The sequence below is a fragment of the Prionailurus bengalensis genome, chromosome D1 (genome assembly GCF_016509475.1).
Source record: "Prionailurus bengalensis isolate Pbe53 chromosome D1, Fcat_Pben_1.1_paternal_pri, whole genome shotgun sequence".
NCBI classification, from domain to species: Eukaryota; Metazoa; Chordata; class Mammalia; order Carnivora; family Felidae; genus Prionailurus; species Prionailurus bengalensis.
The window spans coordinates 9,209,882-9,498,239 of record NC_057346.1 but is presented as its reverse complement, the minus strand read 5'-3'; the positions used below and the strand labels follow the sequence as shown (position 1 = coordinate 9,498,239).

Sequence of the window (288,358 nt, the reverse complement as noted above, 5' to 3'; positions counted from 1 at the left end):
GCACCCCACCTGGCAGATGCAGAGACTTTCTAGAAGTATTTGTCAGCCTGGTTCTCAGTGAGGCTGTGTCCTTCCTGGCCAGTGCCTGTGCTGCAGAGACCACGACAGAGGCACTGCTCTCCCCTCCAAGCCTTCCTGGGCCTCCTTCTTTGGCTGTGGCTCTGCCTCTCGGGCAGCTTCAGTAGGCGCTGATAGCCTGTCTCTGCCCTGGATGGCTTGTCCTGTCTTCTACAGCCCAATGTTCCATCCACAGACCCTTGTTTCCACTGCAAAGTCCCTTTTCTGGAACCGAACAAGCAAGGTTAGAGCTCCCCTTTGCTGCGTTTCTTTATTCCCCTGACGGAAGCAATTCTTAGTGGCCAATGAGAAAACTAAAAAAGCCTGAGCCTTAAGTTTCTGACTCAGACTGTCTGAAAAAATAACACAAAGTAAAAAATGAATTTGCTGAGCTCTACCCACAGGATATTATCCACACAAACATGTATCATCATCCACACTTGAAGGGCAAAATCTTGGCGTTTCGTAAGGACTGTGCCCACGATGCAGAGATGCATGGGGGCGGGGGCTCAGGAAGCCTTAAGGTTAAACAGCTAATGGCAGTGGTGCCCTTGCTATGAGGCAGGCACCAAGCTAGCTGTTTCACGGACGTCCTCATGGAGTCCCCCAACAACTGTGGGAGGCGAGCAAGTGTTATTTACATGCCCATTGTACAAAGGAGAACACTGAGGCTTAGGAAAGACTAAGTCGTTTAGTGAAGGCTTCCATGCCTTGGGATTCAAGTCAGAGATGACCCTGGTTGTAGCCCCTCTATTATACTACCTCTGAAAGGAAAACCACAGTGTCGACGTTTAGAAAGGCTATAGGATTAGACAGATTATGTTTGAATTGTGGTCTTCTAACTAATTGGCGTGGGCCTTTGGCTCAAACTCCGGATTTCAGTGGTCTCATCTATAAAACGGGATAACAACACGTAGCCCGCTGGTTGGTCATGGGGGCCAGATGAGACAGTGGGTAGGTGGTCTTGCCGACACAAAGCAACTGGGGAGCCCCATCTAGCTGATGTCAGCAGAAACACGATTTTCTCCTGAAGTGCAGAGAACACATAAAACCCAGGTAGGCATAGAAGTCTTTCCCGAAGGCTTCAAGGATGACATCTGTGCCCTTGATGATGCTCTCAGAATCCCCACTCCCTCCAAGGCAGGATGGCCCTTGTCTCAGTGTCTCAGAACATTTGGAAAGGTCTTGGAGGTTCTGGGCATACCATGGGACCTGACTTCCTGGGATGACCTCCTCATCATCCAGAAAAATAGCATCCCACAAGTCATCCCCAGGACGAAAACCAATGTTGAAGAGGTTTTCTGAATGAGTGGGTTTTACCCCAATGATTGGTGTGCTTTGGGCACTACATGGTAGCCCGGAGAGGTTAGAGTCCTTGTCCAACGTTACAGAGCAAATGAGTAAGTGGGGGATCCAGGAATCAAACCCAGGTCCGTCTGGCCCGAGGGCTCTAAAGTCTGGGCTGTCCTGCTCTCTGAAGAGACCATGAGGTCAGTGTCTGGGAAGCTGGACTCCTACTCCCCGCCCCCGGGCGGCTGGAAGGGGACCTACAGAAATGCACGCACCTGTCCCTGCGGTTGGGTGGAGGGAACACCGGGGCCCAGGCTCCGCATGGCTGACCAGGTTGGAAGGCGCCCTCACGTCCTCCGCAGGAGAGAAAACTAGCCTTGGAAAAGGGCAGCCGAGCCCATCGTAGCTCTGCTCCTTTCTTTCGTCCCCGCAGAGCGCTGGGTGCAGAGAGGAACGCTTGGCCTTTTCATCTCCTAATTCACAAAGCCTGGCTGCCGCGCAGCGCATAGAACCCTGGGAAGGGAGCCTGAAAGAGGCCGCAGCGGGTACTTGCGGTGCGGGTGTACCTCTGCTCACGGAGCAGTGGCCCGGGTACTTGTGGATGGTCCGGCTCCTCAAACCCAACTCAAAGGGGCTGCTGCTGGGACCGGGGCGCTCAGAGAAGGAGAGCTGGCTCAGGAGCTCCAGGGGACACTTCTGCCACACTCATCTCCGGAGACCCTCGGTTCCCCGCCTCGGCTGCCCTGGGCCCGGACTCCAGTGAAAGTGTAGCTGGAGTCCTGGCTGTGTTTGTCTGTTTCAGGTAAAGGGCGGTGTGCAGAAAGATTTGCTGAGACCAGGGAGGTGCTCAGGCTGAGAAGGGCTTCGGCTGGAGCCATGTCCCCCATACAGGGCTGTCTTCCATGCCCCCCATTGCATGTGCTTGCCTGTCGCCAGGGCAGTTTGAGGCTCACCGTGTAGGAGCAGGCTGCCGGAGAAGGAAGAAGCATTTCTGCGGCTTTTGTCAAGGCCAAAGAGCGCGTAAAATGAAGACACCAGAAAGTGAGCTCTCCCACCCGCCTGGCTCAATGCCTCAAGTGGATGTAAGAAGAATGTCCCCCAGGGAGAGCATGGCAGGAGCTTTTTTTAAGCCTGACACTGTGTTCCCAACCATTGACCAGTCCCTTTGCAGCAAGAAGAAAACAGGAGCCACACACAGAAAACGTCATAGAATATGAGAATTTCCATGTGATGCCAGACCTGTGATCTCTCCAGGTCAGAATTCGCTGATAATAATGATGAACACGGGAGGTGGGGGGAGGATGTTCACTATTGGCCAAGACCCATGCTTTTAACGAATTTTAAAACAATGTCATTCAATAACCTCATGAGGTTGGAAGAGCTACCAAAAGTGGGGTTTTGTGTTTGTCCCGTAAAGAGTCCTCAAAAATTAGGCACACCCTTTTGCCTCTTGCTCTGACCCTCAACCAGCTCTTTTTCAGTAGCACATTGTTGACGCTTAACAAACTTATGTGCAATAAAGATTGTTGGACTGAGAAAGTCCACTGTCTTCCCTACTGAAAGATGGCAGTGTCCTTGGGCAGGGTACTTTGCTACTCTGGACTCAGTTTCCTCGTCTGTGGAAAGAGGGTTGATGGGACAAAACCACTGTTCAACCCTGGCTGTGTATTAGGATCTTCTGAGGGAGTTTAAAAAAATACTAAGGCTTATTCATAGAAACCTCCATACACCCGCGATACGTGAATACATGCCTGAAGAAAATAGTGAAGATTGAGCAAGATCCATGGTCTAGTTAGCTCCAGATAGAGGGTGTGCATTGTTTTGTAACTATAATTTCAAAATAAGGAGTTAAAAAAATCCTAATGCCCAAAGGGATTGTGATTCATTGGTGTGGGGTTTGGACGTCAGCGTTTTTTACAACCTCATCAGGTGATGGTAACGTGCAGCCAAGGGTTGAGAACTACTGAACTAGGTGATCTCCGTGTCCCTTTCCAGCCCTAAAATATTATCAGCCCAATTAATCTCGACCCCTCTTGAAACTATTTAAATGTTCAACTTGTAGGGGTAATTTTTTTTAAATGCATTACCTGCTATGTGAAAACTTTTTTTTTTTATTTGTCCTAAAGTTACCCCTTATTTGACGGACCCAAGCTCTTGCCTGCTTCCCTTGCAGGCATTGTTATCCCCTGGCCGTATCTTGGAGCGGCCGCTTCTCAACTGATCCCTTCCTGGGGTTCCCGCTGCCGGTGGGGCCACCGCACGGGCTGCAGACAGCTTCCAGTTTGCTCTGGACCACAAGTTCCTGCAGCTGGTGCCACCAGCACTGCTCAGGTTTCGGCAGAGAGGGCGGATGCTTCCCTTTAAAGTGCCTTCACTTTATCCTCTGTACCTCTACTCAAAGCTCTATGGGGAACCAGATGTCCTGAACAGCTGGGGTTACTATAGGAATTGTAATGTGACAGGGTGCATCTTCAAGCAATGCTGAATGGGACTGTGCTCCCACAGTCTGACAGGAAAGGTCCCCCAAATTGGACCTCTCACAGGAAGCCCACTTGAGGATGCTCCCCAATTCTTTAAAAAAATTTTTTTTGATGTTTATTTAGTTTTGAGAGAGAGACAGAGAGACAGAGTGTGAGCAGGGAGAGACAGAGAGAGAGACACACACACAGGATCCGAAGCAGGGTCGGGCTCCCAGCTGTCAGCACAGAGTCCGATGTGGGTCTTGAACTCACGAACCGTGAGATCATGACCTGAGCCAAAGTCAGACGCTTAACTGACTGAGCCACCCAGCTGCCCCAGACGCTCCCCAATTCTTAATCTGGATCCTCTGTCTTCTGATGGATCCTCCTCTCAGAAAATGTCTCCTTCTTTGCACAACCACAATGAAATTCTTACCTTAGCTCCCCTTTAGGGTGACTGTCACCTAGCCACAAATTGGTCTCTCCCTAGGATTCACCACTTCCCCTCATCAGGACAATCCTGGGACTTGAGTAACCGTAGCAGTGCTCCTCTTGAAATCTGGTTGATCCAACCAAGAATTGCACAGGAGGGGAGGGACGTGGTGGCCTCGAAGCTGGGAGGGAACTGGGTGCTCCAGATCCATTCCTGACAGGCTAAGGGTAGATGTCTCCTCTTTCCTATCCAGATGGCAACGAATGGGTTCTCTCTCTCTCTCTCTCTCTCTCTCTCACACACACACACTCTTCTACATTTGCCAAGGACCAGCAGCATGTTCTCTATCCATTTAATTTAAGCAAGAAAAACTATTTTCTAAGTGGATGCTGATTCCTGCCCTCAATGCATTTGATGCTTAATTATAACGCAAAACTGTGTCCTCTCAGATTTTTTCATCCTTCCAACTGCTAAGTCTTGCCCAGAGGCCTATTGGAACCTAAGACATGGGGCCACTTATGCTACCTTTTAAGGCACAAATCCACGTGGCTCTGAAGACCAGAGCTAAAATCCCAGCTCCAAGACCTTGAGGTACCCCAAAGACCAAATCTCCTTCAGGCAGGGCATCTCCGTACCTTCATCTGTAAGGGCAGGGGAGGCAGGACAAGAGTCAGTTACTTTTTTGAGAAGCCCTTCCGGACGTTGTGCTGGGGTTATTTAGGGTTTGAGGATTTGGAAATGGTGGTGAGTCCATATTTATTTTAATCCATATTGTTCACAACTTTGACTGGCTTTGATTCCGGACTGAATATATGATTTTTAAAACCATTTCCGGGGCGCCTGGGTGGCTCAGTCGGTTAAGCCGCCGACTTCGGCTCAGGTCATGATCTCGCGGTCCGTGAGTCCGAGCCCCACGTCGGGCTCTGTGCTGACAGCTCAGAGCCTGGAGCTTGTTTCAGATTCTGTGTCTCCCTCTCTCCGACTCTCCCCCATTCATGCTCTGTCTCTCTCTGTCTCAAAAATAAATAAACGTTAAAAAAAATTTTTTTTTTTAAAATTAAACCATTTCCTATCAAAAGGTAGCACCCCCTTCACCCCCTCCTCACCATCCCCTCTTCTCTATATGTCACTCCCCGACATCCACTTGTAGCTCAGGCCAGCTGCCAGGATGTCACCACGCTGGGCCATCGCTTGAGGCAATAATTACCAAATGGTCACTGCCTTCAACTTTGTCTCAGGCTCCAAGGGTTGACCCCAAATTTAAGTTTCCCAAGAATTTGGAAATTAGTCTATGCCTACTCTCCCTGAACTTCTCCCCATTTTATGTTTTTGAAGTCACATATCCTCTTACCTGTCGACTGCATTTTGAGGGCACATAGTCAACCATGCACACAGTAAGTGCTTAATTAACATTTTGTTGATTTTTTTTTAATTTTTTTTCTTTTTTCAACGTTTTTTATTTATTTTTGGGACAGAGAGAGACAGAGCATGAACGGGGGAGGGGCAGAGAGAGAGAGGGAGACACAGAATCGGAAATAGGCTCCAGGCTCCGAGCCATCAGCCCAGAGCCTGACGCGGGGCTCGAACTCCCGGACCGCGAGATCGTGACCTGGCTGAAGTCGGACGCTTAACCGACTGCGCCACCCAGGCGCCCCTTGTTGGATTAATTGAATGGTTCTGAATAACAAAATTATTCATTCAGTGACCCTCCCATTTATAATCTTATTAAATGCCTCTGTGGTGTGAGGAGAGGGGTACAGATGTACATACAAGAGATCCAGTTCCAAACAGATGATTCCTCCAGGTATAATGCATGGAAAGTATGCAAAGGGCATTGGATGTTCAGACCTCCTGGGTTGGAGAACTCTTCCTGATGACGGGTTGTGTGACCTTGGACAGGCTAACTCACCTCTCCAAGCTGCACTTCCATTGCTGATAAAAACAAGGACAGTGATAGGATCTGTCTTGTGTTGTTGTTTGAAGATTAAATGAGATGAATGCCCACAGCACTGGATCATAGGAAGGGCTTAATACATATAAACTATCATTGTGCTGCTAGGTCCCAGAGGGGAACAATTTGGCCATTGAATATGGGAATGTTTTCAAGTGTAGACAGAGGACCGTCTATATCAGATTCCACTTGGGTCCACTTAAAACATGAAGATCCCTGGTTCCTACCACAGACGTACTGAATCGTGCTTTCTCACGCTGAGACACAGGCTTCTGGATTTTATGCGGCTTCCCAGGCATATGCAGAGGAGAGGCACTCCAGCTTGTCCCCGTGGTGCAGGCAGATGTTTTACCTGCCACTCTAGGGCTCCTGAGATGTTCTGTGTGAGCTGTCCTGCTTAAGAGACCAGGTGGGCAGTGTTCATCCGCTTCTTCCTGTGCCAGGTGACCGGTTGGCCCCAATTTCTGGAAAGATCTTAAAGGCCAGTTTAAGGTGGGGTCATTCATTGTGATGCATAGCAGCTCTGTTAGCCCATGTTTCACATTCTTTATTTGTAATCTCTTTCTGGACTAGATGTAGGCAAACCTGAAGGGACATATGAAGAAAGAATAAGAAGCAAGAGGGGAGGCGAATGCTGTTAGCAAAGCAACAGACACAGAAGGCACAGGCTAGAAGCAGAGAATGAAAAAAAGGAAGAGAATGACATCAGGAAGAGGATATTTTGGTGTGGCCAAACCAAACCACTGGCCGTCTTTGGGTTCTCTGCTCCTTGTCCCTTGGGGACGGCAGGGGTGAAGTGGGGTGGATCGTAGGCAGGGGCTTTACAGCGTCAGAGCAGATGTTTGTTAACAACAGGCCAGTGTCAGTTCAGTGTGAAACCATTAAAAATTTAGTTTTATTGGCATCTCAGAAAGGCAGCAATTGTTCTATTTCCCTGGCACAACGCTCCCACGAGGCAGGTTGCAACTTGCCGTGTTGGCCCAAGCCTTAGTGGAGTGCCCAGGGAGGCGACGACTAGGCACGTCATTTTGAAAGCCTATCTGCCTCCCGATAGAAAAAGGCCCCCTGAGGTGGGGGTTTGTCAGCTTCTTCTCCTCAGTCCCCAGAGGAGGGGCCTCCGGCAGCTCTTGTGCTTGGCACCTTTATTATCTGTGGACAGTCAGCCCTTCTGGAGAGCTCTGACTAGCTGTGGGGAGGCACACCTGTGCTTGTATGAGGAAGTCGAGGTTAACGGGGGAGGATTTCACAGGTTCCCGAGCAGCCTTTCACAAATGACGGCTCAAACTCTTCACCACCGGAGAATGCGTAAAAAGCACAGCTTTGGTGTTCTTCAGACCCAAGCCTGGGTGCTCACTGGCTGGGTGACATTGGGTAGGTGACGTGACTTCTCTAACTCTCAGACTGTTTATTCTGCTATCAATATTGCCGTGAAGATTAAGTGAGAGGATGTGTGAGGAAACCCTCAGGCAATTCTGGCACACAGGAAGGGTTTGCAAAATGGTAGCCGTGGCCACTGCCAATGGTATGCATGTCGGTGCCATTGTGCAGAAACTTGGGATGTGGAAAACGCCCCTCCAGGCTTCATTGCAGGGATTAAGTCCTGTGATTTAATGCCCTCAGTGAACAGGATTGAACAGTAGAGTGTAGCATAGGTAGCTTAAGTAACTGCCCTTCACCTTGAAGGATGGTTGGGCTTGTTCAAATAGATTAATCAGAGGAAGTCGACTCTGAAATTCAGTTGTAAACAACACGGTCAATCCTATCAACCAATGTGTAGAAACAAATGGCACAATTTAAGTATTTAAGTATTTAAGGACTTAATGAAGACATTTGGAAATACAAGATAACGACGATTTCCAAGCTTTGTGGTACATCAACAGCATGGCGGCTCTCAGGAGAAAAAAGATCAAGTATTTGTCCTTAAAGTTTACAAAACAACACTTTGGGAATGAAGAATTATCTACAGGTTAATATTGCTGTAGGTAAGATGTGCCTTTTGGGCATATTAACATTTCATTGACGAATGTTGGATAGGAGAAGCTAATGATTCCTAAATGTCTTTCTCTGATGTTGCCTTAAGACGTACACCCTCATTTGTAGGTGAGGCTGCCCCTCCTTTTCAACCACCACAGCTGTGTCTACCCTCCACCCCCATGGGAGCCAAGGCATCTGGCCACATTAAAATAATTTTAGAGGCACCTGGGTGGCTCAGTTGGTCAGGCGTCCAACTCTTGGTTTTGGCTCAGGTCATGATCTTGTGGTTTCGTAAGTTTGAGCCCTGCGAGGGGCTCTGTGCTGGCACCAAGGAGCCTGCTTGGGATTCTCTGTCCTCCTCTCTCTCTGCTTCTCCCCTGCTGGCACTTTGTCTCTCTCAAAATAAAATAAAATAAAATAAAATAATTTTAAATTAAAAATTAAATTAAATAAATTTAAATTAAAAATCTGGTGATTTACCAGAATTAATTGTTATTATTCAAACCAACTGGAAACTGCTACTGGAGAATTAAAAATATGTAAGCCAATTTTTAATAATACAAAATTTATTAGTAAAAAAAAATTAGAATTTGTTCATTACATAGAAAAGTAACACAGCTGAACATTCCCTACAAAAATGTTAACCGTAAGCACATAGAATAGGAGTGACACAGTGATCAGGTCTGAGGACTTCATATTAATGCCTCGTGAGCATTGGAAAATTGAAAATGGTGACATGCAAACTGGGCTTGTGACGTTTTGTCAATGGGTTGGATATTTCGAGTTGTCATTTGGGGCGGCCGAAAAACAGATACAGGTATGCCATGTTCTGAATTACCGGAACTGCCATTAACTATAGCAGATGTCACAGTTTGTCCCCCTCTTATAGAAATCACTGGTGGCCGCTGCAGAGGGGGCAAAGTTCACGTAGTCTGAGCTGGGGTAGGAAAAGTGCTCCGATGCCCTGATGGGGTCCAAGTGTTCTGCCTCACACGAAGCACAGTAGCAGACGGAGGTGCCGGCCGAGGAGAAGCAGTCGTACTGGGCGTCCGGGGGCAGGTGGGCATAGGAGTAGTCTTCGGAGGGGAAGCCACAGTTCCTGGTGTCCAGAGAAGGGGGAGAACTGTAATTTTCTGGAGCATATGACGGTAGCTGAGCCGGCGAGTAACTGTAGTCTAAGGAACCGGAGAGAGTGGAGGAATCAGAAGGCGATCCCGGGGTCTAGAGAAAACCAAGGAACAAAGAGCTTGATACTTTAGACGGGATGAAAAGAGCTGCACGGAGTGGATTTATTAACTCAGAGTAAGAACACTGGGGGAAAGAAATACAACACAACAGAACACCCAACCCAACCCAAGTGTGCAGAAGTAATTTAATTTGCAGACTGCATGAGTTCACGACACCTTATTCTGTATTTGCCTATTTCTTCCCCAACAATAAATTGCCTTGCTTCACTGGCCTCCTTTGTTGTGAACCATACTTTAGAGGATGCTTTGTTCTTAAACCACAAAATCCCATTGTGCGTCAAGTCACCTGCACGTCAAATCTTGCCGTGTGCCCCAATATAAGCCGCAGGTGGCACCTGGGATGTTCCTCCACCCCCTTGACTGTGGACAGACAAGTGAGCGTGCACAGGCAGAAGTGAGATCTTCAACAAGCCAGTGTCTGGGAGACTCCAAGACGTGACTCATAGTCACTACAGTCTTGTCCCCAGAGGAGAAAGATACCTTCTGCTTTCTCATAAGCAGGGCTATAGTTATTACTGAGAAAGCCTTCTTTGGAAGCCAGAAGTGAACTGGATGACTGGGGCCCTGTGTGCATATTCCGTGGAGTTAATTTCCTAGACCCTGAAAATTTAGTCTGCTACATTTTGACAAACCAAAAGAAAAAAAGTATTTGTATAAAAAAAAAACAACCTTGCTTTTTATGGTTTTAAAAAACTGTATGAGTATCTAAAAGACATCTCAAACAATTGGTATCTATTAATGGCAACCTTACTCCATTGTAAATGGTACCATATTTTCCAACATTTGAGGTTCATGAAGAATAGACTGTCCAAATTCTTGGAAGGATTAAGGCTTCTTTTTCACTAGCCATCTCAGACCTAAATGAGTTCTTGTGCCTACACCAGACCAAAACAGGCACTTAGGAGAGCCAATTCAGTGCCAAAAATGAAACAAAAACCCGTTACTGGAATGAATGCCAGTTTCATACTGTGTAGACGCAGCCTTAATTCCATTTTCAAGAACTCAAAATCAAAAATCCAAGGACTGCTGTTTAAATCAATGATTTCCAATTAATAGATGTCTTCACTACAGTTTTTAAACATTAAATGAACACTGTCAGGAAACCTCTTTTTATTGCCACCCACCACTTACTTGGGCATGGCCAACTTGGGAAATCACGATTCCGCGTGTATCCAAAGCTTTGCCCCCTGCGATGTGTGGTTATTTTGACCCCCACTGAATTTTAACTGGTTCTCTGCTTGTTTCCTGGATGATTTCCTTGTTGATAGTGTGATTTCTCACGAGATGATGCAAACTCTCTTACAAAGCATTACCACCCCAGAGTAAGCAACAGTCAGGTTTCGTAAAGAACCGAGATAAATTACCAGGCTCTGGCTAACGCAGAAAGGGGCGGCTTGGAAGCTGTCAGGGAAATAGTGTGGAGCACTTTGCGCGGAAGCGAGCAAAGGGTCCAGGTGTGTCTCTGTCTGAAGGTAGGAATCAAAGATCTGGTTGAGGCAGCTTGTGTTTTCCTCACAAGAAACACAACTGGAAAATTCTCGGGGTTGAAAATAACTGGGTGTGGAAGAAACCGGTTCAGGCTCAAAACACAGCCCTAGAAGAGAAAGGAAAAAGCTTTTTGTTGTTGTTGTTGTTGTTTAAAAATTGCCCTTACAACTTTGAATAGAATTCTCTTCTATATTCTGAATATTTATCATGTCTGGGGGGAGGGGCAGGGGGACTTAAGAAGTTCTAGAAAAGTAAAGAGGCAGGCAATTTGGATTTTTTTTTTTTTTAGTTGCCTTAGTGAATTCAAATCCCAATGGAATAAATCTGGTTAATTATGTGGAAAGAGGCTGTAAATGTGGCCAGGGCACAAAATAAAACAATGACAATCCAACCTGAGTCCAACTGTCATAGTCAAATAATGGCTCAAGGCTCTACTTTCTTGGACTATAAGGCATCAACATCCCATTTGCAGTTCAAGTAAACTTCACCTCTCAGAAGTAACATACAGAATTGCATGAGGCTTTAAGAAAACTTCTGATGCCATGGGAAACAATTCTCTTGATTTTGTGTTGCTGTCTTTCTAAACTTTCACACTTATTCAGTAACTTAAATTTTGAGGAGTGATACAAACAGCCATGCAAATAATACAAATAGATACCAAGAATGTAAAGTGAATTAGTGGTATTTGTTACGAGTTACAAAAAGCAAAAATGTTTTCTTAGTAGCCATGTTAACACGATAACAGAATTAAAATAAGTTGTCAGCTACCAAACAAGAATAATTCTGAGAACAGGGCTCCTCTTCTGTTTTTTTTTTTTTTTTTTTTTATTAATAGGCTCGATTTCTGATTGCAATCTTTCAATGCTCAAGGAAGATAGGTTTAGACTGTGTTCACCAGAGGACAACAGAACCCTGGATTTTTGGAAGTCTCACGGTTCCTTCAGGCTAAGCTACAGTGGCACCTTCAGTAGGGTGCTAGCTGTTGGATGGCACAGGTAGTGCAGTTACTCGTATTGGGCTGAGAAAGCATATTCTGGAACCTGAGGGGGTCCTGCATTCGGCAGTACACTGAAAAGGATAACAGGTTCCTGAAAACAATGCTGATCTGTTAGTCAAGTTTAGTTCCTTGGAGATTGAAGGAGCCAGAATAAAGGTGGAGATAGACTCTTGGGACAGAGCAGGAAGCAGAGAATAGACGTCTCAGAAATGAGGATGAAACCATGCCCTTGTTCCCTTGCCGGGCTTGCATCTGGAGGCACGATGCGATTGGTCGGATTCCAATTAAATGGTGGTGCCTCTCTTAACCCCTGAATCAAGCACCTGAAAGGCTTTTGAGAGGGACTCTTGGGAGAGGTTTTGAGGGAATCGCAATGCTGGCTGTACTGACCTGCAGGAGATGGCAGGACTTGGTCTGAAAGACGGACGCTGTTGCCTCCGGACGGCTGCCAAAGCAAGAACGTGACCACAGAGCAGAGTGAAATCAAAGCACTATGAGGGGAGAGCTAAGACATTGTCACATGAACTTTGTTGCCTTCTCCTCTAAGGTAAGCCAGATTCTTTCTTCTAGAAGACAGTGGCTGTCGTTACGTATGACCAATGTTACATTTTATTTAGACTCAGTTTTTGTTTGCTTTTTTTTTTTTGATATCAGATTCTCCCACTTAAATTTTAAAGGTTAATTTCAGTAAAAGTGAATGTAAATGATTTTCATATTACAGAGAAATGGGACAGTTTGAGACTGCTTGGCAAAGAGCTTTTCTATTAAACTATTTAATTTAAAATGAATAAGACCTAACCTTATTTAGCCCCAACTATCTATGACTTCATCCATCATCTTCTTCAAAATTTTCATATACTCTCTGGCTGCTTAGCCTTACAAGTTTTGTGTTTTTTCCCCCCAAAAGCACGCAATTCCTAACTTTGCTCATCCTGGGTTAGCTGAAAATATTCCCATGTGCTTACTAGCTATGAAATAGTAAAATAGAAAATATTTTCTTAAATCTGTAGTCAGGGAGCTGAAGCCTATCTGCCCTCTAGGTCACGGTCAGTAAGTATTTAAATTCTTTGTATGTTCTGTACTCCTTTCTATAAGAATTGCTTTTTTCACGACTATATCTAAATGCTTGAAGTTTATGAGATTATTCCTTTTGAACGGATCATTGTATTGAGCAATGTAGGATTTTCTTTTCCTTTCTTTTTCTTTTTTTTCTTTTTCTTCTTTCTTTCTTTCTTTCTTTCTTTCTTTTCTTTTCCTTTCTTTTTTTTTTTTAAGGTTTCAGATGGTGGCTTTAAAGTTTAAAGGGACCAGCATTGCTCTGTGATTCTGCACTGGGAAGCCTCGCTCACCACACCTCTCTCTCGGATTACAGGGTATACTTACTCCCATGCACCATGTCACCCAGAGACTGCACACTCAGCCACCACTGAAACAGGAGGTGGTGTTAATTTTGAAAACGATCCATGCTGTAATGTCACGAACCAGGAAGCTGGACTCCTTCACTAGCTCTTTATGCAAATATTTGACTGCAGCTTGAGCTGAAGGACTTGGAAGGAGTGGGTTTTAAAAAATCTGCTTCATTGTGGAGCTCTCCTTAACCCCTTTCCTCCCCGGGAATGGGAACGGTCTGTTTGTCTGCCTGCCCACATTATCTCCCTCAGGTATGTTTACAATCTCCTACTCGATGTTATCTTTCTGGTCATGGGTTCCCTTTCTACTTTGCTCCAGGAATACAAAGACAGACACCGTTCTCTTCAATTTCAAACAGCACAAAAAGCCACAATCTACAATTTATGAAAACACATCGAGGCTGTTTAAAAAAAAAAGTTAATGGTTGAAAAGGGTAAAATATCTCTTTTGATAAATACTAACTCAAGTTTCCCTTTCTCCTAAAGGTAAAAGGTGTGTGTGTGTGTGTGTGTGTGTGTGTGTGTGTGTGTTTGTGTGTGTGTAGGGTTGTTTGTAAACTGACCTGGCCGAAATAAGTTTTTTTTTTTTTAATCCAGTTTAGAAATCTGGCATAAACACACTTCTCCTGGCACCCTGTTTGTGACCTGACATCTGCCTCAATCTATAACTTCCATTCACGATTGCTTTCTTAAAATGTCAAACTGTGGCTACTATTCTGACTTTATAACAAATTAAGATAAATTTCTTCCTGCTTTGTATATTTGATAAAATTAACTCTGTTCTTGGCTCGAAGCTTCCCGGAGGCGTCCTTTCACTGGAGATCATCTCTGCTACACTAAAGGGTCTACACCGGGAAGCAGGCATACTCTGTCCCCTGAGTACACCCTCACAGCTTTCCTAGAATCCCAGAGCCTCCTGCTGGCTCCCAGTGAGGGCTTTTACATCTGGCTCTCATCATGAAATCATCTGTGTGCTGCTTCTCCGTGCCCGTGAGGGCATGGGTCGATATACTCTTCCAGGAAGTGAAGGAGAGCAGGCTTCGCTGTGCATGTTCCTGCAAGGCAGTGGTTCAGAAGTACGGCTTTATTATTTCTCAGGGGTGGTGGCGGTGATTCAGAAAAACTTAGACAAATCAAACAGCTCCAGGAAACAGATACTGGTCAGATACACAAGCGAAATGTTCTACCCTTGCTTTCATTCCCGCAACCAGCTAACAGGGGCACAGGAGCCAAACCGGCCTGTAAGAGGCCAGCCGCAATAAAAGCACCGTGCCGAAAGGGGGTTTCTCTGGGTGCATCGAAGCAGAATTCTACCATGCCCCCCACACTCCTTAATGAAAGATTATATGTTGTGGTGAACATCCTGATGAGTTTCTTTTTCTTTCGCAACCAGAAGCATTTCCCAGTTCCCGCGTTCCTGTTTTTGTTAATTTTATAACCATCTCTGAACTGAAGGAATCGAGAGCTGAGGCTACCAGATTCCTGCTCAGCGCAGCTGGACATGTGGAAGGGTGAATTTAGGGAGCCGATAGGTGGGAAGGTTTTTTGTTTTTTATATGGAGAGTAAGAAGACATTGGTCCTGTTTTTTTAGCTCTGCCTGTAGTAACTGTGAGACTCTGAACATTAGCTGTAACAGAGGCGTGCAGATCCTGATTTATTTACCCCACCTGGTTGTTACAAGAACTAAATGAGATGAGTGTGCAAAAGTGCTTTCTTTTTAACCACTGTAACCTGTCCCCCCCATCCCCGCGCCCCGCCGCAAATGGAAGGAAGCTTCATTGTGTTAGCTAAAATCCTGTACGTGGAGGTACTAACCTCTCCAGTAAATGCAAATTTTGCTGTGCAGGTTGTATCACGGCAGGCCCACACCTGAACTCTAAACTCTGAGCAAAGGGAGTGAATGGACATTACTGGATGGCCGGCTTTCAATTCTTGGCTATAATTTTATTTTAGTTGCTTTTTGCAAATAATAATAATGACAGCTAACATCTATCGAGCACTTGCTAAATGAACATACTCTTTCATTTCAAATAAAGTGCTTTATTGTATGCTTTATAACTCATTCAGCCCTCATAAAATTCTATTATCTCCGGCTTAAAGATCTGCTCAAGGATACGCTTGCACCACGGAGGAGCTGAGATCTGAACCCAGCCTACTGGTTCTAGAACCCATGCTCATCACTTCCATATCGCTTGCCTCTTCCCACAAAGGGCCATTTCAGGAAGGGCCCTTTCATGCATTGCACACAAAGAGCACCAGGCTCAAAAAGCATCATGGGGAGGATGCCAAAAAGCTGGGGATGGGACCAACCCTAACACTGACAATGTGGGCCCATCTGTCATATCCCACATGCACACCCAAAGCAACCCACAAGCGATTGTATGACCAAGGGCTTTCAGCAATGAATGGCCCTATGGTGGAGGATAACCCCACCTAATTTATTTGGTTCTGCTGCTGCCCTGAGCACTCCTAGCAATACTACCTGCTTTGGAAAGTATATAAGGTGGCTGGGTACCCTTACGCCTGCCTCGTATCACCTCATGATAACCTGGAACTGCTTAAGGATTTACTACATATTAAGGAGGAGGTTCTATACCCCAAGCTGTCTCTTCTGCAGATACATGGCCCGTTTGTGCTGGGAACTTTCTGTGCCTGGTGATTTACAGATAAATGACCTTAGAAGCTGAGTTTCGTAAGACTGGGAAGCAGGGGGCATGTCCACAGAGATTCTCTCCTTGAAGGGCTCCCTAAATGAAATGAGTTTCTGGGAGAGATTTTCTCTCCATATGTGAGGGCACATACAACTGTCTTCCTACCCGAATAACCACCTACTTACCTGCTGGCTGCTACTGTCCCTGCACTAGGTCAACAAGCCCTTTGTATTCAACTGTGGTCAGTGAGGGATGGGCTCCCCTGAAATCCTGAGCCCCACCACATGCCCCAGCTGTGTGTTGTGGCTTCCTGTGCTGAGCTGGGAAGAAGCTGGGCACAGAAGTTATAAAGGCAGCTTTGGAAGGCCAGGTCTGGGGTTGGTGGCCGAGCTTAGGATGGCCTCCCACATCTTTCCAGACACAGGGTTAAGTGAGGCTGAGCACTAGGTGGGGAGTAGGTGAGGGGTGATGCTTACGGTTCCCCCGGAGGCTGCCTGGTGCGCCCTTCTCTGCTGCAGCAACTCCTTCACCGTTATCTTCACCCGGACACCTTGATACACCTTCGGTTTTTCTGGGGAAAGGCGACTGAGTCAGTGGTCAAATGTGAGGTTTGGGTGTAGACAGGGGTCGGGGGCAGGGGGTCCTCTTATAGACTATGACACCCCAGGCCAGGTTTCTAGTTTCCAAGAATGCAAAGAGAATGCTACAAGACAGGTGGGAAGGGACCCCAAAAGTCTCCGACCTGAGAGGATGAGGAGGAGCTGGGCAGGTTTCGGGGTCCCCAGTGGAAACAGAATCTATGGGAATCTGTGGGGCCACCCACGCCAGGCTGGGCCCTATCCCTAGGCCAGTAGCACACAGGTGTTTCTGCTCAGGAATGCGGACAGCAGTCTAGGGAAGCTCACCACCTTGGCTAAAATAGGGGGACCTCGGGCTCTGGGCCCAGCCTGCCGTCGGGGAGAGAGTATTGCGGGCCTGGGAGGGGCCCGATGGCCAGAGCAGGGACGGCTGCTCTGATCTGGTCCGGGGACCCAGCCCACTCCACTGTGATGCTGTGCGGAAGCTCTGAGTCCCTATCTTCTCCATCAGGCCAAACGCAGCTTCTGGGGAGGCCCCGACACCTCGTGCCCTTGGTCTGGAAGCCAGCCCCGGGGCGAGCGGCGGGCAGGGGGCAGGGGGCGGGGGGGTGGTGGTGGAGAGAGCTGTCCTCGGGCTGCTGAGGGACCTGCTCCACCGACCTCAGTAAAGGGCCCAGGCCCGGAGCACTAACCCCCTCCCGTCTTTTTCTCCGGCCTGGTCTCCCTCGCCCCCTTTCTCCGCCTTTCCCGCTCGCCGTCCTCTCCCCCTCCCTCCTTCGGCCCCCGCTCCGGCTCTCCCTTCCTCCCGTCGCTCCCCACCCCCTCCCTTTCGGGTGCAGGCGTTTCCCGGCGGCGCACGGGGCCTCCGGCCTCGCCGAGCGAGGCTCCCGGGGGTGGCGCGGCCCGCCGGGAGTCAGCCCCGCGGAAAGGGCCGCGCTCGGGGCCGGCGGGGCCCGGCCGGACTGCGCGGCCGGCGGGGAGGCCGCGCGGCGGCGGAGCGCCGGCGGGGAGAGAGCCCGGGCGCCGCAGGCCGGCCCCGCGGAGCCGCAGTGAGTAGGTGGGACCGCGCGGGGCCGGGCCGAGCCGGCGGGCTTTGGCGGTCGGGGGCGGCCGCGGGAGCGCCCGCGCCTCCGGCCCTGACCCGGACCCGGGAGGGAGCGCCGGGGCAGTCGCGCGGGGGAGGGGCCGGGCCCCCGGGCTCGCGGCGGCCGCTCGAGCTGCCCGGGCGTCCGGCGACAGTGCCGCCAGCGCCGCGCCTGGTCACTGCGGAGACCGCAGCCGGACAGCCGGGAGCTCCCGCGCCACGTCCCGGGAGCCGGGGGTCTCCCCGGAAAAGCGGGCTGCGCCGCTCGCCGCGCAGACCCAGGGCATCCCGCGACTGGCCCGCGAGGCCCGGGCGCCGCGCCCTCTGCGCGGCCCGGTCTCCCGCACCCGCCGTCCCCGCGCGGCTCGCAGCCCGGTGGGCAGCGGGTGCAGCTCGGGGGCCGCAGAGGGGGCCGCCTCCGCCCGGCGCCGTGCGGCCGGCCCGCGCGCCCTTGCTCGCGTCCCGGGCTCACCGCGAGCCTCTAGCTCCCCCCGCCGCCGCTTCTGGGCACGCAGAGTCCGCGCCGCGCGAAGTCCCAGGGTCACAGCCGTGCCAAAGTGGAAGGGCGGGTCGGGGGTCGGGGGTACGCGGACGTCCACAGCGGCCAGCCGGGCCTCTGGGCCTCAGCCCTCGGGAGCAGGCGCCGAGTGGGAGCAGCCGCAGGGTGGCCCGTGCCCTCTCGGGATCCCGGGCTCATACTTGCACGCCCTGACTTTGTGCCTCTCTGTTCTGTGCAGGAGAAGCTGCGGAAATACACCCGGATCGAAACGCCCCTGGCTCGCGTGACCCTACCCCGGGAGAAGCAGCCGAGTTACCCGACATCGTGGTCAGCAGAAGCTGGGTCGGTGCCTGGGTGCTGCAGCTGCAGGAACTCGGTGCCTAGGAGGGCTCCTGTGCAAGGAGAGAAGCAGAGATGCCACATTTTTAAAGTTTCACAAAGCATCCAGCTGCACCCAGGTTCCTGGAGCAGGAGACAAACAGAATTAATGTTTTATACCTTCGGGTATAGGTTTGAGTTTTTTCCCCCTCATGCCAAGTATTTAAAACCTCTAGAAACCCATGATTTGACAATCAATGATTGCGCGATACTTTCAATTTGAATATTCAAAGGCTTAACAAAATGGACTATCTTCTGCAGAAATCCTGCACACAGGCACCCCACAGACAGTCCAGAGAAACAGGGAGTGAGACCCCTGTGGGTCCTGGGCCTTGCTTTTATTGTATTTTAAGCATTTTGCCCACCTTTCCACAGACAGAGCAGGAGTCCTCAAAGATGCTCTGTATTTCTGCCTCAAAGGCAGCTCCAGGAGCCCTGAGTGACTTAGGCTGACCTTCATGACCACCTGAGCCAGGCCGGCTGGCCAGACCGATTCCCACGTTCCTAGTCTCCATTTTAAGGGAAAATCTCAGGTTTTGGGGAGTGAACACGGCAGGCAGTAGGTTCAGCTTGGGAAGGAGTCTCGCAGGCCCCAGGTTGCAGGCCGGAGGCCTGGCAGAAGGCTCAGCTGTCTGCGCGGCATCTCCTCCTGGCCACTTGCTGCCGGCCCTGCCTTGGGTCCTGCTCTCTGTGTGCGCCCCAGACCCTGGGGTTTCAAGACAGAATGCCAACCCATTTGCTTCTCCGCAAGGAGCTGGGGATGCCTGTGTGGCCTCACTCAGTTTTTTTCTGAGGCTGGCGTTTCTTCCTGATGAAGTTCCCTCTTCTCTCGTGTTTCTCTGTCTTGAGCCACCCCTGCCCTGTTTGCTGCAGGAGTTTGTATTGAGAGACGATGTGGACAAGCTTGGGTCCCGCTCATTTGAGCTGAGAGGACGTGGATTTGTGTTCAGGCATTCACACTTTGGGTGAGAGGCGGGAGGGGCTTGCGCTCGGGATGCGGGGCCCGTAGGTCCAGGCCTAGGCCCCTCAAAAATAACGGAACTGTGCTGAGTTGTGTTCTCCGAGCGCTTGCTGTGACTCTTCCGTGTGATGTGGAAACTTGAGAAGACGGGAGCGGTCCAGAGAGGGAGTGAGGGCCAGGCCAGACCCTCTTCCAGCTCCTGAGGGAAGGGGGCAGCACCAGATGACAGAGAAGCAGGATGGGGTTCCTTTTGCAAATGAGCCAAGACATTCCCATGAGGCCGGGCCAGGCAATGGCGACGGGCCTCTGTTCCCTGAGTTCTGTGAAATGCAAAAGCCCCATAGGCCACCAGAAAAATAATCCGAGTTCCCTTGAATGTGTCCAGTGCAGGGTAGAACGTACATGCCGATGGGAGAATGGAGGGAGGCCCCTTGGGGCGACAAGACGCTGGAGTCTGTGATGGGTAGGAGCTGCTTGGCAGAGGATCGGGGCTGGGAACAGCTGAGATGTTAGCTGGAGGTGGAAGGCAGCGTGGGGTGTGTCCGTTCACAGCCCAGCTGGAATCTCTCAGCTTCCGGAGCCTCTTTCGACAGAGGCCTCTGAGTCTGTGTCCTGAGTTTCCCTGATGGGCGTCAAGCTGGAGGACGAGACTGGTGAGGAGGGGAAGGACACTGGCAGTTCAGAGAGCCCATTGGCTCTCCCCCAGCCCTGCCCGGTCTGGGCATCGCTCCTTCCAACGGAATTGAGAACAGAACTGTGGACTTGGGGACGAGGGTCTCTTGCCCTCAGAGTTTCGAGTGTCTTCCTCCTTTTCTTGTTTTCCACTTAGTTTTTTGTTTGCTTTTAAAAATCTTCCTCTCTGTCTTTTGGACTTTCTATTTACTTTTTTCCCCAAGTGTCTTTTTCTTTGTCTCGCTTCCTGTCACTGCTTTCCTCTGTTTCTTGACTGCATTGCTGTTTTTCTCCCTGGGCCCTTGAGTGTGTCAGTTTCCCTCTGTTCTGGGGTGCTTTCTCGTTTTTTTCAGGCTTACTCTCCTTGCTGACCTCTCCTTTTGCGTGGAGATGGACAGAGGTTGTCGGAGGTCACTGAGTTCCCTTGGCAACATCACTGAAGCTGATGCTGATGATCGGTACGTGATGTTTGCAGAGGGCAGGTGGGGGGTCAGGGACGGCAAGAGATGAGGTCCTTGGAAGTCACAGGGTCTTTGAGACAGCGAGGAAGCTCGGTCCCTTCCTTGAGGAGTCTCTGCCTGAACCATGGCAGCCGTTCTGGGGGCTTCTGTGTTGGCCCTGCTGCCAGGGATGGATGTCCCAGGGCTGTCGCTGGTGAGCGACTTCAAGAAAATTGGGTTTTCTCAGGCCTCAGCCCTGTTTGGAGAAATATGTCTCCCAGTTTTTACCCCAGTATGAATGGAATTTTGTTTCCTGCTCTTTCTTTAATTGCAAAACCCCAGCCCAGATATTTCATGTCCAAATATCATGCTTGTGGATGCAAGGGGTGTTCTTTCTAATGAGTCCTGTGAATCTTTCCCACGGATCTGCATGTGTCATGAAGTCTGGAGTAACCAGGTCTACCCTGAGACCCCATTGAGTTGGATGGTCCTCACAGGAGACTTGTTTCAAGAAGTTGTCATTTACTGAGTGTTTATTGGATATCAGGCACCGCATTGTACAGCCTCCCCCTTTCACAGATGAGGCTCAGAGAGGGGTAAGCAACATGCCCAAGGTTATTGAGCACATAAATGGCAGGACTGGGTCTCAAACCTTGACAAGTCTGATACTAAAGGTCTTGCCCTTAACTATCGTTGTCTTCCTGATCTTTTATCATAGGACTTTCAAAGCTTTTTGACTTCAACCCATAATAAGAAATTCATTTTACATGTTCACATGCTATACGGCCACATCTACATGTTTATTAAACTCCTCACGAAACAACGTACGCCCGTGGATAAGAGGCATTCTGACATTTGCTATCCCATCTTGTCCATTTCATTCTATTCATGAAACATTTATGTCGGTTGGGAGTCGCTGAGATAATTTGCTGGCCCACTAATGAGCTGTGACCAGCACTGGAGAGATGCTACATGCAAGACAAACACACTTGTCAGTGGTGTGCGTGTGAAAGTATTCGGGACTGTTTTAATGTCGGGGTGTGTGAAGGGACACACAAGGCAGCATGCAGACTGGAAAGCATTCTGTAAGGACTGGGGACACAGAACCCTGAAGGAGACTGGCCGGCGGAGAGGGTGAGCTGTTCACTAAGCTAATTATAGTTTGTGCTTCTCAGACTAGCAACTCTTCCCTCTTGCGGGGGGCGTTGTCACCTCCAGGGTATCTGCCCTGAAGTCCTGATAATCATTCTGGGGTTTTAATAAAAGGCTGAAAAAAATGTTGTGAGCTTTCAACAGCCTTTAACAGGCTCACCTGCTTAAAAATCCAACACAGGGTCCTGAATTTTGGATGTTGAAAGGGACCCTTGAGGTGCCAAGAGAGACTTGGAGCCTTTCTCCAACATTCCTGCTGGTGATCATCCAGCCTCTGGCTCCCTCCGCTGCCTGGCTGAGCCCCTGGCCCCTGATGGACGTGGGTTAAGGCAATGGGAACCGACTTTGTAAGGGAGCATGTTCCACCATTAGCCTGCTTTAAACACAATGATCATTGACTGAGCCAAAATCCAATTATGTGTTAGTTGAGCACCAACTGTTCTCTCATTTCCGCTCTCTCATTGTTTGGTTCGTTCACTGATTCATGCTTCCAACAGCATATACTGATTATGAGTATACACGACACTGAGATCATGACCTGAGCCGAAGTTGGACACTTAACCGACTGAGCCACCCAGGCGCCCCTGCCCCAAGCCATTTCTTTTTGAGGCTTATTATCTGTAGTTTCTCTAGTCTTTCATATATTCTAGTTTTTCAGATCTCTGAGCCACTGAGCCTGAGAAACCCTTTAGTGTATCAGAGACCTTCTTAGAGTCACTGAGCATCCAGGGTAATGGGAATAGAATACATTTATTTTAAAGGTTTTAAATGGAATATTGAACTGAATTTCTTTGGCAGGCTTTCGTATGCAAATGACACTGGTGAGCATTATATTTTACCCCCAAAGTAGGAGATTTCATGAATATGAAAAGACTTTCAGTATAAGGAAGGAGGAGTTTACTCCCTCCAAATTTGACTACAGCTCTAAAATTCTCTTTATTAATGCAAAGTTCTTTTGTCATTTTGCCTTTGGGACACTGTTACCAAACCTTGGGGGAAATATCAAGTTCCAAAAACATGGTGGACACGAGTACTTGCTGGGTCCGGAGTGAGTGTTTGGTCCATATGAAAACGACCAGGAAGACTTACAGATGGAGGTTGTTTAATGATTTGTGATAACTCAGTCTCCTGCCGTAAAACATATCCAAACTTTTAACTTTTCCTGAAGAAGCTTCTGTAGGGAACAAGCATTTGCTAATTTATCATTTAAATAAGGAAAATATTATCAGACACTGCTTGAAAAGTTCACCTTTTACTTAAAACATTTTTATTATGCCATATAAAAACATAGAAAGATGACTGTGATAAAAACCAATGAATATATTACCAAGGTTAAGAAATAAAACAGTTGAGTGATCTTTCATTTATGATTAAATTAATTTACTAAGCATTAAACTTTTGGATTATTCCACTCAAGGTATTTCATCAGGAAGAAGGCCAGTAGGGACATTTATCAGTTTTCCTAATGCAAAGGAGCTAATGCTTAGATATTTTTTTTCTCTACATCTTCTTCCTTTTGGAACTTGTAAAGATCTTATACTGTCCTCCTCTTTCAGCTTATAAATGCACTGACAATGATGTTGCATACTGCAAATCCACACATCTTATTTACTGGAGTGAAAGAGTAGAGGACACTTCTGTATCGGAGATCAAAGATAACACGGTGTTATCATTGACAGATAATTATAGAAGATTTTATTATTATTTATTTAACCTGATCTTTAGGGATTCTAGTTCCTTATCGATTTATCATATTTGTTTTAATCACAGCAGAGAAAACACCCAATGTTGAATAACTTTGATTTATAAGATTTCTTAGCAACATATTGTGCTATGTATACTATGTAGATACTAAATGAATATGTGGACATTTTCTGTGTGCTACATCAGAGTTCAGTAGTATTCTTTCTTAGAGATATTTAAAAATACGAAGTCAATCATGTTAAATATATTACCATTAACACCCAGTATCTACTACTGCCATCAACATTTGCACAGAGTTTGGCTAATGTTAGGTAAGAAACATGGTAGTGTTTTCTCATACATCAGTCTCAGAGAACTGTCGCCCGTAGTGTCAGGATGCAAACAGTTACTCATTTTTGTGGTGTTATTTTAGTTCAGTTTAACAAAGATATTACTGAGCACCTACAACATGCTGGGCACTAAGCCAGACACATTGCTGAGCCACTTGTGAGTGCTCTGCTTGATGAGTCTAGTCAGAGAATCACTCTTTACCCAGAATGATTGATTTTGCATTTAAACCCTCTACAGTCGGTCGTTACTGAATACAATCTGTAAAGGCACAGACTGATGTTTTAAATAGAAAGGATACTTGAGACAGAACATAACGACGAAACCTAAAGGGAGTATGATTTTGGTATGTGGTTGGTAGAATCACTATAGTGTAATGTGACTTAAACCTTGGATCAATCTATACTTACTTCAGTTTTTTAAGTGTAACTGATGTCTTCTTTCTTACGACTGTACTGTTTAGATTCACATATTAAAAAATGGATCAAGGGTGCCTGGGTGGCTCAGCTGGTTAAGCGTCTGCCTCTTGATTTCGGCTCAAGTCATGATCTCATGGTTCGTGGGATCCAGCCCCGTGTCGGGTTTGGTGTTAACAGTGCAGAACCTGCTTGAGATTCTCTCTCTTTCTGCCCCTCCCCTGCTTATGCATGTTCTCTCTCAAAAATAATTTATTTTAAAAAGAAAAAAATGGATCACAAAGATACTAGTAACACATATGTATGTGTGTGTGTATATATATATGCATATTTATACATATATGTACAAACACACACACATATATACACATATGTATATATGTGTACATATGTGTGGGTACATCTGTATGCATGTAAATGTGTATTTTATTATTGGGATTAGGAATTCTTTTCCCTTTGTGGAATTTCTTGTAAAGAATTCAATATTTAAGAGAACTGGAGTATTTCTTTCCCTACCACAATAATACCATCATATTCTATTAAGTGAGCTGTCACAAGTCATAATGCTCATTTAAAAGCATTTATTAAATAAACCAGGTAGGGGCGCCTGGGTGGCTCAGTGAGTTAAGCTTCTGACTTTGGCTCAGGTCCTGATCTCGTGGTTTGTGGGTTTGAGCCCCGTGTTGGGCTATGTGCTGACAGCTCGGAGCCTGGAGCCTGCTTCAGATTCTGTGTCTCCTTCTCTCTCTCTGTCCCTTTCCCGCTCATGTTCTGTCTGACTGTCTATCTCTCTCTCTCTCTCTCAAAAATAAATATGTTAAAAAATGAAATAAGCTAGGTAAGGATGTGGTTTCCCTTCATTCTCTGGGGTTTGTATAACATTGTGGGAGGAACACAAACACTCAGCTACATACCGTAATGTCTGTGTCCAGTTATTTGGGAGGACTGTGGATACTGCGGTTTCTGCAGGGGCAGATTTGCTTTCTGCTTCTTCTTGACATTATCATCTAGCCAGCTGTCTTGGGTAACTTGAACGTGCCATCCCCGTCTCTGCCTACTTTAAGCCTCACGTACCTAAAAGAGATAGTGTTTTGAATCCGAGTTCTCTAATTTTCCCTCCTTTCCCAAGAAAGTTATGAGTCTGAGGAAAGCAGGTTTAAGGAAGGAGAGGGAGAGGATGATGAGCATTTCTTGCTGACGCCGGCCTTGTGCATTCTTACGAGAAGGTGCAGTAAGTCCCTGGTGTGCAGCAGGAAATAGAGAGTAGTTGGGAATAGGGAAATAGGATTAATTTCTGTGTCATAATTTTGTAGCGTGGTTTCGCTTTTTAACAAAGTATCTCAACTTCCCTAAATAAACCAGAACCAATTTGAAATACATGTAATAAGATAGAAACACTTTGTCAAGGAAACAGAATTCCTAAAAACCATCTACCACTTGGAATTACTAACCCCACTCCCCACACCCCAGTCCCCCTTAGACTGGGCAGCCAAAATGGATACTCAGGCGCCGCATGGGCCTGTGCAGGTCTCCTTGCTTGTAAATTAATTTTGTTAAATGCTACAATGCTTCAAAGAGAGTATAGAGTGCACTGAGCTCGCTGCACTTACCCCGGTCTGAGGTCTGGTTGTGGAGCTGTACTTACCTGAGAGTCAGTGCATCTTCAGGTTGTGAGGAGACGATCGTAACATGTGAGAAGAGCAGAGCAAACCACGGGGAATGAGCACGTCTAACATTCAGCGTTAACAATCAGACAAAAGTTAAAGCGATGTGGACACATATTTTTGGTTTACACAACTACTATTGTGTTGTGTGCTTCTTAGTAACAATGGTAAGCAGCAGTGGACATAACCAATATAGAAAAATGGCTTTTGAGACCCTTGTGGAGACCCTCGATCCATAGAGAGGCCAAATCTCTTCTTTCTGGTGCAGGGGCCTGGATGAGGGAGGGCTCTGCTAACGATTCCGGGACCAGGACTGAGATGTCAAGTCTCACCAGACTTAAAGAGCAGCTCTCTGGGTGCCTGGGTGGCTCAGTCGACTGAGCGTCTGACTCTTGATTTCGGCTCAGGTCATGATCTCACAGTTCATGGGATCAAGCCACACGTCAGGCTCTGCACTGTCGCAGAGCCTGCTTCAGATTCTCTACCTCTCTTTCTGCCCCTCTCCTGCTCTCTGGCTTGCACATGCTGTCTCTCTCTCTCTCTCCTCTCTCTGCCCCTCCCCCTGCTTGCAAGTACACACACTCTCTCTCAAACTAAAGACATAAACATTAAAAAAAAAGAAGAAAGAGCAGCTCTCTTATGCACCCAAGTTGCCCCACTGCACTCAAGAGCTAATGTTGAGGGAAGTGAAAATAAGGCTGTGACAAGAGGTGGTGAGAGGGAAGAGCTGGGGCAGGGGACCCAGGAGAGGGCAGCCCAGTGGCTGGGAACCCACCAGTGCTCCTTCCTGATCTGCTTCTGCAGGGCTGCTCTCCCAGGAGGGTGCTGAGGGGTGTGATGCAAAGGAAGGCTCCCTATCCAAGCATTTCTGCGGGCACCCCATAAACAGGGAGTGTACTTGCTTAGTCAGAAAATACCATTGAAGGCACAGAGGAGGAGTATCAATTAGTCACTTCTAGGTGTGAATTAATGCCCTTATTTGGTTTTTCTGGACTCCTACCTAGATGGGGTAAAGCACAGGACACCATAACAGAGGATGTGATCAAAACTATATTAAGTGGCTTTAGGCAACCAGGTGGAAAAGGAGAGCAATGGGCCCCCAGGAGATGGAGGAAAAAGGCATTGGGTCAAGAGGGACCAGAGGGGTCAGGAAAATGTGATAAGGGAATAAGGAAAAGAAGGTGGCAGGAGAGTAATAGAAAGAGTGTGGGTGTGACCTGTGGGCCTTGACTCATGCTTTGCAAAGTCAAAGGGCATGCAAGGCTTTTGTGATGGGCTTTGTGAACTCCACTGGCAAAGGAATCTACAGCAGTCAAACTTACACATGAGACAGATGGAGGCTTCAGACATCAGTTTCTCCAGTTATACACAATAGGAGCTATTCATTTCTGAGCAATGAGCCACCAACAAGGTCTTCCTTCAAATGGGGGATGTTGTGTGTAATGCTACTGATGCACACGTGACAAATCTGTCCTGCGAAGCCTCTTTGCTTCTTGGTATTCTGTGGTCTGTTGTTTCTTGTCGACAGCCTAGTCCTGCCCTCAGCATTTCCTTTATTCTTACTTGATCACAGAACACCCATTTCACTAATCCACTCTAATAAGTATATATATATTTTTTCCATCTGAGAAACAATGTAGCTTAATTAAGGCTATCATGGATCAAAGAAACTTTGGGGCCTATTTTTTTGCTGGGGGGGGGGAATGGTGATTAGACTTGTTTTTTGACATTCTAGGCTTGAGGGCAGAGTCAGAGCTGTGTATTTATGAAGCCATAGTCTCCTGACCTCATCCAATTTTAACCACAATAAAGCATTTATATATGGTACCATATCTGTTACTGGTCCTTTTTAAGTCACTAAGGAGAGACACATGGATAACACTTTACTCTTCAGAAATCCCATGGTACAAAGTGAGTTTGGTTTTACATGCCCTAATCTACACTGTATCCTATGCTTTCTCTCTTACTGTAGGACACACATAGCTCATCACCAAGAAAAACTGCACAGGAGAATCAGTGTATTTCACCATCTGCATAAACTTTTTAATGTAATTTAAGAAAACTACGAGCGCTAAACATGATAGTTCAAAGATAACAGAAATTCAGAATGTAAGGTGTTACTAAAGTTCCAAAAAGGCATTGCTCTCAGGTGTCTCACTAGAATACGGTCTGATGTCCCGAATTAACGTACGTTGTATTTCATGGGGCTGTGGTAGGGAGGATTACAAATGAATCCCGTGGTCTGTTGACAAAGGGCGGCCTGATGGCCTGTTCTGAGAATCTGGTTCTGAATGAATAAGCTACCACACTGCAAATGGTCCGTGAAATACAGAACCCCACTCAGAGAAAAGCCCAGCAGAAGTCCTTCAGCGCTCCCTTCAGTAAGCTCTACGGCACTCATATGACCCCCACGCCATGCTCCCGTCTTCTTTGGTCCACGAAGAAGGGTCCTGAAGGGAAGGGGCGTCTACCCCCTCCTCTGGGGCGAGGGGCACCACCTTGTGCGGTAGATCATTGGACATGGTCATGAAAGGGGTGAAGGGATACGGGGGTGGGGTGGGGTACCCCGGCACATGATACAGATCCTCTAGTGCATGCAGGGAGTAGGACTGAGCCCCAGCTAGGGGGGCCCCCCAGCTGGAGCTCCGGTGCTGAGTGCTGGTCCCAGACTCCAGCTGGGAGAGACATCCTGTGCTGGGCGGCAAGGTCTGCGGGGTATCGGCGGGCACGGGGTCTGCCTGGCTGAGACCATCGGGCACCGTTTGCTCCCATGAGTCCCTCTGAGGAGAACGGAAAGGTCACTGGGGTTAGTCATTAGATGATACTCCCACGTGGACAGATTTCCTCACCAACACTGGCTGTGGTCAGACCATGGCTTCCAGAGGGGACTTGGTGTCCCCTCTCTGCTGTTCCAGCTTCCTTACCAGGCACCTGTTCCCTCTGGTGTCTAATACCAGCGGTGAGAGTTTTCGTTCCTTTCTTACTCTAGAATTAGATTCTCTGTATTTATTACAATTCCTTTCCCCAGAAAACACCACTAAAGGAGTGAAAGGAGGGAATAAAACAAACATTTATACAGCATTTTACCCATTACGACGTACTATGTCTTGCATTCTTTTTAAGCTTCACCCTACCCGGGGTCCTAGAATGCCGTTTCCACAGTGGGGAAGCCAGCGCTGGCCGCTCCTGGGAGGAGTACGTCTCTAAACTACATGGTGGGCTTTTGCCCTCAGAGAGCCAAGAGGTAGAACTTCCATAGGCTTAGAGCTGGAAAGACTTGGGTTCACTTCATGGCTGTGCCACTTACTAACTTTCTCACTCTGAGTACCTCACTTTGTTCATCTGTAAAATGGGGCTTTAAGAATTGTATCCTGAGTCGTTGCAAGTATTAAAGGAACAAAGGCACACAGGAGTTCCTGGCTGGAGGAGGTAACTCCATAAGGTTAATTCACCCCCTTTTGTCTAAAATCCCATCTTTAGAGATTCATTCCTTTGTAGTTGAAGGCTTTACAGTTTTCTGTAAGTTGGGTGTTGGTATTCTTCAGATCTTTAGGAACTCACCACTTTGTTAGGATTGAGGAAGAACAAGATTCTATAGGGTAGAAATATTGTGGGAGAGGGCGCAGGGGGACTGGGAGGTTAGGAGACACCTTGGTGGCCTGCCCTGGCAGATTACAGCCTAGTCTCGTGGGAGATGTCACTTCAGTGAGCTTTCCTTGTGTGCTGCGGGAACGATGGGGGAGCGTCTGGCAAAATGAGTTGAGTCCTAACAAAATGCATATAAACTTGCCTTAGAGTTGTCCCCTCCCAAGACCCTAGACAGACAGACCTTGCGGGGGTCGTGGTCTGCGTGGATTTTGAGGAAGGGCCCCTCTCGGAGTGTATCCTGGGAGAACAGCCTCAGAGGTGTGCCGGGCAAGCCGGACCTGACTTCCACCTGGTTACCAAGCGCAATGACCGGCCAGACCTCACCTTACTCCCTAAATGGGAGACCCCTGCATACTCACAAGCACGAAGTGCGTGGGGTCCCCAGGGAAGGGTGGAGGCAGGAGCGGCGGCAGGGGCGAGGCGCTGAACAGAGAGCCGGTGCTGGGGGTCAGGCCTGGCGGGGGCCGGTGGTCTGCGTAGGGCTCCGGGAAGTAGGAATCCAGGAGGGCCGGGTGGCTCTGCCCTGCGGGGGACTCACAGGGAAAGGGCTTCGCCGGTGAGGTGCAGACGTCGTTTGCAAACTGTTTCGTGTGGTGGAAATCCGAGTCAGAGAGGAAAGATCTTCTGATACCATAGTAACCTGACGTTACCGGTGAACCTGTTGCCAAAGGAAAAACAAACTGGCAACAATCTCTCCATGGGAAGTCCGGGCAAATCTGTTGCAGCTGAGACCCTCCACGTGGGAAACGGTCTTTTTTTTTTTTTTAATTCAAATTTTCATTTAAATTCTAGCTAGTTAACATACCAGTGCAAAATTGGTGTCAGTAGAATTCAGTGATTCATCACTTACATACAACACCCAGTGCTCATCATAAGTGCCTTCCATTTTTTTTTTTTAAATTTTTTTCAACATTTTTTATTTATTTTTGGGACAGAGAGAGACAGAGCATGAACGGGGGAGGGGCAGAGAGAGAGGGAGACACAGAATCGGAAACAGGCTCCAGGCTCTGAGCCATCAGCCCAGAGCCTGACGCGGGGCTCGAACTCACGGACCGCGAGATCGTGACCTGGCTGAAGTCGGACGCTTAACCGACTGCGCCACCCAGGCGCCCCCCATTTTTTTTTTTAAGTTTATTTGCTTTAAGAAAGGGAGCGCCATCTGGGAAGGGACCGAGAGAGGGGGAGAGAGAGAATCCCAGGAAGGCTCTTTGCTGTCAGGACAGAGCCCATTGTGGGGCTCAGTCTCACAAACCTTGAGATCATGACCTGAGCCGAAATCAAGAGTCAGACACTTCATCAGCTAGGCCACCAGGGTGCCCCAGAAGTACCCTCCGTAATGCCCATCACCCATCTAGCCCATCTCCCGCCCACCTCCCTCCATCAACCCTCGGTTTGTTCTCTAACGTTACGAGTCTCTCATGGTTTGTGTTCCTTTCTTTCCTTCCCCCCTCCAAGATGTTCATCTCTCTTGGGGAAACCATCTTTCTAACATGGGCTGAACACCAAAGCAAACATTTAAATAGAGAAATGTCTTGAAAAGCATTAAATATTGCTGCATTGCCCCCTTTTAACTGGTCCAGCCCAAATAACTAATATGTTTAAAATTCATTCCGCCTTTGGAGAGGAGCTCATTGGAGACGGTGCCGTAACTTCTCATTCGCTCACTCCAAGTGCATTTACTGTGCACTTTCTGTGTTCCAGTCACTGTGCTGGGAAAAGTTTGGGCTTAAGGAGACAAGGAAAGAAATCCCTTGACGTTTACATTATATCAAATGAAGCGTCTTTTTTTTTTTTTTTACAGCTTCTGAGCTCTGTCCCCATTGAGCAGACTCAAGACTGCTAACAACAGGCTGCTTCTGGGTGTGTTATCCCAGATGCAGTATCTCTAGATAAGGCGATAGGATAACCCCACCCCCAAATCAGAGGTAGGCTGTCTGCTGCTTCCACGTCTTTGTATACTGACCTTTTATCAGATGTCTCATACCTAGCAGGCATCAAGAAATGGCTTGCTTGCTTTGGGATGCTAGAGCTTCTCTGCAACCAAGTCAGAAAGAGGACTGCCAAAAAATGTGTTTGCTGGCTTTGAGGAGTCTGGTGTTATTTGCTGCCCTCTTGTGTCCATGCCGAGTCCCTGACTCAGCTCACCTGGGCCCTGGGCGAGTTTGGGAAGGGAATACCTCCCACAGAAAGCTTCCCTTGGTGAAACCAGGGGAACCAGATGAACCTGAGAAGAGGCGGGGCCAGTGAAATGGTTCCATAGGGGAAACGAGGTGTTCGCTAAAGACTTTCAGACCCAGTGGCTCCGCTGTAGCAGGAAACACATTAGCATTTAGAACATGTTCCGGGAGGTAGACGCAAGCTCTGTGCAAGTGATGGTTTAATTATTCCAGCTGGTGGTGGATGTGGTCTAATTAGCTAAGATCTGCGCCCTGAGGTCACAAAAGGGCTGAGCCTGTCTTTCTTCCCTTCCCTCAGCCAGAGTGGGAGCTCTGTCCCACCCACTCTCTACTCATCCTCCCCAGAGATCATACCCCTTTGTTATCGTGACACAGTCATCCATTACTCCACTGACACGGGACTTTGGCCCTTGACACGAGGTGTGGAACTTTATAGTATGCTCACTACTCCCTCAGCTGAGTTGCAGCCCTCTTTCTAATCTACCTGCCAGCTCCATGGGGGTCAGGGCTTATGTCTTATATTTTGCTGTAAATCCAGCAGCATAACACCGTGTTCAACAATTATATGTAAATTTATTCATTCATTCGGAGGATATCAAAATTCCCCGTAGAAACTTACAGCAAATTCTACTTCTTCTACTGTCATCTGAAATTCTATAGCCCCAGACTTCTAATCTGCTCATGAATTTGAAAGCTGCAGTCAGGGGTTTCGTCATAAGCATACTTCCACAGGGGGAGAAAAAAAATATGTGCAAGTGAAAATTAATATCAATAAAGAAAATTCTGTTTCATGCCATGAATTTGTATCCACGGGAGTGACTGAAGCTGAGGGGAGAATGAAGAGTATGTAAACAAGTCTTCTAGGATCTCATGTCTATATTCCCAGTTTCCAAATAAAAACAACCATGAAGAAAAGAAAGAAAGGAAAAAAAAAACCCCACAAACCCTTGTGCTTTCTTAAGTGTATATTTTTCTCCTTAAAAAGAGGAGGAATAGTTCTGGAAAGTACGGGAAGCTGCAAAAATTTCCTTCTATAGGAGGGAGCAGATGTAGCCAGATTCCAGGGATGATAAACATGTTTGCGAAACACAACATACAGACATTCAGATATGCGGGGTCTCCTTTTGGCCCTTATTCCTTTTCTTATCCAGCTGCGAAGCTTCCTAAAATCATTTGAGAAAGCCTATGCCATCTCTGAGTTTGGGCTCTGAAAGGAGTGTGTGTTAGTGTGCACATGCGTGTGCACGTGTGCATAGACATCCCCAACACTTTTGCTAAGAATCAGAATGCCCCTTTCCCACCTCTGCAGGAGCACTGAAAGACACATATGTATTGAAATGAATACCAAATGCTTAAGGTGCCTGATGTACAGAGAGCCCTCCATAAATGGTAGTTTCTTCACCTGCCTTTCTGTTTCAAAGCAGGCGCATAATCTATCGGATCATGGTCCCAGAATTGTGCACATTTTAAAACCGTATCGAGGGCCTGTTACTGCTTTCGCTCACTAAGCTTCTGCGAGGCCAGGGGTGGAAAGGCCGCCTTCAAGACAGAATGAATTCCAAACTCAGGAATGATTGAATCAGGTCTGTCTTCACTGATTTTCTATTTTAAAAATAACTTGTTTGAAAAAGTAAAATTTCGGAGGTGCTATAAGGCAGTTATAAAAGAATGGAAACCCCAATGCCGGACTGAAACTCAAAAAGGGAATTAAGTAACTGCTCGTTGAGCTTCAGCACTCACCTGGCATCTGGGCAAATGGAGACGGGGAGTTGCTGACTCCGCTCTGGAAGGCAAAGAGAGTGTTAGTATTTTCTTTAGTTCCGAGTTCAAATTTAAAAAAAAGAAAAGATTAGGGATACATTTGATAAGGTTTATATCCTGATACTAAGAAACATTATTTGGGGGCTGAACTGGGAGGGCAACCTAGGTTAAGAATTCAAGTATCAGAGGGGCGCCTGGGTGGCTCAGTCGGTTAAGCATCCCTCCGACTTCAGCTCAGGTCACCGTCTCATGGTTCGTGGGTTAGACCCCTGCATCAGGCTCTGTGCATCAGGCTCTGTGCTGACAGCTCAGAGCCTGGTGTCTGCTTCAGATTCTGCATCTCCCTCTGTCTCTGCCCCTCCCCTGGTCATGCTCTGTCTCTCTCTCTGTCTCTCTCTGTCTCTCTCTCTCTCTCTCAAAAATGAATAAACATTAAAAAAATAAAAACTTCAAGTGTCAGAGTACAAAGTTTTATGAGGGACAGAGTTAGAAACCAAAGTTCGATTCTAGTAAACATGCCGAAAAGCTCAGGCTGGATGAAATGGAATAATTTGTACTTCATTTTTTTTACTGTTTGTGGTAATATCAAATATATACCAGGTGCTTTAAATACACACATACATATGTTTGGCATTTGGCTTCAGCACTGAGTGGTCACTGTTTTACGGTCTGCCTTTATGTAGAATCAAAGCTCCAGCCAGAGTAGGGACCTTGACTGTGGCTTGTGCTCAGTGCCCAGAACAGAATGTGGTTCATAGTAGACACAATGAAACTGTGTGGAATAAAGATACAGTCCTCAAAGAGCCCACGGTCTAGTGATCATGGGAGGTTGGGGGATGTTGTCTGTTTGGTCATGTCCCCTCAGAAGATGTATGGGAGTCCTAACCCCAGTACCTGTGAATGTGACCTGATTTGGAAATAGGGCCTTTGAAGACACAACTCGTTAAAGTAAGGGGAGGTCATACTGAATGAGGGCGGGCCCTAAATCCAGCGTGAACGGTGTCCGTATAAAAAGAGGAGGGAGAAACACAGAGACACAGACACAGAAGGGAGAAGGACACGTGAAGACAGAAGTAGAAGTTTGAGTGATACAACGTCAGGCTGAGGACCACCGAGGACTGTGGGCCGGCTACAACCAGCAGCTGGAAGAGGCAGGGAGGTGTGCTTCCCTAGATCCTTCAGAGGGAGTCTGGCCCTGCTGATACCTTGATTTTGGACTTCTAGTCTCAGAACTGTGAGACAGTACATTTCTGGTATTTTAAGCCACTCCGGTTGTAGTTAATCTGTTACTGCAGTCCTGGGAAGCTAACGCAGAGAGTGACAAAGAAACAGACAACTCAGTGGAGTGTGTGAGAAGTGGCATGGTCGGGGAAAGGTGGAGTGAGGGGGGCACCAAAGCTCGTATTGGGGATGGGGTGAGGAGCACATCCTGGGGCAGGTGATACCTAAGCTGACCTCTGAAGGAAGCGTATCCAGGGATGCAGAGTCTTAAAATATACAACTGCAAATTCTGGCTCCACGATGCCCCCCAACAAAGTTGTGTAGGGAAAAAAATAGCTGTTGCAAAAGTTGAGAGTCCTCAGCATCTAGTTCTTTGGATCTGAGCTCTTAGCCTGGCGCTCAAAGTGCTGCAGACCCTCGCAAGTTGGAAGAGACTTTATGGAGAGCCTCGTGCAAGCACCCACTCAATGCCAAGGTCCTGTCCATGTTATTAACGCTGAGTGCATTGAGCTCCGAGGGATGGAGAGCCCAACACCCTCTGTGAAAGCCCATTTCTTCTCTGGGCACTTTTGACTGTCACAAAGCAGGCAGAAGAGAATCATTTTCTTATTTCTCATCTTTTTGGTCCATATACAATAAGTTTAACCCTTCTTCCATATATGGCTCTCCAAATATTGAGAGACAATCCATCATTTCCCCAAGGTCTTAATCAGTTCGGGCTTCTCTACCAGCAAATACCATGGACTGGGGTGGCTTAAACAGGAAACATTTCCCCCAGCTCGGAGGCTGGAAGGGTGCCCACATGATCAGGTTCTTGGTGGGGAGACCTCTCTTCCTGAGTGTTTTGAGCATGGCCTTCTCACTGTGTCTTCATGTGGCAGAAAGAGAGATCATCTCTCTCATGTGTCTCTTCCATGAGGGCACTAATCCCAATCACAAGGGCTCCACGTTCATAACCCAATCAGCTCCCAAAGGCCCCATTTCCGAACACAATCACATGGCGGGGTCAGGGCTTTAACATATGAATTCTGAGGAGTCGACGAACATTCAGTTCATAGCACCAAACTGGAATTCAATCTCGTCCAAGCCAAAATGTTCTCCAACCATTCAGAAGTAGCACAAGTTAATTTGAGCGAAGAAGACTCTGGACCCAGAGTGTATGTGTTTGAATCCCAGCTCTGCCTCTTATTAGCTGTGTGATCTTGGGTACGTGAACATCAAGTTGTATCACACCTGCACGTAGGTATGCACATATCATGCAAGCACATAGAATAGCTCCTGGCATCGAGTGAGCAGGAAATAAGTGCTAGTTACATAGTGCTTATCACTCACATGCGTTCTTATGCCCCTTCAAATCTATGGCAAGTTCCTCTAAACATGCTCTGATTTATGTGTCTTCCTGTTCAATAAGTTAACACTTTTAAGTGGCAGAAGGGAACCACGGGCAGGCAGGGCCAGGGGTGCCTACATCTCTATGGGAAGCAAAGGAAGAAGCAGTGATTAAGCACAGAAGCACTTGTGTTTGGACACAATTTCCCATGTTGCGGGGCCCATCTTATCCTGGGGTTCCTCCGAGTCCCAGCTCTGTCTGGCTGGGTGTTTTCTCGAAGGCAGGCACCAAGGCCTACACCCTCTGGCTTCTGCGTCCGCCTCCTTCCGGGTGTCTGTGGGCTGTGTCCTGAATGCTGGCCAGGGGAGATGTCCTGCTCCCCTTCTCCCACCTTTTCTCCCTGCCTGCTACCCTTAAGCCGCTCTGGCCAAGGCTGGGCCAGGCCGAAGGCCTTCTGTGAGACGCAGACACAGGCCCAACCTGATGGATGAAAGTGTCAGCACCCTATCCTGCTCTCACACAGCTCTTCGTCCAAGCCTCTTCCCCAAGGCGACGATAAGGCCCAGTCTACGCCCTACACATCTCTGCTGTGAAAGCTTTCCTGTCATTCACCTGTGCCATCAGGCAGTCCCGGGGATCTCCTCACACCCCTTCTCCTTCTGCCCAGGCCCCCTCATTCCCGTGGAACTGGAGCGCTGTACCCTCCCCCAACCCAGATTCAATACCCAAAGACCCTACAGCAGTTTCCCAGTTACGGGTCTCATTGATTTTATTTATGATTTGATGAAAAGAAGCCTCTCTTGTTCATTTCTCCTACACAGTTTTGCTTTCTACCTGCTGTGGAAATTACCAGTGTGTTTTCATTGTTTATGGTTACCCACAAAATTTTACCTTGTGTATTTAACAAAGACTACGATCGATACCTGAAAACTCCCACTGACAAAGTCCTCGGAACATTGGCTCTCACTAGGCCTCTCCCTAATTTATGTGACTGTGCTATTTTCTGGCATTTTAGGTTGTTTCTTTATATTGCATCTTTCCAATTAGACATCATAATTATCATCATTTTTTAAAAAGTTTACTTATTTATTTTGAGAGAGAGAGACAGAGAGAGTGAGCAGGGGAGGGACAGAGCTAGAGGGAGAGAGAGAATCCCACGCAGGCTCCGAGATATCAGTGCAGAGCCTGACTTGGGGCTCGATTCCCTGACTGTGAGATCATGACCTGAGCTGAAATCAAGAGTCAGACACTTCACCGACTGAGCCACCCAGGCTCCCCATCGTCATTTTATTAAGTAAATCTGTATTAGATTTACTTATGTATTCACTATTTTCTTTGCTTACTCTTCCTCCAGACTATTTTTTTTTAGGATTCATTTTCCTCCTTCTGGAGTAATCCTTCAGGGGCACCTGGGTAAAGCCTGTTTGAGATGCTCTCTCCCTTCCTCTCTGCCCCTCACCCCCCCTCTCTAAAAAGTAATCCTTCAGAAAATTCCTTTCCTGTAGGTGATGTTGGTGGTAAAATGCTTCCGTTTTTATTTACCCTGAAAATATCATTTCTTTTTCTCTTGTACTTAAAAGGGAACATTTCCAGGTTCACAAATGTAACTTTATAGTTCTTCCTGTCTCACCACTTCAAAGATGTCACCCCACTGTCTCAGCTTCCATGATTGCTCTTGACCTCATAGTTATTCTTTAGACAATTTTTCTTTCCTTTATGCTTTTTAAAAAGAAATTATTGTGGAAGTATAGTTGAATACAATGTTACATTGGTTTCAGGTGTACAAATGTAGGGGTTTGTCAATTCTACACATTACTCAGTGGTTACCCACGGTAAGTGGAGGTGCCCTCTGTCACCATACAATGTTACTCTAATTTATTGACTATGTTTCCTGGGCTGTACTTTTTTTCATCCCTATGACATTCATTTTATAAGTGGAAGTTTGGACCTCTTATTCCCTTCACCTATTTCACCCATCCCCTCCCCCCATATATATCTATGTTGAAAGACTTGGACTGCTTCCAAGACACTTGGACTGCTTCCATAAGTTGGCTATTGTAAATAATGTTGCAAGAAGCGGAAGGGTGCATATATCTTTTTGAATTAGTGTTTTTGTTTTCTTTGGGTAAATACCCAGTCATGGAATTACTGGATCATATGGTATTTCTATTTTTAACTTTTTGAGGAACCCCCATACTGTCTTTCACAGTGGCTGTACCACCTTGCATTCCCACCGACGGTGCACAAGGGTTCCCTTTTTCTCCACATCCCCCCAACAATTGTTTCTTGTGTTTTTGATTGTAGCCATTCTGACAGGTGTGAGGTGATATCTCATTGTGGTTTTGATTTGCATTTCCCTGATGATGAGTGAGGTTAAGCATCTTTTCAGGTGTCTATTGGCCATCTGGATGTCTTCTCTGGAAAAAAAATCTCTTTAGGTATTCTGCCAATTTTTGAAGTCTCTGCTTTTTAATATACTCCTTTGTCTTCAAATTTCTTCAAAGTGACCTCATTTTAACTCTGGAAAAGTTTCAACTGTCCTCTCTTTAAATATTGTCTTGTCTGTATCGTCCTCATTCTCTCCTCCTGGGGCTCTGTGAAGATGTTTGTTAAACCTTTACCTTCACCCTCTATACCGAAAACCTCCCATTATACTCTCTATATCTGTGATTTTCTGTTCTATCTTTTGGTATAAATTACTATCGACTTCTTCAGAAATACATCCAGTTCACTAATTCTTTCTTCAGCTAATTTGTTTTATTTATCTATCTATTTATTTATTTATTTATTTATAAGTTTATTTATTTTGAGAGATACAGAGACAGTGTGAGTGGGGGAGGGGCACAGAGAGGGAGGGAGAGAATCCCAAGCAGGCTCCACACTGCCAGCACACAGCCCAATGCGGGGCTCAAACTCACGAAGCTGCGAGATCATGACCTGAGCTGAAACCAAGAGTTGGACGCTCAACCAACTGAGCCACCCAGGTTCCCCCTCATACATTGCGTTTTAAACATTGTCAATGAATACATATTTTTCCATTTATATAAATTCCACATGATTTAAAAAAAAAAAATCCACCACCTAGTGATTTCTGTTGGTCTCTAGTTGAATGTTTGCTACTTATTAAGTGACTGTGTATTTTGTATTTGATAGTTCTAATACCTAAAATCTTTAGGCATTTGAATGTATTGTTTATTGTTTATGCTGACTCTCACTCATCCTGGTTTGCTTCCTTATGCATTTGGCGATCTTTGATTGAAACTCATATCTGGTTAACCTTCATCTGTGAAAATCTGGGGTTCTAATTTGAGATTGTTTTCCTCCAGAAGAGTTATGTTTGTATTTCTGGGGAGCCAGCTCCCTTCCCGGTTCCCCGGTTAATCTTGGGAGTCCCAAGTTCAGCTCCAACCTTGGCAACTGTTTAAGGACTGTCATGCATAAAGCTAACTTGGACACCTGTTCTCAGGGGAACTTGCCTTTTTGGTGTGATCACCTTCTCATCATTCACTGTCTTAATTTCTCGCCAAACAGTTTCCCCAGCCTCCCATACCAGCACTCCTTGCCCCTCTTCCCCCAGCCTTGGAGACTTCCCTTACTTCCTGCCAAGTCAACAAACTCTTACTAAAATGTGTTTTATGCAGGACCCAGCTTTGTTGTGGGTGAGATCTCCCCACCCCCAGACCATCTAGTCTGACCCAAACAACTGAGTACCTAAATATTGAGTACCTAAATTAGACATAGATACCTTGCTGTTTTTTACACAGCACAAAATATTTTATTTTCTCCTAATTTCCAAATTCTCTCACAGAGATTTAAATTACAATAGAAGTAATTCATAAACCCATACTTGCCATTTCATAGACAAACTGTTAAGCATGTGCCCAGATGTGTTATATGTATTATCTCATTTAATTATCACCACAGTCCCTAAAGAGAGGGAATATGATTCTCATTTCAATGATGAGGGAACTGAAGAGTAGAGAAATAACCCAAGTTCCCAAATGGGTGGAGGTGATGGTGATCGTGGTGGATGGACTCAAATAAGGACCTTTGGAATTTCAGATCCTATTCATTAACTAATATGCCATGCTGTCCTCCAAGCATTTTAATATCTCAAAAATAAAAATAGAAAAATTTCCTATGTAGTTAATTTTTTTTAAGTATATAGGAGACTTGGGGACATCCAGAGAGAGCATGTAATTATACCAAAGCTCACAAAGAAGACTGCCACTTTCCTGTCTGACACCTACATATATATGTAGGTGTCAGACAGGAAAGTGGCAATCTTCTTTATATATATATATATATATATATATATATATATATATATACATCCTTAGTCCTCCAATGGATATACTATTTTGGGGGGTCAGCTTTACTGAGGTGCAATTTACATATAATAAAATTCCCAAATTTTAAACATACAATTTGATGAATTTTGACAAATTTTGACAGACTCCTGTGACCCACCACTATAATCATGACCTAAAACATTTCCATCAGATTAGTTGTTTTTTAGCGATACTGAGCACTGCCCTCTCTGTGGTGGCCTGGGAAATATTTGGGGGGGTGGATATAAAAGGCAATGATCACGCACCCTGTCAGCTGGCCTCACAGAACATAGAACTGAGTTCCAACGGCCCTGTGAGGGACTGGAAAGGATCTCCCTGGACAGAGTTCAGGGCTGGCACTTACTCCCCATCTCCTTCTCAGACCTCACAGGTTGAGGAGGAACAGACTACCACGTGAGTCTTTAGCAGGCGCCCTCGCTGTCATGGCACGTGTGAAGGGAAAGCTCACGTCCCCTTCTTCCTGTTTCAAGATACTATGTTCACACAGTTGCCTCTGATCCTATGAATTCTCCAGAAATAATATTGAAATTAATACTGAAGAGCCCATAACTTTTGACCAAGCAAGATGGTATATAATTTTTATTTTGCATATAGCAAACAACAGGATCTCACAATGCCAGGTAGCCAAATTCAGAGGTTTATATTTGAATGAAATTTGCCAGGCTGCAACTTCCTGTAGCTAACGCAGCAGCCTCACAGCTGCCCCAAAAGCCCCTCCATGAAAATGAGTTAATTTGAACTAATGGGTCATCCAGGTAGTGAAGTGATAAGATTAGGAGTTTCACCTTGAGTACATTTATTGTCATTTTTATGACCCAATAATATTTTCGGTTGCCAATCTGGTTGAAGAAATATACTGAAATGTATGCGGAAAAGATCTCCGACTAGTATAAGAGTTTTCACACTGTTATATAATTTATTTCTAAATTCTAATGACATACTTCAGAATGTGGCTCTTTAATCTTAAAGATAATTGCTACTAATTAGTAATTATTACTAATCACTAATAATAATCACAGCCACTCGTGGATAGCTGGGCTTCCTTTTAAATTTCTATTTGTTTTTGAAAGAGGGGGGGGGGAGGGGCAGAGAAAGAGGGAGTTACAGAAGCAGGCTCCAGGCTCCCAGCTGTCAGCACAGAGCCCCATGAGGGACTTGAACTCATGAACTGTGAGATCATGACCTGAGCCAAAGTCAGATGCTTAACTGACTGAGCCACCCAGGTGCTACCCAGGCACACAGGCACCCAGCTGGGCTCCCCTTTAAAGGAATTCATAGCAGTCTATATATTTAATACCTCATTGTCATCACACCTATGGTTGAGAGAGGGGTTGAGGATACTATACTGTACATTCTAAAACCTTGTTTTAATATCTGAATTTAGGGGGACCTGGGTGGCTCAGTCGGTTAAGCGTCCGACTCTTGGTTTTGGTTCAGGTCATGATCTCACAATTTCGTGACTTCAGCCCCATGTTGGGCTCCAAGCTGACAGTGTGGAGCCTGCTTGGGATTCTCTGTCTCCCTCTCTCTGCCCCTCCCCCACTTTCACTATCTCTGTCTCTCTCAAAATAAATAAATAAACTTAAAAAAAATAATATCTGAATTTAGACCCATCATAAGTCATACGATTTTCCTCCAGCTTTGAAATTAATGTAAAGTTAATGCTGGATGTAACACAATTAGTCTTTCAGTGGATCTCCATGTTAGGTTGGAATATCTTCTTCTTCCAGAAGAGAATGGGCATAGAGAATCAGATGCCGTACTTAATGTTAAACCATGCAGTAGAACCAGGAGCATTCTGATTGGTGTGAAATCTTATACTGTGAATAAACTATACTAACCTTGCTGTAATGAACTTTATTAGTTTTGCAAAGTGTGAAACAGGTTTTGATTTGTGGGCCACTTATCTGAGTTCCATGGTAATTAGCCATAGGTAAGAAAAATATTCCACAGTGAATAGGAACTATAGTTAGAAGCATCTACCATGTGCCAGGTGGTTTCTATAAGGCTATCTTATTATAAACTAAACACTATCACCTCAGTTTTACAAACAAGGAAACTGAGCATCAGAGAAGATAAGTAATATGCCCAAGATCCCATGTCTAGTAAATTACGGAACTAGCTGTAAACCCAGAGTCTCTGCCTCCCATATTTCTGCTCTGTCAAGCTCTCAGTGACCTAACAAGCAAGTTCTCTGCACATGCCCCTTCCGTCAAACCAGATATTTCCCGGGCACCTCTGATGTGCATGTCACAGTGCTGTGTAGACAAAACGCCACTCAGAGGCTTGGATTGGGATCCACTTAGGGAGACAAGCCAGTTCGTTCGTGGTAGATTAAATATGGTCACAGTTTCTTTGCAGCCCACCCCCCCCACCCCCATTAAGAAGTGGAGTCTGTCCCGCTACCCCTCAGGTCTAGGATGGTTTTGTAACGTTCTCTGACTAACAGCATGTAGCAGAGGGGATGATGTGTGCCCTTCAAACTCTAGGCATCAAGAGCACTTGCAGTTTCACCTTTGCTTGAAATCCTGCCTTACCATCTCCTCTTCAACAAGTCAGTCTCAGCTCCTGGAGCATGACCGACTGTGGAAGTGAATTCCATCACTCCTGCCGAGGGCCAGAACTGACTGCCAGATACGGGAAGGAGGCCATCTTGGACTTCCAACATGGTGGAACCTCTGGCTAAGTGCAACCGCCTGACTGAGCCCCGAGGAACATCCGGCCGACTCACAGGATTGTGAGAAAGAATACGTAAGTCTCATCACCTCCTAAGGTTAGGGTAGGTTCTCATGCAGCAATAAGTAGCTGATGCAGATGTGCCCAGGAAAAAGTAACTCACGGATGCCAATCCAGGCTAGATTATTCAATGTGGAGGCAGAGTGGAGGGGAGTTACTGCCTTGGGGAAAGGTGACTGAGCCCGTTATATTGTGGGAGATATTGGAGTCCTAGTTTCCAAGTGCATGGTACATACTCTACATATTTAATTGATTTAGTAAAAATGTATCACGTGCCTAGTATGCATCAGGATTGTGTAATTTCCAGAAATAAAAAGGATAGGGCATGGGTTCTGTTCTTAGGGAGCAAACAGTTTCATAGGGAAGACAGTTGCACAACTGTATAAATGGGGTTGGGAGGACTAGCATTTCATGAATATTTACTTCATGCCAGATTCTGTACCAAGCAGTTGACATACATGGGTGTGTGTTTCATCATTTTGATCAATGGCTCCTATTTTTGCGCTTTGTGTCTTCTGCTCTGCACTAAATGATTTGTGCAACATTATCATTAAATCCTCACTAATGAAATAGTTGGTTGTAAGTTATTATCTCTAGACTACAGACTGCAAAACTAATAGACGGTATAATGGACTTGTCCAAGGTTGCAAAGCCAGGGAGGGATGTAGCTTGATTTAGTGCAGATGGGGGGTGGGGGTGAGCATGAGGGCTGGGGGTGGAGGTGAGTTGCTGTCTTGGGGGAAGGTGACTGAAGACACTATATCGTGGGAGGTATCTGAGTCCAGTTTTGAAGGATGAAAGGAGATCAGTAAGCAGACAGGGTAAGGGGCATTGTACTTGAGGAGAAAAGCAAAGGCTTGAATGTGAGGCTAGCACGTCACAGACATGGAAATGTGTGCAGGAAGTGTGCAGAGAGAAAGCTGAAGAGAAGCTGGTGGAGGGTGTGGGAACCAGCTTATAAAGGGTCCAGTAGCACGCAATGGTCGTGCAGAAGTTCCTTAGCTATGCAGACGTAGTGGTAGTGGTATTGTAGGAAATTTAAACTGGTGCTGAAAATGATGGGTCAGAAATGGACGATGGGTGAGGGCAAGGGCTCTTGTAACTGAACAGAGATCCAGCGGTGAGGGTCTGATGGTTCTCCTTAGGGGAGGAGTGTCAGGAGGCCAGCAGGTGACTTTTTTTTTTTTTTTTTCCAAACTCTCTTTGGCTTTGTGTTAGAGCCTGCCTAGGGTTGATCCTCGCCGTGGGCGTGTTGAGGGCTGCTGGCCACCTGTCCCAGTTGTACCAGTTCCCAGGGCTCTTTCTCTCTTTTCTTCTTTGTCACCAACTTCCCCACTGATGCTTGGGTATAAAGAGGGGCCTGGCCCTTCTCCCTCATGCTGTACTTTCACAAAGCAAAAACCCCTACGTTCTTAAATGATTTGATAATATATTGTATAGATCCAATCCCGAAGCCAATAAAAATTTGTGAGGAAGGAATATTGACAGATGTATCCTTAAAAACATTTGCCACATGTCTACAAAGCCTAGATTACAGAGGAGGATTTATCTTGCAAAGAAACAGCTCATCTGGGTTTGCGCAGTTTGTTTTCATTATCACCAGCCTCTGGCAAAGTAGGTACCATGTAATCGATATAAAATGGAGAACATAAAAGGGTTAAATGATTTGCTTAAGGCCTTCAAATGTATAGAGTTAAAAGGAACACTAAAAGTCTTGTTGAGGTTCTTTCTTGGGGGAGGGGATTTACCAGGAGAACATTAATTTATGCATTTTTATAATAGTGCTTGTAAATACTGAAAACAGATTTTGATGTTCATTGACTTGTTGGCATAGCAACTTAATTTCTTTCTAATAAAGTGTCATAGAAAAATTCTGGAAGACTGTACATGAAACTCAGTATGGGAAACAGAACAAGGGGACTGGGTAAGCAGGAGAGGTCATGGACTTCTATTATTTACTTTATACCCTCTATTCTGTTTGAAAATTTACCATGCATCCTTTTGTAATTAAAACACCCAGTTAATAAAAGTTTAAAAATAGAATTCAGGTCCTTTCTTTATTGCAAATCTCAAAATTAAAAAAACAACAACTGTGATTCCAAGTGTCTTACATTTCTGGTGTATGGACTATTTTACGTCCTTGGGAGAGCTAACACAGTTATACAATTCCAACCTTCTGACAATTTCTTGAAATTCTACTGTTAAAACTCTCCTGCTTGGCACAAAACTATGTCCAGGCTGTCTCTGTGGGAAAGTGATTTCTGTTGCCTAAGTTACAAAAGGAAACACTTTTTTTTTTTTTTTTTTTTTTTTTTTTTTTACCCCCGGTGTGCCTTTGGAATGCTATTTGTATTTATGTAGCTAAGTAATAACAACGGCAGCCACTGGGATGCTCGTTGATAAATGGTCCTGCACACCATGGCCAGAACAGAATCTGCAGAACTTTAGCCCTTCCAGACGGACTTGCCATGGCGGTTTCACTGCAAACCTGATTATTTTTGCAAGCTGCATGAAAGAATTCACCACCAGGAAATATTTTAGATTCCGTGATAGTTAAGCAACAATAACAACAACAACAACAACAACAACAACCTCAGAACCAATAGAGCAGCTGAAAAAATAAGTTGCTTGCAAAAGGTCTGCCTTTATTATTATTATTTTTTAAGAAATTCTGCAATTGTGAAGGAGCAGGTGGTTGGGTGGAGAACATCCAGAGCCCTGGAAATGTGGTTCAGTTCTATAAACAAGTCAGGATAGTGGGCTAATTAAAGTCAGACAATGGGCTATTTTGAAAGGCATAGATCAAGCATTCATTCAAATGAGTGCCAAGGACATAATATGTACCTCTTGTATTCAAACATTGGCATTTTGAGTTTAGAAGGCATTGCCTGCTCAGAAAAAAATTTTTTTTCTTTTTTAATTCTTTCTGGGCTCATGAAGGGGGTTGGTTGGCAACGTTAACAAGCAATATGCAAAGCGCTGAGCTGTAAGAGGGAGCAAAAGGTTAGGGGCAAGACACTCCCAGGGTGGACCCTGATCACCTCGAAAACATTACAAATAAATGGAACATTACAAATAAATGGATCCGTCTGCTGGCAATTCAGAAAAAAAGTAGCAAGGGCAAGTGAAATGTACTTATTAAAGAAAAATTATAGTTTTCCTAAGAGATTTAGTAATCACCACAAAGAGAGCAAGTACTTCTAAAAAATAAGAAAAATAAAACACTAGCAAAGCAGAAAGACACACACTGGGTCATCCGATGGCCATCTGCTGTGTGCAGGCAACTGGGGAAATCTTACTGAAGTAAAGTCACATTGTAGAATGAGAGGTGACATAATTAGGAGAGTTTATTTTGAGAGAGAGAGAGCATGGGAGCGACAGGGAGAGAGAGAGAGAGAGAGAGAGAGAGAGAGAGAGAGAGAATGAATATCCCAGGCAGGCTCTGCATTAGTACAGAGCCTAACACGGGGCTTGAACTATCAAACTGTGAGATCATGACCTGAGCCGAAGTTGGATGCTTAACTGACTGAGCCACCTGGGTGTTCCAAAAATAATTTGTATAGTAAGTTTTAAGAAAGCAGGGAAGAGAGTATGGGTATTTCTTGCACTTTGTATGTCTTCAGAGCTTGGGACCACTGTCCAAATCGTACCCTTCTTCTAACCATGGATTCAATTTAACATATACATGCTCTGTTCTTAGATTTGACAAGACAGTGCTGCAGTGGCTGTGATTTCTTCCTTGAAGAAGGAGGGTGTGGCCAACTTCCTAAATTTAAAGCATGGATAATCAGTTCATAGTCTTATTTACAGCTGCTTCTTTCTTCTTTTGGCGTCTTCATTGTTGTAGCACCACCATTAGAATACCATAGTGAAGTGGCCCAAGATATAAATTGCCCAAGTTCTAGTAGGTTTGGGGCGGTATTTCTGGATTAAAATTAGATTTTGATATCAGTCAAGGCTTCTGTCTGTCTTTAGCATGGAATACTAAAAATTGGCTTAGTGTCTAGGAAATGAGACCATTGGTGGTCCCCTCTCTTCATCTTTTCCCATACTTTCATAACAAGTTGACAGCATAAGGAAATTACTCTCCCCTTTCCTTAGTGGCTATTATATTTGTTAGGAATATGCATAGGAGCCTTTAGTGTGTAAAACTATGGGAGACCGCATGGAAACTGGGAGAGCAACTAAACGGTGGATCACCAGGGACAGCAGGCCAACTCAGCTGGTGAGCTCTGCTTTTCCCCAGGTTCATGGATCTCTTTCAGCCCTCAAGAGGGAGCCAACAGGGTCTCTGCCTTCTCACGTGGTGGAGTGGCATTCTACATCCATTCCCAGGACCAAGCCAGGGGATACCAGCTTCTCAGGCAGCTAGATAATACTAAAGAAACCGCACTTCATTGAAAGTCATAGCAGGAGAGTAAGCGATAGGGAAGAAGAAAGGTCAGGGAGAAATGGGTTGGGTGAGGAAGGACCCAGGGATCTCCAGGAGGGCAGCAAAGGGTGCTGCAAGGTCAGATGGTATGCTGTGACTCCGGTTCAGGAAATGTTTTCCTCTTTTTATAGAGAGGGCCAGGTGCCATGGTGAGCCCAAGAGACCAGAGGTGCAGGAGTGGTGGGGAATGACAGGGAATATTATGGAAGCAAGTTCTAGGACAGAGCTAGAGATAGGTTCTAGAAGGAAATTAAGAACTTTTTGTGTCTAGTTCTTTCTAGGATGTCTGGGTGTCACAGGAAAGGAGAGTGCTGCTTCTGGTTCAGGCTGGGTGTGGCATCATCTAAACAACCTACAGAAGCACTGCAGGGATGGGCGGGTTGAGAGGGAGCAAAGGTCATGACCAAGACACAACATCATGTATGGAATCTGAAGCAGAAGCCCTGAGGCAAAGTGGTTATTCCAAAGCTAGTCCTTCCTTGGACCAGAAATGTAAATTAAAAAGGCAACAGGAAGCAATCCAACAAACCTGGGTCACATCTAAGCTCCATCACTTTCTACCTGACATTTACTCTTCTCATCTGAAAAATAGATGTGAGTGCCATCCTCTCAAGGCCACTGGGCTTCTTGTTGATAAATGACATATATTTTATTATCAATGACATATATTTTATTTTTAAAAAAAATTTTAAGGTTTATTCGCTTTTGAAAGAGAGAGACAGAGCACAAGTAGAGGAGAGAAAGAGGGAGACACAGAATCTGAAGCAGGCTCCAGGCTCTAAGTTGTCAGCACAGAGTCCAACACGGGACTCGATCTCACGGACCATGATCATGACCTGAGCCAAAGTTGGACGCTTAACCGACTGAGTCACCCAGGTGCCCCAATGACATATATTTTAAAGTATATAAGTGAAAATATTTATAAGTCTATCAGTAAATGATAATGATTATTATTAAAAATTCTCACCTGCCCCGGAGAGAACTGAGGTGACAGAAGGAGATCTGGGCTTTGAAGTCACCTCAACTGTCTCACCCATACTGATCTTTGACTAGATATTAAAGTTAGTGTCAGAACATTTGCACTGTGCATAATTGGTCTTGGGCTTTATGTGATTTCTCTGTTCCCGATTCCCTTGAAAACTCAACTTGCAAAGCTCTACCTGAACCAGAGGAAAGGAGATATATCTTTCTCAGAACAAAGAGGGGTTCAGCTTGGCTTTGGAAGTTGGGGAGAGGGTGTCAGTGGGTGGGACATGTTCTGAGGTCAGGAAAAGCTATCAAGTCAAATTGAATACTGAAATGGGAAGAATCTAACCCTCCCCTTCTACTCACAAGTACACTGAGGCCCAGAGAGAAGGAAGGAATCGCCCAGGACCACTGAGAGCCAGAAGGAGGGGTTGAAACAGACTGAGGAAGGAACTTTTCTGTTTTGATGTAAAAGAGATGTATTGGATGTGTTTTCCAAAGCTTCAGAGAAACCAAAGAGATCTTGAGATGCTATAATAAACAGTTGCCAATTCCATATATATATATATATATATATATATATATATATATATTTTTTTTTTTTTTTTAACACTTCACAAAAAATCCAAATGCAACTCACAGATATGGACATCCCAGTGTTTATACTCGGTGGTAACTGAAGTGTGCATGTGATTGATACTGCAAAACAGCAGCTGGATATATAACTAAACAAAACTCTAACTAGCAGTCTTGATCGAAAGGCAGACAGTTATGATGGATGGCGCTAGGCAACACACATCTGGCTCACAGAGGTTCGCCATCTCTCCATAAAGATCAAACACTTCCAATTACCCTATGCCATAAATGCACTATCTGGCACCCACTTACCTGCTGTTACTCCAAATTTGTCATCGATATGTACTATTGTCAGGCTTCTTCCTGTGTTTACAATGTTTTCCCTCCAGAAATAATTAGGACATATTGTGAACCAAGACACCCAGCTGACAATATGGCCTTATCCTATGTGTTCGGGGCATGGACATTTTATCAGCTCATTTAAATGTAAGGATTTAGGAAAATACACAAAACAAAAGCAATTGTAAGTAGTTATGATGTGGAAAGCAAACATTCGAGGTTGATGTGAAAGAATCATGACAAGTGGAAACAGTTAACTTTTGGTTTGTATATGTATAATACATAGAATTCAAAATATAATCCAAATCCATTTCCCACTTGGGATTTATCTCCTTAACATTTTCTTTAGTTCAGGCCTTCCAAAACACCTCAGAAGTCTTCATGTATTTTCCCTCGCATTTACGTAGAATATTAATTTAAAATAACTTTCATATCTATTTCCTTGTTGGTCCTCACTATAGCATATTTTGAGGAGTGAGCAAGAGAGTGATTAGGATGTCCATAAACCAATAAAACAGACTGAACAGCAGACCCTGATCCCAGGCTGTTCATAATCTCTTCCAAACTGCCTTGTAAGTCCCCATTCTGCGGCACAATTTTTACTGCAAACTGATCTCTGTTTCCTACTTAGTAAGTTGAAATTTTCCCCCTCATGCCAGCTGTTATGTACTCAAGGCTTTTAAATGAATCTTTATGATAGCTTAAGAAAAACTTGATTAGAAAGCTCAATAGCCTGCAAATTGTTCATTGGATTTCAAAGCAAAATGAAAAATTGTCGCTATGAGCCTCACTGCGTCTTCTTCTTAAATCCTTTTTTTTCTGTACTATAAATAACTGAGAGTTAACTAAATTTTGTGATGTTATTAAAATTTTTCAATGATTTGCTTTTATGAAACTCAAGTGAAATAGTGTAATTGAAAAAACATGCAAAAAAACCTACATCAAAAGTCTCATTATTTATATTTTTTGGTACTAGATGTGGGTGAATGGCTCACAGTTTAAATATTCTGCTAGAAAATGTAGGAGTGTGGTAAAGGATGACCCAGAAAGATTTGAGACAGAAAGAGAAAAACCATTATTTAAAAACAGATGTCCACAGTAATAGTGTGAAACCACAGGATCATGGCTAAGATGTATAGAAATGATTTTAGGTCCAGTCTTTGGTGAAAATCTCTTTGGTGAAAGGGATTTCTTTCTCTTTGATTCCTACTGCAAAGATGTGAAAAACATTAGAACATTTCACGGTATCAAAAACAGATGTTCTGGAAGGAAATTGCGGTAACGATGGACTAACACAGCCTATGTAAACTTATCAAAGTGTTGTCGCAAAGAAAAGAACACCAATTTGGGCATCAGATGGATACTTCCTAAGGGATACTTATCCAGAGGGAAGTAGCTTTCATCATATATGTGCATTAGCTTCCTAGGTCTGCGGTAACAAATGACCATAACCTGGGTGGCTTAAAGAGTCAGAAATGTCTATCAGTTCTGGAGGTCAGAAGCCCAAATCAACGTGTTGCTAGGTCTGTGCTCCCTGTAGGACCCTAGGGGAGAATCCATTCTTTGCCTCTTCCAGCTTTTGGTGGCCACCCACATTCCTTGGCTTATGGCTGCATGACTCCAGCCTCCTTACACACTGCCTCTTGCTCTTTTGTGTGTCTTCTCCTCTGTGCGTGTGTCTCTCTCAAACCCTCTCTTAGAAGGATGCATGGGATTGCATTCAGAGTGACGCAAGACAAAATCTACTTGGATAATCTGAGTAAGTGCCTACTCTTAAGATCCTTAACTTAATCACATGTTTTGCCACATAAGGTAACATTCATAGGTTCCAGCGTTTTGATGTGGGATCATTGGGAGGGTCCACTTTTTGGCCAGCACACTCTATGGTAAAACCGCATGGTAGGGTCTCCAACCTCCTCAAGTTAGCCTCTGATTGGTTATTACCCATGCTGTCAGTAGCCAAGTTTGAACATGGTCTTGTTAGGATGGCTTCCCTAACCAAACATATTCAAGATATTCAACCCAGAGCTGCCTAGTGTATTGGTGTGAAAAAGAGAAGGTAGGCTCAGAATCATCCATCCAGTTAGAACCCCAAGTGCCCACCAGCAATGTGATTCTCCATGATTCCTGCTGAACAGGTTAGCATTTGCAATGAGGACAGTAATAGGACCTCTAAGGAATACGGTGTCTTTCTTGAGATACGCAGATATTCTAGAATAGTGGTTGACAGATGAACGGTAAAATCAATTCATGGAGGTAACTTAAGCCCAAATAACCATATTTTGGGAATATAGACATTTAATTACCCCAATTTAAGAGGTCATTGGAGTAGAGGATACGAGTAATACACTAGTGTTGAGACCCAGGTAAAAATATATGCAAACCTGTAGACAAGGCTAAGTTCATGCAGCCTATGCATTTGGTACCTGAGAGTAAGTACCAGAATTAGGGCGGGTTTGCACCTTTCCTGTCCTAGAAATTCTTTCTCGATGATATATTTTCCTATATTTTGATTTTCCTTGTCTGAATATGCTATGGTCTGAATGTTTGTGTCTTTCCAAAATCCATATGTTGAAATCCTAATGCCCAGTGTGATGGTATTAACAAGTGGGAGGTGAGTAGGTCATGAGTGTGGAGCCCTCACGAATGGGATCAGAGGCCTTATAAAAGAGCCCCCAGAGAGTTCCTTAGACCCTTCCTTTACATGAGGGCATAATCAGAAGTCAGCAGTCTGCAACCCTGAAGAGGGTCCTACCATAATCTAGCCATGCTGGCACCAAAAACTTGGGACTCCCAGCCTCCAGAAGTCTGAGAGATAAAATCTAGCTGTTGATAAGCCACCCAGGCTGTGGTGTTTGTTACAATAGCCCAACTGGACTAAGACAACATGAATCAGGGACTGTTCTACCTCAGATCCCAGTGATCTGTCCCTTTTAAATGTTGAATCAGGAGCCAGAAGACCTGCCATTTGCTAACTATGAAGCCTGAGAACAATCACTTCCCATCTCTTCTTCTCTTCACTGTTTCCATCTGTTCAATGGGAAACCATGTGAATATCAATCTCACAGAGTTCGTGTGTCTGTCCGATGAGACGACATATGAAGAGGTGCCTTGTAAACTGGACTGTAGTCTTCCTAGCATGTGGCTATGCTCCTGGTCTTTCGTCTTTAGTCTGTCTTATATACATATTTTAAATAAATTGTATTTATTTTGAGAGAGAGCACACCTGAGTGGGGGTGGCGCGAGGGGCAGAGAAAGAGGAGAGAGAGAATCCCAAGTAGGCTCCATGCTGTCAGCACAGAGCACGACGGGGCTGGAACTCACGAACCGAGACATCATGACCTGAGGTGAAATCAAGAGTCAGACGCTTAATAGACTGAGCCACCCAGGTGCCCCTAGTCTTATATTTTTTAAATGGATACACAGATTTTCTTCTCTACCAGGGTTTTTGGTGTTTAATGACATAGACCATGTATTATGTGTTTCTTGTATCCACTTTCACTATAACACTTTCAGTGTCACAGGGCCAACAGCAATAGCTCAACAAATTGTAATCTGGGTGGAGATAAGAACCTTGGCTGTGTGAGCGAACCCCTGCTCTGTACTCTATGGTAAAGTTCTCAACCTCTGGCGAGCAAAGGAATCGGCCAAGGGGCAGGTTGAAAAATGACCATTCCTTGGCTCCCGTCCAATATCTCTACGTTTATATACATGGGACGGGACAAGGAATCTGCAGTTTAAAATGAAATCAAACAATATGTTTACTATGAATTGTGTTTATATTGTTATAGCACTTAGAGAGTAAAAACATCTAAAATTAAAGAAAACATACTATTTGATAGTCACAGATCTCGAGCAAAAATTTTTAGGTAGTTTTAAAAAGAAGAATATATTTATATATACCATTTGGAAATACTATGATTTCTTGTTTTTTTTTTTTTTCTTCTTCTGTAATTCTGTCTGGGATAGTGCCTTATCTTTGTATGTATGTCTTGATGATGATGATGATGCCAAGGAGTGAGTTATAGCCTCATGCACACTGGGCAGATACAGTATCTGTTCCTTGACTATGTTTTAACATCACTGTGATTCCTGTCTTCCCAATGCCTAGAACGCCCATTAGGTTTCACAATTCTGACTATAGCTGTGGCCAAGCCATCCACATTACTTCCACAAAGCTGTGGTTCATTAGAAGAGACTCTGAATTCTCTCTCTCTCTCTCTCTTCCTTTCTTGATATGAAATTGGCATGGATATTTGTAACACACACCCCAGATGACTCTAAGCAGCCACTAAGAAACACTGTACTAGGAATAGACAAGGAGCCGATGATTTTGATTTTCTTTTCGTCAGCTAAGCTCCGTTTGTTGCACCAGAAGAGAGGATGTGGTTTAAAATAAAAGAAGACAGAAGATGTGCAGTGAAAGCTCTTGGATGGGAGGAAATAGGATCTGGAGTTGGTTCATTTGAAACATGTCCCAGAAATTTGATCCCCGAGCAGTGTTGGATGCAATGCCCATATCCTGAGCAGCCACAATGGAAGAACCGGTACCCATTGTGTACCAGCCCCTGTGCTGGGCGCTGTACGTCGTTACCACACTTGCTCTCATGTCCTGCATCCAGCAACGCACGACAGATGCCTGACATTCATGTTGTTACATTTTGCCAATAGACTAAGTGATTATAAACCCATCTTGCTAGCTAATTGCTATTTCCACTCTAGGAGCATTTTTGGAGATCTGGGTGCAACTACTTAAACATTTTAAGTGCAGGGTAGAGCTATTTATGAAGACACGGATGGCAGATAGAGAGGTTTCAGACTTAAGACATCTCCAACTCGGATATTTCCATCTGATTTTGCTATAGGGAGGGTTTTTCTAAGTTGTCTCCATCAGATTTAGAATAACGTGTCGATGAAGATTAGCATTGTCCCCACCAGCTAAGCCTTCATTAATTCACGATTGGGAGAAATGAAAAAGTCAGGACATATCATCCATTCTTTGCCATGAGCTGAGACAGCCAGCCAGTAAGTTTACAGAGCTCTCCAGGTTTTTGCCCATGGGTTGACATTTGTACCCCAATATATATTTTTTAACGTTTATTTATTTTTGAGAGACAGAGAAAGACAGAGCAGGAGCAGGAGAGGGGCAGAGAGAGAGGGAGCCATAGAATCTGAAGCAGGCCCCAGGCGTTGAGCTGCCAGCACAGAACCCGACGTGGGGACTGAACCCACGAACCGTGAGATCATGACCCGAGCTGAAGTTAGATGCTTAACCGAATGAGGTACCAAATAATGTTAATAATGGTAATTATATAGTGTGTACTAAGTAAATGAGGGCTTTGCCATTGAGAATATGAGACTCAAGAGGAAAGAGCAGAGATAACTAGCTTTCAAAGAGGACTGAGGCCCCCAAAGACTTCAGAATGAATTAAATCGAGACTTACATTAAATCTTGAGTTACTTGTCTGCCTGGATCGTTTTTCCGCCAGCAAGTCTTTGACCGTGTGCTTCACTCTCACACCTTGATACACGCGTTTGCTGTAGTCTCCTGTGACTTAAGCAAATGGAATAGTAACAATCAAATGTGGATAGAGTAATAGGTTAACCTCCCCAGGGACGCATTCAAGGCCTGACAATTGTGACACTCTTTGCTCACTGCAATGATAGACTTCTTGAATTTGCAGTGGCTCCAAAAGAGGACGTTTAGTCTTCCTTCCTTGATAGAAACTCATCCAAGTTCTGTGTAGGCAGAAAAAGCTCCCCCCTATTCCATCTTCTACGCAACAGCTCCTCAAAGTGTCCTCTTTTTTGTACTCTGACTTGTCAAGATTTATTCTGGGAAGGCTTATAATTTATGCTTTAATTGCAAGACAGGAATCAGATGCAACTTATTACCTGATGCAAAAGTTAGATTTGCATGCTTCAGTTTATGGAGTGACAGTATTCTTGCCGTATTGTATTTCTACCTGATGTGGGTGAGCAGGTCACCTGGACTGTTTTCAGATTGGGTTCCTGAGAAGAAAATCATGTGTTCCTGTTTACTGCACTAAATTAAGCAGTTTTTATTTTTGAAAATACAGTCTTTCGACACGGGGAGTTGCTGCTTTGAAACTAGGTCAAGGATAAGGGAAGAGTCGTTCATTCATTCAACAGATATTTATTAAGAACTTACTACAAGCACCCACTGAACATATTACAGTGCTCAGTAATTTACCTGCATTATTTCACTTGAGCCATTTTAAAAAGGAAGGACCTGAAGTCTGGGGCTCAGTTATCTGCCAAGGTCTCATAGCTGCTAATAAGCCATAAGAGCTGGGATCCAGACGTGGGTCAGATTCTAACCCTAACAACAGGAAAAATTAGTTGTTTTTTACCATGAAGAAATTACAGAGAGATAACAGACTATAGAGAAAAATGTGTCCCCAAGGTTCTGAAATTGACAACTCTGTTTCTGGGGATAGTGAGTTCCTTGTTAGCGAGGACGGTCAAGCAACGGTAGAAGAACCTTTTGTTTAGTCAATTGGAGAAAGCATTCAAGCAATACATCGTAGTTAAACTGCAGGAATTATAAGATATTTTGTAAGTCTGAAATCACTGTTCTATTGTAGGTTGGATAGTTTCAATTCATTTTAGTCGAGCTGTTGCTGGTGTATTAGCAATGCCACCTGGATTCGGTATCAGTGCACTAGGCAGGATGTACCCATGTGTACGCACATGTATACACATATCACCAAAAATATTCTCTCATCTGCTTAAACTGGTAGATAGTCTAGGATATATTTGACTTATGAGTCAAATACCATCACAAGGAGAATAAAAGGAAGGAAGAAAGGAAAAAATAACACAATCCAAACCAAAAGCAGAGTGACCCATGGGATGGAAGAGGTTGCTGGCCCAAAAAGCAGTGCCTACGTGATCACATGTTACTCTAGTCACTGCAGCGGGACAATCGTAACCTCTCAGGCCCATTTTCTTTGTCTGTAAAATCTCTCTGCAGCGTTTTATAAGACAGGCATATGAAAATATGCCAAACTATTAAGTGTTATACAAAATGCCTATACAAAATTAAGAGGAAAAAAAAATCTAGGTTCCAAGGCAATGTATCATTTAGTTTAAATGAAGCCACCACACAAATGATTTCAGCAAAATAAAGTTATTTGAATGGTCCTTTCAGTATAATTTTAACAGGGTCTAATTTTGGCCTATATATCTTTTACTTAAAGAGGCTTGAAGTACTTTCAAATCAGCCTCCAATTTAAAACTTGATGACTTTATGTTTGTTCCGAAGGAAACTAAGCTCTGATTCTAGAGTGTATGCTTCGCTTTTGGAAAAGCCTAAGGCTACATTTACTCATCAATGATGCATTGAAGTATTTCCTGTGTGTCAGGTGTCCCGTCAGAGCTGGGGATGCAAAAGAATTTGCTATCTAGTGGGAGGAGAGAGGAGCTTAAAAAATAATTGTAATGCAAATGTGCTAAGGGCAACAGCAGAGTCACGCCTAGGATATTCAGAAAAACACAGATGTGTCAATTCCTTATGAGGGCGGGGAGGGACTGGGAGGGCAGGGGACAGCACAGGCTGGAGGGATGCTGCGTAGTGATAGGAAGGTGGGCAAGAGTATTCCAGACATTGAGGACCACAGGGGCAAAATCCTGGAGGCAGGAACAGAGCAAGGTGTGTGAGGGAGTGAGGGAGGGAGGCCAGAAGAGAAAAGAAACAGCCTCAGTCATGAAGCTTCTGGTGGGCAAAGGAGTTTGGACTTCATCCTGTCGGCAAAGAATCAATGGAGGCTTTTAAGCGAGGGGCCAATACGGTCAGATTTGCATTTTAGATAGGCTTTTCGGTCAGCTGTGTGGAGGGCAGATTTAAGAATCACAAAGCCACAGGGAGATCAGTCACGAGGTTCTAGAAGAATTCAGGCAAGAGATAATGGGGTCTGAGTAGCAGGTAGGAGGGCAAGGAGCAGACACTTGAAAATTATTTCGGTGTGGGAGAGAAAGAAGAGGGAAGATTCTAGGGTGATTCTCGAGTTTTCCCCAGGGATTGATCTGGATACATAAGTTCTGGAGCCATCTTGACACTGGTGGTAAAGAAATCAGGAAAGAGGATGGAATTGCTGGTGGGAGGGGGGAGTGCTTGAAAGGTAGAGTCACGTGACGGCACACAAAGAAACGACACCGTCCCGCACACCAGCATGAGCAGACCAGGCTGCTCCCATGGCCTGAGAGGATCAATATCTTGGAAACTCCTATCATCCTCATTCCTGACATACTGGTTGGGGAGCTCTGGACTAAATGGTTCCAGACAGAAGCCTGGGAGCATCCACATGTGAAGTGTGGTCAGAGGAGGAAGAGAGACATGAAGAAGAATATGATTGAAGACATAGTTGGAGAGGAACCAGGAAAAGCCAGGGGAAGGAGGCATCACAGAATTCAGGGGAAGAGACTTCAGGAAAGAAGGAAAAAGTAGGAAGGGTGGCAGAACGGTCCAGAAAGATAAGGAAAGCAGGGCACTCACTGCTTTCAATTCAGTCAACCTTAGAAGAGAAACTCTGGAAGCCTAGCTAGAAGCCAGATAATAATGTCAAGGGCCAAGACAGGGATGGAGATTTCTTCTTGAAGCTTGAATGAGAAAGGGAAGGAGGAGCTGGATGATAATTGCAGAGAAGTACAGGGTCAGGGAGAGGTTTGCATATATATAAATATACAATATATACATGTATATATATGTATACATATACACTATATATATACAAGCAGAAGAGGGGCAGAGAGAGAGAGAGAGGGAGACCCAGAATCTGAAGCGGACTCCAGGCTCTGAGCTGTCAACATGGAGCCCAATGTGAGGCTTGAACTCACAAACCGTGAGATCGTGACCTGAGTTGAAGTCGGATGCGTAACCGACTGAACCACCCAGGCACCCTGCTTTCATTTTTATATCTACATATTTATGGGTGGCAGAGATTTGAGGATATTTGAGTAGGTCAGAGGGAGGGACTAAAGATTTAGGAAAAAGGGAGAAAATGAGGGAATGGGGTTGAAGAGGAAGCAAGAAATTGGGGGCAAGGGCATGAGTTGGCTCTCAACCCCCGAGACTAGGGTAAGGAAAGGCCAGAGAGGGGTGGCGGCCATGTGTGTGGTCAGTGGCTGAGACAGCTCTAGCGTGCAGGGGAGCAGCCTGGAGCAGGAGAGTGACTAGGGCACGAACAGTCAGAACAAGGCAGGGGGCAAAGCCAGACAGACAGGTCAAAGTGAGAATGCACCCCAGTGATCCTCAAAGTGTGACCCCCGGACCAGCAGCACCAGCATCGCTAGGAACTTGCTAGACGGGCAGATTCTCACGCCCTTACTCCAGATGTACTGAGTCAGAAACTTTAGGGCTGGGGCTCAGCAATTCATGTTTTAATAAGCCCCCCCAGGTGATTTTGATGTTTTCTGAAGTTTGAGAATCACAGGTATACATAACAGTAAGGACTTTATAGTGCTCCTGTTCGGGTGGGGGCCAACCGTAGGTATTTGTGTATTCCTGGCGGGGCCGAAAGAGGAACGTCTGGTGATTACCAGTGGGAGTGGACACAGGTCTGAGAGAGAGGAGGGGGTGGGGCTGAAGGGGTCCAGCCTGGATCCCCTGTGGGTCTGCAGACAGAATTGGCTTCACTCTTCCCTGAAGGGCTTTTTAATTGGTGATTTCAATCTGACTCACCAATTTGTGCTTTATGTGTATGCCAAAAAGCCTAGAAGGAATACACCTATTTTAAATAAGCTTAACAAATAACCACACGGTAATTAATAGAGGGAGAAAGTTCGTGAGATGGCAAATAAATACATGAGAACTTCTGAAGGTTTGTCGTAAGCAGTCAGTCTTACACACCAGTTGGCACGGACTTAGTGCAAAGCAGGGGCGAAATGCCACAGGGGATGCAAAAGAAGTTTAGAACATGCAGCAGATGTCCTCAAAGAGATCTCAGTTTGGTGAGAGAGGTGAGGTGTTCACATGTGAAAGAGTAGGGGAGGGGCAGAACACACACTGGGTGGTCGGTGACAGTTTTGGGGGAAGGGACGTGATTCAGGTGGACGTGATTGCATGTGGATGAGTTAGGGGCAGGGAGAAAGGTCTCGCGGGCGTCAGGCACGGCATGAAGGAACACAGAGGTGGGCAGGAACAAGGCAGGTGCGGAAAGGGTAGGGAACTGGAGTAATGGGGGTTAATGCCATCTCCACATAGATGAATTTCAAATGGACATCATCCTTTTAGCCCAGACCCATCCGGCCCGGACTTTAGCCTTGGATGTCCACATTCACACAGCTGTCTGCTGGACATCGGGAACCCCACGCATCCAAACCTGAACTCCATCCCTCGCCCCTCCGCATTTGCTTTGTCTGGAGACCTCCTTTGTCTCAGCTGAGGGTTACTCCCTCCACGCCGCTGGTTACTCACTCCCAAAGCTATCGGGATCCTCCTGGACTCACTCCCTCTTGTACTTCACAGGCTGTCCTCGAGGAACTCATGATGGTGCCGACTGTTCCCCGCCTGCACCGCTATTATCTTGCCATCTGTCGCATAGATTACTGCAGGAGCCTTCAGCATCCCTCACCCCCAGTGTCCCAGTCTATTCTCAGCCCGGTAGCCAGAGATATCCGTGAAAAAACAAAGCACAACGGTGTCACTTCTCTTCTCAACACCATACTGAAATGGCTCCCCGTTTCAATCAAAGCCAAAGTCCTTAGAATGGCCCCAGGTAACCTTGCTGCACGATACCTCTGATCTCACCTCCCAACACTCTCCCCTTGCTCACCGTACTCCCATCAGTCTCTGAAATGCACCAAGCACACCACTTCTGCCTTAGAACCTTGGCACTGGCTGTCCGCTCTCTCTGGATTATTCTTCCCCCCGTTATCCGCATGGCTACACCTCTGTGTCCCCTTCACGTCTTGGCCCCAATGTCATCTTTTCAACGAGAACACATTTAGAGTTGCATCTTTCCCACGAAACACTCCTAACCTGCCCCACCCCACTTTACTTTTTCTTTCTATGGACCACTTGTCACTTTACGATGGCCTATATAATTTCCTTATGCGTTAGGTTTATTGCCTACTGCTGTCTGCTGTTTGCTAGAATGTAAGCTCCACGAAGGTGGGGATATTTGCTTGTTTTCTTACTCACTGAAACATCTCAGGGGCCAATGCCTGGATGGTGTCTGGCACATAGTAATTATTTTTAATTATTTCTTAATTATTTGTTGAAAGCATCCTGTTGTTTTGGAGTCGGGGAGGGGTGGTGGTGACATTAACGAACATGTTGAAGGTCTTGAAAAACAGACTGAAAAATTATACTTTATGTTGTAAGTGATGGAAACCACTAAGCCTTCTGAACAGGAGAATCTTGTGATTTTATCATTTGGGGAGAAGATTTGGAATACCGTTTTGGAAGATTAATCTGAAGATAGAGCCTATGATGGGTTTGAGGGCGAGGGACCACAGAGGATGGGAAAAGGTAAAATAGAGGCTAACCAGAGACAGTGGAAATGACAAGGAAAAGACAGATTTAAGAAAACTTTCAAAAGAAAACACACACATGCACATACATACACACATGCATATGCACAATAAAAAAAGACCACCAGGATTAAGAAGAACAATCAGGAAGGCAGGGAAGAGAGTCAGGTTTTTTTTGTTTTTTTTTTTTTTAATTTTTTTTCAACGTTTTTATTTATTTTTGGGACAGAGAGAGACAGAGCATGAACGGGGGAGGGGCAGAGAGAGAGGGAGACACAGAATCGGAAACAGGCTCCAGGCTCCGAGCCATCAGCCCAGAGCCTGACGCGGGGCTCGAACTCACGGACCGCGAGATCGTGACCTGGCTGAAGTCAGACCCTTAACCGACTGCGCCACCAGGCGCCCCGAGAGTCAGTTTTAATGGGGAAATAAGAGTTCAGTTTTGAACATGGTGACTTTGAGGTTGTGCTGGCATAATCAAACTCAAATACCCTATAGATAGGATGATGGCTTTGACCGGCACTTCTAAGAAACACCTTTAAAACTATGGTAACCAAAACTACAAAAATAAAGGGCTCAAAGGAAGACTTTGTGGCAATAGGAGACTAGGTATCCAAGCACTGAGCCTCAGTGGCAGCTACAGTTCTGATATCCAGGGGACTGCAGGGGACAGGGAAGGTGGAAGCAGGGAGGAGAGGTCAGGAATGAAGGCATATATTGGGGTGCCTGGGTGGCTCAGTCAGTTGAGCGTCCAACTTTAGCTCAGGTCATGATCTCAGGTCTTTAGCTCAGGTGAGTTCGAGCCCTGCATCAGGGTCTATGCTGACAGCTCAGAGCCTGGAGCCTGCTTCGGGTTCTGGGTCTCCCTCTCTCTCTCTCTGCCCCTCCCTTGCTCACGCTCTCTCTCTCTCTCTCAAAAAAGAAATAAACATAAAAAAAAAAAAATGAAGGCATGTAATGTACCAGAGTGTTAGCATCAAGGAAGTGAAAAAAAGATGGACTATAGAGAAAGAAATAACCAGTGGTGTCCGGAACCTGGCACCTAGTACATGATCAATAAACACTTGTAGAGTAAATAAAATACCTTAGAGGAAAATGAAGGCACAGAAAGGCTATAAGGTTTGGAAAGATAAATATTCTGAGAATGTGGGAGACAGCATTTTCATGAGAGGGGCAATGAAACCCTGTCACTGGGGCTTCTGAGCCATCAGCACAGACCCTGATGCAGGGCTCCAACTCATGTACTGCGAGATCATGAACTGAGCCAAAGTCAGACACTCAACTGACTGAACCACCCAGGGGCCCCTCATATAAGTTTTAATTAAGCAGTGGAACCTGGTACAATTTCTTTAAACTGTCACCTGGACTATTCTTGGTGTTTTGAGGATTCTGGAAAGTTCTCTAACCTTTCCTGCCCTCCTTCTTTACAGAGGAGTCAAAAATTCTATCAGTATTCCTTTTCCCAAACATTTTCCCCCATGTGCATTGTCTATTTAAAGAATCCACACCTGCATAAACCAGGAGATGCTTGAGAGTTTTTATTCAAATACCCCTAGATACAAACTTGCATTCAGATCAGTTGTCGAGAGAACAAAGACCTGTGTTTCCGGAGAGAAAGCACAAGCAAATATATTATGAAGAATCAACTTATCCTTTAGAATTTGGAAAAAAAGTTTTTTGTATTGCCATATTGTCATTATGTACATGCAGCAGATTGTCTGAGTCACGTCCTCTCCTTATTGCTGTCTATTCTGATAAAGAATTTGGCTCATAGTACACTTAATGGTACTGTTGCTTTAAAATTGTTTTTGAAAATTAAACATTTTCTCCATTAAAACAAAATAATATAAATTTTAAAATGTAAAATATAAATTATAAAATATATATAAATACATATAATATATAATATATATAAAGTTATATATATAAATATATAAAATATAAAACAAAATGCATATTAAATTTATATTATAAAAAACACATTTATAGTGTTTATTTGAAGTAAACACCGTATTATTTTACTATTTTACTTATTTTACTATTTTTGATAACACCTGTCTGGAATACACTTGTTTGCTGTCCCTAAGCAGGTGCTTGTTATCTAAGGTAAGGGAACAGAGATCGTTTGAAACAAACAAACAGAGAATAAAATAGAAAACCATCCCATAACTTCAGGAAAGAGCAATTCATATTTTGGGTTCTATCATTTGGTGACAGAAAAATTCAGATAATACATGATGGGCTCGCACATGCTCACTCAAGACAGATTAGAATAAAAATCCCGAATGATGGGTAATTGATGGACAACATCCATGCTTGTTCCATTTCTTGGCCTGCCAGCGAAGTACCAAGAATGAGGTCTGGGACAGTCCGGTGTCCCTACGGTGTGCGGCTCGGGGGCCCCTGACCACCGCCCTAGCCCAGCTCAGCCTGCCTCACTGAGGATCAGAGCCCCCTTGCCGAAGGGAGGCAGGCACCCACGTAGGAATAAAATGTGCTAGCTCTACACTCTCTAGGGGCTTGGTGTTTGTGATTCCACTCCAGATCTGTGGGGCTCCTGTCATGTCAGGGTTATTATGGGAAACCCCCAGAAGGATACAAGGAAAGGCAAGTTCAGCAATTAATAATGAAGTGTTCAAATATCAACTGCTAGGCAGAAAATAATATATACTATTTATGAAAGCTTCAACTGGAAAGAAAGACAAAAATTTTTAAGTGAGGCCAAATTAGTTAGCATGTTAGGATTTTGCACAAGTTCGGTTCGCTCACAGACCGCTCCCCATGACGACCCTTCTCCCACCCAAAGCCTCACGGCTGCATCCAAAACTTAACACTTGTGTCAATAACCCATTCCGTGCCGCAGCACACCGATGCACTTGTGTGATGGCTCTATCCGCTTATTTTTTGAGATCAGACTTTGAAGAGCTGAGGCATTTACAAAAAATACCAATTTTTCCTTCAAGGTACCTCACAAGGCATTTTTTGAAATACTCTGTCATTATTTGTTAACACTTAAAATTCTAATTTTTTAGTCTCAAATTTGTTCCTGGATGGGTGGGTTTTACTCCATGTTGCCACTCGCATTTGTGTCCTCAAGAGTGAACAAACTGGGAAAGATCTATATTCAGTTTGAACGCATGAGACAACACCTCGGGCTGTTCTCTATCACACGTATGTGGACAGCCCTCCATTCTTAGGCTAAGAACCTAAATCAAGATGCACGAGTAAAAGACCTTTCGAGTTCTCTATAAATCTGGATTCCTCTCCTGCACCTTCCTTAACTTTGAGAGCTTACTGAGAGTTGTTCCATTTAACACAACGTTTCGCTCGCCTGGAAAAGAGTGCTGTAATACCTAAGTCTTCGTTGTATAAAAATGATGTTCAGTAGAGCTGGTCTCCAAAACAGATAGCTACCTAAGCTCTAGGCAGCAAAAGTAAACCTAACAATTGGTAACCAAATGTGAAAGAATTATGAAATCGTTACCAAGAGTTCTAAATTGTTGGTCTCTAGTCGCGTTTTTATACTTTTATATGTTCTAGCCAGAATTTAGGGCTATTTCTTCTTGCTCTTTGCTCTGCATTATGAATTTGTGATGCCAAAAATAAACATTAGGATTATTAAAGTTTTTTTTTAAATTTTAATAATTGAGAGTGACTCACCATTTTCCATTCTGGATGGTTCTGGTGAATCTCCTTCTTAACGGCAATGTAGGATATCTGGTGAATGTGTTCTCCTTGATAAGGGATCCTGGTCTCTGGAAAGGTCAGCCTGGTCCTGATGGGAAAGGCTTCTGTACCTGTCAGTGATGCTTCTGAAATGACTTGCTTTAGATTTGATTAAATGCAAATCCTTTGGTGTCTGTTTCTCTACAATTTGCATCCCCAATGTGGATTATATATAAGGTATTTTTTTCTTCCTCAAGATTTTTATTTAGTAACAATGAATTTCCACTAGGAACAAACTCTCTTAAAAGTTTATTGTAGAAGCAAAAAATCGACGATTTGTTTTCTGAACAACAGCAGCTTTTTCTATTTCTTTAATTTAATTTGGAGTTAAATTTCAAAAAATAGTGCTTATGGAAAAGCTCATGTGTCCCAATTAGAAATATAGGTTCTATGCCTGTATATACTTAGGGGTATATATCACGAGTATACAGTTTTTAGGCATCTTTCAGATATAGATAGAATTCTAGGAAGACACAAAATCAAAATGAATACAAAATAAATACATTTTAATACAATTGGATAGCCTTATTATACACAAAACATAAATATATGATCTAAGGTACAGGTTCTTAAACCTGGTAGTACCTCAGAATTAGCACCAGAGCTGGTAACAGGTAGCACCTGTGCCCATACCCCATCCAATTCTAATTCAGAATCTTTGAAATAGGGCCCAGATAGCTACATTTTAATTAATTAATTAATTAATTAATTAATCTATTCGTTAAAGTTTATTTATTTTGAGAGAGAGAGAGAGAGAGAGAGAGAGAGACAGAGAGAGACAGAGCACAAGTGAGGGGAGGGGCAGAGCCAGAGGGAGAGAGAGAATCCCAAGCAGGCTCTATGCTGTCAGCACAGAGCCCGACAGGGTGCTCGATCCCAGGAACTATGAGATCATGATGAGCTGAAATCCAGAGTCGGAGGTTTAACCGACTGAGCTAGCCAGGTGCCCCCAGATAGCTCTCTTTTAAAACAAACTTGTTATTTTTTTTTTTTAAAGAGCCTTTTTGATGTATACTCAGTGTCATAAACTCCTCTAGAGCAAAAACAAAACAAAGCAAAACACAGATTTTAGGTACTTTCTGACATTTCCCTTATTCATCTTCAAGAACCCAGAATTGCTTCTTAACGTAATTTTGGTTCTGTCTCCCAGTCCCGAATAGAGTTAGTTCCTGAACACCTTCAGAGTCAGCCAGGATTGGCATAAGACCAACCCTGGAATTTCGGGACTTGACACAGGTATGATCTACTGGTCCTCTAACCCGGCTGTATCTCTCACATGCCCTTACCCCATTTCGGATCAGTGGGATCTGGAGAACAGCATCTGGCAATGTGCCGGATAATCTGCATTTGAAACGTGCTCCTGACCCCACGAAATTCTTAATAAATACTGAAGGTTGCCCCCCACCCCCTGCACTTGCTGTAGCTGATACCTCAGGGGTTTTCAGATAAGTCATCGACTTTCACATCTCTTTACCTTTGTTTACAGTATTCTCTCACATTGAAGCATGCTGCCCTCACTTCGGGGGATTAAAGGTCTACAAATCTTTCAAGACTCAGCACCAATGCTATCTTCACGGAGATGAATTTAATGGCCCATTTCATGGTGCTTCTCGCTTGAATCTCTCCAAGGGCACTGATTTCATGCTGCTTTCCATGCAGGTCAGTGGTTTGCATATCCGTCCCTCATCCCCGACCAGACTATCTTTCTCTTCTTCTCGATATTCCCATAGCACTTCACTGTGTTGGCGTTGGTGGTGCTGTGCACGTAGTAGGTCCCCAGTGAGGGCCGGCCATACTGAGGGAGCCCTGCCATAGAATCCATCAGAAACAACAGTTTCTGGGTACAAGCAGCAATATCAGGGGGATTTCGTTCTTTTGCACCATAAAGAAATGTTACCATGAGTATCACCTTTGTCTTTCCATGATCTGAACACACCACTGAAGAGTTTGTAACCATTTCCATATAGGCTGGTCCTGTATCCAAAACTCAAAGACATGACGATTTCCTAGAGGCAGGTTAATGGAGAAAAGTCCAGAATCCTGCAGAAGTTTTTCAGATATTAGATGTCATTGGAAAAGCTGGAATGCATTGATCTGCAATAGATGCTTGCTTGTACTTTAAAATACCCTTTAGGGGAACCTGGGTGGCACAGACTTAAGTTAAGCATGTGACTCTCGGTTCCAGCTCAGGTCATGATCTCATGGTTTCATGAGTTCGAGCCCCGCATCAGGCTCCATGATGATGGTGCAGAGCCTGCTTGGGATTCTCTGTCTCCCTCTCTCTCTCTGCCTCTCCCCCACTCGCATTGTCCCTGTCTCGCTCAAGATAAATAAACTTAAAAAAAAAATCCTTTCTTGTGCTGTATTTGCGTACAACTCCAGAATTGTTTCCATAGAATTAAATACAAGCTAAATAAAAATGAAATGAAAAGATCCCAGAAAGGTTGCTTTCTTATCCCAAGGAAACAAATTTTTGCAGCTTGGAGTGGATGGCTGTTGCTGGCAGGGTGTGTTGGCAACAAGTTTTGTCTGTGTTTACTCTAGTTGCTGGTGGGTTCAGAAACATGGCACAGACACAGTCAGGCAGGACGCTGGGTCGAAGTCAGATCTAGTGATGGTCTGGGGCAGCCCGTTAAAGAGGAGGGTGAAACAAGGGTATGTTTTGGTAGAATAAACACAGATCCACATAGCTCAGGCACGATTAGTATTTGTCTCCTTTATCTTGTATGGGGAACACCCCTCAGATATTCTGACCACAATGTTTCTGTATCAGCTTTTTTATTCATTCCAGGACTGGGCACCTGCTGTGTGGGTTGGGTAGCTCCTGACAACTGGGCAGGGGCTTCAGTGATACATTTGCTCTAAGGTGGTTATGGGTGAGGATGTGGAGGGCAGGTGTGAGGGACCCCAGGGCAGGCCTGCCAAGGCAGGGACCAAGGCACCCTGTCTCCCCCACCCTGCCTTTGTTCCAGGGCTTCCCTATTTCTCAGGCCTGTCTTTAAGGGATGGTTACGGGGAGCAGGTAAGGCTGCTCAGTGGCTGTGCTCTACTGGTATAGCGCATAGGGGTCCAGGGACACCCTTATTATAGGCTGTGGGAACAGAAGGGAGAGGCTTCACATGCCTCTCAAATGGAGAAAAGAATGGGCATTGTGACATAATAAGAAATATATATTTGGTCTCTGCCCTTGGTTCCTGACACAGAGCTCCTAAAACCTTTGTAATTTCCTGAATGACAGGGACGCTAGGAGCATTTTGTTTTTTTCTAATATTTGGTCTTTGACTCTGGTTCCTGGCTTAGAGCTCCTAAATCCCTTGGAATTTTCTGGATGGCAGGAGCATCTTTTGCTCTAACGAGGTGACTCTCGGTGGGCTCCTAGGTAGCCTCAGGATAGGAGCTGGTCACCAGAAAGACAAGGCCATGATCAGAGGAATTTTCAGCCTCATGCTCTATCCTCTGGAAAGGGGAGAGGGGCTGGAGACTGAGTAAATAACTGCTTTTGTCTGTATGATGAAGTCTCCATGAAAATCCCTAAACTACATGGTCCAGAAAGCTGAGGGGTTGGCGAACATGTCCAGGCACTGGAAGGTGGCACCCTCAGAGAGGGCATGGATGGAAGTTTCACGCTCCTCGGCTTAGGTATCTGCTTCATTCAACTGCATCCTTTATAATAAATCAGGAATAGTGAGTAAACCATTTCCCTGGGTTCTATGAACCATTATGGCAAATTTATTGAATCCAAGGAAGGGCTCATGGGACTTCCTGTCAGTCTGGCTTCAGTCAAGGGTACAGGTGACCACCTGTGACTTGGAATTGGCATCTGAAATGGGGGGGGGCAGTGTTATGGGACTAAGCCCTTAGCCTGTGGGGTCTGCACTCACTCTGGGTAGTTAGTGTCAACATTGAGTTAAATTGTAGGATCCCCGTTGGCATCTGCTGAGAACTGGAGAATTGCTTCATGTGTGAAAATCCACACATTTGGTGTTATAGGTGTTGAGAGCAGAGGAAGGAGACACATGTCTTTCCTTTAGGCATGAGCAAGCACATGCCCAGTGGGCCCAATGGGGTTCTCACACGCAGACAGAAGTTTCTTTTCTCCCTATACTTGGATAGGTGTGGAGATTGGTGGGGCTCTGGCGGCTATATGTCTGCTTCTATGGCATGGAGGCAGGTTACTGGGTTCTGCTTCATTGAAGATGGGGTCATCGTAATCCTGATGGAGACGGAGCAGAGGAGGGGCTTGGCCATCATAGTTTGCCAAGTAAAGGTGAGGACAGCTTGAAGCGGACTAGAGGTACAGAGAGGGGCAGGCTAGGTACCAGATACGGCCACTCTAAGCCAGCTGAACTGTCATTTAGAGACACCTGCCTGGGATTTGTAACTGTGTGTGTGTGTGTGTGGGGGGTACTTGGCCACTTATCATTCGGTCCTTCTACATGTGGCCAGGTTCATGGCCATAGCTTTCCCTTGAATCTGAAAATAACGATTTTGCAAATACTCTGGCATTTGGGCATATGGAAGCTTGGTTGGTAGATTTTCTCCACTGGGTGGGGGGGGGGGCACACAACAGGCAGCTTGTATTCCTCAATTTGCATGGGAGGAAACGCAGCCCTGGACCTGCTAGGTCAGAGGAAAATCATTAAATTGATCCTGGTGTTTTGCCGGAGGCACAATGGAGTTACAGCCATAACTGGTAGGGTCTGGAGGCCCCTCCCCAAGGGGGCTTCTTTGGCAGCAGGACATGCTTCTGGGGGAGGCTGACCCATAGCCATAGGAGAGGGCGAATGAGATGGCCTAAGAAGCCTTCGGGAGGCAGTAATTTTATTTCGCAGGCTACACTATTCTGTGACACCCTCGGGATTCTCCAAGAAGCATGAAAGCGCTCAAAGGATCTCTTCGGCACAGGGGAAGGGGGATGGATTTATCTGCTGAAAAGTACACAGGGCCAGAAGAGAGCTCTTGGACTCTGAGCCTTACACTTGAAGAAACCAGTCCTTTCCCTGAGCCTATTCCCAGAATCCCTCAGAGAGGGGACCTTAGGGATTGGGGAAAAAGCCGAGGGAGCTGGTATGTTTGTGCTGAAGGTGAATGCCTACCCATTCCCATCCCTGGGAAGGTAGGTGAGCCCGCTTCCGGCTTCCTGGCAGGAGCTTTGCCTGAAGCTTGGCCCAAGCATACTTCCAGGAGGAGCTTGGAGGACGTGATGAGCAGCCATAGCAAACAGATTCTCGTCAGGTGCAGCCTGGTCTGCAGTGATGAGAAGGTCTTTGCCTTTATTTGGATATTGTCTCTCCCTGAAGCTAAGGCGCCATTGATTGTAAGACAACCATGATTTTGTGTGTCCCTGCCACTGTGCATTCAACTGGTTGCTAAATCTTGTCAGTCCTGCCTCCATTGTGGGCTCCCATTGAAGGCTCCTTCTCTGGACCTTTAACTTGTTCCAGTCTGTGTTTTCTCCTCTCTGGCTATTGTGCTGGTTTTCTATGAGTTTCTCTATTCCCAACCGCCCCCTTCACTCCCCCTATCCCAACCAACCTCAGAGCTATGATCATTCATTCCCCAACTTGAAATCCTAGAAGATACCCTAGAGCTCACCAAGTGCAGGAACAGGTTCTCATCTGGTCTTCCACAATGGGGCCCTCACCACCCCCTCAGAATCTTGTTTCGCTTGTACCTTAAACCCTTATGCTCACTGCTTCCTAGGTTTTCCCCACATTTCATTATCTTCAAGCTTTGTCTCACACTGTTCTCTCCACTAGGAACATTTTGTTCTCTTCCTTATTTCCTGAAAATGTTCATATCCTGAGCTCAGCTTAGAACAAAGGTGAAGAAGCCACACTTCACTCGAGGATGGAACCAACGTTGAGAAATGAAAATAGAGGTGAGCCAAAATACACAAGAGAGAACCTAGTCAGCAGAGCCTGGAGGTTTAGGAACTTGAGCAGAGAGACTAACAGGAAGGTGAAAGGTGGACTGTGATGCCAGTCCAGATATGGTGAAGGGCAAGAACTCTTGAGGCTCAAATAGGGGAAGTACTGTCCTCTGCCTTGGTCTGAGTACCGGGGAGGCTTGCTGGGGCTGGGGTGCCTGTAGACATAATCAAGTCTAGGGGCTGAAAAGAACAGTTGGAGGCTCATTCTGAGAATATGTTCCAGAACCTTGGTTCCTGCAGAGTCAGGGGGCTATTACACTGAGCACAATGCTAACCTTAACTGACTTGGGACCAATCTCTGTAGATGGACCACCACTGAACCTGGCACTGATTGACACTACATTTGGCTGCTTCCTGGATCTACTTTCGTCTGTGCAGACCTCTCCTGTCTGATCCTTTGATTGCTTGGACTTTCTCCATTCCCCTTAGGTTTCTAGAGGTAGAGAGGAGGGAGCCCAGTCAGCAGCCTGGTTTCCTGGGGCTGGACCCTACCATTCTGAATTGACTTTACCAGTTAACAGCCTTGTCTGTATCAGACGCCAAAGCACGAGCACGGCTCTGCATTCTAGAAGCTGTATTTACATCCTGTTCTCTCAGACTGTATCTCCTAGCTGCCTCTCTTTCCTGTAACTCTCCAATGTGACATGCCTGATCTACAATAGACTTCTTCTGGAGGTGCTGACCTGGCCTGCGAACTTCTCTCCTGCAGAAGTGCACGGGCAGCCTTGGTCTTGCTTGGTCTGTAGGACCTTGGTCTGGCCTCCTTGGGCTGCTCATTAACATGTGCTAAGTAAGACACAAGGAATGGACACCCACTAACAACGCCTGAAAGAGCAAGGAAGGAGGGTTACATGCTGAAACAGTGCATTCTATTGCCCTTCTGTTACTCCAAGGTTTTTGCATAAGATCAGTGGAAACTGTTCTTTGAAAAGAAAGAGCCTTCTCTTTCCCATTTTCCCTTTCTTTCCCTGCTTCTTCACTGTCACTAACTTCTCTACTGAGTCTCCCCCAGATGCTGAATAAGGCCCAAAGATCTCCAGGGTGGTTTACAGTCCTGGGGAGAGATCTTAGGAGACACAGTTTTTCAGTCTATTAGGGAGTATGGGGTTGAGGTCTCCTGGGGTTTGGGGTTCAGGTCTCCTGGATTCTAGTTCTTGCTTTTTTCCTGACAAGCTGGGTAAACCCTTAGACAGGCTAGCAAAAGAAATACATCTTTTAATGATGTGTGGCTATAGGCTACAGGGAAATATAGAAAGGCTTTGAGTGTGGGTAGGTTTTCTTCTCAGTTCCCTTTTCCAGCCTTAGACAGATCACAGTTCCCTCCTTGCCTTGGATTCTCCAGGGATATCCTTAAGGGGTATTTTCAGTTTAAACCACTAGGTGGTGCATCAACCCTATCAGTGGCTCATCAAATGGCTGGCTCTGACAGCTGGGTTTTAGGACAAGGATTTTTTGGGAGGCCAGGACTGCAATGTATTAGAAGGAATGTTACTCTTTTCTTCCTGAAAATCCTGGAAGTCAACCTAAATATTCTTTCTATGACTGCCTGAGAAGAAGGAGGCCATTTCCCCTGAGTCGTTCCACCTGCCCTTTGTTGCTAATTGGAGTAGGAAATAGGACATACAGGAGGACTGTTCTTTGGGTGGTCCTGGGGTGGGACCTCTTCTCTTGTTCATGAGAGACAGCAAACCCAACTGTTTAAGCACAGGCTCTAGATTTATTGGATCAGATTTAAACCTGCCTCCACTTATAAATTTGTAAACAATGGTGAGTCACATAACTTCTCCTTGCCTCAGTTTCCTCACAGATAAAATGGGGATAAAGAAAGTGACCTGCTTCAGGATTGTTACACTGTGGTAGTGTAGCTTTCATTTATTAATGCTGTCCAGGTTAGATATTAGATCAAACCAAGCAAGCTTTAGTTTTTGGTAGGTTCAGTCTGCCATCTTGCTGGCCCTGGTGAGAGAATATCTTTTCTAGTCTTTTCTCCCAGAGGGAACTTCGGTATGCCTCCTGCCTCCAGGACTGGGGGAGCCCTACCTATGACCACAGAGCTGGTAGAAGATAGTCAGCCTGTTCCTCTGGGCTTCAGCTTCTTCTAGTTGTCCACGCCCTTGGAGGCAGAGCCTCCAGACCGTACGCCAGGGCCCCAACTCAGAGACCCAACTCAGGGCCCCATACCCCTGTCAGCCTGCTCTGGACACTTCCTCCCTCTGTGACCGTCATGCATTTCACTTGGTATTTTTTTCTTTACATTTCTGGGTCTTCTGTTAGATATAAGACTCTTGGCGTCAGTTTGGTTTAAAACATTTATTTGGTGGCTCTTTTGGTCAGACGCTGGATAGTATATTCTATTCCTGCAAGGGCACTGTTCCTGGAGCATGTATCTTCCAGTAGCCTGGGAGCGGGACCCAGCCCTCTGCTCCTAGTGAACAGTAAGGACTGCAAAGTCCTCGTCAGTCCATTGGGTGACCGCGGGGAGAGAACGGCCCTCTCTTCTTGACATCGGGCTGTCCCATATCCGGAGAAGTCTCTGAAAATCACAGAGGGAATATCCTGTCCTCGACTGATAATAACTCTCCTTCCTTAGATTTATCTGAAGTGTCTGCATTTTATGTTCTTCAGATTTGTCTTCCAGTTAGTGGCTTGTTGATGGAATTTTGGGGTCACGTGGGGACTGGAGGACAAAGGGAGACTGAGCATGAACTCCCTGAGGTATCAGAAGAGGCACGGGGGGATCTGTTCTCTGTCACCAAGCGGCTGCTTGCCTTCTTCAGCTGGACAAACAGTCCTTCCCTCCTGACTGCCTCACAAGAGAGACGACCTTTTGGACAGGAGAGGATTTCTGTACCTACACGAGAAAGATGTGTCGTCCTGCTCATCGCTGACAGACAGATTTGTGCCTCAGGTTTTGTGATAAAAATATTGTGTCTTTTTTTTTTTTTTAGAACATTTTAATGTTTATTTATTTATTGAGAGAGAAAGCACGAGCAGGGAAGGGGCGAAGAGAGAGGGAGACAGAGTCCAAAGCAGGTTCCAGGCTCTGAGCTGTCAGCACAGAGCCCGACGCGGGGTTCAGTCTCATGGACTGCGAGATCATGACCTGAGCTGAAGTTGGACGCTCAACCAACTGAGCCACCCAGACTTGCCCTGCCAACTTTTTTTTTTTTTATTATTGAAAAAAAATTTTTTTTTTCCAACGTTTATTTATTTTTGGGACAGAGAGAGACAAAGCATGAACGGGGGAGGGGCAGAGAGAGAGGGAGACACAGAATCGGAAGCAGGCTCCAGGCTCTGAGCCGTCAGCCCAGAGCCCGACGCGGGGCTCGAACTCACGGACCGCGAGATCGTGACCTGGCTGAAGTTGGACACTTAACCGACTGCGCCACCCAGGCGCCCCCCAACTTTTTTTTTTTTTAAAGCCACTTTTTTTCTGTAGAAGCCTACTGAAGGCTGTTGAGTGACCTTTCTGCTGAAACCCCGCAAGTGGGAGCTGGGCCCACAGCTGAAAACAACAGGCAGGGACTAACTGCCATTAAGGAGAGAGTCACCAACTCGTGGAGGGCCCCGGAAGCCACCTCCTCTCTGCTTATTAGGAAGTGATGAACAGTCCCTCTACACCACCACCTGCCCCCACCCACCTCCCGCACCCCCACATCTATGTAAGAAAACAAAGGAGTGAAGGAGGAGGCGGAGAGAAAACAAGCCATAGCCGTGTGGTATTTGTGCTGAGAAGCTATTTCCTCTCTGTGCCCTGGGTGATGGAGGAATGGATTGTACACCACTCCTCTCCTCAGGCCCAGCGACAGGGAGCCTCCAAGGAAATTACCTGTAGAAGGTGGAGAAGGGGAGGTGGGCATCCTGGTCTCCAAGTGGGTGACTTGTTGATGTGCCCTGGCAGGTCCTGTCTGATCTCATCAACGGGGGGAAGAGGACTGGAAGACGGCGGGGCCCAGAGGTATGGCCATGGTGAAGCACATGTGTCTCCCATGGGACTGGAGAAAACTCTGGAAGGTAGCTGGGCTTGCATCACTTAAGAGAGCTGTCCTGAGAGGGGTGCATTGACCCTGTGGCGCTGTCTTCGGCCCTCCTCTGCAGGTGCAAGCTGTGGGCGGTGGGGGTGGGGGAGAGCAGGCAAGGGGCGGAAAAGGTGGAGCCCAGCTTAGGTCTCCAGAGTCAGAGAAGCAAGAGCTCCCGCAAGGGTTCTTTGAAGAGCCGGTGTTTGAACGCCAACCCCATGGGGGCTTGTCTATAGCTAGTTAATGTCACCCTGAGAAGCAGAGCCGCCTTTGGGGAGAGGAGCCACAGAGGCCAGTTAAATAAGAGATGCCCTCTCTCTGCCTACTTCCCCCCAGCATCCTAGAGACCAGACCCTGAAGGGGAGGGGAAGGCATCCCATGCCCTGGTCCTCTCTCAACTCCTGGGGTCTCAGGTTGTGATATGCAAATCAAGTTGGAGATTAGAGTTTCAGTTGGACTGAGTTTTAATAATAGAAAAATAATCAGAAAAGGTTTGAAACCTGCCTGGCATGTCACTAAGGGATGCAAAGGGCCGATCTGATCACGGTTGCTTGAAGGCAGTAATTAGAGAAAAATAAAACTATATCATGTTCCTATACCACTGAGTTGAGACAGAGCAATATACTAATTACAAGCCTTTTAAAAATGATTTGTACCAAAAGAGACATAGGCATCTCCAAAAGAAATATTCATAGTATTAATTAGAGATGTCTTTATTAGCAAGAAGTTACAAACGTTTCTGTTATAAGACACAAATGTTTCCTAACAGGAATATCTTAATCAAAAGCGAATTATAAAAGGCGACTTGGTGTTAGGTCTTAATAGATTTTCACACACTTTGAGATAAGAGTTGAGGGTAAGATTAAGGATTATTGAGTATGTGTCAACTATATTGCAATTAAAAAAAAAAAGGATTATTGGCCTAAACTTGTCTTGCTAGCCTTTTTAGAGTAGGCTCAAAGTCTACCAAGGATTCCAAAACTCATGTCGATTCAACATTCCTCAGCGCAGGCTTACATTATCAGAACATCTCTGGAGCTATTCTAGAATACATCCGTTTGGACTGATTCGGTTCAAATACTCAGTCTCCGGGAGTTTCAGTTCATTCTCTCAGGACAAATGGATGGCTTTAGTAACCGGTCCCCACCCTCCACCACCAAGTCAGAAAAAATGTACCCACCTGGTGTGGGTCGCCGTGTTTGTGCAGACACTAGGCATGCCTTCTCTCAGCCTATAATTATTATTATTATTATTATTATTATTATTATTATTATTTTTTTTTTGCTGGCCATTGGCTGTCAATTGTGACCTTACTTCTTTTTGACTAAGATTCCTCTTCTCATTGTCCTTGACCATGACTTCAACTTAGTCTAACTTGTTAAATTCTCTTCTTTTGCCAAGACCTTTGCTCTGCCTATTAAGGTCTGCTGTCTGCTTAAACACTTTAAAACTGTGTCACTTTTTGTTTTAAAGCCATTTTGGTATTAAAGAACATGACACAGGGGTGAATAAGGATAGCAGTTTTTGCAAAGAGCAAAGTCCTTGTGGCAGGGCTAGATCTCATTAAATCGGTGTTTTCTGACATATGTTCAGTATATCTTTCTCCCTCTACTCTCTCGCTGCTGCCCTGGGGGTTGTTTGTTCATCCCCAGCCCACACAGAAGCAGAAACAAAGACTTAAAGGAGCCGCTGGCCTCACTCAGGAAGAGGAGACTGGGATGTAGGCTCATATTTAGCTGGAGTTTCTGCCACCAAGGCAAGGTAAGTCTGAGGGTAGGGGAAAGAGAAGAGCAAGTGGCAGTGGAGGGGCAGACTGTAGTATTTGAAGCGGGGAAGGGAAGAAACCCAGGCTTGCTGAGCATTAGGGATGCCAGGGAAGGTGAGGAATTTGGGCCCCCTGATGAGAGAAGCAGCAGTAAATGGGGAGACTTCATCCAATGGATCTCCCTTTGGCCTGAGGAAACCTGGGTGTGGCCTCCTTGTTTCCTACTTTAGGCCAGGCTGAGCTGGTCTGCTAGCTTGTGGGCAAAAATGATGCATTTCACCTGAGTTTTAAGTTCTGTGTCTGCTCACTCTAGGGGAGGCTGATCTCTCAATTAAATATGTTAGTTTTGCAGATTCGAATGAATTACAGGGTACAAAATAATATTTTACCTGGGTATTACCATAGTTTTTTGGATGCTCCGTTTGCTCTGAATACAACATTCCATTGATCTTCAGGGTTTACTGCCTGATCTGGATCTTTCTGTTATGAGGGTCGTCCTAAGCAATGCCAGCTTTCTAAGTGACTAACCAGTGGTTTAGCTGGACACTCAGAAGTCAAAGTCTGGCTTCAAATTATATGTTCCAGCGACAGATTCTTGCTTGATTGCTTTTGTAGAATTAAGTATACACAGATATATCATCAACACTCAGTTTCCAGTATCTATTGAGTCAATTTTGGGATAGGAAGTGCATTTGTTAACGTGTGAATGTGTACGCACATGTATATATGTTACAAAGTAGTAGAAATTATGATTATAGGAAGGGAGGGGTTTGTTGTTCCTGCAACAAAACAGGGTTAAACGCGAGAGAAAATTTGGTATAACTTCTGACTTCCCCCAAATGTAACCACTAATCACCTACTGTTGACCAGAAGCCTTGCCAATAATATAAAGAGTTGATTAGCACATATTTTGTTATATGTGCACATATATTATATATGGTATTCTTACAGTAGGTGAAGCTATAGAAAAGAAAATGTTCAGAAAATCCAAAGGTAGAAAAAATAGATTTACCATGCCAGATAGTAAAAAATCTGCATATGAGTGGATACATGCAGTTCAAACCCGGATTGTTCAAGGGTCAACTATAATCTGGCTAAAGTAACATATATAGGTAGTAGCTTTATACTTAGAATTATCTTATGGATAAATATTTCTTGGCCCCTGAATACGTGTTTATACAGAATTATAGCAGGACATGATCATAGAGGTGTGAACTAAGGCATTAAGATACAAAATATGCTGTCTACCAAAATGAGATGTGAGAAATAAATGTATAATTAGAATCATGCAGTAGGTAGCCTTTTCAGACTGGCTTCTTTCATTTAATGATACACATTTAAGATTCATCCATGTCTTCTCGTGTCTTGATAGCTTGTTTCTTTTCATCATGGGATGATATTCCATTGTATGGATGTTGCAAAGTTTATTTATCCATTTACCTACCGAAGGACATCTCAGCCGCTTCCAGTTTTGACAATTATGAATAAAGTTGCTATAGACATTTGTGTGCAGATCGTTGTGTAGACATGAATTTCTCAAATAACTTGGGTAAATGCCTAAGAGTATATGAAAAAACTGTATTTAGCTAAGAAACTGCCGAACTGTCCTCCCATGTGGCTGTACAGTTTTGCATTCTTTTTTTTTTTTTAATTTTTTTTTTCAACGTTTATTTATTTTTGGGACAGAGAGAGACAGAGCATGAACGGGGGAGGGGCAGAGAGAGAGGGAGACACAGAATCGGAAACAGGCTCCAGGCTCTGAGCCATCAGCCCAGAGCCTGACGCGGGGCTCGAACTCACGGACCGCGAGATCGTGACCTGGCTGAAGTCGGACGCTTAACCGACTGCGCCACCCAGGGGCCCCAGTACAGTTTTGCATTCTTATCCACAATGACTGAATGTTGTTATTGTTCTGCATCCTTGCCAGCAATTGGTATTGTCAGTGTTTTGGATTTTAGCCATTTTAATGGATGTATGGTTATATCTCATCATTTTAATTTGCAGGCTCCTAATGGCAATGGGTGTTGAGCATCTATTCATATGCTTATTTGCTATCCATATATCTTCTTTGGTGAGGTATCTGCTCGGAAACTTTGCCCATTTTTTACTTGGATTCTTTGTTTTCTTATTGTTGAGTTTTAAGAATTTTTTTTCTATTTTGAACACAAGTTTTTTATTGGATAGTGTTTTGCAGAGATTCCTCCCTCCCTAGTCTGTGGCTTGTCTTTTCATTCTCTTAAGAGCATTTTTTTTGCAGAGCAAAGGTTTTTAAGGTTGGTAAATTTCAATTTATTATCAATTTCTTCTTCCATGGATTTTGCTTTGGACGTTGTATTTAAAAATTCATTGCCAGGGTGCCTGGACAGCTAAGTAGTTGAACGTCTCTTTTTTTTTTTTTTTAACTTTTTAAAATGTTTATTTACTTTTTGAGAGAGAGAGAGACAGAGAGAGAGAGAGAGAGAGAGAGAGAGAGCGAGAGAGAGCAGGTGAGTGGGTGAAGGGCAGAAATCAGGACACACAGAATCTGAAGCAGGCTCCAGGCTCTGAGCTGTCAGCACAGAGACCGGCACAGGACTTGAACCCACATATGGTGAGATCATGACCTGAGCTGAAGTCGAATGCTTAACCGACTGAGCCACCCAGACACCCCAGAACTCATATAGCATTTAAATAGTTGTTTCCTGCATTTGCGTTAGTGTGGGTCAAAGCATGTGCCCTCAAACACTGTAACTATATCCAACAAGTAAAAACTTGAAATGTATCATCAAATATAAACAAATTATAAATATTGATTTTACTCTCTGGTGCCACATTTAGGAAGGAATTATGTTGTATTTCCTATTCTTAATATTTTATAGTTATAACCCAAACACAATGTAAGTACTTCCAAATAATATTTCTGTTTTGTTTTACTTAAAGGTATAAACTTTAGGTTTCCTCAGTAACATTGCAGTCTATTAATTACCAGCCATTCCTCAGGGCTTGTGATTTTTCCTGTGGGTGTATCACCACATCAATTATGGCTTCCTCTGTACAGCACAAGTGCTTTTTTTAAGGTATTTTCTTTTTATTTTTAAAATTTTTTTAATGTTTGTGTATTTTTGAGAGAGAGAGAGAGAGAGAGAGAGAGAGAGTTTGAGCGGAGAGGGGCAGAGAGAGAGGCAGACAGAGAACCTGAAGGAGGCTCCAGACTCTGAGCTGTCAGCACAGAGCCCAACGAGGGGCTCGAGCTCATGAGCCATGAGATCATGACCTGAGTTAAAGTCAGACACTTAATGGGCTGAGCCACCCAGGAGCCCCTTAAGGTATTTTCTATCTCTTATCTCATTTTAATATCTGAGACAAAATTACAATGTGCACCCTCCGATGTACTTTGGTTACAGGGTCTCATAGTTGGTATTCTTGGGAGATGCTTATGTAGTCTCCAGGGTTGTCTAGAACTGCCCTTGTCCAGTGTGAACGATGTGAGCCGTTAAGAATCGACCAACGATATTAAAGTAGTTTGGGAATGATTAAGCATCTGCTCAGTAACATGATTATTTTACATTTTTCCATGTTTGCATTTCAAAAAAAGAAAGATATTGTTGGAATTCACCTCTTTGCAGAAATAAACCTGTTTAGCTGAGAGCGACTAGTTAACCTAGATCAGGGGTAGGTTAACTTTTTCTGTAGCTGTCTCAGGCCTTCTGGGCCAGACAGTCTGTCTCAATTACTCAACTATACCATTGTAGCATGCAAGCAGTCATAGATAATATGGAAACTAATGAACTGAATTCTAATAAAACTTTATTTATAAAAGTGTCAGCATTTGGCCTGCAGGCTGTAGTCTGCTGATCCCTGGCTTGGAGAGTAGATGTCCACTTCAGACTTTGTTTGTACGTAAGTGGAATTAAACGCTAGTAGGCAACTTGTAAAATCTAGCAGGGAGTGGTAATTACGATGGACGCTTTTGCTACCTGCCTGTCAGGAGGACTCTAAGAAAACTTTCCACGTACCAGAATTTTATCTGAAAAAAATTTTAAGAATAAGAAAGAGCTAGTGTCAAACACCATCTTGTCTGTTCAGGGAAGGAAACAAAAGAAAGGCAAATTCCATCATGGTGCAGACGAGACAGTGGCCCCATGTGTAGCACTGCCTTGCCATCTCCGAGGGAGCCTCTAGTGGCTTATCTGGGACATTGCAGAGGTACAAGAAACACACACACCCAAACTTACACACTTCCTTCATAGGAAAGGCTCTACCTTGTCGGTCACGGTATATTTGTTCTTACTTTAGAAGAAGTTACCCAGTTTCTTAGTCCTGGATGGATGACAATCAGCAAATTAGAAAGGGAAATTAAGAGGGGCACCTGGGTGGCACAGTCAGTGAAGCATCCGACCCTTGATTTCAGCTCAGGTCATAATCTCACGATTTGTGAGATCGAGTTCTGCATCAGGCTCTGCACTGACAGTGTGGAGTCAGCTTGGGATTTTCTCTCTCTCTCTCTCTGCCCCTCCCAGCTCACACACATGCGCTCTCTCTCTCTCTCTCAAAATTAATAAATAAACTTAAACAAAACAAGAAAGGAGGAATGAGAAAGGTGTTGCTGGAGGCTCACAACCTGCACGGCCTGAGAGTAAAGGAAAGACATGAGCTTAAAAAAGACACACCAGTTCAACCCCCTAGCCTTGCAGTCATTTACTGCTGGGATCAACAGTCCTTATGTACAGATTACTGCTATTGATTCTGGCGAAGATAATTATGAAATATGGACAAGATCAGTCGGAAGCGTTGTGGAGATAAAGGGATATTGATGTATGTGTGCTTACAAATAGATGTTTTACTCAAGCTCAGCGAGACTGACTGAAGTAACGGCTTAAATGGATATGAAAGAGAGCAATTTTCTGAAGAAACATTCACTGATTGTTTAGCATCCCAAAGTATGGAGGGGAGCCACTACCACATATATTTCCTGGAGACAAAGGTGGGCAAGGGCCCTCTGGAATTATAAAACAAAATGAGATTAGGAGCCTAACTGATCTTGACCCCAGGTCAACGTGAAAACCTTAAGCATATTCTGTCTACTATCTTAAGAAAAAGGAGAAAAACACCCACATGTGTAACAGCTTTCCAAAAATGATTTCAATCCAAGTGGTTAAAATTATTAATAAAAAAAAAGTCTTGGCACTTAAAGGCATAAAATTATTTGAAACACCTCATTTCACAATGATGTTGAATAAATAAAGCATTGCTCTCCTTAAGTAAGGCCAGGTGTAGAAACAAATTACTTTTTTTTTTCTTTTCTTTCTTTTTTTTTTTGCTGAACGTTTTGGAGATTTGTACTTGCATAAGATTGTTTCCATATAGGACAAGGTGTGGTGGGGGATTAACTGTTATTTGGTAATTGTGATCAATATTAAATACCCAAGAATAATTGATTCTTCACATGAATTAATTTCATGCAAATAGTAAGCTTAGATACCTGACACCAATACAAGTAATGGAATAACTGCCAAACATCCTTTTTTTTTCCTATGTGGGAAGCATTTATATGACTGAGACATTATTTGAAATTCTTAAGTTATCTAAGGTTTCCAATCTTGTTGGAAACCAGAATTGACTGCACATTTTTTTGTTTTTAAAACATTTACTTGTTACTCAGACTAATTTAATCTGTGTACTGTTCTTTCCTCCTTTTCCATATGATAGGTGAAATATAGTAGATATAGATGAAGACCCTGTACTCTTCCCTAGTCACATTGTTTCTTACCCCAGAGACAACCTTTATCCAAATGTGTGTGTTTATTGTTTTGTATGTGTATTTTAATTGCTATGTACTATTCCAGTGTATTTATAAGCCACAGTTAATCCTCTACCCATCTGTTGATGGCATTTGGGTTGTCATACTGGTATAAACAATAACGAAATCAACTTTCCAATGTGTTTCCATGCACATGTATCTAGAAGCACTATTTCTGGGTTTGTTTCTCTCCAACCTGGCTTTTTTTTACAAAATTGATCTCTACTGTGGCTGCACCAATGTACAGTCTACTCCGTGGGTGAGAATTCTCACATATCCACATCTTCAACACACTCAATATTATCAGGCTTATCATTTCAAAAATGTTGCCAATCCGATAATATTGAAACTGATGGGTTTTGTTTGCATTTGCTTGACTTGTTAGTAACCCTGAACATCTTAACCATATATTTTTCATGTGTTTGTTAAAGCTCATATTAGGGGCGCCTGGGTGGCTCAGTCGGTTGAGCGACTGACTTTGGCTCAGGTCATGATCTCGCGGTCTGTGACTTCGAGCCCTGCGTTGGGCTCTGTGCTGACAGCTCAGAGCCTGGAGCCTGCTTTGGATTCTGTGCCTCCCTCTCTCTCTGCCCCTCCCCCACTCATGCTCTGTCTCTCTCTCTGTCAAAAATAAATAAACATTAAAAAAATTTTTTTAAAAAGCTCATATTAGACGACAGAGAATGATAATGAGTTGGGGGGACCAACTCATGTCTAGGAGTTGAATTATTCAAAAATGATGGAAGGGATTACAAGTTGAGGAGACATCAGCAGTGAGGAGAGGGAGAAGGTGTCACGAACCTCTCAGAATCAAGAACATGTGAACAGTGGTTTGGGAGGGGCCCTGGGGACCCAAAGACCCTTACCAGAAGAATGTGGGGCTGTTGGCAGAGGGCTGAGAAGGCAGGGGGCCACAGAGTTCCCATAGGACACAGCCAGGTTTTCATTTAAAGCAAGAGAAGTCGAAGGCACAGGAGAGTTTGCTGATGGAGGGTTGGGAGGTCCAAGGATCAAGCTGAAGGATTTGGTCAAAATTAGTCACAGAGGGAACAGGACAGAGATGAGATTTGGGGGCTAATGGGTATAAGGCATGGTAGGATTGGCCCTGACATTCTTTTAGAGGAGGGTGGAAGCCTGTATAATGGGATGCTCCTCCCTGGATAGTCTGACAGCTCCCAGGGAGAATCAAGGGGATTGTTGCTCTCACTGCTGTTTGGGGCCCGAGAACTTTACATGGTGCCTTCGTCTGGGCCAACATTTCCCATGCTTCCTGCCTGCTAAAAGGCCCAGCCATCTGCAGCCAGAGCCTAGAGCCAGAAGCACTTGATAATCTCTGTTTCTAGAGTAGGATTCGCAAAAGGAATTCAGGATTTAGAAGTAAAATTCACTAAGGAGCTACCCAAAAAAGGCTTTAAAAAATATTTCTGTTTTAGCTGTATAAATATGAGTTATTTTGTTTTCAGTTCAGCCTTTATCAAAAACTTCACAGGAAAATATTTTTATTATTTAAACATGGCTTTCCAGTGGGATTACATTCTATGCAAACATCAGTTCTGAGTGACTCACGGATTGTTTGTCTTTGTATTCTGCATAAAGTAGACTGTGTTTACTTTATGCACATTTATCTACAATTAAAGGGATGCATTTGGGGAATATCTGTGACTAGGAGTACTCGGTGTTTATAAAAAAAATCAAATTTTATACATTTCACCAAAACTTGGTGCTATTGAAAAAAATATGTCTTCTTCTGTTGTGTTGTGTCCAATTTGTAACAGCAAAGCAAATTGCAGGCATTTAAAAAATACCCAAATCGTAAACCTCCTAAATCGATAGAGTATTCATTGTTTCTTGGTAATTAGTGAAGACTTCCAATTTGCCAAGAGTCAGCAATGAGTGTAGACAGAGGAATTAAGGCTGGAACCCATTTGGCCCAGTGTCTTACGTCACTGCAGATGATAGGAAGGCACATCGCACTCCTACAGTTGGCCTGTCACCATGTGGCCAAGTCTTGTCTTGAGTGTCTGCTGTGTTTGCCCAGACAGAAACAACACTTTTCTTGTAATGGCATCTATTTACATACTGAAATGTGCATTTAAATATTCAAACTTTTGGTTTGATAAAAACTATTGTAAGAAATGAGAGAGCCATCATTCGAGAACAGTAGGTCTGACTCCCAATTAATCTTCAACTCTACCCTCTAAGTTTTCTGTATTTATAGCATGAAACTGGTTTTTCATTTCCAATGTTTCAAAGAAATGACACTTGCCACTCAAATAAACATGTATCTAGCTCACACTTTTGGGTCAAGTCGGTCAGTACTCAAGGCTGGGACACTTAGCCAGAGACAAAGTAGCATGCTTCTCGAAGGCTCTAACTGCTAATACTCATTCATTTGACACATGCTCAGTAAATGCCTACTATGTACCGGCACTGTAGACAGGCTGGGGAGACAGCAGGGAAGACATCTGCCATGAGCCTCTGCTTTCAAGCTTGAATTCAGCACCAAAAAGTATCTGAACAGAGAACCCGCTTCCTGGTCTTCTCACAGTGCCCTTGAACTTCCAGCTGTCTTTTCTGGTCAAAGTCCGGGACCAAAGAGCAAGAAATAGCTTTGCTTTATTTACCCTGAGGACCCTGGCACCAACAGAATGTCAACCCTTGAAGCATCCTTGTGAGCATCTTAAGAAAAATCCCAGTTTCACTTAAAGGGAGGAGCATTGGTTTCTTAGAGCTGTCACAAAAAATGCAGTGGACCCTGAACAACCTGGGGGGTATGGGTGCTGACCCCCATGCAGTTGAAAATCTGTATATAACTCTTGTCCTCCCCAATACCTTAACTACTAATAGCCTACTGTTGACCAGAAGCCTTACTGATAACACAAACAGTAGATAACACATATTTTGTTATATGTATTATATACTGTATTCTTACCATAAAGTAAGCTAGAGTAAAGAAAATGTTACTAAGAAAATCACAAAGAAGAGAGAATACATTTATAGTACTGTCCTATAGTTACAGAAAAATATCCATGTGTATGTGGATCTGTGTGGATCAAACCCACGTTGTTTAAGGGTCAACTAAACTATGAACACAATGGCTTAAAAGAACAGAAATTTATTCCCTCTAAGTATTGGAGGCAAGATATCTGAAATGAAGGTGTCAGCAAAGCCATGATCTGGAAAGATCCGGAAGAACCTTCCTTGACTCTTTTAGCTTCTGGTGGTTGTGGGCAATCCTTGGCATTTCCTGGTTCATGGCACCATAACTCCAGTCTCTGCCTCCAACTTCATATGACCTTTTCTGCATGTCCTGTGTGTCTTCAAATCTCTCTCTCCTTATAAGGGCCACCCAAATCCAGGATGACCTCATCTTAGTTGAATTATATTTGTAAAGACCCTATTTCCAAATAAGGTCACATTCACATATACGGGGGTTCAGACTACAACATATATTTTGGGGGAACACAATTCAATGCACAATAGAAGGGAATGGAAGAGACATTGTAAAATGGGGCCGAGGGAAGAGATGAGCTTGTTTAGAGTAGGGTGAGGGCTTCAGGGATTCCACTCAGGATCAGTGAGGGATGACTGGTCAGAAGGCAAGAAGCAGGGAGGAAGAGTTGTAGCCACGATGCCCATAAAGCAGGGCTCTCATACTGGGATGGTTGGGGGAAAGGTCAGCTCCTATCAGGGAGGAAGGCAGGCTAGATGTGGAGCGTAGTGAATGGACTGGACAGCATGTATTCATTTTGAAGGAGCACTCACTGCGCCGCTCCAGCTGGCTGTTATCACAAGAGAATGGGAAGCAACGTTGCCAAATTTTCCCATTTTCTAAAAAAAACCCTGTACACCAAGATTATGCATCATGTCCGGAATTTTAAGTGATGGCAGCTAATTGACAAATGTTGATGCATTGTAGAGATTACAAGTCCCTAGGCAGGCTGGATTTAGACCGCGATGGCCAAGGATCACGTGACTAGGGGAGGCAGGGCACCTGGGACAGGCAAGGAGGACAACAATGTAACAGGCATCTCCGGGTTCTCACTGGCATACTGCCTCTCCCTGATTGCACAGTGACCTGTTCGTGTGCAGAAGCTAAGCCCTGAGCAGTGAGAATTATACGACAGCTTCTGCTGAGCAGGCTTCTGGGAATAGGCTGTCTTCTCTGCTGGAGACAATTATGGCCCCTGACTTCCAAAAGCTTACTGTTCCTTTGAGTGGACATCACTAGTGTACCCAAGATGGAAGGTTTACTGTATAAACCACCTGTGTAGCCCCAGCCTTTACAGCTGAGAGGATTTCCACACACAGAGGAGGTGGCGAGAGGATCCTTCCACATGGGAACAGAGAGGGGGAAGGCATGTGCCGTAAGAACGAAGAGTACGCTGTGACTACAAGATGTGCGGAGATCAGGGACCGGTCTCTCTGTGCTCCAGATTCACCTGCCTCCTCACTCTGTGTCCCAAGAGGTAGACCTCCATGGACTGAATCAACCCTACGCTTCCTTGCCCTTTGGCATCTGGTCAGGTTCAGCCAACGGGAGAAAATTAAAGTTGAAGGAGAAGAAGGTCAAGGTATTTATTCCCCCAGGAGCCCTCATTGTTGGGTTGTGGGTTGGCAGTGGCTGGACCAGAGGTCATGGTTGCTGTTGCCCTGGGCAGCCCTTGTCTTCAGCTATAGGTCTCACTGAATTTCTGTAAATGCTTGTCCTTGCTTGGTCAGGCCAAGGGGTGGTGAAAGCTCTCTGCGGTTGCTAGCTCCAAGATGCTCCACCGATCCTGCTTTCCACTGACTCTGTCATCTTTGTGACTAGTCCCTTCATGGAAGTCTCCTCAATTATTCTGTTTGCGTGTGCCATCTGTTTCCAGCTGGGTCCCCCCGATTCCATATCAGAGCTGTGGTCTCTACAGTCCTCTGAGCAGCAAGATGTCTGCTTCCACAAACGCCTTCCTGGCCACAGAGCTCTTGATGAGTAGCTCCTACCTCGGTACCAGGATAGCTCTGAGATTGCCTTCCTGGTTCTCCCTGTCTGTCCCTCTCCATCTTTCTCTCACTCTCTTTCCATTTTTTATTTCTTGGCTTTCTGTTCTCTAGTTCTCTAGAGCTCAAAATTTTCTCTTCAAATCATGGTTTCTTTCCTCCTCTTTTTCTTGCAGCTTCTAAAATGATTTTCCTTCCATTTCCTTTTTGTAACTATTATTTTCATTCTAATGTAGCTAACAGAGATGTTAGTTTCAGGTATACAATATGGTGATTCAACAATTCTGTACCTTACTCAGTGCTCATCATGATAAGTGTGCTCTTAATCCCCTCCACCTGTTTCCCCCATCCCCCCCACCTCCCCTCTGCCAGCCACTAGTGTGTTCTCTATAGTCAAGGGTCTGTTTCTTGGTTTGTCTGTCTTTATTTCCTGTGTTTGTGTCTTTGTTTCTTAAATTCCATATATGAGTGAAATCATATGGTATTTGTTTTTCTCTGACTGACTTATTTTGCTTAGCATTATACTCTCTACCTCCATCCATGTTGCTGCAAATGGCAAGATTAAACTCCTTTTTATTACTGAATAATGTTCCATGGTGTGTGTATATATATATATATATATATATATATATATATATATATACACCATGGAACATTATTATGTATTATACACACACACACACACACACACACACAAACACACACACACACCACATCTTCTTTATCCTTTTATCTATTGATGGATACTTGGGCTGCTTCCATAACTTGGCTATTGTTGACAATGCTGCTATAGATATAGGGGTGCATATGCCTTTTTCAGTTAGTGTTTTTATAGTTTTTGCCTGTACTACCTGAAGCAATCTACAGATTTAATGCAATCTCTATGAAAATACCAACAGCATTTTTCACAGAGCAAGAACAATCGTAAAACTTGTTTGGAGCCACAAAAGACCCTGAAAAGCCAAAGCAATCTTGACAAAGAAAAACAAAACGTGAGGTAACATAATTCCAGATTTCAAGTTATATTACAAAGCTGTAGTAATTAAAACACTATGGTACTGGCACAAAAATAGACCCATAGATCAATAGAACAGAAATAAAAAGCCCAGAAATAAACCCATGCTTATATGGTCAATTAATCTTTGACAAAAGAGGCAAGAATATACAATGGGGGAAAGACAGTCTCTTCAATAAATGATGCTGGGAAAATTGGACAGCTACATGCAAAAGAATGAAACTGGACCACTTTCTTACACCATACACAAACATAAACTCGAAATGGATTAAGGGCCTAAATGTTAGACCTGAAAACATAAAAAGCCTAGAAGAGAGCCCAGGCAGTAATGTCTCTGACATTGGCTGTAGCAACATTTTTCTAGGTATATTTCCTGAGGCAAGGGAAACAAAAGCAAAAATAAACTATTGGGACTACATCAAAATAAGAAGTTTCTGCATAGCAAATGAAACTATCAACAAAACTAAAAGGCAGCCTAATGAATGGGAGAAGGTATTTGCAAATGACATATATGATAAAGGGTTAGTATCCAAAATACATAAAGAAATTGTACAACTTAACACCAAAGCCCCCCCAAAATAATCCAATCAAAAAATAGGCAGAGTACCCGAACTGAATAGAAATCTTCCTTCCTTCCTTCCTTCCTTCCTTCCTTCCTTCCTTCCTTCCTTCCTTCCTTCCTTCCTTTCTTCCCCTCTTCCTTCCCCTTTCCTTCCTTCCTTCCTTCCTTCCTTCCTTCCTTCCTTCCTTCCCTTTCTCTCTTTCATTTTATTTTTGAGAGAGAGAGCGAGAGAGAGCATGAGACAAGCTGGTTCCACATCCTTAACAAAGCCTGCTGATGTGGGGCTTGATCCCATGACCATGGATCATAACCTGAGCCGAAATCAAGAGTCACATGCCCAACTGACTGAGCCCGTCAGGTGCCCATGAATAGACATTTTTCCAAAGAAGACTTACAGATGGCCAACAGACACATGACAAGATGCTCAGTGTCACTCATTATCAGGGAAATTCAAATCAAAACCACAATGAGATATCACCTCACACATGTCAGCATGGCTGTAATAAAAAACACAAGAAAGAGCACAAGTGTTGGGGAGGACATGGAGGAAAAGGAGCCCATGTGCACTGTTGATAGGAATGCAAACTATTAAAGCCACTGTGGAGAACAGCACAAAGGTTCCTTAAAAAATTAAAAGTAGAACTACCATGTGATACAGTAATCGCACTACTGGGTATTTACCCAAAGAATATGAAAACACTAATTCAAAAGGATACATGCATCCCTATCTTTTCCTTCCATTTCAACACAACCCTGGTTAGGACCAACCTCCAAACTGCTAGACTGTACTGGGTGTGCCCAGGGGCTCTGTCGGCATTCCTGGGTCTCCTTGCTCTTTTTGCTCAACCACTAGTATATAAACAGGCAGACATATAACCCAGATTGCCTTCCCATTGCTTTGGCCTCAGTTGGGTTGGTTTCTCTTGAATTATACAAGGAAACTGGGTGTTGTGAAAGGGAATTATGTTGGCCTATAACTAAGTGTGACGTGATTTCCATAAAGTCATTTGTCTCCTCTGGGTCTCAGTTTCTTTATGTGTATAATGGAAGGAACTGGAGAAGTGTTTTTAGCAGTATACTCTCTTCTCAAACAAAATGTTATATGTAAAATAGTTCACATTTATAATATTTACACATTATATAGTCAACCAATGACAATGACATTAAGTGACAATTTAAATTGGGAGAGGTGCTGGTGGAGAACAGGTGATGGGTGCAAGCTCAGGTGAGCAGATGTACATCTGGGATCGTGGAACCTGCCCAGAACTCTCCACAGAGACCTAGGGTTCTCAGAACACAGTCTGGTGGCCACTGGGCTGGGAGATCTCTGAGACCTGGCTGCCCAGAGTGTAACCGTGGAAAGCAACAACAGCTTCACCTGGGAAGTTGTTAGAAATGCAGAGTTTTGGCCTCACTCCAGACCTACTGAGTCAGAATGTGCACCTATGCAAGTTCTCAAGTGATTCATTGGCCCTTGACAAGTTAAGGAGAACGAATCTGGAAGACTGTTTCTCAAACTTGGCTGCATCCTGGAATCACACAGGGCTTCTCAAACCTTAAGTCTCCTTATGCCTTAAAGAGGTTCTTTCCAGCTCTGAAGTTCCATGGCTTTATTTTCTTATTAAACAATTTTTTTAAATGTTTATTTATTTTTGAGAATGGGGGATGGGAGGGACAGAGAGAGGGAGACACAGAATCCGAAGCAGGCTCCAGGCTCTGAGCTGTCAGCACAGAGCCCAACACAGGGCTCGAACCCACCAACTGTGAGATCATGACCTGAGACGAAGTTGGACGCTTAACCAACTGAGCCACCCAGGTGCCCCTGAAGTTCCATGATTTTAATACGTAGCCTCATGAATTGGGGGGTAGAATATGATATTTTTGTTAAATACAAAACTAGTTTGATCATTTGGCCCTGTGTTGTTTTGTTTTTTCTTTTTAAGCCAGAGGCTGACAAGTGATCTAGATAGTAAAGGAAGTCTAGGTTTTCTAAATGTGTGAGCCACCTTTATTATCTTTACTCTATATCTAGATAATCTCTAGGACATGAAAAATTGACATCTCGTGGCCAACAATACATGAAAAGATGCTCAACAACCCTAACCATCAGGGAAAGGCAAATCAAAACTACAATGAGACATCGCCTCACACCTGTCAGAGTGGCCAGGATCAAAAAGACAAGAAATAACAAGCGTTGGTGAGGATGTGGAGAAAAGGGACCCCTCATGTGGACTGTGGGTAGGAATGTAAATTGGTACAGACCCTGTGGAAACAGCCATAAAAAAGAATGAGATCAAGGATGGACCCAGAGGGTATTATGCTAAGTGAAATAAGTCAGAAAGAGAAGGATAAATACCATATGATTTCACTTATGTGTGGAATCTAAAACACAAAAACAAATGAACAAACAAAACAAAACAGAAACAGACTTGTAGATATAGGAAACAAACTGGTGGTTGCTAAGGGGCAGGGAATGGGAGAAATAGGGGAAAGGGATTAAAGAGTTACAAACTTCCAGGTGTGAAATAAATAAGTCACAGAGATGTAAGGTACAGCACAGGGAATTTAGTCAATACTATTGTAATAACTTGGTATGGTGACATATGGTAACCACACTTACGGTGGTGAGCATTTCCTAAGATATTTAAATATTGAATCACTATGTTGTACACCTGAAACTAATATAATGCTGTATATCAACTATACTTCAATTAAAACAAGAAAACTCACTGAACTGTACCCTTAAGATTTATGCATTTCACTCTATGTAAATCATACTTCAATTAAAAGGTTATCTAAAAAAGTGACATCTTGGTAACTTTACAGAATGTATCAAGGAGAGACATCCTCAGTATAAAAGCATTTTCCCTGGTGGGTCGAGGGGGATAACCCTGAGTAACCACATCTTAGACTTCTCACTTCTGTTTTTATTCTCATTAGCTATCTCAAAGTAGCTATCAGAACTCAACGTGCTTTATTTTGAGAGAGACACAGGCAGCGCAAGTGGGGGAGTGGCAGAGAGAGAGAGAGAGAGAGAGAGAGAGAGAGAGAGAGGGAGAGAGAATCCCAAGCAGGCTCCACAGTGCCAGTGCAGAGCCGGATGCAGGACTCGAACCCACGAAGCCATGAGATCATGACCTGAGCCAAAACCAAGAGTTGGACGCTTAGCCAACTGAGCCACCCAGGTGCCCCATCTTCTAATGTCAATAAGGGGGAAGCATCTGTAATTGGCAGTCTTTTTGATATTTGAGAAGTGCTTACTCATTTTTATTTCTTTTTAATTTCTACCATAAGCTGTACTTCAATACAGATGCAGCCTATGAATTTGATAATATTGAAAGCCCTGCTTCCCGACATTCTTTCCATTTGTAGAAATTGTATGTATAAAGAAGCTGAACAGGAAGCAGGATGACTGATGAAAATAGCTATTTTTACCTAAGCCAGGAAGCTATTCCCAGAAGAATTACTGTTGGCAAGAAAAATGAACTTTTCTCCAGGGACGTCACTAACACAGTCGGTACATGCTGTCTGACATCTTAGGAGGCAGCACTCAAGTTTCTGCCTGAATAAAAGGAACCACGTCTATCTATCAGGTTCAAGGCTAGTGGACAGCAGATTTTTCAATCTTGAATCTTTAGATCTCAAATATCAAATGGATGAATAAATTATAATGATCCGACTACAAAATGGAGGCTACCACACTTGATGGAATGAGAAATTCACTGAGTAGCCTTTCATTTGAAGGAAACTTTGTCTTGCTGTTTGTGACATCAGATCTGTCTTTATTATGATGTTCCAAACACACTGTCCTTCACTAGGAGGGAGTCAACTACCACCTGCTTGTTAGATTACAAACGGGTCGTGATCTTGCATAAACCAAGGCCAGAAGTTTAAAAAAAAGTATCAGGGCACCTGGGTGGCTCAGTCTGTTGAGCGTCCGACTTCCACTCAGGTCATGATCTCAGGGTTCGTGAGTTCGAGCCCTGCATTGGGCCCTGTGCTGACATCCCGGAGCTTGGAGCCTGCTTTGGAGTCTGTGTCCCCACTGTCTCTCTGTCCCTCCCCTGTTTACACTCCGTTTGTCCGTCTCTCTGAAAAATAAATAACATTTTAAAGAAAGGAGAAAAAGTATCAGTGTACCTTAAAAAAACCCAAAATGTTGTATATGGAGGCAAAACAAATGAAATGGACAATCATGTTTTGGAACGTTTGTCAGTATGAATTTAGGAAGAGTTCCAGCTATCAGTGAACTTTCTTCTGTTCACCCAACAAAATTTGCATATTCAACAACTAGTGTGTTAAAATTTCTGATTTTTTTTTTCCTTCTAAGAATTGTACTCGTACCGACATACTGGGTGTTACTCTTTGCCGAGTGAATAGATCTACAGAGCTGCAGTCTAAGGGGCTGTATTTATATTTGTAAAAATAATTAGGCTAAGATCAGAGGGAAACTGTGGGTCCTTTCTACTCCTCAGGGGCTGAATGCAGAGCCCCTTGTCTCCATAGGAAGAGTGGGATAGAAAGCCTGCCCAGGAAGGCTTGAGGCACTCCAAGGGTTGAAACAGCTGGAGCTGTTTGTCCATCAAAGGAAAGTGTAACCAAAACATAAGGGAAGAGGTATTTTTCAAGATGGGGGATGACTCTAGCTGAGAATGACCACTCATCTTCAGTTTAAACTTGTACGGATTCCTGTTGAGGGGCAGACTTTTGAATAATAAGATAACTGATCTAAACCATCTGTCTTAAAAACACTCTGCTCGTCTGAAGAGATGACATTATGCTCTGTTAGGGAGGTTGAAACTGTACCCAAAGCCAGATTCGTGGCTGGTTACAAGCCTATCTGAAAGCTTTAGAATTTCCCCAAGATACCCTCTTTTTGGAGGAATTGCCTAAAATGAGCACACTATATAGTATTAGGAATAACAATCATTTATTTAAAAAAATTTTTTTTAACGTTTATTTATTATTGGAAGACAGAGCATGAGCATGGGAGGGGCAGAGAGGGGGGAGACACAGAATCTGAAGCAGGCTTCTAGGCTCCAAACTGTCAGCACAGAGCCCGACACGGGGCTTGAACTCATAAACCGCGAGATCATGACCCAAGCTGAAGTTGGATGCTCAACCGACTGAGCCATCCAGGCGCCCTAACAATCATTTATTAAGTGTTTACTATGTGCCAGTACAGCACGAGTTTTTGATGCTCTTTTTATGTATCATCCAATTCTTTCTCTCTCAAATTAAAATCTGAGCCACCAATTACACTTCCTTCTATGTCTCTCTTAGCATCCACATGTACTTTACTTTTGATCAAATCTTAGCTCCTTGACGTCAGAGATCGGATATAGGGCACTGACCTTGGAATGCTAAGGCAGGCAACACAGATACCCTTTGTGCCTCACGGAACTTACAGTCTGTCCTAAGGACTCAGCTTTTCATTATGGCTCAAGTTTGCCAAACAGATGAGCATATATTTATACAGATGACACACATTTGCCCCAATTAATAGCCCGATGCTGAGTTAATGAAGACCGTTATGTTCATAGTATATCTGAATCACAGCCCTCGCCACAAAAATCACTTGTTTCTCATTTCTCAGTCCATGAGGGGAGACGAGCAGTTTTACGAGAGATCTTTGGCAGTCTTTCTGAGTTCATGCTGTATCACTGTCACCCCATTATGACTGACTTTCTAACACCACCTCTCTTGTGATTTCTACTCTCACTGATTCTGGTGTTCTAAATGTTGTCTCTTCTAGTTATTGCCATCAAGATGTAAAGAATAAGTCCCCTGTCCGTTGCTGTTAGAGTACTGTTCGTCGAGCCACGCACTCATTCATTACTAGCCCCTAGGTTGTTGAGCTCTTGTGTTTTACTTCCTCTTGGTTTACTCCACTTCTCACTTCTCACTTTCAGACACGTACCTCTGTTTCATATTAAAACTGGATATATTTCTTGCTGTGGTATTCCAATTTTTCTCCTTCCATAGTGAGTTCCTTGTCCATCTGGTATACCGCCCACATTTTTTTTCCTTAAGAGGTAGCCATTATTCCTCATTATTTAGAATTCTTGACCCTGAGGACCTGATGCTGGCACTAATCCCCCTAATTATTCTGAGCTCACTGGACTCTTCCTGGACACTTGCCTGGCATCACCGTAGATATGAAGTTTAGGCTTTGGCTCTGTGACCTTCTCCACACATACACACACATACAAATTGTAAAGTCCCCAGTTATCGAATGCCATCAGTAACAAATGAATGTTGGGATTAACTCAAACGACTGAGAATCCAAACACTCCACTCACCCCTCCACTTCAAGAGAGCATCACTATGTTGAGAATCACTACCTAAGGTTTCCAATTTTCTTATGTAGTCTCCAAATCCAATGGGTATTTTTGGTTTTCAGTCCTTGTTCTACGTGTATTACTTGACTGGTAGCATTTCACACTTCTGACCACTTCCTTCCTGAACTTGTTTACTTCTTAGCTTTTGAGCTACTACTTTCTCCTGGTTGTCTTCCAACCATTTTGGTATTCCCTCCCAGTATCCACATTATTTTGTGCATCCCTTAAACGCTGGTCTTCCTTAGGGTTCCATATTTGACTGTCTTCTTCACTTCTGCTATATACCTTATTTGATTAATGTATTTGGTTAATCCCATTACTTCCAGGGCACCAAACTTCCATCTTCACGTAAATACCTAAATCGGTATATTATACCTGAGTGCCAGACCTAAACTTCAAAGTGCCTAGTAGATGTTGCTCACTTAGATGTCTGTGAGCATCTGAAATGAACATTACAATGGACATGTCCCAAAGTGAACTTGTTTTCATGTCATTTCTCTTTCTCCTGTATTTGCCAACTTTGGTTAAAGGCATGTCATGTCTATTCTAGTTGCTCAAGCCAGATGCTTTAGACTTCCTCCCACTCATCACCTTCAAAATCTCAAAATCCAAACACTGCTGAGAGTATACTCAACTTCTCATACTGGCCCCTTTTCTCCATCCTTGAAGTCGTTTCTTGCCATTTCTCAATGGTGGTTCCAAAAATTGCCTTTCACGTGTCCTCCATATATGTGATCACTTTTGTTTTTATCCCTTTTCTCTGCTCCAGTTAGAGTTCTACTTCTCAAATGCAGACCTGAGGATGACTGTCCTGCTTAACGCTGCTCCATGCCTCCTTACTGACAATCAGACAAAGGTTAAACCCCTGACCTGACCATTAAGACCTCTCCACATCTCTGGCTCTTCCCTGCCATCCCTGCCACACAGGCTATGTGCCTCAGTCATACTGAAATTGCTGCTGCTCCCTGAACAGGCCCTTCTTGCACATGATATTGTGTCTTCAAATTTCCCTAAAAACTGTGTGGATTGAAATGTGACCCAAGATGACAGGCGGGGTCACGATCGGAATGGGCCCCTGAACGCCGGGGCAGTGAAAGGGAGGATAGTCTACAGGAGGATGTGTAACTTGGGCACAAACCTTGAACATGCTGACTTACTCCTTGTAGAAGTGGATGGAGTCTTTTCTAGGAAAGAGGGGGATCTCTAGGGTGATGAAGATGTAAAGTAGCTTGTGGGGGGTCAGAAGCAGAGAAGATAGAGCTCTTGAGAAAAAAAGGTAGATAATCTGCAGCTGTGGGGTCTATACAAGGCAGGGGCCAGGTTATACAATCTTAAAAGTGAGAGCAGGTCTGAGATGATGACACCCTAGGGGCTAATAGATCCTTACAGCAGAGCTTACCACCAGAAAATCTTATGTTGAGTTCTGGGCTTAATGAGTCAGGATTTCACCAAAAGACAGAACAGTTTCAACCCGAAATTGAGGGGTGTATCTGCCACTCAGGCAAAGAAGAAAGTATTTTCTGATAACTAAGGGGTATGACTAATAATAATAACACTTAGAATTTTTGAGTGTTTATTCAGTACTAAGCACGGTTCTTTTTTTCATTTTTTTAATCTTTACTTATTTTTTTTTGAGAGAGAGAAGGAAAGAGAGAGACAGAATGCAAGTGGGGGAGAGACAGAGAGAGAGGGAGACACAGAATCCGAAGCAGGTTCCAGGATCCAAGCTGTCAGCACAGAGCCTGATGCGGGGCTCAAACTCGCAAACCACGAGATCATAACCTGAAGCGAAGTTGGCCTGTTAAGCAACTGAGCCACCCAGGTGCCCCAGCACCAAGCAAGGTTCTAAGAGTTTTATTCTACTCATTTCATCTTCACAAAACTATGAAATAGGTACTGTTGGTAGCCCCTTTTCATAGATGAGAAGATCGAGGCACAGAAAAGTGAAAACAATTGCCTAAAGTCACAGCCCTATGTGATAGAGTCAGGATTAGAACCCAGAACTCTGTCCCAGAGCCTATTCTCTTAAGCATCTTGGACTAGGAGGCAGGAGTGAAACCAGGAGGAAGCATCTGGAGCAGAGAAAGAACCTATGAAGCAGAGAGGATTTGTGACTGGTCATTTACCACTTTCACACATGCACATGTATGCAGACACACATACTCATGTACACACACACATGCACATATACATGTTCATGTACATACAGCACACACATATGCTCAAGTGCACACACACATGCACACATGGCTCCCCATATTCACACACCTATGCACACACGCATGCTCATGCACACACACATATACACACATGCACGCTCATGTACGTGCACGTGTGCACACACACACACACACACACACACAGATGGTAAAGGGCATACTGGGATTTTGCCTTTGAAGAAACCCTCTCATTTCCAGTAACAGCATCCTGATGTTACCCCAGCAAGCCAAAATAGGAATGATGTGTCATCACAGTTCCTTTTATATTTTTTCTCATCTATAGATTTTTTTTAGCTTAAAGCTAAATATAGATTAAAAATGAGAATTCTGAAATGTGGTAATTCTTGTCATAGCTATTTACAGTACACTTTATTTAAATTTTTTTTATTTTAGAGAGAGAGAGAATACAGGCGTGGGTGAGGGGCAGAGGGAAAGAGAGAGAGAGAGAGTGACAGAGAGACGAAGACACAGAATCCTAAGCAGGCTCCACACTCAGGGCACAGCCCAGAGTGGGACTGAATCCCACAACCCTGGGATTATGACCTGAACTGAAATCAAGAGTCAGGTGCTTAACTGACTGAGCCACCCAGGTGCCCCTTATGGTACACTTTAAAACAGATTAAAAGATAGCTTTAAGATACAAAACTAATGGGAGAGTTTGGTAGATAGTTTGGTCTGATGATGTACAGAGTGATATGAAAGACAGTCCAGAGGCTCTTCAGCTCGAACTAGAGCACATTCCAATTTCTACCTACGGCCCTGTGAGGTGATGTGGGACTCCCTACCTCATACTCTGCCAATAGCAATAGCTATGGAGATGTTGGGACATCTGGGATCTGGCTTCTGATCTTGTCTGTGGCTACACCTTGTTTAAGAATGACACTTGGAGAGGTACTACCCTGTCTATGCCTCTGTGGGGAGCAGTTGTGTTAGTTGGGATTGTTTGATGCTGTGATGTTTCTGGTTCTCCCCAAATTTGTATGTTGACACCTGACCCCCACTATGATGGTATTGGGGGATGGGGCCTTTGGGAGGTGATTAGGTCATGAGGGTAGAGACCTCCTGAGTGCCATTAGTGGTCTTATAAGAGAGACTGCAGAGAGGTCTGTCAACTCCATGTGAGGACGCGGTGAGCTGGCGGCCATCTACGAACCAGGAGGCGGGCCCTTACCAGACACTGAATCTGACAGCACCTTGTTCTTCGACTTCCCAGTCTCCAGAACGGTGAGAGATAAGTATTTATTGTTTAAGCCACTCAGTCTATAATATTCTTGTTGTAGCAGGCTGAACAGATGAAGACAGCTGCCAAGAATCAGAATGCCATGTGGATAAGCTTAAGCATGTGTGAACATCACTGAAAGGATACAGGGGTACCTCCCTGAAGCAAGGGTAGGAAGTGTAGCTGGCCTCCTCTTCCCTCCCCCTGCTCACGTCTCTGCCCCTCTCTCTGCCTACATCACTGTTCTCTATTTTTGCAAAATGGCTCTTTCTTCTTTGCACATGCAAGACCTGACTCTAGGTTTATATCCTTTAAGTTCGTGCTGGAGTCTGACCTGACTCTGAATTTCAGAACCGTGGAAGAGAATCTGATGCTTGCGTTAGGCGTCCACTCCTGGTTCAGTCAGCTGTGGCTGAGCATGGGGCTGACTGCCTGGCTCAGTAGGATCGTCGGTGCAGAGAAAGGGTTGGGAGGGATTAATTTAAACTGATTTAAAAATGATTAGAAAATGATTTAGACACCTATAATACAGCAGAGAAAGGGGTTATTTTGTATAAGTTACTTGAATGCGCCAACTCTTAAGAGTAGGTTTGTATGAATGGGCTCATACTGACTTGAATGCCTGAATACTGAGGCACAGAATGTTAAAACACTTGCCAAAAGTCACAGTGCTACATGGAAGAGTCTGGATTCAAGTCCAGCACTAAGGCCGTCAAGCTCCAACAGCACGGGGCAAGAAAATGCCTCTCCTCTGTGTTGTATTTACCTGGGGACAGGATGGGCTCTTATGGATCCCACGGACCTGGTGTGTTGCTGAATTGGGTGTGATGGGTCTTCCCATCCCCATGAGGCACGTTTTTCCCCAGGGCCACACATGCTGCTGGGACAGCTGGATTCAGAAGGGTTTAAGAATCAGCCACCTCTGCAACGACTCTCCTTGTGACCTGCCATGTTGCTGATCCTCTCTGCCTGGCAAATTTTCTGTTTGATTCCTTCCTCTACTGTGCTAGTCCATCATGAATAGCCGAGCTGTGAATAGCTGAACCCAGTATTGGACACTGTATAGCTTTTATTAAAACAAGGCTCCTCGGGATGCCTGGGTGGCTCAGTCGGTTAAGCGTGCAACTCTGGATTTTGGCTCAAGTCACGATTTCATGGTCCATGGGAGCGAGCTCCGTGTTGGTCTCAGTGCTCACAGTGCAGAGCCTGCTTGGGATTCTCTCTCCCTCTCCCTCTCCCTCTCCCTCTCCCTCTCCCTCTCCCTCTCCTTCTCCCTCTCTCTCTGCCCCTTCCTCACTCATGTTGTCTCTGTCCCTCTCTAAATGAATGAAGGAATGAATGAATGAAAAATAAAACGAGTCTCCTAGTTTCCATGTAAACTAGTGATTGCACATAGATATGGGTGTGTGTGTGTGTGTGTGTGTGTGTATGTGTGTGTGTGAGTGTCGCTTATCACTAACTCCACTCGATGGACTTGCATCTCGTCCAATGGGGACTCCAGATGCCTGCAACTTGCCAGATGTTGTCTCAGAGATGCGTGAGATCTCTAGCTTCCCTACGGGCTGTGCACAAATCTTTCACATACACCACAGGCCTGTACTGGTGGTTGATAGTGTACCAGTATCCTTTAGGCATGGAGTTCTTGGATTTGTGGACCCCTGAGGTGTGCTTAGGTGAGTACCAAGAATCTGTGATTGGCGGTCTCTAAATACTCATGCACTCGGAATATATTTGATCGCAGTATTGCTCAGAAAACAAAATTTTGATCAGAGGCCCATGATATTCCCAAGTGTTTGAACACAGAATGTTATTGTTGTCTCTCATTCATTCATTATAGTGATGGCTTTTATTAATAGATACAAGACACTGTCTATTTATTTTTAACTCGATCTACCTTAAAGATACAAATGGGACTGTGTGTAGGGGTCATCAGGATTTCTCCCTCTTGCTAATAGGCAAGGTGGTGCAGTAGACTCAACTTCTTACTCCTGATTAACTAATTGTATAATCATGGGTCATTTAATTTGTCTGGTCCCCTTTTTCCTTCATTACGACATGAGATTAGACTAGATTATCTTTAAATTTTTGAAGTACCGATATGACTCCCAACATTGTTTATTTTTGGGGGGAGGGGAATAAATAGTATATAAATAATGTCAGGGAAAGTTTTTAAAAAGATACATTAATTCTAATCTATTTCTCAAAGTAGCTTTGACTCCATGGTCTACTTTCTAGAGCCTTCTTCAATGTAACATAATCGATTCAACTAATGTGTTAATAGCATCTATTAAGAATACATTGGATACTAGTGGCTTCTTAACCATATGTAATATCTACTAGTAGAAAATTTTAGTTCTTTCTCTTTGTTCTTTTAGTGTTCCATATAATTGGTTAAGTCAAGGATCATAAAATAGATCTTCACAGTTCATTAGTAGACCCCCAAAGCAATTTCAAACAGATTTTTTCTTTCTTCATACCTGTTTACTTTAGTATAAACACAGAAAACACTTTATATTCCTACCTTAGAATTAGCAGCTGGAGGGGTGCGTGGGTGGCTCAGTCAGTTAAGTGTCTCACTTCAGCTCAGGTCATGATCTTGCAGCTCGTGAGTTTGAGCCCCACATTAGGCTCTGTGCTGCCAGCTCAGGCCCGGAGTCTGCTTCAGATTCGCGTCTCCTTCTTTCTCTGCCCCTCTCCTGCTCACACTCTGTCTCTTTCTCTCCTTCAAAATAAGTAAACATTAAAAACAATTAAAAACAAAGAACTAGCAGCTGGAGTTCCTACTATTCATGGATTAATACAAGTTGGATTTTTAAAAGGATTGCAAATTAAGGAGTTTGTCCCTTAGAGTTGAGAACGTACAAAACTTATTTCAAATTTATATAGTTGGTTGTTCCTGTTTTTGTTTTTTTTTTAAATAAAATTTCTCTCTGAGGCTGACTTATTTGTGAAACCATTTGCACTTCTTCACTACTAAGCCCAGGGTGATGTGCTCCAAGGTAGGCAGTATGCTTCTTTCTTTAAGACCTAGGGAGGCTTGCTTAACAAGACAAGCCCACAGTGATTCAGTCTCTGTCCCAAGTGTCCTTGCGGACAGGACATCTAGGGTTGAAAGGGAGGTGTTGCTCTTGATCATGCCTAGGGCAGAGTGACTGTTCTCAGTCCCCACAGCTTGGAGACAATGTTTCCCAAACTTCCCTGATGGAAGAATAATGGAAGGTATTTGGAAGACAGATGGCTCCCAGGCCACCATCTTGGAGGTTCTGATTCCACAGAAAAGGGTTGTGTCCCAGGAATTTGTGTCATTAATGAGAACCTCAAGTAAATTTTTTTCATCAAGAAGTTCGGGAAAACACTTCACTTTGATGCACCTTCTTCCTTCCTTTTTTATTCCTATTAAATTTATCTAAAATCACAAAATTACGACATGATTATTGTGATCAGTGATGCTCTTACTTTCTGAATGCTTGCCTGAGTTGCTGCCCTTACATCCATCATTCATTTTATACACCATCGCCAGCTTATCCTTCTGGAAATTCAGTCCTCATCACTATTTTCCTGCTCAAAGAACATCACAGCTGCTCTGCTTCCCTGTAGAATTACATCCAGATTCCTCAGCCCAGAACTTAAGGAAGTCAATAAATTGGTCCTCACTGGTCTTTTCAAATTCTTTCTCATCCATTTCCTTCATACAGCCTGGGATTCAGCCATGTGTGGCCATTTGATTGTCCCCATACACATTCTTTAGTGTCCTAACTCTTTGCCTTCGTTTATGCTGTTCTCTCTGATTTTCTATATATGTCCATACCTATCTATCTTTCAGGGGCCAGCTCAAAAGTTACCTCCTGTCTGAAGTGGGACCTCATTCTATCGGTCAGAGAATAAGAATTTCTTGACTGCAAATGGTATGTCAGGCATTGTGCTGAACTCTTCGTATGTATTGGCTCATTTAATTTTCAAAATAATCTGTGAGGGAAATTTCCCTCTTCTAGACCCACAGTACAGTAACTCATTTGTTGGATTCCATATTTGTGAATTAACCCACTCACTTTTATTCCTAACCCTATAACCAATACTCGTGGCTCCTTCTGGTTCATTCTTGAAAATGTACACAGTGGTGAAAAATTCAAATCACCTGACACACACCTTCCAGCTGAGGTCAAGCAAGGTGACACTCTGCCTTCTTGTTTCAGCTTTCATGCTGTAAACAGTGTCCTTTTCTCCATCTGTTTAGTGACATGCATTTTTTTTTTTTTGCATTGTGTTTTTTTGTTAGCAAATTTGCTGTTTAAAATGGCCCCAAAAGGGGCACCTGGGTGGTTCAGTTGGCTGAATGTTAACTCTTGATTTTGGCTCACGTTGTGATTTCATGGTTCATGAGATCAAGCCCCGTGTTAGGCTCTGGGCTGACAGTGTGGAGCCTGCTTGGGATTCTCTCTCTCTCTCTCTCTCTCTCTCTCTCTCTGTCTCTCTGTCTCTCCCTCTCTGCCCCTCACCCACTCTCTCTCTCTCTCTCCCGCAAAAAATAAACATTTAAAAAAGAGAAAATACATGCTAAGTATTATACAGGAAAGAGTTATTGTGGAAGAGAGGATCCCATTATCATTCTTCCAGCAACAGTTTTTGAGAGTCTGTTATGAGATGGTCAGAAGCGGTGGATAAGATTGCGTCCCTGCCCTTGGGTAGCTTGTAGTCCAGTGGGAAAAACAGACAAGCAGGTGGATGTCGTCACAGTGATTCAGAAAGGCACAAGGAAGCTGGTGATTCATTAAGTGATTGCGTCTAAGTCACAGTCTAAGCATTCAATGATTGGATCTGCCATTTAAATTTCTTTTAATGTATGCTCTCGTCTTGAGTTAAGTCCTTGCCTCTGGGAAACTTGGATTCTCTATCTCTGTCTCTGTTTCTATGCCTAATTTCTATTTCTTTATCTTCCTGAAGACCTGTGATAGTTAATGTGTGGTTTTGGGGGAAAAAAAACCCACAAGACATTGGTTTACATTTTCTACTACCACTGACAAGAGAAACATAGGCTTTCTTAGGTCTGGAAGAGGAGAATTGTACAGGCTCTGCCCTGCAAAGCTGCCAGCTCATGAAATAAGAAGACAGCAGGGACAAGGGCAGAGCCCTTGAGGCTGTGGCTATGCTGCCAGAGAATCGGCCATGCAGAGCATCACAGATAGCAATGCTCAGATGCAAAATCCACATGGTCTGCTGTGCAGAATACGGAAGGTGCCTGCACGCCTGGGTGAGCAGCCACAAGGCTCTCGTTCCAGCAGGACTTGGCTTTTCTACACTGGCCCTAACTAATAACTGTGGTTTGGATCAAGACTTTATGGTCAAATAACAAATGAATCACTTTCTTTCTCTTTCCTATTTTGGCAAGAATTGAAAATAATTAGTGATCTATTCAGCAATTCCAAATACCTCTGCTAGTCTGTTTGGTGTATTTGCTAGAATATATTTGCTAGAAGAACTCTGGCTGCTGTCCAATGAAGGCTGCTTTTCTAAGCCATTTCTTTTATCTTTTAAAGGAGGCAATTGCCCAGAAACATCAATTTTAGGGGATAAAGGGGAATGAGAATGAAAGGGAACCTGGGGTTGCTTTTAGGATTTTTCTTCTCAGCCTTCCCTCTTACGCGTTTTAGGCTTAGGGCTCCGACCTGCCTCCTAGACCGGCCAGATTCTTTGCCTCTGTGACCCTCCCATTCTCCTTCGTATCTCCAGGCTGCTAGGCGGCCCCTCTGTGGCTACTCTAGTCCCTGTGGTCAGTTAAAAGACCACCAATTAGGGGCGCGCCCTACTCTACTGTTGTGGTGTATGCTTCAAAGTTGAAATATGATCTGGCCCCTCACCTGGAGGAATTTATTGTCCAACAGGGAAAAGTCACATGAAGTGATTGTAATGCTTTGTGATGTGGAGTGGAATCTGTAAAGCAGCAGAGTGGGTGAACGCTTCATCCCACTTGGAGGAACATCTCACGATGCCCACAGATGCCTCCTTCTCCTGGGCTTGGGATTGTCTCTGAGTAATCTCTTTCTCTCTCTTCTTGGTTGTCTCTAGGTTTGGCTCTTAGAAGGACCCTCCGCTTGTGCTCCATTTCTCTCTGTCCCTGTTGGCCTCGCTGAAGTACATTCCAAAGCCATATGTCAACCTGATTCTTCCCTTTTGTAAAGCTGGCCCTTTTCTCCCATAGCTCTAAGCTAGGATTGGGCCCACTCCCACTTGGGACCTCATTTGTTGTAAATTTGTTTGCTTCCCATATATAATCTCATCTCCACAAAAGGATTATCAACTCCTGAGGCAAGACTATGGCAGTTACTCCCTTAATGTATCTTTCACAAAAACCAATGTAATTTTGAGGCCATAGAATCTGTTCCACGATAATTTTTGATCTTGTCAGTATGGCCCCAGCATTCACATGCTTATTCAGACCTATGGAATCTGATGAAAGCCAGTAATGCTGAGAGGGGTGGTCTGGAGAGATTTTTCAACCAGAAATCATTTTGTTTGTGTATTTCAAGCCTTATTATTTTTCATTTGACCCTGTAAAAATACCTCTTGAGTTTTAGAAAATAAACTGGCTAATTTCACACCCCCAGTGCTTTCCATACCGTGTCCACTTTGAGCAGACCTTCAGAACTAATGTGTAATGTGGTCTCCATCGTATACTGACACAGAAGAAATGGAATTACAACTTTCCCCAACCTTTGATATTCTAAGTCAGGATCTTGAAAGTTGGAGGAAGGCTCTCAGAGTTCAAAATGTTGATCCATTTTGTCTGACTTTGGCCTCTGGGGAAAAGACATAGGATTCGCATAATCTTTCAAAAATATTTCCCTACGTTTGGTGCCTTCTGAGCTCAGGGGGTCTCATTATTCCCTTCAAGGGTTCTTGTGACCTGTCAATTATCTAAAAGCTTTTTTCTCTACCCTGCAGATCCTTACCTTTCTTCCATCCCTCTGTGTGTGTGAGCTGCACTCTGATTCTTCCCTACTCATTAGCACCCCATAAAGATATGGACAGGTCATATTAAAATTAGAGCTATTTGATTTTTTTTTTCATGGTTGTAATGAAAGGTTTGGTGAAGAAAAGGAATAAAATTACTGCTTTCAATACCATGTTCCCTGTTGGTAATTCCAAAAGCATATGGATTGTACTTTTTTTTCACCCAGTAAGGAGAAAAAGCTTCTTTTGTATATAATCCTTAATTAACCCTTTTTTTCTGTGAATAGGGTCCCTTAATAAAATACAAGATGGTTCACTACCCACGTTTTATATATTTCTCTATTGTTGGAGTCCCTTCTCAACTCAACCATGGTGTTCTTTTTCTACTCTTCTCCTTAAGCCGATTCTCTTATGTGAAAACGTCCCAGGATCTCCTAAAATGGTATTTTCAAATGCATTTTCTCCTCCTCCCCTGTTTTCACCTGGAGAGCAAGGCGTTCTTTGTGGAGCCAAACCCAATGCTTCACTGCTGTTCTAACGGCAATATCCTTCACTTCTTCCAGCAGTTATGTTAAGAGGATAAAATTGACTTTGTTACAGAGTAAGGAAGCATTTTCTAACACATTCCTGGGTATTCTCGTTCTGTAAAATGCTTCACAAATAAAGCTTCTGTGGCCATAGAAGTTTGGACACATGGCTTACATACTTATTCCATCCCCTTCTGAGCGATTTCCAATGCACATGTTGGAATATATTAAACATATGAATAAAACTTCTGAGAAATCCTGCCTTTGACAAACCTGTTTACTCTTGTCTCCTTGTCGTTTCCTGAACTATTCCATCACCAAGCCCCTTTCGTTCTTAAAACACATTTTATCATTTGGCAAGTCCAACTTTGGGAGATTCTGGGGAAGGAATTAGGGAATACAGCTTGCTCAGCCTGGATAAACTGCAGGAATGCGGTGGTGGATTCCTGTATCTGACCTTTCAGGTCCTATTTGCTTCATCAGTGAAATGCAAACTTCACGGGGGCAAGGGCTTTTATCAGTTTTCATCGTGTCACTGCTGCATCTTCAATGTTAGAACAGGACCTGGCGTGTCTTTGCACCCAGTGATCATTTGTTAACTGGGAGAATGCATGCATCTCTGGGTCACCATGGACGCCATGACTTTCTTAGCTCAGGCTCAGGGGTGACCTTACTTTCAGACCAAAACTGAACTTTTACCAGTTATCTGAATTGTTTAACCAGTGTTAACATTCAGAACGTCCTGAATTCTTCATCTTTAGCAGTGTGTGGCACACATTTATCCTAGTCATAGCTCTCCATCGTATTTTGACAAGTCTTTCTGTGTATTTGGGGAAATTCTTTTGTTATGAGTCTTGCCTCTGAATCTAGCAGTCACCATTCAAATTTCTAGGCTCTTCTCAGGAAGACGCATGACAAATATGACAGCAGAGTGTTGGGAGCAATGGGCTTTGTTACAGACCAAGCGGTGCAGCTGAGGTCAGCTTTGATGCAGAAATAGAAGCATTGGCGGGGCCTTCGATGAGGCAGTGTGGATTGGTCTGGGGTGGCTGTGGAAGGTCAGCAACTGCCTTACAGGCCAGTTCTGCAGGGCGGTCTGAGCCTTGTTCCCGGAAGCTCAGCCAAGAGCCCGGTTTTCCAGGACCCAGAATTTAATGCACTCCAATACGTTTAAATGTCCCTGCTAAACATGATATCTACTCCATCATTCCACGAGTTTCAAATTCCCATTTCAGAAGGCTGTCTTCTTCTTTTTAAAATTTTTCATTTCTTAGTTTTTAATTTAAAAAATTTTAATTCCAGTGTCGTTAATATAGACTGTTAGGTTAGTTTCAGGTGTACAATATAGTGATTCAACAATTCTGCGCTCTCTTCGACACTCATCATGGTACCTGTACTCTTAATCTCCCTCCCCTATTTCACCCATTCCCCCCACCGACCTCCTCTCTGGTAACTACTAGTTTCTTCTATAGTAGTTCTTCTTCTATAGTTCAGAGTCTGTTTTTTCATTTCTCTCTCTCTCTTTTTCCTTTGTTCTTTTGTTTTGTTTCTTAAACTCCAAATATGAGTGAAATCATATCGTATTTGTCTTTCTCTGACTTATTTTGCTTAGCATTACGCTCTCTAGCTCCATCCATGTTGTTGCCATGGCAAGATTTAATGCGACTGCTAGGCCGTAGGGTAGTTCTATATTTTTAATTTTTTGAGGAACCTCCATAATGTTTTGCACCAATTTGCTTCCTCACCAACACTTGCACAAGGGTTCCTTTTTTCCACATCCTCACCACTTGTTTTTTCTTGAGTTTTTTATTTTAGTCACATCCTCACCACTTATTTTTTCTTGAGTTTTTTATTTAGGTATGAGGTGATACCTCATTGTGGGTTTTTTTTTTTCCATTTAAATTCAAGTTAGTTAACATATAGTACTGGTCAGGAGTAGAACCCAGTGATTCATCTCTTACATATGACACCCAGTGCTCATGGCAGCAAATGCCCTTCTCAGTGCCCATCACCCATTTAGCCCATCCCCCCACTCACCTCTCCTCCAGCAACCCTGTTTGTTCTCTCTGTGATTAAGAATCTCTTATGATTTGTCTTCCTCTTTTTATCTTATTTTATGTTTCCTTCCCTTCCCTATGTTCATTTATTTTGTTTCTTAAATTCCACATATGAGTGATATCATATTTGTTTTTCTCAGACTTACTTATTTTGCTTAGCATAATACATTCTAGTTCCATCCACATTGCTGCAAATGGCAAGATTTCATTCTTTTTGATTGCCAAGTAATATTCCATCATACACACACACACACACACACACACACACACACACATATATATATATATATATATATATACCACATCTTCTTTTTCCATTCATCAGTCAATAGACATTTAGGCTTTTTCCATAATTTGGCTATTGTTGATATCATTGTGGTTTTGATTTGCATTTACTTGATGATGAGTGATGTTGAGCACCTTTTCATGTGTCTGTTGGCCATTTGTATGTCTTCTTAGAAGATGTTTTTCCTTATTGCTAAAGATTTCTGTACTTTATAGCTGCCCATACCATTTTTCTTATTTCATTTCCCTCTTTTAATTAATTATATATGCACACAAACATTCCTCCTTTGCCTCTTTGTCTTGCCTGTTTTTCTGGGTTTTGATCATACTGTGTATGTAACTCTCCCCTTCTGAAGGCTAACGTCTATGATTTGCCTTTTACAATGAGTCTCGTAAATGACTTCTTTCTATGCCTCTCTTGTACTCCAGAGATTCTTCTTCACTGAAGTGGTCATGCTTAGGATCTATAGGATTCTGCTTCCCCTTAGGTGGAATCATCTAAGTTAAATTTTAATAATTTGGCTTAATATCACAATCATTTTATCTGCCAAACACAACTGGGAAGGGAATAGTGAGATAAGATTGAATTTGGTTGCTAGTAAGAAAGATACAAAGTAAAAGTAATTAAAATAGATCAGAGATGTGTTTTTCCTCTTAAAAGAGAAGTCTAGGGGCACTTGGGTGGTTCAGTTGGTTTAGCGGCCGACTTTGGCTTAGGTCATGATCTCGTGGTTCATGAGTTCAAGCCCCGCATCTGGCTCTGTGCTGACAGCTCAGAGCCTAGAGCCTGCTTTAGATTCTGTGTCTCCCTCTCTCTCTGCTCCTTCCCCATTCGTGCTCTGTCTCTCAAAAATAAAGAAATGTTAAAAAAAAAAAGAGAGAAGTCTAGAAGTAGGGTAATAAGGTAATAAGTCTGAGGGCCCAGTGTCCTTATTTCTGCTCTACTGCCCTTAGTAAATGGCTTTCATCTTCAGGGGAACCTGATGCTCACAAGAGGGTTGAACAGCTACCGCTCTCCCATTCCGCCTCCCATATAAGTCAGTCCCCTTTCCAAGAAACCACACGCCATGACTTCCACCCGTATCTTATCATCCACTTCTATCTCTAAGAGATGCTTAGAAATTTAGTTTTATAGTTGGGCAAATTGCCACACCCAGTGATGTAGGTCTCTGCTTTCATTCAAAGGAAGAAGGGAATACATATTAGGAAAACAACTAACAGTCTCTGCTTTGAAGATTTTTTTTTAAACTTTACTTTTTTTTGTTTTAAAAATTTTTACCATTGTTTTACAAAAGATGCTGTTGACTATAAATCCAATGGGAAGATGTTGTGAAGGTTTCTCACAAAACATATCTGTTATAGGAAACAATCATGGCTCAATTCTTTGCATTTGGAGGAGTGTCCAGAAATTTGTGTGGTCTTGTGGGCTAGAAAGTGGGCACAGATTACCTGCATTTGTAGTCACTGTGAGCAACGTTGTCCTCTAGGATATAAGCTGTGCTTAGTTTGTTAGTATAACTTCTGATATGCACTTAAAAGACAGCCCAAGATGCAAAGCATGTTCCAAAGGAAGCATTTTAATAATGCTCCATCATAATTAATTCTTGAGATTATTCACAATTCAAGGCATTTTGAGCTTTTATAAAAGATTTACAACTTTGAACACAAAACAGAGTTAGCTTTCCCTGGGCTTATTATAAAAACCAAGTCATAGCCACCATCACAGAAAATAATTTTGTTATTTCTTCTCGTTCCTGGGTAGATAATGGGAGGTTGGGTCAGGATGGTCTCATTTGGAGCAGGGTCTGCTCAAGAGAAAGACACATGATGCAGAGAAGAAATAGTCAATGCTGATGTTGCCTCCATAAGCTATGTTGGCAGGAGCTTTCTCTTACTATTTTTAAAGTGACAGGTTTAAAGCTCAAAACCAAAATCCAGCAATTCTTAACACTTCTGTTATATAATTACCCTTTTTTTAAAAAAAAGAAAAAAAAAACTCTACTCACTTGTAATCTACCAAAAGTCAGCTTCAAATCATTCATAGTACCCAGATATCCAAGAGTCAGAGTATTAAGCCATCTTTTTTTGCCGGGCTATTTACTTGAACTCATAACAAAGAATTCAGACTTCCGCAAAATGCTGTGTAGTTCTTGCCTTTTCTCCTCCTTCCTCCCACATAGTTTTTCCTTGTAACAAACAACTGGTTCTGCTCAGCCAGAGTGATACATCCATAACCCCCCCTGATTTCCCTTCCTCTCGTGGCTTTCTGCTGTATAAAAGGAGGATGCAGTGGGGGTGCCTGGGTGGCTCAGTCGGCTAAGTGACTGACTCCTGCTCAGGTCATGATCTCATGGTTCATGAGTTCGAGCCCTGCCTCGGGCTCTGTGCTGACAGCTTGGAGACTGGAGCCTGCTTCGGATTCTGTGTCTCCCTCTCTTTCTGCACACTGCTCTCCCACTCATGCTCTTTCAAAAATGAATAAACTTAAAAAAAATTTTTTAAAAAGGAGGATGCAGTGATGACTGCTCTATAAACAACTGAGGAGAACTCTGGCTTTTACCAAAATGGGGAAAAGCATTTATCATTCGGGGGCGGGGCATGACTCTGTGACCCATTTTAGAGAAGTGGAAACACAGTAGCACCATACTGTGGGAGAATGCAAGTTGCCAAGGAAACCGGTGATTATTAGCTGGATTAGTGCTGGGTGCACGGAGGTGTGCCTGAACTTGAGTTGACACGGAGGAGCCTGGGTTCAGCACTGACCTGTCTTCCCAAAGCAGCCCCGCAACAGGACTGCCAACAGGAGCCCTTCCTCGGGTTTCACTCAGTCGGATGTCTCATCAGCCCAAGAATCCTGCACCTCTCACAGGTATTCAAAGAACAGGCTGGGTGCCACAGAAGCAAAACACTCTCCGGCGCTGGTGAATTTTCCACTGAAGCCCAAGCATGGCTCAGCTGCGGTGGAGAACTATGCGCGTCAGGGCTGAGAAGTCGCTTCTCCGTGGGGTTTGGAGGCATCCCAGCAAGGGAGATGGAGTAACGGTGGGGCTGGGAGGCGGGCAGGGTGGCCGCGCGTGCACCCAAAAGGCACACCAGGGCAGCGTTGGGCTCCAGGCCACACAGCAAAGGACAGAGCGGAAGATGTAGCTCCAACTCCGCGTCGGCATAAGCCAGGCTCATGACCGCTGACGCCATCCCTCACCCGTCTGAGAAAATCAGACTCTATGTGCTTTACGGATCTGCCTTGGCCAACTCTGTTCAAAGTTATTTCATCCTTGTATCGTTTTTTTCTAACTTGCAAAGAAACAGATGCAATGAAAACACGAGCAAGACGTGCTATCAAGCACTTTCAAAGGAGAGAAGCCATTCTCCAGACAGTTTAATGAGGAACGTAGAAGAGCGACCAAAGTTTTGTATAACATGGGGTTGGGTTTTTTTTTTTTCCAGATTTTACTTGGAGTCGGGCATCTGATGCATACGTCAAGCTAGAGCAGTGATTATTTTGTTTTGCATTAAAATTAATTTGTCTATTTATCCGAACTCTAAATTATACGGGGGGGGGGGAGCCGTGCAGCTTAAATCATCTTCCAGTTTTGAAGGGAAGTGTTCACTGTTCATTCATGAAGCCTTTTCAGCAAGGTACCCACAGGCTTTTCAACTCTTTTATTTTTTATTTTTGGGACAGAGAGAGACAGAGCATGAACGGGGGAGGGGCAGAGAGAGAGGGAGACACAGAATCGGAAACAGGCTCCAGGCTCTGAGCCATCAGCCCAGAGCCCGACTCGGGGCTTGAACTCACGGATTGCGAGATCGTGACCTGGCTGAAGTCGGACGCTTAACCGACTGCGCCACCCAGGCGCCCCGCTTTTCAACTCTTGAAATGAAGTAAAGTGCCGGTTAAAGCAGAGTAGAAACTCTGAGCTTAAATTCTGGGACTGGCCTTTTGCTTTTTTTCTTCTAGACCCTCGATACTGACTTTGTGCGACGGGCAGCCTCGTGAGGGGGAAAACTAACTCGAGCAGACTGATGAGACATTTGGAGGGGCAAGATCCTTAAAACGTAAAGTATTTCAGAATGTGGAAGATCACGAAGAAATGCACGGCGTGGGACGGTAGATTACAACAGCTTGGGAGCTCTGATAAGACAAGGATGACACGGTCAAAACGATATTTTTCCTTTTCAGAGCACAGATTACGAAAGTTGGCTGAGAACAAGTATCTGCGGTTTCTTTTCCTAAAATCCTTTAGCTTCGCATTTTTCTGGGTAAGTCATTGCTATTCTTACAAACTTTTCATTTATATCTTGGCTTGCTTGGCACCTGCCTTTCTCGGTAACGTTGACATGATCTATTTTTCTCTGTGTGTGTGTGTTTTATGTGTACACATCCCCTTTTATATAGAAGTTTATATAGAGTAGTTACATGGAAGAGAGAGAAGCAAGAAAATCTTCATTTACAAATAGGAAATCACCCTGGAATCTGGAAAACTAAAGAGACAGTTTTAAAGGAGAAAGGGGGAATGTCTGGAACACAGTAGGCACTCAATAAATGGTTGTTGAATAAACATTCAACAGAATAAAGGAAGCTCCTCCTTCATTACAGGATCATTGGTATTCTATAGAGAATTACACAGGTGGGGAAAATGATGTCACACACGAACCCGGGCACACGCAGTGACCGCTTTTTCTCTGCCGTGTCATTCTTACAACCTCCTTGGGAATTGAGCCTGTCAGGGGTCGTGGCTATCCCCGTGCGGATGCAACCTGGAGTCTGCAGAAACTTGCTTAGAACTGGTCAGCGGCAAGGCTGAGCCACCGCCCGAGTTAGACGGTCCTAAATTCTGTGCGTTTTGTCACTTTTGATTTCTGTCCCGTGTGTGTGTGTGTGTGTCTGTCTGTCTGTCTATGTGTACAGTGAAGCACCCTAGCTCTCAGCAACTGCTCCGATTACGGTCTGAATGTTCATATTCTCCCCAAATTCACATGTTGAAGATCTCATGCCCGAGCTGATGATGGCGGGAGGCAGGGGCTTTGGGAAGAGACCAGGCCATGGTCTCTACCCAACACCAATAAGATTTGTGTCCTAATAGAAGAGGCTCAAGAGAGCTCCCTTGCCCTTCTGCCACGCGAGGACACAAGAAGTCTGTGACCGAGAAAAGGGGCCCTCACCCAGCTGAGAGCCTGGACTCCCAGCCTTCAGGATCATGGGAAGAAATTTCTGCTGTTGCTGAGCCACCCGGCCTGTGGAATTGGGTATCTGGCCAGAGAGGGTGAGGACAGCTACCCGGTACAAGCCAGTGCGCGTTCTGGTGTCACCCCTGAGGTGGTCATTTCATTTACATTTGTTTCCATTTTCCAGCTTCATCTTCACCCCTCACACTGTAATGTCTGTTCTGTGTCGACATTACCTGTTCTGGAAGAGTCACTGAAAAACACGCTCTTTGAAAGGAGAAAGGGGGCTGAGAGAAGCAAGACAATAAGGTTTACTGCAAAGCTGTGGGTCTGCTGCCTTTGTGCTGGAGAATTTTCTTAGGCTAAAACACCCATCCCCGGCATCTGTCCTCTCACACATGTGCACCACATTTCAGAAGGACACGAGTGAGCTTAATAATAACAAACATTCAGGCCTCCGCGTCTCCCCTCTGCTCAGCGACCGGCTCTCGATTCTTCATGTGGAAACGACCAGTCCAACAACCAGCAGGACAGAGAGGCGGCAAGGAGTTTCTTGGCAGAAGCAGCAGCTCAGAGAACTAAAACAAACTCCCACGCCAGGGCGATGTTGTTCCTGGACCTCGGAGAACACAGCTGAGATGAGGAGGTCTGAGTTTTACCAGGGAGAGCCTCTTTCTGAGCGTGACCTTTCCCTATGGCGTGCGACCTTTGGAGACAATGGAGCATCGGCTCCGTTTTTCAGATGGTGACTCCCCTTCCCCCTTCGTCCTCACACATTTGTGTAAGACTTAACATCTGCCGGGGTCTTATGCTCTTAACCTTTTCTTCAGTCCAGGAGTTGACCGCAGGGAGAAAACAGCACCATTTTCTGTTTCTGTGATGGATTGTGCCTGAGAACCGTTTGTGCTCTGGAGAGAACTCAGCGACATGTCTGATTCTGCATGCTGTTGTTCTCCGGCAACAAGGGCCCAAGCGCTCGCCGTCTTGGGAGCTCCTGCCTCTGTGGAGAAGGGCTGCAAAGAGCTGCTGAGTCCATTTTCAGGGACTCAGTACATACAGGGGTGGCCTGAGCTCTGGGGACCCACGTAAACAGGGAGATCTGGGCTTTCTTGTACCAGGGAGGAGGAAATGAGCCAGAAGAACCCCTCAGCCCTTGGCCCACTTAGTCTTCTCCTCAGGGAAGCGGCCAAAGGTACTTCCTGTCACCTACGCTCCTTTGCTTTCCTTCGTGGCATCTTGATTACGATGGATTGAACGAGACCCTCCACATGCTAATCTAACAAGGGCAACCATGAACACCAGATGAAAGAGATAGCGTGACCTCTGAGGTAGCCAGGCTCCATCATGAATATTGATTGGGATCTTCTCTTAGGGAGGTGTTATTTTTTTTATTATTTATTTATTTATTTATTTATTTATTTATTTTATTATTTATTTGTTATTTTTAAAAAAAATTTTTTTTTAACATTTTTTAATTTTATTTTTGAGACAGAGAGAGACAGAGCATGAACGGGGGAGGGGCAGAGAGAGAGGGAGACAGAATCGGAAGAAGGCTCCAGGCTCTGGGCCATCGGCCCAGAGCCTGATGCGGGGCTCGAACTCACGGACCGCAAGATGGTGACCTGAGCCAAAGTCAGATGTTCAACTGACTGAGCCACCCAGGCGCCCCTATTCATTTATTTTTTAAATATGATTTATTGTCAAGTTAACTAACATACAGTGTATACAGTGTGCTCTTGGCTTCGGGGTTAGATTTCCGTGATTCATCGCTTACATACAACAACACCCAGTGCTCATCCAACAAGCACCCTCCTCAATGCCCATCACTCACTTTCCCCTCGCCTACCCTGGCCCCCCCATCAACCCTCAGTTTGTTCTCTGTATTTAAGAGCCTCTTATGGTTTGCCTCCCTCTGTGTTTGGAACTACTTTTTTTTTTTTTTCCTTCCCTTCCCCCATGGTCTTCTGTTATGTTTCTCAAGTTCCACATATGAGTGAAAACATGTATCTTTCTTTTTCTGACTGACTTACTTCACTTAGCATAATACCCTCCAGTTCCATCCACATTGTTGCAAATGGCAGGATTTCATTACTTCTCATTGCCAAGTAGTATTCCATTGTATATATAAACCACTTCTTCTTTATCTATTCATCAGTTGATGGAGATTTGAGCTCTGTCCATAATTTGGCTATTGTTGAAAGTGCTGCTATAAATTTTGGGGTACATGTGCCCCCATGAATCAGCACTCCTGTATCCTTTGCATAAATTCCTTTTAGGGAGTTTTAATACCCCCCCACATACACACCAGTGAAACAGAGAGGGTAGGAGAGGAGCAAGAGGACATTGAAACTGAGTAAAAGACTGCAAAACCCTTGAAGCAGGGAAGGAGGCAGCCTCTGACAAGATAAGCTAGTCACCAGAGCTGTCACAGTATTTTGAGCAGTGATGACCCATTGTTTCCTTTCTGGATTGCATTTTTCTTTAAGAGCTATATTGAGGTATTGTTCACATGCATTTAAAGTGTAAAATTCGATAGGCTTTGACACATGGATGCATCTGTGAAGTCACCATCACAGTCAAGATAATAAACATGTCCATTTCTTCTAGAAGTTTCCCCTTGCCCTTTTGGAATCCTTCCCTCCTGCCCTTCCCTGTCCTTTTTCTTTCCCTAGCCAAGTAATCTGCTTTGTGCCAGTGCAAAGAAGTTTTCATTTTCCAGAATTTTATATTAGTGGGGCTATACCACGCATGGTCTTCTGATCTCTCATCTTCTACGTAGTGTAATTCTGCCATTCATTCACATTGTTGTGTGTATCAATAGTCATTCCTTCTTCCTGTTAAGAAGTATACCATTGTATGAGTATGCCACAGCTTTGGTTTTTTAAGAAACCCATTCACTTGTCAGTGCACATTTAGGCCATTCCCAATTCTCTGCTATGACAAACAAAACTGCTCTGAGCATTTGTATACAAGTCTTTGTATGAATATGTGTAAATTTTCATATGCTTCTTTCTGTTTATATATCTCAATATCCCATAGGTCAAAGAAGAAATAAAAGGGTGAGTGTTCTGAACCAAATAAAAATGAAACTGCAACCATTACAATTTGTGGGATGCTGATAAACTGTTATTTAGAGGAAAATTCATAGCACTAAACACCTACAAGAGAAACAAAGAAGTTTTCTAAATTTGTGACCTCAGTTTACACATTACAAAAGTAGGGGAGGAAAAGCAAATGAAATCCAAAATACAGAGAAGATAGGAAATAATAAAGAGTAGAATGGGAATCAACGAAATTGAAAACAGAAAAACAATAAAGAAAATCAAGAAAAGCAAATGTTAGTTCTTTGAAATTGATCAAATATAACTGATGAAATTCAAACAACACTGATTAGGAATAAAAAAGAGAAATTACAAATTACCAACATTGGGAATGAGAGAGGTTTCATCAGTAAGGATTCTACAGATATTAAAAAGATAATGAAGGAATATTATGAAAACTTTATGCCAATAAATTTGACAACTTGGATGAGAAGTACCAACTTCATGAAAGATACAAACTATCAAAGTTTATCCAAGAGCAAATAGGTAATCCCAACAGACTGTATCTATTAGAGAAATGAAATTTGATGCTCAAAATTGTCCTACACACACATACAAAATCCAGGCCCAAATGGCTTCACTGATGAATTATACCAAATATTTACATAATCAATAATAGCAATTCTCTATAAAATCTTCAAGAAATTGAAAAGGAGGAAATATGTCCCAATTCATTCTATGAGGCTAGCCTTACTCGGACATAAGTTAAAACATTATAAGACAAAGTGTGAACATTACAAGAAAAGAAAACTACATAGTTGAAAAGTTTCATAACAAAATTTTGTTAAATTGAATCCAACAATATACATGAAAAACAATATGTCATGACCAAGTGACGCTTATCACAAGGATGCCAAGTTAATAAAACCTCTGAAAATCAATCCATATAATTTGTCATAACAGACTGAAAAAAAATTAAAAAAAGAAAAACTGATTCTCTTAATAGGTGCAAAAAAAGTATTGGATAAAATTTTAACATCTATTCCTCATAAAAACTCTCAGCCACTTAGGACTAGATGAAAACTTTCTCAATTTGATCAAGGGCATCTGTAGTTAACATCATATTTAATGGTGAAATGTTGAGTGCTTTTCCTCTAAAATAAGGAACAAAACAAGGATGTCTGCTCTCACCAATTCCGTTCAACATTGCACTGAAGGTTCTAGACATGTAATACAGCAAACAAGAGATCATAAGAGGCATGCCTTATAAAGGGGAAAGAAGATTGTCTTTATTCATAGGTATATGATCATCTAGGTGGAAAAATCTTATGAAATCTACAGAAAAGGCATGAGAACTTGTAAGTGAATACATGATATAAGATCAATATGAAAATGAATTGTATTTCTTTATACTAAAATGAGCAATCAGAAACAGAAAAAAAACCCTTACTATTTACAATAATATCAAAATAGGAAATATTTAGAGGTAAATCTAGTAGAAAATGTGCAAGACTTATAACTGAAAACCACATAACATTTCTGGGAGAAATGAAAAAACCTAAGGAAATGGGAGATATAGAGGTCACATTTATAAACTGGAAGACTCAATGTCATTAAGACATCAAGTCTCCCCAAAATGATTTCTAGAAGACTCAATGTCATTAAGACGTCAAGTCTCCCCAAACTGATTTCTAGATTCAAACTATCCCAATCAAAATCCTTGCAGATTCTTTTTTGTAGACATTGATTTTAAAATTCCTTTTGAGGGGTGCCTGGGTGGCTCAGTTGGTTAAATGTTCCCCTTAGGCTCAGGTCATGATCTCACGGTTCATAAGTTAGAGCCCTTCATCCGGCTCTGTGCTGGCAATGCAGAGCCTGCTTGGGATTCTCTCTCTCCATCTCTCTGTGCCCCTCCCCCTGCTTGTGTTCTCTCTCTCTCTCTCTGTCTGTCAGATAAATAAATAAACTTAAAATTTTAAAAATTTAAAATTCCTTTTGAAATGCAATGGACCCAGAATAGACAAATAACTATGAAAGGACAAAGGGAAAGTTGGAAGACTTACAGTACTGACTTCGAGATTTATTATAAAGCTGCAGTATCTGAGATATTGTGGTAATAGCGTAAAGATACCAATCTTCAATATGTGTGCACCTAATAAGAGCTACAAAACAAATGAAGATAATGCTGATAAAACTCCGTGGAAAAATAGGCAAATCTACAACTGTATTTGGAGATTGCAATATTTCTTCAGTAACTGACAAAAAAAAGTAGACAGAATCTCAGAAAGGATGTAAAAGAACAGAAGAATATAAATTAAGCATCTTGACCTAATTAACCTTTATAGAACACCATGTGCCAGAACTACAGAGTACTCATTCTCAAATGCATATGGAACATTCATCAATATAGACCATATGTTGGGCCATACAATGAGCCTCAGTAAATTTTAAAAAGAAAGAAAGAAAGAAATCCTACACACTACAATAGAATTAAATTAGAAATTGATAACAGAGCTATCTAATTTATTAACAGCCCTCTAATTTGCTTGGAAATTAAACAACACACTTGTAGATAACCTAAGAACAAAGGGAGAAACCGGAAAGAAAATCAGGAGATACTTTGTACTACACATGAATGAAAACAGAAGCTATAAAAAACTTGTGGGGTGCCTCTAAAGCCATGCATAAGGGAAGTTTATAGCTTTAATACTTACACCAGAGAAGAAGAAGAAATGATGAATTTTTCATTTTAAGAAGCTACGGAAAGAAGAGCAGATTCAACCAAAGCCAAAGAAATAATAAAGACCTAAGAGGTAATCAATTAAAATAGAAAATTTATGAGCAATAGAGAAAGCCAATAAAGCTAGAAGGTGGTTCTTTGAAAATTTCAGTAAAATTGATAAACACCAGGTAGATGTATCGGGAACAAAAAGAGAATATGCAAATTACCAATATAAAGAATTAAGAAGTAAAACTACTACACACATTCAAAATTCTAATGCCCAGAGACACCTGGGTGGCTCAGTTGGTTAGTGTCCAACTCTTGAGTTTGGCTCAGGTCACGATCCAGGCTGCGCTGATAGCCTAGAGCCTATCTGGGATTCTCTCTCTCTCTCTCTCTCTCTCTCTCTCTCTCTCTCTCTCTCTCTATCCCTCTCCAGCTTGCACTCTTTGTCTCTTTCTCTATCTTTCTCTTTCAAAAACTAAGTAAACATTAAAAAAAATTTTAAGTCCTTTACCTATGGAAAGCCCAGTTGGTTACATTGGTGAATTCAATGCAACTTTTAAGGAAAAGTAATACCAATCCTAAACAATTTCTTTTTGAAAAATAGAAGAGGAGATAATATTTCCAAGTTTATTTTATGAGTCCAGAGTTACTTTGGTGCCAAAAGTAATGACATTATAAGAAAACTACAAACCAACCTCCATCATGAATATACATGTATAAACTTTATCAAGTTCCTAGCAAATTTAATTCTGTGACACATAAAAGGGATAATACATCACGGCCAACTGGTATTTATTTAATAAATATAAGATTGGTCCAAGATTTGAAAATCAGGATCAGTTAATGTAACTTACCACATTAAAAAAAGGGCAAAAATCACACAATTTCCATAGATTGAAAAGTATTTGTCAAAATTTAACACCCATTTATTAAAAAAAATCAATAAATGTCTCAGCAGACTGCAAATGAAAAGAAACTTTTTCAGTCTGATAAAGGGCATCTACAAAAAATCTATAGCTAATATCATAATTAAAATGGCATAATTCTGCTAATGAAATCTGAAAAACTTGCCCATAAGATTGGAAATAAAGCAGAGATGTCCACTCTCGCTATTTCTACTTGACATTGTATGAGAGGTCCTACCTCCAGTAGGAGGTAAAAGGCATAGAAGAAAAAGTAGAAGGTAAAGAAATAAAAGGCACATAGATTGAAAAAGGATAAAAAAAGCATCTTTGTTCATAGACAACATGTTGTATACATAGTCCTAAATAATCTACATAAAATCACTAGAACTAATAAGTGGGTTCAGTAAGGTGGTGGTATTCAAAGTCAATATACAAAAAGTAATTGCATTTCTACATGCTGGCAATAACTTCTGTAAAATGAACTTCAATATAATTTAGAATAGCATGTAAAACCACAAAACACTTAGGATTAAAATTAACAAAAGATGTGTAAATTCTATATACTGAGGAAAAACAAAAATATGAAAATGTTGCTGAGAGAAAGGAATGAGGATCAAAATGAAATGAAGAATTATACCACGGTTATGGATTGAAAGATTCAATATGGCTGAGGTGATGGTGCTCCTCATGATTCCAGTCAAAACCCAGTAGGCTTAATGTGTGTGTGTAGACATTGGCATGTCATTGCTAAAATGCATTTAGAAATTCAAAGAATGTAGAATAGCTACAATAATCCTTAAAAAGAAGAGCTGTACTAGAAAGCTGCATTGTATAGACACAGTGTGCTGTCGGTATAAAGACAGACAGTGAAACATAATAAGAGTTCAGAAATAAAACTACACCTTACGCTAAGGAACCAAAGCAATTGAAGGAGAAAATAAAAGCCTTTTAACAAACAATGCTGGAATAAGTGGATATCCATATAGAAAGGTGACCTTGAACCTATACCTCACCCCATACACAAAAATTAATTACAGATGGTTAATACATTTGCATGTGAGAGGGGATGAAAATCAGCCCTTGGAGGGTAAAATTTTCTTAGATATTACAATAGTTTGTTGTCCTCCAAAGAACAGATACATAGTATATCTGTGGTTATAACACATTTCATGTTTGGGAGGTTGGGGTGATTAGAAGTAGAGTATCTAAAGACTCCTATGGAAGTATTGTGGGTTGAACTGTGTCTCCCAAAACTTATACAGAAGCCATAACCCCTGGTACCTGTGAAAGTGATCTTATGTGGAAATAGGGTCTTTACAGATGTGATTAGGAAGCTTAGATGAGGTCATACTGGAGGAGGGGATGACTAGTGTCCTTATAAGAAGAGAAGAGATATAGAGACAGGGGAGAAGGCCATGTGAAGACAGCGCAGAGATTGGAGAGAAGTGTTACCAGCCAAGGAATGCCAGAGATTCCTGGCAAACCATCAGAAGCTAGCCAGAGGCAAGGAAGGATCCCCTCAACAGCGCTGTCAAAGAGAACAAGACTCTGCCAAACCCTTGATTTTAAACGTCTAGCCTCCACAACTGTGAGACAATGAATTTCTGTTGTGTGAAACCCCCAAGATTGCTACTGTGTTAAGACAGCCTTGGGAAGTTCACATGGGGGATGAAAATGTAAGAAAGGTCAGGAAACATTGGTCCAGAAGAAAACATAGGAGAACAGTTTTGTAACTTTTGGTTAGGCAAAGATTTGTTAGATGGACCCAGAGAACACTAGCCATAAAGGAAAAAGATAATGACAAAGAGGACTTCATCATCAAATTACACACTTCTGATTACCAAAAGGTTAGATCTGTTAAGAACATTGTTTTTTGTTTTTTGTTTTTTTTTTTCAACGTTTATTTATTTTTGGGACAGAGAGAGACAGAGCATGAACGGGGGAGGGGCAGAGAGAGAGGGAGACACAGAATCGGAAACAGGCTCCAGGCTCCGAGCGATCAGCCCAGAGCCCGACGCGGGGCTCGAACTCACGGACCGCGAGATCATGACCTGGCTGAAGTCGGACGCTTAACCGACTGCGCCACCCAGGCGCCCCAAGAACATTGTTTAGAAAATTAAGAGAGAACTCACAGACTTGGAGAGAATGTTTGTCATAGATAGCTGACTTATAAAGGACTTACAAACAATATATGGAGCAGTACCATTCAATAATAAAGAGGAAACTCAATTCACTTGTGAGCAAAAGACTTGAATAGACAGTTCACAAAGGAAGGTATTTGAAGGGTCAATAAGCACATGAAAAAATGCTCAACATCATTAGTCATCAGGGAAACACAAATTAAAACCACAATGAAGGGGGGCGTCTGGGGAGCTCAGACGGTTAAGCATCCGACTGGATCTCGGCTCAGGTCATGATCTCATAGTTTGTGAGTTTGAGCCCCGCTTCAGGATACACACTGTCGGCATGAAGCCTGCTTGGGTTTCTCTCTCTCCTTCTCTCTCTCTGTGCCCCCCCCCAAATAAATAAATAAGCTTAAAAAAAACCCCACAATGAGGTACCACTACACGCCCACTTGAATGGTATAAATAAAAAGACTGACGACACCAAGTGGTGACCAGGATGTGAAACTAGTGGGAGTACACAGCTACTTTGGAAAACGGTCTGCCATTTTCTCATTAAGTTAAACATATACCTAGCCTATGTCCCAGCAATTCCGCTTCTAGGTGACGACCGAAGAGAAACGAAGACAGGTCTACCATAAGAGATGCACACAAATGTTTATAGCCAAAAGCTGAAAACGACTCAAAAACGTCCACTCTCAAGAGAATAGATCAGCAGACTGTAGGGCATTTATATAATGGGTACTACTCAGCAGTAAAAAGGAAGAAACCACTGACAGTCTCAACAACGTAGATGGAGCCTGAAAACAGCTGGCTGAGTGAAAGAAGCCACACTCAAAGTGTACCTACTCTACTCTCCCATTTATACGACGCTCTGGAACAGAAATTGCCCCACTCAACACTGACAGACACATCAGACCAAGGGATTCCTGCCTGGAGTGAGAGGCGCGGGGTTTACTTCAAAGGGGCACTTGGGAACTTGATAGTGATGGAGCTGCTCCATCCACAACCTCATGGGAGTGGAGGCTGCATGTGTGTCCGCACAGGTTAAAACTCATGAAGCTAATAAAGTCGTTAATGTCTGTGCATTTTGCTGGCCCACGTGGCTGAGGCCAGGAAAATGGCCATTTTCCCTGATGTGGCTAAGTCAGCTTGGAGAACCCCCGACAGGTGAGCGGGTACCCACGTTGACGAAGCATCGAAATGTCTAAGAGTGGAAGCCTCTTTGCATTTTGATAGCTGTGTGGATGCAAGGGCCAGTGTCATGTGAGGACGTGGGCAGCTGAGTGTCAGAACGTAAACATATGTTCTCCTACGTCCAGGACCATCTCCCCAGAAGCCTAAACTGTTTCACACACCTGGTGGTTCTGTAGGTAAGTCAAAGGAAGCACATCATGAGCCTGTGCAAAGAAAGTCAGTTCACATACTGGCAAGCCTTACTGAAAGAAGCAGTAGAAGGGTCTAAGACTCCCATACAAGGGTGCTTGGGTTTAGTCGGTGAAGCATCAGACGCTTGATTACGGCTCAGGTGGTGATCTCAGGGTTTGTGAGTTCGAGCTGCGCGTCAGGCTCTGTGCTGACAGCAGGGAACTCACTTCAGATCCTATGTCCCCCGCTCTGTCTATCCCTCACCAGCTTGTTCTCTCTCTCTCTCTCTCTCTCTCTCTCAAAAATAAATAAGGAAATAAATAAATCTCCCATACGTTTACAAGAATGCTGACTGTGTTGAGACAAACACTTTCTACAAGGGACCCCAGAGTTTCTCTTAAAGAGTCTACATTTGGCATGATCATTATATTTGTCCCCCCACCCCCCACCCATTTCTTGTTCACAAGGATTTTCCTGAGGGAAGTGGCAATCTACTCTCTACCACTTTTGTTTCCCCTTATCTTTGTGGAAAGGGTATTTTAGTCTCTAATTCCTTTTATAAAGCTGACTTTGATTGATGGTGATAACTATAGTTGTCCTCTCCCGCACAAAGACCTGGTTGGAGGAAAGCCACAGCTAGTAACTAACAAGCGCACGTTGTTATGGCTCAGGGTCAACATTGCAGGGGACCTGGGGGCTTACAATCAAATCCCACTTATTCTTTTCACCCTACTTCAGCAGCATTTCAAAAGCAGTTTATTTCATTGGCAGGTGGTATGATTGGTGGATTATTTAACATTTCTTTGTCAGCTTGTAAAGACTTTAGGTAATTTCTTTACTGCAACTTAGTGGTTAGAATTGCATTACATCCAGAACCCAGCATTTGATATAATATTATCCATTATATTATACCACATATATATGTACATATATATATCTGTATATATATATATATATATATATATATATATATATATATATATATATTTCTTATTCAAATTACATTCCAAACTGCTTTTCAAGATTAAGCCCATGACAACAACATGTATCTGTAAATTGTTCTTTCAATGAGGTGACATATATTCAGCTGAAAGCAAACTCTTTCTCCTCCAGAGTCCTGAATCATGTGGTGTCCTGCCTGGCCTGGGGTTAGAGCTGCTAAGCATTCAGAAGTGCAAGGCCACATTGCCCAAACCTGTTTGTAGTTAGGTAGTCAGCAAATCTCTCCCATCGCTCAAAGTGGCTATCTCCTAACTTGTAACTCTGACTTCTCTCCTGGGAGGGTAAGACAGTAATTTTGTGGGGGCACAGGTGGAAGAGAAGATATACTCCTCTGGTCGTATATTCCATGGTCCATCCTGTGGGTACCCTTTGACTGACCTCAATTGTGGGGTCTCTAGTTTCTTCTGTTGACTGTAACTCCTCTTTCCCCATTTCTTAATAGAATGCCACTCGGTATAGGCACAGTGTAGGCATTCAGTTTGTGTTTGATGAATAGACTGAATGCCTGCCTGTTTTGATAGCTTTCCTTCTTCCAAGGGATGTACAGAGCTCTCTCCTGGGAGGCACTGAGTTCAACACAAAGCTCTATTGATTTTGCTGGACCTTTGCCAGTCACCCAGACACTCATATTCCAGTTACAAATTTGTTCTTTACTCATTGGCCAGAATACCCTGGCTGCTGTAAGTATAATCATTATAAATGTAAATATAATCTTTACAAACGTCCCCTCAGGCATGTGCTATGGGAACCTTCTAAAATCTTTTCTCCAGGAAGCCAACATTTATTGAGCCAGGCAGTGTGCCCTACCTACATCATCTAGGTGTTTGACACTCATCATGTAATGTAACCCAAACGACTAGACGATCCTCATTTTACAGGTTAGGAAACTGTGGAGCGAGAAGCTCAAGGAGCCGATCCACGTTTTCAGGACAGGTAGTGTGCTACCAATGCTCTTTTCCACTGCTCCTTAAGACACAGGTTTCTCTGATATGGCAGAGGATGTAACATTTCTTTGTCATGGCAGGAAGCCTATTAAATATTAAGCACACAGTGCTGATGGAATTGAGTGATCCCACTCTGTTCTCTGGGCTCCACAGGGGAGGGGTGTCACAATGGTCAGGTCTGGGCGTCCTGACATCTTGTGAGGACAGTATGACCCCGCCCCCCTGCCACCCATGCCTCCTCACAAGCCTCAAAGTCACATTCTGTTTGTCACTTTCCTTTAGAACCACTCCTAAGTGTTTCTCTCTTTAGGTGTTTGCAACCTGTGTTTCCAAATTAAGAAGCAGGCTATGCACTTTCCTACAGACTCATTGAGAACCTGCTGTGTGATGCTCCTACCTGCCTGCTTATCGCTATCCTCGGATTTCTGTGATCTCTTGAGTTTTTCTCTTTGGCCTAGGGCAGAGACGCATTACCGTCGCAATAATGTCGTCCGGTGAGATACGTTTTTTTAATAGTTGCCCGTACCAACTCTGAGGAAGCCACAGGATTCACTTTGGTAAGCGAAGTTCTTTGAGAACAGAAGCTTTGTCATATTTACCTATGTGTCTCTGGTGCCTGGCACAGTTCCTGACACATAATAATCAACAAGTGTTGGCTTCATAAGGAAGTTAGATGTCATTGTCTGGTACGTTGGAAAGCAGGGTCGAACTCTAGTACCCAAATGAGAGGAACATCTGTTTCTGGAAAGCCACATTTGCTGCCTAGTTCCCCCTTCCATTTATTTAAGATTGAGCTGAGATAACATAATTGGCTTTAAAAAGGCCATTTTCCTCTACTGCTACTCCACTTTCTTGTATATTTCAAAGATGTGACCTGTTGTTTTTCTGAGTCCTTCTGTGTTTTCATTTCATATGAGAGAGTTTCATTTGGGGAGCTATAGAAATTTAAAACTATGAAAATTCATGTGAATTCTGGAAACCTAAGCCTGGACAGCAATAGAGACCCAGACTATGCAGCTATGTAAGAAAGTTCAATAAACAGTTCTGCTTAAAAGGGTAGGACTGTTACAGAATACTTGGTGAAATACTTGTCTTTCTGCCTGGGCTCACAATTGAATGGTGAGCTGACTATCGAACGGTGCTTCTCCAGGAAAGGGCCAGCCCTTCACTGATTTCTGTTTCCCCAGCTCATCACTAGCAATTTGAACATAGTAGGTGCTTGATGAGTGTTGACTGAATGGATTTGTGAGGGGATTAATGAAGGCATCAAAATGAAGTTTCTTTTAATTTAGAAAGTAATCTGGATCAAGAAGCCTAGAGATATAAGAGATCTATTTCTTGGGTGTATATTCTTTTTAGGTGTTAGAGGGCGAAGGGAATAGCTGATCTGTCTGGGTCAAGCCTTCTGTTCAGTGCAGGCAACGTAGAAATGCCCGTCAGAGGTGAGTGCTCTGTGCTTGGCCCAGCTGGGCCATCTGTTTATGTAAGTGCACCCTCACCCCATGTGCTTAAGGAATATGGTACGTGTTAAGGGATGACGGATACCATTTGACTGCTTACCATTCGAAACACTCAATTTCACTTATTAAGACCAGTGGCCAGAAGGTCTGAACTCATGGCAAAGCTTAAGCATAGAACACCAAAAACAAACAGAGAACAAGTAACAGCTGTGGCATCCAGGACTATTTACAATGTTGTCACATCCTAGCTTTGCCAGGGGCCTGGCTACTGCTTAGAACTGCACAATAATAGAAAGTCATGTATATTATTTATACACTTTGTATACAATGTATACATTACACAGAATGCAGGAACATAAGCAAGGCTCCCAGAGGGGTGACATAGGTGTGGCTGAGTGTGAACGAAAAACCACCGCCTGGGCTTAGATCATCAAATTCTAAAACAGAGTAGGATTGGTTTCTGCAAACACTTTGAAAGCATAATTGGGGGCATGTTAAGAGGAATGTGGTCCAGAGTTAGGGTTCTTGCTTTCTCCATCTGAGTTATGGGTCGTCTTCTTTCTCTACCCTCACCCCCAATCATCTATCATGTATTTATCTATTGCTGTCCATCTGTCGACTATCTATCTACGTATCTATGTATGGATGTATCTGTTGTCTATCTACCTACCCATCTATCTACTCAATGAAGTGGGATGAAATCACTTACAAGATTAAGAGTACAATACCGTTATAATAACTTGGCCTTCTTACTCTTGTTCCAAACACGCATATTTGTTTAGCTTCTATTGCTTAAAACACTTCTTTCGGTGTGCAGTGCTCATCTGAACAAACTTCCCTCAAGTTTTATTTGCCCAAACATATTAACTTTTTAAATGTGGTATCAGGTCTTCTTCCCTAGACCATACGTTTACGAGGACAATGACTTCCTTGTGTCCCCTGCTGTTTCTGTAGACCTAGCCTAACGTTTTTATTGTTAGGCACTCATAAAGACTTATTCAGTGTAAGATTACAGGAACAAAAGGATGAAATGAATAAGTGAATTTAGCAAACATATTTGAAGACAGCAAAATACCTACTCCACTAATACCTATTAGTGTGGGTCTTGGAATCGGACGGACATGAGTATATATGGACCTTACTTTTTATTAGCTGTGGGAATGGGGATAAATGCTACCTTCTCATTGCTGATTTCCCCATCTCTGATGCATTTTAAATAAAAAAAGCATTTTGATCACCAAGGCTGGCTCCCTGGCCTCCACTAATTACCTTTCTTTATTGCTTGCTAATTCTATACCATTTTACCATTATGAATATGCAAAGTTGGCAGAGTCCCAGGGAAATTTCACTATGGGTGGAAGTATTATGTTCAAGAAAGTACTTTGATTAGCAAGCTTCCCCTCAGTAATCATTCCATTTAGTTTTTTGGGGGAATTATCTGATCTTCAACAAAGGGTTTAACATTTTTAGAAAGCGATGTGGATCTCAATCTGAACAAGATATGATCCCAGTACACTTAATTACCAAGACTAATGCATTAGGTCTGTTGAATTTAAAGCAAAGGAGTGTATGCATGTATCCTGGGGCCTCCCGTGGGGCTTGGTTCTGGGGAGGGGAGTAGTTCCTCCCCAGAGGTGAGCAGTAGTGAAGGGGGCATTCAGCCTGCACCTCACATTTGCCAAGATCTCCCCACTTTACAGTTTTAGATATTGTCTCACAGACACACAATCATCGCAATCATGTGTTAAACGTGCTGATTTGTTAAATATAACATTTAAAGTAATATTCCACAAGGTTTCTAACTCTTTTTTGGCATTCAGATTTAAAAAATACTATTAAATCCTCAAGAAATAGAAACGGCTCGTTTTCTGTCAACGTCTGAAAGCCCTATCTGAGGCCACCTATGTGTTTATGAGATCAACTTTTTCAGAAGAAGATATGCTTTGCACATGCCATAGAGCTGGCTTGGATTCCTTTTGTCTCAGAAAAGTAAGGCAGAGATCTCTTTGCCACATTGCTTTTTTAACCACCCGAACACTAGGTGATATCCAGTAGTCGGATTAGTGACAGTTTCTCTTGACCCAAAATTAAGTGCTCTTGACCTGTGGCTTGCTATACGTAGCCCCTCTGTGCCAGATGTAGGGCTTTCCTGGCACCGTCTGCCAGTTGCAGAAGCCTAAGCTCTTGAGAAATCTCACGTGAAATGTTTGCTTCTGGCAGTTTGTTTCTGTATCTAGGTAATTTGGACGGCACTGACATATTTTAGGAAGGTATTTTTATTTTTTTTCAACGTTTTTTTTTTTAATTTATTTTTGGGACAGAGAGAGATAGAGCATGAACGGGGGAGGGGCAGAGAGAGAGGGAGACACAGAATCGGAAGCAGGCTCCAGGCTCCGAGCCATCAGCCCAGAGCCTGACGCGGGGCTCGAACTCACGGACCGCGAGATCGTGACCTGAGCCGAAGTCGGAGGCTCAACTGACTGAGCCGCCCGGGCGCCCTTCTCTACAGCTTTTCTAGATCTACTGGGTTTTTCTTGGGTTGAACTAAAATATTTTGTGATGGTCAAAAAGTAGAGACAAGGAAGTTCACGGAAAGCCAGATTACCCTTATTTTATCCGAACACATTTACTACTGATGCTCTATGAACTGAACAACTGTGATCTTTCCTGCTCTGCACCCCTATGTCTATGGCTATTGTAAGAGCTGCTTTGTTCTCACGTGATCTCACCCCTGCAAGTGAGCGTCTGACCTGAGTGAGCCAGGATCATATTTTGCAGAGTTTGACTAGAACTGAGAGTGCCAGTCCTTATTTGTGCTAGGAGCTGTAAAAAGTACCTAAGAGATCTGGGTACCCATGTTTCCCATTATGAGAAAGAGAGCTGTCTTTAGTGAGAGAGAAGAAAACTTAATCTGAGAGATGAGGGGTACAGGGGAGGGGTAGGTGGGATGCCATTTGCATTATTAGTTTCAATAGTCTGGGAAACCAGTTGGGTTTCTGCTATCTCAAAGGTCCTCATTTGTCTCCATCTTTCCTGGATCCTGAGACAATAGCCCCAACCTTTTGCTCTAACTAGCTGAAGTTGAATTTCTATCATTTACAACCCAAAGAATTTTTATGAATATGTTCGGCAATGAATTTTCCGCTTTGGCTCTGGGAAGACGCTGGCCATGGTTTTTAGAAAACGAATTTCGGCTAGAGGCTCAGTGGCACCAGCTACAGCTCAGCTCTGGAATTTTAAGAAACAAGATGTTAGGCAGGGCCATCCAGGAAAGTCCGTGTAACCTCTTTTAAGCAATGCTGTCTGGAAAAGTGTTTTATCTTATGGGGTGCACAAACAAAATCTTACCTTTGGCTTATGACCAAAGCCACTATGTGCAGAACCTCATCAGTGAGCACCAGTTGTGAAACATGACCCTACAGCGTGATGCCAACCTCTCTAGGCAAACACAGCAGTCAAGAGTATGAAAACCAAAAAGAATGTGCATGATGAGCGGGTGAGGAAATGAGTTTGAATTAGCTTCACTCTGAGGCTTTATATAACTGCAGCAGTATTTGGGGAGTATTTATCAAATCCTATTTCTTCCTTTTTGGGTGATATGAAATTACCTTCAGTGGTTGAAATTGGCTTTGCTCGTTGAAGGCTTGATTTTGTTACCCCTGTTTCTCTCTTTCAGGACTCACAGATAGCTGCCCGGTTCCTACAGTCGGCCAATGTTCCACTCCCTGTGGCAGTAGAAAAATATCACAACCAATAAATCAGAAATATTCCAAACAGACTCTAGGTCCAATATTTGTGTCTGTTTCACTGTAAGAGTGTTATGTTTTGGGGGGGCGCCTGGGTGGCTCAGTCAGTCAAGCGTCTGACTTCAGCTCAGGTCATGATCTCACGGTTTGTGAGTTCAGGCCCTGCGTTGGGCTCTGTGCTGACAGCTCAGAGCCTGGAGCCTGCTTCCGATTCTGTGTCTCCCTCCCGCTCTGTCCCTCCCCTGCTCAGGCTCTGTCTCTCTCTCTCTCTCTCTCTCTCTCTCTCTCAAAAAAAAAAAAAAAATAAATAAATAAACATTAAAAAAATTTAAAGAGTATTACGCTTTTCCCCTTGTCAAAGAGTATTATGCTGTTTCAAGGAGGGGTGAAATCACAGGAAATGAGGCTAAGACATAAGTCAGTCATGAATTACTCTTCTCATTTCTGCTTCTTAGTCTGGCCTGTCAAAGTAGCAGAAATTAGGAATTCAGATTATATAATATCATTGGACTTTAGAGAAATATTTACTCAGTAATGTCTTATGAAACTTTATTTGCAAACTTCAACTCCCTTTGGGTATGACTATAAATCACATGATTGAAACTGACACTGAAAAATACCCAAGTGCCACAAAAATAAGTGAAAATAAGGTTGAAATAGTTCCTTTTTTTGCTACCGTAATTAGAAAATGAAGTATTCTGCATAAGTACATTTTCTAAATAACCGAATATAATTTTTTAAATTACTGAAACTGAAGATTTTAAAGATTTTTAAAGAAACGTTTCTAAGACAGATCATGCATTTCCTTGTCTTACTATGTAGAATAGAAAACACAATAAAACTTATTTATTCAATAAATATTTATTAAGCACCTAGTATATGCCAGGCACTGTGAGAGGTCCCCAAGCTATGAAGACACACACATGATCCTGAACCCCATGAAGGTACATCTTAGCCATTTTCTAAGGACTCATGATTTTTGATGAATATGCATTACAGACCTGATACTTTTTAAAAAAAAATTTTTGTAACGTTTATTTATTTTTGAGAGACAGAAAGATATAGAGCAAGAGCGGGGGAGGGGCAGAGAGAGAGGGAGACACAGGATCCGAAGCAGGCTCCAGGCTCTGAACTGTCAGCACAGAGCCAGATGCGGGGCTCCAATACAGGAACAGCGAAATCATGACCTGAGCCGAAGTCAGATGCTTAACCGACTGAGCCACCCAGGCACCCCACAGACAAGATGCTTCTAAGTGCTTCTGACTTACTTAGGACTCAACACCTTGTTAGTTTTGTTGTGGTCAAATCCAACAACTTTGTTTTGCCTCATGACTTCTAATTTGGGAATCTTATTTAATAAGACTTTCTACATGATTAGGTCACAAAAGAGATCTATATTTTCTTCTTTTCCTTATCATTTGATCCTTCCAAGTACAATTTGTAGTCTAGCTCTGTATATTGTACAACAAAAGAATACAGTTTTATTTTTATTCATATCATCACATCATTTTTTTTTCTTCTGTAGAGGTCCTTATGTATTCTCTGTTAGGGGAAATCCAAAATATTGTATAGATTTTGCTGCATTTGACTATTACTGGCATAGAGGAATTTTACTGAATTTTGTAAGTTGATCCATCTGACAGTAAAGCTAACCTCTCACATCACTTCTTTTTGATTACTTGTTGATTCTACTGGCTTTTCTGGTTAGATGGTAATATTATCTGCATATGATAAGAGTTTAAGTATTTTTTTTAACATTCTTTATATCTTAGCTTTTTTGTCTTATAGTTAACTCACTAACCAGGAATTTGTAACGTAATGTATGTAATGTATGCAATGGTAAGCATCCTTATTTTGTTTCCAATCTTAATGGAAAGTTTTAAAATTTCTCTGCTAAGAATGATGTTTGCTTTAGGTTTTTGGTACTTCATCTTTATTAAGTTAAGGAAATTTCCTTTTTTATTGCCAGTTTTTTGAGAAGTGTTTTAAAATTATAAATAGTTATTAAATTATATCAAATTATTTTTTCGCCTCAGTCAAGATAATCATATGATTATCTCATTTAGTTTAATCATATTGTGAACTACACTGAACCAACCTCTCTGCCAACGCTTAGTTTCTGTTGCACATTTCCTCATGTAACCAGTTTCAGGTAGTTAGTCTTGTCTACTTTTCTTTTGTTCTTTCACTCATTTCTCCCTCTTATCTTTACTGTTTCCTTATTTGGTCCTCTGGGGGAGGGGTGTGCTTGTTGCTACTTTTTTCCAGATTCTTGGGTTGAATGCTTAGCATTTGTCTCCAATATTTCTTATTGCTGGCAAATGTGTCCCAAATGAGAAATTTCCCGCTAAGCACTTGTTTAACTGTGTTCTACCAATTTTGGCTTGCAGTATTTCCTTGTGTCTCTGTTATAAGTATTTTGCAATTTTCCTTAGGATATTCTTTTTAACCAAAGGGTCATTTAATAGTACGTTACTTAGTTTTCAGCATAGGAAATTAAAGGAAAGTCTTGTTGCTGAATTCTAAGTTTATTGCATGATGATCAGAGAATATAGTCTGTGTGATGCTGGTTATTTGTAATTTAACACAAAGAGTTTTGTAAATATTCCATGTTTGCTCAAAAACAATGCACATTCTCTGTAGGGTATAAAATTCTCTACATCTATTGGTTTGAGCTTATGAATCATGTTATCCCAATATATAATCTTTTACTTGCTTGGTTTTTTGTTTTTACTCAATTTAAAAGTTTCTGAAAGGGCTGTGTTAAAGTCTCCAATTACTGATTTTCACTCTGCAGGACAATGCTTTACATATTTATAGAATATATTCTTAGGCACATATATGCTCATTATTCTTACATCTTTGAATTACCATTCCTTTTACTAACATATAGCATCTTACACAACTCAACCAGGGAAATACCAGGGAAGTAAGAAAATTCTAGATGGCACAAACATGCAGGGATTTAGTAACCAATCCTATGTAAATGAGAAGATGGCTCCCATTGTTAGCTTGGAAATCTGGGTGGATGACAATAGGAATCACTAGGATAAGATACACAAAGGGCAAGAAGGGATAGAAAAGATGAAATGAGTAAACCTTTATTCATCTATTTATTTCCTCATTAAGTAAATATTTATTGAGTGCTTATTATATGTTAGGTAGTACACTAGGCATATTTGCCCAGAAAGTTTTCAGGTTACGTTTAAGATAAATTAGCCCCATAACCTCATCAAAGTTTTGCTCACAAACCATCAAAGTATAAAGACAAATCATAATGTAGAGATTCATTTACAAGAAATTGAATGTAATGGACTTTCTATAGTGCATGGCACCTATAGAGAATTCCCAGGCTAGAAGTAGGTTTAAGATCAACAGATTAGCATGATTTACAAGCTACAACTTGATTCCAACTAAAAAATAATGAGTTTATTCTTACAAATGAAATGATCCTATCTATTAGCACCAAACTGGACCTATAGCATATCCTCTTTGAAGGTTTCAATCTTCAGTGAGTGCACGAATTACCTGGATGCTTGATAAAAATGCAGATTCCTGAACTTCAACCCCAGAGATTCAGGAGGTCGGGAGGGAGCCCGAGTGTCTACATTTAACAAGCTTCTCAGCTTATTATGTATTTAGCAAGCTCCTCAGGTTACTACTGTATTTTGAGAAATGCTGCTGGACACTTTACTAATTCAAATTACTGGATGTTCATAAACAAAGAAACAGAATCCAAAAACTTACTACCTCCAAGGCTGGGAATGGACAATTGCCAAACATGTAGATTTATTTAGATGAGATCTTGTTTCTCAGGGACCACCAATTTGCTTCTTAAATACATTTAGAATGTTTAAAAAATGTATTAATATCGTCTAAGGGAAATAATCTCCATAGAAGGTATGAAAAACATAATTTTCTTACATTTCCAGCTACACGGTCTCCAAACTAGCCTTGTTTCTATATCTGCATAAAGGCTTTATTTTAATTTTATTTATTTTTAAGGCTTTATTTTTTTATTGCTAGGGATTCCTCTTTTAATAATGTCAGACTCAGTGACCACACAGATTTTTTACTAGTCCCTTCCATTGTGGAAGAGGCCCATCTTGTTGTTAGTTTCCCGGCTTAGGAAAGAGAGGGTAGTGAGCAAATTCTCTAGTTTTCTGTTAGCTGAGAAGATAAAAATTTACTCATTTTGACCCTGCTAAAATATTATTTTTCGCCTCTAGAAACTACCAAAAATCAGCAGCAAGTCACAGTGTCCTGTGATTTCTGGAAGCATCTTGGGAGCATTCTGGGAAAAAAAAAATCCCATGATCACCCTTTATCCATAAGGAGATTTTTTTCTCTCCTCCCCACACCCCAACTTAGGAAAACACTCTAATTTGCTTCCTGCTGACAACTGAAGCAGGTTTGGGAAGCTATTCAACTTTAATAATAAAAGACTCTATGTAGATTATAATCTGCTTAAATTCAGAACTGTTCTAGGATTAAGACACAGAAGTAAATTTGAAAATAGGGCTAAAATTGAATCAAGTTTAATATCCATGGTATTAAAGGGATAAAGACAATCATTATGTATTAGCAGATATGGACCTTTGGGCTAGGATAACAAGGTTGCCCCCAAACTGAACACTCAACAGATAGTGTAATGAATAAGCGTATATGATAGGCCATTCTGTTTAGGCCATCCAGTTAGAGAATTATAAAAATTTATGGGCAAGCAGTGTACAAGGGATTTTTCACAAAATATTCTGAGCTGACAACTAGATTAAATGGAAAAACATGTACAAGATTGGAAGAGGGCCATTGTGAATGGAAAAGTACACACTGCAACCAAAATGAGCATCATCAAACATGGGGCTGTTGGAGGACTTGGATTTAACCCAACAACGAATGACCCTGCAGCAGAATGAAGGTGAAGACACATACCAGGCTGGCAGACGGAGGAGGACACAGGGGTGCCCACGATTTGAAAACCTAGGGGCACATAGTATCTCCCATGATGAAAAGTGACTGCTATGTTTTAGTGACTGTGTCAGGTGATTAGAGCCTACACTGTCTCTCTTACCTGCTGATCTCATGATGCCTTATCAAAATATTAATGATCTTTACTCAGTACGAACTGTTAATACTAAGCCCAGGGGGGCAGTCAGTGATATCTCCAGTCTTCTAAATTCAACTACTTGGTTGATTAATTGTTCTGGAATTTTGACAGGGACTGGTACTGGCTTTACTGGCTTCTCACGTTTATAGCCCATTCTTTCTTTCTCTTTGAAAACCAGAATAACGTTTGCCGGTCTTAAGTCCTGGTTATTAGAAAATACATACTTAAACCACAGTGAGTTCATCATGAACATGTACTGGTAATCATATGCTGCCCGGGGGTGGGGGGTGGGGAATATAAAATGATTAAAATTGTGTTGAAAAACAGTCTGGCATTTTCTTAAAAAGTTAAACATACACTAACCATATATCCAGCCATTCTACTCCTAGGTATTTACCTGAGACAGTTGAAAACATGTACACACAAAACTTGTGTGCAAATGTCTGTAGCTGCTCTATTTGTAATAGCCAGGTACTGCAGTCAATCCCAACGTCCATCACTAAGTAAAGGGATAAATGAACCACAGTATATCTATGCCGTGGAATACTGCTTAGCAATAAAAAGAACTATCTGTACACACAACAACATGGATGAATCTCAAAATTACTATCATTTAGCAATTCTTTCAGTAAGAACCAGAAAAAGCAAGAGTGTATATTACTCCACATATTTAAAACTCTAGAAAATATGAACAAATCTATTGTGACAGAAAAGAGATCAATGGTTTCTGGTGACAGGGGTGGACAGGAAGGGAAAGATGGAATTATAAAGGGGTATGGGAAACTTTTGGGGTGATAGATAAATTCTTGATTATGACACGGGCTTCACAGGTGTATACATATGTCACCAGTAATCAAAATGTATACTTTACATATGTGCAGTTTATTGCATGTCAATTATGTCTCACTAAAGCTCAATAAAACATAAAATAAAGTGATTGCCTTTCACCGTTAGTGTTGGGAACAGAAAGAAGGCATCGCAGTTAGACACGTGTAGGGAGGTCCAATAGCATGTGCAGAAAGAACCATTAGGGTTTCATGATCCCTGCTCAAACTGGTTTCACCCATAGTTTTAGCGAACAAATATATATTTTGTAGCTGGCAAGCAAGGTAAATTATATGATGACCATGAAAGCTTTGGTATGGTGACACCCATACAAACAAATGACTAAGTAAATAAATGTCCCATTAAATGAAAAATAGCACCAACTTAAGAGAAAGACGACCTTACTTCCCCTTGGAGTTTCCTCTGACACATTATTGACAAGTGGCTCGTGTTGGGTCGGGTGAGCCTCTGTTTGCCGCTCTGACGTTGGATGATTATGTATACTAATTGGGCATAGAAATAGAATTTTGTGAAAATGCCCATCTTGTGAAGCTTCTTTGTTCTAATTTCTAGCATAGATTGCCTGCTGCTTGAACCCAAAGTATATTCCCTCTTACTGGCCCTTAAGCCAGGGGTCCTTATTTTAAATGCAGATTCTGAGGCCACAGCGAAGACACTGAGAAAGTCTGAGGAAAGGCCCAGGAATGTGCATTTTATAAATAGGTGGTATGAGACAGAGGGTCTGAACACCATGCTTGATTCTCTAAGCCTGAGGACAAAAAAGGATGTCTCATCCGTACCATCCGTCCACATTACAGACTATCAAATCTACAAAACAGCTCCTTAACACGTTACCAGCTTTTTAAATCACAGGGTCTTTCCACATCTTATCCCTTCATGGGGAACACATTTTAAACCATTTGTATTGCTTCGCCTACCAGAAAAGTCAGTCAAAACCAGAAACTTTTCACAGCATTTACTGCTCTATCATCAGCCTTGGAGGTTTATAGATTACTGAAATAATTGCGATATTAGAGGATGGGCCCCCTGCTCTGCATCTGCTATATATTATTCTGCAGGCATAATAACTTCGATAAGCTTGTGTACAAGCAATTCAACTTCAAATGTGGGTTGGTGGAGGCACTGAGTACCCTAAGTACAGATTCCAGAACATGTTCGAAATAACCACTACAAGATGTTCTGGAATTGAGCTATAATGTTAGCCTAACAGATATTGGCAGGCATTCTTTTTTATTTGATAAAACAAATAAGGCAGTGGAATTTATTGCACTATTTAGTAGGGGAAACAAAGCAAAAACCTGTAAGAGAAAACAAAGAAGCTCTTTTGCTTTTAACAAAGAAACTAATGTAAATGCCTTAAAAGGGGGGCTGCTTATCATCTTGGGCAACTTGCCCACATCTGGACCTCAGCATCGCATGCGTGGACTTCCTCCTCTCCTGGGCCCTCCCCCAGCCCTCTCTCAGCCAATCGATTGCAACATCCTTATTGGACTGACCTGCACAGCATTTCTCAGCTCGTCCTCTTGTCTCCATGGCCTGTCACCTGGGTCAGGCCTTCCTCACCTCTCACCTGACCATTTGCTACAGCCAAGGCCAATGCAGCGTTAAGTCTCCACGTGTGGTCTTCAGACCTGCAGCATCAGCACCTCCTGGGAACTCGTTAGGAATGCAAGTTCTCAAGCCCCTCTCCGACCTCCTCCAGACTTCTTCCAGAGACCGTGGGGGTGGAGCCCAGCCATGGCTGATTTAACAAGTCCTTTGGGTGACTGCTCGCTCAAGACTGAGAACCATCGCTCTGAGCATCGTCCCCTTGGTGGGTCCTCTTCCTAGCCACAGTTATTTTACCCACCACTGACAAAGAAAATTTCCAAAGCATAGATATGATCATATCGCTCCCGAGGGTGAAAGCCTTCAACCTCCCTGATTGTTAATACCGGTAACATGGAATGTCTCCTGGGCACTCCCTCTGTGCTAGGCAGAGTGGCTCCGGCTGGGCATAATGGATATTTAGGACACGCACGAGGTGTGGATGTGTGACCACCTACTCTTTGTGGTATCTGCAGTGGTCCCCATCAGTGGCTCCCAGCCCTGGATGCACATTAGAGTCACCTGGCAGGCTTAGTAAAAATATACCACCCAGGAACAATTAAGTGGGTCTTGTATCATGTTTTCAGAAGCTCCCTGAGACGATGTGTGTGAAACTGGGGTTGAGAGCCACCAATCTCTGTGACCCCTATCTTCTCAGCCTGATTCTCCCACAGCTAAGGTGGCTTTGTCCCCATCGGCAGTGGCGGCCACTGCCTTGCCTCTGGCTCTGTCATCCATCTCGTTCTTGGACAAAAGAAGGTAAGAAACTGGGGGGCGGTGGCTGAGCTGACTCGGCATCCTGTCATCTACCATCCACCCAGTGTTTCCAGTTTAGAAACTGCCCTGGCCTCTCTGCACTCCACTTTCTACACCACAGCCTGAGTGAGGTTGTTTAAATCTAAGTCAGACCACAGTGGTCTTATGCTCAGACCCCTCCCTCCACTGGGCTTCCCATCCCATTGACTCGTGAACCCCCACGAGTTCACCCCATGACTTACGTATCTTCTCCTTTTCCCCCACCCCTCATGCCATTCACCTATTGCCTCTCTGGCCTTAGCAAATAGTACTGTCCCTCCAGCTTACTCCACTCCAGCCACCCGAACTCCTCACCATTTCTTAGGCACACTCCTGCCTCAGGATCTTTGCACGTGCTGCTTCCTCTGCCTGCAATCATCCTCCCCTACTTAACCACTTTCCTTCCTCCTTTACCTCTTTCAGGCCACAGCTGTTATCTCAGTAAGGCCTGCCAGGACCATTCTATTTAAAATTGCTAACATCTTCTCCGGGTTCCCTGCTTTCATCTTTGCTTTATTTATTTATGGTGTTTATTATCTACCTCTCAACACAAACTTCACAAGGGAGGGAGCTTTGTCTGCTGTATCCCAGGACTTAGACAAGTGTATGCACACAGTGAGTGCCTAATAAATATTGCTAGAATGAATGCATGGCTGGGCCCATGCCCATCTCATAGTCCACAGTGGAGCCTGGGCCTCTGTCTTGACCCCTAGGTGGCCTCACCTCTATCCCAGGCCATCTAAGACAGGATCTCTCCTCTGGCCTGGCCTACAGGGGTGATAGAACTGCTTGGCACACCAGCCAGGGTGCTCATCCCTCCTGCCACATCTAGTTCTGCCTCTGCCCTGCCTGCACTCCTCTGTTAGCCCACTGGCTCAGCCCAATCCTGCTGCCTATTTCAACAGGTGCCTATTGGCATGTGGTCGATACACTAAGTATATTAGTCCATACCATTCTGGTGGAAAACACCAGTGGGCAGGCCTGTCCCATTTATCTCGGGAGCTCTAACAGAGGATCCATCATGTATCACCAACACTGAACCAAGATCAAATGTTATATCTGTTTATCTGTCTTTCTATTGTCCATCCTCCCTGGACTATAAGCTCCAAGGGACAGAGATTTCCATTTCTTATTGTTGTTTTTATTGTGGTTCTCCAGTGCCAACACAGTGACTGACCTATCGTCGTCACACATTACATAAATATTTGTTGAATGAATAAATGCATCCCACGGTTATTGGTTAAACACGTCGCTGCCACTGCTGAGTCCTCAAGGTATGAAAATTAAATAAGAAAAGCAACACAGGGCATTGATTCCATTTCAGAGAATTTACAGAGTGGGCTGCCAGGATTCCTGGTTCACACCCTTCATCATTCACACCCTTTGTTGCTTGGTCCTGAAAGGGGAGTCAGCAAGAAATAAATCACACGTGTGGAAAGTCACTTTAGGAATGCTAGTAAAGGTATAAGATAACACAAATGGAGTTTCACAGCCATATATTACAAAATCAGCAAGCACCTATCGCAAAACCTGAAAAATTGACATCTAGACATTTGCAAACTTCCAGATGTGAGATGACAGGTGGGACCAAGCAGATACGTAATTGATATTTTTACTTTTCATGGTGAGACGCAGCCTTAAGGAACTTAGAAGAACAATTGTAAAGTAAGCTACATTCTCTTATGCTGAAGAAAAATGGCGATTTATGGTGCTTTCCTATGACGATATTTCCTGGGCCACAACAGCCTTGGGAACAGAAAGCAAAACAAAAGAAAACAAAACATCTGACACTTCTGATGGTCACAGAAGTGCTGGTTCTTTGTCTTGCCTCTGACGGGAACAGGAAGTACAGGGACAGTGTCTTGTTCTGGGGATACTGTGAAGGAGACTTGCGTACGTCATCTCATCTGGTTGTCCTAATTGTCTATGAGGAAGAAGTAATTATTCCCAAGTAAAAAATAAGGAAAATGAAGTTCAGCAAAATCTAAGTGACTTTAAGGTAGGAATTTGGGATCACCAGAAGGACGGACGTTCCCTCTGCTTTCCCTTCCCCCTGACCTCCACGCATCACCACACCCCCAGGCTCCTCCCCTCCTCAGCTATTTGCATGTCTTGCTCATGGCTGTGGATACACTTACACTAACACGGAAGCATAAATATTTAGTGCAAACACAGGACATACTCATACTAAAAATCGTTTATTGCTTATCTGAAATTCGAATGGAACTGGCTGTCTTGTATTCTTATTTTCTGAATCTGACAATCCTATTTCTGGTATTCCTTTGGAAAGAATTTCTCTTTTTGTGCCGCGATAGAAGAGGATTTAACTAAAAATAACAGAATGTGGAGGAAAACCGTAGGAAGTACTTGTACATCTTAATCTATCATCTCTCTCACCTCATTAGCCTGCGGTGCCACTAACCAGACTGGGTCTTAAACCACCATTATTTGTGAGCTTGTTTCTCCCCCAACAGATGACGAGAGGCTGCGGGGAGGAGGATTACTTGCACAACCCATTCCATGCGTTTCCTTAGCACGTCATTCAGTGCCCTCACAAAGGGGCACCATCTCTTGGAGTCATCCAAGCAAACTGGTCCCACCCAGAGGAATGAGGGAGGACAAGGGCGGGGGGTGTGGATGATTGGCGGGGAGGTATGACCTTACCCGAGTGGGAAATATACTCAGTCCTGTGTACGGAATACACAGATTCCATATTTGCGAATTCACCTGCTGGCAAACATTTATTTGTGACCCCCTAATCAATACCTGTGGCCCTTCAGTCATCATTCACAGATGTGCACAGAGCAGGAAAACGTCGGAGTCAACGGACACGCACGTTCCCAGCCTAACCTAGAGAGAGCAAGGGGAGGCTCGGCCAGCATGTTTTATCTCTCCTAGTGCAAACAAGGGTCCTTCTTACAGTGTATTAAGTACCACGTTTTCCACATTTTTGTACTTTTTGTGGGTGATTTCATTGTTTGGAATGGCCCCAAAGTGCTGCCTAGTGTTTAAGCACGGAAAGGCTGTGATGTGCCCTGTGGAGCAAATATGTGTGTTAGATAAGCCTTGTTCAGTCATGAATTAGTCATGCTATTGGCCATGAATCCAATGTTAATGAACAATTATATATATATACATACATATATATACACACACACATATATGTTTATATACGTATATATATGACATATGCACGATCAATATAACATAATATATAATCAGCTATATACATAATAAGTCATCTTTAAACAGAAACACTTAATCAAACATGCTTAGGTGTCGATCTGTTGATGAAAGTATGACCATGGCTCACAGGAACATGGCTCCCCTAGGAGCCGTGATTCAGTATTCTCTCATTTAAGGTTCATAGCAACCTGACACCCTAACTGCTGTGCATAATGAGAATCAACTTCTATCTCCTAGATTTTTTCATTTCTAGGATCATGACAGTTAATTCATCACGCTGGCATACGGACAACTTTGGGTCAGAGAGATAGATTACTAAAACACTTCTCTCAAAAGAGGGAAAAAACCTGGCAGACCGTGATATTAGAAACTGGAGAGGGGATCCAATGGACTTGCTAGTTTATCCCAAAACTGAAGGTGATCCTTTTGAGAACATTCCAGAAGCAAGCCTTCCTGTTTCTGGCATTGGCTTTTTCTTTACAAACTTAATTTTTATTCCTACTTCTCAAGGAGAAAGTTTCCTGGCAGCAGGTGATGGTACTGATGGGATTTTTATCTCGGGATCAGATATCTTTTTGTTCGGCTCCGAGAAAAATCCAAGCAATGGATTGCTTCAGAGCTTGACAAGCATAGGGTTAAGATGTCCATGAGATTTTTATTAATGTAGCCAGGAGAGGCCAGAAAAAGCCGATTTATCGATGTCAGCCCCCTTAACCCCATTTTGCCTGAATGACTCAATCATCAATTGCACAGGATCTTGTTTCTTCTGGGAATGCTAAAGGCTGTTAGAATTAAATTACCACCGCTCAAACATTTTGTACTTGTTGCTTTTGAAAGAAAGCCTTGTCCAAAAGGCCTCTTATCTCCTGGAGTGAGGTACAGAAATCCTTGAACAAAACCAGACAGGTGGATTAGAAGATGTTCTCTGAGTCCTTCTTTCTTTTTTTTGAAGTTAGACAGAAACAGGCTCTTCAACCCCTGACTGGGTGGGAGGTGTTTGTGAATCAGCAGCTCCTTCTTTCAATTCCCTCCTCCTTCAGTGCATCAGGCTCAGCAGACTCAGCCAGGGGCAGAGTGGTGAAGGGACTTGCCCGGATTTTGCTATTTCTTTACCTCCCTCATCAAGGTCTCTGGTGTTCATTCTCCATCCTCACTTTTAGGGAAAAAATACCAAGTAAAGGAGTTTCTGAGAGTATAAATTGATACAACCATTTTTGGGGGCAACTGGCAATATCAATTTGAATTTGGAATGTGCCTACCCTTTAACCCGGCAATTTCACTTTGGGAAATTTATCCTACAAATAAATACACACACAAATATCTGTGGATACAAATGACCACGAAGTCCTGTTTTTAACAGTAAAAAAAAAAAAAAAAGAATCCCCAAAACAACAACAAAAAACCCCTAGAATTAACCTACAATGTCATGTGTGAAATCCATTAAAGAACAAGGCATCTCTCTCTGTACTGACTTGGAATGATGTCTGCTAACCAAACATGGCAGGCTGCAGGAAATGTACGTATAGTCTAGCTGTGTGAACAGAACATGTGTGCTTAGAAAATGTGTCAAAGGATGATCACGATCTGTTAATCATGGTAATCTCGGTGGCCATTTGAATTGGGAAATGGCAGGTTGGGGGGAGGGTCGGAGCTGAGGGGTGGCTTTTCATTTGTATTTTACATATGTTTTATTGTTTATTTTATTACAGTAAACATCTCTTACTTTTATGCTGCTGTAAAAACACATTTTAAGAAAGATTCCAAAAAGTTTTATTTTTCATTCTAGGAACTTCTGTGGAGAGGTAATGAATAACACCACCTCTTGGATAATGACAAGTCACAGCGTTGGGCCGCTGCCGTGTTCATGATGTGCTGACTCCATGGTCCACTTCATTGATGCTGGATGGATTTAGATGCTTTGCGCCTCATTCCTGGGCTACCTTTCATATGGTTATCTGTGACACACTGAAGAACAGGTATGGAGAATATTTAGCCATGAAAGGATTAGCTGCCAAGAAGTGGGGTCCAGTTAGATGGGGCCTAACTGGTGTGCAAGAGTGGGGGGCTTAGAAAGTGATCACTCAGTCACTGAAACTTAATGACCTTGACCAATGTGATTGGTTCTGAAGTGACACTACTGAAAACTCGTCCTTGACATATAGCAGGAGCAAGAAAGAGGGCAAGTAAAATGTTGCAATGATCTGAATCCAGAAGGAGAAATCCAGAAACTCTGCTTTCAACAGTTTCATCCATAATCAGTTCAAAAGACATTTGTGGCCTAGTCACTGTATTTGTTGACGTGTGCTGTGTAAAAATATATTCTTTGAGCTTTGACCAATTGATTGATTCATTCAGTTATTCAGCCAGCATTGATAGAGCTCCCGCTATGTGCTAAGCCCTGGGTGTCATTTAAATAGTAAAACGATCACTCACTCATGCTTAGCAAAGCCCACAAGAAAATACTCAAGCATTTGAGTGCCGAGGAGTCGAGCATAGCTGAGGTGTGAAGTACCGACTTCCATTACTACAAATCAACACTGGCGTCTGTTGTAATATATTGCTTATTTGAAAATGCTAATAAAGAAACTTCCCTGAAGGTGACAGGCAAAATGTCCTCATTCAATTTTAAGCTGTCCTGTTTCAAAACAAGTAGGAATCAGATGAGTCAATAGCGCAAAAAAATTCTTTTGGCCAAAGTCCGCAGACAGAAACTGGGAACCGTTTTTATTTCAGATCTCCAGGAAAATATCAAAGGAGAGACGGCCTCATTCAGAGGAAAGGATCCATATGATCTACAAGGATCCCTCAAGGAGAAGACAACAGACAAGCAGGGGGTGGGGGGACCAGCATAAAGACTCACCTCTGAGCAAATGAAAAAACATAAACAGGCCAACATAGGAATCTTGTACGAGGACCTGTGAGAGCGGCTTCTGATGCTTCCTGCCAAGCACAGAGCTGATCCCAGCTCCTCTGTGGTTCTCTTCTGGACTGAAATAAGAAAAAGACAAATTCATTATTTCTTCTGCCTGCCTAAGAAACATATTCCTCCTCCCCTCTCAGATATCACCTATTTCACTGCCCCCCCCAACCCCTTTCTGTTAACCAACAATTTTTGCTGAATCTATGAGTCTGTTTTTTTGTTTTGTTTTGGGTGGTTTTCTGTTTTGTCTTTTAGATTCCACATATAAGAGAAACCATACAGTATTTGTCTTTCTCCATCTGACCTATTTCACTTAGTATAATACACTCCAGGTCCATCCAGGTTGTTGCAAATGGCAGAATTTCATCCTTTTTTATGGCTGAGTAATATTCCATTGTATGTATATGTATAGGTATATATATGTACAGGTATATAGGTATATATACATATTACATATGTATATGTATACATATATGTAATACAATAGTACATATTACATATACATATTACATAATACATAATACATATACTATATATATATATATATATATATATATATATATATATACCACTTCTTCTTTATCCATTCATCTATGGATGGACACTTGGGCAGCTTCCAAGTCTTGGCTATTGTAAATAATGCTGCAATAAACATAAGGGTGCACATATTTCTTCCAATTGGTGTTTGAATCTCTGTTTTGACATGGGTTCTCAGTGCTCCAGAGAGAAGAGAAACAAAGACATGTAAATACAAACGTTCTTCACCCTGCTCTCACCCACCTGGAGGTGAACTTTGGGTTGCTACTTATTGTGTGACAGGCAGTACGCTAAGTATTTCAGTAAAAATAGTCAACATTTACTGAGCCCTTATGACCTTTTGGGTAACTTTAAGTTTTACATAGATTAAGTCACTTGATCGTCAGAGTTTACCTGTAAGGTTGGTGTTCTTACTCTGTTTCACAGAGGAGAAAAGTGGGGCACTGAGAGGTTAACTTATATCTAAGATACCACAGTGAGGGTTTGCACCTGGGCAGTCTGACTCCCAAGTCTGCTCTTGTATGTGATATGACAATGCCTCTCCATTCTTTATCTCACTTAACTCTTACCCCAGACATCTGCCCTAGGGACAATTACTCTCTTAATTTCACTGATGAGGAAGCAATGCCCTGAAAAGGCTGAGTGAACTTGCCCAAGATCACAAAATGTTTCATTTTGGTAGACTACCCTGGATTCAAACTCAGATTTATTCAGTTCCTATCATTCTCTTTTATAGCATCTTGTAATTTCCTTCACTAACCTACATATTTAAAAGACTGTACTAATATCTTCTAGGTCATGGAGATGGCTTGCTGTTGGACTAATGAGTTGAGTGAGGTCCTAGGTTTCCCACTGAGGAGCTGAGTGACTGGGTTATACCCCATGGCACCTCTCTGCCTGCCAGCCATTCTCTACCCTCCTCTGCTCTTCCCTGTGTTCAGGGACCACCTCATCCTGCTCATTTGTCCTCTGGCCTCCTGTTGGGTTCAGCTAATGGGGTATTTAACACAGTGCTTACCCTTGTCCTTCTTGCCCCCTCCCCACTCCCCGCCCCCCCCCCCCCCCCCCCCCCCCCCCCCCCCCCCCCCCCCCCCGCCACTGTGGCCACTGGTCCCCTTAGGTGGCTCTTCTTCTATGGCTCTCACTCTCCCTGGAGGATGATAACATCATGCCTCCCTGCTAACCCACCACCCAGCCCCTTTGAGCCTAGAGGTGATAACAGCTCTCCTCCACTTGTTAGTTTCTGGGTGCTTCATCATGTCTTATGGATGGGTGCACTATTTCCTGACAGAGCTCTGACTGACTGAAGACCCTTAAACAAGGCATGCAGATTTTCGGCCTCAGTTTCCTTTAATGTAAAATAGGGATATGATATCTACCCAAATGGTACTATCATATTTCAATTGCTCAGGACAGTACCTGACCCAAGGTAAGTGGGCACTAGATAGCAGCCATTTAAATGATCATTTTCATCATGACTATTCCATGCCCTGAGGTCCTCAGGCACTGATCACCTATGATATGTGACTAGGCAGGATTATCATAAACAGCAGGAATTCATGCCTCCTTAGCAATCTCAGTGGGAGTACAAAAGTGGGTCTCCATGACCCGTGACTCTGTGGCCAGTACACTCTTTACCTTTCACTAAGGCTGGCCATTAGAAATAACAAAGTTTGGTTTTTGTGAGATCATACTTTTTAAATTGACCACATGCTGTGCTTAATTCTTAAGTACTTAATTCTGACAGTGACTTTAAGGAGTGGTTCCCAGTTATAACTCACACGAAGTGGCCTACCCAGGGTCAGCCACAGGCAATGAGGCTGAGATTAAACTCATGCCGAACTCACATCTCTCTCTCCCTGAAGCCTGGTTCCGCGGTCCCTGTGGGAGCTGGAGGGGGGATGGCCATCAACAGCAGGATCTCCCCGCTTCCTTCCAAGAGGAAGCTCAGCTTTCTTAGTGGTGCATATCCAACAATACAACACTCTCCTCCCTCCTTCCTCCCACCAAGCCTACTTATTATTCTGTGATACAGGAGGCAAACTGGGTCCCCCAGGGTGCCTAATGAGTTTGGTAAGCCAGTAAAAGGGGCAATGCTGAGTCTTGAGGTGGGTGTGTGTGATTAAGCTGTGGGGACTTCAAAGTGAGGTCAGGGGTCTGTGGAATCCATCAAAGGAAGCTTCTTGCCAGGAGCCACACAGAAGGATGACAGAGCAAGAAGGACTCCTGCGGAGAGGGAGGGCTGGCTGGGGGCTCGAGAGGGAACAAGAGGCTGGTAAGGCAAGCACAATAAAGGCGTCAGCAGGGATGAGGCCTCTGCATCCCCACATGAGTGATGGGGTTCCTACTAATGAGAAGCTTGGAGACAGAGTGGGCCCCAATGAGCCCCGGAGGCAGAGGAGGAGATGAGGGGTGCCCGTGCCAAGAGTGCTGACAGAGATCTTGGCTGCAAAGCCGCCCAGGACAGGGAGCTCAAATTTGCTTTCTCATTAGCTGAAATATTTGGAATAAATAAACGGATGCCTCTGGAGCCCACGTTATTGCATTTGGAATCATCTGTCATCAGGGTTGGGAGAAGGAAAGACATTCATGCCTCTGAAGTATATCCATTTTGAAAATACTTGAATAGACTGGTCACTTGCGCGAAAGAAAAGATACACTTATATAGGTTTTCCCCTCCCCACCCCCCATGCTCAAAGAAAACACTCCATGTGTACCTTAACCTTACAAAAAGAAAAGAAAAGAACCCCCCAGGCTTTCTCGCTGACTAAGAGAGAAGGAGTAGACAGTTGTCTCACTGAGGATACTCGGCAGGGAGCTGGGGACCTTGACATAACCTTAACACATTTAGTGAGGGGAGTCTTTCTCCATATGACATCTTCTAGGGATGGGCTTTGAGAATCTCTAAATAAACCTCACATTGAGTAAATACCTGCAATACATACATATTGGGCCTGTTAGCCCATGTTTGTTGGGGTCTCCCTGCTTCTTGAGAACCAGACAAAATTGGCCTTACTTTTCTGTGGATCAATAAGGGGATGACAGTTTCCTGGTCATCTCTGGGTCTTCCTCAGTCGACAAACCATTTCATCGGCCTGTGTATCCATTCCTGGTGTACAGAAAGCTAAGACACAAAACCAGGCTTCTTCCTTCACTCCCCCAGAAAGACTCACTTCCCCAGAAAGACTCACATACAACAGGGTGTGTTGTGCGTGCAGTCAGATCAGCTGGGGACTTGGAGGATCAGAGGAGTTATCTCCAAAGCAAATGTGAACAGACTTAAAATTGGATATTAGGTATCCTGTCCTGGAAAGTCCTCTGGGAACCCCATCCTGGGGATTTTACCGGATCACTTCATATCACAGGTGCCCCAGCCTCAAATCAGATGGGTGCCCCCCCCCCCCCGGCTTCCCATATTTCTCTGTTGTTACTTCCTTCACTCATCACACACACCACCACTGCCACCACCGTGGTCATCACCACCATCATCACAGCCATTATCGTCACCACCATCCCCCCCCCACCACATAACCACCATCACCACATCATCACCACTGCCACCCATCACCATCATTACCACCACCACCACCACATCATATCACCGTCACCGCCATCATTGAGGGCCCTCGCCAGAATCTCACCATGCTGACATCCTCATATGAGACTTCCACCCTCCAGAACAGTGACAAAATACGTTTCTGTTGTTTAAACCACCCACTCTGTGGTATTTTGCTATGGAAGCCTGAGATAACACAGGTATTTTCCCAGATAAAGTCAGTATATCCACCCCCCCAGCCACCAAAAGTAATTTTGTTATTGCTATTAGTACAATTGTCTTTTGACCCCTCTCCTTCTCAGTATACAAGTGTCAACAAAGAAAAAAAATCTAATTTCTCCCTTCAGGGTCCTTTGTAGATAGGAGATGGCTCTGGATTTTGCCCCTAACTGGCTGGTTGGGCTCAGGTGTCTGATTTATCATTCTAAGTGTAAGTTCATCTGCAGATTAAGTGCAGTAGTTGGAATAGATGATTTATGGTGAAATGTATGACTTGATGATTTACAGAGACAGCAACTGTAGATAATCCCTGAACAATAGCAAAACCTTATGAATAAATGTAGTATGAAGGCTGGGAATGCAAACTGTTGGCATCTTCTCTTGGAGATAATCTGTGAATCTGGAAGGACGATCCTGGGAAGGTGCTCCACACCTCATCTCATTGAATTTCACTTAACATTAAAATCAGGATTGAGTATGAAAGAGGTTGATAATGTGTTTTCCTTATAATACCCCCAACTTAGGGCCTACTTCTGTGAGGCCCTGGGATGAAATAGTTGAGACGTCTTTCAAGTTATTCCATTAATCTGAACTTTTTCTTTTCAGCAGAAGGAAATGTTTCTATCCTGCATCATTTAAATTCTTTGTCATTCTCTAAGTATTTATGGAAGCCTTAATAATATCTCCTATTATGCTTGGTAACATGATCATTTATCTAAAAAAAAAAATGTGTCCTCTGAATCATCTGAGGATCTTGATAAGAAAAATTCTCTAAATCTCTTTTTAATTACAGAAGATTCAGAAGTCCTTTGTACACTGTGCTAAAGCACACTTCCTTCTCGGCATTTGCTCCTTCTCTATCAATCCAGAGGAATGCAAGAATCCAGAAAAAAAACCATTTGGTTTTATCTGGGTCAGATCTAAAAGACTCCTCATGGGAAGCATGAATTTCCTGCCTTGACAAAGATAAAATGATGACCAACTCCTCTGAATTTGTAAAACAGAAAGTTTTGGGACAGCAGCAAGTTGGGTCAAAAGCCAGCTGGACAATCCCTTTTAGGAAAAGAACGTGGGATCTTGAGTTAGGAAGTGAGAGTTCTGGTCTTGGCTCTGTCACTTGGGTGCTATTTCTTGCTGTTTACAGGGACATTCATAATATTCTCCCCCAACAGGGTTGTCCTATAGGTTGTGGTAATACAGGTGATTGATGTCTTTGAGAAAGGCCAATAAATAGCTCCATCTTCCCTGATTAAACTCTGAACTAATTGACACATAACATAAAAAGAGTCAGCCAGCTTTTACTGACAAAAGCTAGGCTGGTAAATATAGCTTAGTGTAAGAGCCAACAATAGTATGCTAACTTCTGACTCCCCAGTTTCAACCCTGCAACAATATGGAGCTGGGGAGAGACATTTCTTTCTAACCTTGGTGATTCATACTGGGATATTTCATGTGTTAGATTCTTTGCTTCAAGATACAGACACCATTCTGTCTAACTTAAGCAAAATAAATATGTCAGAAGAATAATGAGGACTCACAGAATGGACGGGAAGAAATCCAAACCACCCTAGGGCTGCGTTGGGTTGAGGCTGGGTTAAGGAGGCCAAAAGACAGTATCATGGCAGGATGTTATAGTGAAGACTCCGGCCTGTTGATGACTAGAGGAACAGCCATGTGTGGTCCCTTTTTTTTTTTTTTTTTTTTTTTTTTCTGCTTAAGACTCAGAATACAAGTCAGGAGTGTCTAAGTGGCTTAGCTTGGGTTGCATGGCTCTGCATGGACAAGAGTGAGTGGAGCCCTGGGTGGGTCCCATCAGTCTATAGGTATTGTCAAAGAGTTGATCCTGATAAAAGAGATCAGGCTTCTATTAGGAAGAGGAAATAAATTTTAAAAATCCAATGCAGTAACTATCATAGTATGAACTTTCCTTGCCTATGAATCTCATCCAAGGTTTGTAAACAAGGATCTTTAGAGTCTGTCCTGAGGCTACATTCTTAAGTTTCTAGGCTCATTTGTCACTTTTTTCTTCTTTCTGCTGATTGTTCCTTGCACACACTAGGTCTTTTCATGCTTCTATACCTTAGTTTTCATCTGCCTACAATACTTCTCTTACTCCTCTTCTTTCTTATACCTGGAACACTCCTACTCATCCTTCAAGGCGCAAGTGTTATGGTACTTCTTACCTTCCTTACAATGCAAGGCAGAATTAAACCACCCCCTTTCTCCGTTTTTTGTGCCATCATATATATGCACATGTCTCTATTATTATACTTATCATGTTGTATCATAAGTATTTATTTATGCATTAGTCATAATGACAAGGGCAGGGAATATGTAAACCTCATACTTCTGTGCCTCACACTCAGTAGTGATTCAGTATGTTTGGTTTCTGTTCCTCAAATATTCACTTTAAGACTGCTGGTATGAATACTAGACAGGATATCAGAGAACTGACTCTGTCCTGGCTGTCCATATTTGCGGTCACATATTCACAATGTCTTAGTTTCCTTACCTGCCTAATAAGGAGGTTGTACTGAATTAGCCACTTATGAAATCAATAGTATCTTTAAAAAGATAGAAGTTAATTTTTCTCTCTTATGCAAGAAATCCTGAGGTAAGCAGCCCAGGTCCACTATGGTGACACCACAAAGTTACCAGGGACATAAGTTTATTCCAGTTCATGCTCTGTCCTACTTAGAGTGCTGCCTCATAGCCCAAGATGGTTGCCTGGATCCATCCAGGCTTTCTCAGTGAAGGAATTAGAAGGGAGGAAGGGGCAAAGGAAGGGCCATCCATCTCCTTAGGGAAACTCTCCAGAAGTTTTACAAAACACTTCCTATATCTTATTGGTCAAAACTTACTTAGTCATGTGGCCAAATCAGTGCAAAGGATGATGGGATATATAGTTTTTTATCTGGGCAACAATAGTGTCCCCTAAACATACGGGTTCTTTCAAAGTTGAAGGGGAGGAAGGATAATGAGAATAACCAGCAGTCTCTGCCATACTGGAGTCTTTGGTTAAAGTTGTTGGAGAAGGTTTCTCAGAAATTAAAACTAAGCTTAAACTTGTTGTTATTGTGGTTTTTAGAGTACATAACTTATTCATTTAAATTCAAGTTAGTTAACATATAGTGTAGTATCAGTTTCAGGAGTAGGAGCAGTAGTGATTTAGCACTTACATACAATACCCAGTGTTCATCCCAACAAGTAGCATTAAAATTAAGCTTAAATTTGAAAGATGAAAAGGATTCGGTTATACAAAAAGCTATATAAAGAATATCTCATGAAAAGGTAATAGCAAATACAGTTTCCCCAAGGTGGTATGGTAGAGATCATGTTATATGTTCATTGATTGTTCACCAACTCCTTTGTCATCTTCCTATTTCACGGCATTCTGGAAGACTACATCTCCCAGTGTTTCTTATCATTAGGCTGAGGTCTTGTGATTGAGTCCTGACCAATGACCCTTGTTTTATTTCCAGAGTTGGAAAAGCCTTCCTCTACTTCCTTTTTCTTTTCCCTTTCCTTTCCTTTCCTTTCCTTTCCTTTTTTAAAGATATTTTTTAAAGTTTACTTATTTATTTTTAGAGAGAGAGAGAGAGTGCACATGAGCAGGGGAGGGGCAGAGAGAGAGAGAGGGAGAGAGAGAATCCCAAGTAGGCTCTAAGCTATCAGTGCAGATCCTGACCCAGGTCTCAACCTCACAAACCATAAGATCATGCCCTGAGCCAAAATCAAGAGTCAGATGCTCAGTGGACTGAGCTACCCAGGCACCCCCTCCACTTCCTTTCTCATAGCAATGGTGAATGTCACATGTGTGATGATGAGTTTCCAATATGGAGGGAGCCCGGATCCCTGAAACACTTTCTGGAGGAGAGTATATCAGACTCTCATATGAGTGAGTAACACTAATTTTATTAAACCACTGATCTTTGGGGTTGCTACCTCAACATATGCTACCCTATTTTGGCTAATATAGGTATGCTTAGAGAGTAAATAAAAAAGCAAGTAAGACCGGAGTACAGAAAGCGAAGTGTAAAGTGGGAGTGGTGTAAGATGACATTGGAGAAGGCAAAAGTGGAAGCAAGGAAACAGGTAATGAAGCTGTTACAATAACCAGTAGATATGGTGCTGTTTGGCCACCGCAATGGAGAGAAGTTAGCAGGCTCCAGATACATTCTTGAGCAAGAAACATTACTTTTTTTTTTTTTTTTTTTAAGAAAAAGGAAGCTAAAAGAGGAGGTGTTTTGATTAAAGACGCGGTGGAAGATTTAGATCCATACCAATTAGTCTCCCCCTTGCTTCTACTGTAGCCCCAAGATTTCTCTACAGAACCCCAAGATTCACGGAGACACAGTTTGAAAAATCTCTGGGCTATATGATGCTGAAGGTCTTTCCAGCTCTAACATTCTGTAATTTTACTGACTTCTTACTTAGAAGAGATACAGCCTGGCCTATTTTCAGTCTGGATCTTTTGTAAATTAAATGTTAATTTGAGGAGCCAGATTTAAAAAAAAAATAATTACTGAATTAAATCTTCAGACTATTGAGCAGAGTGCCAAAAAATTAGATGCCTGATAAGAACACATTTTTAAAATAATATGGAATATTTTTTTCTGATTCAATAACTAACATATGTTCCTTATGTGAACTCTAAAAAAAAGAAAATTACGGAGAGAGACAGAGAGATTATAAAAGTTACTTAGAGTCCCACAACTTGGAAATAACCCGGATTCATTTACATGTCGGTTAATCAAGGTGAAGACTGGAGTTGCCTGGGGCACGGGGCAGGACCAGGGAGGGGATAGTGCAGGCTTTGCAATGAGAAAGAAAAATGTATACTGTGTGGATGTCTACTTGGATCTCTAGAGGCTCTGGGCTTAAAGGCATACATTTACAAGGACACAGAGGCACACGTTTATATCAGACAACTCATTTCGAAACATTTAGAAGCAGGAATTTGGAGGAACTAGAAATAACCTATTTACCTGACTTAAAGGCTCTGAAATACGAGCCTATAGTGTGGAAAGCCAATAAAAGGCCAATGGATTCATCCTACAGAACTTGAGGGGTGTGTGGATAGGGAAATGCAGGGGTTTGGGAAAGTAGGAGGTACAGGGTGGGGCTAAAACACAGGTGGATTGTTGAAAATCCTCATTTATATTAGCAGTTTGGCTCCCATACCTTCTCCCTCAGGGCAACTGCCCCTCCCAACTCTGGCGGGTGGTGGGAGGTTTCCTTCTAGAAAGGGTGAATCACACAGGTTCTCAAATTGGAGAGGCTCTACACAACTGAGGGTGTGACAGGGGCACTTAACTGAAAACAGAAGATGTCAGCTGGAGATCTGCACACCGGAAGTGACAGCTCCCACATCCGGCCTCCCTAGGCCTCCTGAGTACCAGCAATGAAGCTTGTTACCACGTCCCTAAGCCTAAGCTAGGAGACTGGAACATTTCTGTGTGCGAAACATCACGCGCCCAAGAGTGAAGTGTTACGGAGACTACTTTTTGTGACTCTTTAAAAACACAGTTGTGTCCCTAGACCTTCTTGCAGTCAAACCAACAGCCAACAAATGCCACACTGAGAAATTTAATTTCTTTTTTTTTTTAATTTTTTAAAAGTTTATTTATTTATTTTTGAGAGAGAGATGGGGGGGAGGGGCAGACTGAGGGAGAGAGAGAATGTCAAGCAGGTTCTGTGCAGTCAGCACAGAGCCCTGTGTGGGGCTCGAACTCATAAACTGCGAGACCAATTGAGCCACCCAGGCGCCCCAGAAATTTAATTTCTAACAAAATTCCCACAGACAAAGTCTTCCCACAAACAAAGACTTCTAACAAAGTCTCCACAAATCACCAGATATATGAAGAAAAACTTAACAATGAGCTGAACAAACAGGGAAAAAAAAGTGATTGACCTTTCAGTATTCTCGGAGAAGTGAGAGTAGAAAATGTGCCCATGAAAAATAGGTTTCTTTAAAAAGGAAAGATCTTGGATATTAAAATGGGATAGCAGAAATTAAAAATTCAGTGGAAGGCTTGGAAAACAAAGTTGAGAAAATATTTCAAAATATATCTCCCTGGGTGCCTGGGTGGTGCAGTCATCAAGCATCTGACTTCAGCTCAGGTCATGATCTCACGGTTTGTGAGTTCGAGTCCCGCATTGGATGAGCATGAGCCCCACTTTGGGTGAGCCCTGCTTCTCTCTCTCCCCCCTCCCCACCCCTTCTGGGATTCTCTCTCTCTCTACCCTTTGCTCATTTGTGCATTCTTCCGCTCCTGTCCACCCCCCCAAATCTCCCAAATGTAGTGAGAAAAGGCAAGAAAATTAAAGAATTAGCTGAGGAGTTCCACAAGATATAAATGATACAGGTTCCACACACAGACACCAGAGGAGATAATGAATTATTAAAGGCTTACTCTAAAAAAAAATTATGTTTTATTTATTTTTGAGAGCAAGAGAGACAGAGCACGAGTGGGGGAGGGGCAGAGAGCGAGGGAGACACAGAATCTGAAGCAGGCTCCAGGCTCTGAGCTGTCAGCACAGAGCCCCACGCGGGGCTTGAACTCACAGACTGTGAGATTATGACCTGAGCTGAAGTCGGACGCTTAACCGACTGAGCCACCCAGGTGCCCCTTAAAGGCCTATTCCAAAAATATTGTCCAGACTATAGGAATTAAGTTTTGAAGAAAAGGCAGCATGTTTGGTCAATAAAATGAATGATGAGAAACAGAAACTAGAAGCAAAACAAGGCATATTATCATGGAAACGTTAGGACACATTTCTCTATAGAAATTTCTCTAAAGAAATTTGGACTCACATCTCATTGTATAATTGGATAACCTTCCAGAGATTGAGGAGGCAGATAGGTTACACACAAATGGCTGGGAATCAGAATAGGACCAGACTCCTGAAAACAGTATGGGAAGCTAGAGACAACGGAGTTACAAAACAGAGTTCTATATACAGTCTAACCGACAACCAAGCATAAAAGTAGAAGAAAGATATTTTGGGACCTGAAGGTTCTTAATATTTTTAGGTCCCAGGCATGCTTTTTTTGGAAGCTCCTAAAGGATGTGCTTCCTTAACGACTGGACATCATCCAAGAGAGAAGGCCAGGTGTCCTGGAAACAGGGTTTAGAATGAGTGGAAGGCAATTCCCAGGGGGACCGAGAAGAAAGGTCTCAGGACAACTGATGAGTGGCATCCGTCTGGTCCAGTTCAGAGCTGCAGGAGAGAGCGCTCCATCCAGCAGGGAAGTCTGCAAAGGAAAGACTCCACGGTCTTTTGGCGTGCTGGAATTCTGCTCTGGTAGAGAGTGGGCCTTGAACTTGTGACAGACACACACTGAACCGACCAACAGGACTCGGGGAGGAAATTGTTGATTCCAGGGAACGAGATACAACGGAGGAAAGGAAATGAAACGAGAATACACTGCCTGGATCTACTTTGCATTGTCTTTACAGAGTCATACAGTGTAAACAATAAACATTGATTAAATTGAAAAGGGTGCAAGACCTATTTCAGAAGAATAGGAGATGACTTACACGTTGGTGCGTGTGGGGATGACGGGTGGGGCTGACAGGGGAAATCTCCTCACCCGCAGCAGGAATCAGGAGAGGTGGTGCACGTGTAAACATTCATAAAGGAGCAATACGAACAAGCTGTTTAGAAATGTGGAGGTAAACACCAGGACAGACAGCCAGAGACATCGAAAAGTGTTTTGTTCCTGGGGAATTGGAATTAGGAAAGAAGACCGATGGGCAGGTGTCTGATTTTTTGTACATTATCTTAATTAATAAGAATGAAATGAAATTTTAAAAAGACATTATTTTGGGGCTCCTGGGTGGCTCAGTTGGTTAAGTGTCCAACTTCGGCTCAAGTCGTGATCTCACGGGCTGTGAGTTCGAGCCCCGCGTCAGGCTCTGTGCTGACAGCTCAGAGCCTGGAGCCTGCTTCAGATTCTGTGTTGCCCTCTCTCTCTGCCCCTTCCCCACCTCATGCCCTGTCTCTCTCTCTCTCTCTCTCTCTCTCTCTCTCTCTCTCAAAAATAATAAACTTAAAGGACATTATTTTGCACATTATTTTAATTAATAAGAATGAAATGAAATTTAAAAGGAAAAAGCACTATCTTAAAATCTAACATTTGGACTCACATCTCACTGTATAATTCTTATGGAATTATAAATATTCTGATTTGTTAGCCAAACATCTAATGATCTGAAAAAAATTCCAAAGCAGGAAAGTAGAAAAGCTACAAAGTTTCCTGTTCCTTTCTCACAAATTATTTGAAAAAACCATGCAGTCTATTTGAAAGTATTTCATGATATCTAAATATATTCAGAAGGACATTCAAGAAATATTTTTGAATAAAAAACTGAGCATGAGTAGTAGTAAATGTTCCAAGTTTTTAAAATAATGAGGCTGTACTTTTTTCAACCATAAAAGTTATAGATTATGTGCCGTCTGTATTTAAATTCAATGCTACTTAACACAGGGTCTGGCCATACATATGGGAGATGCTCGCTAAGTATTTGGAAGGAATTGACATTTCTGAGTGCCCTGGAGACCTGACTGTGCCAAGAATTAAGGGTGGGGGTGCTCTCTGTTGACTTGCTACAATTTGATTTCTCACTTTTCTGTTGGAATGAAAACGGAATTCACAAATTCCTAGAGGCTTTTACTAGGAGTGAAATTCCAAGCTTTTATGATCTTTGTCTGTAAAGGAACTTACTGGACTCCATGCCTTAGATTACTGACCCGCATCTGGATTCTAGATGGATTCATGGTTTTCCTCATAGTCTATAAATCACACATCCAAAATGAAACCTCTTTAATCCTCTCCAGCCCCAGCTGCTTGTCAGTATCTTGTTAGTAAGTGAAGAACATTATCATATAAAAAGCCTTTTTGAGTTAGGAAATATTTTTTGTTTCCCCCCATTCTTATTTATATGAATCTTATATGAATTAATTGTGTTCTTCTGCAATTAAAAACTTCCTTTCCTACTAGACCTAAGATACATACATCTTTCTAGATGTTATTGATGTTCCTGAATATTTTGTTTCAAGTATGTGATAGACAATAATTCTTATATTGAAAAAATCTTCCTTTCCATGTATTGTTAGTGCTGCTGATATTGTCTTTTTAAGTAGTGCTTTCCCACTTTTTAAAATTTATTTTTACTATTACTTTTTAAATGTTTATTTATTTTTGAGAGAGAGAGTGAGCATGGGGGAGGAGCAGAGAGAGAGAAAGAAACACAGAATCTGAAGCAGGCTCCAGGCTCTGAGCTGTCAGCACAGAGTCTGATGAAGGGCTCGATCCCACGAACTGGGAGATCATGAGCAGAGCCGAAATCAAGAGTCAGACACTTAACTGACTGAGCTATCCAGGTGCCCCTCCCACTTATTTTTAAGGTAATATTCAATCAATACATACTTATTGTTTATTGGAAGTGTAGGACAAAACACCACCCAAAACATAACACCTTCTAGAATGCTCACCATGAGATACTGTTCTAAATATTTTACTTATGGGGCACCTGGGTGGCTTAGTCGGTTAAGTGTCTGCCTTTGGCTCAGGTCAATGATCTCATGGTTTGTGAGTCTGAGCCCTGATCAGGCTGTCTGCCCTCGGCACAGAGCCTGCTTTGGATCCTCTGTACCCGCCCCCTCTCTCCTCTTCTCTGACTTGCACTCTCTCTCAGTGTCTCTCTCAAGTAAATAAACTTTAAAATAACTAAATATTTTACGTATAGAAACTCACACAATCCTCTTGTATTAGTTTTCACTGCTGCTATAACAAATTATCACAAGGTTAGTGAAATAAAACAATATACATGCCTCATCTTACAGTTTGGTAGTTTAAGAGTTCCACGGGGTCTCACTGGGCTCAAGTCAAGGTGGCAGGAAGGCTGAGTTTTGTTTCTAGAAGCTCTAGGAAGGAACACTTCCTTTCCTTTTCCAGCTTCCAGACTGTCCACGTTCCTAGGCTCACGGCCTCTTCCTCCTTCTTGAAAGCCAGCCACACAGCACGCCTCAAACACAGCTTCCATTGTCACCTCCCTGTCTCAGACTCCCTTCTTCTACCTCTCTCTTCCACTTTGAAGGATGCTTGGGCCCAGCTCAGTAACCCCACATAACCTCCCTATTTGAAGGTCAGCTGATGAGCAACCTTAATTCCCTCTGCAACTTAACCTCCCTCTGCTATAGAAAGCAACGCACTCAGTTTCTGGGCATCGGGATTTTAAGCATATTATTCTACCAGACCTCTTAACGACACTAAAGTAGCCACGAGGGCTACTGTTGTTTTTGCCCCCACTTTGTATACAAGGCATAGAGAAGCTACGCAAATTTCCTGCAATCACAAAGCTACGCTTTGAGGGGCGCCTGGGTGGCTGAGTCAGTTCAGCGTCTGACTCCTGATTTCGGCTCAGGTCATGAGCCGAACCCCTCATCAAGCTCTGTGCTGATAGCTCAGATTCTCTCTCTCCCTGGGATTCTGTCTCTCCACCACTCCCTCACTTGTGCAAATGTGCTCTCAACCTAAACAATAAATAAATACAACTTAAGTAGAATAAACAAACAAACAAACAAACAAACAAACATACATTAAAAAAAAAGCAAAAACAAAAACACAAAGCTAAGGTTTGAACCCAGGCAGTCTGGTTCTGGAGCTGTTGCTCTTAACAGCTACCTTGACGTCAAGATAACTCAACATCAGTGTACTGTTGTACTTTTTACTTTAATGTCTTTATTTTTGGGTACTTTTCTTTTTTTTACATAATTGTTAGATAATGATTATAATTTTTTAGCCTTTTTCCTTATTCTATTTGTAATTAACATTACTACATGAACTTGGCCCTGTATCTTTAAAATGTCTGTATGGCCTTCTAGTTCAGTATCAGGGCCTTTGCCAGTACTATTTCCCCCGCCTTCAGTGCTCCTCTGTATATCCACATGGCTTACTCCCTTTCACTTCACTGGGAAAACGTCATCTCATCAAGCAAGCCTCCCTGACCACTGTTGCTAAAAAGCATAAACTACCACTATCGGTGCTCAAACCCTGCTTTATTTTCTTCATAGTACTTATCACTAATTGATTTCATGGAATGTACGTTAAGTATGTACTCATTATTTGTCTCCCCTACTAGAATGGAATCTCTACATGGACAGGGATTTTATTTTGCTCATTGATGTAGGCATTCAGTAAGTATTCTTGAATAAACGAATGAAGAGTAAAAATTTTTTTTTATTTTTTATTAAAAAAAAAATTTTTTTTTCACCGTTTATTTATTTTTGGGACAGAGAGAGACAGAGCATGAACGGGGGAGGGGCAGAGAGAGAGGGAGACACAGAATCGGAAACAGGCTCCAGGCTCTGAGCCATCAGCCCAGAGCCTGACGCGGGGCTCGAACTCGCGGACCTCGAGATCGTGACCTGAGCTGAAGTCGGACGCTTAACCGACTGCGCCACCCAGGCGCCCCAAGAGTGAAAATTTTTAATCACAGAAAGCATTTATGAAGCTGCTACCCTAGCACGTCTCAGCTGTCCTCGTGTTCTCTTCAATACCCACTTGTAAATATAATTTTACGTATTTAATTATACCATAGTGGCAATTACATGTGCAAATGTTTTAACGAAATATTAAATCTTAGGTGTGTATCTAACCTTTCACGGATAATTTAACCTCTTTGAGCTCATTTCCTAGTTAGGAAAAGAATATTTAGATTATTATGTTAAATATAATAACATAAGTAAAGTACCCAGATAATCCGTGACAAATAGTTGTTACTAAGCAAATTATTAGTTTCCTTTGCTTTGATTCCGTTTCCAATATATTGCTCTTACAAAATAATGCTTCACTGAACATTTGTTATTGATATTTTTGTATTTATTTGCTTTTGGATAAATAACCAGGAGTGGTATTCCTGTGTTGGAGTGGCTCAAAATCTTAACTAAATTAATAAAATTCAATCCACTTAGGATAAATATTCATCTCGGTTTTAAGTGTGAATTTCCCTAAGGACAGATAACTGGTATTTTTCTTTATATTGTATTTTATTTAGAGTATAAGTGTTTTATTATTTCAGAAATATTTTCTTCTATTCCTAATAATATTTTAAGTCTTCTGAGGTATAAACTCTATTTTATGCCTTAAAACTATTCAGTGTTTTGCTTAAAATTGGGAAATGATTTCAACCCTCTCTGGGACAAGTGGATTGCTCACTTACTCTAGCTCTGGATCTCCTTTGAATTTCTTAGAATTGATGCCCAAATTATTTCCTTCTAAGTTTTTTTTTTAATTTGACAAATCTTTCTAATTTAATAGTTGCTCTTAAAAATAGATTCATCATCAGTTTGTTGCTATAGTTGTTAATATCTTTTCTGGTCTTAATTTAGTCACAGCATCTGTGCAAATGGTACAAAAGTTATTTATTACTCTATCATCCAGAGGGGACGCTTGATTCCTGACATTTATATTCCCTCGAATATAAAAACCAGATAAAAAGAAAATCAAACTTCATGCTCTGGGAACTGAACAGATTGCTTACCATGGTTAGTAAGAGAATGCCCTCCCCCGCCTCCTCTCCCTGAATTATAAATACTTTTTCATGGATTGTGTCCCTGAGTAACCAGATAGTTTTCTTTTACATCGCATTTGTTAGAATAATTTGAACTGGGGAGGAAAAAAAAAAACCTGTTGGGCTGGCAAAATAGCTGAATGGTTGAGAGAAGAGTCTTTGAAGCCCTCAGCTCTGGGTGGGTCATCGACATCTCTGGACCCACGTCAGTCACTTTGCCTCTACCTGGCAGACTCCTGAGCTGTCCATGACGAATAGCGGTCACTAACTAGCTCACAGCTTGCGCAAGAAGTAGATGAGTAATTGTATGCAAAGTGTATGCAAAATATCACACATTTCCTAAGTGCCCCCAATGTTACCTATTATAATCCTAAGGTAGAAATAAAATGAACTGCGCATGCAACACTGTGTCCATCCGAGTCATCGCTGCAAGCTTTCACAGGGTCCCCTGCCTTCTCATTGCACCTCTCCCTATTCCCCTGAGGATTTGGATGCTTTACTGAACGGGCAGGCATCAGTGGTTGTTTTAACTTCTGCACTTAATTATACTTTTGAAAAAGGCTTGTTCTTCCTGTTCTAGCATAATAGAGAGAACTCTGGTTTAGTTACACTGATAGTTACATAGAAACGCAGACTCTACATGACCAATAGGATTAATCAGGGCAGGATTAGAACTCAAGCTGAAGAGATTGTTACCTTCTCCTTAGAGGGAGCTAGATGAGGCATAAGGAAGGGCTTCCCATATTTGGCAGGCCCCATACCCAGGCCATATATGATCATGTCAGACCACCAGTCAAGGGGCAGAAAAAGACCTGAGATTGTAGAACAGAAAGAAACCTCTATTATGAGCCTCCATGCCACTGAGACTACAGTACTTAGTTTCATTTGATTTGAGGAGCCTCTGTCTTTCCCCCCAGATTTGTCCCTGAGTTCTGGGCTGGGGGTAGGTGATGCTGTGCTAAGGCCTGTCACCTGTCACCTACAGATGCTGACATTTGTGGGATGCCCTTCTTCACACCACGTTTATCTCCGATTGGTCTCTGCAGGTTGCTGACTGCCTGGTGCATGTTCCTACCTGAAAGACTTTTTAGGTGCCTCAAATCTCTTTGCTCCCTCTCAAGTGCCGGGGATTTAATCTGAAGCTCTATTTCCATGCCAGGCTGCCAGACGCTCTGAGGGACTGCCTGGGACCCTGGATGACCCTCTGCCGCTCTGGGCTGTCCCAGGGTTTCTCAGCTGCTTTCAGGCCCTGCGAGGACAAGGACATTCTGCAAGGCAGCTCTGGACAGGCTTTGCTGACACAAGGGCACCCAGACTTTCTCCTCTGGATCTGTGTCTCTTGGGGTTCCGGGTTCCCCTCTTGATTCCTCATTCCTCTTTGGAGGTGCTATCATTTGTCAAGCTTCTTTTTTTTTTTTTTTTTTTTTTGAGACATCCACAAGTTCTACACAAACCTTGCTTCCTCTCAGACTCTCTCTTTCTAGCCTGGCCCAGGGAACCTTCACGAGACCTCAGGATGGGAATGCTTTACCTGACGCAGCACACATTCTTCCAAATCCACAATGTATGCTTTCTATTTTTCTCCTAAAGTCTTTTGAGTCACAGGAAGTTGCGAGATGGCGGAAAATGTAAAATAACAAGCTGTCGAAGACCAGGAAGGGAGTGGAAATTTAAAAGGGAAAGCTTTTAAAGACAAAAGTCACATCAGATGCAGTAAAAATTACCAGAAAAATAGAGTTCAATATTAAGGAACATGTCATACATTTTAGAGAAGCTCATCCCAAATGAAAAAGGTAGAAAAAAGGGTCCTTCTGGTTCCTTCTCTGAAACTCAATATTGGAGACACCATGGAAGCAGCAAGGAAGGCTATGATTCTAACATTTCACATTAAACGCTGGGATATCCCTGTGGAGACAGAGAGGGACTGTTTCCCCCGGAGGGAGAGAGGAGCAAGTATGTTGGAGGAGGAACCAGCATCAGGGGGTGAAGTTGGGGAGCTTCCCAGCGGTGTTCTCTTTCTCCTCCCACCTTACATTTGAGGACCTCTGCTTGTCTCTTCAACAGCGGATTAAAAAAAACAAAGGCAAAAATAAAAACAAACATAAAACCAAAAATTCCCCTCAGTGCCAGCCCAGTGCTGCCAGGGTCAAGGCCATGTTGGTGCTCACTCTGGTGAGGGGGAAATGACAGCCAGATGGCAGAGTGGTGGGTGGTGCTGGGCATTTTATCACTTTTCCCCCCTTCACATTTAGGGCCAGGGAATGAAAGTCAAGGCAGAAAACTTCTCATGGGGTCAGGGGATAGGAGCGATACAGAAAAGGATGGGCAGAGGCAAGTTGTGGAACCATGGTCTTCCACTTTGGTGTATGTCTTTTTCTTCTCCAAGCACATAAGGAGAGGCACACCAACTAAGAATGAGCATTTGGCTCCTTCTCCCATATCATATTACTAACCAGGGAAATATAGCTCATAGCAGACACTAGAAAAAAAAAGACTATACAAAGAATAATCTATACCATGTACAACAGGATTCATGGCCCTAACAAGACAAACACTTAAAAAAAAATGTTTTTTAATGTTTATTCATTTTTTGAGAGAGATGGAGACAGAGTGTGAGTGAGTGAGGGGCAGAAAGAGAGACACACAGAATCTGAAGCAGGCTCCAGACTCTGAGCTGTCAGCACAGAGCCCGACGAGAGGCTTGGACCCACAAACTATGAGATCATGACCTGAGCTGAAGTTGGATGCTTAACTGACTGAGCCAGCCAGGCACCCCACAAGTCAAACATTTAATAATTATTTATATCTTCAAAGAGATTTGGAAGAATATTGTTGAATAAATAACAAAACAAGCTGTAATGAAGCAGAATCAAGTGGAAAAAATTGGGTAAGAAAAATATAATTACTGAAATAAGGAACTTGATAAATGAGTGTACGACTTAGGGATACAGCTGAAAAATTAGTGGGTCACAGGATTAAGCTAAGGAACTCCCACAAAAGGCACCAAGATGGCATAAAGAGATTCAAAATCTAAAAGAAAAAATAAGAGATATGGAGGATAGAATGGAAGTGATACCATCCAGATGACAGGAGCTTCCAGAAAGGAAAAAATATATGTAACAAGGAAAAAAGTATTTGGAAAAAAATTCCAAGAATCTCCTTGAACTTCAGATTGAGAGAACCCATAGCCAAACAGGTTAGATAAGAAAAAAAATCACACCTGATGCATTAGAGACACTAAGTACAAACAGAAAAGTCTAAACGTTTCCATTGGGAAGGAGCATATCACTTACAAAGGAGTAAGACTCATAATTGGCACCTGACTTCCCAGAGAAATACTAGATGCAAGACAATGCAGCAGTGTTGAATTTTTATGTAGTGAATGTGCCATCCAGGTAAATTATTATTTAAATATTAGGAGGCAATAAAGATGTAGGATGTAATAAAGAGATCCTCAGTTATATGCAACCATAGAAGTTTTACTACACGGAGATCCTCTTTGAAAATACTCTTGGAGAAAGTTCTCTGAGGAAAAGAGGAATCCAGAAGAACGTGATAAAATATGTGGAATAAAAGGGTGGGTGTTTGTGTCCCCTCAAAGTTCCTATGTGGAAATCCTGTCCCTCATGTCATGGTTTTAGGAGGTGGTACCTTTGGGAGGTGATTAAGATTAGATAAGTTCAGGTGGGTAGAGCCCTCAGGAATGCAGGATCCTAACAGTCCCTCGGGAGGGATCTTGCTTCCTCTCCCTATCCTCTGTTCGAGGCTACAAGGAACAGGTGGATATCTGCATCCCAGAAGAGGGCTCTCAGCAGAACCTGACCGTGCTGGCATTCTGATCTACAACTTCCAGTCCCAAGGACTGTGAGATATAAATATCTGTCACTTAAGTCACCCAGTCTATAGTAAGTTGCTATGGCAGCCCGAACTAAAATAATAAATAAATAACTCATTGACGCTCATTATTATTTCCAGAGAAAGGACTAAAAACATATACTCAGAATGATCTAGAACTAAATTACAACTGATTAAAAACATAGTTGGGGAAAAGGCTTGTGACCAGAGGAATGTGAAGGGCTTGTTATAGTGATTCCATTTTGCTATATACACATAGGTTTACATAGGATACTGTGTGTGTGTGTGTGTGTGTGTGTGTGTGTGTGTGTGTGTTTAATGTGCTGCGTGTTTCTCTCTCCTTATTTTTTCCTAAAGTTTACTTATTTATTTTGAGAGAGAGAGAGAGAGAGAGAGAGAGAGAGAGAGAGAGAGAGAACACATATGAGTGGGGGAGAGTACTTGTTATGTAGTGGATGTTGACATTAACAATTTAAGAAATTGAAAGATAAATATAAATTCAACTTTTGATCTTAAATCGGGCATAACCATTAAATGATACAAATAGAATGTGCAACTTTCAAATCAGAAAAGGAGAACCCGATCTATTTTTTCAAGGGCAGGAAAACAGGAAAAGGAAGTAGAAAGAAAGTACAGTAAATAGAAAATATGAAAATTGTGGTGGAAATATATTCCAATATACAAATGGGTTAGCTTACTGAACAAAAGACAGCATGTTCTAGGGGCACCTCAAGTCAGTCGGTTGAGTGGTCTCAGTCGGTTGAGTGGTCTACTCTTGATTTCAGCTCAGGTCATGATCCCAGGGTCGTGGGATCAAGTCCCACATTGGGCTCTGTGCTGACAGTGCGGAGCCTGCTTGAGATTCCGCACTGCCCCCCCCATTCCTTGCCCCTCCCCAACTTGTGCTATCTCTCTCTCTCTCAAATAAAATAAAGTAAAAAATATAAAAAGCATGTTCTATGAATATACTTTTTAAAAGAAACACATTTAAAACTAAAGGATACAGACAATTTGCAAATAAATATATGGAGAAATACAAACTAGACAAAGGTCTGACAGCAATTTTGATATGAAAGGTGGAATTCAAGGGGAAAAATATCGTTAGGGTAACGTGGAACATAAAAGAACAATAAATCCAGAAACTACTCAGAAACATATATGTAGCCTACAAAAGAGGCTAAAATAAAAGCCACCAAGAGAACTATGGGGGAAAATAAATAAAACCATACTTAACAGCCACACATTTAAACATATACCTTTCAGAAACTGCTAAATTAAGCAAAATGTAAATGCCTTACACAATAACTTTGGTGAAAGAGAAAAATCACTAGAAAAATTGCAAGACAAATGAAGACACATGTTAAATTTGTGGGCCCAGCTAATGTGGTACGGAGTGAAATGTAGAGCTCTAAGAATTATTTATGAGAAAACAACACAGACAAAGGCAAGATTGGCCATTTCATAAACTGGACAAAAGATTAACAGAGCCAACTGAAACAACGAAAGAGGAAAGACGGGATGAATACAAGGGCAGAAATAGATGAAGGACAGGATCGCAGCAGCTAGTGACTGCCAGCTAAGAGATGAAAAAAAAAAAAAAGAATTCAGAGACAGAGAAACAAAGATAAAAAGTCTGGGAGTGGACATCCCATCTCCTTAAATGTGGAACTGAGACTAAATGTGAGGATCCCAAAGACAGAAGAGAATGCGACTGTTGTAAACCATCCTTTGTTGGAACAGTAAGGACTTTCACTGTGTTAGGCTGAATGATGCCCCCTAAAGGTTAACCACGTCCTCACTGCTGGAACCTGAGACTGTTACCTTTAATAGCAAATGGGACTTGGTTGATGTGATTACATTCGGGATGTTTGGGTGGAGAGATCATCGTCCATTATTGGATGATGCATGCAATCACATATATTCTTATTTTTTTTAAGTTTGTTTATTTATTTACTTATTTAGAGCACAAGCAGGGGGAAGGGCAGAGAGAGAAGGCTCCAGAGGATCCGAAGCAGGCTCTGTGCTGACAGTAGAGAGCCTGACGTGGGGCTCAAACCCACAAACTGTGAGATCGTGACCTGATCTGAAGTCGGATGCTTAACTGACTGAGCCACCCAGGAGCCCCTCACATCTGTTCTTATAAGCCAGAGTTAGAGGGAGACTTGACACAGAGGACAGATGAAGAGAAGCCATGTGACCACAGAGGCAGGGACTGCAATGGTACAGCTGTGTCCCGAGGAAGGCTGGCCACCTCCAGAAGGTGGAAGAGGCAAGGCAAGGACCCCCTCCCAGAGCCTCCGGAGAGTGTGGCACTGCCAACACCTTGATATTGGACTTGATTCTGACACTGATTTGGGGCTTCTGGCTTCTAGAACAGAAAGTGAATAGATTTCTGTCGTTTAAGCCACCAAATATCTGGTAATTTGTTACAGCACCCATGGGAAAATAATATCATAACCAATGGAAATTTGAAGCGGGAAGAGGGGGAGGGAGAGGGAAGAAGTACAATGCAGTAATTCCCTCCTCCTCTCCATCAGAGTCAGTAAGTATTGTTTAAAGTTAAATAAAAAGACCTCTAATGACCCCACCCCTTAACATTTCCGTATTTTTTGTACAAATAGTTATCTTTTGTAGAATATCTCCGATGTTTAGAAATTCATCTGTTGAAATCCTAAAGCCCAATGCGATGGTATTAGGAGGCGGGGCCTTGGGAAGGTGATCGGGTCGTGGGGGTGCATGAAGGGAACTGGTGCCTCAGCAAGGCAGAGGCTTGCTCCCCTCCCACCTGTGAGGACACAGCAAGAAGGTGCTGTCTACGAACCAGAAAGCGGGCCCCTTCCCAAACGACAAATCTGCTGGTGCCATGCTCCTGGCCTTTCTGGCCTCCAGCACTGTGAGGAGTAGATTTCTGTCATTTGCAAGCTACTCCCTCTGTAGTATTTCATTGCAGCAGCAGAAATGGACTAAGGCAGGAGGTTTGTAGAGGATGGAAATCAGGCTGTTCAAGAGCCCATTAGCATCCCATCACCAGTTTGTGTCGCTGTCGGGGAAGAGGAGGGTGAAGGGTAATACTCCCTTTGGGGTGCTGGCGGCCCCGTGGCTGAGTAAGTGCAGACTGGCTTCACGAAGTTTCCAAAATAAAGCAAGTGACACTCTGTGCTCCCTCAGACTGTCCACATTCCCTCAGGTTGTTAGCTGCTTGCCAGAAAGCATCTTTGAGTGGCAGGGACACCGTGCTTCTGTCGGTCCCCAAGGGGGTCTGGCGCTGACTGTGCACTTACCATAGCAGATTTATGCCTGACGGTCTCTAGGTGATGGTGGAGAGTGACACTGTTCACAACTAGCCCTCTTTTCTTCCTCTGTTGTGACACCCTGGGCCACTTGCATGGTTAACTGCCCAGCACAGGTAAGGAACCAGCTGGTGCTGCGGAATGACCCTGGAGTGGGGAGAGGGGGGAAGGAAAATTTGAGGTTTATTTCTGTTGGGCCTCTAATTTGTTGTGTGCCCCCTGAAAAAGAATTAATCTCATTTCCTTGTGTCTTTCGTCTCGTCTATAAATGAGATGGTTCGACCGGAGCAAAATTGTTTACGGTTTTATCATTCTGTGACACTGACACGTAACATTTAAGCAGTGGCAATGTTCTGGATGCTTCCACCTATATATGTGCAATTATCATAAATAAGAGTAGTCAGCAGTGATCCTTTTGGAAGGTTGGAGCTGAAACTCTTCAAAGTGCTTTTGCAAAAATATTATCTCAAGGTAAATGACATGTATCTCTCTATTAGGTGGTAAAGGACAGGAATGGAATTTATAGGCTGCTGCTGCTTTATGCCCATATTTTATTGACTTCGTTAAACTTTGCATTTAAACACGGTACAGGTCTGTAATTTATCGGAAGATTAAATGGCAGTGCCATGTGATGCAGGCAGATGAGACGGAAAGGTTACATTTGCATGAATCCATGCTTTTGTTTTCAGTTTTAGGTTCTGAATTATAACGGAACCCTTTCCCCAGCCATTAACTCATTATACATATGTCTTGATTAGATGATAATCTGTTTGGAACTAGGAGCTGTTTTTCCTGCTCTTCAAGAAGCACTCCATCAACGGTTGAAGGGAGGAGGGCTGGAGGACATCATCGTACCATGTGCGTGGACACTGCTTGGATTCACGGTCTAGTCTCAGTGCAGCCAGCCCTCTGTTGGTGGTCCATTCTTCAGGTGATTTTGCTCACCTTCCCCCCATTTCCCTTACATATGGTTCCAAGCCCTCATCGTTTCCCAGAAGCCACCTTTATAACCCTTGCTGCCTTCGCTCTCAGCAAAGGACTCCAACGCCTACGCGAGTGAGGAAAACGAGGTCGCACCAGGGGAAGGGTGCTTACACTCACTGACACTGTGCTGAGTACAGGTTGGTGCCCACAGACTGTAACACCCTCCCACAGTGCTATTAAGTGGAGCAGCCGGCTGGCTGGGAGTTCTGGGATCTGGGAGCCCATCACCAATCACATTACACCTGGCGGTGTTATTGTTGGCATGTTACGGCAAAGTACGCGATCTAGTGTCGTGCTCTGTGTCACAGACCCGAACTCCTCCAACTCTTATTCCTCCTTCCTTAAAACCTAGGAAAATGTCTGTAGACCTATCCCTTCTCTCCTCCCTCTGACAGGATCCTTCTTTTCCAAGGCCCCCTTGCAACAACGCATTTGATCATATCATCCCCTGCCTTCTGTCTCCAAGAGCTTGCTTTTTCTCTTGCATCTTTAGTTTCTCTCTCTACTTGGTTCCTTTCTGTCAGTCCAATTCATTCTGGTGTTCATTTATTCAGATCAGATTGAATTACTGATCCTAATTCTTCCCTCCTCTCTCCTAGGATTCGAGGTCCACCCCTCTGCCACACAAATTGTGGTATCCCCTTGCTTTCCTTTCTCTGGGTCTGTTTTCTCATCTGCTGAATGCAGTGGTGGGACAAGATCAAATTCTTTATAGCTTCAATATTCTGCAACACACTGAATATTTAATCAGCAGCAATAATACAGACATTCCTATCTGTATATTTGTTTCTTGTTTAGTGTCATAATCCCAAATAATAGTGGGAAGAGGATACTTTCTTACCTCACTGATGTTGGGCTTGCTCACGGGACTTGCTGTGACCAGTGCAATGCACATAGAGAAGGTAGCGTGCCAATCACGGCCAAAGCTTCAAGAAGCATGGCATGATTCTGCTTGCCTTTTTGTTTTCCAGTGGTCTGCTAAGAGGAGAATATGACCTAGGCAGCTTCTAGCCCAAGAAGAATGAGGAAACACCTGGTGCAGAACTGAATGCAACCCACTGCTTGGAGACAAGCCCAGCCAAGCTCATCCAAGATCAGCTGAACTCAAGCTGACCCACAGATCCAGGGGCAGGAAAGAAATGCTCGTTGTTTTAAGACACTGAGTTTTAGGATGATTTGTTATGCAGCATTATTGCAATAAGAACTAATGAATACACTACCCAATCCATTTTTTTCCACCCAACAATTGTTCATTGGGTAACTAACGGGTGCCAGACACGTGTAGGCTTCAGGGTGGTTGCAAACAGAGGCAGGTTCTGGGCTGGCCTTTTTGGCTGCTTGTCACAGGCCTCAAGGGTGGGTGGGGCAGGCTGGCTTTCACCTGCAGCCAGACTGACATCGGGTGTTCACTGAACTGCATATCCTGCCTTTTCATTCTCTGCATCCTGTTTGGTATTGCTTGGGCCAAAGCTTTTCCATCTTAGCTACAGATACATTACATTGTTTTCACTGGAGGCCAATAATTTCATAATTTTCTCCGAGAAAACTCTGTGTCCTCATTTTTGTTGTTCTTCCCCTGTTTTCTTTTCTTTCTTCCTTCTTTCCTTCCTTCCTTCTTTTCTTTTTTCTTTTCTTTTCTTTTTTCTCTCCCTCTCTCCCTCCCTCCCCCTTCCTTCTGCCCTCCCTTCCTGCCTTCCTTCCTTCCCTCCGTTTCTTCCTTCCTTCCTTCCCTCCGTTTCTTCCTTCCTTCCCTCCTTTTCTTTCTTTCTTTCTTTCTTTCTTTCTTTCTTTCTTTCTTTCTTTCTTTCTTTCTTTCTTTCTTAGAAAGAGAGAGCACGCACATGTGAACAGGGGAGGGGCAGAGAGAAAGGGAGAGAGAGAATCCCAGGAAGGCTCCATGCTCAGCAGTGAGCCTGATGTGGGGCTCATTCCCATGACTGCAAGATCACGACCTGAACCGAAATCAAAAGTCGAATGTTTAACCGACTGAGCCAGCCAGGCGTCCCATCCTCTGTTCAATAAAAGTTATATGCATACATAGCGTAGGGTTGGGGGATCCTATAAGGCTTGTTAAGAGAGACGGTCGCTATCCGTGAGCAGCCCCCTCGTGCTCTCATCCATCATCCCAGAAGCACTTTGACTTCTTTCACCTGATTACCCGGCATTTCACCTTCTTATCTCTAAATAATAGACTTATTGCTGTGTCCTGATCTGTCACTTAAACATATTTTATATTGACTCCTGATGGTTGACTATGAGGATCCAGCTCTTTCCTCCCTCCTCTCCCACCAAACACATTTACCTGGAGTATCACCTTTTCCCCTCAGTGATATTATCAGTTGATAATTTTATTTACGTTATACAGTATGTTCAGTATTTACATTATTATGGTTACACCAGTGCTTTTCACAGCTGAGCCATACAATAAAATGTAATCGCTTTCCCCTTCTGTGGTAGGCAGCCTCTAAGACGATCCCCAGTGATCCCTGTCTACTAGTACTCAGGGCCTGTGCGTCCCCTCCCCTTGGGCAGGAGCTGGGGTCCCTGACTTGCTTCTAACAAATAGAAAATGACAGAAGAAATGAGATGTCACTTCTGAGATGAGGTTACAAACGGACTGGCTTCTATCTGTGGCACTCTTTTTTTTTTTTTAAGTAATCTCTATGCCCAACGTGGGGCTCAAACTCATGACCCCGAGATCAAGAGACACATGTTCTTCTGACTGAGCCGGCCAGGCGCCCCCGGGGCAGTGCCTTTGTTCGCTCACTCTCAGTGTCTAAAGATGTCTTCCCGAATTCCCATTACATAATTTCAGAACTGGTGTGAAGGGATTTTGTAGATGGAATTAAGGTTCCTAATCATTAAGGTTCCTGACCTTAAAACGGGGAGAGTGATGAACTAAACGTTGGTGTTCCCCCCAAGTTCACATTTTGAAATCCTAATGCTCAGTGTGATGGTATTAGGGGGGAGGCCTTTGGGAGGTGATGAGGTCCCAAGAGTGGAGCCCTCATGATAGGACGGTGACCCTGGAGAGCTCCCTCACCCCTTCTGCCAGGTGAGGACAGAGAGAAGGCTGCAGTCTGTGAACCAGGAAGCAGATCCTCCCCACACACAGCAACTCCCAACGCCTTGAGCTTGAATTTCCCAGCCACCAGAAACGTAGGGAATGATTATTTGTTGTCGATGGCGGTTTTATTACAGGAGCCCAAATGGATTAAGACAGGCAGTTATCCTGGGTCATCCGGATAGGCCCACTGTGACCACATGTGCCCTTAAAAGCAGAAGAGGAGGCAAAGATGAAGAAGAAGAAAAAAAGGAGGCAAGAGATAGGAGGCAAACGGGGAGACCAGAGATTCGAGGGGTGAGAAGGACTCACCACTGTGGGCTTTGAAGATGAAGGGGTCGGTGAGCCGGGAACGTGGGCAGCTTTAGAAGCCGAGTGTGAGCCCTGATCGGCAGCCAGCGAGGAAATGAGGACCCAGTCTTAGTTCACATGGAACTGAATTCTGCCCACAACTGGAGTGAGCCTACAAATGGATTCTGCCCCAGAGCCTCCAGCCCGGCTGACATAGTGATTTCAGCAGAGACTCTGAGCCCACCTGGACGTCCGACCCACAAAGCCGTGTGATAAGAAGGGGTGTTCTTTCACGCTGCTAAATTTGCTGGGATCTTGACAGCATCTATCCAGAGCGACGACACTGCGGGAAGCCAGCGGCCAAATTCTGAGCAAAGGGAATGGGGGAAGTGCTGATGTCAAGGATTCATCGCGATAAAGCGATGTTATTGAGTGAAGCTTTCTCAGAGGATTATGAGAGATGTCATGCATTCACTCAGCAAATGCTTATGGAGGGCATGCTGGGGCTACCGCCATGAGGGAGACTGAGTTCCTGTTTTTATGGAACTGACATTCTAGTCAGAAAAGAGGGTGTGTGGCTATTGATTATTTTTGGGCTCTGTTCTTGCAAGTCTATTCTTAACCACGGGAGACTTACTCACAGATGGCTTAATGCTTTTATGAAAATCCAAGATTATTCGACAAGCATTTGAGAAACATTGACTAAAGCCTCAGATCGCACCAGGTTCCAGGGATCAAATATGCGGTAGACAGTGATTCCAATCCTCACAAATCCTATGTAGGGAGAGGAAGGCAGACACGGAAGTGCATAGCTACTGCATAACGTGAGAGGAGAGGAGAGGGGCAGGAGGCCCAAAGCGCAGCGGGTTTAGATTTCTAGAACACTGATTCAGGTGCACAATAATTAGACATTTTGACTTCACAGGCACTGGCTTTTTCTCTCTGTCCCTCAAAACAAGGAAGACACCATATTTCTTCTCATTCTCTTATTTCTGATTGCAGTGCCGATCCCTGCAGTGCACAGAGAGAATGCACTGCCCATGAGCACTGTCTGAATTTTTACTTGTGCTCATAAAAATCAGGGATCTATTAGATATTTGGCCTTGAGCTGGACAGAAATGTTTGTGCCATAGCAGATTCAGATTTCCTGAAAGGCTTGGTTGCTCGTTTTGTGTTAGTGAGCACTACAATTTTCTGACATGTGCTATTCTCAGAGTAATCTCATCACCATTACTCATTAACTAATTCAGCGAGAGACCATTTGTTTGGGGGAGCCTTGAGTGTGTTTTAAAAATAGCTACATATTCAGGTTTCCTTGATCGTGAAAGAAGACAACAAAAAAGGAAGCTGTTGGTTTTATGCACAGAAATAACGGATTTGAAACCAACCTGTTTTGTTTTATATACAGACGTGCACATAGATGTGTGTAACTTGCACTGAAATAGTTTTATATAAGTTTGCATACAGAGCTCTCTGTGTTCTTTTTGTTACATATTGCTCGATGGTGGTTTTATGATAGGAGCCCAAATGGATTAAGACAGGCAATTATCCTGGGTCATCCGGATAGTTGAGTTTTCTCATTAAGATCCAAAGAGATGAGAGGCATAGCTTCACATTTGTGACTCTCCTCTATTGTTTGTTTGTTGATTCAGTCAGCAATTACCTGCTACATGCCTCGCATTGTGGTAGGTCTTAAGGATATACACATGAACGTAAAAGGGTCCCAGGTTTCAAGTAACTCTGATTGAGGAGCAGGTGTCTAAGTTAATTTCTGGAGGAGAAGAATAAGTAAAAACTTCCATGTCCTTGAGAGAATTTGGACCAGTGACAAGATGATACGCCAAGTTCTGCAACAAAAAGAATTCGAGGTAGGGGCAAAGCTTTCTCCCTGCGAGAGTGTTATCCTAGGGGACACAGAATTGCCGTAAATAGGATTCCATTAGAATGAGTCAGGCAGGAACTGGGAGTAAAAAGTGGGTGGGAGCCCTATTTAAAGAAACTGTATTATTTAAGGTAACGTTTGCTAGCTTTAAAAAAATAATAAAAGCAAAATGTATAATGCTCAAGTCGTATACATGTGTGTTTATCAATCATGTAAAGCTAGAAATAAACATGCCTCATCGGTAGAGACTTCACTGCATGCAGTGACTCAGTGACCAAGGCTCCTTCCATAGTGTGCTTTACTACCTGGTTCCAAGGCCCCCGTGTTCTGCACCTAGTCCCCAGAAGTGACAGTGCAGATGTACGTGTGGCACTCTTACGGTTGAGGCTTGGAAGCAGCACTGAGTGCTTCTTGCTCCAGTCTACTTGCTAGAACTCAGTCACGTGACCTCACCCCACCAGAAGGAAAGCCAGGAATTAGATGAACTGTAGAATGAGAGCGAAGGAAGAGGCCAAGCCTTAATTTCTGCCACAAAAGCCTTAAGCTGAATCCCACTACTTTGGGGCCGGAAAGTCCTGGAGGGTTTTGCACCTACTTGTGCTCTTCTTCTCTGGCTGGAAAACCCTCCAACTATTTCTTAAACGATGCACGTTCTAGGTTGGTCAACATTTTTGTCTCCTGAGTCTGGACTCTTTGTCATTTGTCAACATCCAGCTTTAATTTTTTTTTTAATGTTTATTTATTTTTGAGAGAGAGAGAGACAGAGCACGAGCAGGGGAGGAACAGAGAGAGAGGGAGACACAGAATCCGGAGCAGGCTCCAGGCTCTGAGCTGTCAGCACAGAGCCTGATGCAGGGCTCAAACCCACCGGAGTGGGTGAGATCATGACCTGAGCCGAAGTCGGGTGCTCAACCAACTGAGCCACCCAGGTGCCCCAACATCCAGCTTTAAATCGTGGGGTTCAGAGAGGAGTAATTCTTCCAGATCTGGTTAACGGTCAAAAGCATAGTGTTACAAACATTTCCTCATTAGCTTGATATAGTCCCAGATCACATTACCAGATAGCTCTTCATAATTTTCATCATTTATTTCTTTGTTTTATTTTGTAAAGGGTCATGGGTTAGAAAGTGTAGACCATGTTTTGGTGACACCAACATAAATCTTCTGAGTCACTGTGACTCTTTCTTGTTCACCATGGTATCCCTGTGTCTCTCCCAATATCTGGTACATACTAGGTATTTCATAAGTATTTAATGAATGAAAAGAGTTTTTCAGCATCTTACAAGGTACCTTGAACATAGCAGACAGTTTCATATTTTCCATTTCTTATCCTTCTGGGCTGCATTCCAGGTGATATCTGTATATTGGTTTTTCCAAATTAATCCTTTATCTCCTTAATGGTGTATTGTTGAGTGGGTCATCTGTTGATGAAATCAAAAAAATTTTTTTTCCATGTCTGTGTTTTTAATTTCTAGAATTTCTTTCTGTTATTTTTGCCAGCTGATTTGCTTTTTGGATTTTGTTCCTTTATTGCTCTGTCCATTCAAACATGTGGATCTTGGAGTCTGTTTCCGAAGCTCTAAGTCTGTAGATTCTGGCATCTGAAGGTTCTGACCTGTGTCATCCTCTTCATGTGTGGGACATCCTCTGGTTGTCACAGTCTACCATTGGAGCTTCAGGTATGCTGAGGGTGGGCACACTGGTGGTTGTTTTGTTCTGTTTTGTTTTGTTTTACTTTGCCTCAGTAGAGACTCTATGCATAGAACCATTTTTACATTAACTTTTTATGTTAATATCTCATTTTAGGGTTCTTTCACTTGAGGATAGTACACACTCGGACCACACACTCAAGGTATGAGTTTGCAGTTCTTGTTTCTCACAGAGGACTGGGAATAGAGCCCAGAGCTTTAATTTCCTCCTCAGTGAGCTGAAAACCATGTCCCCCTAAGGCATGTATCTGGTTCTTAGGACTTGCCTGTCATTTCTTCTTCACTTTTGGCACCCTTTCTTGCTTTTTTATGTTTAACCATGTATTAAAAACATGTAAAAAAATACATTCTCCCCAGCATTTCTAACGGGCTTGCAGCAGGCACTGGGGTTTCCCACTGCGGTGGACACTGTGATACGTGGCCCAGAAACCCCTTCCCTGAAGGATTTGTTGACCCAGCTGCTGGCAGTGCTGGCTGTAGACAGTCTTCAGCTGTCAGCCCCTTCGGGGTCTGCCTCAGCTGCAGAGAGCCGCCTCGTCCAAGGTCATGCCCCTTTCCCTGGGCGGCCCCCATCCAGGGCTTGATTCATGTGGGAGTACGGGGGCTGGGCCGTCTTGGCCCAACTTGGGACACTTCTGAAGAGCCTTTCTGGCTCTAAAGCTCCTCATGAGTTTGGTCAAGGAAGCTATTGGGCCTTCATGAGTTCGCATTTTTCCCCTGCCTCCTCCCTGCCCTTCCACAGGTGTTCATTCCAAGGACACACCCGATACACATCCTGTCGCCTGAAGTCCACCATCTGCTTCCCGGGAGCCAGCCTGGGACAGCACACACCGCGAGATGCTGCTCTCTGTTGACCAGAAGTCTCACCTTTGAAGGCACTCAGAAAATGTTTCTATCGATGCTCTTGGTGTAAATGCAGACAGCTGCCAGACCCGGCATCTCGATGCATCCTCCTATACTTGTGGGACACTCATCCATTTGTCACTGTGCACACTCATTTTTCTAGGGTTTGTTTGTTCTTTATATTTCTGCCTTATGTTTCAAGCTATGATGAGCATTTAAGGTTTTGATTTCTTTCTTTTTTTTTTTTTTGCCATTTGATCTCCTCAGTTGATCACCTCCTATACCTTCATCCCAGTAACTGATTTAAACTTTTATAATTTTTTTAAAAGTTTATTTATTTTTGAGAGTGAGAGAGAGACAGAGTGTGAGATGGGGAAGGGGGAGAGAGAGGGAGACACAGAATCTGATGCAGGCTCCAGGCTCTGAGCTGTCAGCACAGAGCCCCATGTGGGGCTCGAACCCACAAACCGTGAGATCATGACCTGAGCGGAAGTCGCATGCTTAACTGACTGAGCCACCCAGGCGCCCCGTGATAAAAATATTTAATGTGAAGGATGAAGAGCCTCTCCTGATAATTCTTCTTTGGAGCACAGAACCACTATCTGGACTCCAATTTCAAATCGTTGTGAAGCTGTATACTACAGACCATATTTTTCATTTTACTTTTAGTTTACTAAAGTGGTTGGCTACAATTTAAATGAACGAATTGCTATATTTAATTTCAAACTCAATAGCCAGAGATCAAGAGAACACCAAGAGATGCTTTATGAAGTAAATGAATTCATGAAATCCAGTTTTGTTCTGTCTACCAAATATTCCTCATTTTAAAACTTCATAAAAAAGTAAGTTGGCTAATTTGATACGTGTTATTTTCAGTGAACATACGTGGGCTCCTGCCGATACCTTATTCTTTCATAAATGCCCACAGGTGCTGAAAATGTTAGCTGTTCTTAATATAACTGTGGAATTTTAAAAAAATATCTATCATTTGTCCTATTCTGAAAAGTGAACACAGGTACAACATTAGTGATTAGGTGTCCTGTCAGTCAATGTATTAGTTCTATATGGTCCTTAAAAATCTATAAAAGCTGACAGTGTTTTGTATCTTCATTTCAGGCAAAACATAAGCATATATACTGAGTTTACGGTATAAAGTTTGAATTATGAATAAACCAGAGTGTTTAAACACACTGGAAAGATTTGCTATTTTGGGTGCTGAAATGTCTTTCACTGGAAGCCTTTAAATAATTTTAACTGAAGGCCTTTGACAAAACAGTTTGGAAACCATTCTTGACCTAATTTTTATAAAACTAGGAATAACATTTTGCTTCCTTAACACACAAAGGACATCTTTGTAAAGACAATAGCCAACATCATTCTCAAGGTTAAAACACTGGAAAAAATTCCAGTTAAAAGACCTATCTGATCTACATCACCACTGATGTTTTTCTGCTTTTTTGGACAATGCAGTAAAATGCAAACCAGAAACTAAAGCTATCCTTACCTTGATTTGCAGATGGTTTAACAACAAACCCATGGAAAGCAAAATAATCAACTAAAGCATTCTTAAAATTAATAAAAGTTTACTAAAGTGGTTGGCTACAATTTAAATGAACAAATTGCTATATTTAATTTCAAACTCAATAGCCAGTTTTAAGAGAGGAAAAATACTGCATTCGTAGTAGCAACAACAGAAACATCAATAAAAACAAACCATAAAATTCACAGGATTAAAGCCAACAATAATTGTGTAGTACAATAATGAGGGTGACTAATACTACATTTTACTGGAATCCAAAAATAACTGAAGAAAAGGAGAGGTACAATTTTCCAGATGGTAACATATACATCGTGCAGAAGTAAATTCTCTCCAAATTAAAAGTCCTGGCTTACTCCAATAAAAATCCTAATTAGGAATCTTCTAAGAAATCTTGTCTAGGGAAAAGAAATGGATTAGAATAGCTAAGAACTTGTTTTTTAAACAGGGTAGAGAAATTACTGGGGTCCCCCTTTAGCCGCAGGTTTGACTGAGTTCAACTTGGAAGAGTAGAGGCGAAAAATAACCTTATTCTTCCTCACTGTTGACCCTTCACCCCTGGCTTTGCAGGCTGTTTCTTTTCTAGTCCTTGGATGAAAACATGGAAGGTTTTCTAAGTTTCTAGTTACTTTTGGATTTTTAAAAATGCATTTTGGTTACTTCAACGATAACATTCTCACCTAAGTGATTACAACGTCCAATGTAGTGTTAAATTAAAACTCTAAGTTTCATTTGAAATTATATCCTCTCTTCTCCGTCAGCCGGGACCAGCAAGTTACAGTAATAGAGGCAAAGAAAGCCACAGGCTTCCTGGCTGTTAGGGACCTTGTTCTTCTGCCCTTTGATTTACCATGTGCTCTGGCTCTGCAGGGGTTAAAGAGAGGGACGGAGGAGGAGAGACCGGAACAGGAAAAGTCTTGCTGGCTGGCAGAGATGATTATCAGTGCCATCCAGGTGTGCTGGGACTTTGTCTCTACTCCTGATCGTCTCTCTCATGGGGAGCTTTCAGAGGGGAGGTTCTTAGCACACACCATGGTTTTCCTCCACAAGCCACTTCTGGTTCTTCCTCAGCCCCTGGGCACATGGCAGGCACCTGCCAGCCTTTCGGTCACCTCTCTGAGCAGTCGTCTTAGGCAGGAGTCAGGACACCTCTCCATGGCCACCATCTGATTGGTGGGATTCACTTCTCCTAACTGCACCCCGCAAACACGAGGGGACACGGGTCAGATCTCCGCACAATGCTCACGGAGCCCCCTCCCTTGGCTGAAGGTGAAAAAAACCTCTGTCCCTGCTCCGTCCATAAAAGTGGCAAAATGGAGGGCAGCAAGTGCCATGACAACTCTCTAAAAAGAAATCCTTCCTCTTGGTTTTTTTAAATGTCAGTACCTTTATCCCTTGAGCTAGGTAAGACTAAAGTCTTATTAATCTCAAACTTACTTTGAGCTGACTGTGACAGACTCGAAGGTGGCCCCGTAACCCCGCCTCTTGGTGTTCATGCCTTTGCAAGGTCCCCTCCCTAGGAGAAAAAAAGTCCATAAAGGCTGTTAATTCACAATTCACAAAGAAATCAATGTAAATGGCCACTAACTGTAAAAAAAAATTTAATATCAAGTCAAAATAAGATATCAGTTTCCAATAACAAGGGATTTCTTTTATAAAATAAAATGCCAACAGAATTTACAGATTAAAAAAATGACACTAATTAATATCCTCATCAAAGTGCAGTGATACAGGAATGATCAGAACCTGTGGTGGAAATGTAAATTATTACCAGTGTTTTGGAAAGCACTTTGATGATAACTCTCAAGAAATTTAGTAGAATCCATGCCTTTTGGCCAAATAACTCTACTTTTAGAAATCTATTATAAAGAAATCTAGAAAATGGTCAAAGAATTATGTAAAGACTTTTCATAACAGCATTGTTTCAACTAGCTAAAATTTAAGAAAAAATACCGAATAATAGTAGACGAGATGAAAATAGATGATTCATAATGCATATATGTGACAAAATACTAATCAAACATTAAAAATCTTAAATAATGTGAAAATACTCCTCTTTGTAATATTCATAGAAAAATGGACATAACATCCCTCATTAAAATTATTTGTTGGGGGTGCCTGAGTGGCTCAGTCAGTTGAGTGTCTGACTGGCTCAGGTCATGATCTTGAGGTTCGTGATCCACATCAGGCTCTGTGCTGACAGCCTGGAGCCTGGAGCCTGCTTTGGATTCTCTGTCTCCCTCTCTCTCTCCCCCTCCCCCGCTCACCCTCTGGTCTGTCTCTCAAAAATAAAAAAATAAACATTAAAAAATATTTTTTTAAATTGAGTGAAAGTGCCAACTATTTTTTTTTTCGACATTGTGTTAAGTCCTGAGCAATTAGTGGTGTCGATTTTGTTATAGATCTATACAAGGAAACATCACCATATTTATCACTGGTTTTTCTGAGTAGTAGGATTATTATATTTTTTTATTAATTGTCTTATGGTTTTCTGCATTTTCTAAAATTTCTCCATGCACATGTGAGGCAATAAATTAAATCTTCAAAATTTCATTTCTCCTAGTACCTTCATCAGAGTCCTGCCCAAACACTAGCCTGCGTCAAGACCCTCGGTGACACGGGAGGTTTGGTCACACAAATCATCCTCCGGTTTAGCACCGGTTAATGGGGTGTGGGAATGGTGGGTGGTTAAAAACAAGACAAGCTTACATTTTTGGATGCAGTGGAAGCTCGCGAGTGTTGCATAAGGAGAGCTTTTGGAAGAGGACAGTGTGGCTTCCTGAGATTCTGCAAAGCGGCGTGTATGTTTGAGCTCCCCGAGCGCCTGGCTGCCTAGCAACTACCACATAAAGTCATCTTTCTCTCCTTTAAAAAAAAATTCTAGGCTATGCATGATTTAAATGAAGATGTTCTAGTTCACTGGAGCTTGGAGAGCAATTACTTGTAGCTGTCTTTGGCATTTGTGCCAGGCACATCAGAAAATAAAATGTAGAGGCTGTGCACGCCCTGTGTCTTCATCTCCAACATGTGGAAAGAAGTGCCGTGGAAGGAACAGCTGTTCTCCTGGGGCCTTGCTTCTCTCTTGCAGACTGACCCCCACCCCCACCACCCCTGGAGAAAGTGGGGAATAGCACAGTTTGGGCTTGGCTGACCGGGTGAACCTTCTTTGAAGGCCACGAGCGGGGAAAGGGTGGGAGCAGAGCAGAGGGCACTCAGGTTTCCTGAGACTGTCTCCCTCCAGCATCACACTTTTTTTTAACATTTATTTATTTTTGAGAGACAGAGAGGCAGAGCACCAGTAGAGGAGGGGAGAGAGAGAGCAAGAGACACAGAAACCGAAGCAGTCTCTGGGCTCTGAGCTGTCAGCACAGAGCCCTCCGCGGGACTGGAACTCACAAACTGCGACATCATGACCTGAGCTGAAGTTGGACACTTAACCGACTGAGCCACCTGGGCACCCCCAGGGTCACTCTTCTGCCCTGAGAAGCCCCAGAAAAGCTTTCTAAAATGTGGATGAAATAAGGCCTTCCTTCTGTAGTCGCTTCAGCCCCTTGCCCTCATCCCATAGAGATTTAACATGACCCTGGAGCCTTCCTCCTCTGTCCTGCTGTCCGCGTACCCGTGCATGTTGTGTCGGATAGCGCTTCACTCGATTCACTCCTTTCCTCCAATGAGCAATGGCCTTCCTCCAGGGCCGCTCAGATCCCCAATCCTGCTCATCGGGCGACTCTATTCCTGCCTCCGAGTCATCTTCAGAACAGCACCTAGGTCGCGAAGCCATCTTCTGTAGCTCTTACCAAAGTAGTGTGTGCAATAGGGACTTCGACATTGCAATAGCAGTTCAAGGACGGACGAGGGAGAGGAAATGGTCTATGTGGCAAAATGGCGTTCCTCTTTCCCTTGCGAAGGTAAAAGATATTAATGATTTTATATGCCTGCACTAATTTTATGGGTAACAGTAAAACTGATTTTAATTAGGGACTATTGTTTGTAAAAACACTAGTCTGTAAGGGGTACGTGAAAAAGGAGTATGGCATCCTGCTCTCCAAGTTGCTAAGAGGTTAATGGGAAAGACATCCTAGTAAGCAAGTACTATAAAGGACAAAGAAGGTGAGGGACAGTGTTTAACGCAAGCTGTAGAGGGAGAGAACAGCCTCTGGGTCTCAGGCAGCAAAGCTCATATCATGGCACTGAGGGGCTCTGGGGGCGTGGCTGGATCTGGATCTGGAGCAGAAGAACAGGCCACATGGGTGGGGGTGGAGGTGGGGGTGGGCGTGGGGGGCGGGCAGAGAAGCTGAAAAGCCAGAGGAAAGACTCTTCAGGGGCCAGGCAGGGAGGTACTAAACATAATGACAGGAATTCCAACAGGCGAAGCCTGAGAAACCTACAGGAAGACAAGAAATCCCGTGAAGTGGGCAAAACCTGAGGAATCAAAGAAGCAGACGCCTTCCTTGACCAACAAGACCAGGAGAACCGGCCTGCAGAGCAGGGAGGACAGAACCACATCGGGAGCCTGACCGGGAAGAGGACCCCAGAATCAGCAGCCCCCAACAGGGCTGGCGGGAGGGCGGCTGATGGGAGGGTGCTACCATTTCTCTAGCAGCTTCTGTGTCAGCCAGCATGCCATTGCTGAGAACTGGGAAGGTCTGAGGTTTTACCCTATCGTGTCAGCCTGCCAACTTCCTGGATGCTAGTAGGAGGCAGAAAGGGAGGCCCAGCAAGGGCCCAGCAAGCCGGGAGAGTTGAGGGGTGCGGGGCAAAGGATGGCCCAGCAAGAGGCATAGCACCCCCATATGTGCACTGGTTCCCCTTGTTCAGGTCCCACGGGAGTCCCGCGGATGGGGCCAAACAGATGCCTGTGCACACAGCAGTTTCCCTTATGGGGAGGGATGTGGAGCTAAGGGAGCCCATATTTTTTTTAGTAGTAGTAGCAGTAATGTCAGTGTTTTAGGGGGAGCCTTGGGAGGTCAGTCGGTGAAACTTCTGACTTCGGCTTGGGTCATGATCTCATGGGTCGAGAGTTTGAGCCCCACATCTGGCTCTCTGCTGTCAGCACCCAGCGTGCTTCAGATCCTCTCTTCCTCTCTCTCTTCCCTCCAGCAGGACATCCGTTTGCCTGTCTCTCCAGGGTCTTCAGGATTGACTCACTGTCCTGGGCTCTGTGTGGCTGGGCAGCCTCTCTGTCTGTCCAGGTCCCGCCTCCCTCCAGCACTGGGAAAGATGGCAAGTAATTATACCCAGAGATCCAGCCTCAAGCCACAGCTGCTTGTGGATACTGTCTGGGCAGGCAGTTTCCTGGATCTTATACAACAATGCGCTTAAGAAAGAATCCATCTAGGCAGAAATGACAGTGCTAATTTTATGCTACTTTAACATTAATCATAATTCTCTCTTACGCTCAAGGATTTCTAGAAAAATTCATTTGATCCGTAAGATTTAATCTTAGCACTTTCAGCAATGCTGAAGTTTCTGCGCATTTGTGAAACAATGCATCCCAATATTTAATTCCTGTTGCTGTGTGGAAGTCAATCCTTAGTTGCCACAAATAAATTGTTATGCCTTGCTGAAATTCCAGTTCCTTTTTTCAAAATCGTTTATTTTTAAATGTCCTTTTTTTTTTTTTAAATGTCCTGTTAAGGACATTTTATTATCCATCGGCTTCTAGACCAGGAATTAATTTCATTTGGGAGACTGACAGGGTAGGAAGCTATAGACTGACCCCTCGGTTGGTAGTAGTCGATCCCTTAGCAAAGAAAAATTGGCAAGAGAAAACTGAAAACAGCTGATGTCATTTATGATTGGTCACTTCTCCATTCAAAATTAGCAGTTCTCTATCTAAATTCTAGAGCTTACCACTGTCAGAGAAATAATAGTTAATAATGAAAGCAATGCTACACAATAACAATGAAGCTTAACAACATTGTCTGCTACATGTGAAGGCACTTAATGCTGAGGGAAAAAAATTAAAAAACAAAAGCAACAACCAAACACTGGAAAGGTTTCTTGAGGCTTTCTTTCGATGACACCTGGAAACTTATCTGGAACGTCTTACCTGGTATGGCATCAAGTGAGACTGTAATAATGAAACTCACCACATTAAAATTTATGATGCCCTTAGGAGACACAGCACCGATTCCTTTTTTTCCTACAAAGTCTTGGTTTAAATTTCTTGAATATTTCCCAGAATTAATTAATAATGGCTTTAGACCAGAAGACATCCTTGGTAACAGGGTTTGGCAATTCTTTCAGAAGATATAGTTCTTAGGATTGGACAAGCTGGTGATCCATACTAAAGAACTCAGAGTTTAAGTTGATGTATCGTTTAAGTTAATGTATGTAGGGCAGGATTACATTTATCCTAACAAATGAGCATGGGCCATGAATCAGAATCACACGTAGGCAAAGAAGTGTGAGTGGCTTGGCCAAAGGCCCTAAGTGCTATTAAATAATTGCACAGATAGTGTAGGTCTTTTGAAGGTGGGTCTACACAGCATATCCTCCATATGCCTAGGACATTATGTTCTGTGAACTTGTATTTGGCCTATTCTGGAGTTGGGTATAGTACAGTGAACAAGAGCTTATACTTAAGGATCAAAAAGAGAGAGCGAGAAAGGGAGGGAGACAGAACATCAGGATCTCTGAGTTCAAGGGAGGGCTTATTCACTTGCTAGCCAGTAATTTAACATCTTCGTCTCTAAAGATTAAGAAGGGGAAAATAAGAGCACCTACCTTCTAGAGCTCATGGAAAAAGTTTTTAAATGTTTCATTTATTTTTTTTTTTTGAGAGAGCGAGACAGAGAGAGCACAGGAGGGGCACAGAGAGAGGAGGACAGAAGATCTGAAGCGGGCTCCGTGCTGACAGCAGCAAGCCCAGGGCGGGGCCCGAACTCCCGAACCGCGTGAGATCACGACCTGAGCCAAAGTGGGACGCCTAACCGACCGGGCCAGCCAGGCGTCCCTAGAGCTTACGGAAAATTAAGTAAAATACTGCACGTAAAATGGCTAACATAGTGTCCAGCACACCGTGTCTGAGACTTGTTCATTGAACACTCACTCTTGTAACTATTAACACTAGTGTTACACTCAGCAGTCTTGAAACAAATTAGGAGTACTGACCGTCAAATACACTCAGAAGGAAACCTTAAGACTGGGAAAGTCAGAATGAATAGACTGGTCTTGGTCACGTATCTGCCAGGGAAATGCTAAGGGCTGCATTTCAGAATGTAGCAACTTCACCAATTGCTTTATAATAAATATGAAATCAGAGAAAGACAGATGATAGAAACAAGAGCAACTTAACAAAATGTACTGATCAATTCATTCTTTTTTCATTCAACAGATGGTTTTTGAGGGCCAAGTGCCTACTATGAAATACATGTATGCTGAAGTCATGAAGGAAACGTCAGTAATCATCCCTGACCTCCACTTAAGTTGTTGTTAAGGGGAGAATGAAAGAATTGATACTTGTTTATTTAAAATCAATGACAATTTATCTATGCAAACTTCAAGCTACTTTCACATTTACTTCTAGCTGTACTGAATACAGTTCCAGGCAAACAAATAAATCTAGTTGCCGAACTGTCGTTGCAAAATTCTTATTGCTTATGTTATGGGGCCTGATTACTCAAGCTTTCTTTCCCTGAACATGGGTTTTTATAAGAAATCTTGCCTGAAGATGGCATCAGTACTTCAGATCACCACTCTTTCTTTCAGAAAGTGGTGGACAAAGATGACAAGGATGCCTCCCCCCGTGGGCAGTGTTCTTCAGTGTTACTAGAGGATGGCGTGATCCAGAAAGTCGCCTGGGTTTGTGCGTGCAGTGGGAAAAACAAGAGATTCCCCGCCTGAACTGCCCCCATGAATCAATTTCCAGTATGGGACACGTGCCTAAATGCTAACGTGAAGGACAAAGTCCGGGCTAGATGCTCTACTTTTAAGTGGGAGAGATGGACCTGAAGAGCACAGATTTCCAAGAGCAACCTGAGTATTCTTTCCAATGAATTCCAATTTTGAGAATCTTGGACCTCCTGCTCCATCAGAAGGAGGCATATGAAAACCCATGTTCACCCATCTGGAGGAAAAACTAGTTCAGGGTAAGCTTGACAGAATGAAGAGGTCATCATCCCAGAAATCTCCCTTCTCATGGAAGCCCACCCCCTAGTTAATTCTGGGTCCGTATGCAAGTGTGTGTGTGTGTGTGTGTGTGTGTGTGTGTGTGTGTGTGTGATGGAGGATGGAGACCTGGGAGTTTGATCTAAGTCTTCTGGACTTTACAGCTTGTTCTGAAGAGAGACTTCTGTAACTCTGCATGTGAGAGCAAGATCTACAGCCAGCATAGGTCTGACTCATGGTAACTCCAGAGAAGAGAGGCAATCGCAGGGAGTGGAACAATCAGAAAAAGCTCCTTGAAGGAGTTGGGATGTGATGCAGGCCTGAAGCAATGACCAGAATCTGGAAAAGTGGAAGATCACTGGGTCAGGTGCCCAAGTATCTGTGTTTCAGTTCTACATCTCCCACTTGACTAGCTATGAGACTTTGGATACATTTCTGCACTTAATTTTCTCCTTTGCAAAGGAAGATGCTGGATCCAGGATCTGAGGTCACTTTTGGTACCTACCATATACATTCAATAATAGTAAAAGTGTTTGGCAAGTACTTTATCAGTGCAGTTTCAACTGCAAAGACCCATGTTCTTGTTCCAACTTCAGAGTTTGCTGCACTTACACTGTTTGTGAAAATGTGAATTTATTTGATGACCTATCCAATTACTTGTCCGATTCAAAAAGTATTTATTAAGTACTTGCTGTGTGACAGGGTCTGTGCTAGGTGCAGGGCCTACAGAGATGGGTCAGACATAGTCCACAGAAGAGCTCAGTATTTAGGAAAGTAAAACACTGCTGTAAATTCAATAAATAATTATGTTCAGAATATAGCAGAGGGAATGATTAGGTACTGGGCAGACGAGGCCTGGGAAGCGTACTCAGAGGTCATGCTTCTGAGCTGACTTTTGAAGGATTAAAGGGTACTCCCCACAAAGGGACATTCCAGGCAGAGAAGATAAATTCAAAGGCACAAAGTGATGAACCTCGTGAGTGCAGGGATCTCTAGGGGGCTGGGTGCTGTGAGTGAGAATGTGTAGTTGGGAAGTCCAGAGAGCTGTGGGTGGGGGTGAGAGCAGGAACGGATTGTGGAAGATGCAGCCAGACAGGTGCTTGACATAAAAGGTCAGTGGTTTGGGCATGAGGATATGTGGCCAAAGATGCTAGCTTATCCTCCTAAGTTATTAGTCTAAGAGCAGGAAACTGTATGGCAGGGAATGCATGAGTCTTCTCCAGCCACCATAACAAAGTATCACAGACTGGAGGGTTCACACCACAGGTTTACAAGGTGTTCATGGGGCTGGTCTCTGCTGAGGCCTCACCCCTTGGTTTGTGCATGGCTTGTCCATGTGTCCTCACATGTCTTGTCCATGTGTCTGTGTCCCCACCTCCTCTTTTCAGCTCGTGAGGACACCAGTCACATTGGGTTAGGGCCCAGCCACATGACCTCGTTTTATCTTAATTACCTCTAGAAAGCCCCAATCTCTGAATATAGTCACATTCACAAGTGCAGAAGGTTAGGACTTCAGCACATGAATTTGAAGGGGCATGACTCAGCCCACAACAGAGAAAGTCACACACTCAGAATCACTAGAACCTGAACCTTTGTGACCAGCCCATACAATCCAGAAGCTTATCAACTGTTTGGTCTGGTGAAAGGGGTGTGCCTTTTACCTCCTTCCAAAGATTCCCTCCCCATCCTCTATTGAAAAGCCTTTCCTGATTAAGTGAAAGCTAAGTGACCATTTCCCCAAAGCCCCAATTTCTGGACCCAAGCCACAAACATAGCAAGCATGGGATTCACAGAGTTGCCTGGTTTCCTTATCTTTCAAGGCCCAACTCAAACACTGCTTCCTTTGTAAGCGTCCTCACACCCCCTTCCCTGGAGCAGAGGACAATCTCCTCTCCTCTGTGCTCCCGTGACACTTCATCTGCACCTCTCAGGGAGTCTCTCCTTGCGGTTTCTGTGCCTCCACTGCCCTGGAGTAAGCTGAAAACACCTCCACCTTGTGTGTCTCACTCCCTTGAGGCCAGAATTTTCATTTTCGCCTTATCCAACACACGATAAACATCAACACTGATAAAAGAATGAATGTAGTTTGTTGCAACATTCTTTATGGAACTTTGGCACCTGGATCACCTGGGTCACCCTTTCCAGCCTCATCACTGTGTCTCTTGCCATGTTAAGGGCAGATAACCCTGGTCCTTCCTGGAGGATTAGCTCCCAGAGGAGGAACTTTAGTACTCATGTTAGGTACTAAGCATGGAACTGCAGACTCGGAAAGAAGGTGATCCTGTGATGGAGTAAATGGGCCTATCCTTCGAGGAGATGGTGTATAACTCACACAGAAGGAAGGCACACCGATTGTCTTCTACAGATATCATAATGAATTCTATTCTTTGACAAAACAAAAAAACAAACCTAAAAGATACACAAAATATTGCATCCTTGCTGTTTTTTCTGAGTCACCGGGATTTTCAGTCTGGGGCTGGATGACTCCCATTGGGGATAGAGTGTGGAAAGAAAGTTCTTGTAAAGAACTCCATGGTCAATATGCTTTCCAAGTAACTGCTGGTGACACCTGAGACTGAACAGAAGAGAGGAGCCCACGTATATGCACACTGCCATTTTTCTTTTTATTAAAAATTTTTTTAATGTTTGTTTATTTTTTGAGGGGGGGGAGGGGCAGAGAGAGAGGGAGACACTGAATCTGTAGCAGGCTCCAGGCTCTGAGCCATCAGCACAGAGCCTGATGTGGGGCTTGAACCCACGAGCCACGAGATGACGACCTGAGCCAAAGTCGGAAGCTCAACCGACTGAGCCACCCAGGCACCCCTCGTGTTGCCATTTTTCAATGGGCCCATAAATGTACAGTTGTGATTAACAAAATTACCATTCCTCTAAAAACCCTTACTGAATCTTCAGTGGATTTTTGTTGTATTATTTCCTCAACTGCTTGATACTGACAGTATTCTGAAGAGGTCTTGAAATTACCTGAAGTTATAAAGGGGAACCTCTTAAACGAAAAGTTCGGGAGCCAACTAATTTTGATATGAGTGCTTGTCCTTTGTGAAAAAAATGGAAATTTCTGCTCCAAGCATTGAAATGAGCAGCTAGTGAGAATTTTAAGATTCTGTTTCCATCTTTTGATTTTGATGACACTCTGTTTTCAGTGTTATTCCTTAGAAGGGCTCTAGGGTAGGGCCGGGAGCCAGGGGTTTGCTTATCTTTCAGCCCGTGGTGACGAACTCCAGGATTCCTCTACAGGACACACTAGCACTAGCACAGAGTGCAGACAAAACAGGATATTACTTTCTGATTTAGTTCCCTGTGAGAATTTCCCAAAGGGCTCTCGGGTTGCCTCTTCTAAATAATCTGCATGGCAAAGTGGCCCAAGACCTGCCCTGTGACCACTTTGCATATTAGTGTGAATGGGTGTTGCCAAACAAGAAATTATTCACAAAGAAGAAGGATTTAACAAAAAAAGAGAGATGCTGGACGGAGCAATAATGAAAGCACATATTGGTGAAAGGTATTTGTGCGTGGCTTTGAGAGGAAAGATGTATGTTCACAGACATTAAGGAAGACTCAAACTTCTCTTCTATTGGGGAGGAGTGGGACCAACTCTAGACAGAATCACACTTAGAGTCAAGGGCATTGTCAGTGTGTTTGGCACCAGCTTTACCTTCCTCATCATGTTGGACTTGGACTAATCTATATGCCACGTTGAATTCCCTGAACATATCCCACAGGCGGGTTGGGTGAAGGGTGGTGGGGACAAGCCTAGGCTAATTCACCCTAGCATCCCTCCACCAAAAGGTCCAGAAAGAGCAGTGAGTGGCTCCATCCCCCATCCCTCCTCCTTTTCAGGACTCTTGACCCTTTAACTCGCTCTAAGCCTGTGCTCAGGAAGGACTGTGGAGAAGCTGGTTAAAATGCAGATGGCTTCTCATTGGCTGCAGGATAGGAATCATGTCCCCTCTAGTCCCAGATTAAGTTTATGGTCCTGGGGCACCTGGGTGGCTCAGTTGATGAAATGTCCAACTTCTGCTCAGATCATGATCTCACAGTTCGTGGGTTTGACAGCCCAGAGCCTGGAGCCTGCTTCGCATTCTGTGTCTCCCTCTCTCTCTGCCCCTCCCCCACTCATGCTCTATGTCTTTCTGTCTCTCAAAAATGAATAAATATTAAAAAAAAATTTTTTTTTAAAGTTTATGGCCCTTCACTCACCCCAGCCCCTCATATAGCTCCGGCTACGGCCACATTGCAATTTTCATTTGCTCACTGAATCCTCTTGACTTGTTCACAAGCCTTGGAATAATGCCATTCTGTCCGAAATGTTTTTCTCTAGCTGACAATGTTCTTATTCTTGAAGAGAAAACTTTCTGAGAAGCATCCCTGACTCCTAAGGCAGGCCAGTTGCTTGGCACATGGTAAGCACTCAATAAATTATAGGTGTTATCATTGTTAGGCTCTTAGCCATCCCCAACTCTGGATTTCCACAGCCCTTGGTCCAAACGCATTAGAGCACCTAGTGTTTGCAGATCTTTCTCCCTCATTAGTCTGTTTTGTACATCTAGCACAGTTCCTGGTACAACATTTGTTAAATGAATCGGGCTCAAACTCAGGTACCCAGAAGCACCATTGACGAACACATTCAGAAGACAAAGTAGAATAAAAGGGAAGGGTGGAGACTGGGGAATGGAACTCCTGGCTTCATCTACTTTACTCTGAGCAATTGCCGCTATGCAGGAATACTTTGATTTAAAACACAAATGAAACCAAAAAACACCGTAGACCTGAATTTTTCTGCATAGTCTCTAAATTTTAAAATCTTCGTAACAAACATGAATTTTCAAAACCACGGAGTAAGCCAAGTAAAACATTCCTGAAAGATGCCAGTTTCCATCTTGCTTAGAGACTGGAGGGGGTGGATGAGTGTTGACTGGTCTCCAGATGACAGCCACTTCTCCCGGAGTCAGGATGGCCCCTGGAGGTCTTTCTGCCAACATCAGGAATAGGACCACTTCCCCTTGCACTCTCTAGAGCATACCACAGTCTTCTACTTCCAGAGTCTCTATGGGCTTTCAATCTACTGACAAGCTGCCTGGCCATAGAATTCCCTGCCTGTGTTAGGGATTGGCTGTTGACACCATTCAAAGGCAGGCTTTGCGTCCCTCAAATGGGCATGTCTGTCTGGGAGGAGTCTGGACAACACCACCTCCGAGTAGGAAGTGGCAGTGAGGAAGGGACTCTGATGAGAAGGGTGGAGTCAACCCCACCTTCCAATGGGGAAAGAAAACCTGGTTGGTCATTAGGGGGCTTAGACTTCAGACCTGAGAGTGTTTGCAGCAGTCTGAGTGATCGTAGGTTCTTTATCTGTGTTTTCTCAGTTATTCTTCACCACAACCCTGAAAGGCAGGTATTTTTATCTTTGTCCCATTGATAAGGTCACAGAACTTGGAGAGAGAATTCACCTAATACCCCACAAGGACAGAGCACAAGGCTGGGGACTGAACCTTGGTGGTCTGCACACCTCCAAAGTCTATGATCGTGTTCATTCCTCCACGATGTCCCCCGCACGAGGCAGAGTTTAGCCTGGGAGGGGAGGGGGAAAATGCCTTTCTCACTTTCCTCTCTTATCCCCATGTAAGATTATGTAACTGTGCAGAGACAGCCAATTCCCCTGCCCCTGTTTTCCTGATTCCACAGTCCCTGCAGCCCTAACAGGCAGAGAAGGGAGAGCTCAACTTCTTATGATAGAGATGCTTCTTCAATTCTATTCAGCCCACCGCTTCCAAAATGTACTCTGGTTTGTTTTTTGTTTTTGTTTTTGTTTTGTTTTTGTTTTTGTTTTTGTTTTTACCATGGAGCTCTTTCTCAGAGCACTTACTTCATATTCACAGTCACAGGTGTTCCATGGAATGCTCTTTGTTAAACGTTCCACTTAACTCTTAAGAGGGCAGTCTCTTAAGAGGCACAGTGCTTAAGTTCCTTGTGGACCAAAGGGAACACTTATGAGCAAGCAATGAAGCGGACTTCAGGCTAGGAGAAGGCTAAAGTGGGGAGACGTGGAGTATAAGAAAACCCAGAGGGACAGGTTTATGGTAATATATAGGCTCAGACTTTATGAAAAGCACAGACAATGCTAAAAAGAGAATGTTTAAGAAAGCACCTTGATTATGAGAAAGCTTGTCAACGCCAGGAATGTCTTGCCATGAAAGGCCAGGAAGGGAGGGGCTGGGAAATATTTCTCTCTGTGGGATTTCAAACAGAATAGCTTCCCCTTGGCAAGTCTCTGGTGGGGATGTTTCTAGAGTCAGAGGATAGATTAGATTATCGCAAGATCCTTAGAAAGCATCCATTTTAGCCATAACTTAAAACCCCGCATCTGAAAGCTGAAGGCCAGGGAAGTGATAACAAGCAAGCAGCTTTGTGGCAGAGCTCAGCCCCGCACCCTCATCGTACAAGATTGTTTTCTGCCTTTAGCCCCGTTCCCCTCTCGAACCTTCCAAAGAGATACAGACACCCAGCGACCGCACGGGGCTGCTTCTCGTGGCAGCCAAGCAAACACGAGATGTACGATGACCACAAATGGTCAGCCTCGCTGGGGAGCACGCCTCAGGGGAGGACTCACCCAAAATAAACAAAAGACAAGGGGATTCGGGGCTCCTAAATGTCACAGCAAGGCAAATTCCAACTTCTTGTAACTTTATGCGATGTTATAATTAAAAATAAACATGCAAGCCTGGGCACTCACCCCTGGGTAAAGATTTCACGGTGTCTTGTGCTGTGACAGGCCATTAGTTAGAGTAATTAGGCTGTGTGTGTAGCTCTCTTGCACTGCCTTCTCGAGGCGGAGCAGGGTGGTGGCTGCAAGTGGTGGGGGGACTCATCTAAGCCCTGAGACACAGTCGTGCTGGGAGGGGAGGTGGGTGTCCCCCTGGCACTGATGAGAGAGGGTCCTTGGACCATCTCCAGGAGCCTGGGGCTGCAGCCGGCAAGCCTCACTAGTTAGCACTGACAGGCGATGAGTCATTCCGGCTTGAATGAGGCTCATTATTCAAAAGGAGGTGCCAGAGTGCCAGTTGGTGTGGTTGGAAATAAATATATCCGCGTGTTTCAGCAATGCCAGCTCCATTCCTACTCTGAAAAATGTCAGATGCTTCCTACCTCACTGTCACCGGTGAGCGCTCTGCAGTGTAAACAGAAGGCTTGGTTTAGTTGGGTTTAGCTCTCTGAGAAAGCAAGTGGAGATAGTAATGCCCACCTTGCAGGGCTGTGAGGGGTAGAGACGTTGGAGCCAGATAAGCATCCAGACAGGTGCCTGGCCCCACACGGGCATGCAGGAAAGAGCGGTTCGGCAGCGCATATGAACGCTGACCCCGGCTCTCTGGAGCTTAGATAGACTTGGGTGTGAATCTGGGTTTTGTTGCCTACCGTATGGAATCGGACAACTTATTCCAACTTCATGTTCCTTGTCTGTAAATGAGCACAGTAATAATTGTCTTACTATCTACCTTGCAGTATTGCTGAGAACACCAAAGATAATGCACAAAAGTACCCAGCACAGCATCCATATGTCATGGGGCATCAAATACTGATTGTGGCTAATCTAAATATTTAGATAGAACTGAAATTCACTTTTGTAATCCAGCCAGCACTATTCTGCCTGGTCTTTCCTTTGGCCGCCATCTTGAATGTGTTCCCTCAGGTTAAGACTATATACACCTGTGTCAATGAGAAAGAAGAATGATCACAGCTAATACTTGCTCAATACTAATTTTGTGCTACATTCTGTTCTCACATTGCATGCACAAACTCTTTTGGTCTTTATAACAACCCTATGAGGCTTTGCAGATGATAAAGCTGAGACACAGAGGAGAGTAAATGATCTCTGTGACCGTGTCGTGTGTCCAGAGAGTGGCCGCACAGAGATCACACCGAGGCGACTGTCCTAAGAGCTATTCCCCGCTACCCTACTGCCTCTTGCAAGATTCAGATACTTTCCCCCTTTCTCTCCTTCAATTAATTCAGGAAACTTCATGGGCAGAATATTATGTAATCATAACTGCAAACTATTGAGTAAACCTTGTGAAATAGTTGTTGATTTCTGTGCTTTTTCATCTGCATGGTAGCCCCATTTTGCAGATGGACAACAGAGGCACACAGAGAAAGGCTCCTGAACCTTGATGTAGTCCCTGTTGCTTAATCTCAGTGCTGTTTCTGCATGCTCAGAATTTGAAATTCCCTTTCCTGAGCAGCTCAGTTCATCGCTTTCAGCACGTGTGTATCCGGCCTCACTCAGCTTCCTGAATACCTGTGGGATCAAGGTACTCCCTAATTCACTTTTGCTGTTGAAGTGTTTTTTTAAGTGATTCTGGTCTGGGCAGCTAAAACTTGAAAAAAAAAATTGGTTTCCCACATATATGCATAGAATTCCCTTCCTCTGCTTGGAATCCAATTGGATATACAAAATTAAATTTTTTTTTCTGATAAAAATCACGATAAAATAGCTGGAGGCTCTGTTGTTTCAGCTATGGATTCTTGGTTGTCACTCGCATGACAGTCAGTAAAAGATCATGCTGAATAGGCTAGCAGCGATAGTCCCGACGCGTGCCTTACACCTCACGTAAATGCGTGCTCTGACAAAATCACTTATTAGGGACACATCTGGGAGCCAGGCAGTCTCACCACACACCGTTGATGCATGCTGTATTCCCTCCCTCACTCTTACGTGAAGTCCCTTATTTGTTCCGCACCGTTCCAGCTGGCAAGGAGATTGCCATAAGCAGTCACAAGACATTGGGGCCGTTGAAATTCAGGGCAAATGTTCTCATTTATTTTGAAAATTTAACATGTGATAAATCACAAACAAATCAAAACTTTTGTTCAACCCAACTTGGCGCACTCCCTCTCTGGAGCTTTTGCTTACTGCTTCTTCCTTATTAGGACCAATATTTTCTGAGACTTATCTCCAATCTCAGAAACAAGCTAGAACACTGGACATGACAAATGTATTCCTAGAAAACCGTATATCTGTGATATTCCACAATACACAGTTCCAAATATATATGTGATTATCTAGGGGAACTTCTTGATTTGAATGATAGGGTTTACTAGCAGGAGTATTCAGCCTGCTTTTTGGAAATTTGTTTTTTTGAAAATCTACTCCATATCAACCTGTTGGTGAGAAGAAGCTAAAACCGTGCGGGCCTCATGTGCAGAAGGCCTACAGTGTTGTGTCCTGGACAGAGGGCAGGAGTTCAAGTTCTGTGCCATAAACCAGCTGCATAACTTTAAATAAGAGTTAAGTTCTCTGAGTTTTGATATACTACTTCTTAGGAAAAAAAAATTGGGATAATAACACAGAGGGGTGACTGTGAGTATAAAATGAAAAATAAAAAAAACAAGAAAGTAGTTTGTAAATCCACAATGCTAACCAATTGTTCAAAATTATGGGCTTTGACTTGAGGAAAGCTGAAAAGACTAGATCTTGTCCTGGCTCCAAATGATCCCCCTTCCCTGCTGCCATGACTTCCTGGTACGCCCACAACAGTAGTGCCTTGGAGTTAAGGTGAGTAAACCTGAGAATACCTTGCAGATGTGTGATGTATGTTTCTGGAAGTGGAGACCCATTAAGGCAAAGCTTCCCTTCTACATTTGTCCCATTGCTTAATAATGAGGATGGTTATGTAACATGCTATTAAAATAGACTTCGTTCTGGCTTCAAAGGCCCAGGGCAAAAGGCCAAGTACCCCTGATTCCAAAACAGTGGTTAATCCATCTATGCAAGACTTTTTTAAAAAAGTGGCACATAACTCATTTGGGTACCTTTGTCCATCATCCATTTAGAGGGATCAACTCAGAGGCCAATGCCATAGAAGATGTCCATGTGGAGATGCCAGAGAGCTCTGTGTCCCACCCGCCCACCCCACCCCACTTCTGGGAGTGGAGAAGAAGAGTGATACTGCTTTTGTCTCGTCAAGCTAGAGAACTCAAGCACCTTGCAATATGCCTGCCGCATTTAGTGGAGCATGAGAACCAGCAGGAAGGCTGTGGCTGGATCAGAGTGAGGCTGCCACATTGAGAGGAACACCTGAGCTGGGAGTCCTTCCTCTCCCAGTGGAGTGAAGATGAATGAACACCTCTCAGGGACCAGGTTGGGTCCATGAGGGAGAGGACAGACCTTGGGCTCCTTTGAATCCCAACCAAGAGGACTTCTGAGGAGCCATGTGACCCCAAGAGGGGGGCACTCTTGCTCAGGAAGGAGGAATTGCAATGTCTGACTGAGAAGAGTCAATGACTTTTGAGCTGTGAGCTTCTGCTTTCTTTTCAGGGCCGTTGTCACCCAAGGACCCCACTGGGACCATATCTGAGGAGGCTACAGAGTGCCCTGGGAAAGAAGTAGTTGGCAGGGCATCTGCCACCGTGCTCGGTGCTATCTTCAGGACAGGTGTGTGCAGCCAAAAGGCAATATTCCTGACCCTCATCTCTTTCCTCCTTCTTTCCTTCCTTCCAGCCTCCAACTCTGCAGGCCAGAGGCAACCTGGGAGGGAGGCAGAGACAGAGGAGAGCAAGGCATGGAAGAAGAGAAAAGTCAGATCTTCCCTGCTTCTTTGGCCATCTCCTGGCTGAAGCTAGAGAAGGAGGAAGGTTTGAAAATGGTAGGGGCACCTAGGTAGCTCAGTTGATTAAGTGTCCAACTTCAGTTCAGGCCATGATCTCACGGTTCGTGAGTTTGAGCTCCGCATCAAGCTCTGTGCTGATAGCTCAGAGCCTGAAGCCTGCCTCAGATTCTGTGTCTCCCTCTCTCTCTCTCTTCCTCTCCCCCAGTCGTGCTCTGTCTCTCTCTGTCAAAAATAAGTGTTAACAAAAATAAACTCAAAACGGATAAAGGACCTGAATGTGAGACAGGAAACCATCAAAACCCTAGAGGAGAAAGCAGGACAAAACCTCTCTGACCTCAGCCACAGCAATTTCTTACTTGATACATCCCCAAAGGCAAGGGAATTAAAAGCAAAAATGGAATTATTGGGACCTCATGAAGATAAAAACCTTCACCGCAAAGGAAACAATCAGCAAAACTAAAAGGCAACCGACGGAATGGGAAAAGGTATTTGCAAATGACATATCGAACAAAGGGCTAGTATCCAAAATCTATAAAGAGCTCACCAAACTCCACACCCAAAAAACAAATAATCCAGGGAAGAAATGGGCAGAAAACATGAATAGACACTTCTCTAAAGAAGACAGATGGCCAACAGGCACATGAAAAGATGCTCAACAGGCACATGAAAGTCGTTCCTCATCAGGAAAATAGAAATCAAAGTGACACTCAGATACCACCTCATGCCAGTCAGAGTGGCTAAAATGAACAAATCGGAGACTATAGATGCTGGCAAGGATGTGGAGAAATGGGAACCCTCTTGCACTGTTGGTGGGAATGCAAACTGGGGCAGCCACTCTGGAAAACAGTGTGGAGGTTCCTCAAAAAATTAAAAATAGACCTACCCTATGACCCAGCAATAGCACTGCTAGGAATTTACCCAAGGGATACAGGAGTGCTGATGCATAGGGGCACTTGTACCCCAATGTTTATAGCAGCACTTTCAACAATAGCCAAATTAGGGAAAGAGCCTAAATGTCCATTGACTGATGAATGGATAAAGAAAGTGTGGTTTACATACACAATGGAATACTACGTGGCAATGAGAAAGAATGCAATATGGCCTTTTGTAGCAACGTGGATGGAACTGGAGAGTGTTATGCTAAGTGAAATAAGTCCTACAGAGAAAGACAGATACCATATGTTTTCACTCTTATGTGGATCCTGGAAAACTTAACAGAAGACCATGGTGGAGGAGAAGGAAAAAAAAAGTTAGAGAGGGAGGGAGCCAAACCAGAAGAGACTCTTAAAAACTGAGAACAAACTGAGTGTTGATGGGGGGTGGGAGGGAGGGGACGGTGGGTGATGGGCATTGAGGAGGGCACCTGTTGGGATGAGCACTGGGTGTTGTATGGAAACCAATTTGACAATAAATTTCATATTAATAAAAAAATAAGTGTTTAAATAAATAAATAAATAGATAGATAAATAAAATGGCTAAGAATGTGGAGTTACAGGATTATGACTAAGGAGCGGATATTCACATTGTTAAAGGGACTATTCTTTGGAATCAATGTGACTTAAAAGACTTATTACCCAAGAATGGTGAGGGCTGTGGTTTGTGGTATTTCTTTTAATTAAATGTTTTTGCTTGCAAACATTTTTCATGTTCCTTATTTAATTGCATTATCAAAGAACATGTTCTGAATGATATTAATTCTTTAGAAAAGTTTGATACTTCCTTGGGAGGCTTCATTTCTGAGTCTGTGTTCCCTTGGAACAACCTGTATGAGCAGCTTTGGTTGCTTAAATTTGACTTACTTTATTCATACCTGTTCCTACTCAAGAGTAGATATTTTAAAATCCAAGAGCCAGCATTCCAGAGACTAATATTCTTTGAACAGAAAAAACAAGTACTAATGCCTGGCCATTTTTTTGTAATTGATTCGTGTCTTTTTGAAAAATAGAAACATATTCTTTATTTGTAAGTACAGGGATATATATAGACATATCAATATCTCCACCCTTGTGATTTAATCTGTTAACTATATATATATTCTCACAACTTTCTTATCTGCTTGCTCTTTCTAGAAAAGTGTATTAAAATCTTCCACTATGCTTACAGATTTATGAATTTCTCCTTGTAATTAGATCAACTTTTATGTTAGGTATTTTAAGGTTAAGTTGATAGGTGCATAAACATATAATGCTTGTTATAACTTTTGGTAGAATATCATATTGATTTTTATATAGTATCCTTCTTTATTTAGATTAAGATGTATTTCATTAATTAAAGTTGTTAATTTTGTTAATTCTACAGAATCATACTTTAAATTCTATTTTGCCTGGTATTTAATATCACTGCACCAGATCTTTTCAGTTAGTTGTGCCTTTTTCCCATTTGCCTTTTCAATCTTTCTGTGTAAAATTTTCTTCAGTTGATTATTAGTAAGTAAGTAGCAAAGAACTTTATCTTGATTTGTATCTAATATAAAGACCTCTGTCTTACAGCAGACTTCAGAACAAGGAAAATCATCAGGGATAAAGAGAATCACTACATCATGATAAAAGGGTAAATCTCCAAGAACCACAAGCAATCCTTGATGTATATGTACCTACCAACAGAAAGTCAAAATATGTGAGGTAAAAACTAATAAACCTACAAGAAATAGACAAGTATACAGTTAAGATGCCAAACTACTCTATCAGTAGTTGACAGATACAACAGTCAGAAAGTCAGTAAGGATACAGTGGAAAGGAACAGCAGTATGAATCAACTTAATCTAACTAACATTTAGAGATTACTTCATTCAACAGCAGAATGCAAATCCTTAAATTCACATGAAATATTCGCAACCTAGACCAAATTCTGAGCTATAAAAACACACTTTGACAAATTTAAAATAGAATAACAGAAGGATAGCTGGCAAAATCCCCGATATGAACATTAAACAACATACAGTTAAATAATACATTGGTCAAAGGAAGATATTTCAGAAAAATTAGAAAATATTTTCAATTCAATTCAATGAAAATAGAACATCAAAATTTGTAGGAGGCAGCAAAAGCAGTACTTAGAGGGAAGTTTCTAGCACTGAATGCATATGTTAGAAAAGAAGAAAGTTCTAAAATCAATAACCTAAGATCCCATTTTAGGAAATTAGAGAAAGTGTACATTAAATACAATGTAGGACAAAAAAAGAAGAAAGAATGAAGGAAAGAAAAAGACATAATAAAAATCAGAGCAGAAACCAACTAAATAGAGAACAGAAAAACAATAAAATCAATGAAACCAAAGTCTACCTCTTTGAAAAGATCAATGAAACCGATAAGCTTCTAGCCAGGCAAGAAATGGAAGAGGAGACCTCACTCTTCATCCCATGGACATTAAAAGGATAATAATGGAATATAAGGAATAATTCTTGGCTCAAAAATTTGACAACTTAGATGAAATGGACCAATTATTTGATAGAATCTCTGTTTCCTAACTTGTGAGTTTATTCACTTATAGTATTGTGGCTATTTATATATTTGAATTGTTTCTGCACTCTTTGTGCTTCCTGTTTATCCAAAATTTTCCTTGTTTTTTTTTTCTTTCCTATCTCTTATTGACTTAATCTAGTTTTTCTTAATACCCTTCTCCATCCCACTCCCCCCACCAAATTTGGAGGCTGTACATTCTGTTTCTAGAGTTTAAATGGTTTACCCTCAGAAAGACTATCAGTCTGCTAATTTTCCTTTATTGTCCATCCCCCCCTTCTGTTTAGTAACAGAAAGGCTGATTTTAGTTGGATTTTAGTGGAGACATGGCTGCCTAGAATGAAGAATGCACCTCCCAACTTCCCCTGCAGCCACACGCGGTTACAAGTGACCAGGGGATCTAGCATCCTAGAGGTCACAATGACATTAACAATCGCAGGTCAGGTGGAGTCGTGGAGGTGAAAGCGTGATCTGCATGAGGTCCAGAGAAAGTGAGAGATGAACAATGAGAGCAAACGTTGGAGACAAACTCTTTCCAGGGAGCTGTTTTGCTTTTTTAACGTATTGAGGTAAAACTCACACAACCTAAAGTTCACCCGTTTAGAGTGAACATTCCCGTGGCAACTTGGTAATTCACAATACTGTGCAAACCCCTCCAGCTGGTTCTAAAATGTTTCCATCCCCTCAGAATACAACCATGGACCCATTAAACTGCTTCTCTGCATCTCCCACTCTCTCCCTCCCTGTGGCAACCACAAATCTGCCTGTCTCTACGGATTTACCTCTTCCAGATATTTCATATAAATGTGGTCGAGGAGTTCGCTTACTTTCTGCAGAGGGAACACAGAAATGAGGCAATAGCACAGGGAGATGGAGGCGCAACGTAACTAAAAGCCGAACCTCTGCCCTTTCCGTTCTCTGGTTGAGAGCTGAAGTCTCTGCACTTCTCAGAATGGTTGCAGGAATCTCTCCCCACTGACCACTTCGAATGTCACCTCCATGGCATTCTGTTTACACAGTTCCAGGCCTCTCCTAGGGGCTGCTTCCAAGGGGGGGGCGGGGCAGAAGTGAGGGAAGGGCCCTCTATTCTCTCTGGATCCCAGCAGTCCTCCTCTAGGATGTTAAAATGACACCTACCATGCCTTTAAAAATTCTTTTAACTGCTCTGTATCTATAGATGGGGACCTACCAGTTGAGAGATGAAGGCTCCTAAGCCTAGCCCACTCCTCTTGTTAAGGACACAGTAAGAGAGCAATCAAGGTGGGCTCACAGGGGATATTGGGAATCCACAGCCAGAGCAACTGAGATCTTCTAAGGCCATGCATGGTTTACCTTCTCCACTGACGAGCAACGCTCCCAAATTAATTACAGCCACTGCGTATGGGTACATTTCTTAGCTAGTGCTATGCCGATTGCTCTCTGTGCTTCGTCTCATATATCTTCACAACCACGTTGTTGTGTTGTTATTACTTAGGTGCTGTTATTAATAGTACTCCAATTTTATAGATGAGGAAACTGAGGCTCAGAGCAGGTAAGTGATAGGTGGGATGCGTGTTAGCATGACTTTAAAGCCTGGGTTAGCCAATGCACTGTGCTGCCTCACTTCTGGCTGAACCCTAAAGGCATCTCCAAGATGATGGCAGGGAAGTGGTCTCAGGAGAGCTTGGCAAGAGAGCCCTGCACATCCCCTTGGAGGGGGCCACACATATTTTTTATTCTATCCAAAGCAACTTGAGTGACTCAATATTTCCTTGCATTTTATGCATGTTGCTTTGCAGCTAGAATTGGTTGGCTGTTCTCCTTGGCACTGAGCCAGGGATTTTTCATTTTTCTCATGTTTGCTTTCAGCCACTTGAAGGTTGCATTCTGTCCTTATTTGCTCCCAAGATCTGGTTAGGCTGCTGTGGCCCATCCATAGCTGTTGACTTACTATTTCTTTACTTGACATTTCATCAGCCTCCTTTCTCACTTCCCACCCTTGGGATACATGTTCAAGTGCAGCTTTTCACACCCCCATTCACACTTGCTCTCTCTCCCCCCTCCTTCTGAAGGCTCCCAGCTCAGATGTCAGTTGTGGGCCCAGGAGACTGTCTGTGGCCTGGGCCCCTGGGCCTGAGGCTGTGCTCTGCCTGGGTGCATCTGGCCGCAAGGTTGTGTCTTCCTGAAGGTCATTTTTAAGGAGGCTGGGGATATGGTGGCACAACTTCCCTCTTCTGGGCATGTGGGACAAACTCAAAAATTTCAAACAGGGTTCAGTTTGTGGCATTCATAGTGAAAAAGGTACTGTCCTGTTTTGGTAAATGTAAAGGTAGGGATGGGGCACCTGGGTGGCTCAGTCAGTTAAGTGTCTTGCTCTTGGTTTCAGCTCAGGTCATGATCTCATGGTCATGAGTTCAAGCCCCACATCGGGCTCCGTGCTAACAGTGTGCAGCCTGCTTGGGATTCTCTCGCTCCCTCTCTCTCTCTGCCCCGCCCTCCTCTTGTGTGCATGCTCGCACACTCTCCCTCTCTCTCTCAAAATAAATAAACTTAAAAACATTTCAAAATAGGGACAAAACAGATGGTAGCCGGTAGACTCTCAACCACAAAGAGATGTGTTACAAAAAACAGGGGGAGAGCACTAGGAGGTGATTTAAAATGTGTTTCTTTAACATACTATAGTTCAATGAGATATTACCATTAGGGGAAGCTGGGAGAAGGGTATATGTGAATTCTCTGTACTATTTCTGCAACATTTTTTTGAGTTAAACCATTTCAATTTAGATGATGATAATAATAAAACAACAACAACAATAGTAATATTTTTGGAACTTATATCTACATTTGTGCCTCAATTCCTATTTTTATCTATACTGATTTTACTATAGATCTTACTACTTATTTACAATTGGGAATTGGGAAGAGTCAACCTGTTATCCCACTCAACACTCTGTGGCTTTGAATTGTTCATGTCACACTCTCTATTTAAAAAAAAACACACTTTATACAGCATTTTGAGATATAATTCACATGCCACACAATTCACCCATTTTAAGGCACTAATTCAGTGACTTGTTGCATATTCATAGGATTGTACAACCATCACCCTCAAAGAAATCCCACACCAATTAGCAGTCACTCCTTCTTCCTATTCTAAATATCTCATATAACCACAGTCATAAAATATGTGATCTTTTGTGAGTGGCTACTTTCACTTAGCATTCTGTTTTCAAGGTTCATCCATGTTGTAGTCTGGGTTAGTATTTTATCCCTTTTTGTTACTCAATAATATTTCATTATGAAGATGTAACTCATTTTAATTTTTTTTAATGTTTATTTATTTTTGAGAGAGAGACAGAGTATGAGCAGGGAAGGGACAGAGAGAGGGAGACACAAAATCCAAAGCAGGCTCCAGGCTTGGAGCTGTCAGCACAGAATCCGATGTGGGGCATGAACCCACGAACCGTGACATCATGACCTGAGCTGAAGTTGGATGCCCAACCGAATGAGCCACCCAGGCGCCCCTGTATCTCATTTTATGTATCCATTGGTTGGTCAGTAGACATTTGGGTTGCTTCCACTTTGTGACTATTATGAAAAATACTTCTATGAATATTCACACACAGCTTCTTGTGTGACATACGTTTTCATTTCTCTTAGGTGAAACATCTAGGAGTGGAATTGCTGGTCATATGGTAACTCTATGTGTAACATTTTGAAGAACGACAAACTGTTTTGAAAAGAGACTGCACCAGTCAACATTTCTACCAGCAGTGTGTAAGAGTATCGGTTTCTCCTCATCCCCACTGATACTTGTCACTGTCTTTTCCATTGTCGCCATCCTATTGGGTATGAACTGGTATCTTACTACAGTTTTTATTTGACTTTCCCTGATGACTAATGACATGGAACATCTGTGATTATTGGCCATTTTTAATATTTTTATTGAAGTAATGCCTATTCTTCTGATCCTTTGCCCACTTTCCAACTACGTTATCTACCTATCACTAGTTTATAAGAGTTCTTACGTATTCTGAATATAAGTCCCTTATCAGATATATCATTTATAATTTTTTCTTCCATTCTGTGGGTTTTCTTTTCAGTCTCTTAAAGTCTCAAAATCTTCATGGGTATATGCCAAAATATGCTGACTGAAACTCAGCCCCAAGATTTGTTGCAGGTATTATGGGTAGAAGCTGAAACATTTTACTTGAAAACTGTTAGAGGTTGGTTGTCATGCTGAAGGTTAGAGTCAATACTTCTTGGGGACGCCTTTTCCTCTGCTCAGGCAGAGTGGACTAAATACACCTTTAGCAGCACAAATATAAACCTAGTCCTGACTCATTGCACTGACGTGACAGTTTCCTTAATGCTGAGGCTTTAAACAGAAAAGCTGGGTTCTTTTAGTTAATGTAAACTGCTCTGTATGTTTTAGGCAGAGCAATGTCTTTGCAGATTTCCTTTTGTTTATTTGGTGGTGGGGTGGGTGGGGAAAAATGTTTCTTGGCGCTGTCTACTCTATGCCTGTGCCTTGGCTCTTTCTGACGGAGATGGATGGTGTTTGTGTGTTTATCCTAGAGTTGTATGTGAGAAATGAGCACAGAGAAAGGAAGCCATATGAGCTGTTTTCACAAGAGGACTTCTGCTATTCGGGGCTCACCTAGGGCGGCGTTGGGGGGTCGGGTGCCAAAGGGCAGCACCGAATCGGACAGAGGGTGAGTGTCCCTTCTCTGCAGTCTGGGGGGTGAGGGCAGTGAGGGCGCTGCTGAGACATCCCTGGAACAGACTCTGATGTTTCTGCAAAGGCACCTTCAGTGTTAGCTTCAGGGGGTCTCCCAGAGCTCACAGATCAGCAGCCTAGGAGGAGACAGAGCAAGAGGGCCCAGGAAAGGGCAGAGCAGACAGCACATACTGACTGAAGACACAAAGTTGTGATGTGTCTCGGGAACAGCTGGGGTTCGCTTGGAAGGGGAGGAGCTGGAAGTTGAACAGTCAAGCTGGACCATTGTCACTTGTGCCTTCTAGGCTCAGGTGACTGCGGCGAAATCCACAGTTCACCTTTACAACAGGCGGGTTGGGTCAGATGTCACACAATGGCAGCCTGGGGGCCAAATATGGTCACTCTGTGGACATATTTGGTTGGATCAACACAACTTTTAGTTAGATTTGAATTTTTTTAATGGTTATTTATTTTTGAGAGAGAGAGACACGAGCATGAGCAAGGGAGGGGCGGAGAGAGTGAGACACAGAATCTGAAACAGGTTCAAGGCTCCAAGCCGTCAGCATAGAGCCCGATATGGGGCTCGAACCCACGAGTCATGAGATCATGACCTGAGCAGAAGTCAGATGCTTAACTGACTGAGCCACCCCAGTGCTCCTAGATTTGAGTTTAAATGGCAGTGAGGAAGCCTTATTCTCTCTTCAGTTTGCCACGGACCCTACCACTTCTATTACTCATACTGGCCTGATTCACATATTCATGTGACCCATCTAGCCTCAAGTATCTGTGGATATTTGAGTTATGGAGCTCTTGACTAGAGTCTCTCAAATGACCTATATCTGAAATTCTGTGATTCAAAGTGATCTTAACAAGACGGCTTTGAATATCCCAGCCCACAAATTCCTATAGTCACCTATACAGGGTGGAGATATCCTTTAGAAGTCTTTAGAAGACCGCTACACTAAATAATGATCAACCTACTCTCTAACATCCAAACCTGCTCCTAGGACAGGTTCCAGAACCAGTTTTTAATTCTCACCATAGATTTGAATCCATGTCAGTTTGTTCCTCCTTCAGAAGCTTCTCTTTACCAGCCTCATCTCTAACAAATGCGTCCTTGGTGATTGACTGTATTTCAAATACCATGAGCAGATGGCAAAGGCATTTTTTGGGTTAAAGATGCTTTCCAAGTCTCTTGGAATTTCACCACAAAGGAGCTGTCTATTCTGTGTATCCTAAGACCAGCCCTGAGAGTTAAGGAGACAGGATTGAAAGAGAAACTTATTTTTCTGGAGATGTTATTTCTGCCCTTCTTAAGAACATACTATCAAATTACAGGTGAGTGGTGTTCTATACATTTTGAAATCATCTCATGCAATCATCTCATATGATTATACCTCCTATGAGATCATAGGACAGACAATATTGTTCTTATTTTGCACAGGACAGAGGTGAAGCATGGAGAAATTAAGAGCCTGTTCAAAGACACAATTTAAGGGACTGAAACATAAAACTTCATGAGTTCTCATAATATATTCAAATGAAAAAATTTTTAAGTTTATTTATTTTTGACAGAGAGAGAGAGCGAGAGAGCGAATGAGCATGAGTGGGGGAGGGGCAGAGAGAGGGAGACACAGAATCTGAAGCAGGCTCCAGGCTCTGAGCTGTCAGCACAGAGCCCAATGAGGGGCTCGAACTCACGGACCGCAAGATCATGACCTGAGCCGAAGTTGGATGCTCAACCGACTGAGCCACCCAGGTCCCCATCAAATGAAATTTTTTAGGAAAACTGAATTTACCCCAAACTATTCCTTGTAAGTGATATTTATATAAGACTCCTAATTCCTAGTTTTATGCTTTCCCCCCTTTCTTATTTGTCCTCGGGATTTGGATGTCTGAAAACGGGGGCAGGAATTGTGATAGAGAGAAACAGGACTGAATATACCCAAGCTCACTTCAGTGTGTAATTTTATGACAAATTGCTGAAGGGATGTTCTCGGATGAAAGGTTAAGTGTGGTGGTGTTGAGAACCACTGGCATATAAAAAGCGTAATAAAATCAGTGTAGCGTGGAAAGAGAAGACAGCCTACCATGAACTTGATCTAATAGAATCAAATCAAATAATATCCAAGCCGGATATAAGAACTGCAATCTCTGATCAAGATATTGCTGTGCAGATAAAACCTGGCCCAAGGGGCTGACCATGGTTTGCATTAGCAATGCTACATGCCCAGGGAAAAAAGAGATTTAAGGAGGTGCATCGGCCGAAAGCGTGTGAAGTTCAAAGCCAAGAGTAAGAAAACAATTAGAAACAGACATCTCTGATGGATGGTTTACATAAAAGTATAAGAGCTCTTCAAAAGAAAGACATATAGCTTATGAGAGAATGTTTAGGGGAAATTCACTTTTCCTGGGAAAAGAGAATGCAGTATTTGAATGAGTCTGGTAGGTGAGCACCGTGGAAGAGTTACAGAATGCTTAAAGATTTGTACATCACACGGGGGGTTTGTCCCTTCGGCAAATGTCTGCCTGGGAGCACAGGCCTGAAGAAGCCGGTCTGCAGGCTTGAGCTTGGTGCTGTCGTGAAGGTCCCTTATTAATTTTAGATAATCCCCTGCGTAGTAGCAAGAACTTTGATTCTGGGGAAATGTTGACTGTTTACAATCACAGGAGAGTGAATTCTAAGAAATTGTGCAACACTAAATTGTCAGTCATAGACAATTACTAAGAGCTGTAATTGAGGGATAAAGCTGTCATTCAGAAGAAACAAATGGCTGGGAGAATAAACAGGACTCTCATTAGTGAGTCTTCTAATGTATTTTCTTCTGCAGCAGCCCATCAGTTGAGAATCACCGTGTTCAGTCTTCTGCATGTGAAAGGTGTTGTCAGAGCATTTCTTCTTCTGGATCAGAGTTCTGATCACTGGGCGCGCATTCATACCTAGGTTTTCTCCTGCAATTTTCAGTGGGCTTTTTGTGTTCTCTCTAGGCATGCTGGGAGGACTAAAGAGGGATGAGCCCACTGAAGGTCGTCCCACTCTAAGGAAGGGAGGACTGCGCAGCAAGGGTGTAGATAAGGGACATGCTGGTAAGTGCAGAAGGGGAAGGGCAATTCTAAATTAAAGCACTTATCAATCAATTGCCCAATGACCCACTAACTATGCATTCATATCTGAGCATTAGGTTTAGGGGACTGTAATCACAAATAAATAAAAACTAAAAAGATTGGCTTTCTAGGATCTCCATGAGCTACAGGGAGCCCAAGGGGTCAGCAGAACTGTGCCAGCAGAACTAGGATATGGCACCCTTGTTGGTGTGAGTTGGGGAGTGTTGGAGAGTGGATGGTTAGTGGATGTGGTGGGGACACTGATGAGAATCAGCTCTCTCTGCTGGCGCCAGCAGCAGCATCCTCCAAGGTCAAGGATGGAGAGCCAAGGCCTTTGGTACATAGGCCAGCTCTGCATGATTGGTGGCCATGGCAGAGGCCCTGACTGGGCTGGCAGAAGCCATTAGCACAGATGTTCCTGTCTCACTGGCAGCAACAGAAATCATTATTCCTGTGGCCCAGAGCAGGAGACAAAAGTGAGGAGGGTCAGGGGCAGGTGTGTGCCAGCCAAAGCACCAGCTGTGCCTTCCCAGAGCTACCTGGGAAGAATTTCAAGTGTCTCAGCTTTCTTAAAGATTGGGTGTGAGCACATCCTAAGAATTCTGTTGTGTTGCTGCAATCTCATTGTCACCAGCAGTGTGTGGGCTGGGGAAACACAGAGGATACAACAGAGAGAAGGAAAGCCAGTGTCTTGTGAGTTACATGTGTGATTTTAGGGGCAGAAATGATGAATGGGTGATACACCTTGGCTGGATCCTGCCACTAAAATGGTTTGGCTTTGCTTGGAGGTATTTATTTTCCAATCAGTTGGCAAGGGGAAGGGCCAGAGGGAGAGTGAATCCTCTCTCTCGGATTCAGGTGGTGAGTAATTCCTCCCTTCTTGACCACGGGGAGGAGGCTCTGAAGCAAAAAACAAAACAAAACAAAACAAAAAAACAACAAAAAAGGAGTCTACAAGATGTGGGATAGGCAGTAATGCCAAACTTTGGTAGTGCAAAAGGAAAGAGTTGGTGTTGAATGGAACAAGAAAACCAAATCACTTAGGAGCATATTTGTTTTAGGTTCATAGAGATGGTGGAAAGGAGAAGGAAGGACATTTGGATTTAGGAGTAAGTGGTCATGATTAGAGGCAGGTCAGGTGGAGAAGCAAGGAAAGGTTCCGGCAGTAAATACAATAGCACAGGTATTATATATTCTTTGGAAAGAAAAGCTGGCTCCAATTGCCCAAATAAGAAATAATTGAAGCGTAAATGGAACTATCACAAGATATAGGAGGGGCCAGATGAAGAGTGGCTATTGGCTCCAGTGAGAAGCAGCAATAGGGGGAGAAGGCTGGAGTCTCAGTCATCGTGGGATCTAGCTCAGTCTCTACCCAATCAACTACCAACTGGTTGACACTTAGATACTGCTAAGCTAAATGTGGTTTCTGAGGTTATATGCTTGGAAATAGTATCACCAAATGGTGTTTGCATATTTCTTGTTCTTCCTCCTTTCTCTGAGTCAGTTTTTCAAAACTTGTTTCTGGTTCCAAAGCATATTTTTCTCATTATAACATTATCAGATAAACATTTTGATTTGCCATGCTTCTCTGGTTTTTAAAAGGTATAGGCCAAGACAGTTTAGCTTCCTAAACAGGTATTCCAGACTATTTGGACCTTACTGCATAAATTGGGCCATTGACTGAAGCAAACTCTTCTTTCTGATTTTTCACTTAAAGTTGGGAGTCAGTGGTACTCATGAAATGGGCTGATGCAGCAGGAGAAATGAACTTCATGATTCAGCTCAGCTCCTCATCACTGGCCCTTCTCACTGTTACCTGATTTCAAACTTACAAAGCCTAATAATTGTAAACAGATGTGCTCAACTGGGTTAAGCACAATGAAAGACTGTTATGCACAGGGTCACAGAAAACATCATTTTCTGAGTTCTCTGTGCCCTAACACAGGGCCTGAGTGGGAAAATGACTAATAAGAGGGGTTAGCAAACCATCCATGCCCATAAGAACCACACTGGATATCAGGCTATCATGAAGGAAATAGTGATATCATGCGAAAACCCTTGGAGCAGAACTTTGGGTTCAAACTCCAGCTATGCCAGGTGATCTTGAGAATATCACCTAACTTTCCTAAGTGTCAGTTTCCTCATCTGTAAAGAATTTCTTGAGTTCCTGTCCCCATTGTGCCTCTCAAGATAATCAGGGTCAGTGTTCTCACTAACATTCTTCTCTCTGCTCATCAGTCCACCAGTATGAGGAACCCGAAGAGAGCAGATGGGAATCTTAACTTGGAACCCTTAAAAGTCTCTTAGTAGAAGTGTCCCTTCCCACCCACATGCCAACAACCAGGACATCTAATCTGGCAGAATCCAAGAGTGTGGGAACAGAAAGCCGAAATTCCCTAAGTGGTCTCTGGGAGTGATGGCGAGAGAGGCCAATCTTATATTCACCCCTTGATCCCAGGAAAGAAGGTTTGCGGTGAAACCAGATCATGTGATCACGTGCCCACTGGTATGCCTTCTTTGCTAAAAATTTGGTCCAACAGTCTGAAGTGATGTTGTGCAAGATCCCATGCTGGTAAATCAGGCCTTAAGTCATTGTGTGTGGTGCTGGCAGAGGTACTGAGGGCAGGCGGCGTGAACCCACACCAAGAGTCGCACGATCAGTTCCATAAGGATGAATGGCTGTCCCCTGCAGGGTAGAATGCTCTGATATAATCCACCTGTCTCCAGTGGCTGGTTTCATCATGGGCTGATGCCATGTTGAGGGTTTAGTGTAGGCTCTGCTGCTGGCAGTTTGGGCACTCAGCTGAGACAGTAGCTAGATCAGCCTTGGTAAGAAGGAGTCTGTGCTGGCAGGTGTAGCCTCCATCCGTAACTGCCCATTTTGCAAGCACTGGGGTGGCTAACATCCAGGAGACAAGCTGTGCTGGCCTACTGTCCAACTGGCTGTTGAATGCCTCCTCTCTGATGGACATCAATTTAAGGCAACAAAGATCTACATGCTTTGCACTCATTTTCAGTGGTCCATTCACAGGCTTCTTGCCTGCAATTCCTCATCTCCCATCTTTGAAGCTTGCTCCTCCTGGACGCTAATCAACCAAAGTCATTTACCGTGTACATCCTAACCCAGCTTCTCTCTCCACACAAAGTAAATGCCCACCTGTATTTCTTGCACTTATACCCATGGATAGAATGTCCCTTTGCTACTTGTCCAGCAGAGTCATCCCTGAGTGCAGCAAAAGTGCAGCAGTAGTCCATTGTTGGCTCAAACCAGCATAATTGGCTCACTTGTGGACAAATCAGCCCCAATATTTTTCCTCCTTGACTTGTTGGTCATAGGGAACACAATGGGAGGGACATGGGACACATTCCCATGTCTAAGTTACACAGAGGTAGATGCCATGGGAATACGGGCTTATGTGCTCAAGATGCTTACTTGTGCTCCATGAACCTGCGCAGGCCCAATCCTGATTTTGCCATTTCCGTTGTGTGATATATTACTAGTACGTTCACTCAACCTTACGGTAGATCTGATAATCCCAGATCACAGTGAGTCGCTCCAGATACACTAGGGGCCCTGTGGCCTGACAGAATTTGCTAACTCTCTGACACGAAAGGACAACTTTGCTCCACAACTGTAGGGTTCTGTGATTCTCCTGCTGGAATGTTCCAGAGGCTCCAACAGCATCCTTATACACCATGGTACCTTCAGCATTGTCAGATCTACTGGTTCATAGGCACAACTCATAAATACGCAACTCAATGAATTTGCACAAGAAAACATACTCTTGAAATCACAACCCAGGTCAAAGAATAAGATGTCATTAGCTGGCTCTAAGTTTTAAGAGAATTTGTCAGGTAGCTTTTTATAGTGAGGAACATAATACAAAAGAAATCGTATGCTAAAGAAATCATAGACACTGTCTTCACATGGCTGTTTTTTACGTTGACCCTGAATAAACACCAAAAAATGTAGTATTGCATTCTGTAGCTGTTTTATGGTGAGCAAATAAATACAGCACAGTGTCTGCCTTTACGGAGCTTGTGTCTAACAGGGGAAATAGGCGTTGATCATTAGCCATTATGCAAATGAATATATAATTGCTTCTTCTCCCTCAGATTCCTAACTTTCTGTTAGTTTGATTTCATCCTCTCAGCCCAATTACTTTGGGTTATGACCCCAGACTTATTCTGAACCTCTGGTTCCTTTGGTCTTTGCATCCAGGCTTAGTCATGGTATTTGGACTTCTGCTTTCTTATACAGGCTCTGGCTGACCTCCCACCTCTGGTCCCTAGGACATTCTAGAGTCTTGGAAGAAACTATTTGTTCCAACTTAGGCCCTGGTGGAGACCAATCCCTGCCTCAAGCTACTGTGCTCCTGGTGGTGGGATGGAAGCAGCAGGGACAGAACTGTCCCCTGGCTGTCCTGATGCAGGAGTGACCTCACTGCCAGAATCTGGAGACCAGCTGACTTTCCAGCCTTTACAGCTCAGCACAGCACAGCACAGCAGCTGTTGCCATGTCCTTTTCCAGCTGGTCCTGCCACGTGGCTTGGGGCAGTCCTCCTGGAAGCTCCGTCTTATGGCCGTTTCTCCAGCCTCTTCCTAAATCCTGCGGATTACCTAAAATCTCAAATTAATCTCTCTTCTGCTTAAAATGGAGCCTTCCATTTGCAACTAGGAACACAGAACCAAATGCATGGTGGGGCCTGTTGGAAAGGCAGAATCACAGAATGTCACAGCTGGAAGGAAGCCTTAGACATTAGGCTAACTGCCCCATACCAAACTCGTGTTCCTGATCCATTCTAGCTCCTACAATTCAGAGGGATTTCTCAAACGCAGAAATCAAATCCTATAACTCACTTGTTTCAAATGCTGTTTAAAGTCCTAGAATGAAATCCAAACTCCTTAACACATCTCCAAAACCTCATATGCTGTAGGCCCTGCCCTACTTCTTTGACTTTATTTCCTACCAGTCTTACTCTGCCCATGGCGGTTGACCTTCCTGGCCCCTGGACGTGCCAGCCACAGACCTGCCTTACAGCCTTTGCCCTTATAATTGCAATAATCATCCCCAAATCCTTGGATGGCTGACTTCTCATTCACATAGCAGCTCTCCAGAGCCACCTTTCCTAACCATCCTATCTTAAGAAGTTCCCCTATGGCTTGCTAGCCCATCACTCTTTTATTTTCTTTACTGACCTTGCCATTTCTATAATTACTTGTCTTTGCCTGTGTATAGTCTGTCTCTATGAGAGCAGGTGCCCTTGAGCATCTTGTTTTCTGCTATATTCCCAGTGCCTGGACTAGAGCCTGGTGCGTAGTCGGTGCTCAAATAATAATTATGGCATGCACGAATAAGTGGCTCTGGAAATAGTTGTGAAGGGCTTGAGATGTGAAGCAGAGAAACCGTATAGAAGGAATGAGAAAGGGAGCCACTCGGGTGGGAGACGGCAGTACCAGTGGATACAGTCACACGTGCATGATGACAACAGATCTAAAGAGGAGTGTTCATGCTGTAGAGAGCACAGTTTGCATATTATTATGACACTTCCCTGGAAGATTAGAGTTAAGTGTCTTGCTCTAACAAAATTAGTATGTTCTGAACAATCTTCTATCTGATGCAAGGGAAGCCCCTTTAGGAAGGGACACTTGTTTCTGTTCTGTACAGAGACATCACATGGGCTTGCAGTGACCCTGCAAAGACCCAAAAGGAGATACAGAAGGCTAAGAGGCACTTGGCATCTTTGTGCAACAAGGGAGAGGCTTGTCTGATGCAGCTGAGCGATGCCAGTCTTGAAAGCCAGGCAAAGAAGTCTTAATTTTGTGTGTTAGTAAATTAGGAGCCATTACAGATCTTGCTCCCAGAGGGTTCAAGGGGTCTGCTGCTCTCCACAGGTGCCTGAGAAGAATTCCAGGAGGTTCTAAATGAGCAAAAGGCCATTGGAGGCATCACCACAGCCATCAACTTGTGTTTTCCATGGTACTTCTGGGCTGGAAGGGATGGGACATAACGCACAGTGCCTGGCACATGGTAGACAATCAGGAAATACTTGCAAAATGAATATATTAACCAATAACCTACATAAGTCATAGCATGGAAAATCCCTACTGGACCTAGTTGGCTGTAGATGACTGTGTCCACACAGTCATGGGGACAGACTGGCAGAAGGAGGTACGGAGAAGATACATGTGTCCCTGGGAGAATGATGACCTCTGCCATCTCCTTAGTGAACAAACGGGTCTAGAAGACAGAGTTCAATTTGCAATCAGTTGCCACAAGGCCTCGTAGGTGGCTCTTTTCTTTGTACCTCTATTTTGTACCCATGAAGTCTCCTGAGGTGGGCAAGGCTCACAGAGAAAGAGCAAGTCGAGAATTACCACCAGTAGGTGAAAATGCCTCTGGGTAGAATGCACTCCCTGTCTTCATTTTTCTCTGTTCCTTGGCAGTTTCTATGAACACAAACCACGTATTTTTATAACTGTTCTTCATTAAAATCATTGAGGGCTGAAAACAAGACAGCAGGCTGGAGCTGACATGACTGCTGAGGGATCTCACTTCTTTGCCTTGCCAGAAAGTCCAGGAACAGAGACTGAGGCTTGGCCAGGCCAGTGGGGTGAGGGATCTGGGTTTCCCTCTTTCCCTCCTTCCTCTTTTCTGTCTTTTCCTCCCTCTCTCCATCCCTCCCTCCCTCCATTTATCTGTCCCCTTTGGACTCCTCCATCCGCTTCAAGTTCTTCCTAAATGCCACCTATGTTACAGATATCACACCAATGCTGAAGACAAAGAAATTCATGAGACACCCCATCCTTACGGTGTGTATACACTTCAGCCTTTCCTTGCAATTTAGGGACTGCAAATTTAGGGATTCGGCTTCAACTCAGACTTAGGAGTGAAGGCACTTATTTTGCGTTTCAAGGCTGTCGGAGCTCAAACGCTGCTGGGCCCCTGTTTGGCCTGCTGAGAGGTGAGCATGAAGGGTAGCCAGGAGAGCTTGAGTGAGACCTGCTTCTCTGCATCTTGCAGGTAATTTGTCTGGCCAGGCTAACAAATATGACTCATGGAGACTCAGTCATGGGCGTGTGTTTTAGTAAGAATCCCTGGATGTTGACCAGAGATTGTGAGTATCTATGAAAAGGAGGTGCAGCTTATAATCACCAGGAATGTTATTTTGCCCTTTCAGCTTCCTTCAAGAGGAAGAGGGCAACAGACGATTCAACATGTGTGAAATGTAACAGGGTTTTTAGACACAAGTTATCAAGTAGAGGCCTCTCTAATTTTCGGGGCTATTTTATATTATTCAGAGCTGTTAATAAAGACCACAACGGCCACTGGGATCATTTCTTTGTAGAACATGGCTCAGAATTTCTGTCTTTGTTGGTATAGAGAATAGAAAAGCAAACTGTTAAGTTCAGAAGCTGAGGACAGCAGATCAAGGTTCTGGTGACAGTGTAGTCACAGTAAGTTGGGTGGCTTCGGGCAATTAGTGAACCAATTTGTCTGAGTCTTGGCCTTTTTACTATTAAGTGGGTTCCACAACATTACCTCCCTCACCTACTTCGGTGTTACAAGGATTCCCTGAAACAAGAGCATAAAGGTCACTTGAACAATGAAGATTCCTGCTCAGCTGGATGTGGGCATGGTAAACTGAGTTGTCTCCGAAAATAAGGTAGGAAGATGCCGTGACACTTAGCTCAGGGACCAGTGACTCTCCTGAGATTAGCTTGAGATCCTTCCTCCTTTGCATTTTCGGCCTCTATGTTGGATTTTCTTCCTCTTTCATGGCTTTCACCCAAGGTTGGCCCTTTAAATGAGAGCTCCTCATGATCTGACCTGTACTAACCAAGGAAACAAGAGTCCTGTGACTGTTGGCATCGTCCCTGCCATGCTCCTTTGCCCCCAAGAAGCTGAATTCAAATGCTCTCTGGCCATACTGTGCCCTCTTCACATAGCTGGTATGTGAGCCCTCCTGGCCTCTGTCACTGTCCCTCCAAGTCCTGATTCCTGACACAGGGGCAGTTCCTCCTTCCCAAGTGACCACCTTCTTTTCAGGGGCTCTCTAAGCAAACTCCTCTGAAATGTGTGCTGGCCAGGACTCGATGAAGTCTTTATAGCTAATTCAAAGCCCCACGAGAAAGCTAATCAGTCTCGTGTTTTAAATAGTCATCTGGCTTTGGGCCAGTGCCTACCTACCCTTCCTAGGTTAAACACTAATCTTACTCAACAGTTTTAGCTCTTACTCTTAAGTTTCCCAAAATTAAACCCCTCACCCTCAACATGAATTTGCCATCATTTTTAAGGATGAAAAAAATCTGCCACAGACATTAAAGGTCATTTCCAAAGAGGACTCATTTGAGCGTTCTGAATTATTTATCATTGAATTGTGACTTAACCACTGGAGGTTTCCTGTTTAAAGGGCAACCCTTATTCGTATTCAGTCATTCTAATGTATTTGGATTAAAAAAAAAAAGTAACCTATGTGATAATCTAGGCTGTGGTCATCCCATAGCTAGTTGCCCATCTAAGGATCTTGGATATGTAACCTATTTGTTTCCAAAAGCATGTAAAATGTTTACAGCAAACATGCCTATAATAGAGCTTTTAAAATAGTAAATTCAAAACCATGAACAAGTTGGGGGGATAAAATATTCATGAAACAGTTACTGGTTTTTGCACATGAAATTGAATTACTCATGAATCAAAGAGGAAAAACGCTTTGAAAGACCAGAACTCAGTCTATCATTAAAACAGGAATATTTCAGGTCTGTAAGAGAAGCAGGACAGAGCAGCTAACATTTGTTGGCACCTACTCCATCACTGCCAAGAACTTTCATGTACGTCACCTCTACCCCCGCTAGGCTGTGAGACGCCGGGCAATCTACCTAATGTCTCAGGGCAGGTAACCCCTTACCTGCAAATGGGGGTGATGCTGATCTCTTACTCATCGGTTTGCTGTGAGAATTCAGTGAGATGAGGATAAGGCTCTAGCAGAGTGTCTTGCACATTGTAAACATATAATAGCACCTGTAGTTCCTGGAGCACCTTCCAGTAAGGTGTCATTACGTCCACTTGAGAAATAAAGGTGCATCATTTCTAGAGTTGTCACTAGTATATGCAAAAGCCAGGATTTGGGTTTCAGGTCTCTTTAATTAAAAAGTCTATGGCCTTTCTACTGTACCTGTCAAAAAGGAATTTGCTAAATGAAGTGGGTTTTTTTAAATGTTTTTATTTTATTTTTGAGAGGGAGAGAGAGAGAGAGAGAGAGAGAGAGAGAGAGAGAGAGAGAACAGGGAGGGGGAAAAGAGAGGGGAGACACAGAATCAGAAGCAGGCTCCAGGCTCTGAGCTGTCAGCACAGAGCCCAACGCGGGGCTTGAACTCATGAACCGGGAGATCATGACCTGAGCTGAAGTTGGACATTTAACCAACTGACCCAGCCAGGCGCCCCTCTTTTTGTTTTAAGAATACTGAATGACATAATAGCAATATAGGAAGCAGACGTTCTGGGGCAATTTCTTAGACTCTCAATAAGAGCCTTGAGATCAACATTAGACCATAACTCAGAGAAATGGTTTCTGTAAGGGGCCAGGCCTCAAAGCCCAGATCTCCAGGGAGCTAAATTATTGTAGAGAATGGGGCCCTCTATCTCCTCCCACACTCCTAACCCCGGCTGGTCACATAGGTGTTTTATAATATTAGCGATAGCTTAATGGGCCCCATCATGGCAGCACAAGGGTTTCCATTAAGAATAGAAACAGCTCTAGCCCTCAGTTACATCCTCCCTTTGGACTGCTCCTGGATGAGGTTAAGAGGAGCATTTTCTCCACTCAACAGCAGCCCATCCCCAAGCTGCCTCTTTGTTTTGCTTCTAGTTTTCACATCCTTGGCAACAGTCTCCTGCTAGGCATTCTGGGCCCTCAGCCTCCCAAGATTCTGGGACATGATTCTGGCAGGCCCTGGGAGAGAATGGATATTATCCTCCGGCCTGTCTCCTTGACCAGTTTACTCTGCTGGAGCTGGCACGTGGCCAGTGGTGAATCAGAGGATCCCTGCTATGCCCTGGACCACCCTTGCCCTTACTGCCCAGGTCTTACCTTCTGGGGCTCATAGAAGGAGAAGTCTACTGAACCTAGGTGCCAATCTAACTCTTGCTCACTTCTGACCTTTACCAGCTTCTGTTTTAGGCTGTTTCTGATCAGAATGTCTCTTGGTTGGACAACTGGCTCTACTTGCCCTGATCAAGGTCTCTCATTTCCTACTGAATCATGATGCCTTTGATTAAAGAACTCTAATTGATTGAGCACATAAGTTTAAGCCACTATTGATTACATAGGCTATTTTGTTTGATCCGCACAATAAAACCTAGGAAGTACGTAAATCAAAGCTCAGGGAAGAGAATTAACTTGCCAAAAGTCTCTCTGCTTGTGAATGAAAACAGGGAGGGGCTGAAACCCAGGTCTGACTTACTTGGAAGCCAAGGCGCTCTTACTTTACTGCCTCTAGAACGTTCAGGTTGGTGGCTCTCTGGGCAGAAGCAATGCTTAGAAGATTTCAGTGGCCATTATCTTGTCTTCCTGGCCCTTAGATTTAGAAAAGACTATGTCCCAAGAAATTACTGGTAAAGAGTCTCCCAGTCTGTGGGTGTCTTACCCCAGTGACTAGTATCATCCACTGCACGTGAGCACAGACCTGCTTCTTCTTCAGTAATAATATGTGATGAAAACAGGCCCTTCTACCCGGTAGACGTCTCGTCTGCCGACACAAGCCAATTCATTTGGCCATTTTCAGCATGGAGGCACAGGGACTTCTGACTCACTGTGTACTGAATTATAATGTGGGAATCTTTTTTCTTTTTTTTTTTTTTTTTAAATCAAGGCAACTGTGGGGCGTTGAAGTCTGAATTTAAGGGGATGAAAAGATAAAATGCAATTTCCAGCTTGAAATTATTTCTTAAACTCCTCAGCAGGCTGGATTTTCACTCCTGGCAGGTTTTTGTCTCCTCAGATGGAGGGTTGGCAGCTCTGACTCAGAGCCTGTCCTAAGGCAACACTGTAGAGAAACTGCCTTTGTTGTGTTTATTTCTTGGTTTCTCATCCCCTCCTGCCTCTCTCTCTCTCTGCTCTCCTCCAGGGACCCTGAGCTCTCATGCCTAGCAGAGCTGAGGGGGGAGCAAAGAGCAATGACTCTGGAGTGGCGGAACCTGGTTTGGATCTCAGCCCTGTCAATCGTTACCTGTCAATTACTGGCTACCAGCTAGACCTTCACTTCCTCATTTATAAAGCGGGCACCATAAGTACATAACACGACCGTGTTCGGAGACCCCAAGAAGATAATGCAAAGGAAGAGCTTTGCCCACTGCAAGAATTTCACAACTGCTGATTACAGATTGTTTTTAAACTTGTGATCCTCTCTACCTCCCCACCCCCATCTACCAAGGCTTGCTCTGCTTCACTCGAATATTCAACAATTTCTCCCCTATCCCACCTCTAGTAAAGTTTACGACCCTGCAGGTCACCTGAACTGGTGACAGACTAGAGGAAGAACAAGAACCGTAGCCACGCTCTCTGGGCGTCAGTACCACAGTCGGCACCTCCCAGGCAGCGACAGGGCAATGGGGCAGTTGAGTGTGAGATGCGGATCCTGCCCTGCAGTCGTAGGGAGTGACCACACTTCCCCAAATGGAGGAGCCTCATTGGCCTCTTATCCTGTCTCTGGGAACTGCAAGCCTTCCCTCTGTCTGTAGTCTGGTTTTAGCTTAGTGGTCACCAATAGCCAAGGCCCTAGGACATGGCCATGTCCCAGTGAGACTGACCTGGTGGGTGCCCTTTGCCTTTCAAAGGATGAGGACACTCATAAGCCACTGTCTTCAAACAGAACCTTGGTGGCTGGAGGGGCAAAGATAGGGAGGAAGGGAAGGAACCAGCACCACTGTTTGGGTGGGGAAACCCTGCGAATAGATGTACGTCACTGTCGGTATCTTAAGCGCTCTGGAAAGTACTGCAGAGAAGAGAGCTGCTCATCTTCAATGCAGTACTTTCTGACTGTATCTGACAATAAGACCCCTCTCTTGATGATGCCCCCACATAAAACCTAATAGCATTCCACAAACACGCTCTAGGAAACAACGAGGCAGTGTAAAGGGCTGTGAATCAACAAACAAATCTCTTGACTTGGACTTAAGACCTCATCAGGTAACAATGATTCCTAAGAACAGGCACTATTCTCAAGTGTTTTACATGTCAACTCATTTAATCCTTACAATAACCTCACGAAGTGTTACCGGCTCCTTTTACAGCTGCAGATGCCCAGGCCCACAAAGGGTATACACTTTGCCCAAGGGCGAATGGTCACGAAGGGGCAAACCTGGGAACGGAACCCAGGCACTTTGGCTCCAGCCTTGTCTATCACCAACACTCAGCGAATATCCTCATGGATGAGAGAAAATAATTAACAGTAGCACTTTGTAGAGCTTTTCGAGGTTGAAATGAAATAATACAGGTGCTTCAATCCTTCACTTACTTGAATCATCTGTAGGATGGAGGATACAGGTAACGCCCAGCTTATAGGTTTTGTGAGGATCAAATGGAACGTCATACATGTGAGCTCCGTAAACTGAACCTCTCATTATTTAGGGGGAAAGGGGATCTCTTGGTCTGTCAATCAATGGTAGGTGAGAAAAAACCCAAACATATTGGTCACCACATTTTCTGACTGGGTAAGGAGATTCTTGTGTGTCGGGTACAGTGTGCCCTGATGTGAAAGCTCGGGTACAGGCACGACCTTATTCTAAAGTTTCTTGTGAAGGATACAGAAGAGATTCTCTTCCTGGAAAAAAAAAAATGCTAAACAAGGGGTATTACTTTTTTTTTTTTTTCCTCATGGAGCATACTGTGCTTGGAAAAGGGGATCATGGGCTACAGAGTAAAATGAACTGTGGGCCACTTTGCCCCCTTCTTTCAGCTGTTGATGAGAAGCAGTTGTAGGGGAGAGGCGATAGCTCACCCCAGCACCCGTATGGTGATTTAAGGAGCCGTGATTCTATGCTGTACCCTATTTCACGCCTTGAGCAGAGCTCACCTACCATAACACTTACTGAACCATTTTCAAATGATTTGTTCATTTGCCTGACCTTCCCATCAGCCTTAGAACTGCTTGCAGAGAGTGAATGTGTTTTATTTTTCTTAAAACAGGCCCCAGAGCCTACCCCAGGATGGAAGTACATTCAAATTGGTCTTTTGCTCTTTTTTTTTTTTTATGAATTAAAATGTTCATATATTTGCGAGAGAGGGAGGGAGAGAGAGAGAGAGAGAGAAAGAGAGAGAGAAAGAGAAAGCCTGAGGGCAGACAGGGAGACACAGAATCCAAAACAGGCTCCAGGCTCTGACCTGTCAGCACAGAGCCAGACGCGGGGCTCGAACTCACAAACCGTGAGATCAGGACCTGTGCTGAAGTCAGACGCATAACGCACTGAGCTACCCAGGTGCCCCTGGTCTCTTACTCTTTTAATGGCAACCACAAGTATTTAATCCTAACGCTGTACATGAATATACTTCCCAGAGTATTTCACAAAGAAAAAAAAACAAGGTGCTAATTTTTATAACTTGGTTAAGTGTAAAACATCTTCTTTATTTCTTCCCTTTGTCTGTGTGGCCTCGTCTGACCTTCTCTAGTCAGTGTCCTGAAAAATTCCTGTTGTCGAGGGAATCTATTGAGATGAAAATTCATGGTGTCAATGTCCCTCTTGGGAGCAAAAGAGATGCTAGCATGATATACTTGTACAAACATACATACGTAAAAACAGTTTATACTTAAAAATCAATTTCCTCCCACTCTCTTTCTTTTTTTTAGTAGTTAGTTAAATTATAAAATTGCCACTTGCCCATACTTGGGACTTTTTTTAAGTGCAAAGGACTATCCACTGAAAAGTGGGTCTTCCTCCCATCCTATGTCCCTAGCCCACACACCAAAGATCAACATTAGTAACAGTTTCTTGTGTAATCTTCCAGAAACGTCTATGCATGTGCAAGCATTTAAGTATAAAAGTGAATATAGTATACATCCCTTTTCACTGTACACAAATGAGCTCATTTTATACATGCTGTTCTGCATCTCCTTTAACAACATTTTTGTAATGTTTATTTATTTTTGAGAGAGACAGAGTGAGAGTGGGGGAGGGGCAGAGGGAGAGGGAGACACAGAATGGGAAGCAGGCTCCATGCTCTGAGCTGTCAGCACAGAGCCCGACGTGGGACTTGAAACCACAAACCATGAGATCATGACCTGAGCCAAAGTCAGATGTTTAACTGACTGAGCCACCCAGGCACCCCCTGTATCTCCTTTTTTTGTTTTTTTTTTAAATATACAACAATCAATCTAGGTAGGAAATAGTTGCTTATCGGCACCTTACTCTTTTAACAGCCACATGAAACTCTTTCCTTTGAGTTGATAAAGATTTAACAAATGTCCCTTTAATGCACATCTAGGTTGTTTGCAAAATTTTGCTCTTAAAAAGAGTATTGCAAACAGCATGTTTGTGCCTGTAATTTTCTACTATTAATATTGCCAGATTGCCCTCTCACATTCCCACCTAGCAGACTGTGGCGTGCTGTTTATTTGTAATCTTGCTAGCAGTATGTTTAATGTTTTCCAGTCTGATAGGGGTAAATGGTGTCTCGTTGTAATTAAAATTTACTTTCTTCAACTCTGAGCAATATAATCAATAGAATCAATCTTTTGCGTTTTAAGGGTGCCGGTTTTTGGGTTTTTTTTTTTTGAGCTTTATTTAAGTAATCTCTACACCCAGCGTGGGGATCAGATTCATGACCCCAAGATCAAAAGTCTGCATGTTCTTCCCACTAAGCCAGCCTGGTGCCCCAAGGGGGCTACTGTTTCACTTTTTATGCATATACACTGTCCCTTCCTATCCTTAAGCCAATTTTCTATTGATCTGTTGGCCTTCTAACTTGTTCGTATGTAAAACTCTGGATATTAAGAAAACCCACCCTTTGTCTGCGATGTGTGTTGTAAGTATTCCCCCTAATTTGTCATTTGTCTTCTGAGTTTTTGGGTGGCAGATTTTGTCAAATGAAGTTTAAAATTTGTATCAAGTGACATTTATGGATTCTGCTTTTTATGTCATACTTACAACGTTATCACTCAGGATTATATTTTAAATATTCCATATATTTTTCCCAGTTATTTCCCAGTTTTGTTTTCTACATTTAAATCTTTGACGAATCAGAAACTTATTGTTGGTAGAAGAAGTGAGGTAGGAATTCAGCTTTATGTTTTCCAAATAGCCTGCCAGTCATCTCAGCACCATTAATGTGTTTCTTTACAAATGCATTCGTGTCTATTTCTAGACTATTCCATCGATCTGATTATCTACACTTGTGGCAGTGTCACATTTTCTTTTCTTTGGTGTTTAAGGTTTTTTAAAATTTATTTTTGGGGGGGGGGAGGGGAGAGGATCCAAAGCAGGCTCTGTGCTGACAGCGTGAGCCTGATGCAGGGCACAAACTCACAACCCCCTGAGACCATGACCTGAGCCGAAGTTGGACACTTAACTGAGACACCCAGGTGCCCTAGCAAGTGTCACATTTTCTAATTACAATAATTTAGGGCCATCCTCCCAAACTTATTGTGCTTTTTAATAAATTTTCTGGCTATCTCTCCATGCCAAATTTTTCTTTATGAAAGTTAATAACATCAGGGGGCAGGCACCTGGGTAGCTCAGTCAGTTGAGCTCCTGGATTCAGCTCAGGTCATGATCTCATGATTTGTGAGTTCGAGCCTGACATCAGGCTCATTGCTGTCAGTGCAGAGCCCGCTTCGAATCCCGTCCCAGACTCACACTCTCTCTCTCTCTCTCAAAAATAACCATGGAAAAACAAAAAAGAAAGAAAGTTAGCATCAGTTTGCAGGTTTCAAAAAAATCCTATTAGTAATCTGATTATGATTAAATTAGTTACATATTACTTTAGGAAGCATTATGGTCCTTAAAATATTAAGCATTCCTCTACAAAATATGGCTTAGTTATTTAAAGCTTCCTTTGATTTTCAGCAAGGATTTCTTCTTGTAGGTTTTTGTCATATGTCTACCACATTTCTCTTTAAGTTTATTTCTAGGTATTTTTCCTCTTTATTTTTTTTTTTAATTTTTTTAATGTTTATTTATATTTGAGACAGAGAGAGACACAGCATGAACGGGGGAGGGGCAGAGAGAGAGGGAGACAAAGAATCGGAAGCAGGCTCCAGGCTCTGAGCCATCACCCCAGAGCCCGACGCGGGGCTCGAACTCGCGGACCGCGAGATCGTGACCTGAGCTGAAGTCGGACGTCGGACGCTTAACCGACTGAGCCACCCAGGTGCCCCGGTATTTTTCCTCTTTAATAGAAATTATGAGTGAGACCTTTTCTTCTATATTTTCCTGGTCATTTGATACTTTGGCTCTTCTATATATTTTCTTCAGTCATCACATCATTATACCTAGTTTACACGGGAGGATGCATGAGGACTTTATTCCACGATCTCTTGCATATTTGAAAAAGTCTGTTTGCTTGACTTACCCTTCAAAAGAAATTTGGGTCACTCATTACTTTCTAATAGCCATTGGATATTAAGGACCCACGGCTTTTCCCATGCAGGAGAATTCTCTTGGGGGAGGTAAGGCATGCTAGATTTTATTAACTTTTTTCTTTATTCTCGAAATGTGATAACTTCTTTGGGATATATCTTGGAGTTGGTTGTTGTGTATATTTTTGTTTTTCTGAGATGAAATATACCATTTAAATCTGTACAGATTCTACATTTCTTTTACTTCTGGAAAATTTTTCTTCTTAGGTATTTTTGAATATCTTTTTTTTTTCTAATTCTGCTCTCATTTTTCTCTAACACAAATTCAAGAATTCAATCTCTTTACTTATACTTAGTCTGTCTTTTGCTGACATGCCAGTAATTTACTTAAAAAGATTTTTTTAATGTTTGTTTATTTTTGGGGCGCCTGGGTGGCGCAGTCGGTTAAGCGTCCGACTTCAGCCAGGTCATGATCTCGCGGTCTGTGAGTTCGAGCCCCGCATCGGGCTCTGGGCTGATGGCTCAGAGCCTGGAGCCTGTTTCCGATTCTGTGTCTCCCTCTCTCTCTGCCCCTCCCCCATTCATGCTCTGTCTCTCTCTGTCCCAAAAATAAATAAAAACGTTGGGAAAAAAAAATTAATGTTTGTTTATTTTTTAGAGACAGAGAGACAGAGACAGAACATGAGCATGAGCTGGGGAGGGGCAGAGAGAGAGACACACACACACAGAATCCGAAGCAGGCTCCAGGCTCTGAGCTGTCAGAACAGAGCTTGACACGGGGCTTGAATCCACAAACAGTGAGATCATGACCTGAGCTGAAGGTGGACGCTTAACAGAGTCACCCGGGTGCCCCAACTTTCTAATTGTTTTCAACTCATGATTTGTATAGTTTGGACTTGGGTGTTTTTGTTTTAAGGGTGTCTTCCATGTCCTGACCTAGTATTTTGCCATTTTGAACCTGGATTTCATTTCTTTGATGGCTTAATTTCCTTCGACTTCTCTTCTGAACTCTTTCTGCTTTCTATCAACTAATTCTCTAGTCCTATAATCTCTTATTTTCTCTTACCTCTTTCTTCAGTTTTCTTTCTCAAGAGCCTGTAATTATTTAGTTTATGCCATGGGAAAAGTACTTGTCTGCAATTTTCCCATTTGATGGAATAATTATATTTGGAAATTTGTTCTTCATCTGTATTTGTATTTGATCAGCTGCTGCCCCTTCCCCTCCTCCTTCTTTTTCTTCTTCCCACTGTTATCTAAGTTTTGAACTCACATTGGTTTGTTTCTGATGGTCATTTGTCAATGAATGGGGGCCAATCCACCCGAACCAGTTACCAGAGAACAGTACTGGGGACAGGCTGGTTGGCAGCTTCAGTTCAGGTGCCTTGTCTCATGCACATGATGCCTTCTCAGTATGCTGCCTCCCCTGCCCACGAATACAGCTATTCAGCTTTTGTTGTTGTTCCTTAAAGATAAGAATAAGATAAGAAAGCTGTACAACGAAACACTTTGTGTAACAGGTGTTCTTGGTAGTGACTTATCTTGTTTGAGTCGACTTTGATCAAGAGCTGCAAACCTGTTGTTTCTTGTTCTCTCCTCTTCCTGCCATGCTTCTAGTCTTCACAGGTGACACATCTGTGCGGGGCGTCTTTCCCCGTTCCCTCTGCCGGATATCCCAGAATGTGGAATGGATTTGGGGATGCTCCTGGGGCCCTCTCTCACCCATAGGCATTGAAGATTTGTGTCTTCAATCATTGGATGGATCTTTGCGTACCAACTACAGTTTGAGAATTCTGTATCCTACTCATTACTTGTATAGGTATGTGTTTTTCCTGGGAAGCTTTCATTTTTCTTAACAGTTTTTGTTTGGTAACATGTGGGTGATTTTTCCCCTGACTTTTGTTGAAGATGGTGTTTCTTCTCTGCTTCTCACTCATTTTGTAGTTTTTTTAAAAAATTTATTCATTTTGAGAGAGAGAGCAAGAGAGCGACTGCAGAGCATGGACAGAGAGAGAGAGAGAGAGAGAGAGAGAGAGAGGGAGGGAGAATCCTAAGCAGGTTCTGCACTGTCAGCCAGAGCCCAATACGGGGTTCAACCTCATGAACTGTGAGATGGTGACCTGAGCTGAAATCTAGAGTCAGATGCTTAACCGACTGAGCCACCCAGGCACTCCACTTTTTGTAGCTTTTAATTCACTTTAGAGAGGAAAGAGACTAAAACCTTTAACATTTTAAGCAGAAATCCCTTAACATCTAGCATGTATTTTTAAAAAATAAAAGAAAAAATATCAACTTTTGCATTTTTTATTGTCTTACAGTTAGAAGAGTTGCTCACAGTTGGTGTGACCTTCAGAACAGTGATCTTTTTATGTGGCATCTGACTCTCAGAGTAGAGGACAATGGTTGCTCACGCTTGCCTGGATCCCCTTCCTTTTTATGCTGGTACTAATGTTCTGCTTTTCCTTTGGGGAAAATGTTCCTCCCTCATGCCACATGGTTTTGGTGCCATGTCAGTCATGCAGACATCACGGGACATGGGCATAAGGCCCAAGGCAAGAAATCCCATGGAAATTAGAATCCAGATGGCCACCACAAAACAGAAGAGGGGATACTGGCCAACCCTGGAGAAACAGTCTGTAGGTCACTGCTATGATATACCCAGAGGGGACTTGCTTCCTATCCCTCCCAAGGCAGGCTGTTTGACTATTTATTTGATTCTGCAAGCTATCTGTGTTCTTTCCATAGATTCTCTTCTCTTGTTTATGTACTCAGAGTAGGCTTCTGTTGCTTGCTCTCAAGTATTCTAATTAGTGCCTTCAGGGGGTTCTGGAATCTTCCCACTGTATGCTACTGGGGAAGTGGCAGAACTGGGGTTTGCACTCCGATTTTTAAACTCAGTTCTGTGACCTTTCTGCTCTGCAACACTTGAGGTGAACTAACTACATAATAATCATGTCATACGTTCGAACTGGAATGGGTATAGTCTGAATATTATTTCAGGATAGTCAGACAGGGAGAGCAGAGAATAAGAATCTGGGTCTCCGTTAGGCGGGGGCAGGCAGAGAGGAAACAGCCTTAACTGCACACACTAAGACCAGAAAAAACATACAACCTAAGAGGTGAGGCAGGATGAGGATATAGTTTAAGTAAGAGCTGCTTTGGGGGTCGAAATATGGTGTGTGAGGGGGTCGGGCAGAGAGTGAGGGGGCAATGCCATCTAGATGGGCTGATTCCCATAGCCACAAATGCATGTGAAAAATGGGCAAGAAGGCAGCTGTTGTCAGAGCTCTGAAAAGGATGGACGGACCCTTTTGCCCACTTGTTCATTCACCAGGAGCAGCAGAACAGCACAGGCTTGGGACACACACACACACACACACACACACACACACCTGCATTCGAATCACAGCTGCAGAAATGATTCACCATGAGACCTAGCAAGTTCCTTACCCGCTCTGTATCTCAGCTTTCTCGACTGCAAACTGGGGATAATAGGATCAACCCCATAGACTTGTTGGAGGTCCGGGACAAAACATGAAAGCTGTTTAATTAAGTGTTCTGTCTGGCAGATTACAGGAGCTCCATAAAAGGTAGTTGTGTTGCTATTAGTGATAAAATTAAATAACTATAATAAATCTCCCAGCCTCTTCCCACTCCGGTCCATCCTCTGCAATCTGCCAGTTTCCCTCCAAACATGAACCTGGGTGGCTGTCAATCTGCCCACACATCCCAGATGTCTCTGCCTCCATCCCCGGCTTCACCACCCACCACCCACCACCCACCACCCACCACCCACCACCACCTTTTTCCTCAGCTGCACGAAACTTCCCTCCGTTTCGGTAAGGTACTTTCAAGTTGCCTGGCTCTCCTGTGTGATGCTCCCTCTGCCCAAATGCCCTTTGCCTTTTCCCACTTGACCCCCTCTGCTCCCCTGTCACTATCTGCTCATTTGTCACCTCCTATCTGAGACCCTTCCTGTCCCCTCAGGCAGAGTTAGGTGTCCTCTCTTGTGTCTGCAGCACATATCCATACAGCAGCCATTGGAAAGATTGAAATGTAATAATTACTTTCTTTATTATGTGTTCAGCAGAGTAACTATCACTTATCAGGAACCCCTCTATGACCAGAGCTCTGCTTAGGCACTTTAATATACCTCTTATTCATCACCACAATAATTCTATCAGCTGGGTGACATTCCCTCTACTTCCAAGCTCAAGACATAGAGGCTGAGAGAGATCAAGTACCCAGCAACATGACCCAGTTAGTGGTGAATTCAGACTCTCTCCCATTCTAATGCCGGCATCTGAGAAAAATGAAATGAGCAATGTTGCCAAACAAAGATATCCAGTTCCAAGTAGACGAAAAAACACTCAACATTTTAGTATGTCCCCTGATTCAGGTACATGTATGATTTTCATATGCTTTTTGAAACTCAATCCCAGCCCAGTGCCATCATCCCCTTGGTCTGAACCACTGGAGGGAAATTGAGGGTGAATTTGATCATGCTTTGCCTGTCTAGACACATTTCTTTCTGGGGAGATGTTAAAGTTCAATGTGTCTAACGTCCCAGCCATCCCAACACCAACCTGCACGGTCCCATCTCTACCTGGGCTGTAGGAAATAGTGCCATTTCCTGTGTGCCTTCCTACCAGAGCCCATGTATCTTCCGAACACCCTGCTGAGGCTGAACTTACTCAGTGAGTGGGGCCAAGCACTTCTTCATTCCCCATTCATTCTCTCATATTTACTGAGCACCTACTGTGTGCCAAGCATCACAGGTTGCCCAGAGCCTCTGCCAATGGGCACGGGAACTTAGTATAGCATACCTTGCACCTTTCAAAGGTAAGGCACATAAATAAGTGTTCAAGCAAATGTCACCCTTATCAGAGACTAACTTGTCTGGATGTCTTATGCTATGATTTCCTTCACATGAGGGCCCTGATGACACGATTACTTTGGTGACAGTAACACTTGCCAAATTATCTCTCAAAACCTGTGAGAGATTCTCAGATTGAAAGATTGAAATGTAGGGGCACCTGGGTGGCTCAGTCGGTTAAGCGGCCAACTTCGGCTCAGGTCATGATCTTGCGGTCTGTGAGTTCAAGCCCCGCGTCAGGCTCTGTGCTGACAGCTCAGAGCCTGGAGCCTGTTTCAGATTCTGTGTCTCCCTCTCTCTCTGACCCTCCCCTGTTCATGCTCTGTCTCTCTCTGTCTCAAAAATAAACAAACGTTAAAAAAAATTTTTTTTTAAAGTAAAAAAAAAAAAAGAAATGTAATAATTACTTTCTTTATTATGTGTTCAGCAGAGAACCTCAGATTCTCACCTGTGGAATCACTTCATTTGTATTCAGGCCTATGTGTAATGAGCTTGCATAAAGAGGAAGGCCTTCTTGAGTTTACAAACGACAGAGGAATGGACTCACCAAATGCCCTGCCATCTAGCCTGAGACTGAATTTTTCTTCCCTAGGACAAGAGAGGTAAACTGTGCTATTAACTGGTGCGGCTGTAGTCAGAGGAGGAGGGGTCTTGTTAATGAAAGACCCTCTCATTCTGATGTGCACATCAATGGGCCTGGATCTGCAAAGTTGGGTCTGGAGTTTGTGGGTAGGAGCTGGAGAGAGATGAACGGTTCCACATAGTAATGTGAAGAAAGCTTTGAGTTCCCAACATCTGAAAATCACTGCTGGAGTTTCCCAGGTGCACTGATATCACTTGAGTGCATGCAGCATTATTACTCTGCAAGCCGCCCCAGACAGAGGGGACGTCCCAGGACCCAGGCATGGCACGAAACCTCATAGCCCCAGAAAGAACAGGAAACCTTGAGAAGGCTCTGAGTTCAAGCTTCCCACCAGCTCATGGGGACAAAGACTTGAAAATTAACTTGATTTGGAAGAAATATATTCGTCTTGCACGTCTGGATCTGCGTACTGATTCCTAAGTTTCTTTCTCTCATTCACTTCACTCAGGGGCCAGAATGGAGTTTCCCTGGGTTGGAACTCCTACTCTTCTACTAGCTTGCTTTTTGATCTTAGGGAAACTCACTTAACCTCTCCGAATCTTAGTTTCCTCTCCTAAAAAAGTTTAAGATAACAAGAGCTCACTGACTTGCCCGTGAGATTGGCTTGGCTAGCCCATCATAGTATGATGCCTGAGGTTAAGTGAGGTAATGTACGGGCAGTGCACAGCACGTGCCCCGCTCTGTAGCTGTATTGCAATTATAAAAGAATGTTTTGTAGGACCAACACCCTGAGAACTCTGTGGTATCCAGAGGGTGCTCTGGTTTGGATTTGAGTTCCTACAGCGCTTCCCACAGGGCCTGCCAGCTCTCACTGCGCACTCATGCTCAAGTCCCGCCAACTATCTGCCCAGAGACATACCTGTCTCTCATAGCTGCCCGTGTGTGTTCTCAATGCTCCGGTTTTTTCTCATTGCCTCAGATGTGCTCCATTTTATTGTTGACTCAGGGCCTTCATTCATGCTGGTCTCTCTACTGAGAGCTCGCTTTCTTCCTTCCCTCTGCCTTAAATTCTCCTCTTTCCTCTACGTGTAGCCAACTTTTATTCATCCTTCTGCTCTTAGCTTGAATATCACTCACCCAGGAAATCCTTTCACACCTCTCAGTGTGGGTTATATCCTTGTATGTGCTCTTATGACACCTGAATTTTTCTTCTGTAACAATGCTCATACTTACATAATGACTTGCATATTATCTGATTTCCTTATTAGATGAAAAACTGCATGAAAGCAGGGGCCACACTGGTCTCATTTTTGGCTGGATAATTATACAGTGCCCAGGACATGGTTTGCACTTATTAACATTTGGTGAATGAATGGATGGATGTTCTTCTAAAACACCTCTAATCACTCCTCTCTTGATGTATGCTTGTTAATTTGTATATATTTCCTTATTCATATCTTATTTGCATATGGCCATTAGGGTCCAGGAAAAAGGGATGATGAATCCTATACTAACAATAACTTTGCTTTGTGGATTTCACTTTTTTTGAGAGAGAGAGAGAGAGAGAGAGAGAGAGAGAGAGAACGAACTAGCAGGGGAGAGGCAGAGAAAGGGAGACAGAATCCTAAGCAGGCTCCACACGCTCAGCATGGAGACCAATGTGGGGCTCGAACTCATGAACCATAAGATCATGACCTGAGCCAAAATCAAGAGTCATTTAATGAGCCACCCAGGTACCCCTGAATTTAACTTTTATTACATAAATAATACACACTTGTAGGAAAGTCATAAAATATGAGTAAGTAAAAAGAAGAAAATGGAAATCATGAGTAATCCTACCACCATTAATATTTTCTTAGATATTTTTTCAGTATTTATCCCTGTAAATTTACAAAAATGGAAATCATCCTCTACAGACTATTTTGGAACTGATCATTTTGCTTAATATACTGTGAACATATTTCAACATCAAGAAGTACGATCTCCAGCCTATTTTTTTAATGGTTACATTGAATGCCATTGTAAAGAATAATTTATCTAACCAATCCCTTATTGGTAGACAGACTTTTTTTTGTTTTTAAACCATATGACGGACTGTGGTATAGAAAGCCACCTTGTAACTTAATCCCTGTGCACATCCATCACTATTCTCTTAGAATGATTTCCTAGAAATAGAGACACTACATCAAAGGGCATGTTTGTTTCAAACCTGGTTAATATACTTTGTCTAGCTGTCCACAAAGGTTTCAGGTATGTACATTCTTTCCAGCAAGGTAATGATGGAATCTTGTAGAGAAACTCTGAGTACCCTAGTATCCTTCCCTGGCTCACTGCCTTGCCTGTGAGATTGGCTTGGCCAGCCCATCCTTTCAATACCTCTAATCAACCAGGTATAGTGTCCAGTTCTTGGCCACTTGTTTTCGCATGGTTTGCTCTCTCTCTCTTTCTCAGATTCCAATTATTTTCAAACAGTTTCACACATATTCTAGTTCATAAACAAACTCAATGTGCTGAGATCTCTTCTACTCAGATACCTAACTCTTGCACTGTCTGAAGAGAAGCCCTACAGTCTCATTAACAAACAGTATTAATCTTCACCTCCCAGTGCTTCAGTGAATAGAAATGTTTACTATCCAACTTAGGAGAGTATAATTCTTCCTCTTTACAGGAACTGGAAGAAACCTTTCCATAAGAGCAAAGGGTTGTTACTCAAGATGACCAACATCTTTTTCTTAAGGTCAGCATTGAGGGAAGCCGCATATGGTTTACAGGTAAATATTTCTTTTTATAATTTAAAAAATTTTTTTAAATGTTTATTTATTTTTGTGAAAGAGACAGAGCATGAGTTGGGGAGGGGCAGAGAGAGAGGGAGACACAGAATCCAAAGCAGGGTCCATGCTCCAAGCTGTCAGCACAAGGCCGACATAGGACTAGAACCCAACATAGGACTAGAACCCATGTACTGTGAGATCATGACCTGAGCCGAAGTCAGACGCATAACCTACTGGGTCACCCAGGCGACCCAAATATTTCCTTTAAAAATGTAGCAAAATTCCTTTGCTCAATATATAATTTAGCACTTACTCTGCTAAGTGCCTATATCAGTTAATCCTCACAACAATCCTCAGAAGTATATTATTATCTCCTTTTACATACAAAGAAAATGAGGTTTTGACTCTTTGGTTCATTCATTCAATAAATATTTACTGAGTGCCTACCGTTGGGTTTAGCAACATGGGAGTTACCGGTCATCTTATTTAATAAGAGTTCTTTCACTGGAGGGAAAACTTGATTGGAATGGGTTCAAGAAAGAATAGGAATGAATAATTTGGAGATGGTGACCATTTTATAGACTGCTATTTTATAGACCTTTGCTGCAAAGGGAAAGAGGAGAGTGGGGACTTAGGGCTACACAGGAAAGTGAGAGGTCGAGGGGGCTTGTAGTAAAATGAGATCACAGCATGCTGGGATGGAAATGGTTCAAACAGAGAAGACACTTCGCTGATGTGGGGGAGAAAGAAGCGGCAGGAGTTGCTTAGCTGAGAGCAGAGAGCCAGTCTGCGATAACTGAGATGAGGGAACTGGACGATGGGTGTGGGTAAAGGTGGAAGCCCGTGGCAGTTCTCTGTTTTGGTGCCTTTGTTCTTCCTCAGGAAAGTAGGAAGGAATTCAGTAACTGAGAGGGGAGGTGGGAGGTCTGCAGGAGTAGGAAGAGCATGACGTAGGTAGGAAAGTAGACAGGGAACGTAGCAGGAAGTGTGGGACGGCTGCTGGGTGGCACCAAGGACCCAGCTGAAGATGGCAGGCATACGTTTAATGAGGCTGGGCAGTAAGACTGTGTGTTCTTCTCCAGCCACGTCCAACTGTACAGGTGCAGGTGAGGAGCAGGCAGTGGGGCGGACAGAACTAGGTTTGTGGCTTTAGTCGAACAAGGATGCCCACAGCGAGGGAGGGCAAGGACATGAAAGGAACAACTACTGAATGACCATGGAAGTTTGAAATGGGTAAGATACCACAGAGACCCGCGGTGCCTCACGGAAACGAGGACCCGGAACCTTCCATGGACATTTCCCGCATGGCACAAGACAGCACTGCAAACATTCTCCTCCCTTTCCCCTCCCACTCCCCCTTCTTACAGAAATAACAGTGAGCTCGGGCAGGCTTGGCCAGTTCCGTGGAGAACATATGGTTGCCGATGAGGGGAAACAGACAGGGCCGGCTAATGGGAAAACGTAGGGTCCCTCATGGGTCTGGAGTTTAAATATCAGTTTCTGGTGTTTGTGCCTGCGTGGTTTTCTCCACGCAACTGATCATTATCTTTCCAGGTCCACACCTCTCTTGGGGGTGCTTGGTAAGGGTAACCGCCCTCTTCAGATATTAACCATCCTCTACTAACAAAGCCACGACAGGTCTCATGTGGTGTTGTATGTGGGGCAGAGTTAAATCCAAAACAGACACTGAGGCACATTGAAATCGTGAGGCAGACTGACGACAGCCCAGGAATGCTGAGATTGAGGCCGGCCTCCTATGTGACTGCTGACAGTAGGAATGTTAACCCTACATTTCCTGCCTGGAGTCTGATTATAGCAGGGAGTCATGTTCTCTCTCTGTCTCTCTCTGTCCATCCCCCCTCCCAACACACACAGTCACCCCCCCCCCACTGTCCCTCTTTCTCTCACATACACACCCACACACCCACACACACCGTCCCTCCCTCTCTGTCTCCTTCTCTCTCTCTCTCTCTCTCTCTCACACACACACACACACACACACACACACTGTCCTTCCCTCCCTCTCTCTCTCACACACACAGTCCTTCTTTCTCTCTCTCTCTCTCTCTCTCTCACACACACACACACACACACACACACACACACACACTGTTTCTTTCACATCCACACACTCTCTCTCTCATATGCACATGTGTCATAAAGCCTGGAGGAGTGTGTTCAGGCTTTTTGATAGCTGTGTGCCTGGAGGCCGCATACTATGAATTTGGAAAGTTGTGAGAAGAACAGAATCTCTGGTCCTCGGAGATTAGAACGACCACTTAGATGAGAACGATCAGAGAAGCAAGAGGATTGGTCCTATTGCGAAGTTTTGGATATTTTGGAATGGTCACACGATCTCGCAGTTTGGATGCCTTGGGCGACCTAAATGAAGGGCCGGGTTCTGTACCCCAGTCTCCCCAGCAGGCCTCATGGAAGGCTGCACCTTCCCTCTCAGAGAGATAGAGACACTGGGCCTCCATCCAGGAGGGATTTGCCTCGTGCATTTCAGAGAAAAGCAGGACTCAGCCAGAGACACATAATTTAATACTGAGTTTATCTAGGAAGAGAGAAGCGGAAGGAATAGTGATGGTGTGTGTGTGTGTGTGTATGTGTCCGGGTGATCCTGCCCTCCCTCAGCACAGCCACCCATACATACACCCACACCTCCACGCACACACACGGTGGCACCCCATCCTCCATACCCACATGAGAAGTGCTGTTCTTAGGGTTTTTGGATGGCCGCTTTCTAAATGTGCACACTCTCCCTGAGTCATTATCCAAAATAATAATCAACAATGCCATCAATGGGGATTGACTTTTTAGGGTTCCTGTTGAGTAACTGAATCTGAATGTAATTGTATGTATTTAATAACTTTCTGTACTTTCTAGTTTAAATCCACTAAAATCACATTAGGGAGGATTCCCCAAAGAGAAAATCAACTTGACAAAAAATATTCGTAAGCTGAGAGCCAGTACCCAACATTATAGCTACTCTGGGCTTTAAGTGGAATTATGTGCAACCTGGTTTATTACCATTAAAAGTCTGCTCCTGGCTCAGGAAAACATACTGGACCTAAATAAAATGCCTTCCTAATGTTCAAGGAATTAGCTCTATCCTACCCCATTTTACCTTCCTATATCTACCTTATCATCTCTAGAATGTTCTTTTATCTGCCCCATCCCATTTCTAGTTGATGAACTGAGGCAAAGAGGAAGGGAAGAAAAGAAAGAAGGGAAGGGTGGAGGAATAAAAAGGTGGAGAGAACATACAGTTATGAGCACTTAGAATGGGTCATGGGACTCGACAAACACCTACTATGTATAGGCAGATTCTGCTCAAGTGTTATTGATGTTGCCCCTTCCATGTAGGAGATGATGGTCAGTGTCCGTTGGGTAAGTGATTGCCACTAGCTGTCATGCTAGCAGGCCTGGATCAATTAGTGATTGGAACTCAATGTAAACAATTACATAATTTATAGTTTTGTGCTGTTCTAGTTTAAAGTCACCATAAACAAAGCATGATGCTTGCACAATATGAGGATTCTCACCAAAGGAAACAGTGATATGACTAAAGCGTTCACGTGTGCTAGGCTCATGCTTGAGTCACCACCAATTCGCCTATGACTCACGTGAATGTGAGTAAACACACGAATGTGGCCTACTCACATCTGGATTCTGATCATGGGCTAACCACACAAGGTGCTTCAATGTCCTTGCTCTGGAATCAAGAAATATACGCTGAAAATAAGAGGACTGAATGCACATCAACTTCAAAAGACATGCCAGCTTGGTGTCCGTACAACTGTCTTGCTTTGGGTGGTTCGATTTATCCCACCTTAACCCACAGGCTCAGAATGTACAGCAGGAGATGAAGGCCAATTGGGGGAACTTCTGAAGTTGGTTCAAAGGATGAGCAGCTCTCATGAGGAAAAGAATATTTGTGTTGCTGGCCAGCAAATGCCAAGTGCCTCCTCCATTCCATTCCACGAGACAGAATCCTCATGGTCCCCGTCTCTTAGAGTTAGCCACAGGAGCATGGTGTGGCTGGTGCTGTTGCTGTCCTGCACATACTCTCTTGGGCCTCACATGTCAGCACCTGGGGCACTAATTTCTAACTTTTGGCATCTCCCTCTCTTTGCCTGGGGGTTTTCTCTGACCTCCAGGAGTGATCTGCCCATAGGAATGGCATTCTGGAAATGTTGAGGAACAACCAGTGATAATTAACTGATGGGAAGAACGGCTCCCTTGTGTACTGGTTGGGGTAGCTCTGAGGCTCCTACTTTACGCTGTCTTCTAGAATTCCCGAGTAGGGTTCAGTTCCAGGTGACCACAACAGTCACTTAACTGATAACGCATCATTTGTTGGTTGGCTTCTCTTCTCCAACACACTTCCCCACTATCCTGCCAGTGGTTCCTGGAATCACCTCCCAAATAAATTGCACTTAAATCCTAATCTTAAGATCCACTTCTGAAGATACCCAGACTAACACTCAGGCCATCTTTTCTCACCACAGTTTTTCTCACCTTGGTAGAACCAGAAGCTTAAATAGTTGGAGTTCTCTTGATCTTTGATTATAAACTAGTGTTGAAAATCCAAACAGCCACAGAGACAAGGCAAGTTACATAAATAGGAGAAGCAAGCTGGATAGAGATTATGTGAACCAGATGGTACGTATGCTGTCTCAAAGAGCAGCTGCAACTAAGCCCCAGCCAATTGTGGCCATGTGGAAAAGTAGGCCCGATGTAGCTGCATCAAGTTTTTCGTGAGAATCCAGAAATCCAGATTTTTATGTAGAATCTCTTAATATGTAAATGTTGGCCACAAATTTCAGATGCTTTTATAACGTTGAACTGGCCAAATAAAACACATCTGTGAGCCATATTTGGCCCAGGGGCCACCAGTTTGCAATCCCTGTTACAGAAATACGGCCCTTAGCTAGAAATTCATAGCTGACACTTAGGGTAACAAGAGTTGCTGCTCTTAAAATGAATTTTCACAGCTATTGTCACATTTCTTTAACAGGTCTTATTCTCACCCCATCCCTAAGTGGTTGTAGCCAGCATTGCATATCTGCTCAAGAAACAAAGGAGACCCAAGTGGAAAGAGAACACTAATCAAGGACTTGGCATGGAATGGTGGTCTGGCTTCAGATGATGTTCTTAGAGCCAACTGGAAAGGAAACCACCACCCAAATCCATCACGACGTGTGCTATCACAGTGGGTTTAAATGGGGTGGAAATGTTGTGAGTTTAATAGAAATGGAACTGCTGAGACGTACATATATATCTGGGTTTAGCTGATAGCTCTTTCAAGGGCATGGTGATGTCAAATATGTTTGGCAGCTTCGATTCTCTTAGCACCCACATTTGCGCTGTTCTAAAGACAGGGGGTGATTGGAAGCATGTGTGCTAACAGTAACCACGCATAATGTGTGGAATGAGGGAGAGTGTGGAAGTTTTACTCTGACTCTCATGGTCCTAAGCTAAGCTAACCCTTTCCACTTGTGTGCCGGGGGAGAGAGAAGCAAAGCGTTACATCACTTTCCTTCTTCTTCTTCTTTTTTTTAATGTTAGCAAACAACTTGGCTGCCTAGTCAACCTTTCATTTCGGTATTCAGGAACCAAAGTGCACAAATATTAGGAGTTGGGATCCTGTCAGGCCATCTCCTCCAGTAAGAAAAATCACTATCAAGTGGTTCTTTTAGTTCTGCATGTGGACCGGCCACACACTGGTTTTGATAACTGCACTATGGTTGTGTGAGATGGTAATGTAAGAAGAAGCCGAGTGAAGGATATGTGGGAATTTTGTGAACTATGTTTGCTGAGTCTAAAGCTGTCTCAAAATAAAAAAGTTTAGGGGCGCCTGGGTGGCGCAGTCGGTTAAGCATCCGACTTCAGCCAGGTGGCGATCTCGCAGTCCGTGAGTTCGAGCCCCGCGTCAGGCTCTGGGCTGATGGCTCAGAGCCTGGAGCCTGTTTCCGAATCTGTGTCTCCCTCTCTCTCTGCCCCTCCCCCGTTCATGCTCTGTCTCTCTCTGTCCCAAAAATAAATAAACGTTGAAAAAAAAATTAAAAAAATAAATAAAAAAGTTTAGTTTTTGAAGACTGTTATCAACAAGATTCTGGTGCACAAAAGGGCTAGACCAGGTAAGCAGAACTTCCTACAAAGTCCTACGTTTGTAGGCTTTTGAAGGTGGAGGACCTTCACATACTAACATAATAAAGAGAGGTGTGTTTTCGTTCTGTTTTACAGATAGAAGCCGAAGTTCAAAGAACTTTACTTGCCAAAGGTTACCCAGCTAGTGAGTGCACGATGGTGAAAGGTAGGTGACTGTTATTTCCCAATGTGAACATCTTCTGGTGATTAAATGCTTTACGATGGTGATTCTCAGGCACAGGAGAAAATAAAAAAGGTAAAAGGGACAGATATAAAAGGCTAGATATAGGTTGTCCAAGTAAATGTAAGAATGTTCTGAATAATCAAGATGATCTTTCAAATCGGTAGGTAAAGGATTGCTTCTCCAAGACTGTTAAGACAGCCGAGTCCATATTTTGTTTGTTTTTTTTTAAGATTTTAAAGAAATCTTTATTTATTATTGAGAGACAGAGACAGACAGAGCATGAGCAAGGGACAGGCAGAGAGAGAGGGAGACACGGCAGGCTCCAGGCTCTGAGCTGTCAGCACAGAGCTCGAACTCACAAACCACAAGATCATAACCTGAGTTCAAGTCAGATGCTTAACCAACTGAACCACCAAGGCACCGCCTGAGTCCACATTTTGAACAAAAATTAGTATGGGCACATTATCTCCTGCCTCCTCCCAATTTACAGAGAAATTGAGTTGGAAGTGAAAAAATGAAACTATAAAATGGCTAGAAGAAAATAAAGTCACTTTTACTATATAATCTTGGTGTGAGCAGTATTTCCTAAGAAAGGTAGAAACCTTAAGAGAAAAGACTGATGGATTTACTTAAATTAGAAGCAAACACATTTTTATGTTCCAGAAACTACCCACAGTATACAAAAACCCTCAAGGTGCCCCTTCATAGCAACATCCATTTCCCTTCTGCCCCCGCCTTCTGCTTAACCCCTGGCAAGCACTAATTTGTTCAGCAATACTATAATGTTGTCATTTCACAAATGTTACATACATGGAATCATACAGTATTTTTTCTATGCTTTGGCTTTCAGCCTGGCTATTTGCAATGAATTCTTTGTAGATAACATAGAGTTGGGTCAGGTGCTTATAATCCCTTCTATCAATCTCTGTTTCTTAATGGTGTATTTGGACCCTTTACATTCAATATAAATATTGGCACATGAGGGCTTAAATCTGATATTATATTTCTTGTTTTGTTTCATTTTTCTCTATTTTCTTTTTCCTGCCTTCCTGAGGGTTACCTGGATATTTTTTTTTAATTTGATTTTCACTTATTTTTTTAAGTTTATTAATTTTTGAGAGAGAGACAGAGAGAGTGATCAGAGGAAGGACAGAGAGAGATGGGAACAGAGGCCCTGAAATGGGCTCTGCACGGAGAGCAGAAAGCCCAACCCGGAGCTTGAACACCCGAACTGTGAGATCATGACCTGCGCCAAAGGCAGACACTTAACTGACTGAGCCACTCAGGTGCCCCGGATTTTCACTTGTATTTAGTGTTCTTTATTATATCTTGTATATCTTTTTTTTAGTGATGCTATAGTTATTACAGTATATATACAGCTTATCAGAATCTTCTAGTATCATCTCTGGGGTATAGAATAGGAGACTTTCCTTCCTTTATGTCCATTTATCCTTCCTCGTTTATAATTCCCTTGCACATTTATAACCACATCAGTTGGTGTTACAATAATCAGTTGGTGTTAAATACCTCTCTCAAAGAGGAGAGGTAAAGTCTATGTATTTACTCATGTCTTTTCTTACCACGATTTTTACTCCTTCCTCATAATTCAAAGTTCCTTCTTTTATTGTTTCCTTTCTGTTTAGAGAATTTTCCTTAAGTATTCTTTTAGGATAGATCTGCTGGCAACAAATTCTCTTTGTTTTCTTTCGTAAGAGAATCTCTAGATTTTCTCTTCATTCTTTTTTTTTTAATTCCAGTATAATAAACATACAGTGTTGTATTAGTTTGAGGTGTATGATATACTGATTCAACCATTGTATACATTTACTCAGTGCTTATCTCTTACTCCTCTTCGCCAATTTCACCCATCCCCACCCCCCCACCTCTCCTCTGGCAACCACCAGTTAGTTCTCCATAGCTAAGGGTTTGGGTTTTTTTGTCTTTTTTTTCTTTGTTTGTTAGGTTTGTTTCTTAAATTTCACATATGAAATCATATGTATTTGTTTTTCTCTGATTGACTTATTATACTTAGCATTATACCCTGTTGATTTCTCCATGTTGCCACAAATGGCAAGATTTTATTCCTTTTTTTGGCTGAGAAATATTCCATTGTATACATATACCACACCTTCTTTATCCATTCATCAATTTATAGACATTTTGGCTGCTTCCAAAATTTGGCTATTGTAAATAATGCTACAATAAACATAAGGGCGGATATATCTTTTCAAATGAGTGTTTTTGTATTCTTTGGGTAAATAACCAATAGTGGAATTACTGGATCAGATGGTAATTCTATTTTTAATTTTTTAGGAACTTCCATACTGTCTTCCACAGTGGCTGCACCAGCTTGCATTCCCATCAATGGTGCATGAGGGTTGCTTTTTCTCCACATCCTTGCCAACACTTGTTTCTTCTGTTAATCTTAGCCATACTGATGGGTATGAGGTGATATCTCATTGTAGTTTTTTAAATATGTTTTGTTTATTTTTGAGAAAGAGAGAGAGAGAGAGAGAGGGGAGGCGTACAGAGAGAGGGGGAGAGAGAGAATCCCAAGCAGGCTCTATGCTGTCAGTACAGAGCCCGACATGGGGCTCCATCCCACAAACCATGAGATCATGACCTGAGCCCAAATCAAGAGTCAGATGCTTAAGTGACTGAGCCAGCCAGGTGCCCCTCTCATTGATAATGACTGATGTTGAGCATCTTTTCATGTGTCTGTTGACCATCTGTGTGTCTTCTTTGGAAAAATGTCTGTTCATTTCTTGTGGTGTTAAGTTTTTTACATATTTTGGATATTGACCCCTCATCAGATGTATCATTTGCAAATATCTTCTCCCGTTCAGTAGGTTATCTTTTTGTTTGTTTGTTTGTTTGTTTTACTGTTTCCTTTGCTGTGTAAATGCTTTTCATTTTGGTGTAGCTCCAAGAGTTAATTTTTGCTTTTATGTCTCTTGCTTCAGGAAACATATCTAGAAAAATCAGAAAATATCAGAGAAATTATTGCCTATGCGCTTTTCTAGGAGTTTTATGGTTTCAGGTGTCACATGTAGGTCTTTAATCCATTTTTATTTTATTTTGGTGTATGGTTAAAAATGTGGTCTAGTTTCAGGGTGCCTGGATGGCTCTGTCGGTTAACTGTCGAACTTCAGCTCAGGTCATGGTCTCATGGCTTGTGAGTTCAACCCCTGCGTCGAGTTCTGTGCTGAACAGCTCAGAGCCTGGGGCCTGCTTCGGATTCTATGTCTCCCTCTCTCTCTGCCCCTCCCCCACTCATGCTCTCTCTCTCTCTCTCTCTCTCTCTCTCTCTCAAAAAATAAACATTAAAAATTTTTTTTCAAAAAAATGTGGTCTAGTTTCATTCTTTTGCATATAGCTGTCCAGTTTTCCCAACACCATTTGCTGAAGAGACTTTTTCCCATTATATATTCTTGCCTCTATCATAGATTAATTGACCATACAAGCATGAATTTATTTCTGGGCTCTTTATCCTGTTTCATTGATCTATCTGTCTCTCTTTGTGCCAGTACCATACTGTCTGATTACTACACCTTTGTAGTATGTCTTTAAATCTGATACTGTGATATCTCCACTTTTGTTCTTTTTAAAGATTGTTTTGACTATTTGGGGTCTTCTTGTTTCATATACATTTTAGGAATATTTGTTCTGGTTCTATGAAAAATGCTGTTGGTATTTTGATAGGGATTGCATTAAATCCATACTTTGCTCTGGATAGGATGGACATTTTAATAATGTTGGTTCTCCCAATCTGTGAGCATAGAATATCTTTTCATTTGTCAATGCCATCTTCAATTTCCTTCATCACTGCTTTACAGTTTTCAGAGTACAGATCTTTCTCCTCCTTCATTAAGTTTATTCCTAGGTATTTTATTATTTTTGGTGTAATTGTAAATGGGATTGTTTTCTTAATTTCTCTTTCCAGTACTTCGTTATTAGTGTATAGAAATGCAACAGACTTCTATACACTGATTTTGTATCCTATGACTTTACTGATTTTATTTATCACTTCTGGAAGCTTTTTGGTGGAGGTTTTCTATACAGAGTATCATGTCATCTGCAAATAGTGAAAATGTTACTTCTTTACCAATTTGGATGCCTTCTATTTCTGTCTTGTTTGACTTCTATGGCTAATACTTCCAATACTATGTGAGAGCGGATGTCCTTGTCTTACTTCTGATCTTAAGGGAAAAGCTCTCTGTTTTTCATCATTGAGTCTGATGTTAGCTGTGGGTTTTTCCTATATGGCCTTTATTATGTTGAGGTATGTTCCCCCTAAACGTATTTTGTTAAGGGTTTTTATCGTGAATGAATGCTGTACTTTGTCAAATGCTTGCTCTGCATCTACTGAGATGAGCATATGGTTTTCATCCTTTCTTTTGTTGATGTGAAGTATCACATTGATTGATTTATAAATTTTGAACCACCCTTGCATCCCAGGAATAAATACCACTTGACTGTGGTGAATGATTTTTTAAATGTATTGTTAGATTTGGTTTGCTGGTATTTTGTTGAGGATTTTTGCACCTATGTTCATCAGAGACATTGGTCCCTAATTTTCTTCCTTTGTGGTGTCTTTCTCTGATTTTGGTATCAGGGTAATGCTGTCCTCATAGAATGAACTTGGAAGCTTTCCTTCCTCTTATGTTTTTGGAATAGTTTGAGAAGAATAAGTATTAACTCTTGTTTAAATGTTTGGAAGAATTCACCTGGGAAGCCATCTGGTCCAGGACTTTAGTTTGTTGGGAATTCTTTGGTTACTGATTCAATGTCATTGCTAGTGATCAGTCTGTTCAAATTTCTGTTTCTTCCTGATTCAGTTTTGGGAGGTTATATGTTTCTGGGAATGTATACATTTCTTCTTATATGCCAATTTGTTGGCATATAATTTTTCATAATATTGTTTTATAATCCTTTGCATTTCTGTGTTGTTGGTTGTTATTTATCCTCTTTCCAATTTTATTTTAATCCTCTCTCTTTCTTGCTTTTATTTTACTTTTTTGATGAGTCTGGCTAACGGTTTATCAATTTTGTTGATCTTTTCAAAGAACCAGCTCCTGGTTTCATTGATCTGTTCTATTCTTTTTTTAGTTTCTGTTTCATTTATTTCTGATCTAATCTTTATTATTTCATTCCTTATACTGGCTTTGTGCTTTGTTTGATCTTCTTTTTCTAACTCCTTTAAGTATAAGGTTAGATTATTTATTTGAGATTTTTCTTGCTTCTTAATGTAGTCCTGTATTGCTATAATCTTGGCTCTCAGAAGAGCTTTTGCTGTATCCCAAAGGTTTTGTATTTTCACTTTCATTTGTCTCCATGTATTTTATGATTTCCTTTTTGATGTCTTGGTTGACCAATTCATTGTTTACTAACATGTTATTTCACCTCCATGTATTTGTGTACTTTCAAGATTTTTTTTTCTTGTGGTTGATTTCGAGCTTCACAGCATTATGGTTGAAAGATATGCATGATATGATTTTCATCTTCAATCTTTTTGATCTTTGTGATATATTCTGGAGAATGTTCAAGTGCTCAATGGAGCACGTGAAAAGAATGTGTATTCTGCTGTTTTGGGGTGGAATGTTCTGGATATATCTGTTTAGATTCATTTGGTCCAACGTGTCATTCAAAACTATGATTTCCTTGTTGATTTTCTGTTTGAATGATCTGTCCATTGATGCCAGTGAGAGGTTAAAGTCTACTATTATTGTATACTATCAATTTCTTCCTTTATGTTTGTTAATAGCTGCTTTATGTATTTGGGTGCTCTCATATTGGATGCATTAAAATTTATAATTGTTGTATCTTCTTACCAGATTGTTTCCTTTATGACTATGTAGTGCCCTTCTTTGGTTCTTGTTATAGTCTTTGTTTTCAAGTCTATTTTGTCCAATATAAATATTGCTACCCCAGCTTCCTTTTCACTTCCATTTTCGTGATAAATGTTTTTCATCCCTTCAGTTTTAATCTGGAATTAGGTCTGAAATGAATCTCTTGTAGGCAGCATATAGATTGGTCTTGCTTTTTTATCCATTCAGTCACCCTATGTCTTTTGATTGGACTATTTAGTCCATTTACATTCAAAGTAATTATTGATAGGTATGTATTTATTGCTATTTTGTTACTTGTTTTATGGTTGTTTTTGTAGCTCTTCCCTGTTCCTTTCTTTTCTTGCCATCTTTTCTTATGGTTTGATGGCTTTCTTTAGTGATACACTTGGATGCCTTTCTCTTTATTTATTTATTTTTTTGTATATCTTCTACAGGTTTTTAATTTGTGTTTACCGTGAGGTTTATATATAACGTTTTATGCATACAGCAGTCTATATTAGGTTGATGGTCATTTAGGTTTGAACCCATTCTAAAAGAACTAAATTTTTACCACTCCATCCATACACACATGTTAGGTATATACTGTCATACACTACATTCTTTATTTTGTGAATCCTTTGGCTGATTTTTATAGATACACTTGATTTTGCTGTTTTTGGGCTTTCACTTCCATACTAGTTTTATAAGTGATTAATCTACCACTTTTATAACATTTATATGTGCCTGTGAATTTTTTTTCTTTCCTACTTTTCTTACTCCTACTTATGGTTTTTCCTTTCCACTCAAAGAATCCTCTTTAACATTTCTTGTAAGGCTGATTTAGTGATGATGAAATCCTTTAACTTTTGTTTGTCTGGGAAACTCTTTATCTCTCCTTCTATTCTTAATGATAGCTATGGAGCAGAGTAGTCTTTGTTGCAGGTTTTTTTTTTCCTTTAAGCATTTGAATGTATCACCCCATTCCTTTCCGGCCTGTAAGGTTTCTACTAAAAAATCTGCTGATAGACTTATGGGGTTTCCCTTAAATGTAACTGCTTTATTTCCTCTTGCTGCTTTTAAAATTATTTCTTTATTACTACTTTTTGCCATTTGAATTACTATATGCCTTATTGTGGACCTCCTTGGGTTGATTTTGTTGCAGGCTCCCTGTGCCTCCTGAATCTGGATCTCTATTTCCTTCCCCCAATTCAGGAAGTTTTCAGCTATTATTCCTTCAAATAAATTTTCTTCACCCCATCTCTCTCTTTTCTCCTGCTAAGATCCCTATAACGCAAATGTTATTATGCTTAAAGGTGTTGAATTCCCTTAATCTAGTCTCACTTTTTATTATCCTTTTTTTCTTTCTTTTTTCTGTTTGGCTTGATTGCTTTCCATTACTCTGTCTTCCAGCTCACTAATTCATTCTTCTCCTTCCTCTAGATTACTATTTATTCCCTTTAGTATATTTTTAATTTCAGTTATTGAATTCTTCCTCTCTCATGGTTTCATTTTTAATTTAATTTTTTATTTTCATTTATTTCTTTATTTGACAGAGAGAGAGCAGAAGAGAGGGGCAGAGGGAGAGAGAGAAAGAGAGAGAGAGAGAAAATCTTTTGTTTAATGTTTATTTTTAAGAGAGAGAGACAGAGTATAAGTGGGGGAGAGGAAGAGAGAAGGAGACACAGAATCCAAAGCAGGCTCCAGGCTTTGAGCTGTCAGCACAGAACCCAACGTGGGACTTGAACCCATGAACCCGTGAGTTCATGACTTGAGCCAAAGTTGGATGCTTAACTGACTGAGCCACCCAGGTGCCCCAGGACCCCTTCTTGTAAGCCTTCCTGAAGCTCCTCCTCACCCTGTCCCAGGGAGAACCCAGCCCTGAGATAAGCTGAATGCACCCCAAATCATGCACTCAAAGGGCTCTGGCTCCTATGTCACCAACCTCAGGTAATGGGGCAGGTAGAAACCCCTTACTTCTCTTCCACCTCCCTGGGCTCTCCACTGTTCAACCAGCCAGTGAGTCTGACTAATTCTGACTCCTATATATGCTCCAGGCAGCTTCTGTTTCTATTTTATAGATGAGGAAATTTGTTCTGACACTGACCTTTTCCACAGCTCATGACCTGAGCTAAAGTCAGACACTTAACAACTAAACCACCCAAGCACCCCGAGAGAGAGAATCTTAAGCAGGTGTCATGCTCTGCACGGAGCTCAATGCAGGCCTCAATCCCACAACCATGGGTTTACAACCTGAGCCAAAATCAAGAGTCAGAGGCTCAACTGACTGAATCACTTAGGTTCCCCTCTGATTGGTTCTTTTTTATATTTTCTCTCTTTTTTTGAGGATCTCACTGAGGTCTTCCACTCTTTTCTCAAGTCCATGATTATCTTTATGACTCGAACCTATGAATTCTCTAGCAGGCATATAGCTAATCTCTGCTCTGTTTAGCTCTCTTACTGTGATTTTATCTGTTTCGTTTTGTCTAGCTTTCTGTTTGTGTTAGGAAAATCAGTTACATCTCCTGCCTTTCAAAGTGGTGCCCTTATGAAGAAGAGGTCCTGTTGTACCCTGCAGTGCAATGTCCCCTGTTCACAAGAACTTGGTACTTCAAGGGTTTGTCCCTTGTGTTGCATGCACCCTACTGTTATGGTTGAGATGTGCTTGCCTTCAGTCCAGTCATCTGCAATGGCTCCTTTTACCTGTTATGGTCAGGGTTTGGTCCCTGTGTTATTAAGGGGCCAGTCTGGGGGCACCTTGGGATTGAATTGGGTCAGACCTGATGTTTGCCAGAACTGCAGTCACACAGAACTGTAGGGTGCTTTCCTGTGTTGTCCCCCGAGAAGCTTTTATTGGTGGGTGAGTCTGCAGTCAGACCTGAGGACTGCCCCCAGCCCACTGCTAGGACTGCAATCAGACTGTGCATGTGTGGTTGTGTTTCCCTCTACCCATGGAGGGAGTCACTTTGGAGTGGTGCTGGCCAGTGGGAACTGCTTTCACAATGTCTTGCATCAAACGGACTCTGGTGGAGTGGGGTGAGCTGGATGGAGTAGATCCACAGGAGAACTCAGAGGTGGGGGTTGCTGTTAGCAAAATTAGTGGCAAGTGTTCCTGGTGGTTCCTGTTGGTTCCTGCAGGCGTGTTTGTATCTAGGCTGGGAGGTGATGGAGAAAAATAGCACCATCCATCTCTTTTATTCTTGGAGAAGTCACCTAAATGTCCCTGCGCAAGTCTGAGATTAGTAAATATATCTCTTTCCCATAAGCCCCAGGCATTTTTCAACCTGCTGCTTCTATGCTGTATCTCAATGGGGCTATTTGTTGTGCTGTCCTTTTAAGGGCAGGACTCAGTTTCCTATTGTCCTCCAGCTCTCCCAGAGCTGAGCCTACTGATTTTTAAAGTTCCAGGTGTTAAGCCGTACTGATTGTAAAAACTCATGAAGTTAAGTGCCTCTGGTTTTCAAAGCCAAATGTTATGGGGATACATCTTCCCAATGCAGGTCCCTCATGGCTGGGGTACCTGGTGTGGGTTCTGCTGCTCTCCTTTGTCCATTCTTGCATGGTTTCTCCCCATGTGGTTAGTCTCTCACAGGTTAATTTTTTTTTTTTTTTGGACCATGTATCCACCCTTCCTATGGTTTTTGATGTGGCCTCTTTTTTAGCATTAGCTGTGGAGAGTCTGTTCTGCCTGTCTTGGGGTCATTTCCTGGGTTATTTTCACTGGCTTATCTAGGTGTAATCTGGTTGGAGTTTGCTCAGCTTCTTGAATTTGTACATTTCTATCTCTTGTCAAATTTGGGAAGATTTCAGCCATTATTTCTGAGTACTTTTTCAGTCATACCCTTTCTCCTCCTTTCTTGGGCTCCAATGACATGAATGTTAGATCTTTTATTATAGTCACAAAGGTCTCTGAAGCTATATTTACTTTTTTTCCCCATCTACTTTCTGTTGTTTAGAGTGGGTAATTTCTACGACTCCATCTTCTAGGTCACTGATTTCTTTCCTCTGTCTCCTCCATTCTAGCATTGAGCCCATTATTCTACCACAGTTGTTTTCTTCAATTCTAAAATTTCCATTTGGTTCTATTTATTTTTTTTATTTATTTAATTTTTATTTTATTTTTTTAATATGAAATTTATTGTCAAATTGGTTTCCATAAAACACCCATGCTCATCCCAACAGGTGCCCTCCTCAATGCCCATCACCCACCCTCCCCGCCCTCCCACCCCCCATCAACACTCAGTTTGTTCTCAGATTTAAGAGTCTCTTCTGGTTTGGCTCCCTCCCTCTCTAACCTCTTTTTTTTTCTTTCCCTCCCCCGTGGTCTTCTGTTAAGTTTTCCAGGATCCACATGAGAGTGAAAACATATGGTATCTGTCTTTCTCTGTATGACTTATTTCACTTAGCATAACACTCTCCAGTTCCACCCATGTTGCTACAAAAGGCCATACTGCATTCTTTCTCATTGCCACGTAGTATTCCATTGTGTATATAAACCACACTTTCTTTATCCATCCATCAGTTGGTAGACATTTAGGCTCTTTCCATAATTTGGATATTGTTGACAGTGCTGCTATAAACATTGGGGTATGAGTGCCCCTATGCATCAGCACTCCTGTATCCCTTGGGTAAATTCCTAGCAGTGCGATTGCTGGGTCATAGGGTAGATCTATTTTTAATTTTTTGAGGAACCTCCACACTGTTTTCCAGAGCGGCTGCACCAGTTTGCATTCCCACCAACAGTGCAAGAGGGTTCCTGTTTCTCCATATCCTCTCCAGCATCTATAGTCTCCTGATTTGTTCATTTTAGCCACTCTGACTGGCATGAGGTGGTATCTCAGTGTGGTTTTGATTTGTATTTCCCTGATGAGGAGCGACGTTGAGCATCTTTTCATGTGCCTGTTGGCCATCTGGATGTCTTCTTTAGAGAAGGGTCTGTTCATGATTTCTGCCCATTTCTTCACTGGATTATTTGTTTCTCGGGTGTGGAGTTTGGTGAGCTCTTTATAGATTTTGGATACTAGCCCTTTGTCCAATATGTCATTTGCAAATATCTTTTCCCGTTCCGTTAGCTGCCTTTTAGTTTTGTTAATTGTTTCCTTTGCAGTGCAGAAGATTTTATCTTCATGAGGTCCCAATAGTTCATTTTTGCTTTTAATTCCCTTGTCTTTGGGGATGTGTCAAGTAAGAAATGGCTGCGACTGAGGTCAAGAGGTTTTTTTCCTGCTTTCTCCACTAGGATTTTGATGGCTTCCTGTCTCACATTCAGGTCCTTTATCCATTTTGAGTTTATTTTTGTGAATGGTATAAGAAAGTGGTCTAGTTTCATCCTTCCGCTTTAATTTTTTTTTACATTTATTTATTTTTGAGAAACAGAGTGAGACAAAGTGTGAGTGGGGGAGGGGCAGAGAGAGAAGGAAACAGAATTTGAAGCAGGCTCTAGGCTCTGAGCACAGAGCCTGATGCGGGGCTCGAACCCACAAACTATGAGATCATGACCTGAGCCGAAGTCAGACGCTCAACTGACTGAGCCACCCAGGTGCCCCATTTGGTTCTATTTTATGTCTTCCATTGTCTTGATGAGATTTTCAACTTGTTTGCTCAGGCTTTCTACATTTTTTCAATTTTTTTTCAAGCGTTCATAATTACTCATAGACTCATCTTTATAATAGCTTCTTTAAAATGCTTGTCAGATAGTTCTGAAATTTATGTTATCTTGCATTGGCATTTATGGTCTTTTCTCATTAGTTTGAGATATTCTTGATTCTTGGTATGATAAGTGATATTTGATTGAAACCTGGACATTTTCATATTATGTTATAAGATTATGACTCTTATTTAAACCCTCCACTTCAACTGTTTGTTGCTGCTGCTGTTGTTGTTATTGTTGTTGTTGGTGTTCTGACACTGCTCCAGCAAAGGAAAAGTGCATACCATTTCATTACTGCTGGATGGGAGTGTGGGTTCTAACTTCCCATGTGATCTCCACTAACAATGAAATGCAAGTGACCTCATTGTTGCTGGGTGAGGATGAAAGTCCTGGCTTCCCATTCGACCTTTTCTGCTATCAGCCTGAAGGGGTGTTAGGGCACCTCATTACTGCCTTACAAGGGTGGAAATCTAGCTTGCCCAGTCATCCTTCACTGGCATGTGTGGAGGTGGTGTTTAGCTGGAGGAGAGAAATTATTGTCTAAAGTTTTCTGCATTGTTCAGCTGCTTTTTTCCTACTCCTATGGCTATGGGGACCAAGCTTTTGTTGGGGCTCTTACTGTCTTTGCCCATTGCCATTTCCCAGTTGCTGGTTTCTTCAGCTCCAAATCTGGAATATACGAGGTAAAAAGAAGACCCAGGGAACTCACCGCTGTCTTTCTTCAGATCCTAAGATTCCTGGCTGTTCAGCCTTCCTCCCTTTAGCTCTTAGAGTCTTCTTACGGTTGTTTTACACATAATGCCGAGTTTTTATTTGTACTTAGTGGGAGGAATATTAAATGTACTCCATATTTGTAGATGTGGAAGTCCCAATATTGTTTTATTTATATCTATGTTTTATTTAAATTTTTTTTTTTAGTTTATTTATTTTTTTTTGAGAGAGAGAGAGAGAGAAAGAGAGAGAGCACGAGTAGGGGAGGATCAGAGAGAGAGGGAGACACAGAATCTGAAGCAGGCTTCAGGTTCTGAGCTGCTATCACAGAGCCCAACATGGGGCTGGAACCCACAGACTAGGAGATCATGACCTGAGCCAAAGTCAGACACTTAGCCAACTGAGCCAGCCAGGTGCCCCTATTTATATGAATTTTTAAGATGTTCTTAATGTTTATTCATTTTTGACAGACAGAGTGTGAGTGGGGAAAGGGCCAAGAGAGAGGAAGACACGGAATCCGAAGCAGCCTCTAGGCTCTGAGCTGCTAGCACAGAGCCTGACATGGGGCTCAAACTCATGGACCACAAGGTCATGACTTGAGTCAAAGTCAGACACTTAACTGACTGAGCCACCCAGGTTCCCCAATTTGTATCTGTTTTTAAATGCCAGTCTTGGAAGGCCATAAGTCTTTCAGAAACTTGAGTTGAGTATGCCTTATCTCATTTATTCTGATGGCAATCCTATAACGGAGGTAATGTCTTTTAAGTGATTTTTAAGACTCAGAGAGGTTACACAAATTTCCCAAGATTATACAACTGATACGTGATAGACCAGAATTATAAGCCAGGTCTCTTTAAGACAGGAACCAACAAAATGTCTGTAATCTTTGGCTCTGACCTGTCCCTGGCATCTTCATTGATATTTACTAACTTTTACTAAGCATTGAAATATATAATAGGAAGTTAGGTTTGGTGTGTGTGTGTGTGTGTGTGTGTGTGTGTGTGGTGAGTAAAGCAAAGATTCCCATCAATTGGTAAGGTAAGGTGCAGTACCAGCATGTGAAAGAACAAAGACCCTAAGACATGGAGGTGCCAGGAGAACCCAGGTTCCCCAAGAAATCATACAGGCCTTGACACTGGAAGCAGGTGGAATCCGTTCAAGGCATTTGTATTTACCTAGAGCTTAAGGACAGTCTACCTTTCTCAGGGGACTCTGTCTTTATGATGAATGAGAATGAGACTGTAAAGGTATATCTGTGAGTCTGGGGAGCTGTGCTACCAGGAGATCAATTCCCACCCCAAAGGACAGAGCAACTTGCCCCACGTCAGTGTTTCAAGAAAGAACCCATGTCCCCTGCCTGTGTCCTGATTCAAAGATATTTCCACTATGAAAGGATAGACACAGGAGTTCTTTTGCTGCTAAAGGGTAAAAGATATGGAAAATATTATTTGGTCTAAATGAATAGAAGAAAATGTACTGCTTCCTATTAGTCATCAATGTATCTTGTTTTAACTTAGAACAAAATGATTAGGTCTGATGACTGAGGCCTCTCCTCTCTGTAATAGATAAGTCTGCATGCACGGTCAGGATGAATTTAGATTAGATTATCCATTCACCATTTCACTTGTATACAATTTCTACAAGAATCCTTCCCATATTCCAAGTAAAGCATCCCAGCCCACTGGAAACAAGTTACCTTTCTGCATTTCTCAACCTACTTTTCTGGTGTGCTGATGAGTCACATTGATGGTGAGTTGCCAAAGGCTAAAAACTAAAAATTTCTCAAGAAAGCCACCTTCTGAGGTCTTTGCTCCTTTTGAACAGAGAGTCACCTCTGGTTTTTTGGTATCCTCTGCCCTTTCACATGGTCCTCAGATTTATCACTGGCTCTAATAATCCTGCTGTTACTTGATAAAGTATACATTGCAAACAACAAATTAATAAGAAGTCAGAAAGAAATATTATTAATTGGATTAGAAAATTAAATACTGCAATGTAGTTCTTTTCAATATTTTGAGTGGGAGCATTAGAGCTGACAATCTTCCAGATTTTAATTAAAAGTTTTAATGATCGGGATACCCGAGTGGCTCAGTTGGTTGAGCATCTGACTCTTGATCTTGGCTGGGGTCATGATCTCACTGTTGTGAGATCAAGCCCTGAGTTGCGTTCTGTGCTGAGTGTGGAGCTTGTTTATGATTCTCTCCCTCTCTTTCTCCACCTCCTGTGCCACTCTCCAACCACTCACACTCTCTCTCCAAACCCCCCCCCCAAAAAAAAGTTTTAACGATATTGCTTCAGGATGAAGTATGCTCTATTATTCCCAGATATTGTCCCTTTCAGAGTGACCACATTTAAAAGAAAGCATCAGATGGCATAGGCCCTGCAGAAGTGCCTTGTAGGTTATCACCTATCATTCTTATCTGCTCAATAAACGTCTTAATTCAATGAAGAGTTTTTTAGCTCCTACCAGGTGGAAATCATAGTGGTTTTGAGAATAGATGCCAAGTAAGATGTGGCCTTAATAGCACACTCTGTTGAAAGAACAAAAAATAATAGCAAACTTGTATGTGGTGCCAGAAAGTATTCTAACTGCTTTCCTCCTGGTATTTTCTGATTCAATCCTCACAGCTACCATATTTTAGAATCATTCCCATTCATCAGAGGAGAAAATTGTGGTTTAAGAAAGATTAGTCTGTTGCTTCACATGACAGTAAACTGCAGAATTGGCAGAAGAGTCCAGATGTATTTGATGTCCAAATCTGACCTTGTAATTGTCCCTGGAAATGATATTAGAAATACTGTAACAGAGTTCAAACAGAGGGGAAGAGGCTTATTGTAAGGGGGGAAACCCTGGCATCGGGCTGGACCTTGAGGGGAATGTAGATCTTCCACTGGAGGGAGAAGTGTGCCTTCCAGACGAGGATACTGCTTGAGCAAAGACCTGTAGCTACTAGGATGTCTGCACATTTGGAGTCTTGTGACTCGAGATTGGAAAATTTCCTAGAACAGAATTTGGGGAAATCTTTAAAAGGGTGCTTGAAGATTTTAGACTCTGTTCAGAGAGGGTGGCAGCCTTAAAGGATTTTGCAAAGGGAATTGGCTTGCTCCAAGCTGGGCCTCAGGAAGATAATAATGTGCACAATTAGACACCTGCATTTGCTTAGCCCCAGAGAGCTCACGGGCTGCAACTCTTTTGCTCCAAAGGAATTCCTCATGATTTTATCTGCAACAGCCCTGAGCTCCTGCCCGGCTGACATTAGGGTGTTCTGAATGGCTGTGTTTTGACAAACCTTGGCCATGACTCCCTAACACGAAGAAGTGCCCGGGTCGCTACTCCCTCTGCAAGCAGGAAGTGCCCTGCCTACTGTCAAACCTCATTCTCAAAGACAAGCCTTCTTTCTGCCCTGACCTCCTCCTCTGTCATCTTCTCCCTTTGGGTGGTGGCTGTTAACCTACGGAAGTCTCCTTCGCATGTTTGCAGGAAGTTGGTTTTTAACCCAGGGGAGGTCACCAGCAAGCCTGGCCGGGCCAGAAACCTAGAAGATGAAACCGGGCATCCACCTGCCACCACTCAGGCTGTCACCTACCTGCCCCCCTGCACTGAGAGCTGGAGAACTCTACTTGGAAATCCTTTAGGACATTCCTGAATAAGATGCCACTCTTTTTCAACGCCCTAATACACACATACGCCATGGTGGTAATGCTGGGGTGGCTTGTGTTAATAAAAGTCACATGAAATTATAACATTTAAAAATAAAAAACAGGGGTGCCTGGATGGCTCAGTCAGTTAAGCATCCGACTTCAGCTCAGGTCATGATCTCACAGTCCATGAGTTCAAGCCCTGCGTGGGGCTCTGTGCTGACAGCTTAGAGCCTGGAGCCTGCTTTGGATTCTGTGTCTCCCTCTCTCTCTCTGCCCCTCCCCTGCTCATGCTCTGTCTTTCTCTATCTCAAAAATAAATAAAAACATTAAAAAAAATTTTTTAAATAAAAATAAAAACAAAGTGCAAATGACATTCTTCAAAAACCAAAACATAAGTGCAGGCACGCCTGTTAATCTTTGCGGATGCTGGGGAGGAAAAGAGGTGAAGTACTGTTTAAGTTGTGAACAACCATTAAAAAAAAACACACTCTAGGGTGCCTGGGTGGCTCAGTTGGTTAAGCGTCCGACTTCAGTTCAGGTCATGATCTCATGTTTCATGGGTTGGAGCCCTGCGCGGGGCTCTGTGCTGACAGCTCAGAGCTTGGAGCCTGTTTCAGATTCTGTGTCTCCCTCTCTCTCTGCCCCTCCCCACTCATTCTCTCTCTCTTTCTCTCAAAAAAAAAAAAAGTCTCAGGAAGTCTCTCATGCAGGGTCCACACGCCCAAAGCATTTCATAGAAACCCCAACCAAATTCAACCAAATCACCAATTATTTGGGGAAGAAGGTGGCACAGGGAGGTCAGTAACTGTATACTGTTGGACTAAATTTAAGCATTATCTTTTATTTTTTCTTAACTTTTAAAAAACTGTGTTTGACAGCCCAAGGAAGCTAACGAAGAAAGTAAGAGTTTCTTCCCCAGGTGGGGGTAGGTAATTAAAGCAAAGAGCCAGGAAGAAAGTTCTTAGCTCTTGTAGAAGACAAGCATCTTTTCCCTTAGGACAAATAGCACTGATCTGTGAAAAGGGAAGACAAGTGATGGGAAATTCTGAAGAAATCGCAAAGCACATGGCATGTGCAAAACACACCCATTCAGGTTGAATTTATTGTGGGGACATTTACTTCCACTCTAAAACAGTTTGGATTTCTTGAAAGCAGTTCTCTTAGTTGAAAAGTTTTTATGTTTCTTTTACAAAGCATGAGATCTTCTTGTGTCTGTTTAAAACACATATACCCAGGGTGCCTGGGTTGCGCAATTGGTTAAGCATCTGACTCTTGGTTTCAGCTCAGCTCAGAATGTGATCTCACAGTTTGTGGGTTCAAGCCTTACCCTGCACTGCTTACCACAGGGCCTATTTGGGATTTCTCTTTCCCTCTCTCTGTCCCTCCGTCTCCAAAATAAATAAACTTTAAAACACATGTACCCATTTCAGGTCCTTCTCTTTAAATCTTTTTCAGTTATGGGGCACCTGGGTGGCTCAGTCAGTTGAATGTCCGGCTTCGGCTAAGGTCACGATCTCATGGATAGTGAGTTCGATCCCCGTGTCAGACTGTGCTGACAGCTCAGAGCCTGGAGCCTGCTTCATATTCTGTGTCTCCCTATCCCTCTGCCCCTTCCTGCTCATTCTCTGTCTCTCTTGCTCTCTCTCAAAAATAAATAAATATTGAAAAAAAATTTTTAATGTTTTTTAGTTGTGTTGTCAATTGGAAATTACTGGCTTCCATTTCTCAGTGTCAGGGACAGCAAGCATGAAGGATTTTCAAGTTTAAACTGAACTTTCTCAAGTCATTTTATCTTTATCTTTCCACTCTCCAATTCTGCCATTTACAGAAACCCAAAGTAAAGAAGATGAAGACAAACTACAAAGATCCATTGTTTTTTGAAAATCACTGTGGCATTGGGTAAGCATGCCTCCGTTCTCATTGTCATTTTCTGCATGAAACTGGTTAGCAGATGGGTGACTGAGAAATCTTGACAGATGTTGTGAAGGTGGGAGCCTGAAATCAAACCTGACACAAGAAGGGCCTGATGACGTAAGGGACACTTCTATCTGTTTGTCTGCAGTGTGTGTGGCCAATACAAGTTTACAGCTGGCCAGCAGTATGGCAAGAAGAACACCACTTTAGGAGCAAAATGCCATATTGTACTAGGAGGAAGGAATAGGAATATCTGGGATTCACCTCTAGGAAACAAGGAAATGATGGTTTTTCCTTATTATTGGCTATACTCTATGTGACCATCAACACTGTCTGGTCCCTGGGGCTGTTGGCCAGTTGTAACTTGTCCACTGAACACAGCTCTGGGTATACCATCCATCTACTCAGAATCCTTCAGTCTCACCGCCTTGGGGCAGTGTTTAACTGCCTTGGTCTGATATTTAGAACCCTGGGCAATTGGGTTCCCATTAGTTACTCAAGCATTACAGACACCGCAATGCTGGGCATTGGTGGATGAATAAAATTGCCTTGGCAAAGATGGATAAGGAAGCAGGGAATCCAGGTGCAAGGCAGAGATAGGCAAAAGTCTGGAACTTTGGAAGAGCAAGGTGCATCTGGAGAATGGTAAGTTATACAGTGTGACTGGAATATAACATACGTGGAGGGACCCAGAAAGATGAGCTCTCAAAGAGAGGTAGGGTGGTGCAGTGTAGGGTCTTGTGAGCCATGCGGATGAGGCTGAGTTTTATTCCTGTAGCCACTGGAATAAACAGCAAAGGATTTTGCAAAGAAAGGTGTTATTATCAAGGCTGGCTTTTAGAAAGGTGACTGGCAACCCATGGAGGTCCCGATTGCAATTGCCAGAAAAGGCCAGATAACTGCCAGAAGTCTTCTCAAACACTGTAATTCCACAAAAACATTTTACATTTGTTAGAAATTATGGAGATTACCAAGTGGCCCAAGACATCATGGTGAAAATATTTAGACAATTGGCAAACTCCTCTTTCTCTATATGCTATTTCCAAAGGAGATAATCTTTAATCCTCTCTTCCATCCAAATTATTCCCTGTCTTGGAAAAAAAATGCCAAAAATGTTTGGGAAAATGCACTCCACCCGTGTTTTTTGGAAGGGCTGGTTATTTAGCTTCTACGTGAGCCAAATTTTAATCCACAGGAATTTTCTTAGAAAAGCGATATTGCCAAAATGTTCCTCCAGTACAATTCTGGTGGGAACCCGTGGAAGGTGAATGTAAATTACTGTCCTAGAATGTAAACGGGGAAGGAGAATCTTAACCACATGAAATGCTAAATAATAAAAATGGGTTTTGAAGTACTTGACACTTTGTTAGTCCATGTTGAAAATTCAGAGCTACTCAAAAAGCAGGAGGACTTCAGAGCTTACATAATCTAGATTTCTACCAGGTGCTTATTTGGTGATGGAGATTCTTCAAGAACATTCCATAAATATTTTTGAGCACTATGTGGAGCACTGCACAATTTTGGTGAATAACACAGACGCAGTCCCTGCCCTCATGGAGTTTACATCTAAAATAAAGATACAAAAAGACAAAGAGGCACTAATGATAATAAGATATCACATAAGAATAACAACTCTGGTGTTAAAGAGCTTTGGTGAAGGAAGTACACAGTGTTATGAGACCATAGAGGGTAAACTTGGGGTGGAGGGATGGGGCCACAGCCTTGAGGAAAGTGAAGCTAACATCTGAAGCATAAGCAGGACTTAGCCCAGCAAGACATGGGCCAGGAAGACCAGAGTGGGTACGAGTGTGAGCGGCTTTCTACGACAAAGACCCAGGGTCAAGAGAAAGAACTGCATTTAGCAAACCACATAGTTCATCCCAGCTGGAATTTATATGTATACTGTGTGTGTGGAGGTGAGGGTGGTGTGCAGGTGGAAAGGTGGGATATGATGAAGCTGGAGAGGTAAGAACGGACCAGATGCCACCAAGTTTTATGATACTCCTAACGGAATTTGGGGTTTACCCCAAGGGCATTAGAGAACCACTGACTGCTTTTAAGCAAAGATCCATATTTGAATCTCGGAAATGTCACTCTGACCATGGAGTAAAGAAAGGATTTGTGGATGTGGGCAGGGTGGAGGCAGGATGCCCAGTGTCAGAGGATGTGATAATCCTCAAGAGAGGCAATGGAAGCCTCAACAGAGAGAGTGGAAACGAAGACAGAAAGAAGGAAATGGATTTGAGAGGGATTTACAGAAAAGAGACAAGACTCTATAACTGTTGCTCAGCCTAAGGTAGAAAGGGGAGGTAAGGGTAACCCCCAGATTTCTGGCTGGGCTCATGGCAAGGGCTACTGACAGAGGGCCCTGAGAGAGGAGAAACAGACGAAGGGGTGAAAACAAGGGGGTTCAGATTCATTCCTGTTAAGTTTAGTGTGTCTGACGGACCTTCAGAGAACCTAACAGGCCACTGGGTATATGGAGCTGGACTGAGGTTTGAGTCATTAGTGATAGGGTTTGGAGTAATGGGGGTCTGGAGCCAAGGGCCAAAAATGAATTATTGAGATGTCTTTGGTGCAAAAAGGGGACAGGACTCGTGGGCAGAAAGTGCTGCCCCCTACCTTGAGGAGAGACTGGTTATACACTTGGGAGTTGGGGGAGGTAAAGTCAAGAGGAAGTTTCCAAAGAGGTTTTCATATGCTAAAGAAGATTCAATATACTGGAGGCCTACCTATTGTCAAGCTAGGGTTGTTTTCCCTCAAGCAAAGCATTAACATTAAGATAGTAAGGAGTTCCTAGAGAAATATGCTCCCTGCTTAAGTATTGTCAATGGGCAGCAGGTTATGAGGAAATTTAATTGTATCTGCCATTTCCTTCTGCCTTTGTTTCCCACATCAATTAGCATACAGATGGTCATGGGAGACAATGCCTGTACAGAATGCTTAAGTCTTCTTGGTAGCAGAACTCCTAAGCATTGACTAGTACTGCTTAAAATGGCCCATGTCTCAGTCCTTGGTACCACAGCCTAATGATCCACAAAATCTATTCCACCCCATATCTAGGATCCTAACAGCATCCATATCTTTCATCATACATAGAATCATCTGTCTCCCCTCAAATAAATCACAGATTTCAATCAATTACTTTACCCTCAGAGCTCATCTTGAGTCCATCATTCTTCACCTATATTTCTGATCTGAAGAAAGCTACACAAATTTTGTGACATTATCTACCCACATAAAGGCATAAAAGGAGAATCCAAATGAGTAAAATCAGGACATGTGGTTTCAGGAAAAATAGCTGAGTTATGTTTTAAGGGGATTTATTTAGGTCATCTGATACTTAATTTAAACTGCATGCTTCCTACTCGCCTTTTAATTAATTCATCTTTTTAGCCTGCCCTGACATGGTCAGAACTTATTTAGGATCCCTTGTTCCCAAAGATCAAATTGCTTTTCTAAAGTACATTGAGTTTCTAAAGCTTGGCATCTCTGAGCTTCTGGTGCCAATACAAAGAGCACATACATATTCCAACAATCCGTGGATTGTTGTTAGTGAGAGGCAACGGTCCCGGCCTTTGGGAGGAAGGGCACAGCACATTTCTTCATAGCGGGAAGTGATGGAGCTATTATTACTTTCAAGACATCCCTGGTTTGTCCATTCAGAGAGGCACAAGTCAGGCTCTGTGACCCATCCAAAGGATGAGGCTGTGAAAGTGGGTCCCCTGGTAACACTTGGACTGCCAGGCCTTCCCTTGCATCCACCCGGCAGCAGAAGGTTCCCAGCACTGGAGAGTTTGTTAACCCTGACCTCTCCTGTCACCATGGAAACACAACACAGCCCAGGGAACTTCCTCTGTGATTATCATTCAAACTGTGAAAGAATAGAATAGAATAGAATAGAATAGAATAGAATAGAATAGGAAAAACACCCGGAAAACTTCATTGCTCATTTCAAGTTGCTATTCTGTAGAACAAAGGAACTCCCAGCAATTTCTTTGAAAGTTTGGTGTGGGCGTGGAAGGGGTGCAGATAGGATAGGAAGGAGGAGTCTGGCCAAGAACTGCTGAGGCAGCTTAACAACTCCCACTCTCAGGAGTTAAGGCTTACCTGTAGTCTATTAAAGTAGCTGGAATAATTTACAATTACCCCCCAAAAGAATAAAATAGTTAGGAATACACTTAATCTAGCAGGTGAATGAGCTGTACTCTGAAAACTATAAAACACTGATAAACGAAACTGAAGATGACACAGACAAATGGAAAGATATTCCATGGGCATGAATTGGAAGAATTAATATTATCAAAATATTCTTAAATCAATCTATAGATTCTTAAATCAATCTACAGAATCTACATTCAATCCCTATCAAAATACCAAGTGTATTTTTCACAGAACAAGAACAAACAATACTAAAATTTGTATGGTTGTATGGAACCACAAAAGATCCCACATAGTCAAAGCAATCTTAAAAAAGAAAATCAAAATGAAGTATTACATTCCAAATTTCAAAATATACTACAAAGCTTTGGTAATCTAAGCGGTATGGTACTGACACAGAAAGAGACTCATAGATCAATGGAACAGAACAGACAGCCCAGAAATAAAGCTATGCTTATATGGTCAATTCATCTATGACAAACAAGAATATACAGCAGGGAAAAGACAGTATCTTCAATAAATGGTGCTGGGAAAACTGGGCCACTTTCTAACATCACACACAAAAATAAACTCAAAATGGATTGAAGACCTACATATGACACTTGAAACCATAAAAATCCTAGAAGAGAGCATAGGCAGTATTGTCTCGGACATGGGCCATAGCAACATTTTTCTAGGTATGCCTCCTGAGGCAAGGGAAACAAAAGCAAAAATAAATTATTGGGACTACATGAAAATAAAAAAAATTTCACACAGTGTTGGAAACCATCAATGAAATAAAAAGGTAATCTACTGAATTGGAGAAGATATTTTCAAATGATATATTTAATATCCAAAATATATAAAGAACTTACACAACTCAACACCAAATAAACAATGTGATTAAAAAATGGACAGAGGACCTGAATAGACATTTTTCCAAAGAAGATATACAGATGGCCAACAGGCACATGAAAGGTTGCTCAACATCACTCATCATCAGGAAAATGCAAATCAAAACCACAATAAGATATCACACTATACTTGTAAGAATGGCTAAAAGGACAAGATATAACAGGTACTAGACAGAATGTGGAGAAAAAGGAACCTTCTTTCAGTTGGGAATATAAATTGGCAAAGCCACTGTGGAAAACAGTATTGAAGATAGAAATATCATATAACCCAACAATTCCACTACTGGGTATTTACCCAAAGAAAACGAATACATCATCTGGAAAAGATATATGCACCCCTATATTTATTGCAGCATTATTTACAATAGCCAAGAAATGGAAACAACCCAAGCGTCCACTGATAGATAAGTGGATAGGGAAGATGTGGTTTGTGTGCATAATATTATGCAGCCATAGAAAAGTATGAGATCATGCCATTTGCAACAATATGGGTGCACCTAGAGGGTATCATGCTAAGAGAAATAAGTTAGATTGAGAAAGACAAATGCCAATGGTTTCACTCATCTGTAGAATAAAAATGATGAACAGACAAACAAAAAGCAAAATCAGACACATAAAGACAGAGAACGGACCGATGGGTGCCAGAGGGGAGGGGGTGGGAGGATGGGCCAAATGGGTGTAGGGGAGGGGGAGATAGAGGCTCTAGCTATGGAATGAATGAGTCATGGGGATGAAAGGTTGGGTTAGGGAATATAGACAGTGACATTGTAATAGCATGTATGGTGACAGATGGTAGCTACAGTAGTGGTAAGCAGAGAAAGAAGTGGAATCACTGTGTTGTATACCTGAAACTAATGGAACATTGTGTTTCAACCACACCCCCCTCCCAAAAAAAACAAAAACAAAAACAAAAACAAAAACAAAACATAACAAGAATCCAGAAGCCAAATACATAAACAAAGTACCTAGAATAATGATGCTATCCTTAATACCATTTGACATGAGTTGGATTTTCACCTATAGGTTGCTAACTAAACAACAATCATTATTATTATTTCCCCATCACCCCCTTGAATTGGAACCAGAATTTGATAGCAATGAAAGAGGCTTGATTTCCATGTATAGTAGGATTGCTCCCATAGAGCTGGAAGGAACCGTAGAAAGATCTAGTTTCCAGTCCATGAACTGCTTGGAACCGCAGGCAAAATATACTGTGTGTGTGCACGTGTCCCTGAAAACTGGGCTCGCAGGCTTTCCCCGTAATTCTACATCCAGGACAAATTAATGAGAACGTACCTTCCTTTAACAGACCAGTAATATGAAGTCCAAAGAGATCACGTCCTCTTGCGTACTCTCTTCCTTCTGTTGCTCCTCTTGCTCCTTTCTCTGCCTCTTCCTCCTCCCTCTTTTTCTCTTCCTGAAGTGACAAACCTGCATAGTTAGAATTTTGCATTGGTCTGAGTTAACGTGAAACAAGAATGTTGAGTGCCACAGGCGAGGCCCGGGGAAGACAAAGGGTGGGAATGAAGCTGGAAGGATGCCCGGACTCACAGTGAAGCCAGAGAATCTAGACATAGACTCATGATTTCAGAAACGTACTGTGGGTTTTGACCAACAATTACTGGCTGAGGCCCTGGCAGCCCTGGCGATCAGGACCTGGTGTGTTCTTTATATGTGTGACCTAGGCCGCTAGTTGCCTTGCTGAGGAAGTCTTCCCTCTGCCTTCAGGAGTGCAGGAGATCAGCAAGTGCTGAGGCCGGGTGCCCCCAGCTTCTCCAGGGAGAGAATGAGACTGGAGACCTCTGAGAGTTCTAGGAGCTCCTGCCTGAGTTTGACTCTGCCCTTTGAAGAGTAGAAAAGATGCACTTGGCTCACCTTGATGAGGTGAATGTAGTGTGCTTTCATTTGTGAGGTCTTATCACGTGCTGCTCTTGTTTCTAAACCTTGAACTCCCTAGGCTTGCTGATACAGAGAACACACCCCATGGGCTTTGGAGTCAGATATGTGTCCATCCGTTGGAGTAGTGGCTTCAACACTGCTGGCCTAGGGCAAGACTCATAACCTCTTTAGCCCTTGGTTTCCTCATGTGCCACGAGGCAACCACAATAATGCCTACTTCAAGGGATGGTTACAAGAGCTAAATAAATACATGCACGTAATGTGTCTGACGTGGAGTCTAGCATTTAGTGATGGCTTCCAACTACCTCTCACCCTGTGTCTGGCTGTTTCAACAACACAGACTGGTTCATAATGTAGAGAATTCTGGAGGAAGTTTTCTGTGCTGTTTGCTCTGAACTTAAGGATACAAAACAATATTCCAAAACCATATTCAAGGCTCATTAAGTCTTTGCTTTTTGTTGAGCTTCTTAGGTGAAAATCAATGCACGGGTCTGGCAAGAAATTTTTTGTCACTACATCCACGGTTACAAAGCACTTTGTGACTTCAGCAAATGCTTCAGGAAGCATTTCCTAATGTTTTCTGACTTGTCAACTCCTTTTATAGTAAAATCTTGCAAACCCTCTTAGGAAGTTTAACAATTGTTCTATCATTTTTACATGATATGTATTAAAATGTTATTTTAAAAGGAAAATAGATATATTTTAGATCCATGTTCTAAATTCTTAAGCTAGGTGCTGAGAATTTGTGTATTTATTGTATTATTATCTACTTCTTTGTATTCTCTAAATATTCCATCATAAGAAAATATTATGCCAATATTTTACTCTTCAGAGTCTAATAATTATTTAAGGAGAAATTTTTTATAATATCAAGTGATACACACTCTTTGATTTACTTTAACTTAATTCTATATGAAAATGAATAATTTATGGACAAATAAATCTTAGTATGACTTGATATCATATTTGACTTTAGGACCAAAAATATATTAAAACGAATTGGAGCCTTTCCTATCTTGGTATTTGGAAACTTCTCTTTTGTATTTACAAAACATTAACTGGTATCGTTTTTAGATGTATAGAATTTTCAGGTTTTTATATTTCCCTTCAACTTTCTGTATTTCAACAGTGGAATTCCTTACAAATGAAACAATGGATGACTAAGAGTAAAAACAATATAAAACAGTATATGGGTCAAAAATATTGCTGCAGCTACAGGGGTTCAATGTGAGATAAATATCTGAGTGAGCCATGAAAGCCTTCATCTGATGTCTACCAAATCCTGTGTGCTCAGAGTAAAAAAACATAGGGACCAACAATGACATGACCTCCCTTTAAATTTTTTTCCATGTCCCTCCTATTCTAGGCTCTCAGCATTGGATGAGATTTTATTCCTCTTGTTATCTCCAATGGCTACACCAAGTGTAGCATGGTGTAGATATTCCGTAAGTGTTAGGGATTTAATGGACTTGAATGAATTTCCACTGGGTGGCAGATCAGACAGTAGATGTAGGGAAGGCAAGAGTTACAAGTCAGAGTCAGTGATAATCTGGAACTAGAATCATAGAAACCTAGTGTTGCAACTATCGGGCATGGGAATCAGAAGGAGTACTCAGGTATCTGGCAGGCACCTGACACTAGACCCACACCCACAGGAACAGGACACAAGGCAATGCACCTGACCTAGATGCAATGCTGGAAGAGACAGCACTGTCTTGTTCAATAAGCGTTGTTCCTACGGGACATGATGGTAACTGTTCACTGATAGGGAAATAGTGAAGCAGAAGGAATGGGCAGTCTCACCTGACAGATGGAACACACTGACCAGAGGTGAGGGATTGCTCCTAAGTCCAGCAGTTGATTAGTAAAAGTATGATTCAGGGACCAATACTAAGTCCTTGCGAGGGAGGTTGGTAAAAGCGAGGCAAGGGTTTGAAGCGAAGAGGAGTGGAGAAGGCAAATTTACTAGCAGCAAGAATAACGATGCCGCGCTAACAGGTGCCAATCACCAATCTCTGCATCATGATGTCTGACTTGATCCCGGAAGTGTGGTTGGGGCTGGACCTGCAGGTTGCCTCCGCAGTGACAGGAGAGGAAGGAGACAGAGGTTAGGAAAAAGGCTCGGTCAAATGTGAGCTCTCTGTGCTGGTTCTTGTCTTGTTTCCTGAGGCCAATCATTTTAACTGATGTGTGAATAGCTCTTTGAGCTTACTCTGTATTTTAAGACTTGTTGAGTGAGTGTGTTATAGACTCAACACTGACTGTTAAGGGAATAAAAGTTTATGCTGAGAATAAAAGATTTCTAAGACTTAGGTAAATGACACATAGGCATCAATTTATATCCTAAGCAATTAGGCTTGATAAACTACTTTTTGTTTTGCATATTTTGAAGATATTCCATTAGGTGCGTACAAGTTTATAATGACAGTATCTTTGTGATGAATTGTTCCCTTTATCATTAGGTCATGACCTTTCTTCATCCCTCACAATTATTTTTGCCTCAGAATCCAGAATCTATTTTTTTCCGGTGCAAACGTAGCTAGAGCACTTGCTTCTGATTCGTGGCTCTCTGGCGTAACTTACTCTGCTATTGTAGTTTGAAAGTGTCTGTATCCTCGTTTTTAAGTGTGTTTCTCGTAAACATCACGTAGCTGACAAACGGATGCTCTTTGTTTTTTCAAGAAAGTTTTATTTCATTTACATTGACTGTGATTAAGGAGATACATGAATTCATCTCTGTCACTGTATTTTGTGCTTATATTAATTCTTCATCCTGCTTTGTATATTTTATCTCCTTCCAATTTCACTTGGAAGAACTTTCTTAATTAATCTTTTTCTTCAACGTATTTGGAAGCCATCTATTCCATTTCCTTTAAAATTACCCTGAAACAAGTCTCTATCCTCTTGCCAGAAAAATACAAAGACCTTACAAATTGTAATTTCACTAGCTCTTCTCCATTATGTCATTTGCTACATCATTTTTATACTCCCAAATGAGGCACTGTCATTTTATTGTTTTATACAGTAACTGTACAGACTTTTTCACATTTCTACTGGTTCCACTGCTAACCATTCTTCCTGGCATTTCACACCCATCCTTCTCATTGAAATTTCTTCTTCCTGAGGTTCAACCTTTGGAAGTTCCTCCAGTGAGACTCTCCTTCAGTGATCAACTCTGTTCTTTTGATTGCACAAAGATGTCTTTGCCCTTCTTCTTAAAGAATAGTTTAGTAAAGGGTGAAATTACATGTGGATAGTTAACTTGCTGTCAGCATATTGAAGATACCGGCTCTTGCATTTATCACACTGGGTTTACATGAATTTGATCCCCATGTTCACTAATTGGCTGCAATTCAAAATAAGGAGGGTTTTTTTTGTGTTTATTATTTATTTTGAAAGAGACAGAGAGAGCACAAGGGGGAAGGGGACAGAGAGAGAAGGAGAACCCCAAGCAGGCTCTGTGCTAGCAGAGCGGGGCTCAAACTCACAAAACTGTGTGATCATCACCTGAGATGAAATCAAGAGTCAAATGGTCAACCAACTGAGCCACCCAGGCACCCCCAAAGTAAGAATTAAAAAAAAATCAATCTGGGGCGCCTGGGTGGTGCAGTCGGTTAAGCGTCCGACTTCAGCCAGGTCACGATCTCGCGGTCCGTGAGTTCGAGCCCCACGTCAGGCTCTGGGCTGATGGCTCAGAGCCTAGAGCCTGTTTCTGATTCTGTGTCTCCCTCTCTCTCTGCCCCTCCCCCGTTCATGCTCTGTCTCTCTCTGTCCCAAAAATGAATAAACATTGAAAAAAAAAATTAAAAAAAAAATAAAATAAAAAAAAATCAATCTGCCATCGCCTACACTGTAATGGAATCCAAATTTATGTTTAATATATTAATCTATTAAAATTATCATTTATAACCCTCATCCTTAAAAAAACAAAAGGCTTTGAACTGACTATTCAAATCTGAGAAATTCTTCAGGGACATACTTCAAGAATTTAGTTATGAAGATACAGATTTATATAGCCTTAAGAGGAAGGTAGCTCTTTATTGAACATTTTCCTTGAAACTTCCAATCTTGGAAAAAGTAGCAGCAGCATAGGAGAAGGACATCGTTTTAGTATGTCGAATGTCAGTGTCAAATGACTTAATATTAGGCTGTGGCTTTAATGTAAAATGTGCACTAATAAACAAGTAAATTTGGTGTAGATTTTCAATAAATACTTAGAGTCAGCATAAAACTATTTATGACAAGTTTAAAACTCAAGTAACATTTCTGTACATTCTTTTTTCTTGTCTTTTTTTTTTTTTTTTAGTGAGAGAGAAAGAGAATGTGCACATGCACGGGTGGGGGAGGGATGGGGGAGGGAGAGAGAGAATCTTTATTATTCTAATTTTTACTTTCTTTTTTTTTTAATTTAAATTCAAGTTAGTTAACATATAGTGTAGCATTAGTTTCAGGAGTAGAACCCAGTGATTCATCACTTACATACAACACCCAGTGCTCATCCCAAGTGCCCTCCTCAATGCCCATCCCCCATTTAGCCCATCCCCCCACCCACCTCCTCTCCAGCAACCCTCAGTTTGTTCTTTGTATTTAAGAGTCTCTTATGGTTTGCTTCCCTCTAGTTTTTATCTTATTTTTCCTTCCTTTCTCCTATGTTCAACTATTGTGTTTCTTAAATTCCATATATGAATGAAGTCACATGTTGCAAATAGCAAGATTTCATTCTTTTTGATTGTTGAGTAATATTCCATTGTGAATATCGTGAGTAATATTCCACATCGTCTGTATGGGAGAAAGAGAATCTTAAGCAGGCACTCAATGCACAGCTCGATGCACGGCTCAATCCCACATCCATGAGATCATGATCTGAGCAGAAATCAAGAGTCAGTTGCTCAACAGACTGAGCCACCCAGGCACCCCTCTGTACATTCTTAATGTACTTTCCACTTTTCATATTATACGTCTCTTTTTTCTTATGCCAGATGGGAAGGAGTCACCCTTTCTCTCTTTGCAAATGTTCTTTCTCCTAACTGACTATAACTGCCAAAAAACAAATGTAATAGAGTCAAATATGTATTTGATTTATTGGTCTAGGTGGTTCTTTCTTAAAGAGAAATAGACATTTATGGTTCAAGGCCCAGTTTAGAGGGTAATTTAAGGTTCACTTTCTTCCTTTTACATTTCTTCTTTCCTTCCTTCTTTTTTTTTTTTTTTTTTGTTGTTGTTGTTTTTGAGACAGTATATGCAATTCACCTTTTGTTTAAAAACACAAACCAAAAAACCTCTGTGCCTGTTGGGCTGGTTGGCTTTCCATTCTACTCCACTTAATTTAATAAAACTGTTTCATATCTGCTGAAACACAAAGTATAATGGCTGATGCAAAAGCAGAACTCAGCAATAGGACGTTCGGGTAAAAGCTGGGGAAACCGAGGAGGCTTCACAAAGTACATCAATCACATAGCAAGTGAGTTGTACATTAAGTGAGAGAGGAGACTCCTGCTTTCTCGTTCCTTCTATTTCATCCATCACTGGGACTCCATCATGAAGCCTCACGAACCCACTTTTTGTTCACTTTCCCCTCTTCGTGTCCATGGTCATTACTGTTGTCAACACCATCTTTGTTACTTGCTTCAACCCAAGCTTGCTGCTCTTCAACCTGCTCTACACATGACCTAAAACACACTTGACCTGACCAGCCACAATCCTGCTTAAAATCCTTGGTTTTATTATTACTTTTCTACCCTTTGAGTGTCTGGCACATAGTGGTTGCTAAATAAATGTGTGTGTGTGTGTTTAACAAGATAAGAGAAGAAAAAAGGAGACAAGAAGTAATGGAAAGATCAGTACATTAATTCACTTAATGAATATGGGAACTCCCACTACGTGTCCTGCACCGTGCGTGGTGCTCCCGAGGGTGAACACAATAGATACAGGGTTCCTGTCACAGGGAGGCTTCGGGCTCACTCGTTCCATGGAAACAACTAAACGCCTAAAGTGCCCAGGCAGTGACTACGTATGGGGTATTGTCCTAAATGTTCTATGGAAGTGATTTCATCTGGTCTTCACAACCATCTCCAGTGAGTTAGGCACTCTTATTATGCCCATTTTGTTCAGGAGACCACCGGGGCATGGCAAGGTTAAGGCAAACTTGACGGACAGACCAGAACCCTTTTTTTAATTCAAATCTATAACACACGGCCAGCATCCAGTTCATTAGAACAGACCAATGACTTCTGAAGTGGTAAGGGGATGTTGTACAGCAGAGGCATCACCGAGCAGCCAAAGAGAACTGACTTCCAGGGTTAGGTGTGGCTATGTCTGTGCTGGATTTTCAGAAGCCTCCAGAATTCCTGGTGCATAGTAGAAAGGGGATTCATTTCTGTACCCCTTAGCCTTCTGCATAAAGCACGGTGACCAAGTTTGCTCTCAGTCCAGGATTTTCAGCTTAGAATTTATCCAACTACCTATTTTGTATTTTTTTTTTGAAATCTTTAAGTTTCCAGTTTTAATACCTTACTGTATTTGTTCTTTTTTTTTTCTTAAAGAACACTTTTTAAATTTTTTTTGAAATCTTTAAGTTTCCAGTTTTAATACCTTACTGTATTTGTTCTTAAATTATACCCTTTGAAAAAAAAAATTCATGTGTATTAATCTTTTAATATTTTTAAATGTCTTAATAGTCATTATCCTTAATATATTTTTACGTTTATTTATTTATTTTCGAGAGAGAGACAGAGAGAGCGAGTGAAGGAGGTGGGGGAAGGAGGAAGGGAGAGAAGGAGAGAGAGAGAGAGAGACAGAGAGACAGAGAGAGAATCCCAAGCAGGCTCTGCACTGATAGTGGGGCTTGAACTCATGGGGCTTGAACTCATGCACTGTGAGGTCATGACCGGAGCTGAAACAAGAGTCAGATGCTTAACCGACTGAGCCACCCAGGTGCTCCTATCCTTAATATTTTCTTCCTTATTATTATTCACTTATTTTTTTTACTATCTTTCAATTAAACTTTTAAAGATACTTTGTACTTTCCACCTCACATTTCTGAATTTGCTTCGTTTTTTTGCTCTTCTCAACCATGTCCCCAACTTTATCTAATTTTATTTTTTTAATAAAGTGGTTAATTAAACGGGGTTAAATCTTATGCCTTTGTGGGACTTTAATCTCGACTCTTGCATAAATGAGGGGAAAAGGCCTCGTGGAGCATGAATCCCAGGACGTGCTTCTGGGGATGATTTGCGGTGAGCCAGTCCTGAAGGCAGAGATCGGTGTGGGCCGGGCTTTGTGTGCCAAGGAGGGGCGAGGGGAGTGGGGAGCCCTGAGCGGGTGCGTCAGGAAGCCCGGCTCTTGCCCAGGTTCTTTCACTAACTGCCCTTGTGGCCTCTGGCAGACCCCTTCCCTCCTCTTCTCAGCAGGAGCAGGAAGGGGCTGAAATAAATCATTTCCAAATGGGTCTTTCCAGCTTCACTATTGTGTGTGCCCTGTGATTCAGATGCTAGCGGATTAGCAGAACAAAGCAGGGCATTTTGATGGAGTCATATTAAAATGGCATAGCAAATTATGAGAACACTGCTTTTTATTACTTAATAACGTTCTCAAAAGAAATCCTTGATGTATCCCCGACCCTGTGCCTAAGCCTTGCCCTGTTCCTCAGCCTGTGAACCCCATCAAAATATCCCTGACATCAAAATGGCAAAGTCACAATAACACGAGCCCTTTGCAGAATGGCAAGGCTTTTATTTCTACAGAACTGGGTTTGGATTCCAGGCTCAGTTGCTCACTTATCCCTTAGCTGTGTGGCCTTGGGAATGAGGCTCTTCAGCCTTAGTTTCCTCATCTATAAAAGTAAATTACAGTCCTGACACTGAACATAATAAGCTTAGAAATGAAATGTGCAAAGGGCCAATGCATGCTTCATCACATACAGAAAGGAAATAAAGTATAAGGGAGTTTAATGGTCCCCAAAGAACTTCCTAAAAGAAAATCATCTGTGCTTCACTAAAAAGTTTTTAAATCATGATTTGTAGGTGGGGAGGGTCTTGGGTTTCAGAAAGGCCGATGGCCCCAAGACTGGGAAGAGGTCATGGGCTCAAGAGGGAAGGAAAAGCAGAGATCAGACAGTCAGACAGTCTGAACGCGTACCGAACAACTTATCAGATGTGCAAAGGGTAGGGAATGTTTATGAAAAACAAGCCCCCACGTCTCACTCGCTCCCATCCCCAGATCAGAGCCTTGTTTCTGGGTCAGAGCTGAAAATCAGCCTTTAGAAGTGTTATTGCTCACCAGGGGCATGTACTAGGATGATACAGCAACATTACTTTTGAGCTCTGTGGCATTGTGACCTCATCTGGCTTAGAGGAATCTCAGAAAGACTCATTTGTGGCTTTAAGTAGTGACCAAATTGGCTAAAAGTCCCAAAGATAAAACATGTTTGACACGTTGCTTCAGGAGGAAGTTTGGAACACTTGGTGAACTTCTTGAGAAATAAGGTAATCTTGTGAAATTGGGTCATCTGGTTGCCGAATTCCTGAGATCCAGCAAAGAGAGTATGGGCGTGTGTGTGTGGGGGGAGGATGGGTTGAAACTGGTTGGATGATGATGATGATGATTTCTTGAGAATCACAAAGAGAAAGAATGCATTCAGGTTCTAGAAAACTGTCCATATTCTCAATTTTGGAATGGCCCTCTACCTCTAAAAGAAAGCTTTACCTGGAAAATTATCTCACTTTCAATTTTCATTCTTTTGAAAAAGTAAGTGGGCACCCACAAGATACTACAAGCTATTGGAGGCGTTCAGTATATCAAATCAGGTAAGACACAGCCATTCCTGGATTCAGCTGACAGTCTTATGAGGATAAACTCATAGATAGCTCATGGTACAATCTAATGTGTTGGGTGCCTTTTCAGAAAATTGAGCAAAGTACTGAGGATCACAGAGGACAGATCAGTCAACTCTGCCTGTGATATTCATAAACAAAGTCTTCATAGAAGAGGTAATATACTACTTCTGGTTTCTTATAATAAAGGTAATTTAGGACATAAGCAGGGGAGAGATTTTAGTCAGGTGCAAAGCATGTACAAAGAACACATAGAGTCGGAGACTGATATGGCATAGAGTCATGGGCCTAATACGGACTGGAATTTGACAAGAAGGCTGTGATGGCAGGATCTTAAACTGCAGGGTAGAGTGACAGGAGGGAGTGAGTCTACAGACACTTGGAGGCTAGCATTCATGCTAAGCTAGAGTGTTTGGATTTTATCTATAAATTCCAAGAAGGCCAAGAAGAGTTTTTGTTGTTTTGTTTGGTTTTCTTTATTAACCTGCCATGGGACATCACGGTTTTGTTTTTAGTCATACACATTCAGTGGAAGAAAGATGTTTAATCAACTGCACTCAGGAGACTCTCTTAAAGTTAACGGTCTGGTCTTGGAAGAAGGGATAAACACCACCGTTAGAAGAAGTTGGAGGTAAGTCCTCACACTGAGGTGGAACAGTATACACGAATGAGAGATCAGACGTAAGGATGTTGAGACGAGCTAGAAGGAGGTCTTGATGATGGCAGCAAGATTTAATTTTGAAGGCGGGCTAAAAGACAGCACCATAAATCGATATGAAAAATAACCTCATTCTTCATTATACACATGTTCTCTTGACATGTTTTTGCTCATACAAGTGGAGGAGAGTGTGTGCACCTATTTTTTTTTATGTGGGCAAAGATATTTTGCTTTAAGAAGATGAGATGGGGTCTGGTTGCAGCCTACTCGTAAGTGTAGGACATCACACGTGCCAGAGATGATCACCAAAATTCATGATCTCTTCTTTCTGGGCACTTGGCTGGATTCCATGTCCTAGCTTCCATTACAGTAACGTGTGGCCCTGTGGTTGAGTGCTAGCCCCTGGAATGTGGGCAGAAGTGACATACACTGATTTCAAGCTTGACCCATAAACTTCAGGGAGCAGTCCTCCGTGCTCTGTTTCCTCCTCTGGCTGGTTGGAATGGAGACAGCTTCCATGGCATTAATCAAAGCTACAAGGTGAAGATAACAGAGTCTCCAAGAGCTTAGGTCCTCAAGTCACTTTGCAGAGGCTTTTCACCTCCTCGGTATTGTTACACGACTAAAAACATAAGCATAAGTTGAGGTCTGTTCGTTACAGAGATTACTCTACCCTATTACATCAAATTGTCACATTGATTTGTTAATTTAATGAATATCTGTTGAATATTAATCGTGCACCCAGCACTATATTGGGTGCTGGTGATGGAGTGAAGAACAAAGTATATGAACTGTCTTGCTGTCACAGAGCTTATGGCCCAGGAGGTGAACACCAATTTTATATGTTTCAGCTCAGTGTGCCTCGATGTACTATTTTATTACATCAAAGTATACTTTTTATATTTAAAAATCTCCCTTCACATAATATTGATTTTTTTTTGACAGAGAGATGCACACGTGCAAGTGGGGTGGGCAGAGGAGGGGGGAATTCCAAGCAGTCTCCACGCCCAGAGCAGAGCCCGAGCCCCAGGACCTGAGCTGAAATGAAGAGTCAGACAATGCTTCACCGACTGAGCCACCCAGACGCCCCTCCCCTCACACTGATTTTTAAAAACATGATGAGTGCTATTAGTGGTTTGAGATGATTTTCGTAAATAATCAAGAACCAGCAAGGTATAGAGACAGCTGATGTGTAAGCTCTTTCCAAGTTTCTAGTCACTTTAGAAATTTTATATTTTATTAGTGTCATGGCAGAGTTTATAGTTATCTACGTGATATGATTTATGTTACCAATATCACCAGCTTAGTGCTTGAGCTGACTTTTTCATTAATAGAAAACATGTTCCTTTGACATTAATAACAGTGAGAATTAATAGGCATTTATATGAACTTCTGCTTCTGAGAAAAGGTTTTTAAGCTGAGTGTGTGTATATATTAGTACAGAACAGGTCTGGGAGGGGGGTAGACGGGGTAGGGAAGTAGCCCCTGATGGATTCCAGGTTGCATGGGTTCTGCTTGAGTTGCCCATCAGAAATTCAGGAGGTTCTGTGTCTGGTAGACAGCTGGGTTCCTGACTCGGGGGGTCTATTTGTAGGTTGGAGAAAAGAAACTAGTGGTGAGGAGCAGATTGAAAACACAAAGAGAGGGACTGATACATGGGGCGGCAGGCTTCTTTCTTACCTGGGAGAAAGGTCCCAGGAGTTGCTTGGTTCCTCTGGACACTCCCTTCAACACTCCGTGAGTTCAGATACACACTTCACACTTAACACAGCATACACTTCTTGTGATGAGCACTGAATAATGCACAGAATTATCAAGTGGGTCAGGAGTCCAGGCACAGCCGAAGCGGGTCTCCTTCTCAGGGTCTCATACGGCCACAGTCAAGGTGTTGGCTGAGACTGCAACCTTATCCAAGACAGCTTCTCTTCTGAGCTCAGGGGCTGTGGGCAGAATGCAGCTTCTGATTAGGTCAGGCTCACCCAGGATAATCTCTTCTGATCAGCTTAGGGGCCTTAATCACATCTGTAATATCCCTTCACCCTTGCCATAGAGTGTAACCTAATTGTGAAAGTAGGAGTGATAACCTATCCACAGGCCTGCCCACACTGAAGGGGAGGTGATTACACAGAGTATGCTTATCAGGAGTTGAGACTCTTGGAGGTTATCTTAGAATTCAGCCCACTACAGGGCCATGGGTATATTCATTTATAGAGCAAGGATTTTTTGAGCACCTAGTATTTGACAAGTGTTCTTACGGTATCTTTGAAGACAATAAATACTTTTTTTTTTTTAATCTGAGAGAGAGACAGAGAGAGAGAGAGAGAGAGAGAGGGAACAAGCAGGGGAGGTACAGAGGAAGACGGATGGAGGGAACCTCAGGCAGGCTCCTCTCTCAGTGTGGAGCCTGATGTGGGGCTCCATCTCCAGACCTTGGACTCATGACCTGAGCCAAAATCAAGAGTTGGACACTCAACTGACTGAACCACCCAGGTGCACCGACAATAAATATTTTTTAAAAAATAGAGCAGAATCAACAGGATTTGGACTGCCAGAAGTTAGCGTGGCAAGTGTCTGTTTTAAGTGAGGTGTTAAGGTTTGGTTTCATGGAGAAAGAAACATCTAGCACAAGACCCCTTATAATAACCACAGTTCTCCCTTTACCTACACCCAGAGGTCTTCAGATGTTGTCTCAATTTATTTTCCCTTAATCCTTAATCTTTATTTTTGTAGGACTAATGAGGTAAATTAAAAATCCCTACATTGGATTTTATTACATGTAAGTTAAGACTCCACACACCGGGGTGAGCCAGAAGGCAAAAATCTCGTAAGCCCAAAGAAACCAGGGAAACCCGCTGCTGTTTCAAAGGGGTTCAAAAGGCAGAAATCTGTTGTTCAAAAAGGAATCCAGCATGCTCACATTTGGTCCCATCACTGAATCAGGAGGACACTGGGCCTGCCCAGAGCACAGAGTTCACTGGTTCACCAATTTCATTCATCCCATGCAATATACAGAGAATTTGTTATATGTTAGGCTTCACAAAAAGCATGAAGATTTCAAAGATAAGTAAGGTGCAATCTCTGATTTTGAAGAATTTACATAGAGTGAGACACAGAATCATGTACAGATAGTTCCAATTATGGCATCCTGTCAGGAGCACCAACAGCTACTTGCTACAGAGACACAACACTCTCCCTGGGGTATCTTAGTGGAAAAGTGGAACCAAAACCCTTAACAATTTCTAGATGAGCTCTCTAAAATGTGCCCTAAGATGATTTTGACAGATGTATAGTATTCTACAGGCCCAGGGTGGGGCTGGTGAAATAATCGCATTTACCCACAAATGGCTCCCTTGGGCTGAACCTGGGAGAGGAAATGGTAAGCCAGTGTTGTCACTTGACCAGAGAGCCCAGGAGGGAAGAGCAACAGAGTGTTCAGTATTGAAAAGTCGGTGTTTGTCTAACCAGAAAACACAGCAGTACCACAGACCCTGCTACTAGGAAGCTAGGGAAACAGTAGCCTCATCAACTGTCTCGAGTGTATTCTGTCATAGCCCTTGTGCGAGAACTGGACTGTCCACAGTCTTGTCTGCTCTGGATCTTAACACATCAGTCCCTGAAGATTGGCATGGCCGATGATGCTGTATCTATGCAGGGACCAGGCTGCTCAAGGGCCCTTGTATTTGCTGGCTATTGCAAGGGGACAAACCATCCTGAAATACAGTGGCTTGAAACAACAGTCATCTGTCCACCCCACAGTTCTGCTGATTGGGCTCACTTGGGCAGTCTTCCTGTCTCGGCCAGGTTTGGCTGGTCTCAGCTGGGGTTTTTCACGGGCTAGCAGTCAGCTGGTGGGTCAGCTGGGCTGGTGCTTTATGACAGCCTTGTCTGGGACACCAGGGCTGACTTAGGCCTATCCACACAAGGTCTCCCCTCCCAGGCTTATCTGCAAGATGGTCAAAGGTTTGTAAGAGCAACAAGAGGGAGATAAGAACTCATTGTTGCTATATTAATGACACTGATGACTTTGGTGCCAGTCAATTTTCTTTTTTTTTTAGTATATATTTTTTTAATGTTTATTTTTGAGAGAGACAGAGTGTGAGTGGGGGAGAGGGAGACACAGAATCTGAAACTGGCTCCAGTCTCTGGGATGTCAGCACAGAGCCCAATAAGGGGCTCAAACTCAGGAACTGCGAGATCACGACCTGAGCCGAAGTCAGATGCTTAACTGACTGAGCCACCCAGGCGCCCCCAGTTAGTCAATTTTCTATATAACAGCTCCTTGACCTGGGTTAATGCAGAAGTGACATTTCACCTCACCATTTCCTAAAAGCTAAGCGCAATCCAGGGACATACTTCTTTCGTTTTTCCAAAGGTAGGAGACATAGGAAAGATTAAAACTCCAGGTCAGAGAGTGATTCGTCTGACATTCTTTTTGAGCAGCCTGCGGCCAGTGATGTTTACAAAGCACGTTGGACTGGACGCGGGGGTAAAGCTACATGGTGCTAGCCCACGAAGATGTCAGCCTGAAGGTGAAGGGGGCCTGGAGTTTGCCCAGCTGAGAGGAAGGGGTTTTCCTCACACACAGCTGTGTGACCAGTAACCTGCTCAGATGGCTCCAGAAGTCCCTCTCTTTAGCTTTCCCTCTGCCTGAGTCTTCCCACCCTCCCCCATTAGCCCTTGTGAGATTTAGTAATACAAGCTAAGCGATCATTCTCACAGAAAGGTAAACCTCCATCAAGGTCACGGGTCATTCTTCCAATGCTCTGGATTATCCTGAGATCAATGAGAATTCACTGTATATAAGTTCTGGTAGTTTCAGGGAGCTACTAAATTATGCCCCCTTTCCCTGTGAAGTGAACATATTTTATTCACCAGAAAATACCATCCAGATGTCATTGTGTTTGACAGTAATTGGTTCAACAGTATCTACCGAATACCCTTGCACCGGGCACTGTGCTGTGAGGTGGGAGCACAGGCATGGTCCTGGCCTCACGGAATTGGGGGCGGGGGGTGTCTCACAGAAGATGCACTGAGCAAGCATTAAAAGTACCACGATTGTTAGGAAGAACTGTAAGCTGTCCTGAGAACATAAAACGGGGGGATCGCGATTCCTCTCGGGGAATCAGGGCAAGTTTCCCCAAGGAACAGCTGTTTCATGTGAGAGCTGAGGGGTAAGTAAGAATTTGTCAGGTTAAAGGGGTGGTGGAAATGGGAGACCACGTGCCCCGCAGAAGAAGGAACGTGTATGAGTGCCCAGAATCAAGGCATCCAAACAACTGGAAGAAACCTCGCTGGAAGGAAAAGAAGGCTAGGAAAGCAGCACATAGGGATGGGTGCCCATAAACCACATTAAAGTTCTTATTTCTAGTCACTGTCGTTGTTGTTGTTATTAGTGGTAGTAGTATTAAATCCTTCATCATTTACAAGTAAGTTTCTTTTCAAAGAATTTTTTTTTAATGCTATTTCTAATACCATTTGGGTCTGTCCCTCTGTCTATCTTCAGATACACCTACTTCTCTGTCCCTTGGCCGGTCTGTGTCCCCTCAGTGTGGCCTCCTGTATGTAGTTCTTGACAATGCTCTCTTCCCGACCTTGGGAATATCTTGAGAGCAGGATCCTGGGAAACCTCACCCCTACACTCAATTTGTCACTCTTTGGGCAGATTTCAATCCCTACAACTACTTTTCCCTCTAGACTATTTGAATTAATGGTGAAAGTAAAATTTCATGAGACACTAAATGAATGTTTTACTCCTATGTAAACACCTAGAATTTAGAGCATTCTAGTAAAAGCAAGGGGAAACCGAGCTAAGCTAAAGAGACCCCTCTGGTCGGCTTGCACTATTCGTTCCCGTTAAACTCTGAATGTGTGTTACTTCCCATGGCCACCACCCTCTCCTCCCAGGGAGAGGTATCTATAAATGAAAGAAATCAGGGGACAGACTTTCAAGATGGTTTTCATTTTCCAAGGCAATGGGCTGGCTTCTTGTTAGTATTCTGGAGGCTGCTATATCAAGTAATAAATAGACCCTGGTATTTACTAAAGAGTGTTAGGTGGTGGAAACAACCTGGGCTCAGAGGCCTTGGGTTCAAGTTCTCATGCTCTCGGTTGCGGGTTTGTGGCGTCTCTGTGCTACAGCATCTCCATTTACAAGACAGCTCCTTGTAGCCCTAAAATCATAGCTATTCACAAGCTCACATACACTTACTACCTTCTGTGTTGAAGATTCTGTGCTACTAGGTGTTGAGTATTCTAATTCACTTTGTTGACAAATAATGGACGCCAGTTTAAAGTCCACATTTAGAGTCGCTTCACGGCGTGACATGTTCATCTCTGTCAGGATTGGTTAAAAAGTTCTATGTCTAAAGAATGTGCACTTCGGTGCCATGGAATAAGACAGAGTAGGGACTTTGCTTTTCTTTCTGACTTGAATCAGCTTTGGCCTGTTTTTTATTAAGGTGTGAAAGATTGATGCCGGCCACTTAATTTACCTCAGATGGTGCAATCCAGTTTGTACCAGTGGATGACCTCCACTTGGAAGATACAGGATTTTTTAGAAAATACTACCAACTGGAAGAGAACAGAAGGAAGGCAAGAAGTTTCTCTTTTGTCTTTATTGTGTCCAAGTGAAAATTCGGCCAAATGATAACCATTATTTACCACAGAACTACTGTGGTTTTTATCCCTCCAAAATGTCACTTGATTATCTTGATACAGCACAATGCTACTTTATTGTCTTGCTACAAGGCAGGGTCCCTGCCCTAATCACAATAGAGAAACATATTTGATCAGCCTCTTTTTCAAGCTGCACTTCCTATAAAGCAGCTACTGAATTATCTGAAACTGACATGAAGCCATCAGCCAAATAATGCAATAATGCACTAAAAAAATATTTCCTGAAAATAAAAGGTCATCGTTGGCTAGATATCTGGACATTTAAGAGATGGTGGGAACATGAAGGCTTGGGTACATTCTCTAATGTGTACAGGGTGGATGTGGTGAGAAGAGGGGTTGATTCTTGAAATAAAATCAACTGCTATCAACAACTCTGAGTCACTAGCAAAAACAAATGACATGTTTTCTGTGATCCTTGCAACATCTCATAAATTGACCCTAATCAACAGAAAGACCGGGTGTTGTACAGGGTATTCCCTAATTTCTTCTTTTATTTAGCAGACATTTATGGGAACTCTCTACTGTGGCAGGAACAACGGCTGCTGCTCAGGGCTGGGCAGGCAAATGTGACTAAGAACTCAGCTCCACAAAGAGCCTGGAAGATCTAGAAGTTTCTTACAACAGCGTGAGATATGTGATAAGACCTTATGTACATATGTGCTTGGCCTGGGAGTCAAAAAGCAGTAAAAGGTTATCTCTCTGAGTGCCAGAGGTATTTATGATAATAAGTATTATAGCTAGCCAGAAGCTTCCCTTAAAGGCACAACCCAGAAATTGCAAGAATGGCTTTCTCTCATAGCCCATTGGCCTCAACTTACTCTGACTGCAAAGGGTGCTGGGACATAAAGTCTCCAGCTGAACAGCCATTGCCCCTTAAAACACTGGAGTTTCTATTACCAAGAGGAGCAAAGGGAATGACGGTTCAAAGGGGGAACAGTAAGCAATTTCTGCACCTGTCATTTTTATTCCGAGCTTTCTTGAGATACAATTGACATATGACACTGTATTAGTTTAAGGTATACAATGTAAGCACCTGACATATTAAAAAATATTAGGTATATATTGCATATGTACAATATGATCACCACAATAAGTCTAGATGGCACCCATCACCTCACATAGTTACAATTTTTTTTCTTGTGATGAGAACTTTTAAGATCTCCTCTGTTGGTAACTTTAGATGATACACTACAGTGTTGTTAACTGCAGTTGCTGTGCTGTACATCAATCCCCAGGACTTCTTCATCTTATAACTGGGAGTTTGTACCTTTTGATCATCTTTACCCATTTCACCCACCTCCCACCTGCCTCTGGTGATGACCAATCTCTTAAGTATTTGAAGGGATGGCTGAGAGAATCACTTAGAACCTCAGGAATGGAAGCAAATCCAGGGGTCATCTGATAGCCTCTCTGGGGATATTTGGACTTTCTCTTCAATATTCCCATCCGCCTCTCCCCCAGCACTCTCAGGGGGTCACCTACCTGTTTGGGCACTGGCAGGGATGCAGCTTGTTTGCAATACTGCTCTTCTGGGCACATTAACTGAAAAGAAATGAGCCCTACCATTAGAAGCTATCGTCACCCTATTTATATCATCAGTTCTCAGAAGCTGGATCTTAAAAATGAGAAGTGACACTGTAATGGGATTAACGCATCAGCTAATGTAATGGACTCCTTTAGTCAAAACTAAAAGCCATTTAGGGGAAGCACATGAAAGCCATCCATCTAGTAAGGAAAACATCTCTTCTGAATCCTCAGCAAAATTGGGATTAGAGGGGGACCGCTAAGCTGTAGGGGGTACACCCTTTAGAGGTTTCTTTCTAGACAAGAATTGTGGAATGGGCTCTGCCATGGCTCTGGTTTACTGATCTTCATAATGAGCACTAGAGACAGAACCCTAAGTGACTGCTGAGCCCCCATCCATTGACCTTGACTATCCTCAAAGGAGACACATGGAACAGAAGACACTAAGTAGCCGAGTTCCTTACATCTTTTGCAGACCTTCCCTCTGCAGAAAAATAGGAGCAAGAAGCTTGAAGGCAAGATATGCTCCTTAAAAAACAAACAAACAAAAAACTTTGCTATTTGCATATACGTTGATGAATCCTTTAATTAAAGCAATTTGACATTCTAAGGTGTTTTCTCTAACGGCACACATGCACTTCTGTTTCTGATAGGCTGGAAAGTAGGGTATTATCAGAAGATCTGGCACAATGTTGGGTGGATTGTGTGCATAGTTTTAATTGAATTCTCATTTTATTTTTAACTTCCAGAACAGATGGAGTCTGGGGACCAAAATAATCCCACTCTTCCATAAGTCCTTGAAAATGAGTGGCTGTGATCCCATCCATCATTTGATCGGCATTTATATAGATCACCTACTCTATGCCTCATGTCTGGGCTGCAAAGGAGAGCTATTTTTGTTGCAATAGTCCTGTTGTGGGATTAGTGCTTTGAAGGTTTCAGCGATGGTCACTGCTGGAGCAGAAATGGGTAAATTACAAGTAGGTACAGGAACAGGATGTGACCATCAGGTGGAGGAGGAGGCTCGCAGGACAGTAAACAACCAGCTGGCTGTGGCTGGCTAACTAAGGCCGCTGAGGAGACTCAATGAGCTCGGTAAAGAACACCAAGGTCCATCAGTGATACTGCTCCAGGAAGCCATAAGGAGGAGCTGCTGACAGAATGCCTCATGTCGGCCATCCCTGCTGAAGGGATAGAGAAGGCTGTAGGTAGAAGACGGGGCTCCAAAGAGCAGGTGGACACAGGAACTGAGATGATGGACCCAAAATTATTTAATCTGAGCATCAGCTTATAGACCAGAGAGATATAACAAAGAGATAGCGAGTAATGAGGAACCTTCTAGCAGGAATCAGATACTCTGCAAGTATTTATTGGCACCTGTCTGGCTGGCAAGGAAAGGGGTTGTAAAACCAGAGGAATATTTATGGGGCTGACACGGGATAAACCCTCTCCTCTGGCTCAAGTTCGCTCTAGGAATACCTCCTGGACCAGGAAATGACCCGGGAACCGGAGGAATGTACCAGCCTGGGGCTCTTGAACATCCTCCAATCTCAGCCTTGCAAACTGGGTGACAAATCGTGCCACCCTCTGGCCCCTGCCCTCTTTTCCTACCCAGGCTGTGCAGCAAGAGCACATAGACCTTCTCCTCTGACATCACTGTCCTCCCCCTCCTCGTCACACCTCGGCTGGAGGCCCACTGCACCAGACAGGCTGGCCACAGGCAGCTCTGGGGGTCCTGGCCATCCAACAGCTGCCCTCCCCTGGGGCAAGTGACTTGGCTTGGGCGTGACTTCAGGCCATTTTCTGAACAAACACTCCCTCAGCACCTTGTGCCGGGTACTGGTTGCTTTAAGCACCTTATAACATTAACTCACTTCAAAGGTACACTTATCTCGATGAGGACAGAGAAAAGTACAGAATTGTGGGACCGTTATATTGTCCCCCTGAAACTACTATAACACTGTGTTAATTATACTTGAATAAAAATATACAAAAAAGAAACCCCCTCTCTGCAATAGGACATTTTGTTATTTCCTTTTGACAAATAAGGCAACTGAAGCACAGTGAGGTTAAATAGATTGCCTAAGCTGGGCGTGAGCTTCTAGAGTGGGTGCTCAGCCTCAGAGATCCTGGCAACCCCCCCACCCCACCGCCCCCCGAGGAGGCAGCACAGTCCTGCCACCAAGCCCTCCGGGGGACGGAGCAGGCTCCCAGGCAGGTGTGTGCCCCTGTGGCCATCTGTTAGGTCAGCACTGTTTCTGAAATCCACGCACTCCTGCGTGAGAAGGGTCCCCCATCTTTCTCTCTGATCAGGACCAACTTTCCCTCTCGTTCTTCCTCCCTTACTTCCCCTGAAAATAAGATTTTTGTTCATGATTATTATTTGGGTTGGGGGATCCTAGGGAGCAGAAAATTGTCATAGGAACAGCAAGTGGTCTGCCCTGTGTTTCAGGAGGGAAAAGAGGTTGGTGCTGCCTTGTCTTAGATAACGTTTTAGATCTGGCTCTCAGGGGGTGCTGACAGATGGGCCCAAGATGCTTGCTTGATGTGACACTGTTTCTTTTCTCCCTGAAAAGTATTCAGTTAAGCTCTGCTTGGAAGGGAGGATCTGTCCTTTCCCTTCCCCGCCGCCCCCCCCCGGGCCATCCACAGGACAAAATCATCAGCAATGTGTCTTGTGGCCTGAGCTGTTTGTCCGGTATAACCCCTGCAAACTGGGGGTGAGGGTGTGGAGGTGGGGGGTGTGTGCTTCAACAGAACCAGCCACACACCCTCACACATCCTGACATCCTCATCCCCCTCCCGGCCCACCTTGGAGACAGTGTTCTGGGGAGCAGCCATAGACACCACTTCCTTTCGTCAACCATCCACCTCAAGGGCCTGCCAGCCCAGGGCCAAGTCCCACCCAGTAGAGGTGCTCCCTCCTCCTGTGGACCACCTTTAGCTATAGAAACACTGAGAAGAAATAGAAAATTTAAAACTAAATCCATGCTTTCTTTTTAAACCCTGGGTCTGATCAAATTCCTAGGCACGGCACCCTTCTCATTGAATCTATACACAAGGAAGGCATTTGGGACATGAGATGTATTATATCCTATTTAGAGCAAACCTACAAAGGGCAGAGAAAGGGGAGGGGAGCTGATTCTTCTAAATCAGCTTGTCTGTCTCTTATTCCTACTAATTTGGGAGATTACAGGAGGCAGGGGGTCACCCACTGCTGAATTCCCGGGTCCTGGTGCCTGGTAAGCACTTGGTCAATATTCACTGAAAGACAATGGCCTGACTTTCAATATGAGTAACCAAGGGAGTCCACTAGTTTCCCAGCACAACAGCCTGATCCATTCTTTCCTTTTCCAAACTTCCTTCTCAAGAAGCAGCTCAGAACTACCTGAGCTGTGGTACCTTCAGGCTGTGTACGTGGATTACCCCTGGGGCCCAGAAGGGACCACAAGGCAGGGACGACATCATGGCAACAAATCACCAATCCAGGGCAAGGACACACCGAGAAACCGCAGCCACCAAATTGACTCCCTAAGTAAAGATATATTCAGAGTTGAGAGGCCAGGTCCAAGTCAAAGTCACAAACAGGAGACACAAAGTAGTTCTTCCATCCCAGGGCACAGAATTCGAACGGAGATGGGGAGCCTGAGCAAAATCCAGAGGTCTGCAAGGAAAACTGAACGTGCCCCAAATTAATCTTAGTATGTCAAACACGTTCGAAACTGATCTCATCCACTCCCCTCTCGAAGCTTTGTTCTCATCCTCAGAATCCCCCATTTCTGTGGAACCTCACGCATTCAATTCCTTGCAGGAGAAGCCAGGGAACAGTCCTGATTCCTCACTACGTTCCAGAGATTTTACCTGTTAAGTGTTTCTCGGATCTGCCCTTCCTTCGACACCTGCTAAATGCTTCTGGGTTGCGCCCGTCCTCTGTACTTACTTCTGCGATTCATGCCCTAGTTAGAGACGATTTCTCTCCTCTGGGTTACATTACCACCTGTCCTCCGGGCCTGGCCCTCCCAACGCCTCCTTCTCTAGACAGAATGATCTTTCCAAAACACCCATCTTCCCCAGTCACTTAAATAGAACCCAATCACACAGAGAATTGGATTTAATTAGCGTGCCCTACAACGGCTCTGTGGCACTAACCTCCAGCCTCCTCTCCCATCCTCATTCTTGATGCTCCAATAATGCGATGATCCGTGGTCCCCACACGAGCTCGTCTGTTCGTGCTCCCATGACTTCTCTCTTGCTGCCCCTCTGCCCAACTTCTCACCTTCTTTTAAAAAGTTCTGTGGCTTCAATTTTTTTATTTACTAAATTATTAAAAGGACTGATTATTTTTAAAATTTTTTTTAACGTTTATTTTTGAGACAGAGAGAGACAGGGCATGAACAGGGGAGGGGCAGAGAGAGAGGGAGACACAGAATCTGAAGCAGGCTCCAGGCTCTGAGCCGCGAGATTGTGACCCGAGCTGAAGTCGGATGCCTAACCGACTGAGCCACCCAGGCGCCCCAAAAAAGGACTGATTTTTAAAAAAATCAGTCAACTGCTATTTCTGGTAAAATGTTACACTTTGTATCCCCAAAACCTGAGTGATGCAGAACAGCTAGAAACACTGAGTGAAAACTTTCTTTTTCTTTCTTTCTTCTTTTTCTTTGCCATAAGGTAAACTTATTATTTGGGAAAAATTTAGAAACATTTACACAGCAGAGCATATCTATCCTAAATGAAATCACATAAGAAAGAGATTACAAAACAAGAAACAAATGGTTGCAAAATGTCAACTCCCCTCAAGTGATCTGTGAGGTTAGGGCTGACCTCGTAAAACTTTACTGAGTTTAGCCTGGGATATTGTTTTGTTCAGGTTTTTCTGGTGTGTATGTGTGTTATTTAAAAAACTCATCGAAATTTATTAAAGTAAATGCTACATTACTCTGACAGATTTCTAATGACAGCTCCTCACATATGGGAATGGTCTTTGTTGTTTTAAGTCTCCACACAGTCATATCAAACTTCAGTGGTGGTTTGAGCCACAGTGGATCTTTTTTTCCCCAAACAAAATATCACACTTACACCATCTGATTCTGTAGAGTCCAATGAGGTGGAAATACTATGTTCCTAAGACTCATATCAGTATTCTCATAAATGTATTATGAGTGTATTCTATATTCTAAAACACTATCTTAGGAACTAAAATTCTGTCAAACTTCAATAAGAACAAACGTAGTATCAGTTAAGTAACAGCAGTGAGACCAAAAGGAGGCTAAGTCAACATCGCTTATAGAGAGAAAAAGCAGGAAAATGTTCTGCTGACTCCAACCTGTG

The 288,358-nt window shown here is 43.1% G+C and overlaps 2 protein-coding genes and 3 long non-coding RNA genes across 5 annotated transcripts; 1 reads left to right on the top strand and 4 right to left on the bottom strand.

The window, feature by feature from the left end:
• Positions 1-8,712: 8,712 nt before the first annotated feature.
• COLCA2 (colorectal cancer associated 2) lies at positions 8,713-18,441 on the bottom strand. The gene is made up of 7 exons (XM_043580724.1): positions 18,435-18,441; positions 17,941-18,235; positions 17,355-17,798; positions 16,434-16,542; positions 12,287-12,341; positions 10,776-11,005; positions 8,713-9,385 (listed from the first exon to the last, which is right to left on the bottom strand). The coding sequence occupies exons 1-7, from the start codon at positions 18,439-18,441 to the stop codon at positions 9,014-9,016; spliced, it is 1,512 nt and encodes a 503-aa protein (XP_043436659.1). The 3' UTR covers positions 8,713-9,013.
• Positions 18,442-27,849: 9,408 nt separating this feature from the next.
• Positions 27,850-56,074, bottom strand: CD1H11orf53 (chromosome D1 C11orf53 homolog). Its single transcript, XM_043580703.1, has 5 exons — positions 56,071-56,074; positions 54,815-54,924; positions 33,398-33,440; positions 29,840-30,138; positions 27,850-28,612 (listed from the first exon to the last, which is right to left on the bottom strand). The coding sequence occupies exons 1-5, from the start codon at positions 56,072-56,074 to the stop codon at positions 28,211-28,213; spliced, it is 858 nt and encodes a 285-aa protein (XP_043436638.1). The 3' UTR covers positions 27,850-28,210.
• A 74,426-nt stretch (positions 56,075-130,500) lies between these two features.
• On the bottom strand, positions 130,501-145,291 carry LOC122482937. The gene is made up of 2 exons (XR_006297254.1): positions 145,108-145,291; positions 130,501-130,705 (listed from the first exon to the last, which is right to left on the bottom strand). It is a non-coding gene; the product is annotated as an uncharacterized LOC122482937 (long non-coding RNA).
• A 35,069-nt stretch (positions 145,292-180,360) lies between these two features.
• On the bottom strand, positions 180,361-277,043 carry LOC122482936. Its single transcript, XR_006297253.1, has 3 exons — positions 276,512-277,043; positions 264,740-264,860; positions 180,361-181,031 (listed from the first exon to the last, which is right to left on the bottom strand). It is a non-coding gene; the product is annotated as an uncharacterized LOC122482936 (long non-coding RNA).
• LOC122482935 lies at positions 273,374-275,743 on the top strand. Its single transcript, XR_006297252.1, has 4 exons — positions 273,374-273,825; positions 274,089-274,146; positions 274,244-274,329; positions 274,689-275,743. It is a non-coding gene; the product is annotated as an uncharacterized LOC122482935 (long non-coding RNA).
• Positions 277,044-288,358: the final 11,315 nt, after the last annotated feature.

Excerpts from the sequence above, each read along its gene's own strand:
- COLCA2 (XM_043580724.1), bottom strand. Across the intron at positions 16,543-17,354 it reads CTGCACCCGAAAGGGAGGGG|TCGCCTTTCCCCAGAAAAAC; the intron begins GTGGGGAGCGAC and ends CCACTGACTCAG. Across the intron at positions 12,342-16,433 it reads AGGCAGCCTCCGGGGGAACC|CCGTCCGGAGGCAACAGCGT; the intron begins GTAAGCATCACC and ends TTGCTTTGGCAG.
- CD1H11orf53 (XM_043580703.1), bottom strand. Across the intron at positions 33,441-54,814 it reads CAAGTAACTCAAGATTTAAT|AGCGGAGTCAGCAACTCCCC; the intron begins GTAAGTCTCGAT and ends TTTGCCTTCCAG. Across the intron at positions 30,139-33,397 it reads TCCATTTGCCCAGATGCCAG|GTTCACCGGTAACGTCAGGT; the intron begins GTGAGTGCTGAA and ends CTTTGGCAACAG.